This window comes from Chelmon rostratus, chromosome 18 (genome assembly GCF_017976325.1).
Source record: "Chelmon rostratus isolate fCheRos1 chromosome 18, fCheRos1.pri, whole genome shotgun sequence".
NCBI lineage: Eukaryota > Metazoa > Chordata > Actinopteri > Chaetodontiformes > Chaetodontidae > Chelmon > Chelmon rostratus.
Genome location: NC_055675.1, coordinates 2,963,987 through 3,184,981, shown reverse-complemented (window position 1 = coordinate 3,184,981; position 220,995 = coordinate 2,963,987). Strand labels below are relative to the sequence as shown.

Genomic DNA, 220,995 nt, shown 5'->3' with positions numbered 1-220,995 from the left:
CTTGATCATGACTCTGGCCATTTGTTGAAAAAGGCTGATTCTAGCCTGGTTCCAGGCCTCCTATCCTCAGAGTGGAAATGACAGCAACAAACAACAAAAGGGACTTCAGCAGCTTTTGAGTATAGAAAAAGAGAAAATTGGTGGAGCAATAGCCTGTATGTTAAAAAGAAATTGAAGCAGAAAGGGCAATTCAAATCGTGAGTGCATGAGTGAAGTTGTCCGTTTCAGGTGGGTCCAAGGGAGGCTGAATCAAGTGCAACTGCACTCGGTTGTAGAAACTGCTCCACTGGGTGGTGTTCACCTGCGGCAAGGTGTGAACGACAGTTGCTGGAGTTGTCAACGGAGGCTATCTAGTGAGTAGTTGTGGGGTTGAAAGTTTCTGCCTTGGTGTGTTGCATGGTTTGAAAAACACAGGGATGAGGTGTGTGTTGAGAATCTTCCTGAGTTTCTGTAATTCAGGGGTGTCTGACTTAACTCTACGTTCTCCAAAGAGCAAGAATATGGGGATCCGTCATGTTTCAGTTCAATTTATTTCATCCACCACCTGTTTTGCTATGTTAGAAATCTCACTTACAGCAGCCTCCCAGCATGCGTGTAACATATTTGATCGTATGTAGACTACAGCACTCTGTTATTTATCAAACTTCAGGTGGAGGAAGCTACAACGTTATGATTGCAAGCCTTCACGTTTTTACGTCACGTTTACAGAGCTGTCGCAGGTATTTCTCCTCTGTAGGGTCGTCATCGCGGTCACTGAATCGGCTTGGGTCATTGGTTGTCCTGGCTGTGTAACGCCAGTCGTTAGGGTCGTTGGAGTCACCTGGGGCCAGGTGTGAACGACAGTTGCTGGAGTCGTCAACGGAGGCTATCTAGTGAGTAGTTGTCAAATGTCCTTTGAAGGGTTGAAAGTTTCTGCCTTGGTGTGTTGCTTGGTTTGAAAAACACAGGGATGAGGTGTGTGTTGAGAATCTTCCTGAGTTTCTGGGCTATTCCTAATTCCTTCCGCATCCAGGGCACCACAATCGCAGCCCAGGACCTCAAGTGGCAGCCCAACATCAGCAAGAATGCTTTTCTGTCCTTCATCGTAAGAGTTTCGCACTGTAGGTCTCTCTATATTACCTGTAAATGCCTGTGCAGCACCAAGAGGCTTTTGTATTTGTTTTTTTTTTTTTTTTCACGAAAAAAAAGTGCCTAAGCAGTCCTCGTTAGTATAGTGGACAGTATCTCCGCCTGTCACGCGGAAGACCGGGGTTCGATTCCCCGACGGGGAGAGTTTCCTTTTCAACCAGCCTCTGGTTATTTGCCGAGGATAAAACATACAGCCAGGCTGTCTGTGAAGATTCTCATGCATCCAGGGGTGCATCTCAATTCTCCTAATTGTCATTTCCTTGCTCCTCCATCCTGGCTTGAACCGTAACTACTTCTGCTCTCTTCTCTAAACTGTTTAAGTGTAGGTATCCCTCAACGCATGGCTGTAACTCAGAGGTGCCTAACTTAATGTTACGTTCTCCAAAGAGCAACAGTACAAGAATATGGGGATCCGTCATGTTTCAGTTCAATTTATTTCATCCACCACCTGTTTTGCTATGTTAGAAATCTCGCTTACAGCAGCCTCCCAGCATGCGTGTAACATATTTGATCGTATATAGACTACAGCACTCTGTTATTTATCAAACTTCAGGTGGAGGAAACTGTGACGTTATGATTACAAGCCTTCACGCTTCCACGTCACGTTTACAGAACTGTCACTGATATATAAAGCAAGCACATCGGCCTCTCGTCACATGCTCTGCGTGCTATCTGAGTGAAATCATGTGTTTCGTGGCTTGTAGGTTTCCCTTTACCGACACCTCTGAAATATGTCTCAATACCATAACTCCGATATAACTTGAACACAACATTACCACTTCCTCAACCTCCTGCAGTGTAAATCCAGATGTAAACGCTCAGCAGGGGCAAACAAATCCAAAAAGAGAGCAGGCAGACAACAACTAGAAACATTGTTTGACTGTTTTTGTCTAATCCAGCAAGTTAGATGTATTTTAGTTTTATTCATTATTCATGACCTGTGTTCTAAGTGAAACTTCAGTGTTTCCATTCCATACAGTGAAAATGTCAAAAGAACAGCAAGAGAGTGAGACTTAAAAGCAAATAATGATGTATGTATATTCCCAAAATATTAATTAAGTTATATCTAATCTGGACAATCTTCCGAAATTCCTACTTTTCATGAACGAAGCATGGCTGGATGTGGGCGGGGCTGGACTGTCCCACTCCGCCTTCCCGCGAGCCGCAGCCGGTACTGCTTTGAACTGACACAGCGGAACTCGTCATAACAGCAACTACGGGAGGTCTGTATGTGTTCATCTGAAAAGTTGAGTGTAAGTCCAATTCGTGCCAGTTTTGTGTCAGAGTTGTGACTATTAGTAATCCTAACAGATTTGTATAAATATATCGTGTCTTGTAAAGGTCGTGTTGTTCGTGCTTTTATACTTGTTATCTGCACGAGAGAGAGGAAACCAACCACCCGGGGTTTGAAGCACAAAGTGAAGGATGGTGGCAGTAAAAGTCAACACATACCGTGTAACGTACAGTAAATAGTTACTTTGCCTGACAGCTGGTGTTATCATGCTCTCCTCTAACACAGAGAAAGCTCTTCTCCACGTTTCTGGAGCGCTACCATCTTGTACGTGGACACTTCTGTGTCGCATTTTGCCACGAACAGTTTCAGTTGGGCGAGGCTCCGGCTAATCCATGGAGCAAGTAGTTACACTGAGGAAGAATAACCATCCTGTTAACTTAAGTTAACGTTTCAGCGAATGCTAATTAATAAACTACACACATATCTTTCAAATATTGTTCCAAAATTACCTGAAAAACTGGCCATATAACACTGCAAGGTTTGGTGTGTGTCTGGCAGGATGAACAGCTGTACAGTCTGCACTTCAGAGCAGAGTCTAACAGAGCAACCAGACTAGTTAAAGAGCCCTAAAAAAAATTAAGAAATCTATTTGTTTTTTGCTTTGTTATAGTTAAATCTGAAACAGTACATTGTAAATGGTACATAGGGAAAATTAGGAATACACCAGCCTGACATTTTCTCTCCCAGTCTGTCAGTCAAGGTATCTACTGAGTACTGATCCGATACCTGGCATTTAGTAATACATTGATACAGATATTGATCCAGTGTATGGGAAAGGTGGGACAAAAAAATATACAAAATTTATCAAAACAAATAGTAGAGAAGCTGAAGATTTTTTTTCAGTTGTTTCAGACTGTCTGAAAACAGCACTGTTGTGCCCATGTGTGTATTTAAAGTGTTACTGGTCCCTGTTATCACTCCTCCTGACCCTTTCCTAAAGCGATTTCAATGTAAGTCATCAGGGACATTGGCTTTGTGAGACACCATCATCCTGGTTCAATTTGTCTTTGTCAATTAAGGTTTTACACAATGAGGTCCTGCTTTTCTGAGCTTTCTATATAAAACACTGTCTACTTCCACTGTGGCACAAAAAAACAAATATCAGATAAACCAGATATACCTTTATGTGTTCACTTGCTGCCTGTGTTTCCACAGCACCATGAGTCTACGGGAGATCAGTGAGAACGTGAAGCTGGCCCGTGAATATGCCTTGCTGGGAAACTACAGCTCGGCCAGTGTTCTCTATCATGGATTGCTGGAACAAATAAAAAAATATGTCTACACCGTGCGGGACAGCACTTTTCAGCAGAGGTGGCAGCAGGTAAATATGGCTTTAAAACGTATCAAATAAAACTTCACAGATTGTGTCAGAAAAGAGTGCTGGCTTTTCTGATGTTTATCCGTGTTTATGTCTCAGTTATGGCAAGAAATTAGTGAAGAGAATCGACAAGTTCAGGACATAATGTCAACTCTGGAGAACTTTCAGCTGGACACGACGCCTGCTAAACCCAGCAACCATGATGATTGTGAAGTAAGGCCTGTTCACATGGAGCAAAGGTATGGCTGTTGGTTATTCACATTCAGCTTTTCATTTTCAACTTTCTCTGTCATTGCACTGTTATGCCATTGTAGGACCTTCGCAGTGCACAGTTTTGTGATCACGGGTTGTATAAACTGTTTGCCTGTGAACAATAGCCTGATGTAGTCATATGATTGAGATTAGTAAACTTGAGTCCCTGTTGTGAGCCTGTTTTGTTCCTGCTCTGCTCTCTTGAAAGGGGGCCTGTAAACCTCACACTGCCTCTTGATTTTTTGGTTTGGTTTTTCTTCACTCATAAGTCTGGTTGCATGAACATACTTGATGAGTATTTTCACATATAATGTATTGTCTCATACAGTGTGTGTGACCTCCAGAGGATTTCCAAGAATGTACTGATGATTTATTTGATCGACACAGGATATACGTACATTTTGAGAAGTAATTTATTCAGTTATTTATAGTGCTTTATTTAGCTTTTATACTGACAGATTTTTGGTCCACTCCACTTGTTTGTAATGATAAAGGGGCATGGCTTGAAAGGCTGATGGTTGTTAATAGTTCCATCTTCCTCTTCTCCGTTCACAGACATTCTCCTTGTCCCATCAGGCGGCCTTCTAACCCCTATAAAGAAAGCAAACCACCCAACAACCGCCTGAGCGTGGCTGTGAGGGCCCAGCAGAGGCACTCGCCTCGTGGGGCCAATGGGGACAGAAGCAAACCCTCCAAGGGCAAAGAAAAGAAGGAGTCGAAAGAGGCGAAGGAGGCCGCTGGCAAAGCAAAGGATGATAAGGTGAACATGCTGGTGGTTTCAACATACCACCTTCTCCTTCATAATGTTACATAACAGACACAGACACAAGTATTTGCATTGTTGATTAAACAGTATCCACATGCTGCTTGTTTACCTACATCCATGCCTAGCCGGTAATTCCAGTTCTGTGTCACATGGGTTACATTCAGGGAACAGGGAAGAGTAATGTGTTGTTTCTGCCTTCCAGAACAAAGCAGATGTCCAGGAGAAAGAGGTGAAAAAGTTTGACGGGACAGGATATGACAAAGACCTTGTGGAAGCTCTGGAGAGAGATATTATATCTCAGAATCCAAATGTTAAATGGTACGTCTTCATCAGGTTTGGTTTATCACAGCTGGAATACGCATGAAGAATTCAAATGTTATTGTGCATAATTTAACTTTTAACTGTCTCAGCAGCTTACTTCTGCTTCCAGCCATTGTAGTAAGATTGGCTACATATGTCCCAGAAGTGCCTCTGTACTGGATGCTCAAGATAACAAACAGGATAATTTCCAAAGATGATGGATTGTTCCTTTTTATCTTATTTCAGTAATATCTGATTCAGAATTTTTAGAATTACAGTATCTGTCAATATATAAAATATTAAACTACCTTACACTGAAACAATGGCTTGAAGTGATCTTAGGGAAAGACCCAGAGCCAAAAATAGCCTGCCACACCTGCAACAAATTCAGCAAAAAACACTGGCCGAGGGCTTGAATTATAAATCATTTTGAAATTGTAATCGTTTTGGAAAGTTATTGCAATTTTCAAATAACAAGAGCCTCAATTTTAATTAGTCTGTACTGAATGTATACATGATTATAAGCTTATCCTTAAGATGAAGCTGGAAGAGGTGACTTTACTCAAGATCATTAACATTAATTCCACTCTGTATCATTCACTCTAGCATTAGCTGTCACATCATCTTATTTTCTTACAGTAGCTGGCAGTTTGGTAATTGTTGAAATAATGACAGCTGGAGAATATCAAACAATAGTCAGCAACGTCAAGTTAAACCTGTGAGCTTTCTATTATAATTTTATCACAAAGGTGTTGATGAAGTCTTCTGCATTGTTATATGCGTATACGTAACATATTAAGGTATTGCAACCTTTAGGGGCCTTAGTTCCTGTATTAAATTGTAAATTGACAACTGTAAATATTGCACCACTTGATGGCCACGATTCAATTTAAAAACTGAGTATTTTTTAATAATATAATTGAATATTCTACTAACTGAATGTCTTTTTAATTTAAGCTGAATTGGCCACAAATACATGTCTGGAGTTTGCTGTATGGAAAATAATCACAATTTAAATTGCAATTTTGGCAGACACTGTCTTTGTTTAACCTTTTTCTTTAGGGACAACATTGCAGACTTGGAAGATGCAAAAAAGCTTCTCAAGGAAGCAGTCGTGTTGCCGATGTGGATGCCAGCATTTTTCAAAGGCATACGGAGGCCGTGGAAGGTGCTGATTCAAAAAGTTTTTCGTTTTATTTTGTCTTGCAATATGTATCGCTGGTAGCAATGTGCAGAAACCCTTTTCTTTTTTATCACTCTAGGGAGTGCTTATGGTGGGACCACCAGGCACGGGGAAAACACTTTTGGCCAAAGCAGTTGCTACTGAGTGCCGAACCACATTCTTCAACGTCTCCTCATCTACTCTGACCTCCAAGTACAGAGGGGAATCTGAGAAGCTAGTTCGCCTTCTGTTTGAAATGGTTAGGCTTAAGATATGTAATTGTTGTAGATGATACCCAAGTAATTTTTCTCTTAATTTTTTCACCCAAAAACAATAATCATTTTTTGACAAAAATGTTAATGTAGGTTGGACCAACCTGGTGTAGCAGAGGTCTCAAATGACTCTGAGAGGCTACTAACAAATGAGCCCCAATCTGATGGGACTAAACCACCAGCCAGCTTGTCTGAGCTCAAGATCTGGTTTGATTGCAGTAATTTGACTGCTTTCTTGCAGGGATAGCGGGTCTTTCCATTCATAAATACCTTAAATTTTGTTTATTTAACATGGCGTAATGTAGAAAATAATGCTCTGGCAAAGTATTTCCACGCTCTTGGTTGTAGTTGAGTATCGGGACATGCAGCCATGTTTCTTTCTACCTCTTGCTCCTGTCTGCTACTTTATTACCACAAACTGCAGTTTTAAAATCACACACAACAACTATGACTTGCACAGCTTTTAGCTACTTGATTTGCTTACTCACACTGTATTATACAGCCATAACTTTACAAGTTGATGGTATGTCGTCTTTTTTTCAGGGAATCTTGCTGCCCTCTAGTGGTCAAAAATAGCTCATTACACCTGTAATTTTGGATGAGAATTTCTTGATCATGATACAGTTAATCGTGCAGACCTAATCTGAATTAGGCATCTGTTCTCACTTTTTTTTAAATTAAAGATTCTGACAGTGAGCTTACATCATAAATTTATATGTTGATATATAGACTGGCACTTATTGAATTTAATGTTATTTATTTAAATATCTAGCAGTGTTTGTGATAAATGCACTGTACCTTATAGTACTGCCATAGAATTATAAATTGTTGATTCATTGGACTAATTCTTTGCATGTGTTCTCGTACAGGCACGTTTTTATGCCCCCACTACGATCTTCATTGACGAAATAGACTCCATGTGCAGCCGCAGAGGGACTTCAGAGGAACATGAGGCCAGCCGGAGAGTCAAGGCAGAGCTACTGGTGCAGATGGATGGTACATTTTATGAGACTTTCCTGTGCACTGGCAGTGAAACAACCAGAATTATATGCTGTTTTATATATATATATATATATATATATATATGCTTTTTCTTTTTTTTTGGTTGTTGTTGTCGTTGTTGAACCATTTCATCAGTCTAAAACTGCTGAAACAAGCTGACATTTGTACTATTTTCAATTATCCAGCTGACTGAGCCTTTCCAGGATGCCCATTTCATATCCAATCATGATACTATCACCTGTTACCAATCAACTTGTTTACCCGTGGAATGATCCAAACAGGTGTTGTTGGATCATTCCACAACTTTTCCAGTCTTTTGTTGCTCCTTTCCCAAGTTGTTGAAATGTGTTGCTGCATCAAATTCAGAATAAGCAGATATTTACCAAAATCATTGAAGTTGATGAGGTCAAACATCAAATATATTATCTCTGTCCTGTTTTCATTTGAATATATGTCAAAAAGGATTGGCAAATTATTGCATTCTGTCTTAGCGATATTCTACACAGTGTCCCACCTATTTTAGAATCAGAGTTATAGATATATTCTAACTGGTATTTATGTAGGTGTTGGTGGAGCATCGGAAAATGATGACCCATCCAAGATGGTGATGGTGCTGGCTGCCACCAACTTCCCGTGGGACATCGATGAGGCTCTGAGAAGACGGCTGGAGAAGAGGATCTACATCCCCCTGCCTTCAAGTACAGTCATTTCTTCACTGCTTGACAGTGTAGTTGCCATAAGTCTCACGAAACATTTGATTCATTGGAAGTTATTGTCTGACCAAAGCTACTGCAGACTAATGTGACTTGTGAGCTTTTCCTGTTCAGCAGCTAGAAAATATCATAGACCAACTACAAAGGCTCAGACAGAAAGTTTGATATTAACTGCAGCCTTAAAGTGGGGTCATACCAGATTGACCCACCACAGAGGCCTTGGGGCTAAAATTTGGTGTTGGGCCCCCACTGATCCCCACATTCCTTGCATTCTGTTCCCTGTCACTCTCAAGTACAGCCCACAGAACAGACACACATGCTGCCTCAAAATCAGATTCTAATGCAGGACCATAAATTCATCATCACTCGAGTTAATGTAGTGCTTTAGTGACTTATATTGAATTCACTATTAAAGTATTACCACAAAGCAAATGACAGGCAGTGAACTCGGATCTTTGAGGGACCCCAGAGCAGCGGCGTCGAGCCAGTCCTGAGTAGGGCCCTTTACACATGTTGCCTGGTTGGTGTATGGTGCCAAGAAAAAGAGAGTGAACCTTTTGTCACTTACAATCACTTACATTTGTTTAGAAATTTGTCTTAGAATTAGCCCTGCTCTTTTTTTAAGGTACAACAATGAACAAGCAGGTTTGATTCTGACCTGTGGCCCTTTGCTGCTTGTTAGCCTTGTTTCCACTCTGTCACTCTCTATCAAATAAAGGCAAAAGCACAAAAAAAAAGTATATATATATATATATATATATAAATCTTAAAGGGTAAAAAGAAATGCCGTGGGCAAACCTCAAGTAAGACATTCACAGCAGACGTCCAAAGAATCTGGATTAAAGCTGTTTTACAAGAACGAATGGGCCAAATTCCCCCTGACTGGCACCCAAATCTTATCAGCAGCTACTGGAAGCATTCGATTGAGGTTCAACCAGATATTCAGTCCAGTGATTCACTTAGCACAGCATTCACAGCACTGTCAATGTGTAGTGGATGTGTTCTGTGTGTAAATACCTGAAAAAATGTTACTGTTTCTGTTCTATTCGCTGAAGCCTATTGTCTTAGGCATTTTAAACAAACAAAGCAGAAAACCAGGTAACTCGAATGGGCTCACACTCTTTTTCTTGGCACTGTATATGTTGGAGCTGCTATAGGCTGTGGGCAGACAAATGAGCTTCCTGCCTGCTCCACTCACTGTTGCATTTATGTTCACAGCCAAAGGGCGGGTGGAGCTTCTAAGGATCAACTTGAAGGAGCTGGAACTGGCCAGCGATGTGGACTTGGGCAAGATTGCAGAGCAGTTGGAGGGTTACTCAGGAGCCGACATAACCAACGTGTGCAGGTAAGCTATCTCTGCTGTTTCCTGTCACCACCAGTGTGGATATTTACAGTAGTTTCTCCTTGAAATGGAGATGAAAACAATTACATGCACAGAATATGATCTTTGTCAACCTAGTACAATACAGTAAAATACTCAATCTTCATCTTGCTGCTGTCCACCATCACTGTGTTTGAAAAAGTTGAGAGTAATTAACAGCAGCTTGGTTGAATACATTTACAAATTTGTTCCATTTACAGTTCCTATTTAAACTTATGTGCCATCTCCTTCTCTCGTTTATATTTTGAATATTCTTTACACATTCAGCTAAGGCTGATTGGATTATTGTAGAAACTTGATTAATAATGTAGATTGGGTTGTTAGTAGTCAATGCACCTCTAAAGAAATCGCTGCTGAAACAGTAAAAATGAAACTGTTTCATTTGCTGCAGAGATGCCTCTCTGATGGCCATGAGGCGAAGAATCGAGGGCCTCACACCAGAGGAGATCCGCAACATTTCCCGGGATGAGATGCACATGCCCACCACCATGGAGGACTTTGAGTCCGCTCTGAAGAAAGTGTCTAAATCTGTGTCTGCGGCTGACCTGGAGAAGTATGAAAAGTGGATCGAAGAGTTCGGGTCCTGCTAAAAGAAACCAGCATCCGAGTTGACTGTGTCTGAATGTGTGACTATAGTGAGTTTGAGTATCAGCTGTGTGAGTCGGGTTGTGGCTGTGTAATTCTCAGAATCGTTCAGGTGATATTGAGGAAATGAAGTAGGTTTGTGGCTTTAGGCAAATATGTGCACTTGAATATGGCACCTCTTTCTATTGTGCATTATGTTAATGTTATGCAAAAGTCTTAATCTACAAAGGTGACAAATTCTGACATTTTTTTACGTATTCTGATGATTCTGTAATCAGTTAATTTCCAGAGATGTTTACTGCTACTTTGCCTCGCCAAGTGTCATGACGTCAATCAATTGTTACGCCTGTTTTGTTCTTTTTAATGCATTGATTTTATTTGGACCCAGTGGTTCTTTCACATTTTTGAAGGTGTATATTCTTATGAAGGTAACACTAACAAGATATTTCTATAAATAAAGTTAATGATAATAGATATGAACATTGTCTTATACACACATTTATTTATTAAGCAACATGTCTGCTGGGGTAAACACTACTCTCAGTGGACATGCTGAAACATTCACTTTCAAATCTAACTGAGCTGTTCAACCACAGATGGCGAGGAGACAGATTTCTAACTTGAGTATGTATGATAGTTGTGTTGGTAGTTTGAGACTTGTGACTATGTTGATCTTCTAAACATTAGTTTGTAACTAAACTGAAGTCAAAACCATACAGTCATACAGGAATCCATCATTTACATGGTGTTGCTGGTGTGCAATATACAGTATCTACACAGTATTTTTATCATGACTTAAAGGGCTTAATACATGAGTATGGAGGGGTTTAATCACCAATAATTAAAGATAAAGACATGACTATATAATTATAATGATAAAATAAATTTATATTTATGCAATTGAATGCTTGTCACCATAAATAAATAAATTATATGTAAAATCCAGTTTAGAGACTGTTCTTACTGATGCTTTCTGCTCAGTCACCAGATATCTGAAAACCATGCAGCTAGTGTTCAGTGTTCTCTCTCAGCCTGCACGACCACAACAATCAGACAAGACAAAATCTTGATGGTCATAAGGAAAGCATTTAATCAGCAGGATTCTAGACCCAAATACACAGTCCAGCTGTAATTCATACATTTTATGCACACAAATGTCTCAAAATAGTAATACACTGGTCTAAACAAAGAGCAAATGAAAATATATTTATGTTGTTTTATTCAGCAACACATCTGAATTCATGCCTGACATATTGTTTGCCTTACAGGCTAATTTAGTGTCATCTACAGCATTTTGTTACTCAATTTGGAATTTGAGGCTGATCCAAATACAAGTTGAGCTGTTTTGAGTCATCATGCAGCTTCCTAGTTTTAATGTATAACTTGCTGATGGAACAGCATACTGCATTCACTAGCAAGACTACTCATGCACCTTTTGCTATCGCAGTACATCATGCATTCTGTAGGTTAACTGAACCCCGGGGAGACAAAATCCCACCCTCAGCTGCTCTGAGGAACAAGCTGATGTTTTAAGGGTGTTTTTTAGAAAGCGTGACAATTTAAAAATAACACTAAAACCATGTTGAAACACTTGCTGGGTTTTGGATTAATTAAACCCACAATAACCTGCCTCGTGTCCACCTGCTTGGTCCCTCACACACAGCCTAGTGAAACACTGGGAGTGAAACACAGAAGGTTTATCATTTCAGTCATTTTTGCCAATAAGTTGTGATTTACCACAAAAGAAAATAATAAAAAAGGAACACCCATGCAGGTTCAAGTCCATTTTTCACACCAAAATTCAAAACTAAGTGCAGATTCTTTCCTTTAACAATAATTTACACATTGAATTTGTGGTCATGTCTTGTGCACAGTGTATTTTACATCAGTCCAGTCATAGCAGTAGTTTGTCTTATATGTTTAGAGTGCATAGACAATCTGAACAACCTCACTTACATTCTCCATTATTAGCAACAGTAAACCGCACACGAAATCATTCAAAGAAAATAGCGATTTAGTGATAGCGTCCCAAAAGTAGTCACCGAGGCACTGTGAAGAAAGACAATCAATATATGGGCCTCAATAGTGGGAAGCAGGCCTCGAAGGGAGGTGTTTTTTCATTGGTGACATTCAGAGTTTAGAAGAGGTGTGGAAGGACAATTGTCATTGAATGTGCAGACACAAGATCTGTAATAACATTTTCACAGTGACCTGCATCTTTTTCTTTTTAGTGAATTGCTTTTTAGATTATTGCTTCATCTGACCTACAGTATATGTAACAACAGATTCAGATATAATGGCTTAAGTATTCAACTTGTCTTCACTTAAAGGACAGGCGACAGGAGACACTGCCTGCTTCATGTTCAATAAATAAAATGAATTAACTTACTATAGAGCATTTGCTTCCTTACAACTTCTTTTTCACTAATTTAGCAGTGGGGTACAGTTTAAAGAAACTTGTGAGAAAAAAGTTTGACCTGTACAGAACTGATATACTGATAAAATATTTTCAGTGAACTTCAGTTTGTACATATTCAGTTGTTAAACCTACAGTACTTATATCTGATTTCCTAAGCCTCTGTCTGTTCTAGTGTGTTGCTTGGTTTGGGTGACAACACACAGCCAACAAAAGAAACAAACAAAATCTTAACAAAACAATTTCACCATAAGGTCCATTTAGTTGCCCCTCTGAAGCTTTCAATCATACTGCATGATCTTCATCAGTAAGTGGAGTGCCCTTAATGGTGCATGTTCAAACTGCTAGTTTTTCTGAGCAGTGTGAGGATATCTTGTCCATATTGGCTTAAAGGAATAGTTTGACATGTTAGGAAATGTGCTTATTTCCTTTCTTTCCCAGAGTTGAATGAAAGGATCAAGCACTGACTTCTTAGAGTCTCTGCTGGTTGCCTGGCAACCTTACGATAAGACAAGCCTCTAGGTCCCAGAGGGTGCAGTGACTTTCTGGACACTAGGAAGCCACTGTGCCCAGCCAAGAAATCTGGCACATAATGTTTTTTACAATTAGGTTCTCATTCAGATGAAACAACTTATAACATGCATTCTCGCTGTTTCGCCCTCTTTCCAGTCTTTATGCTACGCTAAGATAAACAGCTGCAGACTGGAGCGTCACGTGACAGTGGTATTGATCTTACATTACGTTATATTTTAAAACAATAATGATGACAAATTTGGGCATGTTTTGGAAGTGGATAAAGCAAAAATACACTTTTAGGTCATTTCTTGTACAAAGTAACTTTTTACAAAGCTAGTTACTCGAAAAATCAAGCAAAAAAAGTGCAGCCATTTGTGACTTAACAAAAGTGGCTTTCCATAAACTCTATCCGACCGAACACAGGAGCAAAGAGTTTGATTTTCTTTGCAATGATGAGCTGATTGCAGATGCTGGGAAACACACTGCTAGCTTGCCAATACTACAACCTCAATGAGCTCTCAGCACCTTCACAGCTCAGCACTATGAATCACTCAATCACTTGTTATTATGTGACTAAATCTGACTAAACCAACAAATTCAGTTTGGTCAGTTTGATGGCTTTGAGCCACCTCACATTCCATGGCTAATGTGCATGAAGGGCAAACTGAAGTGAAGAAAAACCTAATGGTTCACAAATCGGAATACAAGCTAGTGAAAAAATGGACCATGCTGAAAACCTTACAGGAACCAAGGTCAAAGAACAAGTAAAAACAAACTGAAAATGAAGGAGCTGGCAATCCTGATTCAAGGTTTCTTCCCTTCTTCCTCTGCTTCTATTTCTATGTTCTCCAGCAGAGTGTGCTTCTCCTCCTCCGGCATTAGAGTGTCAGGGTTTAGGTGAAAAATGTGCCTGTGAAAAAAGAGAGTAAAAACGGTTTTGAAGATTATCAGGTCAGAGAGGTCAGCTAGTCAATGATAATATGGCTGAATGCACTTTTTTTTGATATTCCAGCAGGTTATTTTTTCACTCCTGAGCCCCACGAAACAAACTCACTTGTGTTCACAAGTTGGGAAGAAGATGTCCAAGATCTTGACGATGACCGCTGATCCAACAACGCCGATCACCACCACCCACATCACCAGGAAGAAAAGAGGCAGTGATTCTGAGCTGAAACGCCTGAGACGCTCCCTCACTTCCTCCACCCACTGACACATGGCCTGAGGAGAAGAGGTATATGGAGACATGAGCACGTCCTTCTGGTAAAAGGCTCTGCACTCCATGAGTCATGTTAGCTAGCAAGAGCCAGCAGATGTCTGTCAAAGTGTACATGTAAAGTGTACGATACATATAACAGGCATGATCACCAGTATCAAACTCAAGAAGCAATATTGGATTAAAATAATGTTTTTTTTTTCCTGTTGAAATTTGGCAAATTGTTGAACTGGAATTTCTGGCATTTTTAAGCTCCCTGATTTTTATAACGCCCCATTAGCATCCCAGAATTTTTAAGTGTGCTTAACTTGACTCGGAGGAAATTCTGGGGCACTGCTGTGAGCTATAACAATTATAGACAGCGTATCTTTAATATAGGCACATCTACAATTTCAAACCTGTTCTGGTTTTATGATGAAGAAAGTGAGTAAAACTGTATGGGTGCATCGTCCTCTCCCTCGACATAACAAGCCACACCTACCACTAAAACCATTCCTGCTGAAATTTGTGCCACACCTCTGAGGCAGTACATACTGTATGTTACCAACTAGATCTAGCATCACTCTAGGCTTACGGAGTAAGATGATATAAATTCTTTCGGCGGAGTTTCCATCTGAATCTGATCCGGCTGGCTCAGCTCCCTGTCATCAAATTCATCATCGTATCTGACATCATACAGCAGGTCGGGGTCCATACGCAGCGGAGTTTCTGGCAGTTTTCCTGGGGCTGCAGTCTCATCCTGGGTGGTCTCTGTGTGCTTCAGGGGGTACTGGCTGGTGGTCTGGGAGATCAGTTGATCTTCATCTGAAAAAGGGGGGAAACAATAAGAATGTGTGCTAAACTGCACAGCTATTGAGTATCAGCATAATAATTAGGATCAGAAAAAGCACCATGTTTTCATACCTTTTCTAGGATTTGGTGGATCTGTGACAACAACATCGTTCTCCCTGGGAACCCTGAAAATCTCACTGTGTCCGATGGGGTAGATATTGGTAAACTGAGCCAGTTTCTGGAAATCTGGGCTCATCAGTATTTTCACCTCGCACATGTCAGGCTGCTGGACCTAAATGACACAAAACCAAATGGTGTGAAACTATATCCAGACACTACTATTCTAAATGATGTTTTCCACAGTGTAATACTGTATTTCATCAGCTCTGTGATAAAAAGGCCTGCAGCATAAAATGGAACAGTCAAGTTAAGTCAAAAGTTATGTGTGATGTTGGCATGTCGGCTACCATCTTCATGCTTGGTAAATGAATGTTTTGGTAAATCTACAAACTGACCAGTAACAACTTTAGATGACATGGGAATGTGGATCCTGGTGTTTCCTGTGTCGAAGGCAGGATGCCTGAAAACTTTTTAATGCTGTTTTTTCCCCACACACCCTATCAGCAACTGGAAGTTTCTTCTATGAAATCTAATATAGGACCCAAACTTTCAAATATGAATTATTATACAAAACTAATTCAAACACACTGCTACCGAGGGAGCTTTTAAGTTTTGATTCCCCAAAAAAGAGCAAACAGGGTTTGTGGTTATTTACTGTCCAATTATCATGGTTACTAAAGGGAAGAAAATGGATGCATCCTCAAAATATACGAATAAAACGTCCCACTTCTTTTTTACATGTAGGGTGTACTTGGGAACACTGTTCCTTATGTCATGTTTTACACAATAGAGACTTGACAATAAGACACGTAATAGGCCCATAAAATTCAAAAGAGATATTTACCTCTTTGCCCTCCATCTCTATCACTTCACTGAACACCTGCAGAGCCACCACCTCCTCTGAGTCGCTGTACAGCCGGTTCTGGCTCACCATCACCCGGGTGACAGTTGACACCAAATCCCCGGATTCAAAGTCACTGCTTCCATTTATGCTGTCTACTGGAAAAAATACAATTCATTTTATCATTTCACTCATCAATTTATAAGCTTATGATGTCTCTCCAACAGTTCATGCTTTAACCTTCAGGGATGTGACAATTCCTACACCACCAGCTAATGACTCCACCATTTTAACAGCAGTAAAAGGTACTTTTGATAATGAATTAAATATCAAGCCATTTATCAAGTAAAATGGCAAACATTTGCAGTATTTGTCAATTCAATCTTACTGTAAAATTAATACATTTGATCATTGGCAAGTATCACATTAGACTCAGATTGCTTGTGAAATAATTAAAAAGTCATATTTGATAAAGATAAAGAAAAAAACTAAGGAGAAAGAGTAACAAAATATGCTCTACAAAAACATAAATTGGAGGGTTAAGAGGTGTTCATTACAGACACACAAACTATTACTGTCACTATTGGGTGTTTTTAACAGAACAATTTAATGTATCACTCACAAAATAATGACATGACATGGAGAAAGGAAAGAAACTCCATCGAATTTGTACACTTAGTACCACGAATAATTGACTATTAACAGGCGAACTTTCACATGGTTAACATTAGTACTTTCTCCTGGTTTCTGTTATCAGTTATCAGTGGTGACCGTCCAAGCGACGTGAGGAAAACTCACAGAGAAGTGCTTGACAGTTGAATCTGGTGACCCCTGACAGCTCTACTGGGATATCATTGACCAGCACCTGCTCGTCGCCCACCGATATGTTTAAGTTTATCTGAAAGAAGAAATAACAACGTTAAGCTAACCTGATCGAATTTCGCATATTATAAAAAAAACACCCACCTCTGTACCTTCGCTTAGTAAGCTAGCTTATTTTGTAACATACCTGCAAGTTGTTAGAATCCTGTAACTGCGTATCAGCCAATGTCCCTGCTGTCACGTTAATCAGGATGTTTTCCTATGGAGATCAATAATTAGAAATAAAAGAAAAGGAAAACACAAATGACGTGACCACAATGTCTGCCAGTCATGGTATTCCTAACGCTGGACGATCAGTAAGTTAAGCTAACGCCATGCTAACATCAACATTATTAGGTTAGCAAATGTTGCTGACATTTGCCACTTTGAGGCTTACCGTATTCAGTTGCCTCGGCGGCGACTCTGTGCACGCTACTGAAGCAAAAAGAAGAACGATAACACTAACTGCTAGCCCTGTCGTTTCCATTTTGGCGTGGCTTACCTTACCAGCAAGACAGCTAAAACAAAAACATTCAGCAAGACAGATGTTCTGCGCACGCGCGCAGAATATTCACACTACGTTCTGCAGACTTATCGCGAGATCAGGAACGTCAGCATGGCGGTGCTCCTTGAAACGACGCTTGGCGATATTGTTATTGATTTGTTTACAGAAGAACGGCCTAAAAGTAAGAAAATAAAACCATTTCCGTAAAGCGACAGCCAATTTCGTTGACTGGTCGCTAGTTGAGTAAGCTATTGGCAAGCTGAGTAACATAATATGTGGGTGCTAGCCAACGCTGTTAGCTTGCTTGCATCCTATTCATTTGTTTACCGTAGTCAAATCGTTAATTTATCGATAACAACGAAACTGGAATGGACTGATAAACCCCTTATCTGGGCTTAAGTCCTGAACGCCAGGTAGACGGCAAGTGTTACTAAGGATTTGGTAAATTCTAATGTCTGCAGTTTAACCTCTGTGCTATTTTCTTTTGCAGCTTGCCTAAACTTTCTGAAATTATGCAAGATAAAGCACTACAACTACTGCCTCATCCACAATGTTCAGGTAAAACCTTGCAAACTCCTGTAAAAGAGCTACGAATGAATCTTATTAGATATTTTCAGTTGAACCTTGGCGCAAACTCATCTGAACTCGCCTGAGGGGGGCGATATAGTCTCAGACCAGATTTGAGAAATGACATTTTTATATGGGCTACATATGGCAAAGTTATCTTACTTTCTGAGGTCATGGTGCACAGATATCGTGGGCTGCTGAACTATGTAGAGCCCCAAACCACAGCTTTACACTTACAGTAAATATATGTGATATATAGATAGATATGTGCCCATGCAAACTAAAAAAGAAAGGTTAAAAGATATATTAGACACAAGGATGTTTCTCAATATTGTTTTGTTGTATCTCTCCATGTAATCATATTGTAGCAAAATACCTAAATGAAATTTTTGTAAGTCACAGTCATTTTGTCCAAATTTTCACCTTAATCTTTCCCAGCCTAAAGTCTTACAAGACCTTCAAACATATATTTTTTTATGAACTGTCATAATAACCATCCCAATTTAACAATGTTTGTTTCCTCTTCAGAGAGACTTCATTGTGCAGACTGGAGATCCCACCGGGACAGGGCGTGGTGGAGAATCTGTCTATAGGTCAGTCATCTTCATCATCACTGTTTACTTTACTTTTGTTTTTGACATTGGAAATTGAATACTGTGATAACTTTTCTCTGTGTGCGTGATTAGCAAACTCTATGGGGACCAGGCTCGCTTTTTTGATGTGGAGAAAGTGCCACGCATCAAACACAGGAAGAAGGGGACCGTGTCCATGGTGAACAATGGAAATGATCAGCATGGTTCTCAGGTGAATAACGTACATCTACACTGTTGTTTACCCTGTAAGTTGACAAAAGCTTCCAGAAACAACAGAAAAATTGGCAGTTATTTTAGATATGCTAGTTGAATGATTTCCCTTGAGTAGTTAAATATAATTTCATTAAGTTATATAGTTATATACTATCTATATAGAGAGTTTAATGTCTAAATGTTTTTGAATGTAGTGTTTAATTCAGCTGATATATTGAAAAAAACAAGATATCATGGCTATAGAATGTAATATTTTATACAAACCTAGTTTCTATCATGTTATATTGAACCGTGGACCTTTGGTCTTACCAGTTTAGCTAGTTTTTGCAGACAGACTGGCCATTTGGACCACCGGGAGAAATCCCAGTGGGCTGGTCACTCTGTGGGCTGCTTGATCAGCCCATTACAAAAAAAAAACGAGAGGGATGCACCAATGGGATGGGGGTGAGATAGGCAAAAAAAAGTCCAGGGCCTTTTTTTAGTCAAAGCCTGTCCCAAATTTTTGGTGTGCCAGTTGTAGCAAGTGGTGCACAGTGCTTTTGCTTTTTTTTTTTTTTTTTACTATAAACCATATCTAATTCACAGGTCAGATGTTCCCTGCGGGGTGTGTTACATGATAATGATAAGCTGTCGTTCTTGCCCTTAGTTCCTTATTACCATGGGTGAGAACTTGGACTACCTGGATGGAGTCCATACTGTGTTTGGCGAAGTGACAGAAGGCATGGATGTCTTGGCTAAAATCAATGAGACCTTTGTGGACAACGACTTTGTCCCATATCAGGATATCAGGTGAACAAAGTGCCAATGCAGCTTACATAGTAGTAGCCTGTGTGCCCAAGGATGCATTTATTATTTCTCAGAAACACATCAGGACATTAAGTTTTACAATCATGAGATAAGAATGTCATTTTGCTGCAGGATAAACCACACAGTTATCCTGGATGACCCTTTTGATGACCCTCCTGACTTACCAGTTCCTGATCGATCACCTGAGCCCACCAAAGAGCAGCTAGATGTAAGTGAAGTACCATTCTTCATTCATTATGGAAAGCTCTAATAGTTTTTTGCTATATATAGCTGCCCACTAGACCTTATCTGGACAAATAAATATGAACAAGATATGTATACAGTATCTGTATGAACAGTATATATTGCCTAAATAACTACAGCTGTTTCTGGTGTGGGTTTGCAGAGTGGCCGAATTGGAGCAGATGAGGTGATCGATGACACAGATGGAAAAGGAGCTGAGGAGTTAGAGGAGAGTTTGAAGGAAAAAGAAGCCAAGACTCAGGCCATCCTGCTGGAGATGGTGAGAAGAAGAAATCGGCTCAGTCTGCAACCGCAGATACTAAGGATGCAGTCTCTGACATTTCTTCACTCTTCTGTGATACCTTCCTCCAGGTGGGTGACCTCCCTGAGGCGGATGTAAGACCTCCAGAGAACGTGCTTTTTGTCTGCAAACTGAACCCAGTGACCACAGACGAGGACCTGGAAATCATCTTTTCTCGTTTTGGGTCCATAATAAGGTGACGCTAACCTCCAACTTCTACATAATGCCGTTTGCTTTTCTAGATATTTAGAAATTATTTGTGCTTGTGGAAATTGTATATATGCTTTAATTTTGCTTTAGCTCTGGATTGTGAAAAGTTCTAATTTTACTCTGTTGTGTGTAGCTGTGAAATCATCAGAGACTGGAAAACTGGAGACTCCCTCTGTTACGCTTTTATTGAGTTTGAAAAGGTGAGCATCTTTTGTGTCTTCTTAACCTACATCTAAGTAACTGTATATGTGTTCAAGTGTAGTACCTATGAAAGGATGTGGGCCTTATTCACTTTCTTTATGACAGTGAGACAGTGTTGGCGCTAAATCACATCCAAGGGGGGCGCCAAATTACTGGCTAGTGCAGGGGTCGGCAACCTTTACCACTCAAAGAGCCATTTGGACCCGTTTCCCGCAGTAAAGAAAACACTTGGAGCCACAAAACCCTTTTGACATTTAAAATGAAATAACACTGCATATAACGTTTTTTTTTTTTGCCTTTATATCATATATAAACCAACTATAGAAAGAAAGAAAGGGAATGAGCATATTTCATGAACTACTAAATATGTGTAATAAGGGTAGCTTGACAAGATGCTAATAAACTGTACACCATAGTCATAATATGCCAACCTACCTTTTCTTTTGTCATTGTTTTTTCTATGTATATATCTTTATTTCAAATTGTCAGCATACATACTATCAAATGAAAACATCAGATTCGTGTATATACAGATGAAGCACTAAGAAAACAAAATGAAAAGTGTTGTTAAACAGAAAAATACATGTCACCCTACCTGTACTGATGCTTTCTTAGAAAGGTATACACATTCCTTAGGAATCATTTAAAAATTATTTTTTAAATTTGGTGTTGGCAATATACACATAATTGGAGTATGATGTAACACATGTCTCAGGATTTTGCATCCAGGTGTTCATTAGTCTAGTAAATATTAGTAAGTACAGTATATCTAGTGAAAGTGACAGAAGGAAAACCCCCTGCAGGATGTGAATAATGGCAGTCATGAATTTCAATGTTCTAGTTTTGAGCTGTTAATCATCATCACATGTGCTGCTAGAGTCATTATGATCGAGCAGTATCAGTATAGAGATGTGAAAGTTATATAAATATAGTATGTTTGGTGAACCTGGTACATTGTTGGCTAGCTGACCGTCATGGAAGTAAAATGTAAGAAGTTATAAACTTGCATGTTGTCAATTTAGCCCCAGTTTATGACAAATAGTCACCACTTCCCCATATTAAATTTTGGAATTTACACCTTCACGAGTTAATAAGGGACACCATATGCACGATTAGTTCATCTGTGGTTTGAACTGGTTATGGTGATGGTGAATCCCCACTGGCTGTCAGTGGGGCACAGCAATAATGTATTGTGAATGATGCTGCTGGACATGGTGGGAATGCTCTGAAAGTTTAAACCATTAGAGGGGGCTGGGTACTGTGTTGTAGATAAATGTGTTTTCATGCAGACTTCAGTGACATCCAGGAATATAATAAAGTGGTTTTATGAAATATAATGAGTTGTCCTTGGAAATGAGGCAGAAAAAGCTGTCTTTATGAATATTACAGATCCATGGCAGCCGAGGGTTTTTCCACAGGGTATTATGTTCAAGTACCCCTGCTGCAGACGGATGCCTTTTTACATATGTATATTTTCAGCAAGTAATATGTACTTCTTTAATTTGCATACCAGGTCACACCGTGTCAGACTGGCCTAAGAGGCTGCCCTTCCCATCAGTGTGTTGAAATTTTGAGTGTATGGTTGAAGCAGTGGTTTACACTTCACATCAAATATCTCCTCTATAAACACAGTCAATGAAGGCCTTGCTTGTTCTTGGATATCTGACAGCAGATACAAAGTGAAGAAGGTTTTGGGAAATTGTTCATTCTGTCATTCTGTATCCAATATGTTACTTAAACTGGACACTTCTGTCACAGTTCTTCTCTTTAACGCTTTCTGTCGCCGCAGCAAGAGGATTGTGAAAAGGCCTACTTCAAGATGGACAACGTGCTCATTGATGATCGTCGCATTCATGTGGACTTCAGCCAGTCAGTCGCAAAGATCAAATGGAAAGGGAAAGGTACTTGTACTGAAGTCCTTGTGGTTTGCATGTTTTGAATATTTCTCCTTTTTTTTCTGAAGGGTGAACTGGTTACGCCAATGTAAACCAAGTTTCTATCTTCAGTGTTATTGTCCTCCACACTTTGAGTTAACTCTGTCTGTTTGCTAGGTGGGAAGTATACTAAAGATGACTTCAAAGCTTACGAGAAGGATGTGGAGAACCGATCCAAACTGACGCTCAAGGATCAAGTGAAGCCTAAACAAGAGTATCCTTGTGTGTTAGTTGGCTGGAATATCATTCTCCACTTTTGTCACTCCACATCATAACACATCAGTCTGCAGTATTTACCTGTGCAGCCTCAGCTGTTGTGGCCATTCCACATTTTTTCACTGTTTGATTTGGCAAACCTCTCATCATTGATTGTCTCAACTTCCTGGAGATTTCCATAACTCTCCTAAAAGTTCCAAGTATGACCTGCTGATTGAGGAGGAAGAGGAGACAACGAGCCATCGACACTCTGAGAAGAAGCACAAGGAGAAGAGGCACCATCATCATTCAGATGATGAGGACAGCAGGAAGTCCAAAAAGCACAAGGTACCTTCACTCTATTGCACCTTTCACACAGTCCCTGTACTCATCTTTGAGAGTAACACAATAGTAGTAGTTATACTCTCGCTATGATCATTGTGATGAGAGAATAAATGGCTGTTCAGTTTCTGCTGTTGTATTTGATTTTCTGCTTTTGCTGCAGTGAGGTGGTATGTTGAAGTCCAGGTTACCTCAAATACATGTCAGTCCAGACAGCGTGGTAGGGTCATTTAGCTTGTTTGCAAACGATGAAGAAGGCCACATAAATAATGCAAATAGACCTGCGTTCTGGTTGTCTGTAGACACGTTTGTAAAATAAAATGTTTGATTTGATTGCATTTCACTGAGAGGCCCTTAGAAAGCACTGTTTCACCAAGCTTCTCTTCTCCTTAAACTTCAGCAGTCTGTAAAATGTTCTGCCTGAATTGAAACTGCTGTTCTGCACAATGGCAGACACTAATTCTTGCATGTTTACCACTGATGGAGTGAAGATGGTAGCTGTGTATGGTGCCATCACATATACATCTCTGTTGAGTTCAGGCTAAAATGTGGGTTTAATATCCAATATGTGCTCTTCTTAGTCACTGGAAATAGGTTCCTTTGAATTGCTGTGAGTTGCTGTTAATCGTTACTGTGACAATAACCAGGTGGTTCACACATACACAGACAGACACACCACAGCCTTCTTCTCAGAAGCAGGTTTACTGATTTATCTGAATTATTGGTGAGTAACTCCCTCATACCTGGAGCAGTGGCTGATGTAAAAAGAGCTTTTCCCAATAACTCAGTAAACCTGATTTTTTAAACAAGCCCCTGCATGCATAGATGTTCACATGCGCGCACTTACACATACACACACACACACACACACACACACACACACTCCGCCTCACTGTCTCCCAAGTTCATTTACCCAGACAAGTTAATGAAGTCTGAATTTCCTTCTTCTTCTTTTTTTTGCATGCATTTTTGCATTTTATGAGTTATGTCACGGTAGAGATGTAGACAGGGAATGGTGACAGAGAGAGTTCTATAAAGTACAACATTGGTCACCAGCTAGAATCAAATTAGGGACATTATGATCACAGTCGAGGACAGTGATCATCACTGCGGACACATCTGGCCCGACAAAGCTTGCCATCTGGTCCAAAAATATTAATGAATTGAGAAAACGTGTGCATCCAGTTACTGACCAGTGGAAGAGGCCTGAGAGGGATTGTTGATCAGCTTGGACTATGGGGAGTAACTCACTAAGCTTGTCTTTTAGACTTGAGGCACCACTTTCAGTCATTACATTCATTATTACACTATATTACTATATTATTATATAATTACTATACTATATTACTATACTCGTTACAACATTAATTTAGTAAGAAAAAATGTGTTTTAACCACTTGGCCAGCATGACCCATTACTGCCTACAGTCACTAGTCAAATGAGGAAGACAACTTACTCAACAGTCAACTGAGAGCTTTTTTTCTCCAATTTTAGACTACTTGATTTTCTGTTTAAACACCAAATGCCACTGCTGTACACAGATATTTGACACCAAAGATGCTGCTGCCATGTTTGAGAAGGGCTCGTGTCCTCTATTGTTCTTGTCAGCGTTGGGCTCGGTGCCACTTACACTCAGTATTTTACAGTGTGTTTACAAGGAGTGACCTCACAGGTGGCCTGATGTGGCCTAACTCTTATCCAGGCAGTTTGTGTTGACCTTTGATATTTTGAGTTTCCATGTTGTCATTAAAAACACATCTATCAACCTTCCCTAAACGCAGAGATGTTACATAACTGATTAAATGAGGTGTGCTAACAAATGTGTGGCAGGTTTCTTCTGGGAGTTCACGTGGTGACTATGCAAGCACTTCAGTTCTTGTGGAAATCAAATGACAAATGTTTTATAGTTTTAATTTAGATAACAAAATATGTGTGTATGTATGTGTTTCCTTGTTCTTCTTGCCTTAACAGTATTTATTTTGTTTTTGACTTCAGTCTATATAATCTGTTTTCTCTGCTCTCCTTCATCATGTGAGGAAACACGTGTGTAATGCAGTGTAAATAAAGTATTAAATTCTGTTGACACAAACCTTATTAGAGCTGATTTAAACAAACTCCATCGTGTTTAAAGTCAGAATTTGTTATTTTCTTATTCTGACTGGGAAAATTAAAAAATCCATTTCTCAGTTAAAATCTGGGGCAGGTCACGTCTGCTTTGTGGAACCTGAATTCCTGACATGTTGTGGAATGAATATGGCTGCTCATTGTAAAGACTAAACAAACACTGCATGCTCATGAAACATTTAAAAGTCAGATTTTTAGCTTGAAATGTAATCGGCATGCTCGTGATACCATACCAGTTAATTACTGTATTGAATTTAAAAGCTTAATTAGCCAAATATACTTGATTTATCTGCTCCTCATGACAGTTTCCTCTGTCATAGTGTTGTAGAGGCTATTAGGTGCAGCACTGACTTCTAATCGTGACACAGCATTTTTATGTATTTCATCAGGTGTAGGTGTCAGATCTTTATTTCAACCAGGGTCATATGCTCAGTGAGGGACTGAGCAGGAATAAAAATCCCAATGACAGGGCAAACAAATCAGGGGGTTAATAAGTAACAATGGTTTTCTGAAGTGTTCCTTTATCCAATCACGTGTTCACAAAGAGGTGAACCTCGCTCCATCCTCGCTTGTGAACAACTAAGACTTTCGAGGATGCTCCTTTCATACCCAGTGATGGTACTATCACCTGTTACCAATGTTTTGTTGCTCCTGTCCCAATCTTTTTGAAATTTGTTGCTGCATCAAATTCAGAATAAGCAGCTATTTACACAAATCAATGAAACTGATGAGGTCAAACATTATATCGACTTTGTACTGCCTTCAGTTGAGTATATGTCAAAAAGGATGAGCACATTATCACATTCTGTTTTGTGTTTTATACAGCATCCCATCTTTTTTGTAATTTCTGTCATATCTTAATTAAAATAAATATCACATAATTATTAGAGAGGTTCTTCTATAATATCTCCCGAGATATTATATGATACTGTAAATAAAACACTTCTTTAAAAACGTGGCATAAATGAGCTTCCACAAAAATAGATTATTGTCACCAAAACTGTCCACAGCACTTTGTTTTTAATAAGGTAGTGTTAAACCAAGATGGCACAGCTATGTTCTGCTGTGGTTTAGAAAAAAGGAACCAGGGTACAGTCCTGAACCCAACCTTTCTTGCCAGTCTTTACAGATTCATCTTTATCATCAGCAGTCTTTACCTCTTCTCACACCCCACCCATCTTCTGTGACATTTCCAGGACAGCGAGGATGGCCGTCGAGACAGGAAGATGGGACGCCAGCGCTCTCGATCCCGCTCAAGTTCCCGCTCCAGAGACAGGGACCACAAGCACAGCAAGTCTCGGGTCAAACATGGGAAGGAGGGCCGCGATAAAAGCCGCAGCCACAAGGACAGGAGCCGCAGCCGTTCCTCCAAGAAGTCCAAGGATAAAGACAGGAGTCGACACCGATGAGGGGGGGTGGAGCCACGGAGAGGTCATGGACTGTATTCAGCATGAATAATATGCCAATTAGATATTCACAAGCCTAAACTTCTGGCTTCCTTTAAAATCACTTGAATTGTACTTTTAGGAAAAAAAACAGATGATTATCAGGTCCTTGTCACTTTGTCTTGAAGAGCAAAAATGTCTGAAAATGTGTTCTTTTTATATTAAGATATATTAAAAAAAAATTTTGAAATTCCCCAAAATGTGACAGTTGTGTTATCTTGTTTTAAATTAGTTATTTCATTTAAATTCCAAGACAGACTTTCTGCTCTGTTATTTACTTTCATTGCAGTTTTGCCGATGATTAGTATCTCACCTTTGACTTTAGTTGTGGGGGTTTTTTTTACATTCATAAAATACATATGGGCATGGAAAATTGCTGGGCGGGTGAGTCTCCAAGTGCCTCTACATCGCTGAGGGAATTCACTGGTGTCTCCCTCCACCCACCTCACAGAGCTGGGCTGATGCAACTCATTGCACAAACTGAAAGCTACCATGTCTCTGGCTGCCAGTTCAAAGCAAATGTTAGATCAATGTGTTAGCTTACAGACGGTAATCTTATCGCTGTGAGCCGAGCTTCAAATGGTTATTGAGGAAACGCGCTGTCTGGGAGAGATGCTCTCTAAATTTAGAAACTGTTCAACCCTCATGTTCCGACGACGAGCAGCGTTTTTTGTTGTAGTCCAAATATGCAAATGCATATATCATGAAACTAGACTTCGTTGGCAGGATGCAGAAGCTTTTGATACACCTCTATTGGGCATGATACAACTGTAAATGCAAAAACTAACTTGAATTCTCTGTGATCATCAGCAAACCTAACCACAAACACACACACACACACACATCCGTAGTCCTTTGATTTACTACAAAGTTCTTAAGAAGGAGTCACCACACAATATTATGAGTTTCCCAAAAACACAGTTGTTTTGTGGGTGGGGGTGGGTGTGTGCGGTGAGAAGAAGTGGAAATAAGTCGTCCTGACTGAAGCTGAATAAACTAGAGGTGGTCTGAAAGGTGACTGCACCGAGCAGCGTGGAAAAAAAAAAGGTTTGCACAGCTTCACTCCCCCAGGTGGAACCACTGTAGAGACTTCCCCAGCCGCCTACGCTGTGTGCACAGCCCATCTCATTGTCACATTTAAACTTCTGCAAAATCACAGAACAAATACCATCGCACCCACATGACGATGAGCTGTTTCTAAATTAAACCCAGCGGAGTAATGAAGCGTAATGAAACTGTGCTGAGGTGTTTGCCAGTTTTTTCTTCTGACATTTGACCTGTGAAATCAAACGCAAACACTAAGTTACGCTTTGAGGGTAGAGAGAGCACAACATACTTAACTGTAAGGAAGGCGTTTCACACACTTCTCTGTCCTCATCGTGGGACTTAGTCACATCTCTCTCAGCATTGTTTCGCTCTCTTCCTCATGTCATCAGTATGTTTGGAAAGCAGGAATGTTAAATGAGTTGTTGCCATAGCAGGCAGGTTGTCCTGTAAGAGTTGTCACATGCTCCTGTCAGTCCAAATTCCTAACATAGGCAGGGGTCGTGCACACATACCTTTAGTCTTATGCAAACACACCTAAGCGTACTCTACAGGAGTCATAGATCAGTTATGTTTTCTCTCTCTTGGTCTAGAGGAAGGTCAGTAGCACTTGCATTGATGTGCTTTTGAATGAACAGTTTTATGTCAGGATTTGTTTCTGGTCTATCTGCAGAGAAGAATGGAGAGGAAAGACTGAGAGCAGGGATTTTACAGTATACTGTATGTGCTTTATTTTTCTGCTAAATGGCTAAATTAACTTTGTTCTACAGGCACAAAATGAAGCTAACTCGCCCATAAAATAATTTCCTCACATTTAGTGTGCTTCACATCCTACATTCAGTTTTGACTTTTTGACAGTACATTTTACACCTCTTCCTTCAGCTGCTCAATTTAGCATATCATCTCTTCTTTTGTCGCGCCAACCGCCTGCATGTCCTCCCATCCATAAACCTCCCCCGTGGCCTCTTTCTTTTCCTCTTGCCTGGCAGCTCCAGCTTCAGCATCATTCATCCGTCCTCTGCACATGTCCAAACCATCTGAGTCCTGCCCATCTCCAGACCTCCGCCTTCAAACCATTCAACATGGCTTATGTCACTACCATCTTGTAAGCCTTCCCTTTCACTCTTGCTGTTATCCTTCTGTTGCACATCACTCAGGACACTCTCCTCCACCCACTCCACCCTGCCTGCACTCTCTTCTTTAACAGTTGACTCCTCACCTCTCTGTTACCTGCCTCTCATTCACACACACGTACTCTGTTTTATTCCCACTGAACTCAACCTACACCCTACTCTTTCTACAGACAACAACGCCATCCGCGAACATCATAGTCCACAGAGAGTCTTGCCTGATCTCGGCCATTAGCCTACATCATTATTGCAAACAAGAAAGGGCTCAGAGCCGATCCTTGACGTAATCTCACCTCCACTCTTCATCCTCTTTGTAGTTTGCTAATCCACCACAGTTCCTGATTTACTGTCCCCACATCATCCAACCTTCTCTCTCTCATTTTCTTCATTCATCAGCCCCTCGAAGTACAACACATTCATACTCTCCTTCCCAGTAGGTCCCTTTGTTTAAGCAACCAATCCTTCTTTAGTCTTTGTCACTTCTCTCTTCGCCTCATACTTCTGTCTACTTTCTCTGACTGTCCCACTACTTCTTCATCAACCTCTTCTTCCTTATTCTTTCCTGTACTTCCTCTGTCCAGAACTAGTCCAGTAGTTGCCCAGCCCGTCTTAACTCCTCCAAACAACAGTCTTCCTGCTTCTACTTCCACCGTTTGATCTTTGGCTCAGCCTTCACTCTCTCCCTATTCGTGACCGCTAAAGTCAACCTACAGATCCCTATTCGATGCCGTCTAGCTATGTTCTCCCCTGCCGCCACCTTGCAGTCTTCCAACACGCTCTTCACCTCCAACACACCCTTGACAGACTCTTCTTTAGAATCACCCCTACCTCCTCTTCACACCATGTAGAACAGTTGGAACCCACCGTCAATACACAAACACACCTGCCCTCCTTCCCTGCATCACACCAGTTGGCTCTCTGCCTTTACCGGTCACAGTCAGCGCTAATATTCAAATTTGACCCTCATCTCCACACTCCTGCCCTTCCTCTTCTCCTGAAGTGTGCCCACTTATGCAGAAAATACCTACAGTAAACAGTTTAAATAGGTCCTTATAAGGTGCTTTCTTTGTTTTGTGCACTAAACAAAGAAAGTACCTGAAATGTCAGTTGACTTGTACGCACTGAAAGAGGCTAAAGGTTTCAGTTTAAGAATCAAAAGTGCTTCAAAGAAAATGAAATCAGTTGAGGCGTAATCTGTGAAAGAAGCTGAAACTTCAGCTCCAAGTGCAAGTGCTGAAGGCACAGTTCAGATGAGTTCCAGTGTAAGCACTAAAAGCATTTGAAAGCTGAGGTGTCAGTGCTGAAAGCAACTGAACTGTCAGGTTTGTTGCCTAATGTAAAAAGGCCACTCGGTTGTGTTGTCTGACACTGAAATCTATGTAGAAGGCTTTAGAATTGGAATGGCTCAGTCACCGGTAGCTGACAGGAGAAATATGGAAAATATCATGTTATCATGTGACTTAAATCATTGACTAATTTAAAAATAATTATTTAATTCTATTATTTAAAACAATATTTATTGAGATCTTTCATGGTGGCAAGTGAACTGAAATCTTTACCTGCCACAGACATTCCCTGGTTGCACTTGTGATGAAGTGATGATGAACTTCTGAGAAATATTGACACAATCCTCCCAGTGCACGATGATTCACTTTTGGTTTTGTTGCTGCAAGTCTTGCTTTCCATCGCAGCATGGAAATATATACTCGGCTGAAGACTTTCACGGGCTTCCACCTGGACAAGGCCAGACGAACCATGTAGGAAAGTCACACGCTCACTCTGCAACCTGTGCATTGGTTATAGAAGCAAATCATGCATCACCATTATCCACGAGACCTCTTCCTCATTTCATGCTGTGTATGTACACAGGGTAAAAAACAGATGTGATTTTAAGGAACCAAAAGCACTGTATGTCATGTCAGAAAAAGGTTGTGCACCTTAGCAGCCCTTTCTTTTAACAAATGCTGCGTTAGTCACAAGAATGATGTCAAGAAGTCCTTTGAAACCCTGACCTTGTGACTTCCACACTTTGGGGTGCTTCGATGGTCTTTATTGAAGAAAAAATCCAGATACTTTACAGAAGTAAAAGAAAACTGAAGTGTGTCTAAATTTTCAAAAGTGAAAACATTACTTTTACTGAATGGCCCTTTCCAGAGTGATAAACTATTACCATTGGATTGGATTATTTGTACTGCTGTATTAAGATGTTGGCAGCATTTGAAGAAGAAATGTTTTATCTAAGTTATAAACTGTTGGCCAGTATACTCTATAACAGTTTATCATATTGTATAAAATGATCACAAGATGATGCCAAAAAATGTAAATCTGTAAAGTTCCTATATCTATAGCTGTCAAATCAAGCAGTAATAAGAGTAAACACTGCAGTATTTGCCTCTGAAATACAGTGACCTTGAAGTATAAAGTAGGATGCACATGCTCGTAAATCCCAAAATCGTACTGAAGTACAGTATTTGAGTATCAGCTAAATGCCAAAAATGCTTATAATGGAACGTGTGTGTGCAGTGATGCAGATAGCACGGTGCAGCCTTCATAAGATAAGATACACTTTATTAATCCCCAGCTGCGTTCCTGTTTAAAATGCTGATAACAGCAAACCGCTGCCACAAAGAGAAAGCAACACCAGGAGTCCACCATGCTGACGGCTCTCTCTCTGACGCCACTTACTGTCAGCACTAAACGCTAACATCAGCTCGCTAACATGAAACTAAGCATGTACAGTGTACCATACGCCTGCTCTAATGTTGAGACATTTTATGACAATCCATCCCATAACTGTTGAGATATTTCAGTGTGGATCAAAGTACTGGAAACAACATTTCCATCCTTTGAACCACAGTGCTAGAATGGCTAAAACATCACTCAGTTTTTCACTGTTTTCACTGTAAAAAGAGACTCACTTCAAGTTTACTGTGTAAATATGTTTTTTTGTCAGTGCAGCTTCAGTGGGCCTGGTAGATTTCAGTGTCACATTGTTTCCTTGTTCTTCCTGTCCTCCTGAAAAACAGTGTAGTCAACCTGTCTTTATTTGTCAACTCATGTCGTACCTGCATGTCAGTAAGAATATGTAAAAAAAAAAAATTCCATTCAGCAGTTTCATCACAGATTGTTGTCCTGCCCCCTCCAACCAGATCAAACTGCCTTTTTCCATCTTTATCTCTCTCCCTCTCCCTCTCTCTCTCTCACACACACACACAATGATCATTAGTTCATCTTTTTTGCATGTAACATCCTGATTCGATAAAGGAAAAACAGAAAAAAATACAGGCAGCAGCAAATGCTGCTTCACTGTGAGTGTTACCTTTCCAGGCTTATTCATGTTCTTGCCCAGTTTCCGTTTCCTTGTGCTCATGTCATCATCATGCTGCCATTTCCCTGTTTATAGGTCAGTTTTATCCAAAGATATCAAAGCAAATGTCATGCTGGAAGACGTAAGTATGAGCACAAACAATGTGTGTCAGTTTCTGGTCAAATTACTTCTTAGAATAAAGACAATAACATAAAATTCAAATATACTATTGAGTATATAATCATCCAACCTTATAAAAGTTGCCGTAGCTTTCCTTGAGAAACTGGAGCATCCTAAAGACAAACACCCTGCTCAGCTATTTTTAGTCAGTTTGACAGCCCTAAGCTCCGTTCAATCAGCTGCACGCTGTTTGACGCTGGAGTGTCTGAATCAGTGTCTTTGTCATTTGACAGACAGCTAACAGCTGAAACAGCAACCTCACGTCTCACGCTTTGCTGCTGTTCAGCGGCTGTGACGACTAAAATGTGACACTTTGGTCAGCGCGTTTGTTTTGTTTGCTTCTTTCGATCGCTTTGTGAACGTCAGCGCTGATGTTTTATGACGTGCTGATATCATATGTCATGTTTTACGTTGGAGAAGCTGGAGATTCATTTATTGTCAATGATGCCAAAAATGTACATTTGTGGTGTTTTTGTCGTGGCGTGAAGGCCTGTAAAACATCAGTCAGACACTGTGGCATGCTTAAACTCTGTCCGGATTCTCACACTAAATAAATAATGAGATAAACACTGCTGTTTTATACTGAATATTTGAATGTGTTTAATCAGATTTGACCAAAAACTTGCCATCATGGTACACTTAAAGAAACGGTTTCACATTTTGGGTGATTTGCTTTCTGCTGGCGAGTGAGATGAGAATATTTATACGTCTTTGACAGATTTGTCATTAAAAAAGAATTGAATAACAAGAAAATGTCTGATGACTAATAAAATGTCAACAACCTGATGCCTGCTGGGGCTCTACACTGCTTTGTCATAGGCACCCAGTCAGCATTTATTTCACCACACCCTACCGGGAAGAGCTCAAACAACAGGGGAGAAGGGGGAAATAATTCCCTCAGGCTCTCAGACCAACTCTGAATCCACATGAGGAAGTAGTGATCTCAAACTCACACAGCGTCCTCTTCCTCGCTGGTCCGAGAGACTTTTTTTTTTTTTTTTTTTCTCAGCCGCGTGCAGTCACTTCCTCCTATGAGTAATAAGAGCGGCTTCACACCGACCGGTCTGCTTGTCAGAGAGACTGAGTGACTGAGAGCAGCTCACACACACACAGAGGCAGCAGCAGAGACTCATGCTGTGATCCACCACCTGCTGAATGTGTAAGTACAGAATAAGAAAGACAACCCGAGTCGCGTGACGCGCTGTTTTTGTTTAAATGTGAATTCTCAGTCAGACTCTGCACTTCTCTCCTGTTCAGACTTGTCACGTTGCCAACTGTGAGAGCCGAGTGAAGCGTCAGGGTCAGATTGTCTGTTAACTCAGTTAAAGAATAAAGAGCGCAGGTTGTTGGAGTTTGGACGTGTGAGGCAACCGAGCAGAGATAATCACACTCTTTATTTTCAGGGAAAAAATGTGTGTGAGGCCCTTGCAGATGTACCGAATGTCAACTCAGCAGCAAAGGATGTGGTTTGGTGCAGGTTGTAGCAAGCCTGCTCAAAGCCAAGCCCCTTGCAGATGGGAGGATGTCTCCGATAAAAACATCTTCACCTGTAGAGCCGAATGCCAGTGTCCCGCTTATGGTGTCACTTCAGATCAGATATTCATTTGTTATGGCTTTTGTAGAACAAGGAAACCCTGACGATGTTTGCATCGCATCTTTAGTTTTTTCCTCATACTTGAAATGTTTGCTTGACACATCAAATGCAGTGGAGGATAATTGATCAATGTGGCGTGGCAAAGATCAAAATGACTGTACAAAGACAAATGCTTCAAAGTATGACAGATATGTTTTGTCTGCAAACACAGAGTGGGGCCGGTTCATTATAATAGGCTTTTTTTTAAAGCTCGACATGCCTTCTCAGTCGCTGCTACGGTGGTTTTGTATTTTCATTGTTTCAGGTGCAACACCGTGTGACAAGTTTGTTAAAAGTGCTGTACTCAGAATAGCTCTGTTTGTGGGAGGAAAAGTGGAAGAAGTGGGTTGAGTCATTCAACAGTCTTCACCCTCAGATACATCAGTGTGATCTGTCTTTGGTCATGAAGTTCAGGGGGTTTCCAGAGAGACCAATGAAACACGTCTGGAATTGGGGTGAGGTTCATAGCATTAATAACCAGGCTCACCCTCGCATCACTTTCACTCATGTTTGTTTTGGTAACGGTCCTCGGTGACACTGCAGGTAAAATTAGACCAGGGATCAGTACAGACCCTCAGCTTCCTCTCTTCATGTGAGACAGGGGCTTTCTTAACCACCGTGACGTCAGCCAGTGTTTGCGCTTGCGTTGGCAGTCATGAGTCTGTGGTAACCAGACCAGATACTATCACAGAAAACCAAAACCATCAGTTGGTCCGAAAACCCCTGTGAGGCCGTGGCTGTTCTTCCTGTGTTTACAGTGACAGAGGTGGATCTGCCCCCGCCCCTTTTCACCCCTGTCATCTGCTCTAAAACACAGGCCGTCGCCGTGGAGACGCTGATGAACCAGAATAAGGAGGCGAAGAGGATTCCCCAGCCAGACGGTCCTGAGAAGACAGAGGAGAGGACACACACGCATTCTGAACCAGCATCCGCGATGGACCACCAGCAGCAGCACGCCAAAGTGGAGCGATTTCTCAAGCTGGGATACTCTCACAGTGACATCCTGAGGGTGCTGGAGAGCCTCCGTCATGACGCCCAGACCAACGACATCCTGGAGGAGCTGATAAAGACCTGCCACACTCGCACCAACAAAAGTGTTCCAAACAGCCCCAAGCTGGTGCCCAGAGGCTGCAGCCCCAGTCCCACTCAACCCAGACCCGGATCAGACAGAGAGCCAGCTGCTGGCTTCAGACCAGTGGTTATAGATGGAAGCAACGTGGCCATGAGGTGAGTCAACTCAGTATATCTATCACTGAGAAAACTTCAGTTTGTGTTTATATCCAGCTGCAGTGGTCGAAGATGTGCTCATATATATTACATGAGTGAAAGTAGCAATATCACAAGTCCTACATTCAAGATTTGACCTCAGTAAAAGTATAAAAGTATTATCAGCAAAATGTACCTGAAGTGTTGAAAGTAGAAGTACTTGTTAGGCAGAATGGCACATGTGAGAGTTTTATATTACTTTTTAACATATTCTTATTATTGCTGACGCCTTACAGCTTCTAGTCCAGGTGGAGCTAGTTTCCCTGGCTGGGGATTCATGAAGTCTATCTTATCTTAATATTAGCAACTTTACATGCTGTTGGCTAATTTAATCATATTTCAGAAGTTGCTCATGTTTTGTAAATCTGCAAAATAACCATAATTGTCAGGCGAATGCAGTGGAGTCAAACACGCCTCTGAAATGAAGTGTAGCTGTGTGAAGTAACATAAAATGGAAACAGTTTCCGTTTAATTAATTTCCGTTTGTATATCAACTTCTCTATTTGTGCCAAATCTTGTTTCACTTCACAGATTCGATAGCACCACACTTCCTTTTTAAAGATGTGGGAAGTAAAAACACACAGCATGCGCGCCTATATTCTTTTCTTTTTGTCCACTCGACTCAAGATGACACGATGCCTGAGGGGCAAAGTGTTCCAGGTGGCCACCGTTCTCGGATTCGGTCTGCTGACAGGAGGTGATACTCTTATCTAGCGTGACTTGCAATATGTGAAACAGTAAAAGAAGTGAAATTCCCACGTCGCGGCTGCCGCCTTTACCTGACCTAAATTGGGTAACAAGGAAGTTCTGAGTCAAAATTTGCTCATACAAATAACAAGGCAAGAAGGTGGAGGGCATGATATGAATTCAAAGTGGATGACAAAAGAGATGTTTTCACAACGCGTGTTCCTGTAAAGACATGAAGAGGAAGAGGGTTGAAGTATTTACTGTCACGCCTTTATTCCCAGGTAAGGGAGTGTAACTGTAGTCCGGCTTCAAGCGTGAAATCTCAGAGGCTGTGAGGGAGACTCTCACCAGGCTCCTCTTTCTGTCCCTGCATGTGTCCTGCATACCTGTGAGACTGACGTCCAGTGTGTCACCTCAGATCAACCTGTGTCCAACCTGAGCACAGCGCTCAAAGTCTTTGTCCTCACCAGTTTGTTTGATTGGGAAAAGGTCATGGATGATTTAGTATTGCACGTTCGTGACGTAAAAAAAAAAAACAATGGTGCAAATCAAAGCAGCAGAGGTCACGATATCCTGGCTTTTCGTCCTCAGAATGACTCAAGCTGCAAAAACACCGTAATGCAGCTCAGTATTATCTTTTGTTGGACCCTCCCTGCTCAGTAAGCGCCCACGTCTCTCAAACACGCCGCCCCCAGGGTTTAACGCAGGCTTGCTTATATGAATCAGTTGCCGAAACCAACCAAAATTACTCAGACAATCTCACTTAAGTCATTTTCTCAGACTGTTTAATGTCTTCTGTGTCTTCAGAGCCGCAGAGGACATTGAACAACTGGCCTCACAAGCATGACAAGTGACCTGACTGTGACGTCTACGTGTTTTCAGGGTTTACCAGCAAAACATTTGATAAGAGCATCGAATATGAGGTGCTGTGTGAGCTTAAAGCTGCACTAATCAATATTTTCCTATTAACAACGCATCAAATGACAACGTAATGTGAAATTAGCAGCTCACCTCAGTGTGTTTTAGCCTCTTTTAGCTGAATGTTTTCTTTATATGGGCTTCAGCTTCCGTGTTGTGTTTCCTCTGCTCCGATCATCCTCATGTCCAGCAGCAGCAGGCGGCTCTGACAAAACCACTGCACACTCCCTGCTCAGCAGCAGTCAGCAGACAGACTCAGCTAGACTCTTGCTGGTAAACAAAGCGAAGGACTTTGTGGAGAGCAAACCAGAGCTAAAAGGAGAGTAAACATTAGTCCTACATTTGCCAGGTGACCAGTGAATGCTAATGTTGCTCTGTGTCTGCTGGATGTGTAAATAGGCAACAGTTTGCTAATCTTAGCCACAACATCTGTATTAGGTGATGATATGTCAGTGTTGTGTTTACAGCTTATTGCACTGGCATATCACCATGTAAAACTTTAAAATGCTTTGCAGAGGGCTTCAGAATAAGTGCTTTTACTTTTGCATTTTAGACATTTAGATTTAGAAAATCTCTACATTTTTCTGAACACAGTACAGTTAGTTTCCTGTGATGGCTTGTTTCCATCATGTCACTGCTCCACGCGCCTCTCTCGTAGTTTCGTTAGCCAATCTGGGCGTGCTTCAGCTCAACAACAGATTCAAGCAATGAAATATACGAGTGTACACACAAGCCCGCTGTAAACATGCTGAGCGTCTGACTCTCTGACGGCATTGATTATATTTGAGGAAAGCCACAGGCTGCAAGTATAAATGATCAAGGAAATATCATTCGAAGTAAACTTTACAGCATGCCAATAAAGATACGCAGGTGTATAGTTCATGGACTCTGAGTAAATCTCAAATCTATCTCATGCCAAGCCTGTTTGGTACCTGTTGTATGCAAAATGTCTCACCACTTCCTGCTGATGGAAAGAAGGGGAACCCCCATGCGAGTGCACACACCCACCCACAGAAACACACACACACAAACACACAGACAGACACACACACACACATATACACAGTATTTACATTCGCCTCCAGGCAAAACAATCCAGTTTGGTTTGACAGTAGCTCCTGAGTTCAGCCTGGTAATAACTTCCACAGAACTGACAGCAGGTCAGACTTTGCTGTGTTCGTTGGATCGTTCACGTTTCTCATGCTCATTTATTCACGCTCTGCTCTCAAGGACTTTTCAAAAACTTTCATCGAGATGCTCCAGGTTTGAAATCAAACAGAGGCCTCAGTCTTTCTGGTCACATGATGGAAAATCTGTAAAACTGCTGCCATAGAAAATGTCATTCATCGCTCTTCCCTCGGGATGTAACATTTAACAACAAGTTATGATCAGGGTTTGAATTTGACACAGATGCTGCCATACACAATAGTAAAAAACATCATTTGGATTCTTCCATTTTAGGATTGATACGAGAATCGTGCCTTGAGACAAAATGCACGTGAAGAATTTGGGTCTGTGTCAAGTTACTCATCTCTGTGCTTTTGCAATTATGTTTTGCAATGTTTCTGAGAAGTCTAAGCACATGCCTTGAGACACTGTCTACTTCCTGCAAAAGGGAGAAGAGATTTGTGTGTGCACAACTAGCATGGAAACACAAAAGAAGAAGTCTTTTTTTTGTTGACTCTGGCTTCTGTGTCTTGATAGCCATGGCGACAAGAAGGTGTTTTCGTGCCAGGGCCTCCAGCTGGCAGTGAACTGGTTCTGGGACAAAGGGCTGAGGGACATCACTGTGTTCATTCCCCTGTGGAGGAAGGAGCAGCCGCGACCTGAGGCACTCATTACAGGTAAGATCGCGTGGCTGAGCCGAGGTGGCGCTGTCCTCTCACTCTGAAAAGCTGTGAGCTCATTTAAAGGAAATAGACACCGACTGTGACAGTCCCCATGTTATTTTTCTTGTCACGGAAAGTTTAATCAGGGTTTATGCACACATTTTTTCCTTTATTGTCCCAAGCCTGACCTCACCCAACTGTGATGTCATATCATAACGTGACTGCAGGTGGTTTATAGGCAATTAATCTAATGTGGCAGTGACTGTGGGCTGTGGACGGTGTGTGACTGCTGATCAGGATGAACCAGAATTTGAGCCTCGTGCGGATGAACCAACCAACAATAAAACAACTAAACTAGAACTAAAACCGACACTCTCACGTGTCCGCAATAAGATTTCACATGGCAGCTCCATTAAAAAGGCTCATCATGCAGCTTCTAGCTTCAGACCAGAGCTTCACAGCCTCACAATTACTGTGAACACATGAATTTTCAAAGTGGGAGTCATCACCCCCTAACATACATCAGGTGCTTTTGAGGAACTTCAACAACAGAGAGAGCTCAAACTTGTCCAGCTCTGAACAGCTCTCCATCCTGCTGCTCCACCCGCTGACGTCACTTTTGTTTTTGTCTGATGATTTGAGGGCAGTGAAACAAGCCTATAAGTTGTTAAAGCCAACAAATGACTATTTACACGTTCAGTGGATACATTAACGGTCATTTAAAGTCGCGTTTGTGCCCACCTGGTGCATGTGAGTCCAATATTCACTTTGCTTTTTGCAAACTGTTAAGTAACAGACTGTAGTAAACTGCAGAGCTCTCTGTGGGTTTGTCACTACAGCCAACCCTTTTCACATCACACACACTGATTCGACCGTTGTTCACACAACATATATCAATCAGCACAGCTTCAACTTGAGTTACCTTTAATCTTCATTGATTATGGAACAGCGGCCATATATTTGTATTTGTAATTAAGCTCAGTGACCTGAGGATCATCTCACCATCAAACTTACTGAGAAACAATTTGTTTTTGCAGAAGTTCTTGCTGTTCTTCAACATATATGAAAGGTGTTTTTAAAAAAAACAGTCATCTGAAGACATTTGAAGGACAAATGAATTATTATGATGACCTGGAAACCAACTTTTTAAATCCATCAGTCCACAGTATTAATTAGAACTGAGAATGTGCCAATTTTCTATATCAATAGGAGAAAATATCTGTTTTTCTGCTCTTTCTCATTTTAATTGTAAGTGAAAATTATCGATTCAACCTCTCATGTAAGCTTTTACGTGATCTGAAACACCTATGAGCAGGTTGTACTTTCCACGGAAAAAAGTCACAGGAAATGATGCATTTTACACTTAGAGCAGCAAAACAAGCAGATTCATTAAAAAAAAAAAAAGAAAAACTGAAGAAACAGTGGAAGCCACAGCACTGAGTGTCTTCCGTAGAGCATGTTGAGACAGTGCTGACGTGAGCTGGAAATATGTAATCACCAAAAGAGTCACCAAAATCAAGGAAATAAGAAAACCCAGTCTTTATATCTGTTCTGGCACGCCACTCTGGCACATAACTGACGGCTGCTGGTAAACTGTTATGCCATCACCCTGGCTGTTATCTTCACTCTGTTCGGCAGCATGAGCCTTCATGGAGGGCAGTTGTAGCCAGTTTGGACTTCCAGTGGCTACGGTGGATTCCACTGGAGTCCATCCAATGGATTTCAAATGGCTTCACTGTGAAAAACAAGTATCAAACTGTCTGTGGAAAAAAATGAGGAAATCCAGTACATTGTTCATGTTGGATCAAGTCAGCTAAGAATAGCCTCATTGCTGTGAGCAATTGCCAGCAGTTTACAAGGAAGCGCCATCGGTGCCAAGTGCAGTTCCACGCCTTTTATGATTGTGCCGTAAAGCCCACTGTCAAAACAAAGATTGCAAGATAAAGATAAAAGCTCGTATGGACTCCAACATGCAGGTAGCATGTCTGTTTGTCATTAAGAAACGCAGCGCTAACCTTGAGATCTGAAGACCAGAGCGGCAAAACTAGTACGCCTTCATCAGTTAGCCGTGGAAATCCTTCATCCAGCATCAGAACAGACTCGGTTTTCTTACATGTTCCCACAGCTATAGTGCTGGCTGTTAGCTTATGATCCGGTGCTGCAAAAATAATGCAAAAAGTATTGATTTAGTAGGCATTTCTCAGTTCTTTTCGATGCTAACAACAACAGTCATCTTATTTTTTACCACGCAGTTTTGTGATCGTGAGCACCAATCGAATTATTAAGATGTCCCTTTACACCAAAAGTCTGTCCAGTAAAATGAGTAAAACAATAAAAAAAAGCAACAATAAAACAACACTATTCTCATGTGTTTTTCCTAGATCAACATATTCTCCATGAGCTGGAGAGGAGGAAGATCCTGGTGTACACGCCGTCCCGCTGTGTGAATGGTAAGAGGGTCGTGTGCTACGATGACCGGTACATCATCAAGCTGGCAGTCGACTCCGATGGGATCATCGTGTCCAACGACAACTACAGAGACCTGCAGACGGAGAATCCTCAGTGGAAGAAGTTCATAGAGGAGAGGCTGCTGATGTACACCTTCGCTAACGACAAGTAAGACTGATGGCGGCGTTAGGTCACGTCCGCAGACAGCATTAGGGCATGTGGGCAGAGAATGGAAGGGACAGAGGGAGGGGGAAATGAAATAGCGGCACCTCTTCTAGCACACTGGTTAGACCGAAGGTTCCTTTGTGGCCCAACACAACAGCACACATTCAACTAACTGTGTCTCTGTGCAGGTTCATGCCTCCAGACGATCCTCTGGGTAGAAACGGTCCCACCATTGATGATTTTCTGCGTAAAAAGCCATGGACCCCAGACAACAAGCTGCAGCACTGCCCTTACGGTTGGTTTCTATTTCTGTTGGTGTCTATTTCTTCACCCAGCAGCACACAGAGCTGCTCTGGTTACACTTCCTTGTCCTGGGGGTTAAACAGCAACCACACAATACAATAAGGACCAGTTTGAGGAAATGTGTGCTCAACATTTGGGACATGCAACATGCCTGTTTTGATCATCTCTGCTGAAACAATGAATACGCACAACACAACACGTATAATTACATGTGTTTAGTTGCTTCACATGTGTGATGTGAAGCAACTAAAATCAAGCCAAGCAAGCAAATGTTGTGCGTTTGCAGCACCAGCTGTTCAGACCTGCAGTTACATTCCAAATTGCAGATGTAGACATGCAGCTGTGCACCATCAGTGCCACTTGAAGGACGAAGGCAGCGCTCTGACTGTAGCCATAGCTGCTGTGGTTGTAGCCATTCTGTGAGTCTGGCTGTTTTCTAGCCGTATCTATGGCTTCAGCTGTGGCTGTGATCGTGACTGGCTGGCTGCACTTACAGCACATAAAACTGGCCAGGACACTCCTGCCAGGATCTGAACCTGGTGTCAGCTACAACAGGTGTGTCTCCAGTACATCCCAGAAATGTAGGAATGGCTTCACCTCCACATGCTCAGCCAGCCATGACAATTCACACCTGCACGTAGGTTAGTTAGTGTTACACAGTAAAAACACGGCCTCGCTAATCAAAACAGCTAATAGCAACAATCATAGCCTAATCACAACTACAGCCGAAGCCTGTCAGTCGGCCTCAGCTGCAGCCGCTCACGCTGAACACGCTGATGTTTACCAGCTGCAGTGTCTTAGTTTAGCATACTAGCATGCTATCATTTGCTAATTAGCAGGCTGAAAGTCATGTCATCATTTTTGTATGTTGGTCAAAATGTAAACCAAACCCCCTCCAAAAATCATACTTTCTGATCGTCAGTCTGGGAAGTGCAGGGCAGAAAGACATCGACTGGACATCTGGTTTTGAAAACATGTCATAGACTAAAACATTTTCGCAACCCATAGAGGAAGTATAAATTCCCAGAAGATTTCAAGTCAGCTATGTAAGTGTGAAATCTCTGTCCTTGTGTTACTTCTTTACAAAAGTGAGAATTTCCATCGGCCCTCATTGAAACTGTGATGTCAATATGACATGATCTTTTTTTTGGATGAAAGTCTGTAACATAGTATGAATGATCATAGCATGAGAATGTTTTTATCCTTGCTCTTCCTTACTCCTCGGTGACTCCTGACTGGATCATATTGAAACCTGTGGAAGGCCACCCATCTGTCATGAAGAGATTAGCTGAGGAGTGATTCATAAGCCTGCCTATCAGTAAGGGACAGGGCCTGAGAGACACTCACAATGGGAGCTAGGGCCAAACAGCAGTCCAGGGACTCAGATCTCTAACAGAAGTGCTGCAGTTGGAGCGTCTGCCTGTTAACCAAAGGCACAAAGAAAGATGGAGGTTACAGCTAATTTGTTTGTGAAGCCAAGTGTGTTTACAGCAGTGAAGAAGGGACGAGAGGTTCTTACTGTGTACTCAGACTTACATCCTGTGTCAACAGTTTCTTGAGAAGAAGCATGTTTGCAGCTGTGGAGCCCAGAAATAACCTCTTCTTTCTTTCTCTCAGGAAAGAAGTGTACTTATGGAGTCAAGTGCAAGTTCTACCACCCAGAGCGGGCCAACCAATCACAGCTCTCTGTGGCCGATGAGCTGAGGGCGCTGAGGGACAGAGCCAAGAACTTCTCGCCCAAACCCAGCCTGCAGGACACGCACGGCTGCCCTGCTGTGTATCAGCCGGAGCACAGATACTCCTCCTCCACCCCTCCGCCCGTCAGCGCGGAGGATCAAACCCACAGGGCTTCACCCAGCGAGCAGTTCATCTATCAGAGAGACTCCAGCAGCCCGAGAGGCCAACTGAACACGAGCCTCCACCAATGCCCGAGCACGGATGTCGACGAGGCCTTCAGCTCCATGGAGGGCTCCATGTCCAGGCTCTACATCCAGGATCTGCCCTACAGCACGGAGCGCCCTTTCCACAGCTACAGCAGCGGCGTAGCCAGCTGCAGTCTGAGCCACGACGACTACTCCCTCTCAGGCTCACTTCACGGGAACATCCACGGGCCGTGTCTAGGTGGAGGAGGTTATTACCCTCATCAGAACGGTTCAGTGTCCTGCAAGCGCCCCATGTGCAGCGAGTGCAGGTGTGGTCAGTGGCAGACCAGGATGCCCCCCCACCACCACCCAGCATGGAGCTCCTGCCCAGCTCTTCCTCCACATAACGGGGAGCACCCTGTCCATTGCTCAGAGAAGCAGTACTTCAGACAGCCCTCCAACAGACAGAGCCTCAGCTTACCGAGGGACCCATGGGTGCAGGGCAGCTCGTGTGACGGCAGGCTGAGCAGCCGGGCCAAGAGCCCATCCAGCGAGCAGAGGAAGGGCCTGAGGAGCCAGCTGAGCACCCTCTTCCCTCAGAGCACAGTGGAGCAGGTCATGAATGCCTACCCTCACGTCTCAGACATGTCTGAACTGATTTCTCTCATCCAGAGCAACAGGACCAGCCACTTCTCCTTCTAAAATCCGTTCTTTACTCAGACTGAGCCCACATCGGAGTTCTCATCCCTAAAACCAAAGTGAAACTGGAAAGAAAGAGAAAATTTCTACTTTTCTTAAAGTGACTGTGAATGTGTATTATTATACAGTATAATCATACTGTGGGAAAACTGTCACTCTTGCTTGAACACATCCCAAACTTCCCTTTTATTTTAAGCATTAAAAAGTGTCTCAATCTGAGGAAGTCTTGAAAATGTAGCAGACTGAATGTTACTTCTTTATCCTGATATAAAAGTGCAATGCACTACGCTCCAGATATGCTACTTATTGTAGCACTGACAAATGTTTTATAAAGCAGTATGTGTTGTTTTCTCGTGTTGCCTCAAAGTGAGGAACTTTATTACACTATTCTGTACTTCTGTAAAGAACATCAATGACCTGTTCTTGATAGGAATTTTAAAGGCTTGTGTTTTTACTGCTGCCTGTGAAATAAAAAAAAAATCTCCAATCACTCTGGATATTAATAAGATGAACATATGAAATTATCCTTAGAGGTGGGTAAGGTAAATCATAGATATTTATAAGATATTTTAAATGAAAACTGATTAAAAGTCAGAACTGCTGCTGCATTGCCCTCTGGTGGTTAAAACTCTCAGTCACATTTCAATCAGCGATGACACAGCAGGTGTTTACATCAGTTGCTGAGAGGTCTGAGACAGTGAAGTATCACTTTTCAACCCTGTGTGACTGATTTTTACTGTAACATTTTAAGGAGCAGTTCAGCAATTTATAACAGCACAGTAAAAGCTAGAACAGCACCATAGGTAGAAAACAGTCATAAAATAATATCCACTCATTCACACCACACCACCACTATCTTAAGTATACTAACAACAGCTAAGATAAGCCACCACAACCTTCTGGTCATACCGGATCACATTAAACCGTAGCAGCAAAACCTCTGAGTGTCTTTAACTGAGAAAGTTTTATGGCTTCTAAAATCAACTCAAACGTTACAGAGACTAGATTTAAATCGGCAGGGCGGCCCCCTGCTTCAGTGCTCGGTGTTGGTTAACACTTTCACGTGTCAGGGTGCCATGGCCTTCTGTGAACTGCATTAACCTTGCTTTGTATCCAGCAGGGGGTCCTGTTGCATGTTGTCCCCATGACTCTATTGTCAGCTACACGCAAATGACATAAAATTCCCCCAAAATTTAAGGTTGTGTTGTCACAACCCAATGAGGATGCAGCTGTTTTCCACCATACAAAGGCAAAATCTCCAGTAGCACAGAAAAGTCACGTTCTTGGTCTAACAATCCAAATACCTAGTTCACAGAAGGCCTGTTGTCTGGTCATAACAGAAGAAGCACAGGTATAATTAATAACAGCACTATTCCATTAAGTGTTTCACTGAGCCAGCATGCACAGCACTAGCTAAGTGGAGTGGATCCACTGTTAATCCAGCTGCAGCTTTCATGCTCTGATGTACCAAAATGTTTGTGTTAGTTCAGAAGCATTACCATCAGAGCTTGTTAACCAGATTGCTCCAGTGGAAAGATGTGGAAACCTTAACATGGTGGTGTTAGTATCTCCATGTTTGCCTCCACAGAAACCTATGTTGGTCTCTTCTGCCACCTAGTGGATAAGATCATGTAGATTGTTGCGTCAAGTATCATGAAGACGAACCACAAAATTCAGAATAGATTTTTTTTATTATTTTTACAAATAACTTATCTGTTACAAAGACAGTTTTCCCAGCTAAAATCAAAAAAACACTTTAGATATCCAAATTATTTTTTTTCCATTTAATAAAACATGAATAAACTGCCTCTTCACACCAAGGTGCAGGTAAAGCTGAAAACTGGTTTCTTTGGGTTGGAAAAAGAAAAAAAAAGGTATGCCGTAAGTGCTTAAGAGACAATAATTCATCTTCTACTTTTAAATGGGTTTACAATGCTAAAATTTTGGTTTTAAAAATGGCACTCGGATGTGACAGAATAGATTATCAATACAAATTCAACAGTTGTAAAGGCACTGATGCAAGGCAACATTTCACAAATGTGGAAAAAACAAAACAAAGTAACTACTCCACAGTTAAGGTAAGTTAATGACAATAAGTAAACTTTAGAAACACCCTCATCAATAAAAGCTTAGGAGGATGAAATGAGCCAAATAAAAAAAGAGTATACAAAGTGGACAGTCACGTTGTGCTTACATTTTTGCTAAAACATAAGGGCTTTTTTTGCCTTGTCTGCTTCCAAAACAACTGTGACCTGTTGTATATAAGGCACCCACATGAATATTTCTACATCACAGAAACAGAAGCATATTCACTTTGATACCTCGTAAAAACCCAATTCACGTGCACAGCAACATGGAAACGTTTAAGCCAATCAGCTGTTCCAGGAGCACTTTGACATCGATCTGCAGTCACATCCTGGTTATACTGGAAAATGAGTGTCTCTTTGCACTGAGGTGTAGTTGTCCCCAAACATTAAACCTACATTCCAGTTGTCAGAGAAGATGGCAGTTTGTAATTTTGCTTTTTGACCCCTTCCCTACCCCAACAGTCCCGACATATTTGGTGTCCTGGGGAATTAAAAAAAAAAAAAAAAAAAGACTCCTCCATCGCCTTCCACTTTGCTGCATCTGCAGATCGTACACAGGAAACTCAGCAATTGCACAAGCGATGAACGGACCGGGCAGATGTAGCTTCATGATGACTGCAAGGGTTTTTACTGCTCTGCTCCTCTCCTTCTGCAAGGCTTCAACTCTCACAGAAATCAAGTAAAAAGCTTAAAAAAGGGAGCATGGTGCTTATTTGTTTTGAAAGAGGGAAACAAAACAAGACAAAAAAAGTTAATAAAGTCTATAAAGCTATACTTACAGGAAATACAAGTGATTCATAGTGTGAGGAAGAAGGCTTTTAAGGCACATTCTAAAATTATGTACAGTAAAAAGCTCAGGGGGAATTTCTGCCTCCGTGTACTGTACACAAAGCATGCAACTTAGTTTCTTTTTTTCATTAACTCATGACTGAAGAGACAGACATACTGAAGGGGGAGGACAAGAGGCGCGTTTCAGTGGCAGCGATACTGCCAGTTCCTCCTTTGGCATCCTCAAGAAACAGCAAACAAACTTTAAAGTCCACGATTAGTCTGTTAGTTTTCCCTTCAGATGGAGAGCAGTGGCTGAACACAGTTCCCAATCCCCGGTCATGCCACCACAGAGGAAGAAAAACAAAAACAAAAATAAATCAGCAAAAGGCACATTGGCACCTGTGTTGTGTGTGCATGTGTGTGGGTGTGTAGGTGTGTGTATGTGCGCCGTCACACTGCAGGGCCACACTCGTAATACTGTAAGTGGGAGCAGCGAGGTATCCCCAGGGGTAAAGTGTCACCCGTTGAGCAGAAAAGGAGGAGGTGACCCCACGCGATCTGAGTCTCTAAGGTGAGGTATCATCCGACTCTGCCGGCCTTTATGAAAAAACACAAGCTGTAAACACTATCCAGTCAAGCCTTCAGTGGACAGCATTCTACAAACCTTAGAGAGGAGAAAAGAAAAGGGAAAAGACACAAGGAAAACAGGCTGCATGATGCCTACAACCCGTCTGAGTTTTCATACAACTAGGGAAAAAGAACAGAGAGGGCCCTTTTCTATTCTAGTCTGGTAGAAGACAGGCGGCAGAGGAGGGGGCGGCACGTCGCAGCCTCGGTGGCTCAGAAGTGACGCGGGAACTCGCACTGTTCACAGCGGTTGAGGGCGGGATGGTTGAGGAAGGTGCAGGCGGTGCAGTTCCACTGCGTCCCCTCGTCCTCCTCCTGGTCTGCGATGGGCTTCACAATCTTACTGCCCGGGTCTGTGAAGAGGAGAAGGAGGAGGAGGAGGAGGTCAGGACAAGTTTATCTATGAAGTGATAACATGGACATCAGAGTGGTTTATATATGTGGCTGTATTACTGTGGAAGTGAACACTGCTGTACCAGTGTGCTTACATGCACTGCAGTAATGTGATTACTACCCACTTGGCAGTTATCTAATATAAACACAGAACCTGGAGGCACTTCTCAGGTTAAAGGCTTAATAAGAAGCTGGAAAACACACACAGCGGACATCTGCTGCTCAAAAACACTTCTAAAAGCTTTCTGAGTCAGGCCATGAACATGGAATTCAGTCTAGACAAGGGAAGTATCATTAGCCTGAAAATAAGTGCAACACATTGTACTGTCTCCTAACTTGTTGGTAGGCTGAAATACTGCATACTTTTACCTCTTTAGGACTCTAAAAAGTATTCAGTTCGGTTCATTTTAAATGGTCCGAGCCAAAAACCCACTGCGCTATGTTTTTCTGGAAGGTGCTGTGTTGTATAACCTTAAAATTATGCATTTTAGTTTATAAAATACTTTGGCTTTAACAATTTTTCAACTTAATAATCGAGGGATAAAAATACGCCTGAATACCAAGGAATGAGTGGATTCCAGATAAGCAAATAATCTTAAATATAATCACATAATATAATCTGAAAAAATCAAGGCCAAAATAAGCTTGTGGACTGCATTAAAAACTAAATAAATGGTTGACAACAACGGGAGGAAGAATGGAAGAAGAGCGGAGGGACAGGAGATACCAACCAAGTGGGAGAGAAGGGGAAGGACCAGAGGACGGCTCCATCATGAGCTCAGAGGTCACATTATATCTACATCCTCTCCTGTCTGGCCCAGGTATGATGGACCGAGCAGAAAGCAAGGGATGGATGGATGGGTGGGTGGATGAGAAGTAGGAGGGTGGATGGATGAAAAAGATTAGAGGGGCAGGGGAAGAAAAGTGCAGAAATGAAGAGGTCAGTAGTCAGTCATTAACAGGGTTAAACCAATAACTTGGGCTGGTCTGTAATGATTGACCACATGCAGATAAGGAACACACAAGCAGGACAACCAGAGATGATACCTGATTGATTCATTTACTGTTCAGTAGTAACTGGAAACGCGTCCCTCATTTCACAGAGCTGTATTCACAGCTTTCCTCACCACTGAGGAGGTGTGATTCATTTACAGTTTCAGTATAACGTTTTATTGTCTTGTGACAATCAAATATCTGCTCCAAAGCAGTGAGTACTTGTCATGTTTAGATACATTTGATCAAATGTAACGATTCATCTCTGTCACAAAACACTGTAAATGTCATTTTTAAAGACTTTGGCATTGGTCTTTAACAGCCCATATTGGTACAACCCTGATGAAAACATGGAGTAGTGAAAGGTTTCCACAGTGAAGTTAGTACTATCAGCCTTTTAGATTTAGCTTTAGGGGTCATACGGCTGGTTTTGTATATTTTGGCCTGTACAGGTCCAAATCCAGAGTATTTAAGTAAACACAGTTTGCAGCTGATTATCTAAACATGCAACACCACTGAAAGTCCTTATAGCCAGTAACTACAGTCTGAAAACATCACGAGACAAAACGCTGGAAATAAATGAATGAATTAATAACTGAATAATGGGCATATGGGCATATGCCTGACTTAGCACAAGCCTAAGCACATAATAAAAAAAATTGATCAAATACATACATCTAACACAAGAAGTCCAATAAAATAAAGGAATGCGTCTGATGAAATCGAGAATGACCACGCAACCTTTTCTAAACTTACCAATACATAAAGTACCTTTGGGTTTGGGTGGGACAGGACCAAGGAATCCAATGTTGTCATAAAAATTATGGATTGCACTGGGATTAAAGTGTGGTCCTGTAAACAGATGGAAAAGGAGTGGAAAGGTGGGTTTAGCTTCCATTTAATGCCAGACTTTTTCTCATAGTGCTATGGAGTTAACACCTGGAGTAGGCACATACTGTATATACACTCCAACCTTTTATCCTCTACACATTAAAGGCATCACAGTGATGTAAATGTGTGGCAGGAGTGAATATGTTCAGAAAGGTGAGCATCCGCCTGCACACAGAAAGGCTAAAACATCTTTTGAATAGACGATAAGACAATAATGAATACATGCATTTATAAAAGTCATACATCCACATACTGTATCAGGATGATTTCTGAAAAAAATGAAGTAGACAAGCTGAATCTTATATAAAATGATCCAAGTGCCTTCCGTCACCTGTGTAAACTGGCTGGTTGGTCGACCTCTAATAGCAGTGGAGTGCTGCCAGGGGGGCAATAAATCCCTTGTTACCAACTAGCAACAGGATGCAATTCAGGAAGAACTGGTAGTTAACAGCACAATGGCAGCAACTTCACTGTGTGTCGAAAGGATGTGAGCAGGCCTGGCTGGCGTGCTACAGCTGCACACTTTAAATAAATATCTGACCTCCCTCACTCAATGACCTACTGTTAACATATTATACAGCACAGACAAGAATGGAAGCTGTGTGAGAGTTTAAAACACCCCAAACACCTGACAGTACTGAATCAGACAGACACACAGGATCATACCTCTGGTTTGAAGGAGATCAATTTCTTTGGTGAGGCAGTCAATGTCGATCTGCAGTAACCTGTTTTTGCATCGCAATTGCTTCATTTCCTCAATCTGAAAGAGAATGAGACAGGAAGGGATGAGCTAGTTAGCCGTCGGACACCAGCAGCTCGAAGGCGAAAAATGTTGGACATCCAGCTTCTTAGTCAGTGGAGCAGATCTGTGAGCGTGTCGGGGGGAGAGCTGCTCCCGTCTGCAGAGCTGGCTCGCCTTAGTAAACAACACTGAACCAAGGAGCAACTGAGCTCAGCAACACCAGCCAATTAACCTTCCACAGCCACTTTCCCCTCTGTTGACTCAAACTGTAATAGCTGACAAAAACAGCTGACTCAACAAAAAGCTAAGAGCAGTATTTCGTCTGAACTCAAGAGGTTTCAACAAACTCACAGCCGCAAATCTAACATAAACATGAAGGCGTGCAGATAATACGCAAAAAAAAGACACGTTCACTTTGTTTCCTTTTCAACAATCACTCTTTTCACATTTTGTCTGAACTTACTGCAGAGCTCCAGAATGAACTGTGAAGTGAATCTGACATAAATGGTGTGCTCTGTCAGTCTGAAAATATGGAACGATATCATCCAAATCATAAACAGACCCTGTAATCAACATAGTTTGAGGGTGTAGGAGCGCTGATGTGCCGTGAGCTGGAACCAAGAATGGCAATGTGACCCAGATCATTTTGTTTTGTCTGTTCAGCCTTTTATCTGTCAGTAATAACCAGTAAAACATTTGTCTGCAATTACAAAGAACATCTCTGATGACTCACATTGCTGAGTTACATTACAGGTTTTTATATCGATTGATCTGCCAGTGACAGATGTTGGTTAGAGTTCTTCTGCTTTTCCTTTTCAAACTTTTCTGCATTCTGGGTAATGTTAGCGGGAAAATAAGACCAAACTGAGTTATATCACACTAAAGCTGAGGATTACTCAGGTTCTCAACAATAAATATCACAGTTTGTTCAATTAGAACAGGGGTCCTGTGTATCATTACCTTCTCCCCTATCGCTCCTCACATGTCCTGTCTCTATTTTAACTGTCACTATCAAATTAAAGCAAGATACATAAAAATAAAACTACCTTCACAACAGACACATTTCTATCTTTACTAGCACTGAATTAACTTACAGATGGAATCTGGGAGGCCGAGTTGGATCTCTCCAGTCGTCTCCTGGTCAGGTCGTTCTCCATCTCGTTGACCTCCTCTTTTAGTTTCTCCAGCTTCTTCTTCTTCAGCTCCAGCTCGCGCCACAGCCTATCCATGCGGGCCTTCTGATGGACCAACAACGCTGGACAACACACACAGACAGTACTGTCAGCAGCTGTTGCCTCTGTGCTATATTAATTCACTGGTTAACTTTACTGAAAACGTGAAAATAACTTGACATGACACATCATCAAAAGAGCCAAAGAAATTCAAAGAATTACATTGAGAAACTCCCTGTAAGTAAAAACTGCAGATCAAAACTAAATCTGCTGATAATGCCTCTAAGGAAAACTTCAGTATACAGCACTACATTTTCAGAAACACCACAGTCTAATCTCTGCATATACCAGTCAAACCAGTTTCTGAGCATAATTCCTTGTGCATAAAAACAACTTGGTGTAAGGAGAGACAGAGGAGCCACATCAGATAGCAGACTGTTTCTCAGTTTGTGTTTGATCACCTATTGTGTAACATGAAGAGATCAGACTTATCCCAGTTAGCAGACTGCTGCAGGCAAATTCTACTGCAGTGGTTAATACAGAACCATAACTGTGCACATGACTTGCTCAAGTCTCTACAACATGTTTCCCATAATTCATGATGGTTCCCACATCTTTTGACAGGTTAGAACACCTCCCACACATACATTCAATGACAAACAACTCCCCCTCTCTGCTGCCACACACAAACACGTGCGCCTCTACAAATTACGGGGAGATGGTCTACTGGTGAATGTTTATCCCGTGACACAGAGATGATACACTTGTTGTCCTGTCAAAATGTCCTCAAGCTCATGCGACCTGCTTAATACCAGTCACACAATGTGAGCGTGGTGTTTTCCAACAGCCCAACACTTGTGCAGCTGGATATAAAGTGAACATGAAAAAAGCCAAATGAAGGTGACATTTCATTTGTGCTGGTGTGAGTACATTTACATGATTTCATACATGTGGTGCTGGCTATTTGTTATGGTACACTGGCTACCTATTTTGCACTGACAACTTGGTTTGGTCATCTAATTTGGTGCTTTACAGTGATTTTAGTTCAGCTGTGATGAAGGCAAATGTGTCCTAATTCTTAATCACGGAGGACAGCAGTCTTTGTTTTTGGTTCTTGGATTCACCACATTATTTCATTCAGTAGCTGATAACAAGCCACCACTTTCCTGCAGACTACTTAAAACAACATCTAGATTCTCACCATTTAAATTCTTTCTCATTATTAAATTTTCCTCTGTAGTTAGCAATAAGGGGCATGTTGAGGGTGGAAGCATCCCTTTTAAGTTAATTCCTTCTTCCTGTACCACCAATGCTATCTCAGTGTACGTCAGGGGTCATATCCTGATTGTTTTAATTTTACTTGAACTCTATTTTTACATGAACTTTCTATCACCTGGGATTGAGGAAATGGAAAAACAGAAAAAAATGTTTACATGACGTGCTGTAAGACCTGTTATGATTCTGTTCTAAATAAAAATTTGAATGGAAAAAAAACAACATTCAGATGTATCATTTCACCTGACATACTGTTTAAAGGTACCTTCCCTTATTGGTAAACTCATCCCACGCTTTTTCATTTCAAGCAAGCTGTGCAACAGATGACAGACAGTTCTCTTCCTTACTCAGACATCAACATGGGCCCATCTCACACCTGATTAGACAGGCATGTTGCTGTCAGTTGTCTTTTCCTAGGAACTGTCAAACTGGAAAGACCTGGTGGAAAAAAATCTTATTTCTCCTTAACTATGCCCCAAATTAAGCTGAGGTGACAAATAGGTCACGCAGTAGTAGTAGTAGGCGTTGCAGATGTAAAATGAAGTGTTATTCTGTAACACTTCATTTTACATCTGCAACGCCTACTTTTAATTGTTGTTTTTGAGTTTCAGGAATTTGGGGAGGGACTGAGCTGCGTTATTATCCAAAGGTTCAGTGAATGATCTGCTATGCATCTGACTAAATTAATTCTGTTTCAAAACTGAACTGTGTGAGGTTGCTAACCCACTAAAACCACAATAACAAACATATAAAAACAAATACATGCTTTCAAAAAATATACTGGGTCCAACAGGAATGATTGCAGAACCAAAAGGGTCATGTCTTTTGGCACCAGGTGTTAAGTCAGGTAAGTCTATTTGGATGAATCAAATAACACTTAAGTCTGTTATTTGAAAGAGGCTTTCACTTTCCAGTCACAACCGGGTCTTCCAACAAATTATGTAATTACAATAATGTTTTTCTGCTGCCAAGCATTAACAGCTACAGTAATGGTGTGAGTGGTGACGTGTGATGGCGAACACATTCATGTTTTATTAACAGTCGCGTGGCAACAGGTGTGTCTTTATCAGGTACAGCACTGAATGTGACTCATTTGGTGTCAATATACATTTTTTCAAGCCAAAGCAGATAAAGGAGAAGAAAACTGAGCTGATGAGGGTCAGCAGCAGAGGTAGCATGACCGGTCTAAAGCCCCCCCTTGGTGGTAGGCACCACAGTGCAGAAGCCGCAGCCGGTGACTCACACATAATACTGTGAAAAGCCCAAAAAAGGAAACAGCAGTGTGCTCTGACACGTTTGACTCACGCTGCAGAATCCGCCAGTCTCAGGGGTCGTCAGAGCAAACACAGCATTTAATGTGGAGGACTCACACTGTCATCATCACACTGGTCCTCACTGAACGAGTCACCTTTGCTTTTATCTACCTCATGGAGACGGACATGCAGAGTAGTGTTTCCACACTGACTGAACTTTGAGTCACTTTGAGTGACAGCAAGTGTACTCAGTTTGGCTCAAGAATTACATTACAGTCAATGTTATGGAAAGAGACTTTTAAAATCACAAAGTATACTTTGTAGTAAAATTACTTTCTTGGCAGGGTGGAGTGGAAAAAGCATCTAGACCCTCTGCTTGTAGCAAAAAAACCTGTATAATATCATTCAATGTTGGAGCTGGTCTAAAAACTGCTCTTTTTGCCTTATCACTTTGTACACTTGACATTTGCTAAACAATCAATAAACAGTAAAGCAAACAGCTCTAACAAAACACCAGAGGCCTATTTGATGAAGAATTCACAGTGTAAACAATTTTTAGACATTTTCGCCTGTTTGGTCCAAGCTGTTAACTCCTTATTTAAAGTATGTATGTCAGAAACTTGTGGGCATTAGAGCTGATCTGTGTGAATTCTGTCACATTTCATGTGCATGTGTTTCTATTCGGACATTAAGACTGGGATTATGATCAAATAATGATACTCAGCATTGCTCACCTTGTGTGTACGCTGCATCATCAGAGCCCATGCTGAGTCTGCGATGCTCACTCGGCCTCTCCCTGTGTGGCGACAGAGGGTCTGAGAGATGGAGGGGGTCTGGCTCCACAAAGTGGTGGTCTGAGGGTAGGCTGAGGAGATTGTTGGGCTCAAAAGTAGGGGACACAACTCCGGGGGACACAGCTGGGGGCTTATTGGGTGACACCGTGATTTTAAAAGTGTATTTGGTGTTGGGCTGAGTCACAACCACGCGTGGGGAAGAAGCTGTGCCTCCCCCTCCCACAGAGGCACGGGACTTGGGAGGATGGTGATGGATGTAGGCGGGGCCCATGCTCACTTGGCCCCCCATGTTCCTGGCTCCTGAGGGCCCCTGCAAGGGAGGGTTGGCTGAGATGTAGACTGTGGGAGGGTTTCTACCCCCACTGTCATCGCTGGAGGCATTGGCAGAAATGTAAAACTTAGGTTGGGAGCGGGAGCCGGCTGAGGCCACGACGGCCTCCTCAGAGGGAGTGGTAGCAGCAGTAGGTGGGCTGGCAGAGATGTAAACAGTGGGCTGGCTGCGGCTCAGACCTGGGCCTCCAATGGAGAGAGGGGTGGTGGGGACAGTAGCCACCCCAGTTGAAGAGGAGGAAGAGGACGGGCAGGAGGAGGAGGTGGAGGAGGACCGGGGCCCACTGCTTGTCCGCAGCACGGCTGTTGTAGTTGTGGAGTTGCTCCTCTGAGGAGATTCAAGTTTGATCTCTATCTGATTCTTCCGTGGGCCAGTGGAGATGTTCTGGATGTTGTACTGACTGATGGTAGACAGAGAGGTGGGCATGACAGAGGAGGAGGAAGAGGAAGACGAGCATGAGGAGACACCGGAGGAAGAGGCCTGGCTTCCAGTGGGAAGAATGGAGGGCGCCTGGGGATTTGTGGGGGAGCTGATTGGCATGTAGACGTGAGAGGTCTGGTGGCCCTGGGTCTGGTGTTGTGAGGTATGTGAGGAGGCGTGCTGAGGGCCGGACCAGGAGCCGGACAGAGAGGAGGGGTGTGAGATCTGGTAGATCTGCTGCTGCGGCTGAGAAGTGGGGCTGTACTGGGCCCTGCCTCCCTGCGGCTGGTTCTGCCGGGTCGTACCAGACTGGCTAACATAGGGCCTGATGTAGATAGAGTTACCCTGTGGACTGCTGAGGCCCGACTGTGGCCCACCGTGTATGTGCAAAGAAGTGGGGGTGTTGCGGCCTGTCTGAATATTAGGGGCTAGCGTCACGGTAATGGGGTTGAAGCGTGGTGTCTGCTGTGCACCCATACTCGTTCCTTTGACACCCAGGGGGTAGAGTCCAAGGTGCTGTGGAGGCTGTGGTTTGCGTGTGGGCTCCATCACACCAAACACATTGAGGCTGGAAGGCACCTGCACTGGGGCTGACTGGGGCTCCTGCTGAAAGAAGTCACTGTTGGGGGCCTGGCCTGTCTGGAGGGGCCCGTCACTCAGGCTGTGGGCCAGAGTCCGGCTGCCATTCATTCTCAGGCCGTCCCGAACCGGGGCCACATGCACATTCTGAGACTGCAGGCCCAGGTTCAGCTGGGTCATGTGATTACGAAGCCTGGTGAAGGTGGGGTCGTCAGAAAAGCTGAGGTTTCCTTCTTCACTGTACAAGTAGCCCGGACTGACCTGGGACAAGTATTCACAGCAGGCGTCTAAATTGTTGTTGTTCTGAAGGAAAGAGAGAGAGAGAGAGGAAATTAACTCATTATGCAATATCGCTTTTTAAGGGAGGAACTCTAAAGTGTAAAGACAAAGATGCAAACATTCATACCTGTTTTTACATACATAACTTTACTAACATTATATCATAACATTCTTCATTAGCTTATATAGTAAATTTACAACTCCTACATACAAACCCAACTCCAAAGAAAGTTGGGACAATGTGTAAAACATAAATAAAACAGAATGTGATAATCTATTTTGACACATGCTGAATCGAAAACAGTACAAAGACAATATATTTAATGTTTTACTTCATTAGCTACATTGATTTTTGTAAATATGTGCTTATTCTGAATTTGACATCAAAAACAGGCTCAGTCGTTCACATGCTAGGATGGAGGGAGCTTCATCACTTTGTGAACACATGATTGTAGAAAGGAGATTACTACATGGGCTCAGGAACGCTTCGTTTAAGCATGGCTGATAAACACAGGCTGACATCAAACAAAACACTGCTTAATTAATGTTGAGTTACAACTAATTTATCATTTCCCTCAGATCTTTCCTGGCATTTCTCTCCTCTGACTGTATATTCCGTGTTTTTAGTTTGCTCTGTTAAAACAACAACAGCTTGGCAATGGAGCACAGCTGATACTCAATTTTTGAGACTGATACCAACACACATACTTAGCTAAAAAAATCAGTTGAAATATATCTGCCAATGTTTTTTTTTTTCTCAAACATATAACATTAGAATCTGTTGCATTTTGCGTTGAAGAATTGAGAATTGTGAACAAGATACTGTATGTAGAGAGTGGGATATTTTAGAGTTGAAATATAACCTAAGGTTGTAGGTTATTTTGTCTGTAATGGGGATACTGCTTGTTAGTTAATAATTATTGAACAAAATGTGCTGCCACCGATATAACTGCAATGAGCCAGGGGGCTTTACTTTGCAGAAATAATCTTTTCTGGTGTCAGAGAACTTCCTCACCTGCAGAACACACTGGGAGACAACACCCTCTGGTACTTCAGGGAACTTCTGGCGCAGGTCATGCAAAACCTGAATGTCAATCTGGTGGCTTCCCTGGGCCATTCGTATGTTGCCAGGTCAGGACTGCTTGTTCTGTTCAGCGCACTGGGGCGTCAGTCGTGGCAGCAAACCGCCTTCATCTTGAACATCTTCTAAATTGAAACAAAGATAAAAAGGAAAACATTTGATAAGAAAATAAAGTTCTCTCCATATGATTTATGTAAAACCATAAAGATACACACAGAATCCAATCTTTCTCTACTCCATACTCAGAGGGGAATCTTCACAGTCATATGAGCTGAACAAGTCTGTGTTTTGTTAACGTGCAGTGAAAAAGTGAGCATGTACAAGTGAGCCAAGGTGGTCTACTGCGACTCCATTCTGCAAGACATCCATCAGGCATTTGAAGTTGTCCATTTCATTATGCCTGGGAACTTTCAAACCAAAATTCAAGACATCCTCAATGAGAATAGATAGCATTCATTTCAGAAGCCCTCCTCCCCACAAAGCCCATTAGTGAAGGAATGGCAGGGGGAGGAAATCACCTCGGATTGACTACCGGGAAACTAGCCTTCCCAACAGACTGCAAACAGTAGTCTGGTCATGAGGCAGATCTTCAGATAAATATCTGTTAAGCTCCAATGTACAGCGGCTCGGCAGAAGAGTTTATTGCCGAAAATAACTCAGTAACTTTGTGACGCTGCAGCACAAAGACACAGATCGGCAGGGCTATAAACTTTGATTGCTCCTGACTGTCTGACATCTGAAATCTGAGGAAGGTACAGTGGAACTCACTAATAGATTTGGAGGTAAAGTTCAAAAGTAAGACAATGGTGGGGCTGTGTGGACTTGAGCAGATGTGCCGCGTTTTCTGCTATTGGATTGCTTGCATATTATAGATATGGTCAAACAGGACAAAAATTGACACAAGGATACAGGATACATGTTCACACGCTGCTACAGAATGTGGAAACAATATAGAGATGCCTATGAGAAAATATTTCACCTCTTCAACACCCTCAGTTATGAGGTTTCATTTGCTATTATGTAATGATCTTAGAATAATACATGCAAACTAAACCAAATAAGGCCACCAATGCCCTTAATGCTCTGAATAAAAAGCAACCTAGTAACCAATATACATATATATTTTTTACTTTAATGTAAAAACACTGATTTTCCAATATTACCACAATATCAGCATTGACCCCACACATTGATTATCTCAATTTTTTTCCTCACTCACTTACTCTCGCTCTCTCACACACACAAACATTGACAACAACTTGAAAAGCCCCTCCTCTCTGTGCACACTTTGAATCAAAACATGATCATGCACAAGAGGAAGGATTTCTAGCTTTCCTTGCAGAGAAGCGGCTGGATGAATTCCAGAGTCCACAAGTGGTTATTATCATGAACAGCCCTGCAACACTGACACATTCTGATAAATCAGTCTATGTTCTTAGCACAACACTGTCAATCTCAGAGACATAACTCTTCAAAATAGTCGTTAGCAAACACGGAAGGAGCTGGGAAAAGATAACTGCAATCAAGCCAGCCATCGGTTGGACTGTGATGCATGCCTATTCACGCTGTTACTGTACCAGTGCTTGAAGGGGCCAGAAAGGACGAAAAGCTTGCTGTTATTTGACACAGAGTACAGCAATGGCGCTGTATATATTGTTCAGTTACTTGGCAATTAAAGTATTTGTAGTGGAGCACGCGCGTGATCTGGCATACCATCATACAAACTCACTCCACAAATCATTAATCTGGACGAGAAACACGGACAAACATTACACAGAGCTTAATAGTCACGGGAACTTGAAAGTTTAACTGCATGACAGCCATGTCTAGTTATCCCACACTTTTCTCCTCACCACACTCTTTCGAAATATCTTCCTGTGGGAGGTTCAGATGCCATTCAAAACAATGTGACACATGAAGCATACCCTGCTCTACTCTCTGCATGTCAATGCAGTGTGTGGGACACATGAGTGAAGGAACAAGTCTCTTAAAAGCAATCTTAATACGTCATTGAAAATTAATTTTGAGGACTGAAATAACCCAGAAACTCTAGAGACACTTGAACACAGTTATTTAATGATGAAGAAAAGTCAAGAGTGTGCTTCATATTACAATGGCCCCTTATTTCTGCCAAGTATTTATCTGAGCAGCTGTGTTTCTGTCTTATCTAAGTTATGAGGATGTCTAATATCATAACTGAAAAGTCGTAAATTGGCTTTGCAAAACATCCGTATGTAGCTGATAACAGAGAGGGGAGCTATTTGGCTACTGTCAATAGTAGGGCACCAACCGCAAGTAAGAGGCTAAACTCAGAGACAGAGAGACCTGAGCTACTCTGGAGGTAAGTGATTTGTAGAGAGCTTGATCAACCGAAGCACAGCTTTATCTTCCTACAGTCCACAGAGGGTTGTGTGGGCAGTAGAAAAGAAAAGCCATGCTTTGACCATTGAAAAGGGAGATGCATTTTACATTCTCTGCCACCAAGGTGAATACAATCACATTTATATAGAAAACTTTATGACTGTCACAAAAACTGAACATTTTTGAAAGTTTCTCCAACAGCGTATTTCTTAAAAATCTTTCCCTCCAAGCACTGTGTGAAAGAGATAATTCTGGATCAAATTCTGGATAATAAAACTTGAAAACTGTATTACACAAGGCTCTACAACAAACCATCAGTTAATAGTTTTTTTCTCTTTTGCAATACAAGGAAATGGAAAGTTTTGCAGTTATGCCATCAGACTGTGGCATTCATTTTGTGTGTCAAAAAGGAAGCACTAGACGCAGCCTAGAGAGCCTCTAAATGCAAACCAGAGGAGAACAGTTTGCCATATCTCAGATTACATGTTTAAAGCAAATCTTAGTGCCTCTAGTAAAGCACTTTGCATCTCCTCTGGCAGATGAAGCAAGTTAAGTCTATGGAAAAACAAAAGTATGCAACTTAACACACCACGTTTGGAGCTCAACACATTTTCAGTCTAAATCTACCTGCTTGATTTACAGGCCAAAAAGAACCATCACTGCACAGAGCCAGAGAACTACAGTCCACCATTCAGGCTCAACTCATGAGGCCGGGCAGCTCAACGTTGTGGGAAAGGAAATTCACTACTTGGCGGCTAACCCAGTTACAGGTCAACAGTGTGGTTAGATTATTTCCTGGCTTCAAAAACAAAAAGGTCCACACCTCTTCACTGTACGTAATTATAGGCCTGCAGCCGGCCCGTGTGGGTGGCTCTGTAGTGTGGGGGGTGGGGTGGGGGGCAGATTAGTCCTTGCTGTCCCTGGAGGTGCTGGTGGAACAGGGCCTGAGGCAGCGCTGCACTGCCAGCAGAGATAGAGACAAAGCTTCTATTGCTGAGGCTGTTACTCACCGTGCCAAAGCATTGACCCACAGCCCCACACTCATTTCTGGAGGTAGCAGGCCTGCCATTCTCCATCAATGGGCTCATTCACTCTGCCAGAGTGAATGCACCTAAAAACGTCCAAATCAATTAAAGTCTAAATATAATGTGGATAAATAATCAACAGGAGGCCTTTGGCAGAAAACAGCCCAGCACCTGATGCTGTGGCTGCTGTGATAGCCCACACAAAACAAGTTGGTATAAACAAAGAGGCTACACATTACTGGGAACAAAAACACTCAATATAATGTCATGCCATTCTCTCTCCAGCATGCAAAGACTAGATGCTCTGATCATGATTGTTTGGGACAGTACTGACCTCGTCAAACCAAAGCTCCGAACGATTCTGAGGAAATGGCAGTTCAAATATGAAAAACATTAAATACAGTGGAAACAGTAAGGATGCCATCTGAACGCCAATCAGAAACACCTCCACAGCTTTAAAGAGCAGCCCAGCAGCATTGCATGGAATGTCTAACTGCTGTGTCTTGGTCCAGCAAAATTTAAACAAATAAAGGGGCTAATTGGCAGTGGACGCTGTTGAAGGCTGCTGGTAGGCACCCGAGTCTTCCAAAGAAGTAATGGACATGACCGCATGTGTGTCTGGTGCACACACAGACAGATGCACACATTCACAAGCATGCTGTACTGCAGGGCAGCATAAAAACCCTGTTAACTGTTGAAAACACTCCAATGTAATATAAAGACTAATATCCAATAACATGCATCTTGACAGATTATCTTCACAATGGGAAACACAGGTAATTTCTCCACCTAAGAGCGAGTTATGTTGCACCTCAGTGACACATTTGCAAAATAGCTGTTAATAATCAATCTGAAAGACCACTTTGTTATTTATGCCTGGGAATGCAAACTCATATAGTCGTTCTTGAAGAATGCAACTTAATTCATACAATTTTTTACATTTCATTCTGATTCAATGAGTGTGAAGAACCACAGGCCATACCTGCCTCCCACAGAGTGTAGAAGCGCACATGTCTGCATGGAAACTTTACCGAGGAGACGAGTCTTAACAAAAGAGTTTTTCAAGTCATCACAAAAGCTGTGACCCCCTGAATCAAAGTGATTTCCCACCATATTAATGTCAAGAGTACGACTAAAATAAACTTTAAGATAAACTGCAGTGGTGTCATCAATGGAAACTTGAAACAGTTGTGCATCAAGATTGTCTTAAAACATCCTGAAACTTCATCTTGAAAGGCCAAGCTGAGAGCATAAATCTTGAGTCTTATTACCAGTTTATGGCCTCAGAATAAAAAATTCACCACATTACTGAGATTAATAACTTTTAGACAATAATATTTTCCTTCATCAATTTAAATTCATCATACTCATGACAACACTGGTGGACAACACATTTACTACAAGTATGTTAGGCTTGCACATGAGCCCCATACATGAGACAGTTCTTTTGTTCCAAGCAATGTCTCCAGAACAGAAACAAACCACACTTTATGTGCAGAACCCAAATTGCACTCAACTGTGCCATGAAGCCTGGGCCTCATAGTGCACAAAGAGCAGGGATCAACTCTGCAAGACAGCCTCGGCAGTTAGTTGCCCACTTTTGAAAATGGGGGTATGAGAGTGTTTGTGAGCAAGCGTGTGAGTGTATGTGCGTCGTAGTGGGGGAGTGTGTGTGCAGGAAATCAAAAATTCTTCAGTACCGCAGCCTGCAGCTGGTGGTTTATTGGAAGCAGGCAAGGGCACCAGCTCCCCAGGTCGACCAAACCCTCCCGAGGCACTGTGGGAAAGTGGGAGGTCTTAGAAACATGGAGGTGCACCTCTCTCCTGGGCTCTTTGTGCAGTCAATGGACTACCAGTCCAACTTGTGCCAACTTTGTGTTTTCCCCTGTAAACACTGTAAATCATGGTTAAAAAAGCTGTCTGGCCAGTTGAGTCTGTCTTGGCCGTATAAGGAAGGAAGAGCGGCATTCAGAAGTGGTTAGTAGGTGAAGCTGTCGGGTGCTTGCTGCAGCTTGCTGTCTGTGTGTGTGAATACATGCTTGGACTCAGAAACTAGTTGATGCTGACCTCCCTCCTAGTTTTTTGTCCTCCCCTCTTCCTCCCACCTCTCCAATACCAAATTTCTGTGGGCAACAAAATGCTGAGCTTATCCAGCAGCTTCTTCAAGTACAAATGTGTGTTCCATCAGAGCTGCTCTCACCTGCAGTCACCTTGACCACGAGCAAAATGTTCTCTGACCTTTCATCTAGTAACAGGCCTCATCACACATATAACAAAGGAAATGCTGTGCCATGGGGGTGGCCTGGGGGTCGAGACCCCTCACAGGGCTGCACAATAAAGATGCTAGTTCACAATATAGGTAAGAAAACCTACAGACATATTCCTGACTTCTCCAATCTTTGCTCTTGAATTTATTGTCCACTCTTGAAATTAAACAATGGGAAACATTCATTCTGATTTGTACGGCAAACACAGAGTTGTTATTCATTATGAATTAAATACTCTAAAAAGTTTCTAAAGCCTTGGGGGATGTATACTTACTGATTTGCTAACACTGGGGATACTATAAATGTTTTCTCCAAATGCCTCCAGACAATAAAAATGTAAAAAATGAGGTCTGTCTAGCCACCCCAACGAGGACTTTTGTCTTCCTTCTCATTATGGATTCATGACATACTACTGTGAACCATCTTCCAACTCCATATCCACATGTGGAAACAGAAGACCAGAAGGTCAACTATCCACAACCACATAAACAAGCTTATCTTCACACAGCTGTGTCTCTGTGGTATGAAAGTGATACAGAGTTAAAGCACACACAGTTTAAGTAAACGCACTGCTACAAAAATGCAAATGCATCCAGCAACAAGAGGCGTCTGGTCTACATTAGTGGAGATAGTGACTGAAAATTAAAATGAACATTGTACACCATGAAAGTGATTCCCAGGAATCACTGCAACGCTGATCGTAAATAAAACATTACTCCGTGTCAGTGGGTGGTTTGTACTGGTTAGGGCAACGACGCAGGGCTGCATGTTAGTGAATATGATATGATAATGACAAGCTCTACTAGTTTGCTAAATATTTTAATCATGAATAAGCATCGCATCATTTTAATAATACAGCACAGTTCTGAAATACAAACACATTTTCAAGTTTTAGTGGACATAATTCGGAGCATTCACTCTCCTCACTGTGACACACCTACATTCGTTCAAAAAAAGTCATACTTTAAGATGAATGAAGAGCGCCTATGAGTAATCCATGTGTGATAGTATCAAAAGTTATTTTAGGTACAGATTTTGAGAGAAATATGACCATTTAATTATGACTAATTTATTAGATACTTACATGTCATGCAAACATTTCAATTAATCAAATTCAACAAATTTTATTAACGCATTACCCAATACTTGTTTAGCATGTAGCATTACAATATATCAGTGTTATATTGATGTGAAACATCGTAAGGATTTTAAACTCTGTTGTCATACATTTTTTTGGTCTCTTTCCTTTAACCAAAAAGTTTACTTTAGCTAAAACTATGTGTGTCAGTGTGGCTTTTTTTAACTACAGAAACTAACACACTGACTATAATACACAGTGTTATTTAGTTAAAGGAGCACTCTGTATTCCTTCAGAATTGCAAAGGTTAAGGTCACAACATGAACCACATTAACATGCAGTAATGACAAGAAGACTGCTCCATAGTTGATCACAGGAGGCTCATTTTCTATCAAAGTGGTGCCAGTGAAGCCACAAAACTGAGTGACACAGCAAGCAGTCAACAGAAGTTCTATTGAGAAAGATCAGGAGGTAAATCTGTGGCAGCAAAAAACTGTTCATGCCAGGCTAGATCTGCATAATTATACATGACATTTTAATTTAGGATTTTCTTTCCTCAACAAGGATCTATGAATCAGACGTATCATATTTCTGTCCATTCATTTAATAGAAAATGACAAGTTATAATTTCACCATGAGGATTTCTTTAAGGACTTCCTGAAATCTGTTGCAGATTGGACTGAAAGGACACATTCTCTCCACACTAGTTTGTTTGCAAATACAAACCATCGCTATAATGATTTCTGTAAATACAGACTGGCTCATTCTCTGGAAAAGAAAATGGTTTCAGAAGATGAGACAGACGGTTGATAGAAAGAGTAAAGGGCCAATCTGCATATAGGCCACATGAGAAAAAAACTGAAAGAGGACAACAAAGCATCCTCACAAATTTCTGTAAAACAAAACCATCACACAAACATCACAAACACAATGTCCTTTAAAGCCAGACCCAGCTCCAAACATGCTCAAAGCACCTTGATTGTGTGTCTAATTGAGAGCCAGCTATCCACACGTCCTGCTGTGACTTTTCAGATCTTTAAGCTCCAGTGTAAGCAACGTTAGGAAAAACACTACCCCAAATCATATCTTAATGGCAATGGTGACTGATGGTAAGCATACAAATTATTTGGTTATTAAGTTTGTTAAAAACAGTGGTGACACTTCAAAGGGGCTGTAATAAACTATTGTGCACAACGCAATTTTAACAAGACATAATTATAAAAGGTATGAATTGTGTCAAGAGTGCAGCTTTCAAGAAGCTGTGCAACAATCCTCCACCTCTGCACAACAGTTGTTTCTGAGAACCTTGGTCCCTGCTTCACTTTCCTTATGGCATTATATGTCAGGACCACAGCTTGAGCTTAAAATAGAAACCTCAGTAACATGAAAAGCCTTATCCTAAACCACTAATCTTTATGTTTGGTTTCTTCCAAGAAAATCTGAATTAAAAAAAGAGGGTGTGAGCAATCTACAAAGCAAAAATTAATAAGTGAAAAGAAAGAACAAGCTTATAGCAATTACTGTTTCAGCGGGGCAGACTGTGCAGTGACTTTCCTTACATTGTGGAATCATTAACTGCGAGCTGACAAGCCCCAACACAGACTCTCATTGAGCAAGTATAGTATAATCTATAAACTAAACTTTCCAAACCAACTCTCAGCAAAGATAGGATACATGATAGAGGTTATTTTTCCATCCATAAAACAGTATGACAGTGTACATTACTTTCACACCTTATTGGGATAGCGTGCTTGGAAGGAGGCAAATGCTTTACAAACTGTTGGCACTTATTGCAAGTAGAGCAATATTCTTCCAAATACTACCACAGGCCAAGAGGAGGGTGGAGATTTTACCCAACCAATCCAAGCTGAGACATAGGAAGAAAAAAATTGCAATCCAAACCTTTAAAATGGGTATATAAAGCAGTTGGATGCATGTCTGAGCACTTTATATCACAGGATAGCACAAAGTCAGCAGAGTACAGCAGCAGGACTCTGGCTTGACCAAACACTGAATAGCTATGGGCTTTCTGCTGCGGCTTATATTATTTATTATATCACTGCATGTAGATCCTGTTGTATTTGGACAGCCACTAAGACAGCTTTCAGTTTCCAGAGACAGCTTTTCAGATCGCAGGATGCAGGATGCAGATGAGACAGATTTTGTTGGTGAGCACCAGGAAGGGGTGACAAGCCAGATAAAGCATTTTCCTATGTCTTCTGAGAAGGCTGACAGATTCAGTGATGCAGCTCAGAGCCACAAAAAGCCACCGCTCTTCCTATTGTGTCAACCAAACACACAAAACAGTATATCTCTTTAAGGGCTGTCAAAATTGGCAAAAAATGACATTTGAAAACGACAACAAAGATTTGAATGTCTATTTTTTCACATTCTAGCCATAAGAGGGCAAACCAGGACAACAAGAGACATACTACTTGTATATTATTTCAATATAAACATGTCTTTTAAAGATCTGCATACCGATACATTACAAAATAAACAAAAACAAAATTGAATACATAATTTTAAAATTATGATATGTACCGTGTGGTTGACTTATTCACTCATTTCAGTTTGACCTACATTTCATTTTCATTCAATGAAAGTGTCGTTGTGTGCAGAGTTTCCAAATGGTGCCGGTCAACACGTCCTGGAAGATTACAAAGTCCTGGACAAACAAGAGAAATTCCGGTCACATATTATCTGATTATGGACCCTATTTTCCCATGTTTTTTGTATCCAAGTGACTAATGGAGACAGCAATTTTTGAAACTGGTCCAGTATTTGCATCGTCAACGTACGTCCAATAAGTGTTTGTCTTTGCCACCAACAGGCTCAGACTGGTAATGGAAAGGATACCTTTTTGTTAAAGCGTAAAATGCTTTCTTGTTGAGTAAGTACCACTTCCCTCACTATAGCGCTGAACCCGGTAACAGGAAGCAAAGCACACCAGTTTTTCTGTTGTTGGCTGCAAGAACCATCACAAAAGCCTTTATCTACCCCCACCATCCGAGGAAGTGAAGACAGTGGATTAACTTCATGGAAATGTCCCCACAACAACTGGAAAATCTTATGTTATATTTGTGCGCTAAATATTTTACTTAGGACTGCTGTGAGGGCCAAAACAAAGCAGGATTCACTTCAAAACTCAAGCTCAAGAATGGATCAAAACCAATGTCAAACGTAGAACCTGTAAGTTTCTACATTTTTATGTTGTTTTACTGTTTATTTTGCCGTTTAGCCAGTTGAATTTGGTGCTAGCATGTTCGACTGTAAACCACACGCTGGAGCAATGTTGGAGTATTTCATATTGAGGGTCAGTCAAGAGAAACTGTGTGAATATCAAGGCTGAATTAATTAACCACCGTAGCAGGTTGGATGCAGGTAGCACAAACCCACACAAACATTATGGGGCAGCCCTCTGGTTCCATAACATATGTAGGCCTATACCTCATTTTTATTCAAGACTTAAATGATGAAACGATAATTGAAATAGATTATTTGGTTAGTTGGACAACTAACATTATACATACTATTCAGACCAAGGCTAAATCCACTGTTTCTACTTCATGTGGCTGTTGACACCAAGACACTGATCATTTAAAAACTGAACGGGTTAAAGACTCAACAGGCATACACTACTACGTGTTACTATCACCATCATTTCAAATTAAGGACGTCTATTAAGGCAAATGGGCTTGTATGAAGTTTAAGAGCCACATTTTTCACCACGTGCACCTTAGGTCTTTAATTGATCAAAACTGACCAGACATATCCCAGCTACTGGTGAATTTAGGTTAAGGAAGGTGTGTTTGTTGACTTTGTCAGAGGTTTTGGCAGGTAGCCTTCCATCACTAGAAGAACTAGCCCTGCCTTTGTGTGTTTGTCCAAAGCTCCAATTTACCAGCTGTCAAGTAGCAATTACAAAGCCACTGTGCTCTGCTTCTGAGTCACAAAAACTGCAGACATCAAAAGAATACAGAGCTCCTGAATGGAAACAAGACCTTTACTTAGTGCAAACTTTTTCTATCTGTTGCAAATTGACTTGATGAACATTCGTGTTCAAATTCACTTGTATTTCTAGTATTGCCATTGCGGTGTGAAAGCAGGATTATGCTGAAATGGTTGTTTTACTGCTAAAGTGGCTGCTGAATACTGAGACGCACCAGCCAGTGGGGCCAGTGAAAAAGGTACTTCACTGTGCCCATTGATCGCATAGAGCTCTGCTTTCACTGATCACAGCAACACTGCACTGTAGAGCACCTCCTGACTCTATCCACAACAACGAGTCATACAGTGACTCATGGACATGTGGCAGAGTGAACCTGCTGGCTGCTACTAAAAACAACTAAATACAAGCTGAGTTGTTAAATGGAAGAGAGTGCTGTACAAGTAGCAGGAGAACTACATTTACTAGATAAAAAACATCCAAAGCCTGTTAAAGTTTCCTGAGCTGAGACACTGACCACTGTCCTGCTCTGAACACCACAACAGCTCGTTTTTGTCATATCACAGACAGACGGCAGGGAATTGAAGGAAACCGAAGTTATGTGAAAACTGATCTAGTACCAGTGAGCGTTGGGAGGACATGGACTGCAGCGGGGTGGTGGGCTAAAAAAAGGTACAGAAACAGTTGGTTCTGATAGATTTTCCGCCAGGAGTTATAAAGGCTGCTCAGCTTAACTGGCCAGCTGCGTGGCAGCAGATTCCTTCTTGACATGATTCACAATTACAGATTATTTGTCAGTTTAATAGCCATGGTTACAACCTCTCATGCTACTTCTGCTGCTGACTGCCTCATTAAGTGCTGCTTATGCTTTTTAATTCATTGGGTTGTCTTGAGTTTAGCATCAAACCCATACAAATAAGAATCTGATAGAAGTTATCAGTTGTAAGCTTTGAAAACTCTATGGAGGATTTAGATATGTGCATCAGTAATTATGCAACAATGAAATTAGAGAACTTGTGTAGTTATCTTAGACAGTCGGCTTTCTTGTGGTTACAATTAATTTCTTGCAATTTTTAAAGTGTGTCTGTCAGATTTAGAGGAAAATGGTGCAGGGTATTCACTGCTGAGAAACTGTATTTGAATCCAAAAATTGAGTCACATCTTCATCGTAGACTGGAGTAGGGGTGGGTGATATGACGAAAAATTTATATCGCAGGGTTTTTTTTGTTTTTTTACACATGGTGTAAAACCAAAATAACTCTATTAACAATGTAAGGGAGGTATAGACCCACATCGACATGGAAGGAGTAGCCTGCCCCATAATGAAGGTTAATAAGTAAATGTAATGTGTGTTTTGTAATTCATTCTCAGAGTTAGAAAAGGGGTAGGATAAGATATCTGAAAATAATATACTTGAAGAAAACTAGTATATTATACTAAGCAGTAACTGGACTGCATCTAGCAGTTTTCTAGTCTTACTGACCACTAATAGTGCTTTACAACACAAGCCAGCATTCACCCATTCACACATGCATTCATACACTGGTGTCAGAGGCTACCATGCAAGGTGCTCACCAGGAGCAATAACAATTCACACTCATGGCACAGCTATTGGGAGTAATTTGGGGTTCAGTATCTTGCCCAAAGATACTTACAACATACTCTACAACATGTAGACTGCATGGGCCATGGATCAAACCACCGACCTTCTACATCATACAACAGTCAGAGCACCACAGGACATGTCTATCAAGTACAATAACATACAGCCACAGCAGACACACATATGACACAGCTGGCAGCAGAGGGGGCGTTCCTGTAACAACAAAACCATCTAAGTTTGTGTTGTAGTTTAAAGTGTCGAGATAATGTTAGGTCTGGCTATGTGAGACGACACAAAAAGCAACCTGAAAAAACAGTTTCCCACATCCAGCTACTACTACTCTACTACTCTGGTTATTTAATTGACTATAAATGAGAGTCTTTTACACAATTTCTCACACTGTCCCTCAATATTAAATACGCCAACATGGCTTGTGGGTCTACAATAAATGCTACTAGCCACATGAGCCACAGACAGTGCTTGTGCCAAATTCAACAGGCTAACCAGCAGATTCATTCTGCTTTGTATTGGCCCTCAAAGCAGTTTAAATTGTTAGCCCACATATATATACGAAGCCCAAGTATATAGTCGACTTGTTGTTGATGTTGTGGAGACATTTCCATCAAGTTAATCAACTAGGTCATCACCCCCTTGAATGGAGGGAGTAATGAAGACTTTTGTGTCGGTTCTTGCAGCACACAACAGAGAAATTGCTATGCATTGCTCGTAATGTTACCTTCACATCTTTGTGTTTCCGGAGTTAGTATTATAGTGAGGAAAACAGTAGTTAGTGGGTGTAACTACAGTTCTATGAGTATGTGCGTAGCCCTCTACCTGCATGTTATCGTAGACACAGTAAAGCACATTATTTTTAATCTGATAAAACGTTTACCACAGTAAAGACATTATTGCAAAATCCATGTTGTGGCAGACTGTGACACCAGAGACAGCGATGAAATTAATATATCGCCCATCCTTAGTCTGGAGGTTGACTAATACCTGTTTTGTAGTCTGGTACTTTAACAGCCTCCTATGCTCTGTCCTTAAGATAACAAAGCTGCATACAAAAAGCCATAAATGCCTCACATAACTTCCATGTCAATCCCCACAGCCCCACCTTCAGGAGGAAGTTTCTCACACACACACAGAGAGAGAGAGAGAGAGAGAGAGAGAGAGAGAGAGAGAGAGAGAGAGAGAGAGAGAGAGAGAGAGAGAGAGAGAGAGAGAGAGAGAGAGAGAGAGAGAGAGAGAGAGAGAGAGAGAGAGAGAGAGAGAGCATGCCATCTCCCTCAAAGATCACACCCAATATTTCCTGCAAAACAAAACAGGCTCTAAGACGTTAAAATTGCACAGGATAAATAAAACATTGACTAAGGTTTCCGTAGGTTCGCTTGATACTGCATTAAAGCTTGGGTCTCACAATAGATTACTGTAAACTAAAGTTGCAACTAATGATCATTCGTTAACATTAATACGTCAATTATTTATCCCATTAATTGTAAAACTATTTAGTCTATAAGTGTCAAAAGTAATGACAGACCATCATCACAATCAGCCTCAAGTGACGTCTTTAAAGTGCACTTCAAACAATAAACAAAAAGTATTCAATTTAGAATGATATGAGTGACAAAGAAAACAAAAAACTAATATTTTCACTTGAAAAATAGAAATCGGTACTACTAAGAGTGTGTAATGGAACCATTTTGATAACTGACTAATCGTTTAAGTCATTTTTAAAGCAAAAACACATAACATTTGTTAATATCCAGTCCTAAAAGTCACCTTGGGCTCTTGGATATGGTAATGATCATTCTTTGCTGCTTCCTAACGTTATATAGACTGGTTATAAGATGATGTGGTACATATGTTATACATTTAATTAATGTGTACATTTATGGCTGTTCACTGTTCAAGTAGCTCCAAGTAACTTGCTCAAAGGCACCACTTCACCCTCCCACATTCAGCTGGCCTGGGATTCGAACTGGTGACCTTCCGGCCGACTGTAGCTTGAGCTTGGGTGGCAGTGCTGTCTCTCAACACCCGCTGCAAGGCCACTGAACACAATGAGACCGCTTGCACTCAGGTGGTTAGCGATGACATGCCAAGTATGCACCAGCCAAATCTTCACCTTTTATTGCCTTACGAAATGCACTTACTGTATGTCATCATGCTCTTTGAAGCACACAGACAGCAGAACATTAGCAGCACTTCTGTCTTTGGTCAGCTCATTCCATCAGTTCACTCCACTGCTCCTAGTGTTATCAGGTCCTTGTACACAGGGAAGAAGGCTTCTATGAAGCCTTTAAAACACACCTCCAATAGGTCCTTATTACAGATGCTGTATCAGATTAGAGTTAAGGAAAAAACAGGGCAATAAATACTAGGGCTTGACTATTCAGACATTCAGTTTGCTATTTTGGGATTCAGTTTTTTTTTTGCTAAATACAGGCTATCGGACATACTGCAAAATACAAGTTTTCAGCACATTCTTGGACAATAGAAATCTTGTAAATAGAAATCTCAAATGTTAAATTTGTTGGGACTAGTATGCTGTTTCTGTGCATCTGCTTCACAGCACAGAATTTGCAGAATATTCATTTGCTGTAGTTTACTATCGAAGCTCCAGAGCCCAAAAATTTGGGAGAATTTGGCTATTTGGGAGCTATAATAATCAGCTGATCAAACAAGAGCAAATCCATCATGTCCCAACATATCTAATCCATCTGACAGAATTTCCCCCTTTGTTCAGAACATGCTTATTCCAGATATATCCGTAGCGAAAAAAAGTCTATATTAAACTATTTTTCCGAGTGGCCACTAACACAATACTGTTCAAAGTGAAGCCATGTAATGTAGCACAATTTCACACTTTTAAAAGCTTGTGCTAAGAATATCTATTGGTAGTGGAAAAGTAGTTATCGATGCATCCCTGCTTCAGTATACTGCTAGGCCTCCATGTGCCTGGCTGAGGAGAAAACCCTTCGCCGGAAATGCTTCCCGCAGCTGTTAGGAGTATCATTCCCCACCTTGAGGCCAACCAAAAGACAAGTAGCAGCCAAGTCACATGACTCCTCTTCTGCTGAGATGCCATTCGGTCCTTTTCCAGCCCTCTCAAAACATTCAAGTCATATTTGTGTCCATCTGTGAGCAGGCCCTTTTCACCTATCAAGGTAATTGACATGTAATACACACCTGTTCAATATCATCACAGCTATCAAAAACTGTGTTGCCTAAGCCTTCTGCTATTGGTGATCAGTTTATATGGCCTATATGAAATGAACCAGATAGGATTTCTCCCTCCATCCCCTGTACAATGTTTTCATTACATCATAGAACAAATCATTCAAGTTGGAGACTGCTGATCTATGTGGGGTATAGCTTTCAATTCATAATAATTATATTTCAGTAACTACACTAGTTGTCTGTCTCACATCTCACACAGAAATCGATGTCAGTTTCAATTCTGGGTGTCTAGGACAGTGATGCAGGTCTAGGGATGTATTACTGTACTGTACCAATAACTGGAAGCGTGGGAAACGGCTAGCCTGGCTGCATCACAAGTAAAGGAAGAAAAATCCAACAACTCCAAATCTTTGTCATTCATTTACATGCTGGATCTTGTTGAAGGTGAAGACAAAAATAAAAAAATGAGACAGTATGGTTTTAGGAGCAGTTGGCATTGGTTGAAATTAATAATTTCTTGACCAAGATGCAGGACGGAGTGACTGCAGCTGGATGTAGGCTGGATGAAGTGACTGCAGCATTTCAACAGGTGACACTTGGGTGTATTTCTGACAGTTAGTTCGTTAACAAGATGGAGCATGTAAAGAGATTGTTTAAAGTGAGTGGAATTGTTAGAAAGGGATTTTTGGTTCCAAAACAAAGTATGGCCTGCAAAGTAAGACTGGGAGGCCAGATTTCTCAGCACCTGCCCAAGAACTTGTTGAGTCACTGGCACTGATCAACAACTCAATACAATTTCCACAGATTCTGCTTATTAAGGTGACTGGCACTATATAGCAGTACAAGTTATAGTTGTTGCCAAATTTAGGCCACTCTGAGATGCTCAATTACTCATTTGTACTCTGTACCTCAGAATTAATGCACACATGGCTCTTTTCTTACACACCCACATTTGGCCCGTGTGTGGAGGCGTAGCGTGTGCAGGCAGTGATCGGCTGCAGAGGACACGAGGGGCAACACAGCAGCTCTGCTTAGAATGGCACCAACAGGTGTGTCTTGGAGGGTGCCAGTGCCGACCTGGCCTGATACACTGCAGAGACAGCAGCCAAACAACCCCCTCACACTCACACTCACACACACACACACACCAGAACCCAAGGCAGCACATTCCTCTAAGGAATACCACAGCAGAGTGGCTCTGTTATGACATCTCTAACCAGAAGCGGAGGAAGGCCAGTGGGTTTGGGAGGCCAAAGGGCAACGTGGAAGAGAGGGAGGAAAAGGGTATGGCGGCTAGGGAAGGGGAAGAGGGTGGGGGGTGGGGGGTGGGGCTAAGCCAGGGATATCCCAGTACTGAGTGCTCTACTTCCCTTCTTAAAGTTGAAGAGGAGTTTACATGGATCAATAACTGAGAACAGGGAAACTTACAGAAACATTTAAAACAAAGGGTGACTTTGGCCAACTGGGAGAAGTGCAAAACCCCTGCTCTCTTCAGTCGATATCACTTTTAAAAGCTTTTACCTAACATGCTCCTCTCTTCAAACAGAGTCCCTGCTAAGTTATATATACATGCATGCACACGTACATACATACATAAATACATACATACATAAATAGGTTGTCTTTGCAAATTATGGATGCTCCACAAGCTTTGCTTGTGTGTGGTTGCAGTGCTGTTGTGCAACTTCCAGTGAAGGGGAAAAAAAAAAAAGATCCCCTTCAAAGTGTTATGGGAAGTAAGGTTTGTTTTCTTCCCCCGGAGCTCAGGTGGTTATATCTGAGATACAAAAGTTTGCAAAACATCAGCAAATGTAGGGTCTAATTTAATAGACCACAACTGCTGCAAGAATTTCATAGAGACCCACACAGGCAGTTGCCCTTGGCAAAGCTACACTAAACCACAACAAACAAAGGCTCTTCAGCTGGGTGGACTCCGTTGTCCACCACACCCTGACAATATGTTTTCAGAGTGAGACAGCAAGGGAGTATGGGAGCCTCAGGCCCACGCCGTTACTGATAGGACACTAGATCAAAGCCCTCTGCCATCTTTAGTCAGTACAAAAAAACCTGAGAGAGATGAAAGACCATCAGCAGACTCTGCGAGAAATGATGAAGGACAGAGCAGTCCCTGTATGCCATTTACAAACAGCACAGAATAAGACAAGCTTTCTGTTCTGGGTCTGCGAGGAAAAGGTGGAGGGAGTCAGAGGGGACGTGGGGCCAGAACCTGCCCGTAGGATAAGCAGGGGAGTGATAAGACACCAGCCTGCAATATCCATCCTGCAGAAAACAACTGGCCCGGAGGTCAACTCACTATCTGCTTACTCACACCATTTCAACTTCATGGATGCACTGCAAAATTGTTCTTGTTAATCCTTATTATTCTGTCTAGTGAAGACACCAAGACAGAAATAGATTCAGAGGAATCCCTTCAAATCAGTGTATCCAGCTGGAGTGAAATGAGATGACCAGTTGTGTGTGTCCGCCCTTCTCTATGTCTCACCACAAAAGATCCGGTTTACTGTAAACTTTAAGACACAGCATTCTCTTATTGAAGCAAATACAACTCTGTTGTGTCACAAGTTAATACGGCCAACTATGGAGTGAGCTACATTTACTTACTGCACATTTTTGTCTTACAATACTGTATAATTGGCATCTGTATCCCCAAAAATGTTAAACTAAGTAGAGGCCAAATGTGAAAATGCAAACTGAGGTGTTTCTCAGAGCAATGCACTATGAGAGGAAGTGTTTGTGTCACACACACATATCCTGCTGCAGTGGCTTAAGTCTGCAAGACTCTAAGGAGCACAGAGGCCAAAGATAACCGCTGAACCATCTTCCTGTGCACTGTCACTCAGGGGTTACATTCAAAAAGCAGCACTCACATGGAAGCGCAGACTAGAAAGGCCCATAGATTTGTGGATGCAAGAGAAAGCCAACAATGTGGAAGAATGTGACACCTGTAGCAGCTTGACTTTTAGTAATAAACTATGCTGGAGTTAACGTTGATAATCATTTGTAAATGAGACATGCACTATTAGGAAAAGTGACAACTAGTTTTACACTGGGATTACCTACACAGAAAAAAAGACTGTACTGTTTAGATAACTTTAAATGTGTTTTATAGACTAAACCTGACATAACTGATGGTAAAAATGCAAATTGTAAATCAAAGAATTATGTGTGATTCTTGCTCAAAGTTACTGGTATCTGTATAATAAGGTGCCATTTTCTAACTGCTCCATGTTGTCAAACCGAATCTTCAAACCTGTTGGTTCTTGTACTTGGTTTTATGTGAAAGTAAATCACACCAAAAACACAAGTCTGACAACAGGAAGTAAATACATTTTCTGCAAGCTCAACAGATTGTTTGTTAATATGGTGCTGTTGTAACAGCACATTTTCTTGTCACTCTGAATAAAGGGCAGCTTAATCCTACTGGTCTGCTGCTTCTATTGACCAATAAATCATAAAAAACAAAGCATGAGTGGAAATCAACGAACAGTGATCCCGCTAACAATGCCGAAGTGTCTCAAGAGCTGCAGCGCTGTCTTTCCAAACATGTCTGTTTAACACACCAGCGGTTCTGGATCCAATTAGTTTAAATGCTACATCCAAAGGGAGCCGGCGGAGGAGCTCCACTATATCCCTTTAATTGATGGTTGTGCTACTATCCTATTTCATAGCCGAGTTTCTGCAGAGGAAACTTGAAAAACACTTCATTAGCATGAAAAGCTGCTCTTTAATTATTCCACTGCGTTACAGTCTGATTTACAAGAGCCATTACACAACATGTCTATTTTGAGTTAATTTATTTTGCTGAACAATTCACCAGTCAGTAAAGTTTGGTAATATCAGGGTTACTGTACCCTTGTCTACAAATTTAAGATCATGAAAAATGACATTAGGAGTTTCAGTCTGTATTTTTTCATTTCTACAAACCATTTGCATGGGAAAGTTTATGCATTTCTTGATCTCTTTTTCTTGCATTCATCACTGAAACTATGAGTTATTGCTAACAAGCCATAGTAATTAAGTAAACATGTTTTTAAGGACTAACAGTAACTTTACAAACAAAAAAAAGTTTAATTTAAATAGAAGCTGATCAGCCATGAAAATAGCTACAACACTTGAAGAGTTAATCACCACTGTATTCTATTGCACATGCATTACATTGCAATACACCTGTTGCAGTTAACGCAAGTGATGACTGTGCACAGATACACTAAACATGTTTCATCTACATGTCAATTCTAATTCTGGTTCGGGCAGCTCTCTGCTTCTCTCAGTGCTAAAATAAAACTCTTCATAGTTTTAAAGAATTAGTAGCTGAAGGTCTGTGCAGCTTGTGACAGAGGATGTGTCAGTTTAGGGAAGCTGGGGCAGTGATGTTAGAGAATAGAAAAGCTACTAGAAATAAAACCTAGAGCCCAGATCAAGGGCACCGAACATACTCAGGCTCAGTGTTAGAATGTGGCTCAGGCCACATATTTCTACCTGAGCCTGACTCGGCGGATGTCATCTGACATCACACAATTGTTGCTACCATGGTTGAAGTTTACCATTTACTTTGATTACAGGTGTGGGCACCTTGTACATGACTGTCAAAAGGCATTGTTTTATATAGGCTATAGGTGGATTGTTTTGTTTAACACACACATTACACAATGTCATCAGCATTATAAACATGATAAAATTTAAGTCTTAGCATAGATGATTGCACCATGTGAAGTAGACTAGCCTAGCCAACCTGACCTAACCCGACCCGAACCTGAACATCATGTCTAAACCTGAACATCATTTCTTTGTCTGAACCCAACTCAGGTCAGGGACTCGCCCTCTAGTCAGTGTAAGATGTGGTTTACTCTTCTTCTGCTCACTGATGCATATACCCCAAGAGACAATAACAACATAACCTATAATAATACATTTGACTGCAGAGTGTGAGGTGATTTCAAAGGCAAAGCAGCAGACAGCCAACAAAGTGGAAGTGAATCTCAAATGTGCAGTGTTGCGATATCCAACTGATGACAGTAATACTGCGTAAAGCCCCCTGAAGCAACTTTCACCTGAATTGAATCGTGTTGTGCTCTACTTAATCAAGTTTACTCTAAATTTTTACTAGAAGTTTAAAGTCTAAAAAAAAAATGTGTTTTGCTAGACACTACACCTACAGTCACTACTTCGGATCTCCAGCTACACAGGCCCTGACAAATCAGGCACAGCCGAAACACTGCATACACATTATCACTCAAGTTTGGTCCTGAGTAGCACCACAGCCCTTCAAAATTCCTGGGATGTTTTTTGTTATGCAAACTGTGATTAAAATTACCATCTCAATGTCATTAAATTAGACCTTCCAATCTTTCATCTATGTGTCTGAACATCTCAAACACTCATATAATGAGAAGAGTGACCACATTATATACAGGAACATCTGAGAAATACCACAAATGACAACTAACTGAGGCACTAAGAACTCAGGAGAAACATCAATGTGTCCAGCTCCAGCCAATGAAATGGAAACTGTCAGCGGCACTTATTTATTTTCCTGATCAAGCAAATATGGGTGTGTGATATGGCAAAATCTTCTATCATGGTTTATGTAATTTTATATCACAGTAATGTTTATATATCATGGAATGGTAATTGTTCTGTAAAGTCAATAGAGGAATTGTTTAAAATAACCATACTGTACAATACTTCATCACATTTGATTATTTTCTTCCATACAAACAAACACTCGAGTTTAAAAACAAAAGACTCAGGACAGTAAAACTAACTGTCTTTCAAAACGGAAGCTTTAAGGTTCCAAAGAGAACAATAGAGATGCAGCAGAGGAGCATTATCACCACCAACTCTGCTCTCACGTCACAACAGAACATGGTAAGCAGTCCTGCTGCCCAAATCACATGACCGTGCAAGGCAGCTGGACTGCTGCATCACACTGCCCATGCTGAATACACAGCAGAGACACTAAAGCTGTTTTCTCATTCGAACTCTGGACAACATCTGCATAGTCAGGTCCGGACTTTGTTCAGTGTTTTTCCCCATCTAGCAGATTTGTCAGTGTCAGATGTGTTCTGACTTACTGGAAATACTCTGATTTAGACGAGGGATGGCATCTGGGAAGAGCGTGCAGGAGGAGGGGCACTCATCCGTAATGATGACTGTTTTTCATATGTTTGGATGTATCCATAATATCAATGAAAGAGTGGAAAGCAATACACAGTCAAGCAGAAATGAGGACGAAGCAACTACACACGTGTGTCGATCTTTCTGTCTTTCTTTTATTTTTTGCTGTCTGTAACAAATTTCCCGGGCGTGGGATTAATAAAGCGTTGTCTTATCTTTTCTTATCTTAACAGATCCACTCGCTCGCTGTGTAGCAGGGTTGCAGTTCATACACTGTGAATGACTGTGTAAATTTGGCTCAAGAGATGCTCCAGTGGTGGAAACAGTACTGCCAAATCTTTTCTGGTGGACACATTTCTACCATTGCACGGTACATACATCATACCACCCAACTATAGTTGAAATAGGTCAGTTTTACCTAAATATAAATTGCAGCTGTCATTCATATTGACCCTAATGTTAATCATCTAACACTTAACATTTTTATCAGACATGACCTATTCTCCAAAAGCCTTAATTACCTTATCTGTATTATTTAACTTTGCATTGCTGCAACACCTATGCAGTAACTCAGTTTGTCATATAAAACTGAAACTTGGATCATCAGCATGTCTACTCAACAAATATCTAACTTATGGGGTGGGTAAAAAACCACAATACTTTTGCACACAATTCTAACTCTGTCCAGAGTATCAGAACTGTTCAGCCATGAAAACTGGCACAGAATCCTTACTTTATATATTCTTAGTCATGACTTCTCATTCTTTGGCTGATTTAGAAAATGTTTTATTGATTGGTAGTGTATTTCCTTTAGGTAAAGTTCTAAACAACTGTATAAAACAAAATGAGACACTGACGCTTGACTTACATGGTTAAGTTACCTTTTTTTAAACCTGTTCACTGCACACTGTACCGTACTAGAATCCCTTTGGCACCAGTATTAATTTTAGTACAATATTCAAAACATACACATGACATGGGAACATACCCATATTTGAAGCTTCATTAATAAAAAAGGGGTTACTCATAGCACCAAATTAACAACTTATCACCCAACTCTGCAGCTTTCTGGAGCTTTTAAGCCTTATTTAGGCCAATGTTTTGATTTCAAAGCCCAATAATTTACTGATGGGCTTAGTTTCACTGCTCTCTTCAACTCTGTTTCCAGCAGCTGACAGATGTTTTCAGCAAAAAAAGCTACAAAAAAACTTTACCAACTAGCAAGTTAGTGAACAGCTGGTCAAGAAAGTCAAGCATGTAGAAACTACAGAGCCAGATATTATTCACGGGAGTCTATCTAGACTAAACCACAGTTTAAAGGAGAGTTAATACTGGCCTTGCATATATCAAGTGGCCAGAAACACAACACCAAATGAATGCTTATGCAGTATCTGTTGGATATGTAAACAGGCAATTATAAAGTCATAATTTGTCGAGGCTGTGGGTTTGTCAACTCATTGAAGAGTTCTTCTGCCTCCAAAAGGGCAAAACAGTTAAATTAATGCAGCTTCATCATGCACATCTACAAAGTGCTGCAGACAAGAAAACCTTAAATGATCACATGTAAGTGCCATGATACATGTGGAAAATTATCCATTATTCACAATGAACCAATATGCATTGTATTTTTCAGTTTTCGGTGTCAAAGCCACTGCAACCCCTACAAAATGCAAACTGCAAAATTAAGAAGCACTGAGCAGGCAGACAGCTAGAGGTATAGTGGACTGTGCAGTGTCAGCCTTGATGCATGCAATTTAACCCTTGAACTGGAGAGGACCATGAGGAGCATGTGTAATGGAGGATTCCATTTAAAGCGGAGAAGTCAGGAGAGCTCAACAGGGGGAGGGGGCTCCAACAAGAGCTTCTCTTCCTGACAGCCACACACTGGAGTGGGGGAGGGTTAAAAACACCAAGCCCTCTTCCTGAGTCTGCAGCAATGGGCATGCCATAATGTGATGGATCCTTCCTTTCCACCTACTTGATTCCCAATTGGCATTTTAAGTCTTACTCTGACACTTTTACTCTGAAGAAAATACACACTGTATAATAATCTGAACAGGTCACTGAGCAGAAAGCTGCCTGACAAAGCAAGTATCAAGTTATGTCTACATTCATTCAGAGTCTGCAGCCTCTTTAAGAGACTCTGTTCTGACACAGAAAAAGAGAAAGGTAAGCCAACATCGTTTCCTGGGTTAAACTCACTCTGTACTGTTGATCCAAACAACTTGCATTTGTCCTCTATCCAAACACGCTCATATGCAGTAATTGTCCCTCCTCTTGTGAAAGGAGAAAAACTACATATTCCCACCTTTTATTCTGACTGGTGATAAGCTGTTGTGCAAAATACAAGTGATAAATCAGGAAACAGGTTCTTTGGGAAAGACGATTGAAAGTATTGGCACAGACCACGCAACAACATGCCACAACCTCAGCTTGTTGTAAAAGTTCTTAAATCCAAGTGTTAGTCCTGCTTGTTTATTGTACAAAAGCAAACACAACAAGTAAGCCTATTTTTTCACCTCTATCAGCAAGCATTAAGGCAATTTAGGTAACACAGTCTAAGTTAAGATCTATAAGATGTTCTGTCACTTAGTTGTGTTAGCCTGTTAGCATATGCAAATATAATCCAAACAACCCAATTAGCAGCCTGCTGTTCTGTGCAAGTGCATGATCCTCACCAAAATGCTGATTTAGTACTTATCAGACAGGCTCTGAGGATTTGTTTCTGAGTCTCCAAAGAGTGGCAAATCAGCAAGGCCTCCTAGCAACATATTTGCCCAGCTACAGGCACACATGGTTTCAGTTAGGGGTCTGCACCTATAAACAGTTGGCCATGGCAGCTTATTGGTCAGGAAGTGCAATGTTGACTGCAAGTCAAGACAGGCACAAGCTGCTAATGAATGATATACACTCTCGCAGTCTAGCTATGACAACACAGTTTAGATTGTAGGTGTTTGGAGGCAGACAGAGAAGTGATTCTGAGCTCTTTAGAGTTGTGAATAAAGTCAAGAGTTTCGAAGCAGCCACGCAGAGTCAGCCAGTCAACTTCTGCTGAGGACGGAGAGTAAAATGTGCCTGGATTATAAAAAAACACAGTACGGTACGTTGTACTTTAATGTGTGAAGGCTGACTACACAATAGTGAAAATCTAACTTTTATGTCACAATAGGATTTCAAAGAGCAATTCAATTTCTTAGCAGCCAGTTTTAGAATAAAACACTAATCGGACACAGGTTGATTACCTGCCAAACTGGCTGGTACAGCTGACAGGCTTTCCAGCTACAACCAACATTTTGCATCATTTGACTGGTGGCTGGTGTTAATATGAAGACCAGCCTAAGTGATACAACATGGAGAAACACACTCAACACACCCAGAAGGGTTTTCACTGTGCCAAGTGGACCACCGCAATTGGCCAAACACTACTATTAATTGAGAGAGGCTTCATAACCACACACACACAGCAATTAAAAAAACTGAAACACCTGTCATCAAGCAGTAATATTGTGGTACATTTGGTTACAATCACCATGATTACATATGATTTGCCCTGTATGAAAATAACCAACAAGCAAGGAGAATATCTCAAAGATCTTCTGTGAACATGCAGACTTTTGAAACCAGCCGACCTTGCTCCATCAAAACTTTGAAACAACTTCTATGTTTCTTGCCTAACACACAAACACGCAACCTAAAAAAAAAAAAGGGTCAAACGTCACAACCTGCGCCTTGCAGCCCGTCTTGACATCTTTAGTCAGTTCACAAGCATTGATACACAAGGAGAGAAAAGGCAAAACCATAACAGGTTAGAGTACCTCTCGTCTTAACTGGACCAAGAACACAAACAACAACAGCAACAACTGAGCTGTCATGTTGGCTGGCACACGCTCATACCCACACCCGTGATAAGTTTCCATCACAAGTGCCACAAACCAGGAACATCTGATGCAGGAGGGGCACTATCAGAAATCTGTCAGACAGGTGAAGCGACTCACTGGCTCATTACCTGAGTTTTAAACACAACCAAACACACAGGCTTGTATTATGTGTGCCTCCATGAATTTTACTTGGCTGCAGTTGTGCAATACTAAAATGGTCCCAGTCAAAGTGCACACCTCAGAGGCTCTATTTGCATCACCTACTATGAAAATGGCCGGATACATATAGCGAAGCTCACCAATAGACTCACTTGTACGTGTGATAAATTCACTGATGTAGACACACAACTGTGCCAAGCTGGTTAGGCAGCTAGGTTACTTATAAGAAAGTTTCCACGTTACTCAAAAAAAGTTTCAGTGTTAAATCAAAGGGGCAAACAGTTAACCGAGGCGTAACTTGGAGGCTTGTTAAAATACTCCGTGTATTAGCTTTAATTGAAGCTACAAATTTTATGATATACCGTTTCCATCCACGACTAGTCTGCGACGTTTCAAAGGAGAGTTCAATGGAAAAAGTAGCCCAACATGGGCTACAAAACATGTAGCGTCAGCCAGCGTTATGCTAAAATAAAAAGGGCCCTAATAAATATTTACAGATATTAATGTTAACGCGGACTGAGAGAATGTGTTTTAAACTTCAGACAATGAATTGCCAACTCGGCCGAGACGGGAACAGCCTCCAAACACTTCAAGCTAGCTAACTTAGCTAGCCGCTTGCTGTAGACAAAAACTTTTTCCACATCTGAAAACTTTTTCTCTCCATTTTCTTTCAAACACAGTAGCACGGTATATAAAGCGCTTATCGCACCAGACGCTCAAATGCGTTTTCATTTCACAGTAGCGCTATTAAAACTGTATTCTTCCGGCTAACTGGCAAAAACTTCGCTAACTTACTGTAACTTACCTTTCCGTCTCCGCTGCCGCCGCCGCCGCTCCCCGGGCCGCCTTCAACACCCGAGACCGCCGCCGGACCTCCAGAGGGCCGCGGAGCTCGGAGAGGAGAAGCCGAGAGGGGTCCAGCTACTACCAGGGAGACGAAGAGCCAACTGCACCGAGGCCCCGGGCCTTGTGTGTCCTCGAAATAGCGTTAGGGGAGGTACACCGAGCCTCAGCCCTCCGCCGGTTGACAGAGACTCGGGAATACCTTTTTGACAGCTCCTCTTCTTCAGCCCCCCCCTCCCCGCGACAGCCCTTCACTTTTCTCTTTTTCCTCACTTCCAGCAGATACGAATCAAAATACTGTCACAGAATATGGCGGCTGCATAAGCAAGCTACTATCGCGAGAGCAGCAGTTGTTTTTCTTTTTTTTCAGTTTCCCGAAGTTGCGCTGAGGGAGGGAGGAGAAAGTTGTGATTGCAAAATGAGCCGAGGAGCCTGCTGCAACAGAAGATGCAAACAAAGGGGAAAAACAGGAGTCGGCTCATTTTTACGGTTGCTGGAATGAAAACTGCAAGATAAGTGGTATAGCTCGATAATAAAATGGATGTCTGCTTTGGTCTTACTCTTCTCCTGTACATCAAGTATGACAGTGAGAGCAATGTCACCGTTACATGTCACCTTTCTTTAGGTTGAGGGTCAGAGGTCAGCTGCTGGACACCTCAGCAGGGGTGTGAACCTGCAGCTGAAGGACTGATCCAGTGGTATGACCTGTGAGCAAAAGACTCAATAAAGTATGACAACAGTACATACTTACTGCTGGAATAGACAAATAGAGAGAGAAATAAAGATTTTTACACCACCTTTAGTCACGTTGTCATGGATTCACACACCTCTCTTATGCTATTGAGTGTAATTCTCTTTCTGCAGAAACTGAACATCCATACCTGTGAGTATGCTGTCCTAAGAATGCTTAATATATCAAAAATAGATGATCTCTCTCCCTTCGACCCTTTGTGGTACATTTCTCAAAACTCACCAAGCAGAGCTGGCCAGATAGCAGCTCCTTATCACTTTTTGACACCTTGTACATTCACTATATTTGACCAAATAAAATTTTGGTGTCGGGTATGAACACTTCTCCACCCAAAGGAAACAACGCATTTCATTCTCGAGTGTGAAATTCAAAGCTGTCTCATTTCCTGCAGCGCATTAGCGCTCTGTCCGGAGAGACTCGAAGAGAAGTTTGGAGGGAGATCTGGTCAGACAAGACTAGAAGACTATCATTAGTGTGCATGGCTGCGTGCCATGTCATCATTTAAACTTGTTCAATAAAAATGGATCGCTTCCATGTTTTCAAAAAAAAAAATACAAGGCTTCTGTTATATCTGTTTTGACCTGTCCAACATTGCAGTATCGACTGGATTAGATTTGGAACTGGATTTTCTACAGTGCACAAGGCCTGTAGGCAAAATGTTGGATGGCAAGCCTAAACGTTTGAGTGGCAAAATCTGGCAAGTGAGGCCAAACACGATGCGCTCCCTCACTGGAGGATTGTAAACACACTTTGCTCGACCGCTTAGGCAGAGGAAAGGCTGCCAGGTAGCAGCTGAAAGTGCACCCGTGTGTTTTTACAGCTCTGTCTTTACTTTTTTTCAGAGTTGGATATTATTATAATTATGACTGTCCACCACTGTGGTTCAGACTTAAATGTCTCATCTATTGGATGGATTGTGTACAGACAGTCACATTTCCCAGACGATGTGTCCATTACTGAGTGTGTAGGCTGTTGTGGCACTGTTTAGCAGAAGTCCATGGTGAGTCCGGTGGAGCAGGGGTGCACGAAGGTTCAAATCTGTTCAACTTTGACCTACATCGACCTTTGTGGGTGCAGCCAATTTCCATTGACCACTGCTTGTACTGAAAGATTGATGAAAACCAAACGACTTGTGTTTCTGAATATCAAGAACTGTGCAATCACAAATTGGCCTCATGTCAGACCAGACAAAAAGAGATATTCGCTTGGCAAAATATCAGCATGCAGATACCAGGTTTGGTGAAGAAACAAAACAAGCAAGCAAACAAAAAACTCTGTTTGAGCCCCTGAAAAGTAGCAATCTGCTGCTAGCAACATTAGCATTTTAGTTAAGGTGGCTGGAGTTACACAGTCAGAACCCACAGGGAACGCTATAATGAAAAGGCCTTTACTGGCTTTGATGCCCCCCTGACATCCTCCAGCTCCATCATTTGTGGCTTTTAGTGAAATATTTAGGCAAATATTAGATTGACTTGGCACATCTAAAACTAAGATGGTGAACATAGTAAACATTATACCTGCTAAACATCAGCATGTTCATTGTGAGCATGACTATGCCAAAGTACAGTCTGACAGAGCCAGACTGTAGACTCTCTGTCGCTTTTTTTTCATTCATTTATCATTAACACTCCATGACAACTGAGTGAAGATACAGTCAGAAGCTGGAAAAAAAACCAGTAAATGAGCTGAGCTTTTCCAGGATCAGACATTAACTTTCAAAACTTTCATGTTTTAATCTCCCCACATATTACATTTCAAATACAAACTGCAGCAGCTCTGCCACACATTTCTAATGGAAATTTGACGGGATTGAGATCAATTCAAGTTGAAGCCCCATCATGACCATCTTGAGAGGAATAAAACTGTCAGGTGCTCTGCGGCAGTTGGATTTATACTTGAAAAAGAGAAACTTAACATCTTTATACCATAAAAAACATTGTTTTGACAATAATTTGCTCTGCCATGGGTTGGCTGTTGAAGCCACACAAGCGAAGTCCTCAGGGAGTTATGGGATTTCATTGGTATTGGTTTCAAGTTAGTGCTTTTGATGTCACATGATCAAAATGCTGCTTCAAAGGCCTTTTCTGGCCCCCAGGAAACCATCATGTCCTCCAGGAAGAATCCTCCAGTCTCCACTTGCTGCGGTGCCCCCACTTTTTTAAACGAGACACTTTTTTTTTTCATTCTGCGTGGACACCATAAACAGGTGTCCCGTCGAATTATTCTTTTACAACATAATTGATGTGGACCACGTCTCCAGCTCACTGCTTCTCGCCGCATTAGCCCACACGAGGGGTGAGTGAGAAAACAGACGCTTGCTGGAACTCTCATGAAAAAGGACGACGCATTTGTTCTCCACTGAACTGGGTGGAAACATATGGCATCTCGTGTGTCGGCGTAAGGCAGTGACTCACACATACAGTCATTCATTCACACACACACACACACAAACTTTGGCCCCTGCTATCTTGCACAGACTGTGACCCCTTGACTCTGGGTTTGAAGCCCGGGGAGCTGAAATCCCCTTCAGTGTGAGCAGCAAACCGACAGCACAGTGCAGCCTCTGTGACCAGTGCTCTCTCAGTGTATTCATTACTTTACACACAATGCGTTAATCACTTGGTGATGTGCTAGCGGTGTGGCGGATGAGGGATGGCGTTTATATGTCAGGCCGGTGAATCAGCAAAAATGAAAGCTGCAGAATCAGAATTCACAGGAAATTCCACTGGCTCAACCTTGTGAACGCGGCTGCATTTTATTCCTCCAGTTTTGGTCTACTTTCACAAGCTGCCCTACAAGTGGAAGTGGACTGTGTGTTTTTTTTTTGGAATTACAGCCACCCTAATCTCTGTAAACAGATATCTGCATATGAATGCACAATCTGTAGGCAAGGGACAAAACTTAATGTTGGTGTCCGAAGCATTCTGGTTTTCATTTGTAGTCCAAAGAGTACTGACCAATCACATTTGAGAGGGTTTTGGTTGCGTGCAGGTTAAGTCCCTGAGGAGGGCAAAAGAGGCCGATGAATCGACCGAAGTGCAGTCTCAGAACCCATCGGCCATTGTCTGATGATTTGGCCTTTTATTAGCATATTTAATTCTCTTCTGCATTTATATGCTGATATCTGATGAGCAGAGATGTTGTCTTTGTGTCTCATGTTGCTGATTCGACAGTAAACGGTGACCAGCTCATGGAAGCACACACACGCTTCCAGCTGGATTTCCCTGCATAAATGTTGTGCATAGACACAGTTTACAAGAATGACTGCGTCGTCAATCCGAAGTACAATAAAATAAAAAAAGGCCAATATGTGCACGTAACAGCAGCAGCAGCAGCAGCCTAAGAGGAATCAGACGGAAGAACCTGCCACTGCTCTCGAGTGCTGCAACTGGCTTCACTCCTCAGCGAGGCTTTCTGGAGCAACAAGGCCGGCCACCCACATTCTTGGCATGGAAAGAGGCCCGTTTCTCACGGTCTGAGGACAGCTTGTCATGGGTCAGCAGTTTAGATTTAGCTCTGCAGTGGGTCTCCAGTCATTATTCCTCTCTTAAGCAAACGTCTGTGCTCGTCCACTGGCCATTTGGAGCAGGTTACGGCTCCTGTGCTAACAGGCCGGACACAGTGCTGTTAAAGACGAGGGCAGAGAGAGCAGGAAGTTGTTCTTTTTTCAAACTAACAGAATTGACATATGAAAACAATTATTTTATTAATGGGACTAATCCAACCTGCCAGGATGATAAATATCTCTAACAGTTTTTTTTTTTTTTTTAATGTACACAATTAAAACTAAATCAAAAATACATCAATCATAGAGTGGGAGCAGAGACAATAAAGCATCAGACAGAACAAGCCTTCTTGTTTCCTGTTGCTGTCCATAGTCACAAAGATAACATGCATCTAAGTCAGTATATGTGTATGAGTGGAGGCCTTCTGAAAAAATATATTTTCAATGTTTTTTGTCATATATGATATTTTAATGTTTCCTTTCATACATCTCACAGCTAGTCTGCATATTTGAAACATTTAAGATTTTTTTAATTTTCTGATTTTTAAACATTTTTACCTGCTGAAGATCCACAATGAAACGTGTCCATGTAAATACGCTGGTGATTCATAATCAGAGGACAGGCGTTACACTTTTTCATCTGTTGGTTTCTAACAGCTTTGTACCTACAGGTGATGCCTGTATAATTATGCTCCTAAACTAATCCGCCTAGCTCCAACCTGGACAACTTCTGTGTAAGACGACATGATCCTCACATGAAAACAAAACTCATCATCAGCGCACAAGAAAAGTGATGTGTTGTGTCAGCTTTTGGACTGTATTGGCAAGGTGGATGGTGAAAACCAGAAGCCAGTCTACCAATTCGCAACAAGTCTGGTAGGTTCATCTTGGATAAACATGTCAGAGGTACTGTGGAGCAAGGTTGTGTCCGCACACTTGAAATAAGCTTTTTTGATCAGTTTGGATGCCAAAGCAAAGATCTGACATGTTGTTCTTTCCTGTTAGGACTCTAGCAGTGGCATACTGAATTAACTGTGTTTTGTTCAGGTAGACTGGTGAGAAGGGTGCTACAATCATCTGTTCCCCATCAGACGTAGCCACAGCCCCATTTGATGAGCTCATGTACCTCTTTATCAACACCAGCCATCATATTCCACTTGTGTTCGTTTAAATTGATTTTAAATTCAATGTTTTCCTTCAGGGAGGGAAGTCGCATACAACCCTGATTCCAAAAAAGTTGAGACGCTGTGTTTAATGCAAATAAAAACAGGTGGCAATCATTTGCAAACTAACTGTGTTTACCAATAATGGTTTTAAGAAGTGTTCTCTATCATCACCTGTTTCCATGAACTGTTTAAAACATGGAGTCTTCAGTCTCTGTAATGTCACAGAGACTGAAGAGCCACCGTGGAGCCCAGTGACAGTGGCCATGCCCATAATTATGCATAATTTCCTTAATATATTTTAAACAAGTGAGTTATGTAAAAAATTACCCCCTGTACACTTGTCACAAATGGGGAATTAGCTGTAGAGACCACATATGAATTTCTGCTTTAAAGTTGGGCATTGTAGCCTGGGGGTCCATAGGGATTGACTCGTTTTTTAAATGTATGTCAAAAAGGATTAGCAAATTATCACATTCTGTTTTATTTATGTTTAAACACGTTCCCAACTTTTTGGCATCCGTGTTGTAGTTTGATGAAAACTTGAATATGTAATGTAATCTAAAAATATTAAGAATATACTACTACTAAGAATATGAAATCAACCCTTCTGATGGAGGCTTAAAAAAAGGAAGATATTTCATTTATGAACTCTGCAAAAACACTGTAGAAGGGGAACAACATTGGACTCAGTAGTAACTGATAAGGATACAAACAGTCTGGGCCCCTTCTTGAGCAGAGTGGAGAGTTTATTACTAAGAGGCAATTGAAATGTCAAGGTCTGTGGAGTGTAAGCATGAAGCTGTGGTTGGAGGCTGCTCTGAGAGCAGACAGGGAGTGAGTGGTGTGATGGCGGAGCTCCAGGCACCGATCTACTACCCTTAAGGTCAAACTGACACGCTGTGGATGAGCCCAGCATTTTCCCAGTAGAACTACAGTGGATAGAAGAGACACGCAGAGCCGTGGCTCAGCCGTCTGTTGTGGCCAAGCAAAAAATGGCAGCTGTTAGGCTGATAGCACTAGATAGCGTTGATTAAAGGAGAACTCTGGACCAGTTCTTCTTCTTACAGCTGCAAATCACAGAAGCCCAGCTCAGACAGTTTGTCAGCATGAGAACCAGAATCAGTTCACACGAGGTGCAGCAAGAGATCACATTATCTCACTGATCAGTCTGTGTTAGAAAGGAACTCCATCCCAGCTACTATTAGAGACCTGAAAGTGCACAGTTTACAGCTGTTTGTAGAGCTCATTTGAAGAAACAGTTCATTAGCACCCAGCTCGGACCTGACTGTCTTCAGTCTGTTTCTGCCGTGAACCTCCTTTCCTGTCTGCTGTCACCTGTTGCTATCTTGCTATCACCAGTCTGCCCTCATCTGCTTTCATGCATGTCTTTTATTATGGATTTGCTTTCATTTTGTCAGATTATTTGTGCATTTAATACACTGTGCATGCTTTTTACGTGTGCTTCGCATGTACACACTTTACATCTTATGTAGTCCATATTTCTATTAACATTCCCTCATTTCATTGTTTGGCTTGACTGCAAAAGTGCACCATTCTACTCATTCTGATTCTATGGTTTCTCATCCCAACTGTGCTGGTGAAAGCACAAACACTATTTCCACCACACAACTGTGTCTGAGGAGGAGGATTACACCGAGACATCAGTCGAACAACCCACGCCAGGCAGCGAGCTGGCCAGCAGAGAGAGAGAGAGGCAGAGGCGGCGACTGGTACTGTCTTCCTGTACACTCACAATATACCAACTAACCCCTGAACATCGAAATAATCAATGTTCAAGTCTTGACAATGTTTGAATGCCATTACATATACATTATATCCCACAGAAGGTATAGGTTTTATTCTAAAATGTGATAGAGGAAGCTATTTTATAATATTATGTGGTATTCATAGGGAGTATTCAATGTCTAAACTAATTACTAATATGTCTTTAATGTCAATAGATAATATGGATCTCAGTGTTTTAAATGGCACTAATAAAAGCAGTCTGAAACTGGAAAGAAAATAAGCCATGCAACGATACAACTACCCATATTGATGTCCTACCACCACTGTGGCTGATACGCAGGACATTTTGTTATCATGGTGAAATCTCTAAAAACTCATCATATCACACTGTTGCACTGGGTGACACGTTCCTTCACTAGTAGGAACACACACACTGTGCTTCATATTGATTCAGTCCCACAAACACTGTGCTGTTGCCCCAAATACTCACCAGAGCAGCAAATGTAGATTAATCCGCCCCTGAAAATAATCCCCTACAGAAGCACTATTTTCTCCTGTCTGAGTGAAATTTGCTATGAGCTTCAGTGACCACCTGTTTTAGGAAATGTTTAGGAGTCTTTATTCATGACCCATTTTTAAAGATTTCCATCTTCTTCAGCTGGAACCAATGGAAGCGTGGAATGCCACAGACAAGCAGGGATTGTAGGAAAGTATTGAGAGGCGGACTAACATTGTTGGTTTTGGTCATTTCATCACATTTGTTGACAGTAAGTAAAATGCTGAATATTGCCAGCCATATCCTTTAATTTAATGGTGGCCTGGGGCCCTTTATTCATCTGTTATGGCTCAGGTGGTGGGGTTTTGCATTTTTCTTTCTATTATTTGGGTGGACCAACCCTCTATGTTCAAGTACGTTTCGCTAAAATGGTGTGGCATGTTTATCTGATGTCATATGAGGTTGTATCATGTCATGTTCATGTCATGTGGCTGTCACGCTTTCTACTGTCTGTCATGCCATGTTACGTCATACTACGTTCATGTTGTGTCATGTCCTGTTTGTTGCATGTACCTGCATGTACGTATGGTAATGAATGGAGTGAAAGACAAAAGCAACCAAACTAAGTCATGCTATTGATTCTATTCTATCTATGTTGTATTAAACCAAAGCATTTCTTAACACGATTTACAGCAGTTTATCTTCCACAGTGCTGGTATGACAGGCAGCGTGGTGTCAGCTACAAATTCTGAAGTACACGGAAAGTCTGGTCTCTGTCTGCTGCTGAACATCCAGTATAACGTAGTTGCACAGTTGGGTTCGGGTTAAGGTTTATACACTTCAGTGTGTGCGGGGTGCTTGTTCCTCAGTAGCTGACCCGAGCAGCAGCACCTGGAGACAGAGCAGGAAATGGGATCATCTGTGTTAATACATTGTGCTGAGCCCTCTCCAGGTCATAAATTTCCTTTAAGTAGCAGCAGCAACACTGCAGGCTGAGCTGTCGATCCAGCTTCTGCCAGGACTCATGAGGACGATGCCAAGTCTCAGCTTGCCTGCACTGGTTTCACTTGTCAAACCAGCAGCCCATAAAGAGAAGCGAACGCAGCGCTTACTTGACGCATCTTGTGGAATGTCTTGATAGTGGATATAAGTGCTCAAATCATCCAAAGACATTCACTCTTATGTTTGCAGATGGAGTGTGTGTGTGTGTCTGTGTGTAACCTTGGTAAATAGGGTTAAAAGCAGGAACAAGTTCACTTTCCTCATAAAGTATCCATTATTGCTGACTTTGACAAAAATAAAGACCAGTAAATGCTCGGTGTGATGGATTACCTTTCTCTAACAATTTTGGAGTCTGTGGAATTTGTATTTCAAGCCATTAATGAGAACAGTAGCTGTCTGGAAGGTACATTTTCAGGAAGAGGATAGAAGCATTGGACCATTTGTGGAATTAGAAAAGCTTGTCGCTTGGCAGTAACCCACACAAGGGCTGGTTCCCCACTTACCTCTTTAGATATCCAGTCAAATAGACTGGGTTGCTTTTATTGCCCAGGATTTGATATTTCTGTTTGAGATTTGATCACAGCTTTTAAAAAGATGAAATTGAACCACATGTTTTTACGTGTCTCACTTAGTCTGGATAAAAATAATGTTTTTATAGGGAGAAGAAGGTCTAATGAAAAGGCCCCCTGTTGTTTGGAAGAGATGCACATAGAATTTATAATGACGTCTAGCTCATTGAAAAACATCCACTGAATAGCTGGGAAGCAGTCAAAGTCACTGGAGCCACTGGGAAACCAGAGACAGATCAAGGAGGCCCTTTAAATCAAGACGTTACCATCTCCCACATCTACAACCAACCTCAGTTCCATTCCAGACCATGAGATGTGGTTCAAAACACCAAAAAGCTAGTAAGTGGAAGTTTTATTGAAAATATTTTGTCACAGATTGTTGCTTTTACACTTCCGAGTCCTATCCAGCCTTTATGCTAAGCTAAGCAGCTGCTGGCCCAAGAGCGGCATTTTCTCTACTTCTCAGTATGAGGGGCTGTGAGCATTTTATTAAATAAAAAAAGTCACCACTATTTCTTTAAACTATCAGAAACAAGTGTACTTAACACAGGTGCTATAGAATATTTGTACAAAATGTATTTCAGTACAAAAAGCATCTCTATATCAATGTTTTTGCAAAAACATATAACTCAAAATGTACCGTGTGCTCTGGAAAAGTCAACAGAAGGGCAAGTTGCAGTATGGGATTTAGTTTGTAGTTTAAAGCGTACCCCTTATAAAACATAAAATGACTTGTATCTTTTTGAGAGGACTGTGCTGCAGCGGGGCTGATCAGTCACTGAATGGCACCAGCACAGTGAACAGCCACCCTTGGGTGACATCAAGTGGTCAACAGGAACAGCAACACTGGTTAGCCGCAGCAGAGCTCAGCTGCTGCAGCGCTCCCAAAAACTACCGTACACGTGAAAGTGATTGAGACAAAAGAGATTTTATTATAATAGAGGATATAAAATAAATATACATGACTTTTTTTCTCATTTAACAGTCATTTGTACAGTGAAATTTGGACAAGTTTGCTAAAAGCAGCTAAATAAATGTTTTCTTTTTTTGATTTTCCTCCATTGAGCTATTGCTGCCTTACCTGTAAATGCTATGAAAAGACAATACATTTAGGCCATACGTATATTTCAAACCTGTGCGCACGCACACACGTAATACAGAGAGAATGTAGAAGAGTAGACAGACGCCCCCACCTGCAAAGCATTCTGCTGATGCAGCTCAAGACTTAAGTACGTCGATCCATTAAAAAATGTTTCATTAAACAAGAGTTTGTTTTACGTCAGACCACAACATTAAATTTCTTCCACAACAGGGAACCATTTATTAAAAGAGACTCTGATGGGATAGAGGACTATTGCAACCACGTTTTGTGGCACAAGCAGAACGAGGCTTGCCATTTGAACGGCACGGAGGGCATTGAAGGCATCGCAGAGACTTGCAGATGGAGCGTCTGTCCGTCTGTACAAACTGCTGAGAGAGGGCGACGACAAGTGCTTACGTTCTCCATTGGAAAAAGACAGGCACATGCAATACTATCAAAAAGGAGGAAATGTGAGAGGAGAGCGGCCTCGAGGTGCACTAGATTTCATATAGGCGTGTACTAATGTGTGTCTGTCCATATCTACACACAGAGAGAAGAATCATCTGCCGGATAACTTTCATAGCACTGCCAGAACTTTAGTGTCTAAAGCAAGACATTAAAAAACATTAAATACTTTTTTATTTACCACTAAATATTTGAGCAACAACAGTGCATTAAAAGACAATTATTGTATCAATATCTCAATGAGAAATTCTTAAAATGTGTTTTTATGTACAGCATTTCAAAACACACTTATAACTGCGCTTCAGTAATGTGTGAGGACAATATCTATTAGAAGAGAAAACAAGAGCGAATCCCCCGTCAGGATTGTTTGCAGTCTTTAGAGGTGAGACACAATGAACTGAAAGAAAATAGATTCAGCTGTTAGCTTCCACATTGTGTAAATAACAATATGCTACATAGTAATGAGGAAAAAAAGAGGACATAGACCCAAAGAGCTAACAGAGGAGGAGGCGTGACGATACAAACATAAAATGATATTTAAAAAAAAATCATCTGGAACAAATTCCCATGACATCTTTAGAAGATGAACGACTACAAAAAGGCACCATCCACACAAATAAAACCGTGGATTCTTATCATTCCTGTAAAAACAGTGACACTGTGGAATATCTGCGTGACAAAGTCGAAACCAACCTCAAGAAGCCGGCGAGTGATCCCAAACAACGGCGTCACCTTCATTCTACTGTACATTGAGGTGGCATGAACACATTCAGTAACTAGACATGATTTCATGTGAGCATATAGAGAGGAGATGACTCTAAAATAACCAGAAATACCGTCTAGTGATGCCTGCTTTGTCTGACAGAGGTCCCTTTCTATAGCTACTATAGTTAAGGCAGAGGAAAGTTAAAAAAAATGGGTATTATTCATAGATGTATGGAAATAATAAATATGATTGTATACTATCCATATATATGCATTTCTTTACAATAGTTCATTTAGAGTACATTTCAAAATGCTGTGGAAAAAAGGACGAGTGAGCGCTGTCTCCGACTACTGTACTCAATATTACACAAGGAATGATACACATCACCCATCGAAATATAATAAAAGCTGTCAACTGCAAAACCTAAGCAACCTAAGTGAAAGCTTTAGTCTGGGATTTTTTTGCATAGGAGTTATTTGACAGTAATTTGTCTCCCACTGGAGCCTCATGCTCAATAATACTTGTGACACCTCGCTTGTGTGGAGAGAGAAATTTACAACAAAGCGTCTTAACGTATCCTCGCTGCTACTCGGTTTGACTTCAGATACACACACCAAAGGGAGGAGAAAACCTTTGAATAGCTGCTGGTTTTGATCCCCATCACATACGCGTCTGCCTGGATCTGCCTGCCAGACTGTCAGAACAAAAGTGGACAAGATGAACCCGACAACTACAGCAACGCACGCCGTGAAGAGAGCGCGTCCGAAACGCTTTACAAGTACATTCAGGCTGGAGTCTCATTACCTGAAGTTTGTCTTTTGAGCTGCACTAATCAGTATTTGTTTAATTAACAAGAAAACTATCAAAATAACTATGTGTCATGTGAAAGGGGTCACTTCCAGGGACAAACCTGCAGAGGATTATCACCGGACTCTGCAGTCCCACTCAGACCTATTCAGTGTTCCAGCTTCTTTTAGCGCGTTGTTTTGGTCCACAAACTCTGCTCTTATCGACCTCATTTACAGCCGCAGGCAGCTGTTTGCAGTGGAAAAACTAGCTGTCTAGCACCAAATGGCAGATGGACAGTTTGCAGCTAGCAACTGTACATAATAAAATATCCAAGCCAGCCAAAGAGCCAGATAATAGAGCCAGATTTATTCAGGAGTTGGAAACCACAATGGAGCCAAAAGGACAGTGAATATTGGATTCATGTCCTGGTGGCCAGAAACACGACTCCAGAAGAATTCTAGTGTTGCTCCATGTCTACAAGTTGTTAGATAAGCCACTGTTTGGCAATGCATTAGCCATATCAACTTCATAGAGAGCTGAAGTGAAACCAGAACTGTTCTGTTCCACAGGCAAGAAAACCTTCCTCAAAGTCTTTGCAGGTCAAAAGCCTTGCAAGACGATCTTTCATATAAAAATATGCCTGTTTCACTCTGTATGTCTAAATAAGGCTCATTCAGTTTTACTCTATATTGTTTATGTAACATTTCTATTGTCAGCTTCTAACAAACAGTATTTCCCCAGTTTATGGGGAAATGGCAGATTACACACAGCTGAGAATAAATACTGGAAATATGACATTAGAACAGAGCACTGGTGGATATTTTGGATATGAAAGAAATGAAGTGACAGTAACAGAAGTTCCAGTGCTGCGGCTACACTGGTATTCTTTCATGTGAGCTGTAATTTTTTGTATGCTAACAAATGAATCTTTGTCAATCCTTAAAGTCGTGATGTTTTAAACTTCTAGTAGCTTGTAATAGTGCTGCTGTGCTGCTGATTAGTGCTACAATATGAACAGGGGAGCCCACAGTTTGGGCATGATGTCATGACTTCAGCTCTCCATAAAGTGATGATTTGTCATTGCTATGTTATGCTATATTTTTTTTCTGCTCACTTGAAGTTGCCAAAAAAAAATAAAAATAAATGCAGCTTTAAATATGAGTAAAATGTACAAGATCCAGCCTGCCATGTTTTAGTCAACCAAACACTGATATAATCAAAAATTAGCATTTTTTTCAGTTTGTGCCATTAAACACTTAAAAAAAGAAGAAGAAAATATGACTTTTTTAAAAATATGTCATTTTAGAATGACGCTGCTGCAACTTGTCAGATTAAAATGTCAGGACTGGACACAGGTTCATCTGCACTTGTTTCCAATCCCTCCAATTGCATGTTGATTTTGCTGAAAAAAGTGGAACTGAAAATGAAACTTTTTGCAGTTTGGATGGAAGTGGCCCCAAACCCGCAACACTGACTGTAATCCACCTGGCTGATGCAGAATAAGAGCCGGCATGCAACAACACTGAGGAGTCACTGAAGAGATTTTGCAGAGAGAGTCTCTCTTACATTTGAGACACATCCAGGTATCAAAGCATGAACCAAATGCCTTAAGGAGACATGTTTGAACACAGAGGTGGAAATAATAATCAGTATCATCTTACTGAGAACAAAGCAGGTGGTTACTTTCCTCATCAGTGAGACATGACTGGATTTCTGGAGACAATATCAGTCGGATACTACAACACGCATGACTTGCATGTTCAGGTGAAATTGCTTTAACTCGTGCAACAACATATCTACTTGTATACTTGCAGTTTTACAAAGGACAGAGGTCCAGTTCTCTTTTCAACCACAAGGTGTCAGTGTTTGCTCATCCCACTGCAGGCCACACGTCCGCCTAATACAGCTCTACCTCCCCCCACCCTGCTGTGGCCATGTCTGTGTTGGAGCAAACGCAGCTACAGTTACAGTCAAGTAATTGGGTGCATTCTTTAATACAACCTGCACGAGCGGCCGGTCACGTGACTGAGCAGGACCAGTGAGGAGGGAGCAAGTTGTGGGGAGACAAAAAGGAGGAGGGGAGTAGAAAGCAAGCCTCACTTTGACGCTTGCCCTTGAACATTTGTTTAACTGGGTGTAGTATACAGGTGCTTTACTTCAGTAAAAATAATAAAACAACAATGTAGAAATACTCTTTACAAGAAAAAGTCTTCCATTGAAGATCAGCCAGAAGTATTTTCAGCAACATTTGCATCAAGTATTAAAAGTAGTAGAGTAAGTAACATTTGCTGTTAGAGCTGTTGTAGAGGCAGCTATTTAAACTGCTTTATATACAAGGGCCACAATGTCAAGAGGAATTCTGGCTTTGAAGAGGTCCTAAAAACTTTGTCACAGCTTTTCTTCAAACAGGAAATCTGATAATGCAGCTGCTAATTTCAGCTTGTTTTTATTTCAAATGAATCTGTACAAAGACCTGACTGTATGAGCTGCACTAGAAACCTGAAAAATAACACTTGATTTAGAAAATGGATTCTCATTGAAACAGGCTGGATTATTCTGACTGTACTGGATTTTTTCACATATATTTTAAAGAAATGAATATTTGTTGGAAAAAAAGGCATCAGGGAAGGAATCTTCATTCTAGCGGTAACTAGTACCTCAATCTCTTGAATAAATGTAGTGGAGTAAAAAATATAATATTTCCTCTGAAATGTAGTGGAGTAGAAGTATGAAGTAAGGAAACAGTGACATTTTGGGAAACTTCTAACTATAACCTCTTCACTTTTTTTGCGGAGAGTTAGACGAGAGCAATGATATCATTCTCGTATGCTAAACATCAAACTACAGCCAGCAGCCAGTTAGCTCATCTTAGCATAAAGACTGGAAACAGGAGAAACAGCTACCGTGGAAACAGACAGACTCAGGGTTTCGCCCCTCTGTTTCCAGTCTTTGTGCTAAGCTAAGCTAACTGGCTGGTGCTTCATATTTATCATACAGAGTGGTATCGACCTTCTCATCTCATCAAGCTGTGCTTTCACGTACAGTGCTTGGGTGACTGTACTCACATTCCACCACTGAATGTATTACAAGATGGACTCATGACATCACAAATAAAACAGACGCACAGGCAGGTGGCTTCCTGTATACACGCCTGAAAAGGACAAAGAGGAAAGAATACTTGTCGTAGAGGCACTGAGGATTTACACTGCACATTTCTAGCAATACTTAGTTTGATTATTGTTGCTCGTGCCTCCTTGTTGTATTAGAGAACGCACCCACGTGTCTCTACCAAACCATGTGTGTGTGTCACAGAGGGTCGCAGTGGACGAGGACGAGCGTCCCAACAACGAAACCCAGCCACGTTTGTTCCAGCTCTTCGCAGATCAGTTCAGCGATCAGTGCAGTTCTAGTAAGTCAAAGGATAAACAACATGCATAAAAAACATACTGTACACACTCGCACACACACACTCACACACACGCGCTCACAGGGCAACAATGATACATTAAAACTTTAAAAAAACAATCTGACATCAGGCAGTAACAGTCTCATGGAGCATATAAGGGGGGGGCGTACTGTTAGCTGCCCTGTACGTTTATGCGCACGTTCGTGTTCGGAAACCTTGAAAGTCTTGAGGGTCCACGATAAGTCGGGTGTCAGAGCAAAGTGTCCACCGGCAGCTCCTGGACAAGAAAACACTCCAGAGCCGCCGGCCACAAACGAGAGGCGTCCAACCTGCTGAATACGCTGTCGTCACTGTCAGAGGAAACAAAGCTCGGCTGTCAAATGCTTCTTATCTCTAAAGGTAGTGGAGTGAATCAGAATATACAGAACTTAGAGCTGTAAAAACACATCTACTTTTCTTACTTTCCAAATCCAAATCTAGAGAAAGACAGGTCCAAATATAGAAACCCTATGATAAGAAGATTAAGTTAAATTGCGCATTTAATATTTCCCTGCAATTGCATCAGCTCAAGAGCCGATGTTTTCTGTGTAGAAACATGTGACTGTCTTCTTTTCTTAAAAGGACAGGGTCGGCTCCAGCTTCTTCTGCTTTTTGATTATCCAAGGTAAATAGTACACTAGAGATAACAATAAAGGGCTTTTCCTCCTGTGTATCGTTTCATCCCATCACTTCCATATTTAACAATATTTACAGTGACATCAACTATCAAGGTAAACTTGAAAACTCTAGCAAATAAGTGAGAGGAAAAAAATCAAATAGAAAAAGGTGCTATATAATGTACATATATGAACACAGCTGCGATTCTTCCTCGTGAGGAACGTTGCGTTTGTAAGTGCCATGGTTCTGAGTCTGTGTGTGATGCCTTCGCATCTATCTTACATTATTTTCAGTTGCTTTAAAAACGCTCCACCAGCCCAACGAGGCAGAGCTCCGTCTTACATTTTTTTTGGTTCCTATGTTTGTTCGCCGTCATGTTCTGGTGCCGCTGGAGGCTTGAAAAGGAGGATGGTTGAGGTGGAATGATGATGTGATGCACGGAGGGAGGTCTGACCGGGATGAGGGGGCGACGCCTCGGCCGGAGTCGAGGGTGTGCTGTGACGTGTGGTTGGAGGAGGAGGGGCCGACTCCTCTGCTGGTTAAGAGCGACTGGAGCCTCAGTAGCGGTGGGTCTGGTGGGAGTACTGGGAGCTCTGCTGGGAAGACGACGAGTATCCCATGGTGCTCTGGGGCTGAGTGGAACCCTGGACGTTGCTTTGGTAACCAAGGCGGGGGCCGGAGTGCTGACGGAAAGACAGAGAAAGGTGGAGAGAGTGTCAGTGATGGGATCTTACTGCTAATATCTGTAACTCTGACTGTATGTGTGCAGTTTTGAGAGGGCAATCAATGAATCTATTTATTATTTATTCAATAACTGAATTAAGATTAAAGGCTGTGTGGTTTCATGGGGAGTTACACACTGTAACTAGTTTTTAGCGAGCAGCATTTGGAGTCTACACCGCTTGGAGCAGCTGTGAGCGCGCGCCAAAGCTTTGGGTTCATCCTGCAGGTCCTGCAGGCTGCAGAGTGTTTTGAGCTTAGACCCAAATACTTCCAGTCCTCAGAACTGGCACTGTAATGTAACAGAGAGTCAGAGGAAGGGGGGAGAACAAGACGCTGCACATATAGATGGAGCTTTTATAAGATCGGGAAAGTTTTGTTTAGAGTGAGCCGTACTTTTCTCCACCTTTCAGCACAGAGACTGCAGAGAGCGAACTTCTCTTCACACATCACATCTATAACATCACCTGCTGAAATATCCATCAAAACACAGCTAGAAATGTGACTCAGGCTAGTCTGAAACATGTTAGAGTCAATGTCTGACTCTCAATAATGTCAATCAGGTGTCACTGGATGGATCTGGGATTTTGTAGAAATGGTTGGAGTGTTTGTTGTCCGGAGCTGGCTGTGTGTCAGACTCTTTCTTTTAAGTCTATTAAACACTTGCAGCATCACGCAGCAGCTGAAACCATGACTCCACCTTTAAACTGGGACAGCCATGTGTGCATTTACACACAGCAGCCGTGGCTTTGGTGTCTGACTGCAGATTTCGCCCTTGATGCTAAGCTAAGCTAATCACCTAGCTCCATATTAAGTGGAAAGATGTTTTAGTGATATCAATCTTTACATCTAACTATTGGCAAGAAAGTGAATAAGAGTACGAAAGCAGCATTTTAGTACATTTGCACTTCTGAGGTTGTGTACTGTATTTTAATATTTCCATTTTATACCATTTTACTCCACTACAGTTAAGAGAGGACTATTCTTCTTTTTACTCCACTGCATTTATTACATCTTTAGTGGCTTTTCGGATTACAATTTGACATAAAAACCACAGGATACGCATACTGAGCTGAGGCTGCTCGTCATTGATGCAGTCTTCCATTGAAGACACGAGTTCTCAAACATTTTCAGGTGAATATCTGTTTGAGGCCCAAACAGGTGAAACTCATCACACAGAACAGCAAAGATCAGAGAAAAGTTTGAAGAATGAAACAAATGTGTGTGGCTGAGCATTGTTTTGTCTTCTTTCGTCTTTCATTAATCACTTCTTATTTGTCTTTTGTATTTTTTATTTCCCATTGCCTTGCTATTGCTATTTCTATTGGTGAAACACAGAATTTCCCCAGCTGGGGCTAAATAAAGTTTATCTTATCTTATCTTAATTTATCTTTATGAGCCCTCAGATTTATCTACTGACTGTAGTTTGGGGGGCACTATTTAGACCACCAGACTGTAGTCCAGCAGTTCCAGCAGTAAAATGCTGCTCTAACACCGATGCAGTCCAAGAATGACTTCCATGATCATGAAAATCAGCTGCCGTGGGGAAGATAGGGTTGTTGTTGATTGGTTTTATAGGGACAGGCAACCAATTTTACACTTCAACACTTGAACATCAGTTTACTCGTCATGACGAAGCTTTTAAAAACAGCTGTCTGGGTACGTTTGTCAAGCTCCTGGCTTTGTATCTCAACTCTGCCTTGGAGACTACACATTAACAGAAAGCTTGCATCACAAACTGGGGCCTTAGAGTTTGAAAGATATGAGTGTTTACCAGGTAGGGGGGGTCTCACGGCTGTGGCTCAGAAGGCAGAGTGGGTAGATCTCAGTCAGATCAGTGATTCGATCCCTTTGGCAAGGTACTGAGCCCCACACTCAATGTGTGTGTCAATGGAAGAATGTGAACGTGCTGTGAAGTGCTTTGAGTGGTTGGTTGCTATATAAATGCAGTCCATTTAACATTATGGTATGGTAAGATCTGGTGTTTCTGAGGTTTGGAAATAAAAGTCAGCATTTCTCAGCCTTTGCTCAGTGAAACACCACTTTAAACAGTTGTATTATTCATTTAATGGATCAAACACGTTCACCAGCAAAGAGAAAGAAGACGAAAAGTGATAAAGTGTGAAGCTGGACATTCAAACTCGCTGCTGCAATCAGCGTGAAGCTGGCTGTGAGGACCGGGACCTCAGCTGAACTGATTACATATCTACGCCACTCAGTCCAGGTCACATGTACAACATTGCATCATTTAGGAGAATGAATGGAGAGTGGTGCATGGTGGGATAGCCTGCAGGGCCTGGATCAATGAGGGGAAAAGTAGGATGCCGGCAGTGACGGCGCTGTCAGACAGCTAGCCACCCTCCCGGTATGTCAGCCCACTCCGCTGCTTTATTTATACATCTGCTGAGGCCTGACAGCTACCAGCTGTCCCACATGCAGCCTCAGCCAATGCTATATATACCCATACATGTGATGTGCTTTTACGCCGGCCTGATAGTGTCACCATACAGAGGCACTGAACATGTGCAGTGCCCTCACTGACAAGCTCTCCTGGCCCTGCCCTTATTTAATCACACCCTTTCCTCCACTCAGAAATCTCCCACTCTCAGTCCTGTGATAAGACTTGAGCCAAAGATCACACAGAGGCCAGAATAGGAAGCAGAAGCTTGCAGGCACCACAGTGACCTGCTATCAGCTCTGCCAGCAGGACAATGTGGAATGCTCAGTCTTAATCAGTAAGCCGTTGTTGTTTGGTGTATTATATGTGTATGTGTGTGTGTATGTCTCAACAGATACAAAACACACAGATTACACACACACACACACACAGATAACACTGCTGACATTCCATAACATCCGTGTACGGACCCCTGCAGTTCCTCCACTTCTTTCTGATGTGCAAAAAAGTTGAGGATAAATCCTTCTGCAGCATTGGCAGGCTACAAGACAGCTACTGGAATGTCAGGCTGCACGTGAGAGTTTTCATTACTGCTTCATCAGGTGATTGTTTTGTTACTAATCAAATATATTTAGTCTATAATATGTCAGACTATGCCATGCACAATGTCCCAGAGTCCAAGGTGACGCCTTCCAAATGCTTGTTTTGTCTGTCCCAAAGACATTACATGAACAATGATATTTAACACAGAACAGTAGAAAATTAGATCAGTTCATTTCCCTGAATTAACGAACTATTTCACCACCGTCAGTTAGTGAATAGGTGCATTTGTAAGATCACAAATGTTGCTGTCATATCATTTGATGGTGATGCTGACTTCAGTCTTAAGTGAGTTCTCACATCCATACTAAGTGAACAGTGTAGGACTCCTGGGCCTTATTACGCATAGCTACACACATACATATGAGTATAATATAGTATTCTATCTGTAAATGTGTTTGAAAATATCCTGTCGCTAAAATAAAGGGATTGTCAAGTCAATTAAATAACTGAAAAATCAAAGGATGTCATCACATTGATGAAAAAATCCTGTAAATCAAAGTTTGCCAAAAATGGCACAAAGGGTCTTCAACCTCTGTATAAATGGTATACAGAGATGGCCCTGAACCCAATGTTCTTACTGACGATGTCAAAAAAAGGCGAAGCAAAAGTTACTCAAACAGGAAGAAGCAGTGGATTTGGGGACTATTTTCAGATGTGGATAAATCCACATTTGGTGTGCTGCTAGTGTTTCCTGCAGCAGGTATACAGCTGTGTGTGGGACTGAAAACTACAGTTCATGGTAATGAACAAACATGTCTTCCAGTGCAATATAGTGTGACTTTTTCATAGTTTTATGGAAACAATGGAGGCACAGAGGAGGAAGTATCAGGCTTTGAGACACACTCAATACTTGCTAGTAGGATCAGTTCACTGCTGGTTTGGGTGTTTTCATGAGATTTGTTGACAGGAAGGAAAAATAGAGAATATCAGAAGCCAGCCACTACCTCCTGGATATTAAACTTAAAATGTGAAATCCCACCAACCTGGTACTCTGACTGTAGCACCCCAGTGCCTGAGGAGGCCCCAGAGGGCCCAATCCGAGGTTTCTTGTTGGGGGGGCCCTGGTCCTGGCCGTGTTGTAAACCCCCGCCAGCGGTGCCCCCCGTGGTTCCGGTGGTGCCGTTGGTTTGGGCCGAGCTCTGCTGGGAGGTGGCCTGCTGGGCTGCTGTCTGCTGCTGGTTCTGGGCCTGAGTTTGGCCTGTCGTCTGCTGGTGCTGCTGGGTCTGGTTCTGCAGACGGACACATGGGTTAACCAATAAACAAGTTTTGATCACAAGTTTTGTATCAACAAACATTTAAGTGGCTCTAAATGGTATGACATATCTTGGAATAACTGTGCAAATGATCATAAAAAGTCGAATTCAAGATGATCTATGATCTAGGTGGATGAGTTTTACTCTAATTGGCAGAATCGACTGTGTGAAAATGAATATATTACCAAGGTTGCAGCATCTGGTCACAGTGTTAACGTACACATATTCATAATTAACTATTTGTATCTTAGCATGCATATTAGTTGCATATCGGCTCTTTGTCATTATAAAGCACTTATTAATGCCTGATGGTGGGAGTCGGGGGTAAGGGTTTTTAAGGGTTAGGGTTAGTTTACTGAGATTATAAATCATGTGCAACAACTTCTTTACTTACTATCAATAAGTAGCTATTGCGGGAAAACCCTTAGTTAATGGCCTAGTAGTTCTATAATATGGTCATGCAGAATAAGGCATTAATAAGTACTTTATAATGGCTAATGAAGAGCCACTAATATGCATGCTAGGAGGCAACCAGTTGATGGTGAATATGTGTACCCTGATATATCTTTTCCAGTCCTGCACTACATTACCTCAAACTTGTTTTTTTAAAGCCTCTACACACAGATTTGAAGGTTTTTATGGACTTGTAAAACAACCAGAATATCTATGGGTTATAGATTAGAAGGCCTCTCATTACCCAGTTTTGAAAGTATTATTTTGCAGCTCAAATGGACTTTATTTCATCCTGTTTTGAGGGCGATGGTGTCCCCTCCTGGATGCAAATTGGATTTTATTCGCTACAAGAACAGATATTCAGTGATTTTAGTTATAAATGGAACTCCAGAACTATATCAACAGGATAGACAACCCGAGTTGATTACAATACGGCCGGATATGACTCATGGAAGTCTTGGGCTGAAGACGGAAGTGTGACCAACATCACCTCTGAGATAAAATGAACTCATACCAATGACTCTATATCACAAGAAGCCAGCATTTGCTTTGTCACAAAAGAAAAAATGACATAAAAAAGGAGGAAATATTACCCTGGAATGACTTTACCCGTGTTTACACTGATGTGGAGAAACTGCTTCACGAGGAAAACATATACAAACATTACATTTCTAAAATGTACTCCATGCTGTCGAATGAGGTCAAGGTCAAGGTAACCGACTCAATAAAAGCATTTTATCATGCTTTTATTGAGTCGGTTTTAACTTTTTCACTCGTGTCATGGTTTGGAAACCTGTCCATAATAGAAAGGAACTCGTAAAGGTCTCAAAATCTAAAGCGAAATACCGCTGGGCAGAATTATGTCAATACAGTTTATCAGCTACTGTTACTTGTCTGGTCCTATTGTTCCTGTCTGTCCAGCCATTTAGACATTTATACACATGACTTTCTGCTACCTACTGGCAATATCTACCTATGTAATGATTCAAAAAGTCCTCAACTTAAATAGTTCTTTTACTGCAATCAAAGCTCTATCATTCTTGGCAGTCAGTAAGTGCACCTGTTTCTGCACTAGAAATGACATTCAGACTCCTGATTCCTGATTACATCATAGTCATACAAAACATTTCCATGTAACTAAAGATTTTGTTTTTGTAATTTTCAGATTTATTTTTAATAACTTTGCACATGACAAACCACCAATGAAACCCTGCTTACAGCTTTCACTTCAGTCTGTAACGTAGCACAGGCTCAGCAGTCTTTGTTTGTTTGTGCATGTCCATGTTGGATTGAATTTGTGTCTTTTGCCACTCTTTTCACGCCCCTCACACCCCCCACTCTGAAGCAACACACACTTGCTATCTGGACGGCAGCTGCTAATGTGGAGCAGGGGCTTCACAGACACCACAAGCAGATGTCTGTCCGAGCTCACGTGTACCTGCTTTGGTATGGCTTTTTTCTAACAAAGCGCTTTCTGTCTATTGTGATGCAACGATGAGACGTGACGGGCCCAACAAAGTGTTCAGATCCTTTAGTTAAGCACTTAAAATCCTACTTCCATGAAAGCACAGCTGCACATAATGAATGACATTATTGAAACGGAAGAATCAAAGTTTTGAGCAGCGTTTTCCTGTTGTAGCTGCTGGAGGTGGAACTAGTTGCAACTATGTTATATGCAGTTAGCTACTTTAAATCAGTGGTACCAAACAGAAAAAAACAACAGTATGTGAGAGCTTTAGAAGGGGAAATGTCTCTCCAACACCTCTGAAACATGACAAGGAGCCACAACTCTCCAGCAATGTCTATAAGCTCATCATGTATTATTAGGTCAGATTGTAATCTGAAAAGTAACTAATAACTAGTAACTAAAGCTGTCAAATAAATGTAGCTAGTAGAACTAGAATGAAATAGGAAGTACCTCAGAAGAGTCCAGTACTCGATTAGATGTACTTAGTTACTTTCCACTACTGGGGCCAATCCTGCTGCACTGTGTTTCTGCATGCACAGTGTGTCCCTGCCTCTGGCAAAGTCACAGCTGAATCCCTCTAGTGATTTATTACACTGTAAAAATAGCTGAAAGAACAGGGAAGAGACTGTTGACGCTAATGGCCTGCAGATTTCAGTCCCACTGTAACGCAACATTGTTGAATATGTAACAAAACCTGCTCTTTTATGGGTGGAGAGTAAAACTGTCCAGATACATCTGGTACACTGAGATGATAAAAGCAGCCTGTCCATCCTACGGTGCCTAAAAGCTTCAAAGCTGGCAAGCTGTAATTGAGAGTCCCACAAGTCCCCAAAACATTCCACAATAAAAGAACAGAGCCTGAAAAATAAATGGAGCTCTCTGTGAGATGAGTCTTCAGGGGAAATTTCTCTCTCTTCAGCACAAATGACAGAAAACGATCCACTGCCAGAATCAAACCACCCACTCATGTTGAATTTTAATACAGCTTCAAATACAGTGACATGACTTCTGCCAGGAGCGACACTGTTCTTACACTTAAAAACCTAAATTACTCCCAAAACTACATTTGACAAATTAGACAAGTTAATCTCAGTATTTATCTGGCAAAGAAAGCGACCAAGAATTAGACTAAAAACGCTACAGTTACCTAAAGCAAGGGGAGGGTTCAGACTCCAAAATTTGAGATATTATTTCTGGGCTGCACAACTAAAACCATTAATAGTCTGGATTCAGGACCATTCATATACATGTTAGCTCGATATTGAAAAGAGCTTATGTGAAAGACCTCTAAAGTCCCTGCCATTTTTAGATGTCCATTCAAAAAAAATAAATATGGGACAATGGACCAAAAACACGTTAAAAATATGGAAGACAATAAAATGTACATTTGGCCTGTCTAAAACAATTTCAGCACTCACTAATATTGGATATATAAATGAGTTTATGCCCTCTAAATTAGATGCAGGGTTTGGAAAATGGTCCAAGTATGGGCTCGCCAACTTACATCAGCTCCACAATGCTGGTAATTTAAAATCATTTACACAGCTATCGGAGGAATTTAAACTTCCAAGCACAGATTTCTTCAGGTACCTACAGCTAAGGGATTTCTTATTAAAACACAAGGATTGGGCTAAAGTTGTTAAGCCAACGCTAATTGAAGAATTGTTGATAAAAGTACAAATAGGAAAGTGGGATAAGAAACTAATAAGCTGTTGCTACCAAATATTCTTGGGCATGAATTTGAATAATACTACACAGATCAAAGAAAGATGGGAAATTGATATTAATTCCAGCATATCATGCGATATGTGGGAGGAAATATGTACTGGTGTACATTTGGTAACTAATTCGAATGTATGAAGGGAATTCAAATGGAAGATTATCATGAGGTTCTTTAGGACACCTGAAATAATGGCCAAATTTGACAATATACATTCAAACAAATGCTGGAGAAACTGTGGCCCACATATTGGCAGTCAGATTCACATGTTTTGGCTATGTCCGAAACTGGAAAGTTTCTGGAAAGAAGTGTTTAAAACACTTAATGCAATAAATGGGGTAAATATTGTAAGGGACCCAATGGTGGCTTTACTAGGTCTATTACCAAAAGGCATCAATGGAAGAGCCAAAACATATCTTGTACAAATACTATTAGCAACAGCGATTAAATGCATTACAGTAAAGTGGCTGAAGCCTGATCCTCCGACATACAGTATGTGGATTGGAAAAATAATGGAAGTATACCAAATGGAACAAATAACATACTCCCTGAGACTTCAAAAAGATATATTCACTAGAAGGTGGGGCCCTGCAATGGGTATACTGTTACAGTGAGGAACCCATTTGATCTATATTATTGATCTGATATCTATATATCATTTTTTTTATTCTATTTTTATTTTATTGTATTTTGTCTCTCCCATTCTGTTGTATTTCATTTATTATTTTTTCATTCTGTCACTATAGCTCTGCCCTCATTTTTATTTTGGAATTGTTATCATGCCCCTATAAGCACTAAGTTGTAAAATTTTGAAGGAAAAAGGAAAAAATAGCAGATATGATGTATGTGATTTTGTATATATGTTCTGAATGCAACTGAAATAAAAACTAAGTTAAAAAAAATAATAAAAAAACCTAAATTACGGAGGGGACAGTCTCCCAGAATAGATAACGCTGACTGATCCTGAACTCCTGTGGTAGCATGCTGAAAGGTAAAAATGATCGGGCTACTCACGGTCAATCAATATCAAGGAGGCTGTGCCTAAACAGAGCTGGTTAACTACGAGAGCTGAAACAATCAGTCGAGTTAAAAACCGAGAGAAGAATAATAGGCAACTCTTTTGATCATCAATGAATCATTTTGCATCGTATCGTTGCAGGTTCTCCACTATTTGTTGCTTGTTCTGTTCTGTCATTGCAAACTGTAAATATTTGGACTGCTATCTGGAGTAAAGCTATTACAGACGTCACCTTGGGCTCTCTAGTGAAAAGCACGCCGTTCAGCACGAATAACCACATAAACTAAATTACCGCTTAGCAGTTGAATGCCTCTGCTAACCTGTCAGGTTGCATTTTACATCCATCTCTGTCAAGACTCATACAATACATGGGGTGAAGACTTTGAAAGGATTTAATAAAATGTATTAAGTGTCTTTTTTGGTGAAATGGAAGTTATCACTATATTGACATCTATGATTCTAGTGAATAATGTTCAGGTAGAAACATGCTGCCTTCACTTAGAGACTGTTTTTCCAGAGGAGTCCAGAGGACTGATAGAGAGCTTCATCACATGGTGCAACAACAATCACCTGAAGATCAATGTCTGCAGAACCAATGAGCCTGTGGTCGACGACAATGCTTCAAATATGGATGCTGCTGCAAAGAAGCTACAAACTTAAACATGGATGCTTCACACACACACATGTACAGAAGAGCTTTACAACCAGCTCAGTTTCAAGATTAGTGTCATCAGTTCAGCATCTGACCAAATGTGAGATCTGGTCACAATCTGCTTTCTGCTCCTGAGTTATGGTGTTGAATAATGGCCAGAAAAGTGCTTTTGCACAACATTATGATACCACAGTGAAGCTGACCTTTGACCTTTTGGATATGAACACCACTTCATCACTGAATCCTATGAGACATCAGCGTGAAATTCTCTCATAATTAGCATAGAAATTCTTGAGTTATGGCCAAAAACGTGTCGTGTGTGGTCACAGTGACCTTTGACCACAAAAATCTAATCAGTTCATCCTTGAAGCAAATGTTTGTGCCAAATTTGAAGAAATTCCCTCACGGTGTTATCGCGTTCACGAGAACGGGGCATACGTCGCACATGCTGACTCACGGACAACCTGAAAACATAAAGCCTCTGACCACGGCTGTCGCTGGTGTGCAGGCATGAAAATAAGCATAATGTCTATAATTCTTTACTTCTGTGATGACATGCTTACTCACACAACGCAGAGGCAGTGCGAACATGAACCTGAATCTCTGAGCTGTTGTGACGGTGACGTACCCCCCCAAAAAATAACTAAAAAACACCATTTTGCTTGAGTTTGAAAGAGTTTCCATTCTCTGCTGTGGTAATATTTAACACTGCAGTGACAAATGACAATGCTGGTAAAGCTGACCAAACTATGCTAAAACAAAATTAGCTGGCCACTGAACCGTGAAATGATGTGAGAGAATGTGGATGTATCCCAGCCACTGCAGACATAGATCACACTGCTCTGCTATTACTGTCAGGTGGGGAACATAAATCAGAGATCACATGCGAGGTACGGCTGAATGAATGAATGAATGAGCTGCTTATGTTTGTCCTGCTTGTGTTTTTCTTCCTCTGTTATTATTCTCTATGGACACACAGTAAGACAATCTTACACTGGTGTGGTGTTTGGATCACTTCTAATGTAAAGGTTCACTGTGTAGCTCCAGTCTTCAGCGATGCTTTTAAGTTTCAGTACCTACACACTGTACGTTTCACTTCTCTGTAGCTGGGGTAGACCTCAAAACAATATACACAAATTCAAAAGTTATTTTTTTCACACCCAAATGCAAATGCAGTACATGTGTCTCTGCTGAGAGTTACTCTGGAAGTAATGCAAGGATACTGTCAGCTGACAAAATGGTTTTCATGCTGTGACATGTTTTCAGCAGCTGGATAATCACCTTTTCTGTTTTCTCCTCCGGCTCGTCTTCATTTAGAAACTCTCGTTTCGGGTAGGGGATCTGACACCCAGCAAACACACTAGAGGCAATCAGAAACAGTGATTTCATTATGTCTGCATCGACACACTGTACCACTCTGGATTCCACAACCAAACCACATTCCCTCCCCAGAAACACAGGACTAAAAGCAGGAAGGGAGGTTAAAGCAAAAAGAGTAAATTCCTCATACTTAAAGGGGTAAATCACTGTGGGCCTGTTTTTCTTTGGCTGAATCGAGACAAAGGAAAGCCTCTTGCAAAAGTTTAGTAAGCCTCACTCAGTGGTTGGTAATGGGTCCTCCAGGAAGTACGGGTCCTGCAGCGCCTGCTCTGATGTGATTCTTTTGGTGGGGTCCATTGTGAGGAGTTTCTGGAGCTGAAGGCACAGAAGAATACCACAGTTGTTACACAGTAGTAATGTTTTCATCATTCCAGAACGTTTCCATGGTCAGTGTAGTCAGAAAGTATATGCACATGTTTTGCAGTGTTTGGCTCAACTCCAGAACACTGGAGGTCAAATGGAACAATGACTGCGAGTTTAAGGGTGTTCACTCCTGACCCTTGTTCTACACACATTTACAAGCACTCACACAAACAGGTTTGTTCTGAAGTGACATGTACGAGTGATTTGCATACCTACTAGGGATGTGGAGATTCACCGATTCGTATCGGTGGTCCGATATAAACGTTTGCGATGCGACTGCACCGGTAGAATGAACGTGCATTGGATATAATTCACGGGTGAATTCGCGGTGCATCTCTTCTAGCCTGTCTACACCGGCAAATCCCATTGTTAAATCGACTATTTCTATCTATGTTCTAGTATTTTCAAGGCAACCTGAATGCACCATCGCGTCCCCAGGCAGTGACGCAAGCAGGTGTTGTACACAACAGACAAACGAGGCAAACGAGAAAGACTATAGCCGCGACGAGATATTTAATGCACCAAAAAAGACACAATCAAACGTGTGGCAATACTTTGGGTTTTTTTAAGCGAGGGGGTCAGCGAGACAAGACGCACGCAATTTGCAAACAATGCCGTGCGGCTATCAAGTACGTCGGCAGCACGACGCAACAAGCGTTCCCTCTGAACAAGTGTTCAGTACCGCTGGTGACATAGTAATAATAATAATAATAATAATAATACATTTTATTTGGAAGCGCCTTTCAGAACACTCAAGGACACTTTACAGAGTGGGTAAAACACAAATAACACAAGATAAATACAAGCAGAAAAAAAAAAAAGTGACTGCTCAGCGCACTTTGCTATTCCCAGAACATGTAGACCAGTTAATATTTCTAAAGAAAAACCTGAAACTAAGCCATATGAGGTAAATCAGTGAGGTGTTTGCAGTAAATGACATTGTTTGATTGCCAGTAGTTGATGTTTTTTGCTTACATTGTGAGCAGTTAAGAAAGGCTTGTTAGGAAATGTTATTTATTTACATGTTCAATTTCTTATAGAAATTACACCAATAGGTTTTCCTAGGAGCACTATGGACATTGCACTCTGGAAAGAAATACCTCTATTTGAGCCCCTTGGTGAGAGTATTGTTTACAGCAGCTGTTACTGGCTGCCAGTTATATTTTTATTTTTTTTACACTTGATTCTGTAAAACATTGTTATTTGATTTTCATTCTTTGTAAGGGACAGTCAACTTACTAAAACAAGCACATCATTCTGGCAGACAGTAGTATGTGTTGCTGGTCATGTTATTTGCACTATTCACATGGTTAATACTGAGCTTTCTGAAACTGTTTAACTGTGAAGTTTTATACATTTTGTATAATTATAGAGACAGAGAACATAATTGGGAGTTAGGAGTGCTAATTATAAAGACAATTGAATGCTCTGTCTACTGAAATATGTCTTTTTTAAAATATGATTTATTGGTTACTCCATAAAAAAACAAATATTAAATACATCCCTCAAATCGATACAGAGATAAAGCAGAATTGTGCTACTGAGGTAAAAAACCTGATGTTACTATTACTCTCTCATACTGCAACTAACTGTATTGAATGATCACATCATATCGAAACATCCTTTTATAGTTAAGTCATATCGTTATCAAATCATTTTTGAATCGCATCGTATCGTGAGCAGGAGTGAATCGTATCGCATTGTATCGACGGGAGCTTCAGTGTATCGTAACTGTATCGTATCGGTGTCAGCGCATCGAGATGCATATCGAATCGGCCTCAGTGGTGTTTGAATAATATATATGTGTGTGTGTGTGTGTGTGTGTGTCAAAGTTACCCAGGTTGTGACTCAACCTATTAACATTGATGGTGGTCATATTTTCATGAGCACCCATCAGCTGTGTTCACAGGTGGTGTCAGTGGCAGCAGGCTGCAGTTTGACAGCTTTAACACAAAAGACTAATAAACCCGAGTCTGCAGCTAGAGTTGTTTCCCGCAGGTCATATGAAAGATTTAATGCAGGCTCATTTTTGAATGATGTTAAAGATTCACGGCGGTCGAGAAAATTATGGAATCATTGCTTTGAAAAACAGTCGGTGAAGTTGGTGGACAGGCGCGCTCGGCTGTAAAGGGCAGATGTGCTCTCAGCTGCCTCACAGTCTCTGCAGCTCTCTGTCCAGCATCATCATCTGTTGCACTGAACAGTGGAACATCACCGACTGCAGGCCCTAATATTCTCCCGTTTATCTCCACGGCTGTCACACGTCCTTGAACACCTCCCGTGTAAGTCACAGAGCAGTCTGCTTTATCAAGACGTTTCTTAGTATGCGACTTCATGTAAACTGTTCCCTCTTTGTGTCTGTCACTGCACGGCTCTGCCCTCACAACACCAATAACAGCTGTTCTATTAATATTGTTTTCAACTCCTCTGATAGCACTGATGTTAAACTCATTATGTTTCATTATGCTGACTTCACACGGCAGGAGATGAGCTCTGTCGTGTTAACTCTTCTTTTTACTCTTTGATTAATTTTTTTAATGAATGCACCCTGCCCACACACAGAGCAGAACAGAATAAAACCTTAAATGACAATTTTAGGTGCAGTGATTGTGCTAATGATGAAATCTCACAAACGTGTACCTGCTGATAAAGCATCAAGCTGAAATGAGCGTCTTAAGATAGGTCTGGACAAGTTTTTTTTTACTTGCCCAGTTACATTATTTTCCCTGAAAAAGGCTTGTGTGAACTAGATGAATAAAAAGGGCCACAGTCCCTACAGAGTTCATCTGATTTTTCATATCCAATGCGATGCAGTAAAGTAACACAACAGGAAGTGTGTCACTGTCCCGACTTTCTGACTAACAGCCAGTTACGTACATCACATTACAAGTCACATACAAACAATAATGCCTCAAAAACATGTTTTTTACATATTGGATTTTTATCTCTTTTTTAATCATGTGAGTTTTAGACTTCTGTTAACTACTACTAGTATCAGCCTCTTAAAAAATATAATTTCAAGAGACAGAAACTTTGTAAAAGAATGACTTTGAACTGGAAAAAGCTAACAAATCCAGGCAGCCAATCATATGGGTGAAATAGATCAGTGTTCAGTATCTAAATGTCTAAAAGGATTAGCAAATGACCACATTTTGTTTTATTTTCATGTTCTTTCATGTCTCAGCTTTTTAAGAATCAGGGTTATATGACTCATCCCTCTCACATTCCTCGGGGTTGTTAGTCAGAGTTTTTTCCCAGTAATTCTTTTGAAAATCCAAGAAACTGACACAGTTTTTGTACATTTCTATATTTGTCCTATCAGTGCAGATGATCTTTCCTTACAGTGTGTGTGTGTGTGTGTGTGTGTGTGTGTGTGTGTGTGTGTGTGTACCTACCAAGAGAAAAACTTTGCTGTCTGGTTTGACTTTATGCTTTTCCATGTACTTGATTAAGCTGCTGTTTGCATACCTGTTAGATGAGAAAACAACAATCCACATGAAAAATCTGTTTTCACTGTATTTCATATATAAGAAATGGATCATGGTCCGATCATCACGGGATCCACTCACGTTGTCCTCCTGAAGTCTTTCTGCAGGGTTGGGTACTCTGGCATCTTCCTAATGTCTTCCCAGTCCTTATCTGTAGAATACAAACACACACGACCAGGCTCACACTTTCATTAACGTGCAAAAACTTTTAGAAAGTACACGTATGAGACCTTTTCATCAGACTTTACAGAGAACACCCAGAGGAACAAAAACTAGAGATTTTTCTGGGTTTGAACATTATCATAAACATTTGGGATCATGCAAGTTCAACATTCAACAATATATTTAACATAGGTCCAGTTGTTTTTGGATGTTTTCATTCAGAAATGTTACATAATGTGCGTTTAAATGAATATTTGGCCAACAGTGAACATGTGACTCTCCGGACATGAGCCAAGCTTCCCTGCTCCTCATTGTACATAGTTCTGAATGAAAACAGCAGGCTAACGCAGGCTGTGGCCTCATCTGAGCGCTGTTGTAGTTGTGTGCTTTGTGTACAGACCTGCGGGGAAACCCATGACGCTGAATATCCTGTCCAGCTGGTCATGATGGAAGGGGTTACTGGTCTTGATGTCTTCCTGGCGACAGTGAAAGATGGGCTCGGACGTTAGCAGCTCCGCAAAGATGCAGCCAATTGCCCAAATATCTGGTGCATGCACACACACACGCACGAACACACACACACACACACACACACACAAACACACACGGCATTTAGTCTTAGTGTTCTTACAGTTATTAGCTTTTTCAAGTCTGTCTTATCACCTGCACTTCCTAACTCACCCAAATGATTGTTAATCCTGAATGTTGAGCAATTTTTCGTTCTACTTTACTGCAACGAGTGAAATCTTATTCTCACCATTTCCTCCACTGGTTTCCGCTAAAAAGCAAAGTGATAAAAACTCTCTAGGGATGATGTCAACTAACCTTAACCAGGAAGGTTTCGGAATATTTAATGCAAAAGTTAGACTTTCTTGAAAACACGCTTATTCGCTTTCTGGCGAATAAGCGTGTTTTCCATTAGATAAGATCTTATCTTTCATCTGATAAGATTAATACCACGGCTCAGTTTTTGGATGAATTAGATCAACAAAAAGGTGATAACTGGTGAGAGGTGCTGCAGGCAGATTTTGTTACCTTTGGGCAGAGTTCAGAGACACTGCTCCCACTGTTTAAGCTAAGCTAAGCTAACTGACTGCTGGCTGTGGCTTCATGATTATCTGACAGACCTGAATACGGCCTCTGATCGAACTCTAGAAAGCAGATAAGTGTATTTCCCAAAATGTCCCATTCCTTCAAAGCGCTTTTTCTCTCTGACCGTCGTTCTGTCTCTTTCACACCTCACACACATTTAATAATAATGATCACAAACACGGTCAGACCTCTGAGTATGACCCACTACAATGACAGACTGACACTTCACATTCCGGGAATGATAAATATAGACATGTAGACATACCCGCTTCTTACCAAAGACCACAGATCACATGGCCAGCAATGTGCTTTCCTATTCATGTAGAGACACCTTGGATCTCATCATGCTGCCAAACTGACAACTACTCATCTGCCGTCACTCAACTATCTGGATCCTCCACAAACCGGTTTCAGTCGAGCCAACAATCAGGGATCAGATCAGTGCAGAGAGTTGTACGTTCACAGCTGTTTTAACACACACAGGAGGGCTTGCTTTGTACATGCGACCCCAGACTCACCAATAGCTTTGGTGTAGTGCCGGGCCCCCAGCAGCAGCTCAGGTGCCCTGTACCAGAACGTCACCACCACGGGGTCCAGGTCTGCCAGCGGCTTGAGAGGAGAGTTGAAGAGTCTGGCGAAACCCATGTCAGCTACAGGAGGTGTGGGGAGAAGACAAATGACGTCAATAAACAAAGCATTATCAGAGAGTGGGAAACAAGCCGGGCCCAGGTTCAAGGCTGCTGTCAGGGCCGCAGGCTCCTGATGACTCAGATAGCACCTCAGGCACGCCAACCTGCCGAAGAGCTGGGCGTAGATCCTGATGGTGTCAGGCAGATATCAGGGCTGAATAATTTAACTAAATACAAACACCACAGTGAAACCTGACCTGACCTGACCTGCACATGGTAATACACATCTGCCCCAACTTAAATCAACACAGAAGTTCGTCCTCTCTTATTGAGATGCTAAAATATCCCTCTATTTGACAAAATGACATTCTGACCACATATTAATCACACTTCTACTAATAACACTTCTCTAAAGGCCAAAGTTAGGAACAAGATGTTCCTAATAAAATATTTGCAGGAGCCCTGGGTTTTCCCTCTCAGGCTCCATACAGGCTGCCCTATCTTGTTGGTAGAGGCTGTTATGACTGGATGAAGTCTGAGAGGAATACCTACAGACACTATATAGAGCTGAAAAAGTACTCCCATATCCTCTGCATGGTTTTCAGATAGAGTATAAAAACATCATGTAATCTTTACCGTTATTTATAGTTCATATTTCTCTAAAACAGATGTTAGATAAGATACAGCAGTAGAAGACGGAGTTCCTTGTGCAATAATAACATTATCCATCATCTCTATCAGGACACTAAACATGATTTTAGGTAGGGTTCCTGCATTAACAATACAGCACAGGTTTACGTAGAATATCTATCTATCTGTATGTTTGTTTGAAGTTTCTAGCTATACTACCTGCTATTTTTTAAAATGCTAGATTGATTGATTAAATGTAACTGTAACAAAACATACAGGTTAAATAATATTTTTATTCAATTATTTATTTTGAAAACACTTATATTTCTGTAATCTACTCTTAATGAAACTTCAGAGTTTTCTTCGGTTTGATACGAAATTTGATAATTAGCTTTTATTTTTACATTTGTGATTATTTTATTTTTATCTTTGCATCCAAATTTCATTTTTTTGGAGTGTGCACTTCTCTGCCAGGAACAGCTAAAACCTGAGCATCAAGTGAAAGCATGAAAATGGACGTCAACAGAGGGAAGAGTCAGTCATCCACTCATTAACCTCTAGTTTTCTTTGTGGTAAGTGGTCAAACCTGTTCAGCTGGAGAACATAAGCACGCCTGTCTATATGAAAACGCATTAAGTCAGCCATTTAACAGCAGAGCTACAGTACATGTTGTGCTGCTTTATGGAGTGCTGTTCAGTGAGTTAAACATCTGTTGCAGCCCTGCGCAGTAACACGAGTCAGGCGGGGAAATATTCACCAGCACCAGTTACACTGGAGAACAATAACTTATTAGTACTACTGTGTGCACAGGGTTTAAAAATAGACTCCAGCATTGCAGCATTACCCTTCAACAGTCCCCTGGCCAGCTGGCTTATGTAACAGCCCTGATCTGAGCACCCTGTTGACCTCTCTGACGGAAAGTTAAACGCTGCAGCTACTCGACACTCACACAAGTCAACGGCCTCATTGATCCCCTATCGTGATGGCAGCAGGATCTACCATTTGGATCAATAGGATCTGAATCGGTCAAGAAGTTTACAGAAATAGTCCAGCTTACCGATTTTAACTCTTCCTCGTTCGGGACCTTCACCCATCACCAGGATGTTAGCTGGTTTCTGGAGGAGACAGAGAAATAGTAGATACTGTGTACAATACAAACCATTCAGTGCTCACTTTAATTCAGTGTTAACTTCTAGTTGAACTGTTTTTTTCAACACACCAAATATTGCCAGTGAGTCTTTTTCCAAAATAACGTACAGTAAATGTTGAGCCCGCACATGTGCAGTGGCAGGCACTGGCTGCCCTGCTGGTTATTGAACCACACGACCACATCAGCATGTCAGTCCACCATTATGTGAGCGTGCCCTTAAACCTCTCATGGGATCCTGTGACAGCCCACACAGGGACTGGGTCAAACGCATTCAACCGCCTGGCCATGATGTCTGCTTTTGGGGAGGGACTTAACAAAAAGAAAGCTTGTGAGAGTAAGAGCTGAGTTAGCCAACTGACCTAAACATACGGGGGACGACATCTGACAGGATACAGCGTCATGTCTTCTGTTTAAGAAAAAGTTTTTTTGGCAACTTGGGTCCAAGCCTAATAAAAATTGATAGCAATACCACTGAAAAAGAATATTTTACTAATGGTATGTCTCAGTAAGAAAGTGTTCTATAAAAAAAAAGTCATTTACTAATTTTTTAAATATTTTAATATATTATATTATTTTATAATATAATATAAGTCATTTGTATTCATATTTGGGGTATCTATGCTCATATTTAGGCTGCATGTTTTTATATTGAGGCCATTTATTTATTCATTCATTTCAGTACCTGTGTCCCTACATAATCTATTCTGATTCTGATTTACACTGAATTCTTGATTTAGTTGTAAATTACCCACTCAGGCAGCATGTCCTCATTTTCAGAACTTCACTGGCTTTACAAAGAGCTACTTATTCCTATAATTGGTTGCAATTGATTATCCAGTGAAGAAGAAAACGGAGTACTTCCGTTCAACATGGACTCTCACTAACAGATGAAATGGAAGATCGTAATTGGTCAAGTGAGGTGTCAGTCATCAGGTCAGAGTGCTGTGGCCACCAACATGCTGCCTATGCGTGCATGCTTACTGGAGTTATAATGGTGAGGACGTGGAATATTAGCACATTTGCCATCTGATTTGAAAAGGTAAAACATTTTTCTGTGGATTATTATAGTGCTTTAATTTAATTCTAAAAAATGCAATTCTTATTTTTAGCTCTGGGTTGCTTTCCACCAAGTCCTGAGGGAAATATCTGCCTCTCGTTAGCAACTAAAATGCTCTGAAATGCTCCACGATGTTCATTAGCTACTGCTTACTGACTGATGGCAATTATTTTGACAGATATTGTGAGTGCGATATGAGTCACAATTTTAGTGGGGATGTAATATTTCCATTTAATTTTCACTAAAAAATATATTAACATGATGATGATTATGTGACTTTTGCTGGGGTCTGTATCAAACCAGAATGTTCCCTTACCTCTGGAGAAAGTGATTTGTTGGCTAGGGCATCTCTGTAACATCACAAAGCTTTTATAATGTATGATTTCTTATAGTTTGTTGTGACACATTTTGCTTTCATCAGAAAACTGCGGCTCCTGTGATTTGGATATTGCACTTGGCCATATTTCTGACTTTGATAATATTTTGATGAATTGTTCAGTCCTACTAGCGAGGCACTAACTCTGTCTGTGTGCTGGTGGGTGCTGAGCAGGTAGCTTACAGGACGTTGGGTTAATCAGAGCATTTTGGCTGAAAAACAGTTACTGGGCCCTAACACAATGAGCTAAAGGAGGCTAAAATGCTCAGATACATTCTGAGGGCAGCTGCACGGTTACACAATCATTTTGAGTGGGTTTGCCACTAAGTACAGGACCTTTCATATTACGCAGTCACTTGATTCATTGTCACAATGAGAAGTACTAATGAGTGCAGCTTTAACACCACAGATTCCACTACAGAATGTTATTTGTGTCTTTTATTGAGAAAGAAATGAGCAGCATGAGGAAGTCTGGTTGAGGCTTCCACCTCAGGGCTCACCGAGAGGCCGACATGGACACACACACACACACACACACACACACAGTGGGACTGATGGGTTTTTAAACTACTGCTTCACACCAATCAGCAGTTATATATTTAGTACATATAATTCTAAGTACTGTGGTGTTATTCACTGAATGACCCAGGGATATCAAACAAACAGGCATACCACCGCACATTTAATCAGAGGGAAAATGTCACAAGGCCCATGTTTGCTAAGTTTGCGGCTGCCTTCTCGTGCAGCGGGATGCAGAATCTGCTTGTCGTCAAACAGTCTGTCTACTCTCCCTGGGTGTCTGTGTGAACGTAAACCCTGTGGCTCGGCGGACTCGGATCTGCCTGGCAAACACGTCTTGTTGCTATAGAAACAGTGCTAATAATGAGGTCCATTATTCACGCCCACAACACGACACGCCTCGAACGGCAAACACAAAGACAAACGTCTCTTAAAAGGCCGGAGGAGTTCAGGCTCACCAGCTCCTCTTTCTAATTCGAAACATGCCTAACTGAATGAATATGCCCCGCATGAACATGAAAAGCAGTTATTTGCTCTTGAATGCTGTGTAAAAGACCTGAGTGAGTGTCAGTGCCTCTTCAAAATGCAAAACGAGCCTGCAACAAAACAGCTGAGGAAACGTTTCTGATGAAAAACACAAATCCAAGTGGAAGTGAGCAGGAGGGGCCGAGTGAAGTGACAGCGTACACACAGCGAGGGACAACAACATTACACATGATGAAATGATAGATAGAAATATGTGTTTAAGACTTGGACTAGTGTTATTCTGAATATGCTCCAGATTGAGTTCACATTCCAAAATTGAGACTTCCTGTTGAATTCATAAAGTGAAATCAATCAGTTACAGTTGGTTAGTTCCATAAATGGATCAGGAGCCGAGGGAAAACAGACAGTCTCCATCCCACTGAGGACCAGTAAACTCAATCCTCAGGGACATGGCCCCCTTCTACAAAACCATCTACCTCTTTGTCTGAAAAACTAGGCCAGTTCAGGAGCCAGAGGTGCACTCATAGAAGAACAGGACGGGCAAGTTGAGAATCAGGCTGTCCTGAAACCAAAAGGTCACAGCCAACAGGACCACTGACAGCATGATTAACACTGTTAAGGCAGTGTTGCACATCATCTGAAAAACTACGTTTGGAATTTGGAAAGTTAAAATCACTGTCGATAAAGGACAAAAAAAAAAAGCCTGGTGAGCAGGTCTGAACTCTGCAGGCCGAGCTAGTCGACTTCTCTGATCACACTGACGTGTTTGTGGCAAAGCATCTGCACTTCTTCTCTTCTTTCCGGCACTGCTTCTTTGTTTACACGCTAACAAAAACACAAAGAAAAAACATTTTGAAATCATTTCAAGGTTCACTTTATTTCAGCTGCATTGTTGCAGACTGTTCTTAAACTTTCATACAACCCAGATTCCATCCCGACAACAGTTTTCTGAAGTGTTCCTGAGCCCATGTATTAACCTCCTTTATCTAATCATATGTTCACAAAGAGGTGAACCTCCCTCCAGCCTGGCCTGTGAACCACTGAGCCTTTCCAGGATGCTCCTTTCATACCCAATCATGATACTATCACCTGTTACCAATCAACCTGTTTACCTGTGGAATGATCCAAACATCTTTTCCAGTCTTTTGTTGCTCCTGTCCAAGTTGTTTCAAACATGTTGCTGCATCAAATTCAGAATAATAAGCAGATATTTACAAAACTCAATGAAGCTGATGAGGTCAAACATTAAATATATTCTCTTTGCACTGTTTTCAATTGAGTAAATGTCAAAAGAATGAGGAAATGATGGCGTTGTTTGATTTGTGTTTTACATAGCATCCCAGTGTTTTTGGAATCAGGGTTGAGCTGCCTCACTCTTAAACAACAGCTACTGTTGTTACTAGTCTTTTTCTGCAGCTCTATTTTTAGTTTCCCTCTCGAGTGTTTGATCCGGTTCATTTCGGCTGCTGTGACAGCTGTCATTTAAACTCTAAACAAATGCAGCATTGTGTAATTGTAGACATTTTGGCATGAACTCAGAGGCTGAACTATTATTCCAATCACACCAGCCATTTACTGATCATCAACTGTACGTACACTGAACCAAGATGTTTTAGTCACCATTACAGCACGGATGCACGTGATAAACATGCATGTGGTGTAGTTTAACACTTCCTGTATAAGAGTAAAGCAACACACAGTATCTGCCTCTGCTCATAACAAATGTTATCTTTGTGAGCTCTTTATGACACCAGAGAAGACAAATAAACACATAGGCTTTAATAAAATGCTGCATGACCTGCTGTCAGTCATCAGAAAGATGACTTTCAGTTATGTGACTGGACATGAAACAACCCGCAACAGCGTATCATTGTTTTCCTCAGTCTGTGAACTGAACTACAGCTGTGACAGTATACAGACAACTTCAGCCGCTCACAACAACACCATCCGCTACATGTTCCATAAGCATCAACACTGTCGCTAATAAATTTAGATAGACATGAATCCCTTGATGACCCTCAGTGATTTTTGTTCCATTAGTTATTGCTGTCAAGACTAAGGAGCACATACAGCCACAAAATAAGACCAGGTGAAGACTGACAGACACAATCCTCCTTTGATGTTAGACAGTAATTTTACTATGCATGAAACTGAACATCCAAACAAATTAAATGAAGAATTATAATAAAACTGTTCATTACTGCATAATTCAATCAGTGTGTTAACAATTGGTTTCAATTTACGGATGCATCATGAAACAGCAATGCTGCAGCTGAATTTCATGCATGTATAAAGGTTACAGCTAACACAAGTAATAATTTGCAGTATCTGGCCCTCCCAAAGCCTCATGAGTCACTCTTGATAACAGCAGCATCAGCATCTGTCCAGTGTTGCTGATGTCTGACTGTGTGGGACGGCCAGGCATGCAATACTGTACATGTACAGCATAGTGCATATAGGTTAGTATGGATTTACAGCAACAACTGATCACCTTCTGTAATGCCAACCCCCCTCCCAGCAGAGCTTGTTGGTACAGTCCACTGAGATGCTTTTTGCTTTGGCCTGCAGAGCTGCTAAGTCAGCATCTTGACTCAGTTAACCATGCAGGACGGTGGGCTTGGCAAATTGCTAGAGGCTGTTACATAACCCTTGTGGGGGCGTAGGGGTGAGTGGTACAGGGAGAAGGGAGTGGGGGAGTGGCAGGACATATTGGGGGATGGGAGCTACGCAGTGGCGCAATGCAAAGCACATGCCTGATACTTATGGTGCAGAGACGCAGAGCATGCAACATACCGGCACTAGCACACAGTTACGCAACAGCAGAAGCACTGGAGCCATGAAAGATGTGCTGGTAGGAGCACCTTTCTCCACAGCTGAACAGACAACAACATTACATGGCTGACTTGATGCCCACAGCAAGACATGTGGCTTTTATATAAACTAGTTTGAAAGCAACACCTCCAGAGAAACGACATAGAAGCAGGCACCTGCACAAAGATGATAATCTGACCAACAGCAGCAAACCAAAACAACCAGTCTGAGGGGGAGGATTTAAACAGCTCTTTGGCCACAATGGCAGGAAGCCCTGGCAAAGCGACAGCAAAATAACGGCACTAACTGCAATACCTCAGCTCAGATTCACATACAGTCTGACAATGGAGAATTCCATCCGGCCGCAATGAAAATAGTTATAAAGGGCCGGAAGTGTTGGTGCACAGATAAGGCTGGTGTGACCTTCAGGGAGCAAAACAACCACACAGCTACTGTGGGAGAACTGATGTTGTTGTAAAGGAGAGGGGGCTTCCCTCTTGTTACCGTGTTACTTCTCTGTTCTGATACACTGAAACATGTCGAAGCATCATATTGCTTCACCCGGTCTCAATTATGCTACTTTAAAAGCATTTTTCTGAAACATTCAACAAAGATTGAAGATTAAGTGATTATTCAGTCATCAGGAAATGTATTTAGTTTAACAATTTGAAAACTCTGATTGTCGATAGCTTGATCATTTAAGTCATACTGTATTTTAAGCGATAATGACAACATTGCACTGGTTCCAGCATCTCACATGTGAATACTTTTTGGTGCACTAGTAAACTGAATACCTTTGGACTTGGTCGGACAAAACAAGCTGATTAACTAAGTTAACATCGGTTCTCAAAAATGGTGAAATGTATTTTTTCATCATCCACATTAAGATCATGAGATGACCACTGCATGTGACACCGGTCACTCATGTTGGACCCAGTATAAACAGATAGAGCTGGGTGAGCCTAAAGGGGACAATTTCCTGGTGTTTTGGCAGACTTTGTTGGAAGTTAAATTCTGCGCTGATGCCAGTAAGTGAAAAAAGTCTTTACATTAGTCTGGAGGCCTGAATAAGTAAGCGGGAATAGTTGGAGATTAACTTGAGCAACAGGACTTCAAAGTATCTGACCCCAATTATTCATTGGACTTAGTTCCTGACGTCAGATTCTGAGAATGACTTGCTTTACACTCCATCTGAAACCGGCTGCACCCCTCAAAGCAGAGAGTCAGCACATTTTCAATCAACACATTGTCCTTTCAGCTCAACAACTGCTCTTCCTGTACACAGTAAGTGCAATGAAATGAAAAAAAGAGTTCATTGATTGATAAACTGACGGGGGACGAGGCAGAGCATTCTAACGCCTGCAGAGATGCACCGTGGATTGTTCCAAATCACCAGAGACAGAGTGTGAAAGACTGAGCACGCTCCATGATCCCCGCAGGTTTACATAATGTGATGTCCAGCCACCACATGACCATCCAGGATTGCTGGGGATTATGCATGAGTGGACCGCCTTCACAGAAGATGAATGAAGTAGATAGATAGACGTCTGAGCTATGTGACTGCTCTGCCCTTTGACTTCTGAACCCAATACATCCACTAAGAGTTGCATTCAGAGAAATCAACCAACAGCTCAGCTACATTTCAGTCAGATGGCATAATCTCAGTCGTTCATTCTCTCATGAGCATTATCTGGAAATAGCCTCCCTCCGGACTGTCTGACGTCAAATGCGTCATGGTGGTAATAAATCAAAGTTTTGCCACATAATCCTATGTGTTGGTGTTAACTATACTTTTTCCACCACAAGCAAAGGCACAAATGTCCCTGGCGACGCAGTGACAGATGCAGAGAGCCACACATGCAGATGGGCTGTGGGAGTTTACAGTACGCAGTCAGATATGAGACAAGAGAGCAAACACTGTTCCAATTCTGTTTTTTAAATCTTACATGAGAAAGATCTGATGTTTTCTGCCTGAAGTCACGTTGAATCAGTTCTGATCTGGGTCACACTAATATGAGAGACAACGTGAGATCCACTGATTTTACACACAGTGTGTTTACAGGTGTTGCACATATGTAAAAAAGAATAATGAAGGTTTTAGTGTGGCCAGAAGGAGCTGTGTGGAGTGAAGCGATGTGACTTGAGTCCGTGTTGGGGGGGTCTGAAGACTACAAGCTGAATGAAATGAAATATACCTGGAAGTGTGGCGTTAGAAAGATTCGCAACCTACCCCAGTCTCCGACCAAACTGTCAGCCGACAAAGCTGCATTGATGGTACTGTTGGTGCCAGGATTTAACAAGAAAGAAGAACGTGTGGAATAAAAGACAGCATCTCTCGTTTAAAGTGTCCATTCTAAGTCTAAGAGTACCATGCTAAATCCTTTTAACCATTAAGTTATTATAATTGTACTGAAAATAAGTCTTTTTGACTGGTCACCTAACACACTTGTCATCATAACAAAAGAAGCAGCTTTACTGTGAATCACTGGACACAGACGGACACAGGTAGCTGACTGTCAGTGAGCTAACCTTTGCCAGAATTTCAACCCACTTGGATCAAATTCAATGCAATACTTCATTCAGATGCAAAACGGCCACATTTTTCCTGTGAACACACAACAGTTTGGATTTGATCGCTGCCATTCTGATATCTTAACAGAGATTTGAAGACACACAATGAGAAGCCCTGCGCTCTGGCTCCAGCCTGACTCTCAGTCTCCCTCTAACCAAAGCACTGTGGGAAAAGCGAGGCGGAGAGAATCTCACAGGAACCATCAGTGTGTTGCAGCCAGGTTAAAGGGTAGACGAGAGTCAGACAACATTCAGAGTGCAGGATGTTCTGCTCCTCAGGCATTACAATCAAACTCTTCCACACAATCAAAGTCACAATAATACGCCACACCGAGACATAACAACACGTGCATAACTCTGGAGGCTGGGATGGTTCACTGTGGCAAGTGTGGCAGAGAGGCACCTTAACAGTGCAATCACTTCTTCTACGTTTACAGCCACAGCTGAGAGATCAACAAAAATTGTACTAACACAATAAACTTTTTGATGGTAAATACTTCTCCAATCTAATCATCTTTATTACTGATTAATACTGCTTTCAGAGAATGTGAGAATGTGTGCAGACAACAAGCTAATATAACCACGGCAGTGCCAATCCTTAGACTCTCCTAACTACAAGAACAATCATTCCAAAACATCAAGAAAAAATCCACAAATATATTTTCTAATTAGCAAACTAGCTAACTTGTGAGCTAACCTGTGACAGCAGTGCTAACGCTGACAGTGAATGGACATTAGGACGATATGAGCAAGGGCCAAACCACAGACATGGCTGTGATGTCACAAATAGGTTTCTGAAGGGAGGCCTTTCATTTGCATGTAGCACACATGATGTGCTACACGAACTGCTGAGACCCGGACTTCACGCAGAAAAACATACTGACTGTTTTAGAGCGAGACCAGCTGTTCATACACTCATCCAGACAATTCAACCTTTTAAAACTTAAAACTCAAAGCGCAATTTATGTACACCCACAACGCCTCATTGTCTTGTCAGGCTTCCTTTTTGTGGCCTCATTGTTGTATATTTAGTTATTTATATTTCCAACTCTACATTTATATCCACTTGTCCAGGCGCTGCTACAAGACAGCTCCTTGGGTACCAGCGTTTCTGTGATGTTAACGGCGTTGCCTTTGGAAACGGCTCCAAGATGAAAAGCTGTTGCTGGTGTGTGTCTGTACGGGGAAACTGGAGCAGTGACGCTAATATAGCTGCTCACCAGATCCCTGTGGAGCACCCAGTTGGCATGGAGGTAATGGATCCCATCCAGAATCTGATACAGGAGAGACTTCACCATCCCTCGGGGCAGCTGCATGGGCTTCTTGTTGGCCTTAGAGGCGCGGTGGAACTTGATGATGTGCTGCGAGGCAGAGAAAGGTTTCACCTCAGTTGTGCTTGTGGAGTGAAGCATGTCTGGCCTGCTCTGACAGAGTAGCAACAGCATTTACAAGAAAACAGTCCACATCCTGGTGGTGCCTGGTGCAGTAGGCAAACTATAATGCTGTGATTTATGTATACTGTGAATTTAATGTGTAGCCTTACTGGCAGCAGTATATAACAATGGGAAACCAACAACAGCAGCGAGATGAACATGTATAATGTACCAGACACATGTGGCCTTTTTCTAGAGGAGAATAGCCTCTCCAAGTCCTGGCTGGCTACCTGACAAAGTGTTTGGTGAATTTGGTGAATTTAATATTGACAGATTATTGGCAGATAACTGGATGCTGGCTGGTGTTGTCTCGCCAACATGGAATGGTGTAAAGAAAACATTTCAAAGGCAGCACAGGGTTTATTCGGGAATAAATGAGGAACTCATTCCTGTAAAAATACATTTATCTTTTCGGCTATTCAATAACATGTAAATACTGACAGTTCCAATCTTCCCTCATCACTCATATAATTACCTGAGTGATATTAAGCATTTGCATGTGAACACATGTACAAATGAAAGAATTTCATGACTGTTTCTCTGGTTGAGCCCACGGTTAAGTGGATCATCTAAAGGTTAAGTAGATAATACATTTGGCTTCTAGGTTTACATCAGCTATACACAGCAAAGAGAATATATAGCTGAATACAGGGTAAATGTGTGCGCCACATGAATTGGAATTTCACTTTCAAAATCAAACATACCACTGATTCATTTTTTATCACATATAGCCAAAAATTGAATCTGAACATTGGAAAACCTTTTTTCTGAAGGGGACATCATGTTTGCTGTCAGTTTCAGTGAAGGAGACACAGGTTTTCTGTCACATAGTAAACTTGCATTTTGGAACTATCAGGTGACATCATGTAAACACGTGTACTGTTGCATGCAGCGATGCACAGAGGGACTCACCCAAAGGTCATGTTCGGCATAGTCAAAGAGGAGCCAAACCTTTCTGTCGCTGTGGGACAGGAACACTTTCTGCAGGGCGATCACATTTGGGTGTTTCAGTTCTCGTAACAGCTGGAAGACACCACAGAAATGTGTGAATCATTCAGAGGGGGTTACTTTAAAATAACACATATAACATTAGACGGGATTTCATTTTTCATTTCATGCCAACAGCAAGTTTTCTTGAAAGTTGAGCTCATATGATATTGATGTAATAATAATAACCCAGCCTGGGTTATTATTAGCAGGAGCACAGAATGAACAGATGAGTGTTTTCCTGAAAGAAAACCTTGGACTGTTGCATCATTTGGGAAAGAGTGAGAGTGACAAAGTGCAAATTCCTTCAGGGTGGTGGCCCGTAAAACACAGCAAAATAATGGTGAATGTTGAATTTACAGGACAAAATTTACCCAGAGGCTTTCCAAAACAATAATATTTCTATTATATGATGTGCAAAGATGTGAGGAAAACTAAAACTGCACACAAACACAAACTGTGTCCTCTGTTCTCAAACACACAGATGTGTGTGCAGATTAATCAGGTACATTCCCTTGACAATGAGCCTGTGTTACAGTCAAAACCACAGCTCTATTCAGATGGATAATGAAATACATTCCATTTGGAGGCTCTGAGTATTGTGAATGAATTAATTTACAGCACAGATACAAATGACACATAAAAGACAAGAGAGTAATTAATGCCTGAAATGATCCAGCTGATATATATCTCAATCAAAAAGCCAACATCGCTCAGACTTATGAACAAATGTGTGCATGAGCAAAATGGTCATTTTAGAGGCATCATCCTCATCTAAAAGACAAACATATGTGTTTTCAGTAATAATATTTCTTTCCACGCAGTGTGTGTATGAGTCAGCAGCGGTGCATGTGCACACAGTACAAAACACTGTACGTGACTGTAAATGTAGATGACTGGCATCCAGCCTGTGTGTAATCCTCTTAACAACATGAGCTGATTAGCTCTTTGTTTGATTTTGTTAATCACATATCACTGGAAAAAAATCAGATGTGTTTCTAAATACATCCTGAAAGGACAAGAGGAACTGATGAAGCATGGAGAATTACATTTGAAAGGAACAGAGATGTCATTGTGGGGGCCCCCCCTTTGGCATGTGCCTCACAGTTTGAAAACCTATAATCTGGTATCACAGACAGAATTTAGAAATTTACATTCACCTCAAAAAGCCAATGACAGGTTTCCTGTCAGCTACACTTAATGCTAACAAATCATGCAATATCCTGTCCCAACAAGCTGTACTATGAATGCTCTGCTAGGACATTTTTATACGTATTTCTATTCAATTTCCGTCTCTTTTCTATTTTCTACGACTATAATCTATAATATCATATTTACATGATATTATAGATTTAGACAAAGAATATGTGATGATATATTTATTCGTCACAATAAGATATAAGATCAGTGAACACCATATGTAAGAGCAAAACATGATACTATGTGATTCCAGAGGGAACGGCCAACTATTCCAATCACAGAAAAGCAGCAATTAGATGTCCCAGTTTAAAATGTGCCAGCTTCAAAGCATGGAAACTTCTCTTGTTGTCTTTTCATTTGTCAGAGGGCCCCTGGCTGTAACGGCAGCTGAAGGCTGAATGGAAGTTAGCAGTGAAACAGCAGCATAATGGAGAATTTCATCCTGGCTAATGCTGCATACTGTGCTGCATCATTCAAGTAGCACCTCTTTCTCTGTCTATCTGTAACTGGTTCATTGGCTTCCCTCACCCCCATTCACACTGTGCCATTTTCTGACACATCACAGACTATTCATAATCAATCGTGCCCTTTAGACAGGCGTACATGTCTGCAGGGTGGTTCAGTCGGGAGGGAGACGAAACTGAAGCAATCTACGATGAATCCCACCCACTGAATGAATTATTCAGTTGTACCGGCTGCCATGACCCTTACTGTACTTCACCTACAGTAAGATATAGAGAAAAACAGTGCAGATTCTCAGCCCTGGACCTGTGTATCCCTTTATAATGTTCAATATGTATTATTGGAACCAACCTTCCCCCATCACCCTTCAGTTTGTGGTTGTTCTTCTGTATGCGCTTTGCCTTTTGGGTCCACATCTTCCCATTTTGCATATGAGAGCAATCCTGCCATAAGTGGTTTTGGCAGGCAAATACCGATTTGACCCAAAGTCACACTCAAAGAGTAACTAAAGCTGTGTAATTACCTTGGGGTCTTATATTCAGGTCAGCAACTCAGAGGGAAAGGCTCTAAATTCAGAGAATCCACTGACACAAATCCTGAGTTACATGGCAGAACTGTTCTATTACTCACAAACAGAACTGCGCTGGTGTTGCGTCCCTAATTTATCACGTGACGCATCTTTGAGTATCCAGAAAAGTGCTCTATAAACTTTAATGTTATTCTGCTGTGTGGTCTGATCTTTTTTTTTTTTACTTGAACTCATCTGGATGTGTCTTGTAATTCACTTTACTAAGATGATCTCAACAAAAAAAAAAAAAGTTAATTAATGTCTGCTAATTACCAATAAACACAAAGTACAGGCTGATGTGAATGGCATTAGTTTTGCAAATATTTGATTAAAAACCAAAGTGTTGGACACATTGAAATTGTGACTTCATAAAAATCATCCTCTGGAAAGTCTGCACTAAATTTAATGGCAATCTTGGTAAAAGTTGTTGCAATATCTTAATAACAACCAAAAATGTCCACAATGACCATGTATGGTGGTGCTAGAGCAAAAGTCACCTGCGGCTTTTGAAGATATCTGTAGAAAATTTCCTGGCAATCCATCCATGGATGGTCTGACACTGATGAGCGACTGGCTGTCAGCATGGCTAATAAAAACAGGTAGCTGCTTGCAAAGACACCAACTGTGCCGGGTAGCTGTCCTATATATGGAAACAGTGCTTCCAAAAATGTTCCATTGTAATATAATATACTAATGCTGCGCATGTCATCATCTGGTTGTATGTCACACAGTAAGAACATCTTCTGATTTGAGCAAAGAACTAGGTATTCTGTTAAAAACTGACCCTTAAATTGGGTTTCAATTGCAAACTGGGGCAACCAGAAACCACAGGTGGAGGCCTGAACTCTTTCCTACTCAGCAGCCAAAAGGGCTCAGTTTGCTTCAAGCAAACTAGTTGTTCCATATGTCTGCACTCGAGGGGGAAAAGCTGGCCATCATAAAAAGCAAGATATGATGAATAGTACCAACAGGCACCCTATTTGGACACTGTGCTCTCAAAGCCATTCATGAGAGTGGCTTTGAGCAGCCCAGCAGCCATTCACACCAGGACTCATGTAACCCTGATGACTTAAATGATGGTCCAGTGGGTAAACGACCTACCCAATGTAGTCCATTGACCCGTCAACACCATGACTCATGTGACCTGAATGAATCACATGATAGCTTGGCGGGTCTATGATCCTGCAAGAGGATAAATACCCGAGACTTCCCACCAGTCGGTTAGAACTGAAGAAGCCTCTTGGATGAGAGGCGAAATGTCTTCTAGAACCACAAGCAAGTCCAGTTGCCTTTTGGAAGCCCTTAAAGGCACCATGACCTGGATGAATGACAATCTTCAGAGACAAAGCCATTCATGGGGCCGTGCTGGGATGTGCACACAAAAACTAATGGAAGTAGTTGTGGGAAGAAAGAAAAAAGAGAGGTTGTGTGAGATGTTCAAACATTGCTTACTTTCTCAGACACACCTGATAAACAGCTGTGTACAGTGTGTGTGAAAGCTTAACAGGCTCTGATTCGGAAAATTACAACAAACAAATTGTTGGATGCAACCCCCTGATTCCAATATCAGAAAGGTGTAGGAGGAATAGTTCAGACACTCTTCGATGAGCCAACAAGCACTTTTAGAGACTTCTAGAGCTGCTTCTTTCATACCTTTTGTTTCATGACACATTCGAGGTTAAAATCAAATGGTTGAGTTATTGTTCTTTAACAAAGGAAACATCAGACAGAAACAAATCCCCAAAACGTCATTTTGGATAGTAACTTGGATGACGATAACCTAGGACTCACTGTGAAAAGGACATGAGGTCCTGAAAGAGCTGCAGAAAGGAGAAACATTTGTCCCGAAGAGAAGACTTGACCACACAGTCTCAAGCATTCTGCACATCTGAATACATAAAAAGGCTTTTCTGTTGTCGTGTTGTAGCTACTTTACTGAGATAGCTCTAAGGACACAAGACTCCACTTGTGTTACTGTGTCGCTGACCAAGCACATTACTGTGTATGACTGTTTAACTGTTGTTCTGTTTTACACTGTTACAGAGTAAAAAACAGACGTGAACACCACTGCCCAGAGCCAATTTATTCTGCTGATCCAAAAAATATAAGCAGAGGCATTAAAATAAATATACAGCAGATAAACTGTAATAACTGGATCAACAGTGCTGCAAAAAAAGTATACTTTAAATTGTGTTGTACCCATAAGGACAGCCTTGGCGTGGAAAGTGACAGAGGAAAGGACAAACCGAGGGGAATAAAGCAGGAATTGTATGCAGGCTGTTTGATTTGGCCTCTGAATGGGGAAATGAGGTTTGTGTTAAATCACAACCTTAATCCACAGGCTATAATGGGGCATTGTGGTAATGAGCCCTGGGCTTAGGGCTTGTACACCCCCAGCTCTAGGGCACCGCTTTCAACCCTGAGGGCCGTGCGCTGGACAAGACCCACTGAGACCTCATATGATCGCTGGCACTAATACCACACTCACACACAAACCCAGCGTTTGACGCGGGATCATGAACTCGTGTTTAACCCATTTATTGTACTAGTTCAGTGGCAGTTCAAAACGTGCCTGTCCGGAATGGGCCCCTTATTTGGCCTGCAGTGTTGCTGCTTGCGGCTTTCTCAATATCATCGACTCGCAGACCCAGAGAGTCCCCGCAGTTAAAGACCCAGCTGTTCCAGACCAACCGTTTCAGACGTTATTAGACGTTTTACTCCTTTTTTAAACTGTATTTAAAACACAGTAATAGTCCCTGTTTTAGATTCTGATTAGCTGTGTCTGTGGTCATGTTTGACAGGTCAAGTATGTGACAGACGGGATCTGTACTTTGGTTTTTATTATGTGGAGATGCTGCGAGACAAGTTGACCACTCAATCGATGTCAGAGTGAGACTGCTGCTGTTCTTCATTCAACTTGTTTCTCCATTTAGCAAGTTTGGGTGACTGGACTTTTCAGCTTGATTAGCTTGTTTGTTAGCAACAGCTCGTGCTACGTTGGTGCACTCCTTACTCTTTTCATGTGTATCAAATAATGGATGACTGAAGTTCTTTGAGCCTGTATATAATGAACCAGTTTTGTCTGCTAGACGTGAATGACATTTTCTGCACCATATTTTGGTGTCCACCCCAAGTGATCCCATTCAGAACATTGTCCATTCTTTACCATCGATGCAAATAAGTTGCTGGCTGGTGCTTAAAGGCACATTTTGTAACAGCTGGACATTATGCATTTCTGATTTTTGTTGTGATTTGTGTTTCCTGTTAAGTTATGTGCACCCCTGATCATAATTGTTGTTTCTGCTTCTTTGTTAAATTACATTTAATCGACTAAATGTATGCAGCACACATTAAAAGCAAAAGGTACATTGCATGACAATGTATTAAAAATGACAAAATATGCAATAAAATAAAATAAAAGTCTTGTTTTGTCTTAACCAACAGTCTAAAACCCAAAGACATTCAGTTTATCATCATACATGACAAAGAAAACAGACAAACAAACATTATCATACTGAGGAAACTGAAACCAGAGAGTGTTGGCCTCCTTACTTGGAAAATGACTGAAACAATTAATCGATTATGAAAATAGTTGGCGATTGATTTTCTGTTGATTGACTGTTGATCAGCCACTTGAAATGCTTGAAGACACTTTGTTATTTTACAAGTGGGCTCCCATTTTGTTGGTTCTTTAGCACATGCGTTTGCATGAGCATGTATTGTGGGTGACGCTACACATTCCTGCCAATGGCTTCACACCTAGATCTACTACTCACTCTTCCTCACAGTCCTGCCAGCATGAGTGCGAGTGTTCAAGTGAAAGCCTCACTGCCCTCCTCGTCCACATACATCAGCCACAAAAACAACATTTTAGAATAGACACAAAACCCTTTCCTGATAATTATTTTGGTGTATGACAGATAAATTGTGAAAAAGACGCCTTTTCTATGAGCGACCCAAGAAACGCAGCCATGTGCCAGCAAAGGCAGGGACCAATAAGACTGCTAGCAAATAAACATGAATAAAAGATGAAAAGGTAATATATTTTAGTGTATTAGAAATACAATTAAAGTGTAGAAAACTCAATGCAAGAACACTTTTTGTGCTTGTATTCATCTTGAGTTCATCTTCATGGCCCTCAACATCTTGCTCTTTGGAGCCAGAAATGATCATATTTAGATGAGGGGGTGGAGTTGGGTGGAGGATACACCTTGCTCGCCTCTACCCTAACTGGATCTGACTGAGAACCAGAGGACACGCTGTCTTCATGCAGCCACGCCCTGAAGCCCACCGTGTTTTATCGTCGATCCTACTCTAAATAGGACCAGAATTGACAAATTGCTGAATTTAAGAAGACTTGAAAATAGCGACTGACACCATAAGCTGATGAGGAAAATGTTTACTGAGGTAATGAATCAAGTGAAAAGTAGGGTCATTTTCTTATAGGCTTACATGCTCCATGCACTATTTATACCACGTATGGGTCCAGCTGACACAGCTCAAATGTGGTTACTCTTGACATGGTAACATGTGGGTGACAAAACCACAACTGTTCTGCTCATCTAGGTGTGTTGGTAGAAGAGTAAACAAGTGCCTGCAGGGGGATCAATACCAGCACAGACACCATGGCATTAATTCAATGACCCGTCACAACTATGTTGTACTGAAACATGGAAACAAGTTCACTGCTCCGTGTCACATGACAGCAACAAAACAGCTCAGAGCAGATGATTTTCTCAGGCCATCTGACGCATTACTGTTTGTAAAACATATACTTATCTCGACTGTAAATAAATATTTTTTTTTTTTACAAGGATTTATATTATTCTGACTGTTTGCAAGCTGCTGGTGTAATAACATAAAACAATAAAACCAAATCCTGGGAAAATGCCACTACAGGCCATAATCACACATCTGTAATCCAGCCTTAGCCAGAGAGAGCCGAGTGCCCTGTGGGAAAAATTTTCCATGTGCAGAAAATCTTGTGACTCACTTGTAATGTGCTATTAGGCAAAGGCCATTTAGGCCGTTCTTCAACATGCCCAGGGATGGGGGGAACGCTGTGAGCCGACTGCTGAACGTCATCATCATACTGAACTCTTTTCTGCTGCAAAAAGATCATCAATGGAGCAAAAGAAGCACAGTGACTGAAGAGGGGACTGACTAAAACCACTGATATATAGGTTTGTTTAAACTGGTGGTTAAATGAGAAATAAAAGGCAACAATCAAACATGGCAGGAATAAAAGAACAGACCGTTTGTCCCCCTTTTCAGGAAAATAGGTCATGTTTTTGTAAAGGCCTCAGAGAGAATGCACTCACTGGACGGGCTCCAAATATTCACAGCTTAGCCAGTTCACCTTTAAAGAGGCTGCTCCAGACCCAAATGAGTTTTCAGGTCACTGACCATCACAGAACACTGGTAGGCAGTTTCTTATCCTGTGCCTGAGGTCAGAAACAAGAATCTAGCAATGCTGGTTTTCTGTCAAGAGTTAGATTTGACTTAAACCATCTGATGTTGTCTTTGGTTTTACGGAGCTGAAGCCAATGTGGCTGTTACTTAGTAGCAGAGACCACGATTCCAGTATGTCACTCTCTTTTCTGTGAACCAAACCCACTGTTCCCACAACGTCCTGTTTTACTGTCTTTAACCTGCTTTCAAACACACTACCCAAAATGCTCTCTGACTCATTTCTTTGTCCAGAACTTAACTGTCAGATTGCATCCTGCGACGTTTTTCACTGATTAATGGTATAACCTGCTACAGACTTGATATGAAAGTTTAAAGCACGTTTCTTTTTGTCATCAGATGTTTTTGTTGACAAGATTTTGTCCATGACCAAAACAAAATAAAATGTACGCACTGACAATTAAAAACTAGAATGAAATGTATTACAGCTGTTATTAATGAATAAAGATACATTTTTAACCACTGATTCAGAAGAAGTTAGAATTAAGATAAAATATACAATACAAATGAAACTAACATCTCACTTACGGAAACTAAAATGTCTTAAAGGTGCAGTGTGTAGGATTTAGTGGCATCTAACGGTGAGGTTACAGATTGCAACCCGCTGACTACATCTCGCCTCACCCTCCCCTGCAATGAAAGGCAAAAAACGCGAAAGGCCCCCTCTGAAGCCAGCGTTTAGTTGGTCTCTTCTGGGTGACTGCAGAAACATGGCACCGCAACATGGAAGAAAGAGGATCAAACCTGACCATACAATAATGAAAACATTAGAAGTTTATATACCATTTCTGCCAGTAGATCTCCCTAAATCTTACACACTGGACCTTTAAGTTATCGTTCACTAAAACTAGCCTAAAACTTCAATAATCAAATAACTGCAATGCTTCTTAAACTAATACTAGACTAAACAAAATTAAAAGGTACCAAAATTAACACTGGTTTAAAGGAGATTTCAGCTATAAGGAACAACACTTAATAACCTGTGCAGGTTACATCTTAGGGGTTCTGAATCTTCAAAACACATCAGACTGGCAGAGAGATGAGGTTTTGCGGGAAATAAAAGCCCACAAGAGAAACACTGCTGCCCCGGATCATCCTGCTCCTACGGACTGATTAATGGCTACTCTCATGCGGCTGGCGAGCAGCGGGTCGATAAATCCACCGCAGGCTGCTTTGTGCAGGGCTCTGCCTGCCACTGGTTAGAGACAAACGCCGCAGCTCTGTCTGTGAGGGAACATGCGCGCCAGGCCTTATCCCTCCAGAATGCACAAAGTGACGACCACTGGCACAGCGAGGCATGAGAGCAGCAGCAGCAGCAGCAGCAGCCATTTGGTGACATTTACAGACAAATGCTGCTGACTAGACTGTGTGTTTGATGGACCGCGAACTGCAGCTTCGGGGGCGACAGGTTTAGTGCTGGATCCAGGAGAACTGGAGATCTGAAGCATGTTAGAGACACACACACACTGTCTGTAGCTACATTTGTTCTGCTGTAGCAGATTTATGAGTACATATATCCTCTGTGCTGTATAGTTTATCACATCTTACTTTGGTAAGAGCTGAAAAAGATGAACTCTTCCATTTGGCAGACAGCGAGACATCAGCGCTCATCTGAGCAACCACGTGTTCCAGATTTGCAACCTACACCCTCTACAAATACAACTAAGATATGTTCCTGTTTGCACAGTGACAAGCATGGTGGGGGAGAATGGCTGATGTGAGCCAGTAAACACAGGCTGCCTTATGCAGACTGAGGCAGAAAAGATGAAGGCTAGGAATAATGAAGGCAGAACTGTAATTTTATGTTTCTACCTTTGAGGTGAAGGGGCTGTTCAGACAATTTATTACTGTGTTATTTTCTCACAGTGGATCATTATTACTGAGGAAGTGATTGCACACTTATCTTCACAAGGCTATGAAAAAGCAGAATAACATCCTTCAGTTGCTGGAGCCAGTGTTCATACTGTATCTGCCCACACATGCAGCTATGGCATAAAGGGAAAAAAAGGGAATATTTATGAGGTCAGCTGAACAAAAGCCATTGTGACCGACAGGGAAAACAAGACTCACTTCATGGGAATAATGAAATTCATGAACAATGTTTCAATTCATGAAGGTCAAACTTAATGGAATGAACAGATGTGAACCAGGAGCAGGTGGGTGAATGGATTTCTGCAATAATAATGAAACGACTGGAGACACCTGAATTAAGGCAAAAAATGTCATATTCATGTCTTTCAACAGAATCATATTTTGGTGAAAGAATGACAAGCACTGATTGAAGATAACTCCAGTTTCTAATTTTATTTTCATAGTTTTGGCCTCATTGCCACTGTTTATAATAATACTTTACTCTCTAAGGGTGACTGTCAGGTCTGGCAACATGTGGGCATTGTTAAAGATAGAGGAGAGGCCAGACAGGTTTCAAACAAACGCTAAAATTTATATCCAAACTGTTATGGCATAAGGGAGACTTCATGAGACAGCTAAGACTGGCAAGGCAAAGGCTACATGAGCCAACCTAAGTGCCACGAGCAAGCTAATCTGGTAGCATGTTTAGTCCCTGCTACTGCTGTTTATTATATATCACATTGAGTTTTTATTTTCAAACCATCGCCAATGCCCTCAATGGTCTTTTCCTGGTGAAGGTAGCACACTGCACTGCGGCTCTCCAGGTAACACTGTCCGGTAACCACACTGAACTGATGCAGTTGTCATGTGTATCCCTCACACACCACTTGTTCTTGGCTACCCTTGTATCAAGATCCACAACCCACACATGGTTGGTCTAACAATAAGATCGCCGTCTGGAATCCATTCTGCCAATCTGCTCCTTTCCCTGCCCAAAGTTCCCCTGTCTGTAAACCTGTATCTCCTCCAGATCGCTCTGGTGTTCCACAGGAATACCACGACCTAGACGAGGTTTTCAGCAGAGAGCTGGCCACTTCTCTACTGCCTCCTCGTCCTTACGGCTGTGCCATCGACCTCCTGTCTGGACCTCCCCTTCCTACCAGCCGACTATACAACCTGTCCCGTCCTGAGAGAGAAACCACGGAAAACTACATCCGTGAGTCACTCAATGCAGGTATAATCCATCCCTCCTCCTCTCCTGTCGGTGCTGGATTCTTCTTTGTCTTTAAGAAAGACAAAACTCTTAGACGTGCATCGATTTCAGGGGTCTAAACGCTGTCATGGTCAAAAACAAATACCCACTACCACTAATCTCATCTGCTTTTGAGCCACTGCAGGGAGCCACAGTGTTCTCAAAACTGGATCTCAGGAAACTCACTTTTTGCTATTTTGCTATTTTTGTCAAATTCAAGTAGTCCTTAAGTACCTTTTGAGCAATACTTGAGTATACTTGGAAGTGTAAATAGTTGCTAAACTGGCACAACTTTAAGTGTACTGAGGTACAGCAGTGAAAACCAGGATTCATGAGCATTTATAACACTCTTGCAGTACAACTGTACAATATCCCCAATGTGTTGGGATTATACTTAAATATACTTCAAATGAAGTGAAATTAAAGTACATAGTAAGCATGCTAATAATGTATTACGAAGGACTACAAATAAGTATAATTTTCAGTTTTTCTTTACAAGGACTTTGAAATACCACTTTAAGTATTGTAGTATTAGTATATTCATTTTTAATACATTTAGGTAGAATCTAATGATATCTATTTAGAAGTATACTTTTTAAAAATGCATGACAAACAGTTTAAACGTTTTCTTGTTAATACTATTCTATCCTTTTGTTTTAGTTCAAGTTTTTTTAATTAAACTAAATTATAGTAACACTACCTATTAACACTGGTGTTCTGTTTAAAATAATTCAATACTCAGGAACAAAATTCAAATTAACCCAACTAACCTACTCACAAAACCATTTTTGTGTGAAGAAACACTAAAAACAGACTACAACTACAGCTGACAACCTGGAGCTCATTTTCCAAATCAAAAAGGGTTCCTGTTTTTCATCCTACCTGGACTCCCTCCATCTATAAGCCCCACCCTGATGAACTCAACCTACACAAGTCAGCTCACCGCCCACACCCGGCTAGCAGAGGATTTACCCGAGCATTATCTAAACACAGGCTGCTTCTGTCGCAGGGGTTTAACGGCTGTGAAACTTCAGTGGGCCGTGTTATGCAACCTGCTGCCCGTGTTGAGCCTGGATGGTCCAGAGACGAAGCAGGGTGGTGTGATAAAATTTTCATTTTCATGGTGCACTTAGCTCGACATGCCTTGTTTACTCTTACTTAAGATATTGATTTACTGAATTTCTGAGACCTGTTTTTGATCCTCATCTCACCGTCTTCTTACTTTCAGCTCGACACCCAAAAATAGAAACAGAAAGTGCATCCACTCCTCTCAGAAGCACTGCAGGCTTTTCAATGTGTGGCAACAACAAAGTAACAAATTTGAGATCTTTGTTCATGATGATGTCTCAGAAAAAAACGAACCCTTTATGTGTAGCTCCAAATAGTCGTCACCACTTACTAGTTTTTCCATTTTATCAGATGCTGCTCTCTCTCAACCTGCATCACACCGCACTTCATGTAGATTGAAAAGCACGCTTGACTGGATGATACACTTTTTGATGGCTGATAAAATCATTCAGAACAACAAACTCTATAAAGGTGACGTGCACTGATTTGCTGTGTTATCCATGCCTTACATTTCTCCAGTCCTAAAGGGGCATATCAACACGGGCATGGAAAATTCATAAACGACCCTGGCCACTCTGTGCTGCAAAACCAAAAGCACATGGCAGCCAAACCAACCTCTCTCCACCCTTCCCGCCTCAGCTCCACTGCATGCGGCATGCCAGTTGCTGAACTGAACAGTTTCCTAAACGAAGCGAGGTGGTGGTTTGGGAGGCACAAAGACTCCTTTGTTCTGTTGGACAAGTCGAGTTACTTTTTTTAAGCAAATCGAGCTCTGACGGGTGTAGTGTAGAGGAAACAAGCAGGGTGAAGCTTGCTCTGCAGCGACATAATGGCATTCCTCTGCTGCATGTAGGTGAGGAATCCAGGTACATGGATGACCTGCACACAGTTTTCACATTCCTGACGTGTTCTTCAACCCTAACTGATTAATGCTGAGGACGAGCACTTGGTTTGCTTGTCACCAACAACAGCCCTATCTAAACTAAACGTATGCTGCCACTCTGTTCCTTTGACAAGGTCAGCATTCTGTCACAAATGCAAGAAAAAGAGATTGGACTTAAACAAAACATGTGTTTATCGCCACAAAGGCCGACTACTGAAATGGGCTTTTTCTCGTTTTAAACAATAAAGCTAAGGCAGCGTTCAGGCTTGGTAAAATGCAGCTCATTCATTTCAACGAGGCCACTGTTCACATCAGGGGGCTCCAGCAAAAAAATGCAGGATTCTGGAGGAACAAACGTCGAGCCTGACTCAACTTTTGCTGCAACACAGTGTGACGTCATGCCAGAACACACTGCATTGGCCAATCAAATACATGTAAACGCACATTCCTGGTAGATTACTTTGTAACGTGAATGTTGTATTTCCACTGTTTACCTCACAATCCTGGCAGCTGAAGCTTAAACTAGAATTACCAAATTGTGGCTGCTCCAACTAGTCAGTTGGCAGTTTACGTCCACCTCTGTCAAGACTCATATAATACATGTGGTGAAGACTTTGACAGGATTTAATAAAATGTATTAAGTGTCTTTTTTGGTGAAATGGAAGTTATCACTATATTGATATACATGACTCCAGTGAATAATTTCCAGGTAGAAACATGCTGCCTTCACTCAGAGACTGTTTTTGCAGAGGAGTCCAGAGGACTGACAGAGAGCTTCATCACATGGTGCAACAACAATCACCTGAAGATCAATATCAGCAGAAGCAATCAGCTTGTGTTGGACTTCAATGCTTCAAATACGGCTGCTGCTGCAAAAAAGATAGTAACTTAAACAGTGGACGCTTCACACTCATGTTCAACCTGACAACACAGAAGAGCTTTACAACCAGCTCAGTTTCAAGGTGGACATCCAAGATTAGTGTCAGTGATTCAGTATGTGACCAAATGTGAAATCTGGTCACAATCTGTTCTTCTGTTCCTGAGTTATGGAGTTGAAATGGTTGGATACAAAATGTCATCACTTCATCATTTTATCCTATCAGACATTTGTGTGAATATTAAGTCTTGAGTTATGGCCAAAAATGTGTTTTGTGTTTTGTGACACAGTGACCTTTGACCACCAAAATCTAATCAGTTCATCCTTGATTCCAAGTGTTTGGACCCAATTTGAGGAAATTCCCTCATGGTGTTCATGAGATATTGTGTTTCAGAGGATGGGGCGTCCTACTTTTACTATTACTACTATTAATGCATGAGTAACAATCTAATCAAATTTTTCTGCATTGCAGTAAATATTGTGAATCTGAGCTTCATATTGTAGCCAGGATCTGCATGGTTATACGTCATCATACTGACAAAAGCTTTCTATTGTACGCAGTAAGCAATCCTACCACAGGAAGTGTGTGTGTTACAGTTATTAGACGAGAATGTCAGGTAAGCCTATTGAACATGCTGACACCGAGAACACAGAGTTGGGTATGGGCTGAGAAAAGCTGAACGGGTGTATCCCTGTCTAGTAACCAGACTTTCTGGATTTGATTTCATTGTCTCACTGGTGACTGGAACAACATGGCCCTCCCATTCTCTTTTCATTGCAGTGCTGTTGTTCATCTGAACAACCAGTGAAAAGTCAGCACTGACCCAAGACGACTAATCAGACACTTTGCATCAGCCTATGTCTGAACTGCTTTACACGCCCTTAACCTTGAATTGAATTACACACAGCAAAGACTGTCTATGCACAAAAAGAACACTGCAGAACTTCAAGAAGTCACACACATAAAACATTTTCAGAACATTACGTGGTCTTCATACACAGAACCGAAGTCTCACTCCCCTTTTCAAGACAGTGTTCCACTAACCTCGGCCTTTCTAAAGCTGAAACATGACACTGGGGCTTCCTGTCTACTACTGTACTGGAAAGTAGTTCATAATGATTATTTGTTAGCATTCACTGTTTCAGGAAAAGCAAAGTCGCCGCAGCAAAGCTTCTGTCTGCTCGCCTCAGGAGACACGGTCATGGTCTGATCGGATTGTTCTGGAAAAGAATGCTGCAAACACCACGACAGAATACATCCTATTTTAGTTTCCCTGCAGAGCGCATATCAAAAACAGGCCTTCTTTGCCATCATCGGAGGGTTTAGAAAGGGCCGAGCAGATCAGATTTAGAAGGCAAAGCAGATCCGCGGTCTTGCGTTAACCGCCGAGCTTTACTGCTTGTGCAAGTAACATGACACTAAGAGCTCTGAAGTGCTACCAGCCCAACCTTTAGGTGAACGAAAGTCACAGCCAAATCCATGACAACACCCGAAATTACTCAATGCAGATAAAATGTATTTCTTCAGATTCTTCAGCCAGAGATCTGACTCATCATCTGTCAGGTAATGACTAAGCGTCAAATAAGACAATGCTACAACAACAACTTGAGTCCTGAAGGCCATGACTCACTCCCCTTCTCCCTGTTTGGCAGAGAAGCTGCTATCAGGACCAGAGGGTGAGATTGGTGAGACTGCAGGGAATCTGACACCCGCCGAGATGCAGATATTGACAGGCTGTGAGAGACAGTACCAGGCCAAACAGTCCTAGGAAATACGACGCCCCAAGAACTGAACACAGCAAGCACATTAAGAACTATGTCTCAACTCAAAACACAGGGCAAACTACACCAATGCTGGATTAAAAAAAATTAGAAGATTGTATCTCAACACCACAACATGCAAGAACATTTTTGTATTGTTATTAAAACTCTCTCTTTTCTCTCAGTCTTGCATGTACGAGTGCCACAAGTCAGATTCACCAAACTTCTTGTAAATTGCTTGTTTCACCTTGATGAATGCCGCCTGTTCATGTAACCGTGTGTTCATGAGGTTGAATCATTACCACAGTTTGGTCTATGAAACCGCTCGTTCCGCTCCATTTACGGGGAAGTTTCATTCACAAAAATTCATTCTTCCAAAAAGTTGGATCTGGCTCAGCCGTTGCCACAACATCATCTGCAAGGCACTGCAGCGGCCAACCCAATAAGTGCACGCACTGTGTAATTTTGATTGCGGTGTCAAAAGATAAAATGATTGCTGCCATGATAACGTTCCAGAGTTGTAAAATCCTTTCTCAGAATATTATAAACCGCTGTGCAGTGTTTTGTCTGATAAACCTTCAAGCTCATGGAACTGTTATTCCTGGATCCTATTTCACTGTCTCACTAGTACCTCACAGACAATATTGCAAGGTTTGGTTTGTTTTTTGCTCTGAATGCCCATTATTTGTAGTGTGTAAAAATAATTTTACTTTTTTGCAAAGAAATATGTCCAGGAGAATCAGCGGAACCTGTTACTAAAACTACTGAAATATATTATCGTTTAAAAAAAAATGTCTAAAATGCAGTTTGGAAGGTTGTGCATGACACATGTCACACTGCATTCAGGTCAACACAGTGACACAGTAGTCGAATGGGCCAACAAGTGAGTTGGACACACCTTAGCAAGCAGAAAAGTCTTTACAAAGTGGCTTTAACCCATCTATCACTTATATGGAAGTAAAAATAAATGTGAACACACCTGAAGTGTCTGTTGTGTTTGCACACAGCTATTGAAAGAAGAGCAAGCTCTTTTGTCTATACTAACTATAGATTTAAAAACCTGTCTGACTGATTCTGTGGCTGCATTAGAGCTTATGTTGTAAAGCCAATGACATGATGGAAATAAACAAGAACTAAATGAAATCCAAAGGAAGGCCTCCTGTCTCCTATATTGAATTATTTAGCATATGTTTTCAATTCTGAAAATGAATGAACAGCAGCATGCAAGTTTGTCTGAAGGTGAGAAAACGAAGGGATTCCTGGAGGGATTCTGCATGTATGCTAAGTCTGGGCAAACACAGCAACAGCACACTAAGAGGCACAGTCTGGAGGGAGAACGCTCCTGTCACAATTCAACCTCACCATGACAGAGTGGCAAAACAAACCGGCAGCTGCTGTGAAGTAATGTTGCATACAACAAAGCCTGCAGGCATGCAGGTAGACACAGGACATCTGTTTAAGAGCAGGATTTGTCAGTCTGATAAAAAGACAGTCATAAAACATCAAAAGATATCCGAATTTTGTAACTGCAGGTGTGTGAAAATATTTAATTCATAAAACTGTGTTTTGTTCGGTAACATTACAGCTGCTTAGAAAGTGTAGCAACTATACAGCAAAGCCTATCTTGTTATTTGAAATAGTTGCATGCTTGCAAAACACAAGTCAGACCTCATCCTAAAAAGGAGTAAACAAGAAGAACACACTTCATTAATGAAAAGTGGGTGTTTTGATGCCCCAGAAAGAGTATTTTCTAATTCATCTAGGATTTTTTACATTTGTCACTGACTGCATGTATCTGCACGTCTCCTCAGCAGGGACATGCTGTGATATTATATCTGCTAGACACGCTGTATTGATCAAATGTTAGCATTCTTATCTATCATATAAATCACTTTGAGGTTCCTTTGATATGAGATGTGCTGTATACTGTAAATAAGCTTGCCTTGCTAATGTTTTGTGTTCATTTTTTGCAGACAATATTCCCTGACAGCCTATCACCATTCCTCCGAGTAGATTCTGCAGGGCGAGAGACAATCGTGTTGTTTAGCCAGCCGGCGTAGTGCAGGCCGTCAGAACAAAGTTTCTATCGCCTGACACCTGACAGCACCACAGATTCAAAGAAACAACAGACGCACAAGATGAACTGTGATGTTGAACTGCTTTCACACCTTTGTTGACACGCTTTTCCATTCTCTTCCAGGAGCGAGATCATAGCATTACTCATCTCACAGAACCAGTGCAGTGTGCAATAGAAGGTTGCTCATACATATTTTTTCAAAACTTTTGTAAATAAAACTTAAGATATCTATTGATTGTAGTTTGTTCTCTTACTGTGTTCATTAGTGACGACGCGCTGTTGAGTTAGCAAAGCAGCAGCAAACATAAGGGTTGTGCTTCTTGCTATAGTTTTTCTTTGCGCACAGCTTTTACTGGCTTAGATCCATTCTGCACCTGCAACATTGAAGAGGACTGGAAATGTGTCACTGAGGATATTTTAATCTGAATCAGGGAAATCAATAACAGTTATTATTTGGATTTGGTCAAGTGATGCTGGTGTGGTCTGCTCTGGAAGCTCTGCAATGCATTCTGGTTGTTGCAGCTTTTCCAACTTTTGAGCAAAAGAGAACACTACAGCCCTTGGATCAGTCATTGGATCACCTATTGGTGATCTCAAGTAACCGCGATTGGACGATATGAAAATAGAATCGCCCAGCCTGAGAGGATGGAAACACACACTTATGCAACACACAGACTTCATGAAAATGTAGTTTAAATTTGTGCTATATTTGGATGGAAGCCTGACTATTGAGAAAACCAATGAATGTATTTTCCCAGTGTATTACCTACAAAGCATTCTCTTCAGCTGTTGGTGGCATATGAAACAGAATATTCAGCTGTGTGGTTGCATGTAATTCCACTAATTGGCTCTTGTTTTCACCCTTTGTCACCCTTTGCCGACCTCATTACCTGAAGTTAACCCGATCATCCTTATTTAAAGACTGTCTAACTCACCCTTTCACCTGCACATGGGGCGGCAGTCCTGTTAAGAGGAGCTTATCTTACACTTTAGTTCTTCTCCAATGAGGATGTTTGTTTAACTGAGAACTTCCTTCATCCTTATTTCTTTAAGATGCACACTGTAGACTAATCTGACTAATCTGTTAGGATTCAATCTTGTATTTGTTTTCTTTCAAATGCAACAGCCCATGTGTGTTTTGTTCTCACTTCATGTTCATAAATGCAATTCATGGGAAACCAAAGCTATACCTAACCCTACTAATGACGTACACTACTTGCTGTGCAAAATCCATCACTGACAAAAAGCCAGTGAACAATGTTCAGATGTATTAGACTGTCCTTCCAACAAAAACGAGAGCATCAGTTCTTTCAGTAAGTGTCCCAAAGTGACATAGGTAGGAGCGAATGAGGAAGTCGGGTTATGTTGTTATAGAGCACCAAAGTCCATATAAAGAGAAGGGTCATCAAAGGGTCTGACTCTAAAATGAGAGACAGGTGTTTGTTTCCTGTTTCCACTCAACAAAGTTGTTCTTCTGAAAGCACGACCGTGGTGGAACCTTTACCGTCTCGACTATGTCACCATGACGACAGATTAGACAAGCGGACATCCTGTAGACAGGGACATCAGATGAGAGAATGCTTCTACGTGACATTCTATAGGGCCTGGACAAATAACTGAAATGTATGAACCAACAGACTCTTCTCACAGCTTCACTTTGACGTGAAACTTACAGGTGTGTTCAAGAACATTAATGACGGCTGCATTCCAGTTAGAGGAGGTCCTGACAACACCTTTGCTTTATTGACCTGCTTTAACTACTTTTACAGTGAAACGGTTCTCAAACATACCACAAACCTTCTGCATATGTTGATCTGATACTGTTTGTCAGCCAAGGAGGAGACCAGAACTACATGGCACTTGATCTGGACTGCTACTGTATCTTGAGAAAGGATTCTAGTTCTGTTGGAAATATACTTTTAAACACAGAGAGATGACAGTTGTACCCCCTACATGTTGGCTGATGTGTGATCAGCTGGTTGTCAGTGCTTCTGTGCTGTATCTCTGACCTTTGTCCCTTTTTCTACTGGTTGACTGGTGACTTGGGAATTCGGCGTATGAAGAGTGTCTTTGCGTACCTTGTGCTACTAACTGTGCATACTTCACATTCCTGCCGGTCATTTTCAAGGCTTTGGGGAAATTTTTGTAACTTTTTGCTTCAGGGTGTGCTTTTAAGATAATTCTAAAATGTCAAGCAAACAAAAACTCGTCACCGCCCCCACCACCACCAACTACATTCACACACTTCAGGTGAAGGGTGAGGTTTGTCAGATGAGTTAAAAACTATGACTTATTGCTGGCAAAACGAGGAGCTGTGAATGTGCAACATTCTCAACTACTGAATGAGTGACTAAGGCTGAAAGGTTAATGTGCAGCTCAAGGTAATAAATATATTCCTTCAAGTTAGAGAGAGTTTGCTCAGTATTACTGGCAGTGTTTGCACAGTGTCACTGACAGTGTTTGCGCCATATGTCCCATAGTCTCCCTGCAGGTGGACAAGTTATACTAGAAACCAGAGACGCTTACATAATATCATCAGCCTCTCAAAGGGGCCACATTCTTTCTCTATCTATGGCCTCTAAGGACTGGCTGAGTGATCTGCCCTCAGGCTGCACCAACCCTCACCACAAATACACAAATACTACTGCACACTGGAAACCATGTAGAAGTCTCACACAGGGTTCATAATGAACACAAAGGTCGTCCTTGAATTCTCCTGTTAACCTTGTGGTTTGGTGCCGTTGTATTCCTGTTTGAATGTAGATGACACCATGGCATCGATTTTGATATTACTAAACGCTTTAATATCTAAAACATAAATCATCGGCCAACATCAAAAAGCAAATGCTTCTTTAAAGAGCAGCAATTTTGCAACGACAGCCATACAGAGGCAAATCCATTTTATGAAGCCCTGTTCATACATGCACCATCACATGAAGTGAGCTGTTTAAGAGACGGCTTTTTGATTTTACGTAAACGTTCATTATGACTTTTTGCAGACATTTAGCTACTTTAAATCTCATCTTAGCACCCGATGGCCACAATTTGCATCATAAATCTCTCCGTCTTGGTGTCTTAACTTCGATTACATCCACACTAATATGTATTGTGTTGGAGAACATAACGTTTGTTAAGTTTATCCCTATGGCCCACACTCCTGCGGTGTTTTAGAACCCCTGTTGAACCTAAACACACAGATCTCATGTACATACTTTTAGATATGTGTCAGTTGCACTTCCTAAAGATATCAATACATGCAGAGAAAATAAACCTCCAGAAATCTGCTATGAAATCATAGAAAAAAAGAATTGATGACTCTAACTCTAAACTCAATGCACAGACATGAAGACATGGATAGATACCCATTAACTCATCTTACTCTTAGAACGAAGGCAAAGCAGCGTATTTTGAAAAGTGTTTGACCTTTTTCTTTAAAATGAAACAGTGATCTAAAGCTTTAACTTACAGCGATTTCCCTGCAGGCAGACATCGATATTCCAGTGCCTTCTATTTGTTTCAGTGCATACTCCTTCTCATCTTTCCTGTAGAGATAAAAAGACAAAATGAGACTGGTATCATTAAATGGCACACATTTTCTTTACCAGCGGCCTTTTCAACGTCAACCTCAAGAACTCTGACTCCTGCTTTGCTTTTGGGTTTTGATTGTTGAAGCAGGAGGTGTTTTGGAAGAAAGAGAAGGATGGTAAAGGGCATGAAAAAGCTACTTTGACTGTCACGGAGGAATCCCTGCCATTAGAGATAGCCTTTGGCAGCAAAGCCATCCATTCCCTGCAGGAGTGCTCTGTTGTCGCCTCTCCCGCCGGGCCTGGAGCACTGCCCTGCATGAATTTCACCCTTGATGCAAAGACAGATGCTCAGGATTCAAACTACATACCGGCTTAGCTGCAGCTCTCAGCTGTGGCTGCTCTTTGTTCTTACTTTCTGCCATTTGCAGGATAGCCATTTGCCCTTGTGAATCGCATCTGTGCATGAAAACCAGTTAATAAGTGAAATGTGAGACTGTGGGGCAGAGCACGTTCAGCAGACGAATATTGATCACTGAGATAAGATAAGCAGTGAATGAAACACAACCTGAACAGAAAGACGTGGAGAAAATGAGAGCTGGAACGAAACATTCTATTTAAAACCGTGCAAAGAGGCATGATTAAAATGTAAACACAATCTGCGGACAGCATCCAATAACAACTTCATTCAGTGAGCAACGGATCAAACAGGTCCTCGTGGTGCTCAGATCAAACCCACTTCAGCCTAATTTGCATTGGAGATGGTCATGGATTAACTGGAGCTCTCAGCCACACATCTCTAATACTAATTAAGCTGCACAGATGCTAAAAACAGCTCATAACATTTAATCTTTTGTTTTGTGAACTAAATTTCCTCTTATGAATTTAGTCAAATTCACTAAATATTCAATAAAATATTTCATCCTCTACTCTGTTATGCAAAATTAGGGTAAAAAAAACACTAAACATGTCATCTAAAGATGGATATGTGATTTTCTAATTGCTTGATCTTTAAAATGTTTGAAATCCTGAAATATTGATAATTTCCTAAAGCCCAAAGAATCACGTCAGGAGGGACACAAAGCAAATCAGCCATTTTCATGTCACTGTGAATCTGACTGAACTCTTTCCACATGCTCAGAACAATTTTTGCATAATAATAAGTTTTGCTTTATTTTGCTTTGCAAGTTCAGCCTGAAATCACTGATTAACAAGGCTGAACAGCCAATCAGAGAACTCTCTCCCACCAACTGCCCCTGATGTAGATTCAGCATGCTGGAACAGCTGCTAATGGCTCCAACAGCGAGGAACACACCACAAAATCTACTGCCGATTGCCGACCACACACAGGCAACACCCGACGGGCAACTGCCGGCTTGGTCGGTGCCACTGCATACCTCATCAGTGTGTGCCAGCAATGCCAGCGCAGGCCTCTGAAATTACGTCCATTTGGAAGACTGTGGTCTGCGGATGCACTGGTGACTGGCCCTTGGTGTGTACTATGCAATGCCAGAACCATAAACCTATGCTTAAAAAACCACCAGAGACAAGCAGCACTGCACATGTCTGAGCAGAGTTTACTTTGGACCTGAAGAGAAGATGACCGACAGTCTTGTGTAATATTATCATAGTACCCCAGTAGTAGACCTAACATGGCACATGGGCTAAAATTCAAAGAACTGAAGTGAACATTACTAAATTTGAAAATATTCTCAAAGAAAACTGACGATTGCCATTGAAGCCTGTTATTTATTTTGCAGTCTGAATGCTGCATATCATTCATTCATTCATACTTGATACTGGTTATCAAGAAAATGATTCATAAATAACACCATGCCCAAACATTAGCACTGATTTGATGTGCTAAGTGCTGGTATCTTCAAGACCCACTGAGACACAGCTTGGAATGTGTTTGGACTACATGTACTTTCTATCCAACAGCTGTTAAACAGATAAGTAGCATCTTTATATCAGCATGTTAGTTTTTTCAGATGTCGACAACTCTCTGATAAAAGTGCAAAAAGCATAGTGCATGAAGTGGGTATACTTCACTGGTTAGAGTTAGGGTTAGCACATGTCTCATAGCTTATGTCTGCAGCAGAGAGATGCACGTACTGGTACTTATGTTCACTTTTGACATTCACACAGCTATCATTCAGGCCCCTACAGGCACAATTCCAGGTCGTATGCATATGGAGACACTCCATCTACTTGCCAATACATCTTCACGCCTTGTCAAGAGCATGCCTCACCTATTGCTGTCAGCTGGGAGAAACTTAAGTCGTGTACCCCTTAAGCCTTAATTGTGAAGCCAGCAAACATTCAAAAATAAGTGGCATCTTAGATTATTCAACAGGAAAATCAAGATAAATCATTTCTAGAATTATACGCACCAGAGACGGAAAGTGGTTTGCTGCTTTTCAGTTTTCACCTAAAAAAGTCTTGCAGGTTAAGTTCACGAGGAATATGCTTTGCCCTCCATGCCCAGGGCCTTGCCTACACCCTCGGAGAATACAATCCAGACCGCAGCACAGGCTGACAGCTGCAACTCTCCAGACTCCTCTTATAGTTGCATTTATCTGTCCATGGACAGACACCACCACAATATATATTACAAGATGTAGTATCTATTACCTGCTTCACTATGTTCACCTTTTGATCTCACACCATATCTCTATTATCCAGTGTTGTAGAGGTGAATATGATAAGACACTGCCTGCAGCCTTGACTGGGCTTTACAACTCAATGAGTCGATGATGAATGGAGGAAAGGCTTATCTGAGATAGAGTCATGTTGGTTACTGTTAAACTTCTATGGCACCTTTTTAGGGCTTAACCACAAATAAATACATGAATAATAAATGAAGCATTGACTGTAGTAGTAGTCCCAGCCTCCAAATCATAGTCTACAGAACAAAGGGTGCATGCTTGTTTGGTCCCGTATGTTTTTCATGCAAAAATGATCTTCTCACTAACATCATGACTCATATCACCATTGCAATAAGTCAAAATAAGGGCAATACATTTTCTTTTTTTTTCTTCTTTTTTTTTTTTTGCAAATCATTGCCATACCTATTAGCTTTAATTATACACTGCACAACATTTTATGTGTACGGTCACATTAGACTGTAACCACACATAACCTACCACATCTGGTCATCTGCCACATCTCACTGATGCCCAAACAGTGTCTCTTAGGCTTGTACAAATTTTAATGATGTTGTTCTAAAAGGTTCATAAAATTGCATTATTGCAATGTCATATGAAAAGTGACTAACTGTATTATTGCAATTTAACAAACAGTGACAAAGAAATAGTATTTCAGGTGGATTGGTCACATCTGGCTGATACCTGGTCCCTGTAATAAGGTCATTATAGGCACCAATAGTGATCTAGAAAGTGGGATTAGTGCATCACTACTTACATTGTTTTACCAGCAGCCAAAAAACTAAGATATACAATTTTAATGACCATAGGAAGTAAATAAGGAGACTATTCATGCACTTGATAAGGGCCCTCTCATGTTACTTTCCAAGTTGTCCGGTCAGAATGATTAACCTAAGCATTAGGCATATTTCCATATTAAAATAAAACTACACTGTAGAGTGTTGAGGGGGCAACTGGGAATTTGCCAAATTTTGCAACAAATGCTGACATTATTGGTATAACAGAAGAGAAATGTGAAAGTAATGTCCACCTTCACGTTGCTATAATATAACATAGCATTCAAACATGCATTGCACTGTCACATGCTTGACGTTAACAATGTAAAGAGCAATAACAGGCAGATTTCAGTCAACTGTGAGTCTAAAAAAAGTTTGGCAGTGCACAGTATTGAAAATGGGGGAGCAGCTTGGCCGTGAAAAGACGCTGAAATGCCACTCTCGCGTTGAATGACGACACCAGTGTCCTCCAGTGCGTTTAAACACATTAAGAGCAAGCTGTCTGTGTTGCCATCGTAAAGACGAGACTTGTCAAAAAAGAAATAGCACGGCGGGTTCGCTGTGTTGTTTTGGGGGGGTGGAGAGGAGGAGGAGGGGGAGGAGGAAAGGGGGGGACCGTTGGTGAGTGAGTGAGTGCGTTACATGAAAACAAAAACACAGAGACACGGGTTATCGCTTCGGGGAGGTTCAAATCTAACGCCCCGTTCAACACACAACTGAGGTGTGTGTTCACAAAATGCATCCTGCAGTCAGTTTTATGTCAGCATAAACAATAACGTTCACGGTTATCTTACCCGTCTTTGCGCTTAGCTTTATAAACGTGCCCGTAGGTGCCTCGACCCACTTTGCAACCTTCATATTCGAACAGATCTTCTACTCTCTCTCTCTCGGCCGCCAGCTTTGTTTTGAAGTCGTAATCCATTTTAACCCATAAATACGTCTTAATTTACAATAAAATAAAATATTAATTATTACATGCATTAATTAAATAATCTGGTCGTTTTATTCCCCCACCATTTCCTTGTTTGGGATTTTGGTCTGCTCCGCTTAATGTTCACTGGCTCGTTGACGTTTCTAATTGGCGCGCGGGGGTCGCTGGGTAATGTAGTTCTTTTGAACAGGCGCCGCGGTTGGCGGGCTACTAAACATGGATTTAGGAAACTACAGCCCGCGTTTCTCGCTGCGGTTTGTTGCACTTTGCGTACTCATGAACGCTCTTCAAAAATGTAGACATCCGTGGTTTGGAATTCATGGTATAAAAGCAGGGCTGTTCATTCAAAGTGCATACTTTATAGTCTTAATATATATTTAGAAATATTTTATGAGCCCTGAACTGTAACTGTAATAATGTGTATAAACCAATTATAATCGCTATAACAAAACAAATGCATTTGATCTAATTTACGAAAATATATATTAAGGTTTCTCTGAAAAATGGTTGTCTTTTATTTTCAAATCGTTGTAAAATTATAAAATTCACCCAAATTGCAGCCACTATCTTGGCACCTTTATTTTATTATTATTATTGTTATTATTATTATTATTGTTGTTGTTGTTGTTGTGGTTGTTGTTTTTATTATTATTTCCAAAGCCGGAAAACAAAGATGTTTCTCATGCCATTTTTTAAAAATTGGTTGCTAAATGGTGGTACATAAACACTTGTGCAGTTGCAATAGTGGCATAAATTGGGGATGAAATGCAATCATGTTATCTTTTCTTCATCTGCAACGGGCTCATTTTATAGCAGAGATTTCTATTCTAAGTAATAATAAATAGTAATATTTTCTTCAGAGCATTATAATTCAGAGTCACAATTGTGGACATATTTGTTTATAGTTACATGAAGCACAGACAATAAATGGAATAAAACAGAACATGTAATGTTCAATTATGTCAGAGAAGCATTGAGTTTACAATGAAATTTGCCTTAAACATACTGGAGTTCTAAAATCTAATATTTATGTGATAGATAGATAAAATACTCCCGTATTTTCTAATAGGGTAGGGACTTAAATGAACATCACTTGCTGGCATACTATTATAGTACCCTTCAGAAAATGTCATTTAGGCTGCTGTATTTTAATAGTTTTGTACACAGCTACTCCACACTACGAGTATAGGTAGTAAAAAAAAAAAAAAAAAAAAAAAAGTCACGTGAGGAAAACCCTGTTTTTACAATGATTGATAGATCCCGGAACCAACCGCATATCACAGGGCAGAGCACTACGACCAGATTGGTTAAACGCGAGACTGACGTAGCGCGACTAGCATATAAAGCCACCACGCCATCTCCATTCAGCGCTTTACACAGTATGGCCGGCGATATTAGCTAGCACTCGCTTACGGTATTCTCTGCAAAAGGGAAGACGGCAACTTAAGAAAATCAACACCTGGATTGCTTTAAGGACAGTACCTCAATAAATTATAACTGATCGAGCAAGGACTTATTAAGTTGTAAACGTTACAACCGACGGTTCATATTTTTTGTTGGGTGTCTGTTGTCTCATGATGGAAGATAACGGTGCACATTTCTTCGAGGGGACTGAGAAGCTGTTGGAGGTGTGGTTCTCTCGGCAGGATGAGACCAAAGGAACCGGAGACCTCCGTACCATCCCAAGGTTCGTGTCATTTGAATGTCTCAGGTGTCGCGTCAGTCCTCAGCAGCATGCGGAAATGTTGGCTATAACGCCGGCCACATGCTTGGCTTCTTTCCTTCACTTCATCCGTGACATGAAACAGTTAAATGTGGTTACAATCTTGTTTTCCAGAAGCAGTTTCCTTACCTTAATCATTAGTTAATTCTAACTTGGCTAACTTAGCAAGGAAGAGAACCAAATTCTGACACCAGAGCTTACTACCAGCAAAACTAGCTAACACCGTCACTCAAAAATGGCCACCTCCCCCTTCAGCGGTGGCACTTCATAGCTGAGTCATTCATTCTTCACCGAGGAAATTTATGGAATCTAACATTTTGGTATATAGATACGGCCCCTCGCCTGTTATAGTGAGCGACACATCAATGGTATGGCTAGAGTTTAAAAGCCCTCTTGACAGCAAGCCGTTTAACGTCCAAGCTAACAGTAGCTAACTCTAGCTAGTTCCTGGGAGAAAATACTCAAATATTCAGCTGTCTCCTGTTGATCTCTTACTCATTGTGCGACTCAAAAGGTATTTTGAGCCAGTTGGATGAGTCTTTCCTTTCATTAGCGTTATGTGTCAGCTCACTTTGGTGCCAACATTAGGCGGGCTTAATCCTTTTTTCCCCCCTGTCGGTACGCACGCGTTTTATTGCCCCGCATTGGTGTCTGGTCGTTTGATTATATTAGCGTTGCGTCACATTGCTGTAATATACCAAGCTACTTGTTTCACGTTGTCAAACGGTGTTTGAAAAAATAGCGTTGTATGAGTGTCGTACTGTAAATGGGGAGGTCATTTTCTTCTGCGTCATTCAACAGCGAGGGGGCCTCAGTGAAGGTGTCAAGCATGTGGTCGCCCGTCGTCACCGCGTGTCGCCTCGATCCTGCCCTCCAACACGTACAAGTCACAGATCACTCAAATATCAGTTGCTGGTAATTTAGATTGTTTTGTTGAAGAGAGGAGCGCTTGCGGCCTTTGTGGCAGGTAAGACGGGGTCTCAGATGCTACCAGTCAAAATGTACTATGACAGAGACACTGAGTCATCGTGGAGTTTTCTGTGGATGAGTTCCCGTGACCTCTTGGGAGCTCTTACTTTATGTTTAGACAACTCTGCTGACAGTTCACCCAAGCTCTGCTAAAGGTTTGACTAAAATTGGATGTGGTCCTTGTTCCGGTCCAGTCACGTTTTCAGCCATGTAGACACTCCCCTCCCAGTTCCTCTGATTGGTCAGAGGGTCTCCCTACTGCGATTTGATTCGAGGCGTTTGGCTGCGTTCAAAGGAAAGGGATCTGGGTGATGGGACGTTCACAGAAATGGATGTGAATGGTTAAAAAGCCTGCTGACCTTTGACCTTGTTCAAAATCAAGCAGTTACTGTGCTTGAGGAGCTTGTGCCAAGTCGAGCGAAGACAGTTGTAAATGGACAGATTAAAATACTTTAGGTGAGCCATGTTACTGTTTGGTGGGGAAAAAAATTCCACTGAGGTAGTTTGGCAAGGACGGTGTTGATTCTTCAGTATGAGGGTAGAGCAACTGGAGGTGTGTTAAAGTGTCCACAGAATAATGATTTACAATGACAACAGCTGGCTAGAAACCATGACCCCTGCAGCTCATCCTCTCTGTCTGAGTTGTCTGAGGTTTATCTTCAGGGGGGATTGTGCCACATGATCTAAAATTTATATCCCTGTATTTTATTTTATTTTTTTGGTTTTATGGTGACTGTATGACATTATGGTATTACAATAATAAAAGGGGTTCTCCACCCAATGCATGAGTCTAGCTCTCTTCACTCTGTTTGCAATGTTACTGAACACATTTCAAGAAACAAATGTTTTAAAGAATGAAAGTGTATATTAACTCCAAATAGCAATGACAATGAGGTGTAGTCATACCTGTGTATTTGAAGGCGTATCGTCCCTGTAATATTGGTTAATGACTAAATGTAATGTGACTCATTCTCAGAGTTAGAAAAGGGACTGATTCTGTATCAACAGCGTCCTATTTGGCAGAAGCCCAAACTATACAGTCAGTGCACTACAGGACATTTCTATCAAGTACATGTACATGCAACAGACATGCATACCAATGTGGCATACAGCTTTCCTGTAACAACTAGCTGAGGCTTGTGTTGTATGAAGTGTGGAGGTAACGTTAGCTCTGGCTACGTGAGACGACACAAAAAGCAACATGAAAAAAAAAACAGTTTCTCACGTCCAACCTACTACGCTGGTTATTTAATTGGCTTCAAACAAGGCTTAATGTTCACACAATTTGTCTTTATCACTCAGTATTAAATACTCCAACATTCCTCCAGCGTGTGGTTCAACAATAAATGCTACTAGTCAGATTAGCAGCAGAACATATAACACCAAATTAAACAGGCTAACGAGGAAAGTAAACAATAAAACAACATATAAACGGCAAAACTCTCAGGCTTGAAGTTTGAAGTCTGTTTCGATCTATTCTTGACCTTCAGTTTTGAAGCAAATCCTACTTTGCATTGGTACTCAAAGCAGTCTGAAGTAAAATGCTTATTAAATGAGTGCACACTCATAGCCCAAGAGTTTTCCAATTGTTGTGGGGACATTTCCATCAAGCTAGATTAGCTTGATGGAAATGTCCCCACTGGGTCTTCACCTCATTGGATGGTGGAGGTGGATGAGGACTTTTCCGTTGGTTCTTGCAGCCAACAAGAGAGAAATAACTGTGTATTGCTCGTAATGTTACCTTCACATCTTATGGCTGCAGGTCTTTGTTATAGCAAGAAAAATTATAGTTAGTGGATGTAACTCTAGTTCGAGTGCGTGCGTAGCCCTCTACCTGCATGTTATCACAGCCACAGTAAAGCACATTATTTTTAATGGGCTAAAACATTTGTCGCTCTAAGGATAGTAGGCCCCGGATAAGCGGAAGACAATGGATGGATGGATGGGTGGATGTCGTGGCAGAACATGATACTGGTGTGACAAAACCAGTATACCGCCCATGCCTGGTTTATCCTTTTGAAACTGCTTGACCCTTTGTTCTTTTACCTGTTATTGCTGTACTGTATTAAGTAAATGGCCTGCATAAAGGTTTAAGGCCAAATTTACCCTGCGCTGTGAGTGACTTTTTTTGGTCATTAACCAGATCACAGATGTCTGCATAAGGAAAGTGTGTGGCCAGTCGGCTGAATGAGGACTGGCATTAATTTATAGCCGAAGGGCAGATTAAAGGCTCAGAGAGACACTGTCAGTGGATCAGTCTCGCTGGACGTCAGCCAATGTCCAAATAAGTCCACAAGGGCATCTGATTCACAAATGTGGAGCTCACTTACATTACCTCCGCTGTCTTTCCTCAGGGCTTGACGATATCTTATAGTCTGCTTCTGGTGATTGTAACTAGTCCTGAAGGTCAATTAAGGCCAGTGAAAAGTAGCCAGAATTCCAGGAATCTGCGTCAACTTGTTAACCCATGTATCCTTGTGTCCTGAGTATGTATGGAAACTCTCTGGTAGTGTTTGGCGGTCTAATCTGGTCTTTTCCTGGAGACCACGCTTTCTTTGAGGAAGATCTGATCCTGCTGAGCGACTAGAAATGGCCTGTGGTGTACATTTCACACTGAAACGGGAGCTGACCCATGCCTTCAGTAATGCTATCACTCTGGTATGAAGCTGGGAGGCCGGCCTGTTGCAACAGCTCTGTCATTTAATGTTTAAAAGAAAAAAATAAATCATAAGATTGTAACTGAACAAGCCATACCTGTGGATCTTATCCTTGTATTGGCTGGGCAAGAAAAACATAGAATACATAGAATTCTTGTGTCAGGATTTAAGCTTGGTCAGTTTTTCGCAGGTAAATTTAAGGGGTGTATCATTCTTATCAGTCCACCACAGTCTTGTGCTTAATTCTAAGATGGAAAATAAAGGCTGCAAAACAGGCAGAGAGCAAACATGTTCAGTGTGTTGATGCATCTGTACAATAATGATAAATGATATTGTGCAAATTGCAGTGGCAGCACAGCATACAGCTTGTAATTAATGGAGCAAAGTGTTGACACACTACACCTCACGCTCCAGTTGAAAAATACCTAACACACTAACTCGGATTTCTCAGTATGGTGGCTGTGGTCAAGAAGTAAGATGGTGCATGACTATAAAGATAGCATGTTGGCTTTTAGCCTGCAGCATGACGGGATTATTGTATTATGTCATACTTGAGGAGCAAATTTAATCCGGACACCCACCACATCCAGGCACTGCGGCTACTTGTGTTGTACAGTGTGCGGGTTTATGCATGTAGAAGGCATGTTGTAGTACTCATGCATTGTTTTGGCTCCTGATCATCCATATGAGGTGTTCCAAAGGTTGTTTGGTTACTTTTAGCATCAGCCTAGTGAGGAATACAGTGTTGATAAAAAGCATGCACACACACTAACCAGTAGCTAGTCAATATTCATGACTGATGTTGTCAGAGTCTGATTACTTGTCACCCAGCATCTCAGGAGAATCTGTTAACGTTTGCTGTGTATATGAATCAAGATCCAGTACCGTTGATAAAACACGGCATTTCACTGGTGCTGCCCATCTTTAAGATGGCATGTGTTTCACTTTTGTGCAAATTTTGTTTTCTGACCCATGTACAGCATTTTTATTGGGTTGATGGGGATGAGGCAGGGGTGGCAAGCAACTAGAATTCCCAGGCACACTTGAACTGTGATGTTTTGGTTACGTAGTGATGTCTGGGTCATAGGCTGCCCAGTTACCTGAAGTTTACCTGAACCCAGTTTTATTCGTTATTAGTTTATGCCTATGTTTGGGTCTTTCTGTTGGAATGGAGGCTTATAAGAGTGAGTGGCAGCAAGACCGTGCAGATGCACTATGGCCACATGTGTGTAAACTATTTTGTGATATTTAGCTTTCTGTTTTTCTGAAATTTCATGTTATTTCCACTCAGTTTTGCACATTTCCAATGTATAAAACAGATGGCTGAAAAGCTACTAGTCAACATAGCAAATGGCTGACTGTTCACACCTGCTTTCTGACCAGAGCTGTCGCTGCCAATTAGAGAACTGCTGCTGACAGTCTAGTCACTGAGGCACATTTCTCTTTCAGAGGTTCCCCAGAAAAGGCTGTCGATTCATGCAGCCCTGTCCATCTCTCAGGGAGTGAACTATGCAACATTGGCTGCTGGTAAATTCCCTATTGAGCTTTGCCCTCCTCGCGGTCTTTCTCTACCAGCCCAGGCTGTGCTGTGCTTCCTACTGAACGCTCTGAATGAGTCCAGGCTGCCCTTCCAAGGTTGTAATGAGAACGTGACGCAGCTGCATTTGCACTGCAGCTTTCTTCGAGTGGTGGGAGGGGGGAGATGGCAGCGGCAGAAGCAGCCTTCCTGTCATTGAGGAGAGCGCTGGCTGTGTTGTCTGCACAGCCTGTGATTTTAATATTCAAACAACCCAAATGCACATTACCCTGCAGCTTTCCTGGACACAGCAAGTGCTGTATTCCTGTCAGTCTGATCCATTTCATGTTTTGTGATCTCGGTATGAAAGCTGAAACAGTAAAATTTCAGGTCAAATGAAGGCATACATGCTTTATTTCAGCAGACAAACAACAGAAAGGTCTATTAGATATCTGTTTCTAATTATTGCTTGTGTGTTTTCTGATATTCCCCCTTGCACTGTCATTTCCAGAAACGGAGTCCCTGCCTCCCTGTTATGACTTTCCCTGCAGGTCGTTACTGAAGAAGAGTGTATGCATTCCTTGTTAAGACACGATCAAAACAACCCCACTTACTCTGCTGTGTGTGTGTGTGTGTGAATATTTTGTTTTTAACCACCAAAGTCAAGTTTCACTGTAGTGGGCTGCGCTTCTAAATTAGAAACAAGTGGATAAAATATGAATGCAAAAATGCTAAATGTTGCACTTCATTTCTCTTTTCTTTCAGGTTTGAGTGGGACAAACTTTTGGAGAATGTGCATTGTTTGATCATAAGTGTGACAAAGTCTGACAAGCAGGAAGCTTATATACTCAGGTGAGTGCTTGCAGCGTGTCCTCGCTTTTCCTGCTCATTAGAAGGCTGGCAGGATTAGACAGCGGTCACCGCTAAGCTGCTTGCCATTGACAGAACAGTCTCTGTCCCAGGTGATGAGAGTGCCGTAGGCACATACATAACATGCTGCATCACTTGCTGCACTAGTTTGATAGATGTCTTGACTGGTAAAACAGATTTTGGCAACCAGTGAGTGATTTGACTTTATTATGCCCAAAAACAACCAGGTTTTTTGTTTTTCCCTCTCCCCTCTTCTAGAGTCTAATACAGACTGCAGACAGTATTCTACAAATGACACATAACCAGGGTGAAGTAGCATTAACAAATACAGATGGGTATCAGATGGGTGGGATTACCCACATGCAAGCATGTTTTACAAGATCTGTTCCAGAGTTGCTTAAGCGCACTTCCCCTGTAATTACTGCTGCCGTGTGGTTAAAGCCTCTGCATGGCAAGTTAAAACACATTTACTGAGAATTTTGTTTTTGCTCCTCTTGCTGACGCCCATATTTCCAAGTGATGCATTCCCTGTTGACATGTTGTGAGATCTGTGACTGCATACATTTTTAGCGTGTGTTGTAAGTGAGAACTGAGTGAGCACCATTCTTGACAACCTCAGCTACACAGGAAGAAAGTGTATTAAAAAAAATAGGCAGAAGAATAACATGTTCCCTGATGAGCTACAGATATGTGTTGTCTCTGTCTTAGTTTAGACCTACAGTGATAAACGCTGTTATTTTGACCTCCTGGATTGTATATTTGAAATAACAGAATGGTGCATGGGTGGAAGGAGACCCACCAGTGCAGCACAGATGTTTTACACCCCTCTTGTACTTCTTTCCTTCCACAGTGAGAGTAGCATGTTTGTCTCCAAGAGACGTTTCATTTTGAAAACGTGCGGAACCACCCTCTTACTGCAAGCACTGGTGCCTCTGCTGGAACTCGCCAGGGAGTACTGCGGTTTCGATGCCATCGAGGTAACACAAAGCCGTTTGAGATCCTGCGAAAACGCTCCATGCTCTTGGTGCATGTCAGACCCTGGCATACACATTTTGAAGATGCCTGCGGCTGTTGATCTTTCTCATGTTTTAATGTTAATTTTTGCAGAATTTCTTCTACTCCCGCAAGAACTTTATGAAGCCAACCCATCAAGAGTTCCCTCATCGAAACTTCCAGGAGGAAGTGGACTTTCTCAGCCAGATTTTCCCAAGTACGTAACATTATATAATCTTAGCACCACCCTCCCTTTTTTGGTATTTGCATTTTCCCTCTTGGAAAACGCTCTGAAAATGCATTTTAAAGAAATGGTACAGCGTCTCTTTGGTTTGCTCTCTAGCTTATCTGTTGTTTTGAATAGTAAGGGTAGAGGATGCAAGCAATTCCATATTTGAGATGATTTCAGGTGACAGATGACCATAAGAGCAACCAAAACAAACCTCTTCCTCTTTGCCTCCTCCAGATGGCGCAGCCTACTGTATGGGACGTTTGAACTCTGACTGCTGGTAAGCATCACACAATTTCCTTTACAGGTTGGAACTTCATGAACCTTGCTAGACGACATTTAGATTTCTCCTGATTCGATAAGACTTGAATAACCTTTCACTGCCGTCTCCCACAGGTACCTGTTTACCCTGGACTTACCAGAGTACTGGGAGAACAAGCATGCGGATCAGACGCTGGAAGTTCTGATGAGTGATCTCGATCCAGCCATCATGGACCAGTTCTATATGAAAGATGGTGTTTCTGCAAGTGATGTCACTCGTGTAAGTTAATGCCATCAGCACGCACAGTCCCTCCACTGATGGGAAGAAGGTTTTTTAGGCTAGTGGCATTGAGGGTTTCCAGATTCTGAATTGATGTTGATGTGTTTTTTTCGTAGATGAGTGGAATTCGTGACCTGATACCAGGTTCTGTGATCGATGCCACAATGTTCAACCCTTGTGGATACTCAATGAATGGAATGAAGGCTGACGTGAGTGTCTCTTTGTTCGAGCAGTCGCCTCCATCTATCTGCCAATGACATGAACATTTCTGTAATGTGGCTCCGCCTGTTTTCTGCAGGGAACTTACTGGACCATCCACATCACCCCGGAGCCAGAGTTCTCCTACGTCAGCTTCGAAACCAACCTCTCCCAGACATCGTACGATGATCTGGTCAGGAAGGTGGTGGAGGTGTTCAAGCCAGGAAAATTTGTGACTACGCTTTTTGTCAATCAGGTGTGTTTTAAAGTACAAGCTTGGTTTCATTCAGTGTGATTTTAATTGAGTTTGCCGCTGAGTAAATTCTCTTCTTCCCCCCGGTTGCCCCTGCAGAGCTCCAAATGTCGCAGCGTCTTTTCTTCTGCCCAGAAACTCGAGGGCTACAAGCGTCTCGACCGCCAGTTGGCTCAATTCAACGACTACAATTTTGTCTTCACAAGCTACGCCCAGAACCGCCAGCAGAACCAGCAGAGCTGAGGGTTGAAGATGAAGAAGAGGCGTAAAAAGAAAGGTGGCCGCTCGGGACTCCCCCCTTGCGGCCAGCTTCACCCCCCAGTAGCGAGCTTGTCGTCCTCCTTCCCCCTCCTCCGCCCCTTTTGTTGCCGTCATCGTTCAGAATCTTCCGGTGCTGACGCGGCCGCGAGCCCTAGTTTAACCTCCAGTTTGAGTTGTTTGCATTGTTGTAACTGTGACTTAGATCTCTTGCATGAAAGCTCTTTTCTCTGTTTCGATATTCTAGCTCACTCTTGCTGTGATCTTGAAGTGCATGTAGAGGAATTAAACACGCTCTGTTTGAGACTGTCCACCTGTGCCCGGTACGACGGTCCCTTCCTGCAGGTGTCCCCCCTCATCCCCCACAGACAAGGCTTCCGCCCGCACTAGGCCAGGGCCCTGACATGCTCAGATCAGTCGGCCTCTTTATGAGCTCAGCCTGTCCATTTTTTAAAATTTGCAAATTCCCCAACCAGCCTCTAATTCACCCTCCAATGTAACAATCGGTATTTATGATCCACCAATTTTTGAGTGCACTTTAAAGACCTGTTTACTCTTGGTACTAAAAGGCCAACCTTCTGTCTCAAGTCTGATTGAATGTATAAGTCGTGGTAAGCTTTTGGCCTTTCTATTCATTGTCGTATGTCAAACGAATGCCATACTTTCTGTTTAATGTCGCACTACTGGATAAAAGGTTTGCAGCTTATTGGTAATTGTGCTCTTCTTTTGCTGTGAACTGCACTAAAGTGAAAGACTTTCTGCTCTGCTGGGCTTTGAGGCCGACTCCAACACCTGCATTCATTCATTTGTGCTCCTCCACCTCGACAATCATATAGCCCTTGCGTTTCCCCAAATAGACAGGCTTTTAAAGTTGTATGCCTATGAATATGAATCATTCACACCATTTGACATGCGCACTTTGCTGCATCCAGGGTTATTTTTGTACAGTGTGCTGTGTCTATAGGAAGCTTCTATACTATAGATGCCCAGTCATGTTCAGCACTCTAATTTTCCACATTCACACCAAATGATTAGATGGAAAATGTTCAAAGTGAATGTAGCACAGGCTGTGTAAAGCCACAGTCTGCCGCCCCCCCCCCCCCCCCCCCCCCCCCCCCCCCCCTCCCTCCTATCTTTCGAATGTACACGTCTCTAGAGAAAAGCCTGGACCGGGTTTGAGCTGAATGTACGACTCCAGGAGAGCACCCCCAACCCCCACCCTCCTCTTCCCTCCCACACACACAGCTCACAATGACCTCTGCTGAGCAGCCATTGTCCAGCTCGCAGCAGGTCTCCCCCTGCCAGAGTCAGACTGTCAGCTGGCCCCAGAACTGTGACATGACGAGAGGCAGCCCTCCTGGCTGCGCCCGCTCTGAATGGGAAATAATGAATCAGACTCTTTTTGCTTAGTTGCCCAGCAAAGCATTTTTCTTCTTCCCACATAATATCCATCCTCTCTCTGTCTCTTTCCGCCCCATACAGAAATCTGTGAGCACACAATAGAAGCCCACCAGTCTGAGCATGCCAGGGTGATCCCGGATCATTCCACATGTAACCGCTGCATAAACTGCCATTTTATTACATTTACTGTGCCCAGACATTTTTTGCAGTGAATTGGTCGAAAATGTGACTCCCCTAGCAGTTTTCTTTTTCTTTTTGTTTGGATCAATGCCCTTTGTCCGTCGAGGGGGAAAATCCTGTGACACTATGGTGCATGTGACTACTAGTGCTGTGTTGCTTGACAGTGTAGTGTAGCGCCGTCTCTTCCTCCTTTTGTCAGTAGGTCTGTGCTTCACCTTCCTCTTGTTTTACCAGCTGAAAGCGTAGTTGCGACTGCCGCATCCTGATGCGTTTTGGATAGGCGGGGACTTTTAACTTTAGGGGTTGGGTCAACTTGTAATTAATGTTATTTCAAGTTGTGGACAAGCGCTGAAAGCAGGTTAGATCTCTTATTCACGAAACATTAGTCAAACGTCCAAGGTTCGCCCTCTGCTGCGGCGTTCATGACACTTCTCCTGCCAGAGAACGCAGTTTGAATTATGAACCAGAGAAGACACGGCGGGGGTCTCAACCTGCTTTCAGCTCCGTGGTGCAGCACAATCTGTTCTTTGAAATATCTGCGATGATCGCATAAGCACCTGTAACAGTACGTTCATCACCTAAGGCTCTCTGAGCCAGTTGGGGCAGTTCATGTAAGAACAAGCAGTGAAGTTGACGCTGGAATAGTTTCCCTCTAGTTTGTATATCATGACGTTTGGGAGTGGTTTCGTTCTTTTCCTGAGGACCAATCTCTGCCCTCACATGGCCTGCTCTCAACCTGTCCGATGTCTTGGGTGATCTGCCATGACTGTCGTAGGTTCTCTTTAAGTCACACATTGAGGGATTTCAAGTTGAATGCTGTCTGTTCTTGGATTAAGTATATTTTAGCCTTGTTGGTGTGGATCATTGCTATCTTGTTTTATTTTTTTATACAGTGAACTCAAAATGCATTTTTGCAGTTGAACGGTAATAGAGTTTTATACAAAAAAATATTTTGTATTTTTGCTGCGGACCAATATTCTCCTTTTTTTTTTTTTCTTCCCCTTTTTGTCCAGTTGTTTGTTTCGTTGTAAAACCAGTGTTCTGAAGTTAAGGGATGACCTTTTCAAAGCTGACTAAATGTTTGGTTTATTACTTCACTTTCCCTTCCTCTGCGAATCATCTGAAAGACTGCAGAGGAGGGGGCAGTGAAAGCCTCCCCAGGTGAGAGGGTGCAGTTGCAGGATGTATCAGGATGTACTGATGGAGAAACTTTGCTGTTCTAATTCTTTCTTTTGCTGTTCTTTGGATGGTCAAGATGTGCTAAATATATCTGTGCTATGAGCTTGATGCTTCAATAAAAAAGACTTATCTGTGCAGCTGCTGTGTTCTTTATTTCACGTCTTTTTGCCCAGAGCTTTAAGGAAGAAAGATTAGATTTGTAATCTGCCTTGGCTTTTTTAAAATAAAGATAATTAGATTAAATGGTCAAAATCAAGGCATCAGACGGCGCTAAAACACTGGATCCTATATTTCCCATCATGCAGCTGGATAGTGTCTTTCATTAGACCCTCCATGGTAAATGCGCTTCTTTCAGCCTAATGCTGTGCAGTGTTTTTGTTAAACGAAGTGGAGCTGAGCATCTTATACAGCTCTTTTCATGACTTATTAAACTGACCTTGATGTGTTACATGCGGTGGTGGAGTGCCCCATTTATTCTGTCCTATAAATTATTTTTGACAAACTCTACTGTGTGATGTAACCTACTATTTAATATGATACTGATGTTTTCATTTAGTGTCCTATGTGAGATTTTGAGGCCAAAAAGAGGAGTATAGCAACATGTAAACTGCAGAAAGCAGCAGCCGGTTGGTTTAGTGGCCACACAGGTTCCTCATCCGACCATAGAAGCGTCTTCCAGCTGTCTTCAGTCTTCCTCATGCATTCAGGGAGACATGGGCTGGGTACCAGGGTCAGTAAGCAGGGCTTCACTCAGTGTTTATAGAGGCCGATATGATGAATATTTACAGGAAAAATGTGGGTCATAGTGTTAACTTTATCGAACATACATGCAGTATATGCATGGCCCTGACCTATGTTACATCACTTACCTGGAAGCCAAACATCTGTCGTTGAGTTGAAAGCTGCTAATCTTCAGTTATGTTCAGAAGGGAAACAGGTTGTGTGAACTGGGAGAAGTGGAGAGCGAGTCCCATTTTCTATTTTCACTTTCACTCTGATGGTTTAAGAGAACCAATCTTCCATGAAATGGCTCGACAAAACTAAAATATTGTGGTGTTCAGATGAAAAAGTGAAGTGGTTGCTGGATGGAGTTAAAGTTCGCTTACTTTGTTTCGAAAGCCTGGAAAAGTAATTAAAGTTGTAATCAGTATTTACTCTGATTTATCCAGCTCTAAATATTTTTTTCAGTGGTTCGTGAATTTTGTTGAAGACAATGATGGTCTCTGGTTGTCTTTTCTTTTAGAGTTTGAAAACATGTATGCAGCACTCTGGTTCTGGCTTACATACGGCTTATGGTCCCTTCAAAAGCCCATGCAGGCCGGGCATATTGTATGCATGACGTAATAAGTCAAATGTAGTGTATGCAATACATTTTGAGTGGCTGTCAGGCTGAGACCTGACGGAGCTGACGTGGCTGGTGAGTATTGACTGAGTATCTATTACTTGAGGCATCCACTGATGATAGCCGTGATGTAGACACATTGAGCCTATGCGCTATTTTGAATTTAGTGAGGTCCTGTTGAGCAGAAACTGATGAGTTGTGCACTTGAGACGAGATAGACAGCCCCTCATCCTCTGTTACATTTTCATTCAGATCTTTCTGCTGTGCACTCTTTCACCTTCTCCAGAGAGGGAGTCTCCAAGAGTTAATCATACAACAGTAAAATAATGCTTTTATGGCCAATAACCCGTAATATATTGTATATCAATAGGTTGCTGCTCAAGCATTAGGCAGAATGATTTTGTTTTCTTATGAGCTGAAAAAAGTGTTTTCTGAATATGTTAAATTGAGTTTCAAGCTGTTCATATGAGGTAATATCATTAATAGATGGTGGAAATTGGTGGTTTAATGTGATTGGAGCATATATTGAGACCCCCTGCCAGTCGTATTGCCCACACAGCCCAGCCCACACACTGAAAGCCTGTCAGACTGTAGGATGCAGATGCATCATGTAGGATCAAAGGTAGACTGTCTCTGACTAGTGAGGCAGACGAGCACATCGGCAAGATGGGACTCTGTCATGTGTGTTTGCCTCAGTCCAGTATGTCAGTGCTCTCAAATTACTTGGCCGGCAATAATCCTGACTGTATGGAAGGGTAATTCCTCCCCTTGATTTTCCCAGGAGATATAACAGCTATAACATTCACACTTGGCCTCATGTCACGACTCCAAGACTGTTGTTCACACCTTGTTCTCTGTGACTTCGACAATTGTAATGACAGCTGTTACACAGCCAGGAGCGCTAACGTCCCAAGTGGCTTCAATGACTGTGACAATGACCCTACAGAGGTGAAATACCACGGACTCTCCGCCTTTTAACAAAAATGTCATCTTCTCCTCACAAACGAATGGTCCCCAGTTCAAAACGAGGTGGAAGTTTTACACTCATGCTGCCCTTGGTCAAATTGTCACATGTACAGACGTATTCACACAATAGAACTGCAGTGCTGCTGCTTTTTTATCTGCAGTATAACGATATTCTTGCTGGCACATGCTTGATAGCTGTTGTATTGCTGTTATCTCTCATGGAAAATAACCAGAGGTTGGTCGAAAAGGAAGCTCTCCCCGTCGGGGAATCGAACCCCGGTCTTCCGCGTGACAGGCGGAGATACTGTCCACTATACTAACGAGGACTGAGCCGTTCGAAACATTGGCAAAGACAGTATTTACATCACATCACACCATTTACTCACCTCCAGCTACCACTTGAGGTCCTGGGCTGCGATTATGGTGCCCAGGAAGCGGAAGGACTCCACAGTGTCGACTGGAGAGTCACACAGGGTGACGGGGGCGGGTAGGGCAGTGCTCTTTCGGAAAGGTGACTCCGGCGACTCTAATGACTGCCGTCACACCGAGCACAAACGACCCTACAGAGTATAAATAGGGAGGACTCTTCATCAGTCAGTTTGAAGTGAAGAAGCCTCTTGGATGAGAGGGGAAACATTTTCAGGTTTCTACTAGCAAGTTCAGTTTCCGAATTGATTCGGGTTGTAATAACTGTCTTTGTACATCAGGGTTTTTTTTTTTTGTTCCTTTGTTTTTAATTCCAGATCAAGTCCATTTTGTTGAGATTTTTCATCCATTTATGCTCAGTCCCTTCCCTTGAAATATGACAGACTTGTGTTGCTGAGCGCAGGTGGATAGCCAGAGGTTTTATTGCTGGTGTAAACGGAGGGGGAGACATACTGTATATTCAGCTCAGTAGTGTAAGGTGTCGTGTGATGATTAATGTGGTGTATGAAAGAGGAAGAAAATTCTGTTACATAAAGTGTTCAATGTTTGGACCTTTTTACTTAGATTTTGTGAATGAATGGATAATTTTATGCATTTGGGCATCACATAATGAATTAAAACAGAACCGCGCCCCCTAGTGGCACAATATCGCATTACTGCGCAGAAAAGCTCATACCTGCCATTTAAACATGTGCACTGAGTTTGGTTACAATAGCTCAGCCACTTTTGACTTATGAGTACTTGGGTGAGATTTCCAACATATCTGCTGAGTTTGTGAACTGAAGCCATTCTGGTTTCAGAGGCTCAGATACTTTTAGGACACGAAGAAGAAGAAATAATCCAATCAGATACAATAAGGGTCCAGCTGCTTTGCTCTGCCACTCTTCAACAAGTGATATCAGAAGGGCCATTTTATCAGAGCTGGACAGGATGGCATGCTAACACACGCTAACAGAGGCTACCCCTCGTTAACACATGCCCAGAGCATCATCAGATGCTCTCAGAGCAAAACAACCAATCACAGCAGAGCCCTGTGGCTGTTCCAGCTTAGCACCAACTTTAACATGTCCACTGAAGAAACTCTGAAATTACTTTACTTCTGTCCAATCTAAAACAAGAAGTGATGTGACCCCCAGGGCCACCGTACCTATCAAAGGAGCAGCCCAGTGATTCCAACATGTATTTTGTATTTTATATTTGTCATTATTTGAGGTCACTTTGCAGAGATCTGTTCAGAGATTGAGAACATTAAATTGTCTTTTTCTGTAAGTCAGTGTAAGAAAAAACAGATTAAATCTACTAAGATTCAATGTTGAAAAACAATAAAACGTTTGATTAAAAGTGATGTTTGATTAAAAGTTAGTCCTGTAATAGAAACATGTCCATGCTCTGTCCATTGAACATTCCTTAACTTTGGACTTTGTCTTTAAGCAGCTGAAACAAACAAATGCTTGGTTTTCAGTTGAACTGTCTGTTGGCTTGGGGAAAATCCTGGAGCAATAAACAGGTGGGACATCTTCTTTCTACTATTAAGAATGACCAGCTCTGAAAAGTATTTACTCAGTTTTGGGAATGAGACTCCAGGGTGTGATTTAGTGAAATAATAAACAAAAATGGATTTCGCAGTTATACTCAGTGTTGGAAGAAGTATTCAGATCTTGCTCTTGGTAAAAAGTAGAAATACCTCTGGGTAAAGTTATTCCACTACAAGTAAAACTCTTGCATTCAAACTCTTACTTAAGTAGAAGTCCAGAAGTATTGGCAGTAAAATGTGCATATCAAAAGTAAAAGTAGGCAGCAGAATGACCCCTGTGTGTGGATTATTGTTATGTATGTATGCATGACTGGGTCTGCAGCATTGTATATTGTTGCTGGTCCATTCTAAGTAAATTTACCTATTTAACTACTGTTGGGTAGTTTAATCAGCAGTTAATATATAATGCATCACATTTTGTAACCTGAACATATATTTTGCATGTACAACCTTGATCGTCAAACTAGTTACTGTAACTGTCGGAAAAATGCCTCTGCCATGGAGTGGAGAAAACCTTTAAATTAACAAACAGTGCAATGAAAGTACCTTAAAATTTTATTTGAGTGCAGTATTTAAGTAAATGGACTTGGTCTCACCGAACTGTATTATTTACACTTGTTGGAAGTAGAGAGAAGAACCCACCATCCGGTCATCACTACAGGGCCAAAATGTTATGTAGGACACAGCTGATGATATCCCTTGCGCTTAGGTCTCAATAAAACATATTGCTGATCTGAAGCATGTTCATTCAGTGATATGATTTTTATTTGATATCTATGTATTTACTGTGGACATCCATATAAAAAGCAACCTACACATAACATCCTTGGTGTTAATCATGGCATATATCCATAAAACCTGAGCTTCGACCTGTAGCTCCCCTAGTGGACAGTCTGCACTATGAAATTGCGGCACTAGATGGCGGTAATTCACATGAAGCAGGATATCAACCACCATTATCCACCAAAGAAGAAGAAAAAGCTCACTGTTGTCTTCCGCCACTTGGATTCACGTGGAAAAGCAGCAACGTTAGTGCTGCTGTTGCTGGCAGGAACCCGAATAAAGACATAAAATGACGCAGTTGGACGGTGTTGTGTAAGTTTGACAATTGATTTTTGGAACTTCACTTTGTTAAACTGTCTGTATTTATTTCCTTCAGAATTATCTTGTTCAGCGGTCGCGAAACTAACTTCGTTCAGACTGCTAACGTTAGCCTAGCGTGCTTTTTGACAGTGAACATCGTCTTAATGGGAAGATATTCTTGTTAAAATATCTTTTTTTCTACTGTGAAATTTCATTCATCCAGATGTTTTTGGTCGACATCTTATTCACATCTAGTGTATATCTAATGTTGAACTGTCAGTTACATGACCATGTAGCTGATGCAGCTACATACATTAAACGTTATAATTAGCTGAACTTACATAAGATGAACCAACAACAAGAGAAAGCTGTTATTTTTTCTGAAAATTTCTGGTGGTCCACAACAAACTGTTGAAAGCCTCTTCTCGGTGATAGAAAATACATATGGTCTGTGTCCACGATAGATAAAAACTTCTGTCCCCTGGCAGCAAAAGTAAATTTTCAAGTTAAATAATATCTCATCAACTACTACAGCTGCTACACTGTGGAAGAAGCTGTCATTCAGCTTCAAGTGATTTAATATTGTGTCCTAATATCAAGACAGAAGCAATTCTTGTACAGTGGTAATCTTATTACAGTCCTGTACCAGTTGAACATAGGCACATAGCCCATTTAATTTGAAGGGTGGGGTGGACCCCTGTGATAACATTTTTAGCACAAAGGGGAAGAAAGATTGTGATGTTTTATTGGCCCAGCACAGGAAAGATGTCAATGTACAATTAGAGGAAGAGGCACTATCATGGGAATATTGTTTCCCTTTGTCATGCTTGAGTGTAGTTAGTCTAGGTAGGTGTGAAATTAACAATTCAGATATTAGAAAATATCAATAATTTGTACATATTGTTAATAAACATTTTCGAAATTAAGTTATTTCCATCAAGTTACTGAAGCCCAAGTAATGTTGATTTGGCACGTTCAGCCTAACCAACAATCAAAATCTTAACCATATTATAAGATTTTAAGATGTCATGTAAAACACAAAAAGTATGACATTTTCAGAATTGCTCTATAAAAGACAACCAATGATCAAAATAAGACAATAACATAACTATTATTAATAACATTAATATGTCAGTCATTATTATACTTATACTGTAGCACAAATAACACTTATTATATTTTGTTCAAGAGTTTAAATTATCAAAGGATAAAATCAATTGGGGTTGTTAGATTAAAGCAGGATTCAAATGTTTTGAACTTGCTTTTGTCATAGTGCAGCATGAACTGGCTTTAAAACTAGTGAGATTTTCAGTTCGTGACCAACTGTAACCAGTGATATTAAAGAATAGTCTGTTAAAAAGCTCCTGAGGATCAATGCCATATCTAACACAAATTTATTTTTCAAAGTTGTCATATCTTGTGACTCTGACGGCCTCTTGTTCGACGGTGTTTTCGATTTTCTGTAGCAGTGAACCCGCACTGGTAGTTTTGTCACCGCCCTGTGTGTTTGTGTGTATCCTCAGAAAACCCAAGACGAAGCGCTCCAAGCGTTTCTTGGAGGGCAGAGCACCCAAGCTGATTGAGAATGTGAAGTCTGCCATGATTATGAAAGGTGGGAACGCCAGTCAACTCGTCACCCAGGCCCTCAAGGACATAGTAAGTAACTTGATGATGCACTCATCATCAAGACCTTAGTTATTTGCAGAAGTAATACTGCAACCTAAGGGTATTTGATTCCGCACACATTGTCAGAGTGATGCAGATAATTTGTTCTTAAATGAAAACTGGTCCCACAAGCAGAATTGTGATATATAAAGTCTTATCTTATCACTTTCACTGGTAAGATAAGACTTTATATATCCCTTGCTGCTGAAATTCAACTCTCAATTCAGCAGAATAAAAAGGAGAGGTAAAAAAACAGAATAAGTAGAACAAAATAGACAATAAAAAGATACAAAGTAATATGGCAAATGAATAGATGATTTTTACAACCTTGATTCCAGAAGTCAGGATGCTGTAAAACATAAATAAAACAGAATGGGACATACACTGTGTGCACAATTATTAGGCAAGTTGTATTTTTGAGGATTCATTTTATTATCAAACAGCTACAGTGCTCTTGGTCAATCCAAAATGTTAATAAACCTTAAACCTGAATCTTTAAGACAATAAAAGCGAGGTCTTGGCTTTCTTAGGAGAATATCTATGGTGCAGAATTATTGGGCAACTAAATGAAAAATGGAAATTTTCCCCATCTCACTTGTTTATCTTCACCTGTTAAAGTGAGAATAACAAACAAACAACTCAAAATGTACAAATAAACGTTTCTGACATTTCAAAAAAATTAAATCAGTGACCAATATAGCAACCCTTCTATTCAATAACAGTCACAAGCCTTCCATTCATTGAGTCTGACAGTTTCTTGATCTGTTTACGATCAACTTTGTGTGCAGCAGCAACCACTGCCTCCCAGACACTGTTCAGAGAGCTGTACTGTTTTCCTTCACTGTAAGAAGGGCCCACAAGTTCTCAATAGGGTTTTGGTCAGGTTAGGGAGGGGGCCATGTTATTATTCTTCCATCTTTAAGGCCTTTAAGTTCTTTGATGCATAGTCCCGCATAAAAATAATGGTCTTCTTGAAAGATGCAGACTTTCCTGTACCGCTGCCTGAAAAAGGTGTCTTCTAAAAATTGGCAGTAGGTTTGGGAGTTGATCTTGAGTCCATCTTCAATCCAAAAATGTCCAACTAGCTCATCTTCAATAATACCAGGTCATACCAGTACCACACCTCCACCTTGCTGGCGTCTGAGTTGAAGTGGAGCTCTGTGGTCGCCACTGATCCCGCCACGGGCCCATCTGATCCGTCAAGAGTCACCCTCATCTCATCAGTCCATAAAACCTGATGAAAAATCTGTCTTCAGATATTTCTTGGTCCAGTCTTGACATTTCAACTTATGTGCCTTGTTCAGTGGTGGTCGGTTTTTGGCCTTCCTCACCTTTGCCATGTCTCTGAGCACTGATCACCTTGTACTTCTGGGCACTCCAGGTAGGTTTCAGTTCTGGAATATGACAGCGGAGGATCATGGGTTCCTGGTAGCTTCACGTTTTATTCTTCTCAATTCTTTGGCAGTTAATTAGCATCTATTTTCTCAACACGTTTCTTCTGACCCTATTGACTATTTGCAACAAAACGTTTGAGGGTTCTGTGATCACATACCAATATCTTTTATCTAATTTCAGGAGTGCTGCATCCTTCTGAAAGACTTTACTATTTTAAACTTTTCAGAGTCAGTTAAATCTCTTCTTTGCCTATTTTACCTGAGGGAAAAAAGCTGTCTAGTAATTATGCACACCTTGATATAGGGTGTTGATCTCCTTAGGTTTAGATCCAATAAGCATTCAAGTTTGTACAGCTTCGAGTTGAAAATATGCATAAAAATGATGATATGGTCAAAATACTCACTTGCCTAATAATTGTGCACCCAGTGTATACTCAGTACAGTACAAAGCCAATATACAGTATTTAATGCATCACCTCATCTACTTCATTGATTTTTGTAAATATATGCTTATTCTGAATTTGATACCAGCAAATGACTCCTGTCCACAATCTCTAAGGTGAAATTAATTAATATGTTATTAAAAATGTATTAGCATATCAGTTAAACTACATTGAAGAAACCACAGTTGTGAAACAGTGGAATTTGACTGCTGTGTGTCACATGTGCTGGCAGGGGCTATGAGCCTGAGACAGGACGGTCTGACACCTGGGCACTATACGTATTTGATTCCACACACATTGTCAGAGTGATGCAGATAATTTTTCTTCAATGAAAACTGGTCCCACTAGCAGAATTGTGAATTCAAAAAATGAATCTTTTTTTTTTTTCCTTTTCTGCAGTATGCCCTGAAGAAGCCCAGCGCTGTGCTGTACAAGAAGTAAGTGGTTTATATTTCAGAAATGCACAACTGAATACATGTAACTTTGTTTAATTTTCCCTGGGCAAAACAATATGTATTTTCCTTTTTAGAAAATCTACAGGTTAAATGATCACAACTATTTCAAACAGTTTTTTTCTTTTTTGCCATTTGAATTTCATTCAGTTTGCTCCAGGGACAAACCCAGACTTTTAGCTGTAGTGTGGTTCTCCCACCAAGAACACCTAGTTGACAGCAGATGCAGATAATACACAAAAGAAACAATATTTTGGGGTCAAAAATGGCAGTTTCCTTCATTTCCTTTTCTTTCTAAAGTCAGCAAGATTTCTGGTGTTTTCTGAGATCATATTTAAGATGTTAAACAACAAGAACAATAACTGTAGCGAAAAAGGATTTAGATTTGTTGTGACCCATAGCATGGGATACAGAAAAATCATGTAGAATAATTGTTGAATTTAGTTCAGAAAATTATTGAATTAAACTGAATTTAATTTAAGTACACTAAGCTGTCTTTAGTGTGAAGTGAAAGTGTCAAAGCCAACACAGATTTACCTACATGTGTTAGGAAACATGTTGAGCTTCAGAGTCTGCAGTGTATAAAATCTGTACGTGCTTTTCAGGAAGAACATAACAAGGCCGTTTGAGGACTCAACATCACTGGTAAGTGTACAAGAAACACAGTTCACCCCAAATGTCTTGAGAGGTTTTACAGTTTGATTGCTATTCATTTAAACTCTTCCTCAGGAATTTTTCTCCAAGAAGACAGACTGCTCCCTGTTTCTGTTTGGCTCCCACAACAAGAAACGACCCAACAACCTCATATTTGGTAAATTCTCTTTTCTCAACCCCTCACACTATGTGTTCATATCACTCACTCAGTTTGACACATGCATTGAGGGACCAGTTTATTATGTAATGGTATATACAGTATATAATTTTCAATGAAGCAACTTTTCTTGATTGGCTTTTACCATCACATGGTAACCGTAGCAAGGCCATTTTTTTACCCCACATATGCTATATTTTTGACTGGCATCATGTCACTAAATAAAGAACCCCCGCCTGCTGATTGTAAGTGGTCTAATCAACTCACATGGTGCCCAGTATCAGCCTGCTGTGACCATAATCTCATCAACCACTAACCTGTTGACCTACTTTTAAAAATGTTTCTGTATGTAAGAGGATGTGTAATATTACAGATGGAAAGAAAAATCCAACTGTCTGTTAACTAATCATGTGTTCTTAGTTCATAGTAGTTTTGAGGGACTGATGGGTGTGTCATTGTATCCTTTGGCTTGTTTGCAGGTCGTCTGTTTGACTTTCATGTGCTTGATATGATTGAACTTGGAATTGAGAAGTACGTCTCTCTGAGTGATATTAAGGTAAAGGTTCCAGTTATTCAGCAAACATCTGTGTTGTCTGTTCAGGGGAATTGGATTTGCAGTCTTGTAAATAAACTGTGATGCATTAGTTGATTATAATTAGAGAGGTGCTGATTATCATTACAGGTCCAAAAATAAAGTTATACAAAATGTTTTAAGTATCCAGTTATAGCTACAACGTGAAAGTTTTGCTGCCCTTTGTTCTCCCTGAGGGATTCCTGGCACTGGCCAAGAAAGCAGCTTTCCAATGCAAATATCAAAACACACAAAAACAAAACATACAGTATGACTTCACAGAATCACATGTTTAAGAAGGCCAGACAGGAGGAAGAGGATCTGGCTAAGGAAGCAATAACAAATTCCAATTGAATATTTCACTAAATCCTTCACCACATCGTTAAATGTCCTAATTAGGACCAGCATATCTAACTGAAGATCTGTTAGCAAGTGGCTCCAGGGCCTGTAATATACCCACACAGATAAAGGGGGAGCAGTGATATTTCTAAATATATTTGTGAGCCAGTAGTGGTCACCCTGTTACATTTGGTGAAGCTCTGCTCAGATACTGACAAAGCACAAACTGCCAGCTCAGGGTGAGATAGCAGGCTTGACCTTTCTCTGTTCAGTCAGGAGAATATTTTTAAAAATCAGAATTTGAGCATCATCTCGTCCATTAGAATACAAACTCATTTAATATGACCAAAAATAAAAAAAACTCATATGTAACCACGACTTTGTAAAGTAGATGCAATGTGGTAAACCAGGAAACTCCAACAGCCATAATGCAAGTTCACAGGATCAGGTAACAAAACCTCATGTTCAGACACACGAAACCACAATAGCAGACTGATCTGCAGTATTACCATGACAACAAAACCAGCTTGATAAGGTAAAGCCACACTCGTCCTTTGTGTAGCTTTGTTCAAAATAGTTTTACACTCAGTGTCTGTGAGGTGTGGCCTGAGCATGCAGCTCTGTTTGCCAGGGTCCACGCAGAAGTCTGAAAGTGACTTTATTTGTAGTCATGAAAAGAAGAGACATATATTTGGGGAAATAAGTATGCAACACGTCAACATTTTTTTCATTAAGTATGTTTCCAGTGCAGCTATTCACATGAAATTGAGGCCAGACATTAGTATTAACTCAATAAAAATACACAGATAAAGAAATTCATTACAGCCAATAAAAACGGATGTGCAACAAATTGGAGTGACACAGGACAAAAGTATTGAACACAGTACACAGCTGTAAACCAGCTGATTCTACTATTTGTTTTTTTTACCTGTTCTACATAGAATCAGCTGGGTTTAGTACATGTTGGTGGGTTGGTCCTTCTGCTCTATGAAAAAAGGTTCCCCAGCTCTGAATGCAAGTCAACAAATCATTTGTTACCAAGAAACATCTTATAAGGCCTAGAGGCAAAAAGCCTTTGCATCAACATTGTTAAGCAGCATAGCAGTGGCACTGGTTACCGATGGATTTCTCAACACCTAAATGTTCCTATAAGCACCATTGGGAAGAATCTGTTGCCATCCACCAGGACAATGAGGATGAGATGCAGGTAGCCCTTGCAGAAGCACAATGATCCAAAATGTATCACAACATAGACTGTCAATGGCTTCAAGAGGAAGAAAATCAATGTGTTAGAATGGCCCAGTCAATGACAGAACATTTGTGGAAGGAACAGAAGATCAAGCCTCACCAGCCTAAATCCCACCTGAACACTCTGAGAGATTAGTTTCTCTGCACAGGAAGCTCCGTCTTGAAGCTGTCATAGCAAACAATGGCTTCTCCGCCAAGTATTAGATACGTTTCAGTCAGTGTGCTCAATGCTTTTCTCCTGTGTCGTTCCACTTTATTGTACATAACTTTTTTTATGAGTTGGAATGTTAAGATGTCGGTTATCTGAGGAGTATTATTGAGTTAATACCAACATCTGAAAAGCTGCATTGGAAATATGTTTAATGAAAATAATGTTACCGTGATGAATGTTTATTTCCCCCATTAGTGTGTTGTAGTCTACCGTTTTCATTCCATTTGTTTAGTGATATACCACTCTTGAGATGAGAGACATTTGTTTCTGTCCTGTCCTCCAGTGACTGACGGGACACTGGTAATACCCCCCAGTCTCCTCAAATGTAGTTTTGCTGTTTTTCTGTTGCAGGCCAGTAAGTGTCCCGAGGGGACCAAACCAATGCTTGTGTTTGCAGGGGAGGCTTTTGATACGGACAATGAACTCAAACGTCTGAAGAGTCTGCTTATAGGTACGACTGTGCTTCTAGATTTCATTCAGGGGGAGACTCTGTATTTTTGTTCCACTGCTGATATCAGCCCTCGTCCATTTCTTTGACCCACCTTTCAGACTTCTTCAGAGGTCCCACAGTAACTGCAGTGCGTCTAGCAGGTTTGGAGCATGTTCTGCACTTCACTGCCCTGGATGGGAAAATCTACATGCGCAGCTACAGGTATAGAGACTAGGATTGGTTAAAAGAAGTCATGTTTGAATCTAAATTGGTCAGAGAAACAAAGTTGTGTTCTGGATGAAAAATACATGCATCACAGATCCTGGTGCCACCTTAGCCAGTGACAAACTCATGTTTGTGTCCTTTTTAGATCCTTTTTAATAGAAATTTGAGTCACTGTTGTTGCCACTTTCACATTTCCTCTGCTAACCTGCCCCACAACAGAGTATTGATGTTATGTGTCACTGCAGGTCTCTCTTGAAGAAGTCTGGGTGCAGGACGCCACGGATAGAGCTTGAGGAGATTGGGCCATCATTTGACTTAGTCCTAAGAAGAACACATCTGGCTTCAGATGACTTGTACAAGTTAGCTCACAGACAGCCAAAGGCTCTGAAGGTAACAATCACCTGGTTTCCTGAGTCTCAGCTTTCCTTTGATGGAAAATGGGAATTACATTCAACCTTAGCATTACTATTATTGTTATTTATTTTATTTTATTTTATTTTTTTGTTCATTCATCTGTGCATATGACCAATCTTTCATTATTAAATAATACTAAACATCTATTAAAGCCACATTAATGGCCCCATGAGGCCAAAAAAAAACACAAAACGAATTATTGGGTGGGTGAAAAATGTATAGGCAACATTGTGGTCTTAAATCCTGACCACCAGTGGACAGAAAAAATGTAAAGTTTGTCCTGAGGGTGGCGCCAGAGGGTTTAACATCTTCACAGGGAACATTTTAGAACATCTCACTCTCCACATTGTCAGACTTGGCCCAACTTTAACCAGTCAGTGCTTCAAAGTTAATGCTAACATAAGCATTTAGCCCCTTTCAACCAGTGATTACAAAGTAATGCTGTGCAGCCCAACAACGTTTAAACCCACAGAGCTGTTGTAAACCTAGAACAGGGATTCTCAAACATACTCAAAGGTCCGCATCTGACTTTTATTCAAAGGTCAGAGGTCTGGAATGATTGGCAATAACAAAATGATATTTAATCAATTAATTAATGTGATTCAAGTCCAAAGCAGACAAGGCCTCAGTTAGTCCAGACAGATCAGACATATTCTTACGACTAATTTTACACTAGTTGTAGGACTTTTGTAATAGAGAAAACGAGACGCATTGTGTGTCTGTGATTTAGGAGCTGATAGTGAATTCTCTGGTGTAACGTTAATGTGTGAACTCAGCAGCAACAACACACAACACTCTCTCCAGCAGTTAACGTCACCATGACAATGATGTCAATAATTGGGATATAAGCCACATTAACCACATTCATCTGAGGACAGGGTCACTGTGAATGATCTCCAGCTACACTGAATATTCAACAGCACAGACAATTTATTGAGCAATAGAAAATTAATTTCAAAATAGAAAACTTCATAACAATTCTAGAATTTAAAATGTATTTATAACATGAGACATGAAATCTACAATACTTCCGTATGATGTAAATATTCAGCAGATACTCTGGCTTCAGTCAAATGTTGGCTAGAGAATATGCTTTAAGTGTGCAATAAGCTGATTTTACCGACTGTAAAACTACTTAAACTTCATCTTCTGGCGTTGATTACAAACCCTCATCTCTCATCTCTGTTCATCAGAATCACATATTTAGAAGTTTTATTACATTCACAAAAATCCCTTTATGCCCTAAAATGGTTGAGATGGAACTCTCTACCTTTTCCTTCATTTAGTTTGTGTGCATCTATGAATATGCAAACCATCCCCACCTCTATCTACACCCACCCCTCCAGCACTCACCTGCAGCTCAGGCATTCCTCAAAGACAAAAACTGTCTTGTTCTCTGTTTTTCTAGCTGCTTTATGCCACAAAATGGCAAGTGTTAATATAGGAGTAATCCAGCTATAAACACTGCCAGTCAAAAGTTTGGACATACCTTCTCACTCAATAGCTTTTCTTTATTTTTTTTTAACTTTCTACATTGTAGATTCATACTGAAGACATCAAAGCTATGAAGGAACACATATGGAATTATGTAGTAAACAAAAATGGTTAAACAAACCTTATTATGTTTTGTATTTTAGATTATTCGAAGTGGCCACCTATTGCTTTAATAACCGCTTTGCACACTCATTCTCTCAATCAGCTTCATGAGGCAGTCACCTGAAATGGTTTTCAGTGAACAGGTGTGCCATGTCAAGAGTCAATTTGTGGGATTTCTTGCTTTCTTAATGTGTTTGATACTGTCAGTTGTGTTGGGCAGAAGTAGGCTTGGTACACAGTTAACAGCCCTATTTGACTACTGTTATAATCCATATTGTGGCAAGAACCACTCAGATAGGTAAAGAGAAATGACAGTCAGTCATTACTCTAAGAGATGAAGGTCAGTCGTTCCGGAAGATTTCAAGAACTTTGAATGTATCCTGAAGTGCAGTCGCAAAAACCGTCAAACACTAGCACCAGGAAAGGAAGACTGCAGAGGATAAGTTCATCAGAGTTACCAGCCTCAGAAGCCGTAAATTAACAGCACTTCAGATTAGAGCCGACATAAATGTTTGACAGAGTTCAAGTAGCAGGCACATCTCGACATCAAGTGTTCATAGGAGACTGTGTGAATCAGGCCTTCATGGTCACCTGACTTAACCCAATTGAGAAGGTTTGTGATGAGTTGGACAGCAGAGTGAAGACAAAACAGCCAACAAGTGCTCAGCACCTCTGCTTCATGAAGCTGATTGAGAGAATGCCAAGAGTGTGCAAAGCTGTCATCAAAGCAAAAGGTGGCTACTATAAAGAATCTAAAATATAAAACATATTCTGGTTTGTTTAACCCTTTTTTGTTTACTAAATAATTTCATATGTGTTCCTTCATAGTTTTGATGTCTTCAGTATGAATCTACAATGTAGAAAGTAATAAAAAACCATTGCGTGAGAAGTTGCGTCCAAACTTCTGACTGGTAGTGTATGTTTAAACCGGAAACCGATTCTGAAGAAGAAGAAGAATTGTCAGGGTCGCCTACAAGTTGATGTAGAGTAGAGGAGAAACTGGGTCCCGTGGTGTCTTTGCCTGCTGCATTGTTGAGTAAATCATTGAAATGTCCCCTAGATGACCTAAGTACGATGAAACATCTTGCAAAAAAGTTCTCTGAGTAGAAGTTAATTTCTCAAACTGACCTGTCATTAATGCTTCTCTTTTTTCACTGTTGCAGGCCAAGAAGAAGAAGAATATTTCCCATGATGCCTTTGGTACCAAGTTTGGCCGGGTACACATGCAGAAGCAGGATCTGTCCAAGCTGCACACACGTAAGATGAAGGGCCTAAGGAAGAGGAAGGGGGAGGTGGTCGCTGAAGACCAGGACGGACAGGCACCCAAAGTAGCCAAAGCAGAGAGCTGAGGTGACGTTCACCACCTGTGCTTACAGATTAATGTCTAGCACCTGCCAGTTTCCATCACACTGCTACTGGACATTCACCTTTTTTTTTTTTTTTTTAGGACTGGTCACATGCCTGTCATTGCTAGCTTTTACAACCATGAAGAGTGTAAGCAGTCATCAGGCAAAGAGGATGCAAATGTATTGTTCCTGCCCCCATTGTGTTTTCCCCTTTTCCATGTGATTTTCAGATGGTTCTTTGTCTCAGTGCTCTGGTAAAACCACACAAGCATCAGAAAAAGGTGAAGTCCAATAGATGTTATATATTATGTATAGTTGTATGGGAAGTCTACTTGAGTCAGTGGTTTCTTCTCTAAGTTAAAGTGTGAAAAAGTTAATTTCACTGTTGGCACTCACTTTAACAGAAATAAACTGTCTACTCCTAAACTGTGTTGAAACACTTTTGTAAATGGCCACAGGGTCAATCACACACATTTCCTGTTAAACCAGTCTGTCTCTCTACATCATTTTTGATCAAACAATGATTAAAATAATACAAAGGTTCACTTTTTCCATTCATAAAAATGTGCCACATTTCTAGGATTACAAATGACTGCACAATGAGTCGAGCAGATTGCAATTAAGTGCTATTCTTGAATGATTTATAAATTTATTTATGTGGACTCAATCTTTTAAAAGCTTTTTTGGGATTTGGAATCAGTAGAAAGAGGCCATGCGCATAATTTTGAGGCTTAATAATTAATGGAAGAGTCATTAAAAGAAAATCTTCCTGTGTCCTCACCACAAAATTCAGTGCCAGAAGTTTGCAGAGGAACATTTAAACATGAAGTTAAAATGGAACGTTTTGAGCACAATGAGCAAACGTCTGTTTGGAAAAAATGGGTGCAGAATTTCACAAAAAACATGTCTGCAACTGTTAAGTGCAAGGGTAGATCAATCATATTTTAGGCTTGTGTTGCAGCCGGTTGCACAAGGAACATTTCAGTGGTATTTTGCAGAAAGGATTTGTATCTTAACACTATACCACCACAAGAGTTTGCTGTCTGACAGCTGTATACACAAGCACAGCAGCAGAACACAAACACCCACTAGTTTACTGTATATCATTAGAAACTAGCAACCACATCACTTAGGGTGACATTGAGGAATTGAACACAGGTATGCCGTGCTAAAATTAAAATTTTAAATCCCATTTCCAGGCTTTGTGGTGTGCATACGGTGGCCGAGAGAGTTCAATGGACAGAAACTTCAAACATGTGCAAATAGACAGAATGTAAGCCAATTAAGAAAACGTCAATTTGACAAGTCAGGACGAACATTTCGACGACATCTGCGATGGCACGAACCGTCAGCGGAAGCGTTTGCAGGGACTCTGCACCGCGCAGCTGGGACGCGTTCAGGGACTGTCTTCGCTCCGTGTGTCACTCAGTTATATTTAAGCTGAGGGCTCCTGCTCCTGCTCGACTCTGCGCATGTCGCGTCCTAATTAAGACTTTTTTTTTTCTACCAAACTATTATAAAGCAAGCGTCTCCACACAGATGCGTTTAATAACTGCCACAATTAGCACTTTTTTCCCTAAATCATCTGCTTACTGCACACATTCGTCTGCACGTCTGTCCATCTGCTTGCCCTGCAGCATGGGTATTTTTAGCTTCCTGAAAGGGAAGAGAGAGCTTTCAGAACAGCAGCGAGTGAGCTGTCAAAGAGGGGAAACATCAGACTGTGTATATCACTTTGTTTTCTAGTACAGGACGTGGAAATCGTACATAGGACAATAACATTTTGCCTGTATTTCAATACCTGGTCGTCACGGGTAAATGACAGCGTCCAATCAGCTGCAGGATTCCCCGCAGCCCCGCCCTTCTGCGCTGTCTATTTATAATATTGCAACAGCAGCTATTTGACAGTTACTGTAGGAACAGATGCTGCATTACCAACATCAATGTAACTGAAGTTTCAGCTCAATGGATGTAACTTTACCCTAGGCCGCCAGACATAACCTGTATCTGAATTAGAACTGCTCTTGCCTCTGTCATTGAAGGCTGCATACCTCCAGATTTCAAAGCAGCGCAAAACCGCTGTCGTTTCTTTGCTCTTTAAGTCAAACCTGACATAACAACAATGACAGAAGGGACGATTATGCCAGAAGGTGATGCAGCGGATAAGGGTGAGGTGGCCGCCGGTGAGCACGCAGAGGAGAAGCGACCGGAGGAGGAGACCAAGGAGAACGGAGAGAGCAGAGTGAGCGTCCCGGGGCAAACCCCGGCTCCGGGAGCGGAGGAGGACGAATTTGTGCACCCCGAGGGCGGCTGGGGATGGATAGTTATGCTGGCTGCAATGTGGTGTAACGGCTCGGTGTTCGGGATCCAGAACGCCTTCGGCATACTCTTCCTCTCCCTCCTGCGGGAGTTCGGGTCCGAGCACGACGAAGACCTCCGCTTCAGGACAGGTGAGTGAGCCGGAGGGGGACGCAGAGCCGGAGGTTGTGTGTTTGCATTTCCTGTAACAGCCTTAAAATCCAGCACGTAACGTAATGCTTTTAACGCTAATAGCGTAGCTAGCTAGATGCGGCAACGTTGCACAAATATGGTTTTGGATAAAAGGTGATTTAACGTCCAGAACAAGCAGTTAGAAGTGTAACGTGGGTCCTGTGGAGGTCTCGGACTCGGTGAATTAAAGTGACCGTTAACGGTGCTTGTGGCGGGGATTTGAACCGGCGACCTTCCCGCCGGACGACCCCTACACGCTCACGCGCTGTCCACTCCTGTGTAAAGTTGGTGTTGTTGTCTTATTTCGCGGCTTTTGGCCATGTAGCCAACTGCACATGCTGTCAAGTTAGCTAACGACAGCTAGCAGGTAAAACAGCGTGTCGTTTCCTGAATGACAGAAACGCAACGCAAACCGACGCAGCGGAGGTTGAATGACTCGGCTGCGGGGATATGAGCTCTGCACCGGCTGCTGGTGGCCGGGCCGGTGGTAAATGTGGTGGTTGTGCTGGTTTCTGGGTGAAAGTTAGCGCTCTGCGTGCTCTCGATGGGGATTCACGACACGCACTTGGTGTGGCGCTCAAATCATGAATGAACTAACGTTTGCAGCTCTCAGAAACACCATTCACTTCAGGGAGATGGCTCACAGATATCTAATGATTTTCGTGGTGCAGTTAAATAACAAGTGGTGTACAGGCTGTTGAAAGGTTTTGACAGTGTTCCTCACTTTTCTGTAATAAATCCCATTTTTGTTGACAACATGTGGACAGTGAATAAGAGTGATGGTTTCTCTGTATTCACTTCCATGAAAAGCTCTTTTGCGTCACGTGGTTATTGCAGAGATCAGATTGAGGGGGTCAGAGTGAAGGAAAGGTCACATCCCTCTCACTTCTGTGTGTGTGTGTGTGTGTGTGTGTGTGTGTGTGTGTGTGTGTGTGTGTGTGTGTGGCAGAGATGGATGGCCTTAGCCCATGAATAATGACCTGATGTTCTGCTCTGACTGTAACCACCTGTTGTTGGTGCTCTTGTTTGGCAGATGAGTATTTAAGAGTGGAACTGTTTGGAAACCCATTTTTTAGTCTGTCTCGAACAGTTCAAGGATAGTGTGGAGACTAAAAAAACTGCATTAACATGATAAGGCGGGTCAGTGTGGGAGGACGTTTTGCACTGCGATCATGTGAACATCTGCATTTTATCCATGTTGCTCAGCTGTCCTGCTCGTCTGTCTTTAAAGACAGAAAACCCTGAGGGCATGTTTCCTCCAGAACAGTCATCAGTAACTGCAGAAATTACAGCACCAACACTGATACAAGTTTCCCATTCATCCCTTTTAGCTATGGTGGCCTGTAATTGACCCAAGCAATAAAGAGCTAATGCTTCACAGTGCAAATATGTAAGATAATTATATTGTAATTATAGTTTGGCCGCCCTATTGGCGTGAACTATGTCACCCCTCATGCTGTTATCACTTCTTTCATGGTTCCCCACCCTGGACAGCGCGCTCCAACACAGCAGTGTTATTTACACTGAGCTATGAATGAACGTGACCCAAGGCTTTAATTTCAAATAGTTTGAGAAGTATACAGACTTTAAGACAGCTAGAAAGTAAGATTTAGATGTTAACAGAGCATCTTTGTTATTATGAAAATAAAAATGGTTCATATTAGAAAGGCATAGCCGATATCACGCATGCTCATTTGAGCAATGAAACCTTGTTTCATTAAGGTCAATAATTGTTTTGGTGGTTCTACTCCACCTCTACTAGTTTTTGATGAACACACAGGCACACACGGGTAATGTGTTACATTCCTGCCAAGCATTGTGGTGGTAACACGCCAAGATCTGCTGCAATGTGCCAGCAAAGACAGAGAAGAAGACACAAGGAAATGCTGCTGGATTTCCAACACGCTGAAAAATGCTTTGCATATGTTTTATGAGGAAGGAAATTTCATTTGTTAGACCTGAAGGATTCACACAATGCCTTTTGGTGAGTAACACCTAATGGAAGCAGAACTTGTTCAAGCGTGTTTGCAAGAAAACTCCACAGGACGCCTTGAAGTGTAAAAAAGTGAATTAAAAAAGTTGAGAGAAAGTATTTTTAATCCAAAAAGTTTGAACTCATCTCTCTGTATTTGCTTTTCACTGCACCTTTACTGTGCTTCACCTTCAATCCTGTCACAGTGTGGCCACTTGCTAGCTTTGTAAAAATGAGTCTGCTGCATCAACACTTTGTGCGGTGTGTGTGCCTCTTCTCTGTGCTCTTATTCTGTAATCCGGTGTGAGAGCTGCATCATTGCCAGTTGTCGTCCAGCTGTCATCCCGCATCCAAACCTCTCACAGCCCTGCTGTCGGCACTTCATTTAGTCAGAAATGGTGTTCACCAGGGCAGAATGCTGTGGATTTCTCCACTATGGGCTTGTAGTTTTGCAGTTTCCCTTCCACTTGCTGTGTCATGGGCTGCGTTTCACATACTGCAGACCTTCTTTTAAATGTCTGTCAGGCTTTGTTTTCCTTGGACGTGAAGTCAGAAAGTGTTCTCTACCATAGTATGACATCACCACCTTGGTATGTATCTCAGCAACTGGTGGGACAGCAGCGTTTTCTTAGTTGTCTGCCTGTTTAACCATCATTTAGACCAGTGATGGTTATATAATATAGGTTATATACGGGTAATATGTACTTTCACAATACCCACTAATTAAATGCAGAATTATATTATGATAGGTAAAAAATCTACAGCTGAAATAGAGACAGCTGACACAAATGTGAAGTTTTGATTTAAAGGCTCAGGTTTAAATTTAGTCGGTGTCTTGCTGTCTTGCTCTTCTGATAACAATAACAGTGTGTTTCCTACCCTGCCCCGTTTTTCCTGCGCTGGTCCACCGCCCGACCTGAGCGCACGTTCACTTGCGTGTTTTTTCCCCGTTTGCCTCTTCCCAGAGAGAACGTGATGTGCTGCTTCAGCCAAGGTGACGGCGCTCTCCAGCAGGTCTTCCTGTCATGAGAGGAGGCCTGACAGGCGCTATCGGCTTGTTGAGTGGTTCTGAAGTTGGACAACGGTGCAGAGGCAGGAGGCGATGGGAGGGGCCAGTCGTCTTAACAGGCAGGGAGAGAGGCCAGACAGACTCCATATACACCATAAATCATGCTAATGGGACCCCTTTCCTTCCGACATTAGTATTTCTGTCTCAGTGAGATCAGGAGAAAAACAGACGGAACTGAATGAGTCCATAATGAATTCACTGGATATTTGCCGCCAATAGCACTATAAAGACCACAGAATAATTTGATTACCTTTGTGAGCTTTTAGTGATGATTAGGGATGACTCATAGCCGAGCAAATAATTTGATCTCAGTGTTTACCATTTCTCATAATTATATTCACATGGTTGAAATTGATTTACACTATAAGAAGTTCAGTTGTGTAAATCTAAATTTTATCACTGGAATTAGATTAGTCGAATATTAATTGATTAATTAATGGATTAATTGTAAGTCATTTATAATTTAAAAGTTGCTTCAGCTCCCAAAATGTGAAGATTTGCTACTTTTCTCTGTATTGTATTACTACTGAATAATTATATTTAGGTTTTGGACTGTCGCTCAGGCAAAAAAAAAAGCTATTTTAAGACCTCACTTTGATCTTTGTCATCTTGCAATGGGTATTTTCTCCACCTTTTGGCATTGGCAACTAAACTACTGAAGAAAACAAACAAACAGATAGACGATTAGCATTTCACATTGTTATGAAAGAGGAACTACCCACCATATCCTGGCTGAGGACATGACCTCGCCTATCTGTTCACAGTTTATCTTAAGACAGCAGTTTCCATTCCCTTAACACCGCAGTCCTGGGCTTTTCTGCACGTATGACTCTATAGGGTAAATATAGGAGGTACTGCTGAGTACCGACTGAAGATCGATAGCAATGACTTTTACTTTAGGGTGCATAGTACATGCTTAGGGCTTGACTTCAATACAGGGGGTTGTTTTTGGCACAAAGGGGACTTTATCTCAGACATGTATGGGACTGGCCCTTCTGTGCTTGAGATATGGCACGACTAACGGCATAATTAGTGACATATTAAAAAACCAAGTGGCAGCAATGTTCACATGCTTGACATGTTAACAGAAATTATACCTACAGAAAATGGAGTTGGCCTACCATTAGTGGAGGTGTGATTAAAGGTGATTGTGGTACAGTATGCTTTCAGTGAGGTGTAATGTCCCATTATGTATGTTATGATGAGTGAATTTATTTTGGGAGTAATGACTATTTGTCCCATGTGGATGCAGTTTGAATGAATGGAATTAAAAAGGTGCAGTCTTACAGACCCAGAGTAAACAGACCACATGGAGTGATGACCAAATCACTAGTTGTTCATTTACTCTTTAATGTTTGCTCATGTGAAGTGAAAGTTTTATGCTCTTCATGGAGACTGCATGCTTACTGCAGAAACCAGCACGAGCAGCACTGGACGTTCCTCAGACTTCACAACTGACTGTGGGACTGAAACAGTGGGCGGTTAGCCAGCTGAGCTCCCTGTGTTGTGAGTCCCAACTCAGAACATACTGATGCACATGTTTCAACGTGCTGATTCTTGTCAAACTCACATGCTGTGAAGCTATATACTCGCACATGAACAGCTTTTTTCTGTTATAAACCCAAATTTGGAGAATGTGATATGCAGCATCATATGCTAAACCACCAGATGTTAAATTATTAAAAGGATAATTTGGTTTTGGGGTTGTGTTCAACTTGCTTGTCGGGGAAAGTGAATATGGATATGACCCTGGATTGCTCTGTGACCTGATGTCTGTCTAGATGTGACATTATATCAAGGGAAGCTGTGTGATCAAATGACCCTAACAGCCTCTGAGTGTCAGGCAGAAGCTCGGCTTGTACCAGAAGTCAGGTTGTTCTGTTTCACACAGACTGTTACATTTATTAATTTCATAGATTTACTTAATTAGTGCCTATATGTCCATTCTTAATTTCCTGCTGTATTCCTGCTATAAATTACTTCCTTGCAGCCCCACAGAGCTCCCTGTTATTTTTTATTAGCTAACACTAAGGTGGTTGAAGCTGTAGATTGATTCTTTATGATTAACCATAAGGAGATTGAAACATATAAAACATTTGCTGTAAGGCACATTTTTGTCTCAGCAGGCTCTCTCCAGTGTCCGCTGCTCAGACCCACTATTCCTGTGATCACATTACACAGCATTTACGAACGAATTTACAGCATCTAGGCCTGTTCTATCACATTATCAACACTGAAGCAGTGGTGAATTTCCCATATTCTGTATCAGAGTAGTTCGTCACGATAGGCTGATAGACGCCATCAGCTGTCACATGGCAGCTGTTGTCTTCTCTAGTGCCAAAAATAAACTGCATGAAACTGGGAAATTGGTAAGCGTAATCCACCAATCATAATGCGTGATGCTGGAGGCGGGGCAGTCCAGCCCATAGACTGGTCTGAACTGTCAGGTCAGTGGCCTTCACATCTGCATCACGGGCTCTGGTTCCCTCCCTGTGGGAATGCCAGATGGGGTTTGTGCTGGGCCTCGTGCCATAGAAGCCACTTGCCTGTCGCCAGAGACCTGCGGACCAAACACAGACCTAAGAGTCCTCGATTACGCTGTTTTGATGAATCTGAAGTAACCTGAACTCATGCTGCTGACGCTGATGTCAATAACAAGAAATCATCTGACCGTGTTTTGGCTGAATATTATTTTCATCAGGTGTGAAAGGAAAACATGGAGGGGGGAATGAAAGATGAGGCTGATGTTTTGTCCCTGGGTGTGAAACAGGCACACTGACTGCATAGTTAAGTTGTAAAATATTGTCTTAGTATCACTGTCTGCGAGGGCCTGCCATGCTGAGTGTGATGCGTTTCATGATCACTTTGAAAACACAGCAACAGACTTGACTGCAGCTGGACAGCTGACATGCCAATAATTAGTTGGAGTTTGACCCGCCCCTGCCAACAATCAATGAGATGTAGTTGAGGTGCAGCTGCTATAAATCCACCAACAAGTAATATGACCTTGACCCAGGTGTGTTTGTGCAGATTGGATGTTAAGTCTTCTACATATTAACAGGAGGGAATACGTTTATCTCCCTGTGGTGTTACTGGTGCTCTTTTCTTGTCACAAGGGATAAATCACATTTTTTGATAGCAACCACATACAGTCTTCAGAGAGGAAGCACTCCCTCTGTGAGGCCTTCCTCTCTCCTTTTGCTGTCTTCTGATTTCTTCTGCCATGTCCCAGTTCTTTTCAGATCATTGCAAAGTGCCATTGTCAGTTTAGCTGATCTAAAAAACCATCCCCTACTCTACTGCTGCCACTGCAATACTTTGCTAGGTATTTGTCATGCTGCAGCACAAAAAATGTGCCTGACTATGTGCTGGTCGGGAGCTGTAAGTTCATGGGTTGCCTGGCCACAGCTGCCATCCAATAAATAGTGCATGTAAGCTGTGTCCTATATGTGTTTTGTGTCCATCATCTGATCCTGTCTAACCTTTGCTGAACAGCAGCCACTACAGGATGATGGGAAATGCTAACATACAGTGTGATGATAGCACATCAGGGTGAGTCATGAAGTCAGTGAACTGACTCAGTACTGAGTTACACAACTAGATCAAATATGAAGTCTGCTAACAGCAGCCAACTGGAGATCAAGCAGGGCTGTAGCATCAAAACCTCTGAGTGATTGAGCAAAAGTGTGTTTTATTCTTCATGAATTCCACTTTTCATCTGTAGAAGGAATGTGTTATATGTGATTGCAAAAGTTGCACTGTCTAGTTTTGTGTTAGTGTCATGTTCTTTTAAAGTAAATATTCATATATGTCTCCTATTAAATGCATTGTATTGAAATATTACATGCCTGTTTCTGTATATCCCACAGACTTTACAAGACTCGAGGCAGTTTAAACAGCTGGTCTGCACGGGCAACTTTAACAAAAAAAAAAAAACACTACATCGATCGAATCAGTCCAAAAACCTTGACAAGTTTTAAACATACACATGTTAATATTTGATCTCACGCGTGTGTAAGCTTGAGCCTGAGATCAGGTGAAGGTTGTCAAGAGATAAAGCCAAGAACGGGTAAACATGTTGGAAGCAGAGCAGCACTTCGGTGACAGGACGAGGACCAATTGTTTGGCCTCCTGCACATGACAGACATTGTCAGGCCACACAAGCTCTGGTCAGATGGGGCTGGAAAACATTAATTAAAGGTGTGTATCTGCTGTTGATACTGATTCAGTGCAGAATCAATGCACCAACATATTACTTAGATATTAGACTGTGCATATGCAATTTGATGTATTTAATTAAACTTCTTTTACAGTTCTGACATTTTTGCAATAACACACGTGTGAGAAAGAAAGTCAGGCATTAAAGATACATTATGATTTTGTTGAAGCTTTTGTTGCAACTTCATCATTAAGGTTGAAGCAGTCATTTATGCATTTCCAGGGGAGGGGACTTTGATTTGCTTACTCTCTTCTGCATCCCCGAACGCATCATTCTGCAAAACAATATACTGTGCTGTCCTTGGAGGCGGTTAAGTTCATAAAGAGCAGCTCAGAGCTCATCATGCATATCATACATCATTTACTGATATGATAACACACTGACCAGATAACAAGATTCTGAGGGACATGATCAGCCTTGTCTTTTTATGTGCACTGTGCCGAGGTGCAGAGGACAGCATCTGTAAGCAACAGGAGCCGTAGAAGTATTGCTCTGTATTAGGATAGCATATAAACGGTTAAAAATGGGTACTTCTACACATTTTTTATAGTTGGTCTCATCAATATTTTTTATATGAAAAAAGGATCAAATTAATTATCACCCAGTTCTTATTTTCCCCTCAGCTGCAGATTGTTTAGGTGTTAGGTCATTGTCTTGGTTTTACAGTCCACAACTTCACAGCAAGATTTAAGATTGAAGATTGCCTTTATTGTCACTGAGCATAACATGTCAATGAAATTTGCATTGCAACCCCCATGTTAGAAACAAGATAATAAGAAAGATAAGAAAGATAGAAAAAATGAAATAAAGATACTAGAATAAAATAAACTAACATGCAAATTTGCAGTGAACATAGTGGAGAAAAATGTAACTTAAAATTAGGGAATATTGGACTTACACTCAGTAACTGGACACAAATACAACTCCAACTGAATGTTCATGCTGCTCCATCTGCTGGATTTGTAGAAAGGTCACCGTTTGCTAAAACATATCATTAATGAGCCGATGATATGTCAGTGTTGTGTTATAAATTGTTGCTGCCCCCTAGTGGCCAACAAAATTGGTGCGCATAGGTCTGATTTTATTTTTTAGAATATTTATATTTGGGTTAAAAACTAAATCTGAAAAATGAAACGACTGCACTTCAGACATTGAAATGCATTAGCTGACCCCTCATGAATCAAGTTAATGCTGGTATTTTATTTGGCCAGCTTTAGTTCATGTTTATCATCAGAAGTAGTGTTGTGGCTAGTTAGATTCTGTGTGCTGTGTGAGCTGTGGCTGTATCAGTATGCCTGATTGCAATGAATGCCAGCTAGATCAGCTAGATAACATTGCTAGCTTGTATCTAGCAAGGTTAATTCAGTCATTACGCACATCGGAAAGGGCTGAATCTGAATCTGCAAAGCAACTAAAGTTGTAAATGTAGTGCAGTGAAAAGTACCATATTTGCCTCTGAAATATAGTGGAGTAGAAGTAAAAAGTAGCAGATAGTTGAAATATTTAAGTACAGGTATCTCAAAATTGTAAATAAGTACAGCATTTGATGTGTTACTTTTCCCCACTGCTGTAAATGTATGCTGTGATATGGGAGCAGTCAGAAAAACTGATTAATGCCGTCTCACCCCCACTCCCCAGAAAAACTGCTACATTGAATGTAAGTGTAGTCAATGACATGTAGTAATGAGTAATTAGTTGCTGCTGCTGTCTGTCCAGTTTGGAACCGTTCACGTGACCGCTTGGCAGCGAGATCAAAGAGTGTCGCAACTCTGTCTTTCAACAGCGCTGGTTAGAAACAGCCAAAGGTCTCTGCCCAAAGGACTCACTTCATCCTGCAGAAAAAACAAAATGTCAGGAATTTGTTTTGTAGTTTTTAAAAGTTTGCAAGATAGCTTACACCTATTCCAAAGCACCAGTGATGAACCACATACATATCTATTATCTTTATGTTATTTAACCACAGTCACATTTTATGCAACTTTCACCTTTCAAACTTAATGCAGATACCAGTCAGGCAACCAAAGCTGGAGATATTGAGTAAAGATTAAATGAGAGGCGTATCCAAACTGTGGCCTGGAGCCACCTCTATACTATGTGCTAAAAAAAAAAGGTGGACAAAAAGCTCCCCCAATCACAGCCAGCCCTGACACACCACCCCTTCCCTTTCCTCTGATATGGAACACAACTCCCATTTAACGTTTTTCACATGGACCTCTTGAACGGACTCCAGAGAGAAGTCATTCCAGACATGCATCTGATGTGTTTTCCACCTACTTTATGCAGAGACATAAATTACTCTGTGGCTGCTCCCCTTTTTTGCTTGGTCATCAGGCGTGAGGTTTCACTTCCTGTGGTGTGAGGCCAGAAAACACATGAAGGACACGAGTTGCAATTTTGGATGCAAGCGTACAAAAATTGATGTTTTTCCCCTCAAGAGCCCCCACTGGAGCAGCCAGTATAAATGGCTTCCAGCTGCTGTAAGCAGGAGATGGAGTAATGGTTGTGATTCTATATGGTCCACTCAGGCCCAGATGTGTATGTGCGGCACCATGAGGCCCTGATTAGGGTTATGACTGGGGTCTTTGTGATTGAACAGCAACAACTGGAATGTCGTACTCACACAAGACCAGTTGTTGTACAGTAAGACCACATTAAGTCCACAGTCTGTCAAAGGGCGAAGTTTCAACTGAGAATAGTAGCAAGAATTTCCTCAGGTTCTTCCATGCTGAGAAAAAGTCAGGCTTCACCTGCAGGAATCTGTTTTTTTCAGACTGGAACTGCTTTTCCTTCATCTACTTGCTGTATTTCAGGGCAAATTACTGTAGGCAAAGATGCCTAAACCTTATCAGACTCGACAGACATGGATGGAACTGAAAGCGTGGCCCTGTGCCAGTAACGATTATACCACCCTGCACTGCAAAAAATGTCAGGTTGAACTAGTAGTGATGCCTCAGTCAGTCTTAAAGGGGAACTTAATTAAAAGCAGTTTTGTACATGAACATTAGTTGATAGTCAAGAGGAGTACTGCTCAGCCTGTGGATACTGAGCACTCGAGAACATTTTATGTGTTTTTTTTTTCTTTTTATTCAAACAAGTGAAAAATTATTCTGTTGTAGTCGGAAAATTCTATTCAATTCTAATAAAAGCTTTTTAAACTGGCAGACTATTCCACTAATATTAACAAAATAACATTGAAGGCAAAGATAAAATCAGTGTATATGCATTGGAGGCATGAGACACATGAAATTAATTTGTTTCATATCTGTTCAATAAAATCAAATTTGAAGAGTGAAATCTGGATGAAGTGAGTTCAGGCTGTGTACCTCCTGCTGTTGGCCTAATCCTGGGATTAATTAAGAATCGTAACTGGTCAGGATCTGTCGTAACAGAATAACTGGGGCTTCCCTAATTAAGGTTTGACTGCATCAGTGCAACACCAAGTTTTGCAGGCAGAGCCCTGCAACACATGGCTATATTTAAATCCTGTGAGCTCCCATCCACTCTTCCACTCCAGTCACTAGTAATAAGAGACTTGTTGCCCTGGCAACACATGCAGCGACTTGAAATTCAGCTCAACATCAACTTCTGTGCGTCTTTCAAAATGGTTGCTCTTCATGCCCATTCAAGCCCAAACTAAACATCTTCAAAGGACTCATCCATCATGTATGTTGGCCGGTGGTGCAGATTTCAGAGCAGACAAAAGTCAGTTGTGGCTGTTTTTGTGTTGCTGCAGCTCTCGTCAGGAGGGACATTAGTAATGAGTCTCAGCTATGTGCCAAACATGTTCAGCCTAACATAGGCCACATCTTGTAAACCCATTAACCCTGCTGCTTGCCCTGCTTTGTTTTCCTTAGAAGGAGAGTGGCTTTTCCATTTTTTATAATGAAGCAAGCAGTAGGAATCAAAACTCTCTCAGGGGGTAATCCAAGGCTAGGCCAGCTGGGAAACACAAGGGTCTCTACACCTTCATTTTGCTTTTCTTTATTTCTGAGCCAAGAGTGTGTTCAGTACATTACGGTCCACTTCATGACCCCAGGTCAGTGGGTCTAAAGCTCTGATTGTAATGTGAGCTGGCTGGTGAGGCTCCTGGGTGGAGGTTCTACTGCGGCAGCAGTTCAGCCAAGTGCACCGCCCTGTCATTACTTCTGCCTGTGGAGATCCAGTGAGTCCAGATCCTGCCACCGTGCCAGTATGTTCCCATCCAATGTGGGGCAACCTGTGTTGTCCTGCAGGTGACACTGGACCTGGACAGGAGGCTCTGTAGATGCTGTAACACATGACAGTGACAGTGTCTCTGCAGCAGCTCTGTCACGGGACATCACCATAAAGCAGCAGTTTGACACAGGTAATTCGACTGCTGTTCAAAGATACTGGAGTTGCTCGTGACATTTATTATGTCGTGGAATTTATTGCTGTCGAGGCTTCTTGGAAAAGCAAGCTGGACACAGAGGCAAGCTGTCCTGTGCAGTGCAGGAAGTGATGTGCTGTACTTATTTTCAGCAGCAACAGTGGTTTGTTGAGTTAAACTGAAGAATTGGATACTTTGCATTCACAGTAACAGCCGCAATGACTGAAAATACAAAGAGCTCCACCTACAGAGGCTCAGATTTCAACAGAAAATCCAAAACACATTACACTGCTAGTACTACTACACACACTCAGACATATCATCTGTAGGCATGCTCATGGGAGCTGTGGTTCTTCAATGTAGAAACATTCTCCGTCCACGTCTGCTGCGCTGCATATTCCTGATTTTCAGCTCTTATCCCACAACTCAAAAGACATAAAAGGACATTAATAGTTCTTTATGTGGTACAAGAATATGTCAACTCTTCATAAAGTAAGGAGGCCCTTTGGCCAACACTTCCTTCTGTGAAAATTAATGTAGAGGAAGGCAACACATTGACAGGACATTTTCATAGCAAAGAATTCATTTAAAAAAGTAAGAACATTAACATTCCAGCTACATCCTGGCAAAACACCCAGAGAGAGGAGAGCTTTCGTGTTGATGTGGCAATACAGCGGAGCACCTGGTCCTGTTTCTGGTTTGTTGGCCGCGAGAGCAGTTGATTTATTAACACCTTTTACTCCTCAGTTGTTTATTCCAGCGGAACAGCCTGAGACATGGGGCTGAGCTTTAAGTGGTATCTGGTGTTAAATGAAGCCTGTCTTCATTCTCCATGTTGGAACTAGATTTCAACCTGAGCATCTTTAGTCAACAGATTCCCAGAATGTGCTACCGGGACAAGCTGTTTATTTGACCAAGCCAGGAAAATGGTGGGTCACACCATTGCAATATGAGCCAAGCACGCCTGTCCATTTGTTTGTTCCATTAGCTTTGGTTAATAGATAACTCGTCTACCAGCTGCCTGATTGCAAGCTTTCTGAATTTATTCACAAATTGAAGTGAAGCCATCGGGGATCCATTTGGACCATTCTATGTGTTACGCACTTGGTCTTATTTGATGTTTTGTACCAGTAATTTCCAACCAGGGGTCCCTCTGTAGTTGTGTACATTGAAAACTCAAATAATTTAACACAAGTAGAAAAAGCTACCAGCTATGATTGACTGCCTGCACAGTACATTATTACCAGCCTGAGATAGTTGTAACACAATACCACCATGTGTTGCAGTTATGAGAGCATGAAAACTAGTTAGCAATGAGCAGACACATGGCTGCATGGTTAGCTAAAACTAATAAAAAGTTGAATAAAAATTGCAAGGTCCAAGTAATTGATGAACAGCCGAAATAGCTGAAAGTCACGAATAAGCAGCTAACACTGCTGTTGGGATACATCAGATAAAAAAGGTTTGAAACCACTGTTCTTGGTAGCATGAGAGGGCCGAGCATGATCACTGCTGATAGGATGTGTGTGCAGATGAACTGGACACGTGTAAAGCAAATACTGAACACAAAAGATTTGCAAGAACTCTCAGAGATGCTACCTCGTTGGCTTTGAATCCATTCTGTCTGGTTTGCAAGAGTCGAGAGTTTTAGGCAGCTTGCACTGCTGTAGGTTTGGTCAGTGTGGGGTGACCCGGTTCAGAGCAGAGGGGTTTCCAGCAAGGAGTCTTTAGCAAAGCAGACAGACGACTTAGGGCAACTCTGCCTCGTTTGTCAGTGTCCTGCGGCGCCCACGGCTAACGTTGGATGTCACTGGGACGAAGAGAATCCTGATATTACATTTTTCAAACTGGAATTCCTCTTTGTCTGAAGCGTAAATGCTTTTAAATCGAGAGAGCCAGCAGATGAAACCACAACAGCAATTTCCTGTTGTCCTTGAGGGATTCTTTGCCCTCCTTCTTCACTGCCATTTATTACATTATGTAGCTTAAAGCTGACTGATATCCCCACAAATATGAGACCAGGCAGAGTGGACCCCATTGAATATGGTGCATTCTTCTGACTGTAGTGTCTGGAATAGATCCTAAAAAGCTCTGTCAGTGTGTTGGCTCACACAGGGAAACCAGAGCGGGGCACTGAGTGAGAGGAAGGTAGCTAAGTATAGGTTGCATTTCAGTATTTTTACATATGAAAATATAACTGACAAAGGGATAACACAGCTCTGTGTCTAGTAACATCATTACCTCCTCAGGTTTGGCTTAACTCACTCGAGCACTGAGAGTGAGTCAGTTTGGCTATTTGTGACAATGCAAATGAGTATCTAATCGCTCAAACTTCAGCATCCGTACAACGTGTAAGACTGAATTGGAGCACAGCATTGTGGGAAATACAGAGGGAAGTCCCCAGATGTCTTCACAAAAATGCTTAAATGCGGACTTTTACTTGCTTTGGTTTGAATGACATCTACAAAAGGAACTCTGTATAAAATATGTCACGGTCAGTCAGTCACTTTAGTACAGACTGAAACATCTCAACAAATATTGGCTAAATTGCAAGAAATCTTTGTACAGATATTCAAGGTCCCTAGCAGATGTATCGTAATGACTTTGATGAACCACTGGCTTTTCACTTTGTGCCACTATGAGGTTGACATTTTTGATTTTGAGTAAAATGTCTCAAGGTATGGTATGCAATGCCAGGTCCCCTGAGGATGAATTTTAGTGATTTTGATGATCCTGTGAGTTTGTATCTAATGCCACCAGCAGGTCAAAGGGTTTTTTTTTTTATAATCAAGTTAAATATATCTTCACACTTTCTTAAAGGATTGCCACAGATGATGAACCCTAATCACTCTGGTGATCCTTTGATCTTACACCACTATGAGGTTGACATTTTTGGTTGTTAGTGCATTGTCTGAATAACTATTGAGTGTGAATATGAATCCATGTTCCCCCTTAGGACACATTGCAATAACTAATTTAACTTAATTTGTCCAACCTGCCACATTAGTGCTATTCTCGTCAGCCTTAGCTATGCATGTTATGTCATGATCAGAATAGCATAATAAGTGAGATGGTGAAGATGGTACCATGACAACAAGATTTTTTTAACATCATCACCAGGGCTGCTAAGGAATAAAAGCTCATTTTGAGCCTCAACTTTTATCCACTTTACAGTTTGGTCTTCTTAGCAAATACAGCCTGACAGAGCTGCTTGTCCTGCTGCCTGCAGCACAGTTCTGATTGATCTTGTTAGGGTTGCAGGGTGTTTTTTATCATGAGCTGCTGTGCTGCTGCATAACCTCTATCTTATGGGGAAACCTGAGAGTGTATAATACCCTGACAGCATGAGGTGAGATAAGGATTCAGGGAGAATAAAGACACAGCAGTGAAACCAATAATAACCCTGAAACCTGACACAGTTGTCTCCTGTTACTCACGTCAAAAACAGACAATAAAAACACCCAAACTCCAGCTGCTCTACATTTTCCCACAAGTTTCCTCTGACTTTACCTCAGCATTGAGAAAAACAACGTCATCTATATCTTCTGTGCCACACGTGTGGGCTTGTGATTAACCTGTAACCTAATGCTACAGTATCTAGTATAGGATGTGTGATTCCAGTGAAGGTCTAAAAGCACCCCAGGCAGTCGTTCCTACCAAAACAAGTCACTCACTCCTGGCTTCCCATCCTCTTTATGGTCAAAGGGCACTGCACTCAGGCTTGCACTATTTGTGTACTTATGTGTTTTGTCAGCATTGTTACTTGTTTTTTTCTCTTTCCACATTCATGTTTGCTTCTTTTCCTCCATGTAACTTAAAATCTAAAAGCTTGCACGCTGTTTCTCTTTATGGACCATTTCCAGCATGACATCTGTTTTTCCCATCATATCTCAGCACAGACAGGCCCAGCCATTTGTCTCAAAATAAATAACCTGAGATTTATAAGTTCTCTGAGTCTGCGTATAGTTATCTATAAAGACAAGTTATCCTACTTTTCTTTGATAAATCCTACATTGAAGCCCGCCTATAACTCTCTCAGAATGGCCTATCTGCATTGCCATAAATCTGTTCTTTGCATCTTAATATATAGTGGAGGTCAGCTGCAGCATGTGACAGTGGCATTTAACCTTAGACACACAGAAGACTGCTGACCAAGCATGAAGCAAATGCTGCGGATGCTTCCTGTGGTCGCCCTGATGGTCAGAGTTTTAGCTCTTCTGACTCCTCTAAGGCAGATCTGACATGCAATCAAAAGCGAATAACTTTGGTTATATTGAACAATGAACAAACAGTTTTCTGTTCTGGTAACAATCGACTGAAAACATCTAAAATACTGAAGGGAAGGAATGAAAGACACACTTTGATGCCTAGTAACATTTTTCTGCCTGAAAAAGACAATCTAGTCTTCCTGAGGTTGGCCAGTGAGCCCCAGTAAAGCTTTACACAAGAGATTTTATACAAACCTGAACCTAGGGTTGGGAAAGATGACAGTGTTAAAGGGTTACTCTAATGATTCAGTTTTTATACACATTCATAGAGTGGGTGGACTTTCATGAAGCAGATAAAAGAAAGAATGGTCAAAGTTGAAGCAGCAGCGATGTCCTGCATTTTCCTTAGTAATCCCTAGCTCCAAAAACACTGGGTCCTGCATTTCCCATAATGCAACAAGTGACAACTTTTTGTTACCCCCTGGTGAATACCCATGTCTCTCAAACTCCACTCCCCATTTATAAAACAGGCTTTCTGTTTTACATGTGTAGTCTTAATGCGCAGGCCTAAATAACCTTGATGACATCATTCGGGTTATTTTGTCAAAGTTCCTCGAGAGCCACAGAAGATATTATACAGCTGTTTTCACCCGCTGTGTAGTAACAGTCAAGATCATGCTGTACAGTTTATCGTGGCGTAGCTATCTCTTTAATATCGCTAGTTGTATTTGATCAACAAACAGGGCAGCTTCATGGTTCTGTTGGATATATGCATCAATCTAATGAAGGAACCTATTTGTCACATTTAGTACTCTGAATTAGCCAAATATAAAAATCTTATTCTTTGCATTTTATCCTTAGTTTTAAATTGAATTTAAAGATTTTCTTCCTATTGCTCACCCCCACCTGAACCTATTGTTGGAATGCTCTTTTTGCGATTTGACTGACAACACTATTAGATGTTTGTTGCCTGGGTCATTTTTTGTCGTCACCAAGTGAAGTACCCAAGATGATATCTCTGTGCTATCTTTGTGCTTAGTGTTAAGATCACACCTCAGTGTTTTCCTGATCACTCCCTCCTGCCCACTCCATATGTGTCTCAATCATTGCAAGCTTGCTCTAATAAAGGCAAGTGGTGTCTCCATAGCATTTACCAAACATGTTTCTTTCAAGGCTACAAAGACAAATTGATGCAAATACAAAGAATGCACAGTATTAATGAGTAGTGAGTGTAGTGTGTGTGTGTGTGTGTGTGTGTGTGTGTGTGTGTGCATGTGAGTGGGTGCCAGTGACTGAATGTGTTCATGGATACAAGAGCAACAGCGTCCTGTTTTTTCATCACCAGGCTTTGTTTGGTCGTGAGCGTCTTCCTGGAGACACTTTGTTTGGTGTCTTTGACAGTTGTCTGTTTTGATTGTGACATGATGATCACTCTGGATTACAGCTTGTTGTGAGATTTTCTCATCCATTCATTCACACTTACTTTCTCTTCCTGTGTCTCCTGCAGCGTGGGTGGGCTCCCTCTCCATGGGGATGATCTTCTTCTGCTCTCCCATCGTCAGCGTCTTCACCGACGTCCTCGGCTGCAGGGTCACTGCAGTGGGAGGCGCTGCCGTCGGCCTGGTAGGCCTGCTGGCCAGCTCCTTCGTCACGTAAGGAAGAAATCACCGCTGCATACAGTATACATGACACCTACACCTACAAGAGTAGTGGGGGCGTGAGCAACGTCACTCCTTCAAGTTAAGAATATCAGTTAGCCAACACGTAACAATAACAATAAATAAAGCTTTATTATCACATGTAGAAGCAATAAGCAGTGAAGAAAACAGTCAAATTTCTGCTTATCAAGTGACTGTCAGACACAGGGCTGGCTGACAGCTGGGTTCTGCAGCAGACAGTGCAAGGTGCAGAATTTCTTCGTCATGTGATTTCACTGTTGGCAACTTATTTTCTAGAGCAGGCACTCAGATTTATTTACCTTCAACAGGACTTTGGAAGCACCACCTGTATTTATGTGGACCTTAGACATAAATGATTTTAGCTTGTTGAATGTGCTGTTTGGTGCATTTTGCCCAGGATGAAACGCTTGGTGGTCAAAAATTGTGCCTAATAATAGTAGTAATAAATATATGTCTATTTCTCTGGACCAGAGAGCTTCAGCAGCATGTGGACTGATCTGAGCTGAGTGTTTTTTAAAGCTGTAGGAAATCGGAGGAAGCTTTGAGCTTGTTGCTTTGCAGCTCAATGACTTCATCTTGTTGCAACATCAGTTAAGTGCAGCAAATATGTTCAGTTCCTTTTATTTACTCTCCATGTCCTGAAACATTTCACCAAATGCCTGCTGGAGTTTTCACTCACCAGCATATTCAGATGTCACAGCAGGCTTTTGTTCTTGCATTATTTGTGTTGCTACTTCTTTCCAGTTGCACTTGCCACAGCTTTAATCTCACTTGATTTCACTTTAGAAAGCATAGAGCAGAGAAGTTATGGAGCTTGAGGTTCAGCTCTGAGAGTTCACATCAGGTTGTCCTTCTTCTCTATGAATTATTCCAGACAAACAGTTTTACTCTGTGTGGTTGGTTCTGGCAGCTCTGCAACAGCAACACAGCGCTACTTCATAAATTCTCCTTCTGAGTGAGGTTTCAGCTTCTTGGCTATTAGCTCGCTCACCACAAACCTGCCTGCAAAGCAGTGTCTGTGTCAGAATGTGGTCTTGTGAAATCTGCTTGTTGGGCATTCACACTTCTCTGATAAGTGTTAAGTTTATCCAAGTACATTTGTACTTGCAACTTATCTAGGCCCAGTGATTTCTGCAATGCAGAAAGCCCGGATGGACTTGTGCACGTTGGTGAGGAAAATGGAATCAACTGTAAAACACAGAATGCTGCAGAACTTGGCATCCTTTCAACAAACTCTCAGAAGTGCAACCACATCGGCAGATGCCAGACAAAAGTTTTTTGAAGACTTTGTGGCTGTTTGCACACAGTCAGATATTCTGTTGGAAAAAAATGAGAGTAGCCTCCATCAGACCCACTTCGCATGTGTGCGAGCTGCATGTGGAGGCTGTCCTGCAGAAGATCAAAGGGAAGATCAGAAGAAAAAACAGTGCCACGTTGTGTTCAAATTCATTGGTATTCTTTAAATTTCCAATGTCTGAACTTAAATCATAAAACACAGAATTCCAAAAAAATTAAATGGAGCTGATGGAAAATATTACATGAATAAAATGAATTTCACAGTGAACTCATTCAGTTAAGTGTGTTTTCAACTGCAATGATTTTGCAGACAGTTGTCATGATGCACATCACTGATATTATGTAGCCACTGTATGTATGTTGTGTTCAGAGACCACCCGCAACAGTGTTTTAGTCCACTGTTTTGAGGGGTTTTCTTTTAGCGCAGAAAAAAGTCGCTTCGGGGGCCGGATCAAACGTAAGGCCCAGGGGCTGGAGTGACGAATGAGTGTCTCTAACATCAGCGTGTTTTGCAGTTCAGAGCATGCATGAAGAGCATGAATCAGAGCAGCAACATCAAAGCACCATGCTCTTTCCTAATGCATACACATTATCTTTTTAGATGCTTTAAGCGACTGAGATGTCTGGAGGTAAAAAGACGGTGTCGTCAACATAAAAATGAAAATCACAAGGCTGAGTTGGAAAATGAATTTTAATGAATAATTTTTATGAAAAAAGGGGGACTAATATTGTATATCCTTGAGTGACTCCTTCATCAGCCATCTAATATTCTATAAATATCAACTGCTGCTGGAAACTGAACAGCTTTACTCAAGCTGTTGGTGGATAAGTAGGCAGCATAACTAGACATAAAGCATTTATTCGCAACAGCAGTCAACAAGTCTATTTTTCCTGTCGGAGAATTATTTATGTAGCCTTTGAATGTGCAGATAATGAACAAATAGCAAAGCTCGACCAACCAAAGCAAAACATGTTTTACTTGCTCTGTCTCGATGAGTTATCTGGTTGATGGATCTTCCCTGCAGCAAGAACACTGCATCATGAGCCATATATGAACAGCTCACATGGCTTTCTAGTGACCTTTTCAGAGTTTTCACAACTTTTCTTTTAGCCAGTGTCATGACAAGTTGTTTAGGAGCACTAATGGAAATCAGTCGCTGGTTATTTTCTGTGTGCATACATTCAGTGATGCGACTTGTTGTTCTGTCTACTCTCAGGTCCCTCGGCCCCATGTACTTCACCTACGGCATCGTGTTTGCCTGCGGCTGCTCCTTCGCCTACCAGCCCAGCCTGGTCATCCTGGGCCACTACTTCAAGAAGCGCCTGGGCCTGGTGAACGGCATCGTTACCGCCGGCAGCAGCATCTTCACCATCACCCTGCCCTTCGTGCTGTCGGGCCTGCTGGACAAAGTGGGTCTCCAGAACACCATGCGTGTCCTGTGCATCCTTATGTTTGTGCTGATGCTGGCCGGCTTCACCTACAAGCCCCTGCTGCCAGTCAAGCCCTCCAACACCAGCACAGGCGGCCGGTGCCCGCCCATGAACCAGATCTTCAACATCAATATCTGGAAGTCTTTGGGATATCGCATTTGGGCCTTTGGTATCCCTGCAGCCCTTTACGGCTACTTTGTGCCTTATGTTCACCTGGTAAGTTTTACATTTTCTACATACTTCTTCATTCATCTGCTCCCTCAACCAAATTTGATCTTTTTAACCTTCACACACATGTATTTATGTGCTGTTTGTGTTGCTGGGTATCATCGCCCCACTCTCTGGGCCAAATATCAGTCCGATGATGAATAGCAGAGCATAAATATTAGCAGAGGAATTCCATGGTGTGATTTCCCAGTATCCAAATCCCATGTTTTGGATGTGCTCATTGGCATGAAGGAGGAATAAGGGTGAGAGTTCAACTAGGGAGCTTCAACAACACAGATATCAAAACACGTACAAGTAATGTGAGTTTTCTTCACATGAAAGGTGAGAGGAAGAGAAGTCTAAACCCCAGCCAGAATCTTCCAGGCATTCAGCGATGGTACAGAGTGTTACCCTGAGTTGGTTTATGACTCTTAACTGTGCTGCAGTATTTATCAACATAGAGTATATAAGGTTGTCTCTTAGGAAGGTCTGAGTAAAGAAAAGGCACTCTTAAGAACATTGGATCGTTTATTTAAGGATTTAGCATGTTCTTATTATAATATAATAGAGGTGGTCAGAAAAGTGCTAAATTTACATCTAAAATGAATTTGATTTAATTTAATTTAATATCTGTGAGGTATTCTCCATACCTCACAGACTGTCAGCAAAATGAGTCTCATAATCCATGCGCACGAATGAACTGAAGCAGGAACATTATATGAATTCTCAGTAGAGAATTAATTTAATCTTTAAGAAAGAGAAGTTCTTTGTGTTTCTGGTGGGTAACCGGTGTTAACAAACAGACCCCTGTTTGTGAATCACTTCCCTCTCCTCGGTTCAGTGGTTGTGGAGGAGCTCTGGCTGCAGTCTTCAAACATACATTAAAGTGCAGCCCTTTTGGCGAGGGCTTAACCGTGGCCACACATTAGACGTAGTGTTTACCCATGAACTATATGTGAGTGATCTTTCCATCAGGGGCTTTCCAGTAGGTTCAGGTTTTGTTTATTAAAAAGATCTGTGTATATCCCCAGCTTGCGCTTGAATTGTTTAACTCCCATCATACAGCACCTTCTCACTGTCACACTGTGCCTCTCCACAATTTTTGAAAGAGACCACAGAAGCCGTCACACCTCAACTGCTCAATAAAATTAAATGTTCCTTGGTTTTAGAAAGCTACACAGTAAGTCCTTTGTGTGACAAATGATTTATTACTGGCTGCAGACTCTGGACACTGCGCTGTCCTGGTGCTGCTGAGCCTTTGACAGGAATCTCTGGAGTTGCACTGGACTGGTTTTCTTCTTACCTGGATCTTACACCTAATTTTTGGCTCCATTCATCAACAGCTAGCATCACCTATGGCCCGCCCCTCATTTCACTACAATCATCTAAACTTCTTGTTTGTTGTTTCATTAACATAATGATTCTTATCCTTCTGTACATCCTTTAATCTGGAAAGCACTTTGTGCTTCAGCATGAAAAGTGCTTCTTTTTATTATGATCATTCTTTTTCTTCTTCCTCTTCTCTCTATTATTATTATTATGATATTTACAATGTCATTGTTCAGTGTTTCTCACCACACCACACTGTGTGTATCCTTGAGGACTAACAAACATGTTGAAGGCATTTTCTCTCTTTTTGAATATTTTAAAATCTCCATAGTTTACATATGTTTGCCAGCTACCAGTCTTCTTCTTGCTTCCTCTTGCCAGTGGCTTGATATGTTTCAACACGCGCCACAGCCACCTGCCACCTGGAGTATTCTTCTTTCCTGCTGATTTTGGCACATTGCTGTGTTTCTTGGCACATTACAGTCATTAACAGTCGATCAGAGTGTAATGCATGTGCTTCCTTTTGGGGATCCATTTTTAAAGACTTTGAGACTGATGGTCAAAAACTCAACAAAGTAACTTTGAGTTATGTTAATACCAAAATCTCTTTGGTGTGTTTTGGGCATTTTCGTATTCTACAGTTCTTTCTTTCTTTGTAGTTTGACAGAATTATATGAGCTGAAGAACCTTTGAAGCCCTTTTAGACTTTATTGGATAAACTAGAACTGCCTGATGGTCATATTGACAACTTTTCAGGCTCTTTTTTTACCTCCTTAAAGAGCCGGTTTAACCCATATTATCAAAAACATGTTTTCTCATTCATCAGTTACCTCTTCCTTACCCTGAGAACGCTGTCTGAAACGTTTTCAATGCTGTGAGCACCACACAGCTCCATTTTATTGGGTTAGAGGCAGAAATCTAGAAACAGATATCTAAATATCTGGACAAATAAAAACAAAACCATCTGGAAGGCTAGAAACCACCAGAGGCAAGTGAGTAAAAGTTTTCAGTTAGGAGCTGTTGACCTAATAGCGAATTATCCGTTGACACCTGAATGGAACATACTCCAGACTGTTACACTGAGTCTTACTGTTTATATGCTGAAGTATGTAGCCGTTAAGGTGACCGCATTCCACAAACTGTATATCAGCAGCAGCTTTGTAATTCCCTCACAGCAACATGTGTCCACATGAGATACTTCAGCTGTGTGGTCCTCATGAATGTAACCAAATATGACAGGAAGACTCAATCTGCAGCTCTCATTTCAGTCACGACACAGTTCTGTAAACAAGCGTCTCTTTCCCTGAATCTCCCTTTATTTTTGGCTACAAGATAGAAAAATATGATTTTGGAGAAGACATCTTGGGAGGGCCGGACAGCCGGGCCTGGATGTCTTGGACAGACTCAAGAGGTGACTGTTTATTTGGACATGATGACTCTGTTGTTGGAGGGATCCCAGCCTGTGTTTTCCCAACACTTCTCCTGTGTCTACTACTCAGACTGGGACACTGCAGGGGCTCGGCTGCAGCCTCAGCGCCGCCCCTGGCCTGACGGCCCCAGCACCCGGCCTGCCCTAGACACAGATCCCCCTTCCCTGCATTCAAGGCCAAGCCCTGGCCTTGTGACACTGCATGGGGAGAAGAAGAAAGAAAAAGCATAGGTCAAACAGCACGTTAGTCAGCTTTTCGCTCTTCGCTCTCTGCTGTGTTTGCATGCATGAGTTAATGTTTTGTTGCATAAAATGCTGACTGCAGCATTTAAGAGCCACACTGCCCAGTTTCATGTGTGTTTTTCCTTTTTCCATATCAAGAGTAAAGCCCAATATATGCACACACACACACACACACACACACACACACATACACACACACTTTTTCCAGTATTGCTGATATGAGAGATAAGATCAGGTATGGCTGTGGTTGTCCTCTAAATGAACTGATTAAATGTGTGGTAGTGTATTGCAGGGCAGGGTTGGAAAGGAGTTTGAATTTACTCTCTAAAGTTTGATCTTTGCAGATTGTTCATGCATGTTGCTGAATGAGCATTGCTGAATCATAACAGACTGACATTAGCAGCATATTGAGTGGCACTTTTCTTTAGAAAGCTGCCTCTACTTTAGAAATGAGCTTGTTTCCGTGTGTTTAATGAGGAGCACCTGCAGGGCTGCCGTGTGTGGGCTGGAGCAGCACTAGATGTTTAATGACCATTAAACAGCCAAGAAGAGAGAGCAGAGAGAATGTGGGCTGATGCACAGTGGGGCTCTGAAAGGGAAAATTGACCCTAAAACACACTAGTAAAGCAGCTTTTAGGAGCGAATTGGTGATGTGTCATGTTGTTTGTCATGTGTTGCTTAACATCAATGATGGTTTCGGTCTTTCATGTAGTTTGTTGACGATAAGAAAAAAATAAAATAGCACTAGACCTTTATTAATGGAAATGATTCAACAATGTATAAAATCAGCACCAGGTTTTATAGTCTCTATCCCTGACAGCCCATCAAATGAAGCTTCTATCACAATTCTTCCTCTTCCTGAGAACTGTCATTTTGCAGCCTCAATAGACCATGATGCATTGCAGCCACATGACATGTTGCTGCTGTAAGAGGTTTTTCACTCTGAATACCCCCTTCCATGGCATCACTCTATCGTAATATAATCAGTCATGGTGGATGCAGAAAGGTCTGAAGTTCAAATGCATTGTGGGGAATGTAGGAGGTGATTGAGCGTAGCAGAAGAGCAGGGGTTAGATCTAACGAAAGGCAGAGCTGAGAAGTGATTAAAAGTTTAAGCGTTCTGCCAGCATGGAACTCATGTTTGTTTTTGTGTGTATTTATTTTGTAGAGTTTTGATGTCGCACACCACAAGGCCTGCTGCCACGCTCTGAGTTACATCACATGGAAGTGAGCTTGAGTTCCTGAAAGTGATCAAAGACACATACACGCCCTCGAAAAGCAAACAGTCAAACTGCGTCCTACTGCGATCTTTGTACACGTCTATGCAGCTCTGATAAGCATCGTTGCTCCATCAGTCAGTTTAAATAGAACTACTTTTTCCACCAACACTTACTCGCATAGAAACTTCAAATTTTGGCCAGTCCCTCAGGACATTGGTGGACAATTGCATCATGTATTATCATTTCTGTCATTGTACAGTCATGTGGGGGGGACAGATAAGGTGCAGTAGTGTTTGGAGACTGGAGACAGACTGACTGTCAGCAACGGTTGATCAGTTTATGTCCAAATGCCAAAGCTCCATGAACGCCAGCATGACACAAGCTGAAGCACGAGAGCCACTGCTGGATCTACAGGGCCATTAAATCTGTTTAAAGCCAGAGGAGGAGCACTCTGTTTTTCTTGCTTTATATTTGTAATGAGTACACATGCGACACAACACCATCCTGCAACCTCACAGGAAGCCTCGAATACATAACAGACATAATTGATGCAGCGTGTGAACGAGTCAGAGAGTTCAATAGCGAATGCCTTCTTCTGTTTGCCTGATACACTCAGTAGCATTTACCCCGGTGGTCACAATGACAGAGGGATTATAGATTTCCTCCTCACGCTTGTTCAGTAATCTGTGACATCAGAGCAGAGGGACCACCTGTCTCATAGATCAATCTGACCAGATGACTCTTATCAAGGGGAAGTAGGTATGTGGAGTTTCTGCTTGCGCATATATGTTTGCGCTCTCCTTGTCCGTTGTGCTATCTCGCGTCTCGGCTACATGATCCACTTGACCTAATCAGGGTGCGCTTTGGCCGACTGATGCAGTTATATCATCAACACGTTGCGCCACAGTTGAGTCCTACAATGAAAAGCCATCCGTCTCCTTCTGAAGAGGATTCACAAAGATAAACAGAAGCAATATAATAAATTTCATGTCTGCACAAGGCTGTAGGAGAGTTAGTGTGAAGATTATTGAGAAATATCTTGGAGTTCTTGACAAAAACAAGCTGTTGAATTGTTAAAAAGGGTACTAGTAACCAAGCAGCCCATTTCCAGAGTGACATCAGAGGCCAAAATTATGGAAAATAGCATAAATTTTTTAGTATTTCCTGAAAAAACGCCATTCTTTGTTCATTAATTATCCCCAGTGGCTGAACGGATGTCTAAACACCACTTACCATCAACAGCTGACTGCTTTACGCCTGCTGATGGTAATGATAAGAACAGGGAGTGGTGGGTGAATGTAACATGTGAACTCCTGCTGGGAGAGCGCCAGTCACATCTGGCATGCCTCTGAAAGCCCCCCCCCAGGAGTCGGCCTCGATGCAGCGTGTGTATCATCAGTTACCCTGCTGACACATGTATGCATACACACACTGAGCCTCCAGCTGTTATAACTACACACTGCGTCTTGGATGCAGCAGGGACGCCCCTGAACACAGAGCGTGGAGTTGTGGTGTAGTGACAAAGACAAGTCATCCACAGGTCTTTGCAGATGGATGTGTGACCTGCAGGGGGGATGGAGGGGGGCCGATGGTGGAAGCAGCAGACAGACAGACCCTTTGAGCAGGACTGCTGCAGACTGCCCGGAGGTAGAAGTAGCTGACAGGGCTTTTCATGGGATCTGTAAATTGGCCTCAATGCTGCCAAACACCCCAAAACCTCACATACAGTTCCAACCAGATTCATGCAGAACACTAAGCATTCCATGCAAATGAAGTGTCACGTTCTCAGCATGAAAAACGTATGAAAACTTACTCCTCTTTTATTTTTTCTTTGTTTAAATAGACCAAATAGAATCAGTGGTTCACTCACAGCTACGTGCCTCTGGAGGAAGCTGATGTCCTGCTAATAAACTGCTCTTGACGACATTATTAACTCACTTGATGAAAAGCAACAATGCGCTGGGCTCCTTGTAACTCTCTTTTGATGCTGTTAATCACATTTTGTTAAATAAATGGCTTCCCATTGGTTTTTAATGACTCTGCCTGTCGTACAGCTGGATCAAATCATGTTGCTGCGGTTTGAGTTTATACTGTTGTTGCAGATGGTTTCAAATCAAGCGCCCAGATGGCTGATGAAGGTGTCCCATGTGATCAATATTAGCCCCCCTGCTATTTACACCACACATGCAAATCATTTCCTTTCAGTTGAGCCCTGCTGTGTCCATTGTTATGCTGAATACCATCCTGTATGTCATCAGCTCTACCTCAAACCTTCTCCAGGTCTACAGGCCACTCTTAGTGACCTGTAGACCTGCTTTAGTCATTTAAAACATTTCACAAAAGCACAAAGCTTAGATTTACAGCTCTGATTCATGCTCTTAATTGAAATCTAACACAGTACGGTGTTATAAATACGAGTAAGTTTGGATAGATAGATAAACTGTCTTACAAAATTCATGGCAAACAGCAGGAACATCTGTGTTTCTCTCGTGTAAACAGAAAAAAACCCTCAGAATTCACTGTGAGTCTTCTGGTTCCTGTAACTGAATTGTCTTGTTGTGATGTTGAATACACATAATTTGTTTTCAGGCCACTCTTATAATCATGAATAATTGAAACTTCTTTTTGCCTGGGTGTTCCACTGGATTAGAGCCATGAGGCAGCTGTGTTCATCTGTCTCCATGTCTCCACAGATGAAGCATGTGGAGGAGCGTTTTGGACCAGACACCAATAAAGAAGTTCTGCTCATGTGCATCGGCATCACGTCTGGCGTGGGTCGTCTCATCTTCGGCAGGGTGGCGGACTACGTTCATGGGGTCAACAAGGTCTTCCTGCAGGTGAGTTTAAGGACTTGCAGGTGATGTGGTTGTCATGTTTTCAACTTACACTGGTTGAAAATTGCTAAACAACACCAAACCCACAGACTCTGAACAACAGCCCACATTAGCTTCTAACTGCTCAGCTGCAGCACATTAAACAGCATGCAAACGTACCTGCGGTTTGGGTACATGCTGGTGTGGCTCTTACTCTTCACACTGTCTGCCTGTGACATTTACTGTAGTTTACTTTACGCTGTTCATCAGCACTGTGGCAGCCAGCTAGCTGCTGTCAGTCAACCATACAGGGACATGCCCATCTGCTGAGATGAAAAAAAGCACTAATGTCCCTAATAAAAGCTAACAACTAACTAATAAGAAAACTAAGAAAGTGGAAACAAGTGGTAACAAGTTCATATTTGGAGGACAGTTTTCATGCGAATCCACTCCTCTCTTGACCTTCCAGGTGACCTCCTTCTTCGTCATTGGCCTCATGTCCATGATGATCCCTCTGTGCAACATCTTCGGTGGGCTGATCGCCGTGTGCCTGTTGATGGGGCTGTTTGACGGCTGCTTCATCTGCATCATGGCCCCCATCGCCTTTGAGCTGGTTGGGGCCAAAGACGTGTCCCAGGCCATTGGCTTCCTGCTGGGCCTAATGTCCGTGCCCATGACTGTGGGACCCCCCATCGCAGGTAATACAGGACTAGTCTCAATCCTGTGTCAATGCTCTCTTAATAATGACTGATATATATGATACATGGTCACATCATACTCAATATTGTCCATGTTATTTGAGTAGAGCGTGGTGTTTTAGTGCATTTGTAGTCTCTTCATGAGCTTCCCAGCTCCAGAGGTGCTGCTCTGGAGCTGTCCCTGACAGGAAAAGTACTGTGATCAATAGATAGTTCACTCTTTGCTGGGCACCATCACATCAACATCACAGTCACTGAAAAGCACTGCCAGAAACCTTTAGACATCTTTATATAAAGATATCATCTGTCAATAGAAGGTGTTGTCACTCCCTGCTTTTCCTTTTGGTCATCACACAAATAAAGTTTTAGAATTGGAACAGGCAGGAGACAGAGAAGAAAAGTCGTCTTTTTATTCAGAGGGCTTTTGCGCCACCTAGTGTTTATTTTGGCACCTCATGGTGTTGGGCTGGGATTAGAAGCACACAGTGTATGCTCGCGGTTGTGTCCATATTCCATGGGAAATACATGACCTCTTCAACACTGGAATGCAAGTGACTAAAGCTGCATTGTAACATGTACATCAGCTCATATGAGCATCATGTGAAGAGCACTTGAGCTGTCTGAGACACAAGGAAGTCATTTTCTTTAGATAGAGACAGGGCACGTGTGACTATTTATTGAACTTTCCCCCTCCAGTAAGTTCAGAGGTCAGAGTCTGCGTGAACCACCCTCAAGCTGAACAAGTGACTCTCCAGAGATGTTCACATGCACAGGAGAAGTCACATGACTGGGAGAAACTGAGTTATGTGGGAAATTGAAAGCACAGACCTTTACATGCTCAGCAGTAATCTGGTTACTGTAAAATCCACGTTTACATGCAGCAGATCAGTAATCAACTGTGCTGTGGGCCACTGTGGAAACTGCCTTGTTTTGACTTACATAGACTGCATGGTGTCATTTAGTCTGACTTTGAACTTTCATGACTCTAAGATGGCTGCTGGTCTTTCATCCTGCTGTCACCGTGTCACTTTCACTGTCTTTGTCATGCACGTGTGCATGTTTAAAAAGCCAACGAGACATTCCTTCTTCCTCCAGGAGAAATGTTGCTGTAAAATCAGGTTTCTCAATTCTGAAAAGTGTGTCTCTCATTTCCATGATATTTGAGTGAGCAGGTTATCGCCAGCTCGCTGCGCTTACTTTCTTGCGGGCTACTTAAGCGCATGTAACAACCTTGTTTGAGAGGTGTCAACATGAACACAAGAGTGGAGACCCTGTCTCAGCAGCTGCCATTGAGCCCGCTTGTTCACTCTCAGCAGCAGGATCTGATCTGATGCATTTGACATAATGAGCATGACTGAACTCCAAAAAAACTAGAAATAGACACACAAGTATCCCTTTAGATAATTCTGGTTAATGTTGCCCCTCACAGGCTCCAGTAAAGTCAGTGTTGTGATTATGGGTCAGAGCTTCAGGCCAAACCACATGCAGCAGCTGTTTCCACTGGTGTGATGTTGCACTAATGTTGCACTGTTGCCTTTCTCTGGTGACAGGTTTCCTGAGGGACAGACTAGGTAGCTACGACGTGGCCTTCTACCTGGCAGGCATCCCCCCGATCTTCGGAGGAGCCGTGCTGTGTCTGATACCCTGGGTGGAGGCCAGGCGCAAGAGGATGGAGAAGGAGACCCTGAGCAGAGACCAGGACGTCAGCCAGAAGATGATAGAGCACGAGAAGGCTCAGGGAGAAGCGGCATACAAAACCGGAGAGTCTGTCCTCTAAGAGCCCCGCTGGCCAGACTGAAAGAGAGACACGCAGTACGGGGTCAGACTGAGACTGCTAAGTACTGAGATTCGGTGTATGTGTTTTAAGAAGATTGTAATGACTGCCTTCCGTGGGAGAATGTCAGAAAATGCCAAAGCGACGAAACATATCAGATAAAGTCATAGGCTGAAGTACAATTTACATGAATGTGATCTTGAAGAACTATGCATTAGATTGTTTCAATTAGACTGAACTAATCTTACAGCAAGCAAACTTGAAGTTTTAAATGAAAATAGAGAAAACTGTACATTTCATATTTGTAACAAAGGAAAGAAGGCATGCTCTTCTCACAATAAAAGCAGCGTGGCAGCTGCTGATTCAGTCTTTAGCAACAGTCTCTACCGAAACCAACTTTCAGATTGTGTCCTTAAGGGAAAGGTGGACTTCATTCATCATTCTTTACAGTTGGTTTGCAACACTACCATATGGTTTGAGATGAAGAAATATGTCATAAGAAGGAAACTTAACTTGATTCAGCCTCAATCACTTTCTCTGTTTTGCATCAAGCAAAACGGCAAACTGGTCTGCTAAAGATTTCTCCTTAAACCTGCCATCTTTATTGTCTCCGGTGTCCCCTTTAAAGGGACTGTGTCCTCAGAGAAGGGCTCTGAGAGGTTTGGGGCTCAGGAGTTCATTGTTCGTGTTATTAATGAAACTCTGGGATCATCTGAGCTGTGAAGGTGCTCAGACACTTCAAGGGAAGCAGCTTTAAGCACAATGATTTTACATCTCAAGACAAGCAGCTCTGTCCCTGAGGCTAGGTCCACGAAATGTTACACAATGGACTGTACCCAAGGTTGGATTAGACCCCCAGGGGCCCAAAGGGTCCAGGTTCATCATGTTTCAATTAGCTTGTGGTATCTGATTGCAGATTAGTTTGGTAATGCTGTATGCATAAACTGAAATGATGGGGGCCTGAAGGAGACACCTGCATTATAACATAATCCACAGGTCCTTGTGCTGAAATCCACATTGAAGGCCTTCCTTGTTTAAATTTATGTTATGCTTATATGATCTATCTTCCTCAATTAAATCCTGGTTAATCAAATACCACAAACTAATTATTAACTTATACTAGCAAAATATTCATGCAAAGGGGCTGCATGTGATGGAACCATGTGTCTGAGAAATGTGTGAAAATATGTTTTACAGTAATGTCTTAAAAGGAATAGTTTGACATGTTAGGAAATGTGATTTTTGGCCTTCTTTCCAGCAGTTAGATGAAAAATCAACCCCAGCCTCACATCAGTCTGTTGACTGTACTGCTGCTCCCAGCAGCTGGTTAGCTTTGTTTAGCACCAGTTATGGAAACAGAGGAAACTACTAGCCCAGCTCTCTCCAAAGGTAGCAAAATCCAACTTAGAGCTTCTCTAAAACACGTTTCATCTCATAATCAGTACAAAACAATTCATATCAAAATTACTTCTTGGAGTGTTGTAACCATATTTCCCAAAATGTCAAATTATTCCTTTAACAACAAAAACTAGCCAGCACAAGTACACCTGCTTTCAGTTATGAACCTTAATAATGATTCATAAGATACATTGTGTTTGTGGACATGTCTATTAACTGACCATAGTATTGACATTAAGCAGTATTTCTTTGATAAATATCAACAGCCAGTGGTGAGGCTTGTCTTTGAAGTTCTTCTTTTTTCTCAGTAATTTGGTCCAACATTGCAACGTACGTTTACAGTGTCACGCTTCTGGTTCAAGTGGAAAAAGCTCAAATGCTTCCGAGTAAAAGAAAATGAAGTTTGCCCGGTAGCTGACGCTGTCCATGTCATAAAACAGCTGCTGTCATATCAGCAGATGAACTGCTTGGATGGATGACCTCTTCAAATCAAATACCGGTGCATATGTAGTTCCTCACTACTTTATAAACTGTCTATTACACATTCACCTACTGAATCACTTCAGACGGACGCACCTCATTGTGTGAGGATGTGAGTTTGACTAATCATTGACTCTGTGTCCATTAGTCAAGTTAAGTGAAGATAATCATTAACTCTGTACCCAGTTCCTTAACCTTTAGTAGAAAGCTTTGTTTTCTGTGTTCATATTTTATTTATTTGTTAGTTTTTGGGGAGAATGTCATGCTGTAATTGACGGGCATTTGCCTAGAGCCTTGATTTCATTACTGAAGACCAAAATGTAGTGAAATGAAAATAGCTGAAAGTGTATTCATCCTGTTTTGCTGCTGTCATATGTGTCCTGAAAGCTTACCGGTGGAGTCAGTGAACCAGCTGAACATGGTAGGATGTAACTCCGTCACTGTTGACAGTGGTAGAGTGCTTTTGGAAAACTCAGAGACCTTTTGGAAATCAGAGCACCAACACTGAATTCTGTGGGTTCGCTGATGTTTCCTCTGCAGACCTGTGACACTGTCTACCTCAGATGTTGTAAAAGTGCAGAGCTCTGCCCCCGTCCGGATCCATCCCAGCATCCCCGTTCCTGCAGCAGAGGCAGTCCAGCAGAGCAGTGTGAGCAGTGTGACTGTCGAAACACAAATAAATTGAAAAGTCTTAGAAAACTAACTGGCTGTCCGAGCTTTGCTCTTTAATGAACCACTTGTTGCTCAGAACCAGAAATGCCTTTTTTACAAAACAAGTGGAAGAAACTTCAGCAGCGTTTACATCTTTTTTCCTCTTTAAATATATATTTTTATTATGACTAAATCATATCCATTTCTTTTCAATTCAAGCCTCGTTGTAATGCCATTTATGACGGCGTAGACTTTACCTTGAGACTGTTTTCTTTCTGTTGTAGTGCTAGTCACCAATGAGAGCCGAAAGGAATTTCTTGTCAAAGAAAATACTTCATTTGTAGCTCTGAATGTCGATTGTAAACCTCTTTGCCATACACACATTTAAATGTTTTATGCTTAATCATTATTTTTGCTTACTAATCTCTTTTAGTCATTGCCTCCTACTTGCTTTTTGAAATAATGAAGAGACAAAAAGTTAAAAAAGGACATTGCATGTTTTGTTTGTGTTTGGTAGTGACTTTAGACCAAATATTTGAGACCGGTTGCCTTATTAAAGTGCCTTTGCCTCAACAGTGTCCACACAGGCTTTATGTGGCAAACGTGTGTCTTAAGAGTTTTGAATGCGCTTTTCTGCTGGATTGCATTTTATTGTTAATTTGCTGTTATTATTTTGGTTCTCCCACATCTAATCCAGCCACTGGTTTTATTCAGAATATTCGTATGTGTGTGTATTGTTTTTGCTTCAAATACAGATAAAGATTTACTTGTCTAAAACTTTGCTGAAAGAAATGCATCTTTTGCTACTTTCGTACTATTTTTCTGTAATTTTTATCTTGATTTCAATTGACTTCAATTATTGCTTAGTTTTGTTTTATTTATATATCTCGAGTTACCAAAATGTTTGCTACTACAATATAAGCTTTCCTGTCTTTCCTGTCTGCTGCGGGATGTGTGGTGGACTCTTTTATATGCAATGTAATATTATGTAAACACAATCAGATTTCAGTATTTTCAAAACAGTAAAAAAAAGATGTTTAAATTTTCTGTGACTATTTCGTAATTCATCTTTCCACATCCGGTGCCGTGGCTGGCACAGTCTGTCATCACCGAGCTCCGGCCTTTCATTTATTTGACACACAAGCAAAAGATCATTACTCGCCCCCTGTGACTGTGTATGTAAAGCGTGGTGACATTCACAAAGGTGGCTGAAAGATTGGAAAGATATTCCTGTGTGGCTAA

General features: G+C 41.5%; 9 protein-coding genes and 2 non-coding genes across 19 annotated transcripts; 7 read left to right on the top strand and 4 right to left on the bottom strand.

Moving 5' to 3' along the window:
- The first annotated feature begins 1,199 nt into the window (after nucleotides 1-1,199).
- trnad-guc lies at nucleotides 1,200-1,271 on the top strand. Its single transcript has one exon. It is a non-coding gene; the product is annotated as a tRNA-Asp (tRNA).
- A 1,040-nt stretch (nucleotides 1,272-2,311) lies between these two features.
- On the top strand, nucleotides 2,312-10,647 carry katna1 (katanin p60 (ATPase containing) subunit A 1). 4 transcript variants are annotated; one of them, XM_041959241.1, is made up of 11 exons: nucleotides 2,312-2,381; nucleotides 3,578-3,743; nucleotides 3,840-3,979; nucleotides 4,548-4,752; nucleotides 4,961-5,076; nucleotides 6,121-6,226; nucleotides 6,321-6,479; nucleotides 7,362-7,488; nucleotides 8,058-8,192; nucleotides 9,426-9,552; nucleotides 9,980-10,647. In XM_041959241.1, exons 2-11 carry the CDS (start codon nucleotides 3,582-3,584, stop codon nucleotides 10,176-10,178), a joined length of 1,476 nt encoding a protein of 491 aa, XP_041815175.1. In that variant the 5' UTR covers nucleotides 2,312-2,381; nucleotides 3,578-3,581; the 3' UTR covers nucleotides 10,179-10,647. The 4 variants fall into 4 exon arrangements, with proteins under 4 accessions (XP_041815175.1, XP_041815177.1, XP_041815174.1 ...); XM_041959243.1 differs by having other exon boundaries at nucleotides 2,321-2,374; nucleotides 4,569-4,752; XM_041959240.1 differs by having other exon boundaries at nucleotides 2,321-2,374.
- Nucleotides 10,648-11,240: 593 nt separating this feature from the next.
- On the bottom strand, nucleotides 11,241-17,446 carry ginm1 (glycoprotein integral membrane 1). 2 transcript variants are annotated; one of them, XM_041958648.1, is made up of 8 exons: nucleotides 17,309-17,446; nucleotides 17,060-17,131; nucleotides 16,849-16,948; nucleotides 16,054-16,208; nucleotides 15,222-15,381; nucleotides 14,893-15,122; nucleotides 14,160-14,323; nucleotides 11,241-14,015 (listed from the first exon to the last, which is right to left on the bottom strand). In XM_041958648.1, exons 1-8 carry the CDS (start codon nucleotides 17,396-17,398, stop codon nucleotides 13,910-13,912), a joined length of 1,077 nt encoding a protein of 358 aa, XP_041814582.1. In that variant the 5' UTR covers nucleotides 17,399-17,446; the 3' UTR covers nucleotides 11,241-13,909. The 2 variants fall into 2 exon arrangements, with proteins under 2 accessions (XP_041814582.1, XP_041814583.1); XM_041958649.1 differs by having other exon boundaries at nucleotides 16,054-16,205.
- Nucleotides 17,447-17,502: 56 nt separating this feature from the next.
- Nucleotides 17,503-26,765, top strand: ppil4 (peptidylprolyl isomerase (cyclophilin)-like 4). Its single transcript, XM_041958655.1, has 13 exons — nucleotides 17,503-17,597; nucleotides 17,907-17,974; nucleotides 18,512-18,576; nucleotides 18,670-18,787; nucleotides 19,436-19,578; nucleotides 19,708-19,804; nucleotides 19,982-20,098; nucleotides 20,191-20,315; nucleotides 20,463-20,529; nucleotides 22,320-22,431; nucleotides 22,582-22,678; nucleotides 22,875-23,007; nucleotides 26,322-26,765. Exons 1-13 carry the CDS (start codon nucleotides 17,528-17,530, stop codon nucleotides 26,532-26,534), a joined length of 1,425 nt encoding a protein of 474 aa, XP_041814589.1. The 5' UTR covers nucleotides 17,503-17,527; the 3' UTR covers nucleotides 26,535-26,765.
- A 6,492-nt stretch (nucleotides 26,766-33,257) lies between these two features.
- Nucleotides 33,258-44,522, top strand: LOC121621922 (probable ribonuclease ZC3H12D). The gene is made up of 6 exons (XM_041958653.1): nucleotides 33,258-33,390; nucleotides 34,682-35,091; nucleotides 38,440-38,579; nucleotides 40,946-41,180; nucleotides 41,366-41,472; nucleotides 43,098-44,522. The coding sequence occupies exons 2-6, from the start codon at nucleotides 34,703-34,705 to the stop codon at nucleotides 44,042-44,044; spliced, it is 1,818 nt and encodes a 605-aa protein (XP_041814587.1). The 5' UTR covers nucleotides 33,258-33,390; nucleotides 34,682-34,702; the 3' UTR covers nucleotides 44,045-44,522.
- Nucleotides 44,523-45,719: 1,197 nt separating this feature from the next.
- On the bottom strand, nucleotides 45,720-84,501 carry tab2 (TGF-beta activated kinase 1 (MAP3K7) binding protein 2). 5 transcript variants are annotated; one of them, XM_041959048.1, is made up of 8 exons: nucleotides 84,176-84,501; nucleotides 57,664-57,854; nucleotides 54,980-56,672; nucleotides 51,640-51,800; nucleotides 50,470-50,563; nucleotides 49,669-49,764; nucleotides 48,651-48,731; nucleotides 45,720-47,879 (listed from the first exon to the last, which is right to left on the bottom strand). In XM_041959048.1, the coding sequence occupies exons 2-8, from the start codon at nucleotides 57,763-57,765 to the stop codon at nucleotides 47,740-47,742; spliced, it is 2,367 nt and encodes a 788-aa protein (XP_041814982.1). In that variant the 5' UTR covers nucleotides 57,766-57,854; nucleotides 84,176-84,501; the 3' UTR covers nucleotides 45,720-47,739. The 5 variants fall into 5 exon arrangements, with proteins under 5 accessions (XP_041814982.1, XP_041814984.1, XP_041814983.1 ...); XM_041959050.1 differs by having other exon boundaries at nucleotides 49,684-49,764; XM_041959049.1 differs by having other exon boundaries at nucleotides 57,664-57,851.
- Nucleotides 84,502-94,364: 9,863 nt separating this feature from the next.
- Nucleotides 94,365-155,431, bottom strand: cdk19 (cyclin-dependent kinase 19). The gene is made up of 13 exons (XM_041958631.1): nucleotides 155,200-155,431; nucleotides 150,906-150,981; nucleotides 129,897-130,007; nucleotides 128,772-128,912; nucleotides 119,639-119,696; nucleotides 117,841-117,972; nucleotides 116,631-116,774; nucleotides 116,150-116,219; nucleotides 115,976-116,048; nucleotides 112,435-112,532; nucleotides 112,119-112,197; nucleotides 105,257-105,502; nucleotides 94,365-101,235 (listed from the first exon to the last, which is right to left on the bottom strand). Exons 1-13 carry the CDS (start codon nucleotides 155,325-155,327, stop codon nucleotides 101,110-101,112), a joined length of 1,482 nt encoding a protein of 493 aa, XP_041814565.1. The 5' UTR covers nucleotides 155,328-155,431; the 3' UTR covers nucleotides 94,365-101,109.
- A 1,291-nt stretch (nucleotides 155,432-156,722) lies between these two features.
- Nucleotides 156,723-168,438, top strand: amd1 (adenosylmethionine decarboxylase 1). Its single transcript, XM_041958471.1, has 9 exons — nucleotides 156,723-157,023; nucleotides 162,967-163,053; nucleotides 163,922-164,048; nucleotides 164,179-164,281; nucleotides 164,531-164,573; nucleotides 164,690-164,834; nucleotides 164,951-165,043; nucleotides 165,133-165,288; nucleotides 165,385-168,438. Exons 1-9 carry the CDS (start codon nucleotides 156,911-156,913, stop codon nucleotides 165,526-165,528), a joined length of 1,011 nt encoding a protein of 336 aa, XP_041814405.1. The 5' UTR covers nucleotides 156,723-156,910; the 3' UTR covers nucleotides 165,529-168,438.
- Nucleotides 168,439-170,865: 2,427 nt separating this feature from the next.
- Nucleotides 170,866-170,937, bottom strand: trnad-guc. Its single transcript has one exon. It is a non-coding gene; the product is annotated as a tRNA-Asp (tRNA).
- A 2,629-nt stretch (nucleotides 170,938-173,566) lies between these two features.
- rpf2 (ribosome production factor 2 homolog) lies at nucleotides 173,567-185,219 on the top strand. Its single transcript, XM_041958915.1, has 11 exons — nucleotides 173,567-173,666; nucleotides 175,178-175,310; nucleotides 177,556-177,593; nucleotides 178,214-178,253; nucleotides 178,338-178,419; nucleotides 178,899-178,975; nucleotides 181,140-181,239; nucleotides 181,338-181,440; nucleotides 181,689-181,833; nucleotides 184,617-184,803; nucleotides 184,901-185,219. The coding sequence occupies exons 1-10, from the start codon at nucleotides 173,644-173,646 to the stop codon at nucleotides 184,800-184,802; spliced, it is 927 nt and encodes a 308-aa protein (XP_041814849.1). The 5' UTR covers nucleotides 173,567-173,643; the 3' UTR covers nucleotide 184,803; nucleotides 184,901-185,219.
- A 1,507-nt stretch (nucleotides 185,220-186,726) lies between these two features.
- On the top strand, nucleotides 186,727-220,786 carry slc16a10 (solute carrier family 16 member 10). Its single transcript, XM_041958592.1, has 6 exons — nucleotides 186,727-187,249; nucleotides 204,613-204,757; nucleotides 207,298-207,727; nucleotides 214,633-214,776; nucleotides 215,222-215,450; nucleotides 217,001-220,786. Exons 1-6 carry the CDS (start codon nucleotides 186,922-186,924, stop codon nucleotides 217,225-217,227), a joined length of 1,503 nt encoding a protein of 500 aa, XP_041814526.1. The 5' UTR covers nucleotides 186,727-186,921; the 3' UTR covers nucleotides 217,228-220,786.
- The last annotated feature ends 209 nt before the right edge of the window (nucleotides 220,787-220,995 follow it).

Coding starts and splice junctions, on each gene's coding strand:
- katna1 (XM_041959240.1), top strand. Junction 6,480..7,361: donor TTCGCCTTCTGTTTGAAATG/GTTAGGCTTAAG, acceptor GTTCTCGTACAG/GCACGTTTTTATGCCCCCAC. Junction 9,553..9,979: donor GACATAACCAACGTGTGCAG/GTAAGCTATCTC, acceptor CATTTGCTGCAG/AGATGCCTCTCTGATGGCCA.
- ginm1 (XM_041958648.1), bottom strand. CDS start 17,398: ATGGAAACGACAGGGCTAGCAGTTAGTGTTATCGTTCTTCTTTTTGCT. Junction 15,123..15,221: donor TCCACCAAATCCTAGAAAAG/GTATGAAAACAT, acceptor CCCCTTTTTCAG/ATGAAGATCAACTGATCTCC. Junction 14,324..14,892: donor AATTTATATCATCTTACTCC/GTAAGCCTAGAG, acceptor TCTTCTCCTCAG/GCCATGTGTCAGTGGGTGGA.
- ppil4 (XM_041958655.1), top strand. CDS start 17,528: ATGGCGGTGCTCCTTGAAACGACGCTTGGCGATATTGTTATTGATTTG. Junction 17,598..17,906: donor TACAGAAGAACGGCCTAAAA/GTAAGAAAATAA, acceptor TTTCTTTTGCAG/CTTGCCTAAACTTTCTGAAA. Junction 20,530..22,319: donor CTTTTATTGAGTTTGAAAAG/GTGAGCATCTTT, acceptor CTGTCGCCGCAG/CAAGAGGATTGTGAAAAGGC.
- LOC121621922 (XM_041958653.1), top strand. CDS start 34,703: ATGAACCAGAATAAGGAGGCGAAGAGGATTCCCCAGCCAGACGGTCCT. Junction 38,580..40,945: donor ACCTGAGGCACTCATTACAG/GTAAGATCGCGT, acceptor TGTTTTTCCTAG/ATCAACATATTCTCCATGAG. Junction 41,181..41,365: donor TACACCTTCGCTAACGACAA/GTAAGACTGATG, acceptor GTCTCTGTGCAG/GTTCATGCCTCCAGACGATC.
- tab2 (XM_041959048.1), bottom strand. CDS start 57,765: ATGGCCCAGGGAAGCCACCAGATTGACATTCAGGTTTTGCATGACCTG. Junction 56,673..57,663: donor TCTCCCAGTGTGTTCTGCAG/GTGAGGAAGTTC, acceptor TCTTTCCTTCAG/AACAACAACAATTTAGACGC. Junction 47,880..48,650: donor TTCCCCTTCTCTCCCACTTG/GTTGGTATCTCC, acceptor TCCTCTTCACAG/ACCCGGGCAGTAAGATTGTG.
- cdk19 (XM_041958631.1), bottom strand. CDS start 155,327: ATGGATTACGACTTCAAAACAAAGCTGGCGGCCGAGAGAGAGAGAGTA. Junction 130,008..150,905: donor CTGCCTGCAGGGAAATCGCT/GTAAGTTAAAGC, acceptor GGTGTCTTCCAG/CTGTTACGAGAACTGAAACA. Junction 105,503..112,118: donor CGGAGGAGAAAACAGAAAAG/GTGATTATCCAG, acceptor GTCCGTCTGCAG/AACCAGACCCAGCAGCACCA.
- amd1 (XM_041958471.1), top strand. CDS start 156,911: ATGATGGAAGATAACGGTGCACATTTCTTCGAGGGGACTGAGAAGCTG. Junction 164,574..164,689: donor CGTTTGAACTCTGACTGCTG/GTAAGCATCACA, acceptor CGTCTCCCACAG/GTACCTGTTTACCCTGGACT. Junction 165,289..165,384: donor CTACGCTTTTTGTCAATCAG/GTGTGTTTTAAA, acceptor TTGCCCCTGCAG/AGCTCCAAATGTCGCAGCGT.
- rpf2 (XM_041958915.1), top strand. CDS start 173,644: ATGACGCAGTTGGACGGTGTTGT. Junction 173,667..175,177: donor ACGCAGTTGGACGGTGTTGT/GTAAGTTTGACA, acceptor GTGTATCCTCAG/AAAACCCAAGACGAAGCGCT. Junction 181,240..181,337: donor TCTGAAGAGTCTGCTTATAG/GTACGACTGTGC, acceptor CCCACCTTTCAG/ACTTCTTCAGAGGTCCCACA.
- slc16a10 (XM_041958592.1), top strand. CDS start 186,922: ATGACAGAAGGGACGATTATGCCAGAAGGTGATGCAGCGGATAAGGGT. Junction 204,758..207,297: donor CTGGCCAGCTCCTTCGTCAC/GTAAGGAAGAAA, acceptor GTCTACTCTCAG/GTCCCTCGGCCCCATGTACT. Junction 207,728..214,632: donor TTGTGCCTTATGTTCACCTG/GTAAGTTTTACA, acceptor ATGTCTCCACAG/ATGAAGCATGTGGAGGAGCG.